Source organism: Sciurus vulgaris (genome assembly GCF_902686455.1).
Source record: "Sciurus vulgaris genome assembly, chromosome: 9".
Lineage (NCBI taxonomy): Eukaryota > Metazoa > Chordata > Mammalia > Rodentia > Sciuridae > Sciurus > Sciurus vulgaris.
In genome coordinates, this window is record NC_136469.1 from 8,656,165 (window position 1) to 8,944,522 (window position 288,358).

Sequence of the window (288,358 nt, forward strand, 5' to 3'; positions counted from 1 at the left end):
GGACACAAACAACATGTCTGGCTCAAGTTTCTAACGTGAATTATTAGCACTTCCAAGAAAAAAGTAGTGTAACTCTACTAAAGGTCAAGAAATCCATTTTGACCTCTAGATCCTCTTTGTTATTCAAATATTAGCACTTTTCTTGCTCACATATCGATTTAGGGTTTAGTGAAATACTGAACTAAAATGAGACAGGTGCGGTCTTAGAATAAAGATTCATACAAGGCAGGTAGGGTGGCAGGCATGCTGAATGGAAAACTTAAGCATCATGATTTTTATTTCATAAGGAAATGTAAGAAAAGAAAATGTTTTTATAAATAAAAAGTAGTTGTCATTTTTAAAAATTTCTTTTTAGCTGTTGATTGACCTTTCTTTTATTCATTTATTTATATGTGGTACTGAGACTTGAACCCAGTGCCTCACACATGCTAGGCAAGCGCTCCACCACTGAGCCACAACCCCAGCCCAAGTTACTGTCTTTTAATTGAAATATCTCTTTAGGCATAAAATTTCTATAATTTCATTCTGTAATACAGCTGATTCACATGAACTCTCCTGGTTCTCCTACAGATATTCTCATTATCTAATGAGTCTGTATTCAGTAGTCTTACCCTTACAGACCACTGTCACTCGCTGTCTAGGTCATGAAACCCCAAAGGGCATTGTAAGAATATTTCATTTTGGTTTTGAGATACGGAAATCATGACCCAGAATGTTTTCTATCTCCTACAATTCACAATTATATGTAGAATCCCCTCTGTTAGTCAAGTCACATGTTCTTGCTTTTCAAAATGGGCAGTGTATCCACAGCTCATATCTGGTGACTGGTTCATGGCAATTGTGTGGCACAGCCTTCAACTAGGAATCACCACGCAAATCAAGTATGCCCCACCACAGTCGAGCTGCTGTCGCCCTGACTCCTCTCACACCTTACAGAAAAGGGAATGAGTCTCTTGTAAACCGCTCCCAGGAGCGAGATGGCGAGCACCACCATTCCACACACAAGGCTGAACGCCCATCGCGGCCCCAAGTAAGTGTACACGTGGCTGATGAACACGGGCCCAAGAATCCGGGCGCCACTTCCAGAAGCCGTCAACCAGCCCATGTACACGCCCTGCGGGACAGGCAGGAAAATACGCAGGCTTAGTTATTTCAGAGCATAACAATCACGAATAATGAAATTTGTTCATATTATAGTCAGTTAAAACAATTTTTTTTTTGATGCTGGGGATCGAACCCAGGTCCTCACGCATGATAGGCAAGCGCTCTACCACTGAGCTATGTCCCCATGTCTAAAGGAACAACTTGGCATCAGCTGAAGCCCTGGAAACAAGGTAATTTATTCATACTAATTTATTCATACACCTTTTAAAGATGACATTTATTTTATTTTGTACCTGCTGAGTTAGGGGTATATATATATATATAGACACATATATATGTGTGTGTGTGTGTGTGTGTGTGTGTATGTGTGTGTTTATAATATAGTTTCACATTTTTACAACATTTGACAATAAGTATTATTCCTGCTTAACAAATAGGAAGCTAAAACTCAGAAATGTAGAAAACCTGTCCAAGAGATGTGAAATTGTGTTTGGTACCCAACTCTGTACCGCTTGATATCATAATGCCACTCCTACAACTACGTAACCCAAACCCTAAGCCACAGAGTCTCCCCATAACGTTTAGTGCAGCATCACGTCTGATAGCCCCAAACTGAAAACTGCCTAAATGTCCACAGTAGCTTCAGTAGATAAATTATGATATAATTTAATAAATGGAATGTTGATCGGTTACTTAAAAGTATAAGGTCAGCATAAGAATAACATCTATATGCACTGACATAGAATTAATAACATTAAGTAAAAAAAATTAAGATGCAGAAAAACTACATGTATATGTAATTTAATTTGTTTTATCCTTTTTCTAAAGACACTGGCTGTTTGAATAGGCAAAGAAAAATATACTGAGGGTACAAATGAAGTTAATATCATCTGACTGGTTCAGTGAAGCTAAGGGAAATTTTCATTTTCTATTATAAACATTTTTAAGTAATTTGAATTTTATTATAACCATCATATATTGCTTTTGTAATTCCTTTTCTTTTCTCTCTCTTGGTACTGGGGATTGAACGGAGGGGTGCTTAACCATTGAGTCACATTCCCAGCTCTTTTAATTTTCAATACTGAGACCAGGTCTCACCGAGTTGCTTGGTACCTTGATGAGTTGCTGAGACTGGCCTTGAACTTGTGATCTTCCTGCCTCAGCCTCCCGGGTCGCTGGGATTACAGGTGTGTGCCACCACGCCCAGTGTTTTTTTTTTTTTTGAGATAGGGTTTCATTATGTTGGGCTCAAGTGAACCTTTCTCAGCTTCCGCAGTAGCTGGAATTACGGGTATATGCCACAGCATCCAGCTTATGCCTTTATTATTAATTTTGAAAAACTGAAAATACAATCTTCAAGGTAAAAAACAAACCCAGAGTTGAAAGTGTAGTTTATTGGCAGAGCACCTACTACACATCTTGAGGCCCTGGGTTCAATACCCAGCACAAAAAAATGCCCTGAAACCAAACAAAATAAACAAAAACCCTACCAAACTTTTATTGGCTCTATAGCTCAAAAACACAGGTATTTAATTTGCTTCTCCTCTCTGATTTCAATGAAGAATGCCTAATTTCTGCTCTGAAAATGTAAAGCTATCAGCTTAATTTTAAAAGAGGTAGATAGTATTTTTATTTTGTGGTCAGGGCTGGCAGTGTTGCTCAATGGTAGAGAACATACTTAGCATGTATGAGGCCCTGGGTTCAATACCCCGAACTACAAAAAAAAAACAAACAAACAAAAAAGAAGACAACAACAAAGAAGAAAAGTTAGAAGCAAAACCTAAAACTAGCCTAAATGTATATATAACAGCACAGCTGAGTATGGTGGCGCACACCTGTGATCCCAACTACCCTGGAGGCTTGGATGGGAGGATCCCAAAGTGGAGGTCAGCCTCGGCAACCTATCATGATCCTGTCTCAAAATATAATCAAAAGGCTGGGGATATAATTTAATAGTAGAAAGCCTCTAGGTTCAATCCCCAATACTGCAGAAAGAATAAATGAATATGCATAATGGAGTATAATGTTTGCATCAAAATACTTCACTAAAAAAAAAAATCAAACGGCATGCAAGAGTGACCACAACATTGTATATTTTTTAAAGTAGATTACAAAAATAGTATCCATCCTATAATCCAATTTTGTGTTAAACACACATACCCATTCACATAGGTCTAGATTGGAAATAGAAGTATAACTTCAAAATCTTAGTAGTAACTGCCTCTCTGATAGTTTTCTGTTTGCTTCTATATTTTTTCCAATTTATACAATGAATATGAAAATGAAAATTCTTATTTATTATTGCAGCTCTGGGTATCGAACCCAGGCCTTATGTATGCTAGGCAAGTGCTCTACCACTGAGTTATAACCCAGTCCATGAAATTCTTACTTAAAAGTTAATTGTGGGCAGAGAGTGTATACAGTTCAGTGGTAGAGTGCTTGCCTAGCCATACAAAATAATAATAGTAATAATAATAATTTTAAAATATACATAGTCATTGTAAACTTTTAAGATAGTTGAACTCTTCATCTCTTAGTAATGGCCTCTGGAGTCACAAGAAATTAAGCCTAGATCCAAATCTGGCTATCAATTATAGCTCCTTTATTGTTGCCTAATTTCAGGAGTTTCAGAAATTTATGCTTCAAATTTTTTTCAATGAAAATGATTTTAAGCTTATTATCAATGGCATCCTAATCACATAATGTTTGAGTTCTAATTTAACATACTGTTTGTTAAGTTTCAGCAAATAAACCTTATGAATACTTCACAAAAGTTGTTTGCTTTAAAAATTTAAAATACTAATAAATATGGTAAGAATCCCCCCAATGTGCTACCAGTACATCTCATAATTGCACCTCAGGGAAGCTGCTTACCTGAGGTTTTGGTCCTAGAATTTTTGAATATAATGTATAAGACATGACATTACAGGCCGGATAGCCTATTCCAATCAGCACACCTGCTGTGAGGAGCTGAGCCAGATGGATTACCGGGGTGTAGAGGCACCAGGCTTGCTCAATTGGGCAACCAACTGGCCCATCATTATGATCTTCTTTTGCAGACTTCCAAAAACCAACCACAATCTCCCCAAATGTGGTATTAGGGATTGAATTATTATGTAGGTCTGCAAAAACAAAATTAGTATGGTACATGACTTGCAAGCTCTAGCTAAACACCGGAGGATAATGCTACAGAATTACGTACCTTCCCACTGTATTTTGGGGAACTGACTTCCCCAAGGTAACAAGATGAAGAAGCCAACCCACACAACGATGAGTCCGCCCAGGAGAAGAGCTCGCTCACCAACCCTGTCAGAGAACAGAAATTCTGTCACTTTAAAATGAAACATCATAACAAAGTTCCATTACTTTTATAATTAAAAAACTATAAAATTTTGATACTTTTAGTGATACATATGAATGGGATATATGATTTCCCACTAAAAACAAGACTTCTAGGAAAAATAGCCAATTTCACATCAGGACAGGAAATCCAGAAGTTGAAACTAGAAATTTTTTCATTCCAGAAAGCACAGAAGCTATCAGTGACTACAAAATCATGAAAACAGTACTCAGTCAACTTGAAGAAGTTGGTCAAAAACTTAACAATATGAACACCAAAAAAAAAAGGGGGGGGGGGGAGACTGACTAAAATACTTGAAAGTGTTATATCTATGAATTCATACTGTCTTTTTTTGTGGGAGATGGGTACCGGGGATTGAACTCAGGGGTACTTGACCACTAAGCCACATTCCCAGTCCTATTTTGTATTTTATGTAGAGACAGGATCTCAATGAGTTGCTTAGTACCTTGCTTTTGCTGAGGCTGGCTTTGAACTCACGATCCTCCTGCCTCAGCTTCCCAGGCCAGTGGGAATACAGGTGTGCACCACCACGCCTGGTGAATTCATACTATCTTAAGATGAAACACTGGTCACTTCTTGAGGATGCCAGAGAACCAACTCATTATTTTAAAAAACAGTTAATTAAAGAAAAAAATCAAGCATTTATCCTTTCTTGTGCAAACTGTACTGAATCTCACAATAATCAGAGTTGGTGAAGGAAAGGTTCTCTCAGTAGAAAGTATTCTAGTAAATAAATGTTTTATGGAATTAAAATACAGTTGTCCCTCAGTATCTGCAAGGACTGGTTCCAAGAGCCCCTTGAGGTTACCAAAATCCAAGGACGCTCAAGTCCCTCATATAAAATGGCACAGTAATGGGTAACAACCTACAAACGTCCTCCTCTATACTTTAAATCAACTCTACGTTACTTATAATACCTCATAAAATATAAATGCAATGTAAATAGTTGTTTAGGAACTTATGATGAGAAAAAAGTTCAGGTTCAGTGCAGATGCAATTTTTTTCTGAATATTTCTTATCTGAGTTTGGATAAGTCTACGGATGTGAAGCCTCAGATCTGGAGGCAAACCGTCAGCATTTAACAACAATCCTTGGATGGGTTCAGGGAATGATCAATGGTGACTTACATCATAAGGAGAGAAAAAGAACACGGTATGTTTCTTCTGAGGTAAGAACATAACACCACCTATAATCTTGCCAAAAAAGGGAACCCAAATCTCATTTAGCTTCTAGCTCTAAATACACATCAGTTTTCAAAATATAGTAAACAAAGGGATGTTTTAAACACTAGCAAGATCCAAAATGTGGAAACTACAATGCAAACACTCTGGCCTCAATTTGTAAGGGGGAAAGATAAAAACTGGGAGGAAACCAATCAGTTAAGAGATTGAGTCAGGGGAGCAAACTGAAAAAAAACTAAAATCATGAGAGGCAGCAGAGAAAACACTAACACTGTCTAGATATGTGACGATTTTCAGAAATCACTGTTCACTTTCTAGATGTGATGATGGTGTTAACATTAACCTTTATAGTTAATGAAATAATTTATGGAAGGTACGAAATGATGTCTGGTTTCAGGTTCAAAATAATCCAGATGCAGGGGAAAAAAGTGCAGAGTAGGGGGAGATAAAGATGAAACAAGACTGCCCAAGAGTTTGTAATTGTTGAAGCTGGATAATGGATACTAGAGGTTCAGTGCATAATGCTATCTAGACTGCTCTATATGGAAATTTTGCATAATAACAGTAAAATATGTAAATAAAACCAGAGGCTACTAAAAGCAAGCAAAACTAACATTTAAAAAACAAAATAGAAAACCCAAAAGCATGCCATCACCTTAGAGGACCAGGAGGCCTCTCAGCTTTCAGACCTGCTCTTCCTTTCGCCGTTTCTCTAGTTCGACGTGGGTCAAACTGGCCTTCTTTCTTACTTGTTTCTGAAAGACCCACAACTCTGTCTTCTGGGAGAAGGGAGTTGAAGGCCATTGTACAGCTGACTCCAGCTTCACTGAGTCATTTCTTTGTTTGTTTAATGGACACAATACCTTTATTTTACTTATTATTTTTTATGTGGTGCTGAGGATGGAACCCAGTGCCTCACACATGCTAGGCAGCGCTGACCCCTGAACCACAGCCGCAGCCCCAAAGGTCTTCCTAAATGTACCTTCCTCAGTCCTGCCTTCCTTGACCACTCCCCAGGTCTGCCACCTGCTTTCTTCTTCCCAGTGCTCACCACTGCCTGACTTCACACTGGTGTTCACCATCCCCCAACACAAGTCCCTTGAAGGTACACAATTGGATATTTCATAGAACCGTGTGTACACAGCACCGTTCTACTTTTGCAGCAAGATTTCCACCTCCACAGCACCCTCCATCGCCCCGACCCTACACACAACTCATTATCTGCTGCCTGATTTTAACAAGCTTTAGAATGACTCGGTCAGTTAACACCCTGCATTAGAGCTGGTGACTGAACTTCCCTTCACACAGGCATTTCTCCCAGCTTGTGCTCTTACACCTACACTGTCCTAAAGCAGTTCTTCTAAACACAATAATTTTGAGAAATGCTATAAACTGAATTTGCCATTATGATATGATCTTTACGTGCTAAAGACTTAAATGTTCTAAAATCAATTAGTTCATTAATCTTAACCAGACTTTTCCAAACTTAACCACCGAATCATTTGTGTTATATAACATGTTACCACATGGCCGGATAATGTCTTATGAAACATGTAAAACTTTTAGAAATATTTTTTTAAATCATAACATACAAAAACAACATTAGTAGACAATTATTTGCTTTGTAAGTTATTTTGCTTTACTGAAGATATGCCAGAGTACAGAAATATTGTGCTTAATAAACTTTTAAATCTCAAAACCTCCAAGAACTACAACTAATACATGAGAGAAAAGCTTTAAATTATTTTAGAACATATTCATTTACATTGTTAACTCTGTTTCATGTTTTGATTTTTAAAAAACAGATCTGAAACAAAACCAAAGATATAACTTACTTTTTGGAAAGTAATTTAACCCCCATGAAAATAACAACTGCCTCCACTCCAAGAGCAGCAAGTATTATTCCATTGTACAACACAGCTTGTTCTTGAGTCCAGGCATACATATCCATTGTCAGTGGAGTAAGTATTCTAAGAAAAACAGAAAATAAACCATTCTTATTTTACTTAAATCACACTGTTAAAATGAAGTATAAGCGTTAATAATAACACCTCCACAGTCAAGAATTTGTATCCCTTTTAACAATGACAACAGACCTACCTACATTATAAGTAAGAGTGAATAAACACATCTTAAGCACACTTTATTGCTACATACCTAAGCTTCCCTATTTGTTAATATTTACTTTACTTACATAAGTAATATAGCTGTACTGCAAAAAGTCCAAGAAACAGGAAAAGGAATTAAGCCAAATCAATCATAACTCCTACCATTCTAACATAACTAAATCACCATGATTATTCTTTGGTTTAAGAGGATCTCTTTTCTTAGTGAAGCTTTGAATTTGGAAGGCTGGGGCCTGTCAGTGACTGGCTTTCCTTTAGGGGTGTTCTTTCTACATGGTGACCAGTGTTCCCCCTTAAAGAACCTCTGCAAAAGTAAATTTTTAAAGTTGCCATTTGTATATGTTGCAAGTTCTCCAGACTGTTCTTATTTTTTAATAAAATAATGTCTATTATTTTAATTATCTAGTGCCTTTATAAAATAATGAATAAACAAATTATACTGCTAAAAAATAAATGGGCTTAATTCCAGTGCAATAAAAATAAATGGGCTTAATTCCAGTGTAGTGTTGCTGTTAAGTATAGGAATCCACTGGATTTTTTTCTCTTCATCAGTCTCTCTCATCCCTACCTTTAAAAGTGCATATTTTCCTCCCTATCTCTGAATATCTCTCTTCCTTTATATGACTGTCTCCTTCCTTGCCAAGCTTCTCTTCCCACATTTTTCCTCCTCCTGTTAACTGACTACACAATGGAATTTGTATTTAAAACATTTTTTTTAAAAGAACAACTTTAAAATCAGGTAAGGTGACAGAAAACTGATTGGTAGTTTCCCCAAAAATTAAATATGAAAGCCTAGTGGGGTGGCACAGGCTGGTAACCCCAGCAACTCAGGAAGCTGAGCAGGAAGCCAGCTTTAGCAATCTCAGCAAGATGCTGTCTGCCATAAAGAAACAAAGGGGTGGGGATGGAGCTCAGTGGTGCAGTGCACCCCAGTACACCCTAAAGCACTGAACGCCAAGAATCAAATAGATATTTATACATCAATGTCCATATCAACATTATTCAGGATACAGAAAGTGAAAATAATCCAAGTGTCAACAGATGATGGATAAATAAAATGTAATATATACCTACAATGGAATATTATTCAGCTTAAAAAGTTATGATACATGCTACACATAATGAACATTTACAACAGCACGGTAGCTGGGCTGGGGATGTGGCTGAATGGTAAAGCACCTGCCTCGCGTGTGTGAGGCCTGGCTCAAGCCCAGAGCCACAAAAAATTTAAAAATTTTTAAAAAGCCAAAACAACAGGAAGACAAAAGGAAAACACTGCGTGATGCAGTTTCTCTGAAGTACCTAGGGCAGGCAGTTCCACAGGGACAGAAGGTAGATGCGAACAAGGCTGGCTGGAAGGTGATGGTGGGCAAGTTCCGCAAAAGGACGGAGGCCATAGTTGTGCAGCCTCGTGACTCTACAAATGCCACTAAACTGTATTCTTTAAAAATAGCTGAAACGGTACATTGTGTTATGTATATTGTGCCATAATAAAAAAAGGCCCCCCAAAAAAGATGAGCTAAAATCTTCATGTACCTCAATAATTTTGAAAATAAGTACATTAAGCAAATTTACAAATACTGACATAAAAATGTCAGTGTATTTTGAAAAATGATAAACCAGGCTGTCAAATGATAGCATGTCTCCTAGTTACACAGAAAAAAATGTTTGAAAAATATACAAACTGAAATATTAGCAGTGGTGACTTCCACAGGAAAGAGTGGATATGGAATGCTAAAGTTGTACTATTTGAGATTTTTACAAGAATGTACTATTTTTATAGTTTAATAGAAGAGTATTTTTAAAACGAAAGGGCCATATGATAAATAAAAGTCAGTGAAGCCTAGTAACAAGAAATTTTATACTATTTTTATGTTTTTTTCACAATTCAGGATTATATACACCTATAATTACCAGACTGAACCCTACATACATAAATATGGAGCTACATAGCTTGAAGTTAATGAAATCATAAAATTTATATGCATTTTTTATATCGTAAGAAAAATATACCCTACATAAGATTTTTTACAATATTTTGTATGCTTAATTAACACTGCATTAAGAAATACAGATTAATAAATAATTTGATTTAGACGAAGATAGAATAAAACTTACGTTTCGAAAAGGGCAAATATAAATAAAATCACAAAAAAGAGAACATTGGTGGCCACAACAGCAACGTGATCAATATTTCCTTGGGAAACCTGAACTTCATCTGTTCTTGCTATAGGTAAATAAGAAAAAAACTATATTACCTATATATCTAAATTTTTCTTAAGACCCTAAAGTAATGTAGAAATTACATATAACTGAATCTGTAAATAAACATCATTTTTAGGCTTCAAAGCAATTTAAAAGTCACGGGGTTTCTATGACAGAAATATTTTTTCCCCCACAGTACTGGGCGCTCCATAACTCACTGAGCTACATTCCCAGTCCTTTTTATTTTTCATTCTGAGGCAGGCTCTCACTACCTTGCAGAGGCTGGTCTTGAACTTGCAATCCTCCTGCCTCAGCCTCTCCGGGACCTGGGGTTATCACAGCACCTATTCAGAAACAATCGCTAAATAGTACTTAAAACTACTCTTTAAATGGTACTAAAAAGTGAAGTCAATTTTTCCCTCCAGGAGATATACTTTGTTTGGTTTTGTTTTTTGGGTGTTAGGCATCAAGCAAGCAGGGCCTCGGGCACGAGAGGCAGGCATTTCTGCCCAGAACCACATCCCCACAACACACTTCAATTTTATTATCTTTAGGGAACATTCTCTTTAGCATCTCTAATCAAAATATATGTATTTTACAGAATTTAGCAATAAAATGATATCAAATTCTGTTATGAATGTATTTATTTTGTATTACATAAATTTGCTTCAAATTTCAGTTGATTTTTTCTACCTTACTTAAATCTGAAACTTAAAATGATTTCATGAAGAATGAAAATAGTTTTACTAAATCAGTTCCCAGTTCTATGATTCACTTCAATGGATACATATTTTTAATTTCAATGTTACAGGAAATTAGTTCCATAAAAATTCTTATGTCATTTTATGACACTGCCATTTAAAACTTCCTGTTATTTATAGTTTGCAGAGAAATAACTAGTATTTGATGGGGGTTTTATCAAGTGGGAAGAAAAAGTAAGTGTAAAGCCTTCTCATCTTGAACCATGCAGTGAAGCTGCACACCCAACGAAGCTGTTCCCAACACCAAGAGGTGCGTGCCGCCATTTACATCCATCCACTCATGCAGACCCATCACGCCGTTTTGTAATTCATCCACATACCCAGCATAAGCCACGTGAGTACGTAAGATGTGTCATTTATGTATGTTATTTTCCGTGTATGTGTAGTCACAGGGGAGGGGTTTGTACAACTCTCCTATGACATAGTACACATCCTATCATTTTTTAATGATGGAATCTGCCTTTCTACCCCAGCATGCTGGAGAAGGAGATCCTCCTCCAATAAAAAGTAGATCTGGAAATAGTCTACTGGACTTGGGGGAATTAAGCAACTTGAGATACCAGCATAGGCTGGAGACCTTCCTCTCTTCTAACCATGCAAAGAGAACTGGTCACCTTTATCTAGACCCTCTTCAGTGTTCTTAGAGCCCTTATACTATTTTTTTCTTTATTTTCTTCTTTTTTTTTTGGTGATACTGGGGATTGAACCCAGATCCTCAACATTCTAGGTGAGCACTCTACCCCTGAGGTATATCCCCAGTCCCCTCGTCTATTTTGGATAGACCTCCCTGCTTTTCAATCACTACCTAGAAGGCAGTCTTGACTTCTTCAAAACAACTATCAGCTCTGCCCCAAGCCGGAATGGAATTTACCTCACACGTGATCAGTGTCCTGCAGCCTCCAAAGCACTGCTTCAGTGGCGAAGCTCAGAAACACTGTATCCTAGGTTGAGCCATGGACTAGAATTTTTGAGGCAGGTTGTGCCTATAATCCTAGCAGCCTGAAACACGGAGTATTTAAAGTTCAAAGTCAGCCTTAGCAACTTAGTGAGACCCTGTCTCAAAATAATAAATACAAAGAGCTGGGGATGTGGCCCAGTAGTTAAGCACCCGTGGATTCAATTCCCAGTACCAAAAAACAAACAAACAAACAAAAAGAATTTTGGAAAAAGACTACATTAATGTATTCATTTGAATTCTGTGTAAGTGGAAATTACCATCCCATGATAACCTCTATAAACTAGACTATTTTAAAATTGATTATGGGAGTTCTTATCAGGTACTTTTTATTCAAACATGTACTGAAATTAAAAAACAATTTTATATGAAAGTGCTTGGCAAATTTTCCATAGCTTTAAAAACTCAGTGAGGGCAGGGACCAAGCTGCAGTTTAATATTGAAGGACATTCCCTAAGGAGGACAGTTAGCACTTAAATAATGGTTTATTTGGTAAAATATACCCACTTACTAGATTGGACATTATTTATGAGGCAAAGAAAGATCTAAAGGATGAAAATGTAGATTTACAAAGTATAATAAAAGAATAAAAATTAAAAGAGAATCCACATCTATGATTAAGATTAAGAGAATAAAGAATTACTTGAAACAGAAAGGTACATTTAGTAGCAAAGTTACTGAAATCACTCCAAAGAACTTGAAGATTTTGGAATTTTGGTTGTTTGAAAATAACACACAACAATTCTTAGCAATGGTTTTAACTTTGCCAACATGAGAGTCAAATAAGAGGTATCAGAAATTTTCTTTCTAAAACAATCAATTTAGGTACCTTTCAGTTTTGAAGATCTTTCCCAAACACCCACTGTATTGTCCTCAGAAGAATAATCCAAGTAAACAACAATCATTAGAAACACTTTGGTAATGTCAAAGTAATTTGCTCAAATAGGTGAATAGTACCTTCTTCAAAATTAATATTTTTACACTGTCGTCCTGAATCTTCTACTCGGTGTTCTCTTAAGAAGAACATAAATATCATATTTAGAAAATTATTAATACAGAAATAGTGCAAATTTAATTCTAGCTTTCTATTTTTTTACATTCTGATATAGTTTCCTTAATGGTTTCTGAGTAATGAAATTACTACTATCAATAACAACCAATAAACTTAAAAAAAAGAACTTATAATTCATATCATACTAACTATAAAATTTAAAAAATACCCAAAGCATCCAAAAGCATATGTGATCTACTTTAGTTAGTATTTTAAATTTTCAGTGATCTGAATCATTAGTTATAAATGCTTTTGGACAACTGGATGAAGTACTCTAAGAAACAAAGTTAACAAAATGTCTATAATTGTAGAAAATTTCTTCTAATATAAGAGACATACATTCTAAGCAATTTGTGTATTTAAGGCTGAAACTTATGCACTCATCTACTTAAAATGTTGCTTCAAGTCATTCCCTTACTTAGAAACACGTAGTTGGTAAACCAAGACAAACCTTGAAAACAAAATTAATAAAATTTAATTTAAAAAAAGACCAAATCTTGAACCTTCAAAGATCTTCATAGACTATGCTAATTTATCAAGTTGTCTACTATTATAGTTGCCATAACTACATAATTTAGCTAATCAAAAAATGTGAACATAACTATAATAAACATCAAAAACAAGTTAAAGAGTAGGCCCAGCAGCTCATGCCTATAATCCCAGCAGCTTGGAAAGCTGAGGCAGGAGGATCTTGAGTTCAAAGCCAGACTCAGCAAAAGCAACGTGCTAAGCAACTCAGTGAGACCCTGTCTCTAAATAAAATACAAAATGGAGCTGGGGATGTGGCTCGGTGGTCAGATGCCCCTGAGTTCAATCCCTGGTACCCACCCCCCCCCAAAAAAAAAGAGTTCATAGTGATAATTCTCTGCCAATAATGACAAATCTCATTAAAATTTATAATCTATGAAAGTAGCTCATCATCTCTATCTAATTACCTTAATACAGTGATGATCAGAATGATGTTTACAACTCCCAGGAAGGCGCTAAGTAAAACTGGTGCTGTATACATGTTTACCTGCAGCTTAATCACATCCCACGTCACGCCTTTTTCTCCAATGAGTGCAAAACAAGTCTGAAATACTTATTAAAATAAAATGCACACAAATGAATTATTATATGGGAGGCAGAGGCTTAAAGAAAAGCAAAAGACATTTGTCTCAGAATTGGAAATGACTTTAAGGAATCATCCATGTACACCACGCACTCTTCACAGGGGCAAGAAAACTGGTTATTGATTGGGGGTGGCAACAACAATTTACTTCTTCTATGTGTAAAGCACATAAAAATAGATGAAGAGGTGTGGTATTGACATTTCATGGGTTTAGAGTAATTGGGGGAAAAAATGTCTGAAAAGGCTCCTTAAGGAGAAAGAATGAACAAAAGGTTGAGAGACACTGACACACGTGCATCCACAAAGGACTACGTCTAAGTTAACATATCCATCTCTGTGTCTCTTTTCTGCTTTTCTTTGTTGGGGGTGTAGGGCAGAGGAGTGGGGAGGAGTGCCAGGCATGAACCCCAGGGCCTCAAGCATGCTGAGCACATGCTCTACCACTGAGCTACACCCCAGCCCCAGTCTCAATAAAAAATCCCCACAGGAAATTTAAATTATACAATTTCTTCAATAAATAAATTATAAAAGTTTAATCAGTTTCATTGAAAGAAAGAAAACATCATATTTTAAGTCAGATATTTTAACTATTACTATGTATATGTACCTAAGTTATATATATTTGATATCATTTAAAATTTGATCTGTGGCAAAACTGGGCAGCAATGGTGCTGGTGGTTTGGTCTGCTAACCATCTGCAAGTGACCGTAGGGTGAGGATGCGGTCAGATACGGCACTCCTAAGAACAGAGCTGAGCCTACAGCAAGCACTCACTAAAGGGACCATTGTTGAGTGGCTGCCGCTGAAGAAGCCATCAAATCTCTTCGGGCTTACATTTCCTTATCTACAATACAAACTGTTTAAAAGAGAATCCTTCAAACACTTTGAAGGAGGTCAACAATATTTGAGAACTATGTCTATACCAGGTACTGTGCTACATATGAGGAGGTAGAGTGAAAAATAAAAAGACCCAGACTATGTCCTCCTGAATTTTACAATACAGCATTAAGGTTCAATTCTCCATTTGTGCTTATATTTGTTCCAGAATATTAAACCAAAATATTAGCCCATGAATTAAATCCTCTTCTGTTGAGCCTTTTTTAGCTAAAGAGAAGGAAGTAATGGGAACTGAGGAGGTGGTGAGGTGTTAATGATGAAGTAAACTGAGTTAAGAGTCAAACTGATAATATTCATAAATGTAATCAATAGGCAAAGCATGGGTCAATTACATGGTTTTTCAATATTTTCTGGGTGTGACAGTACACACCTATAATCCCAGCGACTCCAGATGCTGAGGTAGAAGAATCACAAGTTCAAGGACGGGCTCAGCAATTTAGCAAGGCCCTAATCAACTTCACGAGACCCTATCTCAAAATAAAAAATAAAAAGGGCTGGGGATGTGGCTCAGTGGTTACACCCTGAGTTTAGTCCCAATACCAAAAAGAAAGAAAGAAAAAAGAAACAAAACACCCCAAATGAAAAACATTTTCATTTTCTTCAGACTTGGAAAAGTCTTAAGGGTATAGGCAAAGGGCTAAATGGTAAAAAAAATCACCTATAACTTCCCTCAAATCCTTTACTAAAAGAATTCTGTTTCCAATGAATGGAAAAAATAAACTCCTGCAAAGATGTCAAATGAAATTGATTATTTGACAGAATCAGAGTTAGGTTTGAACCCCAAATTTCCCATTCATCCTCTGGGTAACCAATTTTCTTAGACTTTCTATGCTTTAGCACCCTCATCTATAAAGTGGGACAAATAGCACTTAATTTAGAGAACTGGTGTCAAGGTAAAATGAGTCTCATGGCCAGACCAAAAACAGTTGTGCGGCTGGGTACATAGCTCAGTGGTAGAGCACTTGCCTAGCACACATAAAGCCCTGGTTTCAATCCCTAGTACTGCAAAAAAAATAAATAAAAATAAAAATTTAGTTTCCATCACTTTCCCATCAGTTAGGAGGTTTTACACTGGATTACATTTATCATTTAAAACACAAAGGTTTCCCCAATTCAAACTTAAGTCATGACAAGTGAAGAGCACCTACCTGGACCTAGAATAAACCCTAATGCTTGACATGTGCTTGTATTGGCCATAGAACTTGTTCTTTCCTGAAGGGAAGTAGCACCAGCAATATATGATCTAACAACGGCAACATTTCCTAAAAAGAGAGACAATAATCCACAATAAAAGAAAATATCTTCAATTTGTAACTCTGAACTTAATTTGGCAAAAAAAAACGTTGGTCAACATTATGGTCACTGCTTCCTCTTTATGATCATACAAAGCATTTAAGAAATTTTAATTGAACAAATGCATTAATTAATGGAACAGTACTTTTAGTAATATGAAAACTGTTTTGAATGAATAGAAAAATGGCATTATAAAATTATCAAACTTTTTTCATTAAACACTCAGAAAGCTCTGAGTGAATGGCATACTACTGGTTGCTACAACTGTTTTTATTTGTATCTATCTATTTACTGAGACAGAATAGTGCTAAGTTGTTCAGACTGCCCTTGCACTGGCAAGCCTCCTGCCTCAGCCTCCCAAGTAGTTGGGACAAGAGGAATGCACCACATACCAGGCTTACAACTATTTTTAAAGGAATGGTGTCACCAACTCTGCACATATAGGCCTGTGTTATATGAAACAGGAAAAAAAATTCACTAACAGTTCACCTCAAGAGTTTTATTGAGTGCGTGTGCTGGGGGCACGACTTAAATGCTTGGGAAATTAATACAGGAGGATCACCAAATTCAAGGCCAGTCTGGGCAACTCAGCAAGACTCTTTCTCAAAACATAAAATATAAGAGGGGCTGGGGAAGTAGCACAGTGGTACAGCAACCCTGCATACAATTCTCAAAACCACAAAAAAGTTACCGAGCACTTATTACATTCAAGAGACTCTGCTAAGAGCCAGAGAAGATTAAAAAGTATCATAACTGTCTCTAATTGCAAAAAGGTTACCATCTGACTGGTAAGAAAGGATAAAACCATGCAAAACCATAAGCAAGTACCAGAGACAGGTCAGAGAAGAGGAAGATTAAGGGGTAGGGTGGTGTGAGAGTGCTTCGTGTAAGAATAGAAATTATCTGCATCTTGAAGGATAATGATGGGAACAAGGGTGAAAACCTACAGGTAATGAAACATAGTGAGCAAAGGCAAAATGATAGGAAAAGATATTTATCTCTTTGTAGGACAGATGTGGGTGCTGAACTGTTAGACATTAAACTAAGAAGGAATGAAGCCAGGCAAGACAGGCCCGTAAATGTCAGGATGAATGTGAGGTTGACACAATCAGACACAGACATACAAACACATTACCTGCTCCAAACCCCACTAATCCACGAGCAGCCAACATGTAATACTTATTATGAGAAGCCGGAACATGGACATATGAATAGAGGCAGTTGGCAGCCACCGAAATAAAGATGGAGACGATGAGAGGTTCTTTTCGTGGCCTATGGTTAGACCATAAACCAAATAAAGGTGAGGCCACCATTTGGCCAATACTAAATGAAGCAATAACCCAGCCCAAAAAACTTGCATCAGCTGTCTGATCAATCTGCAGAAAAAATAAATACAATGATTTAAGAATTGTTATCCAAGAAAAGCAAAGTTTAAAGCCTAAATACTTCTGTCTGACCATGTAAGTCTTTCTATTAAAAGTAAAAACAATTCTAACATAGAGGTTCTATAACTTTATTACAGTAAGGGATTCAAACTTCTGACAATACAATTAAATGTGCTAACAATCCACTGTTGGAAACAATGAGGTGCCTCAAGAAATCAGGCACAGTGGCACCAGCCTGTAATCCCAGACCCTGGAGAGGCTGAGGCAGTAGGATCATGAGTTCAAAGCCAGACTCAGCAACAGGGCGATACCATCTCTAAATAAAATAAGGCTGGCGATGTGGCTCAGTGGTTGAATGCCCGAGTTCAATGCCTGGCATTCCCCACCACGCTCTAAAAACAGAAATCAAACACGTGTTCCCAAGTGGGTGCGCAAGGCACACGATACCTCTGACAGCCAGGTCTGCTACAGAACAGGGCCCGCAAGGCGCCTGGGTGGGAGTTCTCCGGTTTACATACCACGGCAGCGCAAACCGGAATCCTGATTGGAGGACTCGCGGTACCATCTAGATGATTGGCTTATTTTAAAATTAGGACGGGCAAAAGGGAAGGGCTGTAATTAAAGTGGCTACAAGTGGATCCAATTAAGTCTGAATACTATATTCTGAAAATGAACCACTAGACTTTCTGCTTGCACACAAGGAAAATGTGATTGGGGAGCTTCATCTTTTAGAATTATTATTGAAAAAAGTGGTGCATAAAAATCTTGTCAAAAAGATATTTATACTTTATGTATAAATGTTTTACATATGTACATATAAAATAAGTTCATAAAAAAGAGCTATTCCTTTTTTTAATTTCTTTTAGTTGTTGATGGATCTTTATTTTATTCATTTATTTATATGCAGTGCTGAGGATCAAACCCAGTACCTCGCATATCTGAGGCAAACGCTCTACCACTGAGCGACAACCCCAGTCCCTATTTCTTAATTCTTACAAATACAATTCTTTTTTTTTTTAATATTTTTTAGTTGTGATGGAACTTTATTTTATGTATTTTTATGTGGTGCTGAGGACCTAACCCAGTGCCTCATACATGCTAGGCAAGTACAATGTTTTAGATTTATGCTATCCCATATAAGCTAAACAGACGTTAGCATGGTAAATCTTTTTTTTTTTTTAAACTGGGCACAATGGTCAGATGTGTAAAACACAAAAGTTGACAATTCTCTTATTAAAATTATTACTAATCCTTCCTTTCAACATACAGGGTTAAGGATTCTACCATTTAAAGAAGGTTTAGTTTTGGTTTTGGTTTTTGTGCTACTGGGGATTGAACTCAGGGTGTCATGCATGCTAGGTACATACTCTACCACTGAGTTACACCCCCAGCCCTAAAGAGAGTTTAGGTATCATGGTAAGAGAGGGGGAAAACAAACAACTAAAATTCAGAAAATGCAATACTTGCAGAAAAATAGAAAACTTTCATTTAGGAAATGGACTGTGAAATAAATCAACATATACAGTAACTTGGAAAACAAGAAGCATTAAACTTTACAAAATGAATTTAAACAAATACAGAAAAACAACTTAAAATCACAAGCTAGGTGTGGTAGTGCATGACTTTAACCTCAAGGACTCCAGAGGCTGAAGGATCACAAACATGAAGCCAGCCTCAGCAAATTAGCAAGACCCTGTCTCAACACAAAAAATAAAAGAACTGGGAATGTAACTCAAAGGCAAAGTGCCTTGGGTTCAATCTCCAGTACCATAAATAAATAAATAAATAAATAAATAAAGTTGGGTACTAAAGTTCAAAACATTTTGTTTTCTAAAATACAACAGTACTGACAAAGTCAAAGTTCTAGCAATGTTAATGCTTTGCTAGAGAAGTCAGAGGTGAATATGTGTGTTTCAAAGCTCCTCACCTATTATCTTGCAGATTACTGCTTACATGTAACATAAACTCTGTAACAAAAACTTGTGACAGGCAATAGGGATACAAAAAAGATTAAATACAGTCCCTACCATTAAGGAGTTTCCCAACCAGGTTCTACTTATCTGCATCTGAAAAATCCCCAGTGGCTGAGAAAATAATATGCTTTAATTTGTTTTTTGTTTTGGGTTGTTTTGTTTTGTTTTGTACTAGGGATTGAACTCAGCCATTTAACCACTGAGGGACATCCTCAGCCCATTTTATTATTTTTTAATAATAATAAAAGACAGAGCCTTGCTAAGTTGCTTAGGGTCTCAGTAAACTGCTGAGGCTGGCTTTGAACTTGTGATCCTCTTGCCTGTGCCTCTTGAGGCACTGGGATAATAGGTGTGCACTGCCACGCCCAGTTGCTTTAATCCTTTATCTGTCAGGTGGGGATAACCTCATAGTTATTATAATTAATTGAGTCAATATATGTACAGTGCTTAGGAGCATATCACTATATTATATGCACCTAGTGACTTACTTATACAATAGAAGGACAAATATTTCTTAGTATTTTCTTTTACTAATGTGTCAGTTTTTTTTTTTTTTAATCATGTTACATTATTATAACTCATCAACTTCCTGGCATAATAAAATGACCTATCACTCTAATTCATATTCTGGGTTCCGAGAATGTGTCTTCCTGGAGATCATCCCCACCTTTGGACAACACAAACTAAGGAATCACTTCATGATGCCTGTCCATCAGCAGGGGCCAGGAAGTACATATTCAGAATAGTACCAGTTTCCTTTTGAACAATTTACTGTTTGTTTGTTTTGTGAAGGGAAAGTCTAGCCTAGTTTTTATCCTTCTGACAGATGATAAGCTATGTAATATATTGCAACACTATCATAAAAGCAAGATATCTTGCAACATACTATCATAAAAGAATTAGTATCCTGAAATTCAGAATTTAAAATGTTCACAGTAATAGTTAACCAAACTGTGGTTAAATCAGATTTTCATTTAGACAGGCGTGGCTCTGCCATTTTCAAGCTGTGTGACCTTGGGCAAAGAACTTGTCTTCTCAGCCTAAATTCTTCATGTGTCAAACAGGACTAACACAGTAACCACCTCCCGGGGTTGCTATGAAGATCAAAGATGATGAAGGTAAAAGGCTTAGTACTCTGCCTGGTACACAAGAAGTTCTCAATATCATTATGAAATTTATTGATTAAATTGATACTCATTTTGGCATAAGTTATATTTGTATTGCCAAGGACCAGTTATCAGCTCACATACTCAATAAATTTACCTTTAAAAAGCTGTCAAATGTCTAGAGAAAGGTTTGTAATTTTCCAGAATTCAACATATTATGCTGAACAGTCTTACAAACGCTCTTTTGAGACTTTTTCAGGCTAAAAAGACTAGATAGAAGAGAAGTAATTTTAGCAGAGAAATAGTTGCTCCTAATTTGTTAAATATTGATTAAATTCCAATGACTATGCCAGTATGGAAAGAATGCTTTGTGTCATGGTAATAATTTTTTATTTAACATAACTTTTAAAATTAACTTCTAGGGTCTAAGGATATGGCTCAGTGGTAAAGAGCTTACTGAGCACATGCAAAGCCCTGGGTTCAATTCCAAGTACCAAAAAAGAAATGTATGCTACATTTGTCACGGATGATGATACATTAGTATTAATGAAAGTCTGTACCTTATTCAAATTTCCCCAGATCTTACCTAATGACCTTTTCCTTTTCCTAGATCTCACCCACATTTTATTTAGTCCTCATGTCTTTTTAAGACTCCTCTGGGCTCTGACGGTTTCTCAGACTTTTCTTATTTTTTATGACTGACAGTTTTAAAGAGGTCTGTCTGGCTATTTTGCAGAATTGGGATTTGTCTGATGTTTTCCTCATGATTAGACCAGGTTATGGATTTTTAGCAGGACAGCCATACATGTGCCTTTATCAGATGGATCAAGGGTACACACCACCATGCAATGGATAGCATTCCACGGTACAAATGCACCATAATTTGTTTCTCCACTCACTGACTCAAGTATATGTTGTATACTTCAGCTTTTGGAAATTATAAATAAAATTACTACAAACATTACGACGCAGATTTTTGTGTGGACATAAATTTTCAAATCAGTTAAATATCTGGAAGCTAACTGCTAGATCCTATACTAAACTATATTTAGGTTTGTTAAGAAACTACCAAGTGGCTGTACCATTTTGCATTCCCACCAGGAACCTTTGATAGATCATTTTCTTTTCTTTCTTTCTTTTTCTTTTTTTTTTTTTTTTTTTTTTTGGTGGTACTAGGGATTTAACATGCTTTACCTTTGAGGTACATTCCCAAATCCATTTTTTATTTTATTTTAAGACAGGGTCTCACCAAGTTGCCAAGGTTGGTCTAAAACTTGTAATCCTCCCGCCTAAGTCCCCAAGTCTTTGGGATTACAGGCATGTGCTGCCACACCCAGTCAGATTTATATTGAAATCATCTGACCATTTTAACAACCTAGTAGGGAAATTAAGTAAGTTCTCAGTAAACACAGTGTTACTAAACTCCATGGTAAGTGTTAATGAAGCCAGGTGCAGTAGTGCATACCTGTAATTCCAGCAACTCAGTAGGCTAAGGCAGGAGGATCACAAGTTTAAGGCCAGCCTCAGCAATTTATACCCAAAACCCAAAACCAGAAAAACAGGGGTGGGCGCTGGTGATGTAGCTCAGTGGTAAAGCACCTCTGGTGCCAAAAAAAAAAAAAAAAAAAAAAAAAAAAAAAGTACTACTGATAGAGATAATGGAAATATAGTCATTCCTAAATACCCTAAGGGGTTGGTTCCAGGACCCCTGGGGATACCAAAATCAGTGGATACTCAAGTTCCTTATATAAAATGGTATTTGCAAGTGGTTCACACCTGTAATCTTAACTACTTAAGAGGCGAAGGCAAGAGGATTGCAAATTTGAGGGTAGTATGGGCAACTTAGCAAGACCTTGTCTCAAAAAAAATTTCTAAAGGAAGCTGGGGATGTAGCTCAGGGCCTGAGGCCCTGGGTTCAATCCTCTACCACACACACAAATAGTATTTTCATATATGTTATGCATATCCTTTTATATACTCTAAATCGCCTCTTGATTACTCATAATACCTTATACAATATAAATGGTGTTAATAACTATTATATCGCATATTTAGAAAATAATGGCCAAAAAATGTCTGTACATGTTTAGTATAGACTAAATTTTTTTTCAAATATTTTCAATCTTCAGTTGGTTCAATCCACAGATACAGAACCCATGGATACAAAGGGCCAAATGCGCACAGAAAAACCTTCTAACCCAAAACTGAGGTCAGGCAGCCAGAGAAAGCTTTCCAGAGGAGGAAATACCACAGCAAAGGCCTGAAAGATAAATAAGATAGTAGGGAGTAGTGAGGAAGGGAAGGACGGAATAAAGGAATAAGTGAGGGAGGAAAAGCATTCCAGAAAGAAAGGAAAAAATGTGTAATATGTTTAATAAATTGTTGACTATATATCTAATAAGGGATCAAGCCTAAAAGGCACACACACACACACACACACACACACACACACACACACACACCAACCTCTGGGGAAAACCAACAAGTAAGGAACAAGTTGATGAAGAAGAATACACAAAAGAATTTAAGAGTAAATAATCAGAGTTAAAAGGAAAGCCAGAACAGAGGAATGTCATGGAAGTTAAAAGGCAGTTTCAGGAAGTAGGAAGAGGACAACAAAGTCAACCACTATCCATAAATAGGACTGAAAAGTATACTCAGTGAGTATAGACTTGACTTTTTTCCTTGGTATTATTCTCATTAGTTTAACAAATATTTACACAGCATTTACACTTTATTAGGCATCACATGTAATCTAGAAATAACTAAAGTATCTGGAGAATGTGCAGAGACTACATGTTGTAAATATTACATCATTTTACATAAGGGACTTGAACATCCACAGAGTTTGTATCCTGGGGTAGAAAGTTCTAGAAATCAATCCCCCAAGAATACTAAGGGAACATTGGATATTATCTCTTCTATTCATAATGCTGTCCAACAATCCAGATTAATTCCATGGGAAAAGCATGAAATTATCCTTCAGAAGTATCATCTGTATATTCTGTGGATTCACACTATGTCCAGGCTAATCCTGTTTTCTGGCATAGCACTCATGTTACTTCAAATGTGTTACAGTTTGCACAAAGCATATACTGACATTTTATTTATAAGGCTCTTTTGAGGAACTATTTTCTGAAGTTATTCTAGTAGAGACTAAACTACAGAACACCAAAGAGACACTCTAGAAAATGTTCAACTACTTAAAATTTACTACAGATACTTAAGACGAGAATAGGTAGAAATGTACAAACCTTTTGGAGATAGGGCCATATTGACATTATCACAATAGAAAACCCTGTAAAGAGGCAAACTTGGTTATTTACAATTATAATAGTTTAATCACTATCTAATTTTTGGAACTACAAGTTGGATTTTAAAGTATCATTCTGAACCTATAAATTTATGTACACATATGCGTAATTTTGCAAGAAGTGACATTTTTAATTATTAAAAGGAAAATAAGTACTGAAGACTGAAAAAGAACATAGAATTACGTACATGCCCATAATTAATACAATAAAGGCAGAGGACCAGTTTCTCCTCTACTCTAAATGGACAGTATTAAAGCTTTAAGTTTCTAGAGCAAACATAATGAAGGACAGGCCACTTTGTTAGGCAGGAAGTAGCAGGTTTTTAGCCTGTGTTGTTTGGGACAGAGAATTCAGTCTAAAGGAAGACTAGGAAGAAGGAAAATGGTCACATACAGGGAGCACTGGATATAAAGAACCAAGATTATTCAAGGTGTACACACCTTAAAAAAATCCATTATCTCCAGGCATGGCGGCCCATGCCCATGCAGCTCGGGAGGCTCAGGCAGGAGGATCTGGAGTTTAAAGCCAGCCTCAGCAAAAGGGAGGCACTGATCAACTCAGTGAGACCCTGTCTTTAAATAAAATACAAAATAGGGCTGGGGATGTGGCTCAGTGGTTGAGCGCCCCCTGAGTTAAATCCCCAGTATCAAAAAGAATTAATTAAAAAAATAATAAAGTATACAATTTGGGCAGGTGAGTGGTGCAAACCTGTAAACCCAGAGACTCAGGAAGCTGAGGCAGGAGGATGGCAAGTTTAAGGACATTAGCAAGAACCTCAACAACTCAGCGAAATTCTGTATCAAAAAAATAAAAGTCTGGGGATGTGGCTCAGTAATGAAGCACCCCTGGGTTCAATTCCAAGTACTAAAGATAAATAAATAAATAAAAATGTATTACTATCCAATGCTGAATCATACATAGGACTGGCAGGTGAGAAAAAAACAGGAAGATGACTGGGGTAAATAGAGAAGATACAAAAAACAGTCTAGTATAATGACCTTCATCAAATCTATCTTCTAAAAGAAAGCACTTGTAAAATCAGTGCCTATAGATTAAAGGATCTAAACTTGGAAAAAATTAATTTTCTAAAAACTATCACAATATTGATAATTCCTGTATTTTCTCATCCTTTTTTTTCCCCCTACTACTGGGAATTAAACCCAGAGGTGCTCTACCACTGAGCTATATTCCCAGCCCTTTATTTTTATTTTGAGACAGGGTCTTGCCAAGTTGCCTAGACTGGCCTCGAACTTGTGGTCCTCCTGCCTCAGCCTCTCAAGTAACTGAGATTACAGGTGTGTGTTACTAGCCCCTTTATTTTTAATATGATTACAAATATTAATATTTTGAAAGATTTTCTCATAAAATTTTAAGTAACTATGCATTTATAAATAATGCTAATACAGTAAAATACATTTAAGCCACACCAATTAAGATTCTCATACTTTACTGTTTGTATGTTATGGCAATATGAAAAGTAAATAAGACTCACAGATAACAACAACAAAATAGATAAAAACAGATAAACTGAACTTCATCAAAATGTAATGATGGTGCATTCCTGTCATCCCAGCTACTCAGAAGGTTGGGAGGTTGGGGTGGGAGGACTATATGAGCCCACGAGTTCAGGACCAGCCTGGGCAATATATCAAGACCCTACCCAACCTCCAAAAAGAGTTTGAAATGGGGGAAAATACATGCAAATCACATATCAGGTAGAGGCTTAGTACTGGAACATATAAAGAACTCCTATATCATTCCAGTGGCTGGGGAGGTGGAGACAGGACGATGGAGAGTTCAAAGCCAGCCTCAGCAAAAGCCAAGTGCTAAGCAACTCAGTGAGACCCTGTCTCTAAATAAAATATAAAATAGGGCTGGGGATGTGGTTCAGTGGTCAAGTGCCCCTGAGTTCAATCCCTGGTACCCCCCCCCAAAAAAAAAAAATGGAAGGGAACTCCTATAACTCACAACTAAGAGAACAACCAACCTAATTAATTAATTAATTAAAGCAAATCAGAACCATAATGAACTATCACCTGAAACCTACTAGGATCACTTCATCAAAGAAACAAAAAATAAGTATTGGGGAGGAAGTGGAGAAATTGGAATCCTTCTTATTGGTGAGAATGTACTAGATGGAGCTGCTGAATGGGAGCAATACAAAATGAGAAACGGTATGGTGGTTCCTCAAAAATTTTAAAAATAAATTACCATATTCAGCAATCCCACTTCTGAGCGTACAACCAAAAGAAGTGAAAGCAAGCTCTTGAAGAGAGAGCGCCATTCCCATGCACATGGCAGCACTATACACAACAGCCAAGAGACAGAAGTAATACAAATAAACGTGCATAGATAACAATGCGGTGTGTATGAAAGGGATCAGAAGGCATCAGCTGGGTGCAGTGACATGCCTATAATCCCAGTGGCTGAGGAGGCTGAGGCAGGAGGATTACAAGTTCAAAGCCAACCTCAACAATTTAGTGAGGTCCTAATCAAGTTAGTGAGACCTTGTCTCTGAATAAAATGTATAAAAAGGCTGGGGAATGTGGCTCAGTGATTAAGTGCCATGGGTTCAATCCCTGGTAGGAAAAAAAAAAAAAAAAAAAAAAAAGAACATGTCACCCCCAAAACATGCAGCTTTCGCATATTGATTATCTATAGCTAAGGCAACTGGGAAACAGCAAAAGCAGGAAAGCTTGACTTCCCACCAGCTTTCTGCTCAAAAGTAGGGCATATTTCTCTCCTGGTATGAGAAAGCAAATATTTTTATCACAGATGGGGAATCTACAATGAGATAAGTCTACACAAAGAAAACTTACTAAAATAATTCTTATCCTTCATTAGTTTCCCCATATATTTTTTGTCACTCTCCTACAATTTAGTGTCTATAAAGGTCGAACCCCTTGCCTTTATCTATTTACTTCTCTATAATTTACTGGTCTTTGCTAAAATGGTAAGCAACAAAGTCTGACTGTTTCTGTGGGATTTTCTTCTTTTTTATAGTCTTCCATATCATATAAAAATATTAACATCAAATAAATGTGAATGCTTTTTTCCCTGTCAATATGTCTTTTGTCAGCTTAATTCACAGACCGCAGACATAGAACCAAATAGGACACAGGAAAAGGTTTCCCTTTCCTACAACATATACAATGGACTACTATTTAGCCTTTAAAAGGAAGGATATTCTTACATATGCTACAAGATGGATTAGTGTTCAGGATGTTATGTTAAATGAAATAAGCTAGTTGCAAAAAGATAATTACTATGTCAGGTACAGTAGAGCGTGCCTGTAATTCCAGCCACTTGGGAGGCTTAGGCAGGAGGATGGCAAGTTCAAGACCAGTTTGAGCAACTTAGTGAGACCTTGTCTTAAAATTAAAGAAAAAAATGCTGTATGATTATATAAGGAATCCAGAGTAATTACATTCAAAGAAACAGAAAATGATGGTTGTTATGGTTGGGACAGGGGGAAAGAGGGAGTTGTTTAACAAGAATAAAGTTTCAGTTTTGCAAGATAAGTATATTTTAGAGCCTGGTTGCATGACAATATGAATATGCTATGCTTAATTCAGAAAGGGTAAGATGGTAATTTTTATGTTATTTTTCGCACACTAACAGATAATTTTAAAATATTAAATGAGGTAAAAGTAATATTTTGAATTTTTTAAGTTTTGCATAATGTCTAATACTTACCTATACTGCTGAGAAACATAGTAAGATACAGAATCCTAATAGATCTCCATCGGCTCTTATAATGTTCTTCAGTTTCTATAATGTCCCATTCTCTAAATGTAAAGGAGAAAAAAGCAATATAGGTTGAGAATCCTTAATTTGAAAATCCAAAATCCAAAATGCTCCAAAATCTGAGACTTTCTGAGCACCAACATGACACCACAGTGGAAAATTCTACACGTAAACCCCACATGATGGGTCATAGTCAAAACATAAACACACTAAAAATACTATATAAAATTACCTTTAAATATTCCAAAATCTGGAAAAATCCAAAACTCGAAGCATTTCAGATAAATTTATATGGGTTGAGTATCCCTGTCTCATTATGAGCAGATCTTTATGTGTTAATAATTTTATTTTCTCTTCCCTAAAGTCATTCAAATGATATGACCAATATAATTTACAAATACTGGCTTCTGCTGTACTAATCATATGAATGAGCATTTCTTTTTAATTTCCATGGATTACATGTAGAAAGGGTCAATATAATTTATCCTTTATCGTATACAGATACTTGGAAGACACAAGATAGCTTTAAAAAGCAGAACATTTGCACACCAACTATTTTGATATTGTTGGTATATATAAACCTATTATTTTTAAAAATATTTTTAGTTGTAGATGGACACAATGTCTTTATTTATTTATGTGGTGTTGAGAATCGAACCCAGTGCCTCACACGTGCTAGGCAAGCCCTCTACTACCGAGCCACAACCCCAGCCCACAAATTAATCAAGACCTAGTACATGACAAAATCTAGCACAAGGCAACTTAATAGCAGTACTGTGTTTGCCAAAAACAACTCCAAAACAGAATCCATATTCAAAGAGGACAGGAGTGTATGCTCACTGATGGAGCCGTGTAATGGTTTAACAGCTACAGAAATAAGAAGAAATTAACTAATTATGCAAAGATATGATCTATCAGAACAGAAACCACAGTAATAATCTTTTTACAGACTATAGTAGCAAAGAATATTTGGAAGCACCTGTTGCATTTGAGGAACTTCTAAGAGAGAAATAGCAGACTATATTCTGTAGACCAAATCTAGTCCACCACCTGTTTCTGTATGATTTGTGAAATAAAAAGTTTTTTTACACGTGGATATTTGTTATTAATTTGATGACAGAAAACAGTATTCTTGAACTCTAATTAAGGAAATGTTATTCTCTTAAAATGCTATTCCTCTCATTAATAGACCAATGTTACAAAGTATTTTATTCATTTATTATATTTTAATTTTTTACCAAACATTGTTGTGGAATTTGTTTTCTTGTTATTTAGTGTCTACCTTCTATTCTTGGCTTTGCCTTTAGGTCCGAACAAGCCTAAAATATTTACCACCTGGACTTTCCCAGAAAAAGTTTACTTTTTCTCTTAAATGAAGTTCTATAAAGGAATCACTGGAAACTCAAGAAAAGGATTGGGACCTAACATCCATGTCAGCAAATTATAACCAACCTTGTTAGACAAGGACTGGCAAATAACCAGACTCATGTTTGTGCCAGGTAGTCAAAGTGAAGAAGGCCTGGCAGGTTCTATGTATTAAGGAATCAAATTATGTTTTTAAAGATAGTATACTTATTGAATTATTCTTGAAATATTCTCTTTATTTTTAAAATGCTAAATCTAAGCTGGCCATAGTGGCGCATGCCTGTAATCCGAAGGGCCTGGGAGGCTGAGGCAGGAGGATATCAAGTTTGAGGCCAGCCTGGGTAAACTATTGAGACTCTATTTCAAAATAAATATAAGAAAGGGGCTAGGCTGGGGATATAGCTCAGTGATAGAGCACTCCATGTTCAATCGTCAGTACCACAAATAAATAAATAAATTGCTAACTCTAGAACCTCAAACTGAGAAATTGTTAATGGAGGAAACTTCTGAATTAGACCGATCCTAATGAGCAGCAATTACTTGGATGAAATCAAAGCTAAGGAAAAAAAATCTCTTTTTAAGTAGACTTATTTGGACCGGGTTAAAGGATGTGCAGTATACCATAAGAACACATTTAATATGGTTAAATGTTGAGTTATAACTGGAAAATAGACAAAAACCAAGAAGAAACAAAAGTGATTCTGAGTGACCCAAGTGCCACAAAGTCTATGCACTCAAACATGCACCTGACTAACAGGCAAGATCTTTAGCCCTGAATCAGAGCTTCTATATTGTAAGTACATAACTATTAGACAGATACCTGGTTTTCAAAGGCAGAGCAAACTAGAAGCTCTAAAATAGAACTAAGAGAAAAGGGGCTGCTGAGAGCAACAAAAACAGGGGTTGTCCAGCAATTACACAAATGGGATGAGGGATATTCCATGAGTAATAGAGCAGGCAGGAAAACTAGAAAGCTGACATAAATAATTTAAAAGTATAGCAGTGTGGGATAAATTAGTAAGAAGCCAATAAAACCAAATGCTTTGACAGTTCTGCAGGACATCATTATGTTAAAACATCTTTCAACATTGATATTCATTTTAATGATGTCAAGATAAAATCAAGTAGGATAAAACTGCATTCCATATACTCTAGTAAATACAGGACTGGATGGTTTTAATAAAAGAGCTTAAAATATTTGGTGCTGAAGCAGGATAAGTGAACAAAAATCAAAAATAGAAACTTTAAAGTTTAACTGTGTATTTACTAATTTACTGGACAAAATAATTACTATTTGTTCTGAATAAAACAATACTGTTTTATTATTTATTATTTAAATAATACTACTTAATTCTGTTTTCCTAAAGAAAAAAATACACACTTAACTGTGCAATGCGACAAAATATAAACATTTCTGAATCAATGCCCATAAATTAGGATCAAGATAACAAGAATTATAAAGATCAAAATACTAACACGTTATTCCTTAAATATGTAAACATTGTTTTCTATTTGCACACTTGGCATAGGACAAAAGGTGAGCTCCTTTATTTTCTACAAAGTATCAGGTTATCGGGCCATCAAATAAGTCAATACTAAGACCAGTGTCTTCAAGTGTGGATTAAAACATCATTTTGTGAAATGTGAAAGTGAACAGTCTTAACCGGCCACGAGAGTGCTGTGATTTGGCAATTGCATCATTATTGCAGTTAAAAGTCAGAGAGGCCGCTTGGGTTTCTCTAACATCCTGTATCAAACTCGAACAAAAAGGGAGTCCAGCAGACAAGAAATGCCTGTCACAGGATTAGGGCAGGAGCCTCCTCAAGCCCGCGGTGTTCTAGATAAGTGACACGCACGAGGACATTATCGAGCAGTGGCTATCTCGCCAAGGAACAAACGCCGAGTCCTGCGACGAGCTGCTGTGACCTCTCACCCTTGATCCCAAGCGGCTGACTGCGTTTGGTCGGCCAGAGGTTCCCTTTTCCCAGACCCGCCGGGTTCGCCCGAGGTGCGTCCCGGCTTGCAGACCCCGGACTGCAACGCTCCACTCTTCGTAAATACTCATTTTTCCTGGAGCGCCTTCTCTCTGGGTTTCGTGCGAGGGTGTAAACCCGAAGCCACAGCCTCGCCGCACCGCGGCCCCACGCCCTCCCCTACAGCTGGGAGCGACCCCCCCCCCCACCCCGGCTCCGGCCGCGGGTGACCACGCCGGCTCCCCTGTCGGTGAGGGCGCGGCCCCGGGCGGTGACAGCGCGGAAAGGGACCGGCCTCCACAGAGCGGGAGGGCGAGGCCTCCTCCCGCCAGTATCAGCCCACCTGCTTCCGGATGTGTGGTCCCCTAAGAGCGGCTCCTGTTCAGACCCCACGCCCTGGCTCGCCATAGTTGCGAACCCCACAAGGTGGCGCGCGGCCAGCTCCGGTGACACCTGCCCGCTGGGGTTCCAGCCCGCCCGGAGATGGCCAAACAAGCCTGCCAGTGCGCGTGCGCGCCTGGCGCCGGAAGTGGGCGGGGCGCGCAGCCATCGGAGGTGGGGCGGCGCAGAGCGAGGGGGCGGGGCTCCGCGTCCTCGGCCTCCTCCCTGCATCCGCGCTGGCCCGCCTCCCCGCCTCGCGGGGGAGGGCCGCTGGGCTCGGGGGCGGGTCCAAGCGCCTCCCGCCCGGCTCGAGCTCCGCCCTCCCCGCGCTGCCTGCGGGCCCCGGCTCCTCTGTTCCTGGAGAGCCCTCGGTCGCTGCGGCTGTGGGGCCAGCGAAGGTCCAGTCCCAGGAGCCCCGGGGGCGGCGGCGCCGGGACGCTCGGCCAGCGCACCGCAGGCTTAGCCCGGCGGCCGGTAAGTAGCGTGCCGCGGCCGAGCCCCGGGCCTCCCGGGCGCGCAGGCTGCCTACGTGCGGGGCGGGCAGGGGCGCCAGGCGCGGCGCGGGCGGGAGGCGCGGGACGGGACCCGGCCGGGGCGGGTGCGCCGCCAGGGCTGGGAGGAGGGCGGCGGAGGTGCGGACCCCGCCGGCCCCGGCTCCCCAGCCCGGGAGGCGCCTCGCCGTGGGGCTGGCGAGGGCCCGGGCCGAAGGGGCGTCCCGCCCGTCCGCGCGGACCAGGGCGGGAGCCTGGCGAGGTGCCACTCAGGGCCCGCCCTGGCTCCCTGGGGGTTGGGGAAGGTGCAACACCTGCGGAGCCGCGAAGGGCTGCTTTATCCCGAGGAGGTGACATTTTTAGGGAATACGGGCGTTCTCACTCCGTCTAGATGCCATTTCCTTCCCGGTCGTCACGTATTAACATCTTATTCCCACGGCGAGGCCTGTAGGCCAGGTGGTTGCCGCGATCCGTATTTGTCCCATAAATTAGCAGTTTATTAGAGCTAGTGATTTCATTTGATCACAGCTAGCCTATGAGGTAGGCAAAGCAGAGAAATTTTCTATTTTATGGAGCACTGAGGCCCAGAGAAGTGGCTTTTCCCAGGGTGGCTCCGTGTGGACTGGAGCTCTGGTCCTTTTCACCTAATTGTTTTTTTAGTTGTGGATGACACACTTTACTTATTTATTTATTTTTGTGAGGTGCTGAGGATGGATTGTGCTAGGTAGGAGCTGTACCACTGAGATACACCCCCAGCCCCTCAAATGATGTTTATAAGGTTTGACCTTATGTGTGGTGTTGCCATCGACTCTGAGCTTGGTCCCATTTGGGAACTTCTTTGTGAAGTGGGGTACATTCCACTGGTGAACAGCTAAACTTGAAATGTTTTCTGTTCAGAATCATCTGAATCCAGACCTGATTATTGGTACTTGTTTGGTTCAGTCTTGCAAATTCATTTATAACAACTGTGATTAGTTTCCAAGAAGATACATAGGTAGGAAATTTAACATTTTCTAGCCATAATGTTTCTTCACTGTGTCATCATCATTGCCTTTTTTAATCCCTGGAGGCTAAAGCACAGAATAGGGCACATGTGTAGTGGACAAAGGAATTTTTAGCTATTATTGTGCTCAGCAGAAAGGTTGTTACAGGTATATAAACTGAAGGAATGCTTGTTGGATTACCTCATTTCATCCCTACATCCATACATCAACCTGTTAAAGTGGGAACTTTCTCAAATAGACAAATTGAAGGTAGGGAAATTAAGTAACTTGCCTAGGTCACACAGCTAATAAGCAATAGCTTAAAATGAAAAAAACAACAACAACACAGCACTCCAGACTGTAAAGCCTGTGCTTGTTACTATCAGGATTCCTGTGAAAAGAACAAGAAGTACCTTTCATATCAAATTGCCAAAACAGATATTTTATTTTTATGTAAATAAAATAGTTTACTATTGTACATTAGGCCAAGTATCACTTCCCACTTACAAATTAAAGTGGCTTGCTCAAGGTCATGCAGCTAGTGGATTGACCCAGGTGTTCTACTCTTTTCCATTGCTATGTCCAAGAGATGACTTCAGACTACAAAAACACATGCAATGAGTACATGCGGGACTGGTGAAATCTAAATAAGCTCTACGTATCTCTTAGGAACACACAGCATTCAAACAAAGTGAACTTTTTCTTTTCCTACTGGTACTGGAGATTGAACCCAGTGGTGCCACCAGGGAGCTACATCCCCAGCCATTAGAGAAGTTTTTTAATTTTAAGACAGGGTCTCACTAAAGCACATGCTGGCCTCAAACTTGTGATGCTACTGCCTCAACCACTTAAGTAGTTGGGATTATGGTTGTATCTGGAATTACAGGCATGTCCCACCAGACCTGGCTAAAGTAAACAGTTTTTTTTTTTTTTTTTTTTTTAACAGTATTTAAAAAAAAAAAAACAAACAGTATTTTTTTAAAAGCCCTTTGAAAAGAGATTAATTTCCTGACTGTTTCACATGAGGATATGAAACAATCCACTTACTAGATTTCCTTAGATTATCCTTCAGATTAGATACCCACCTTCCTCCTAAACAAACCTCCTATTTTCCTAATTGTCTCCAGTGTAAGATTAATAAGAATTAAACTTGTTGCACAAGGGTAGTAGATTTTAACATTGGATATCTGAGGTATCTAATCCCCTTCTTTGCTACTTAAACATGTATTGAGAAAAGGTAATTTAAAAGTGAAGTTACAAAATAAAAATTAGGTGTTCTCTGGGGGAGGGAATAAAATTATTGTGCATGGTGTTGTTTTTTAAAGTATTTATGCCTTTGAGGTACATATATACACACATAAATAACATGAGGATGAAAGTCCTACAGAGATTAGGGTTGTGTTTAGATACTTAGGTATCTAAGGTACAGAGTGACAGGAGATAAGAGTACTCAATGGCAGAGTAGACCAGGAGTGCCATCTTAGCAATAGCACTCATTTCTAGGAAAGGCATTTCATTCCTTGGCACGTACTAGAACTTCTATTTTTGTTTCACTTTGTTTTTCCCTTTCACAATGGCTATTTAAAAACATAGATGGCAGTTGTGTCATTTTGGCTTGATACATACTTCAAAAGCGGGTCCTGTTTCTGCAGAAACTCATTGGTGTTAGTCCAGATAGTGTCAGGGCTTTTAGTATCTGGCCTGGCTCCAGATGGTGCCTCCTTATGGTAAATTGGAGTTGTTTTTACCCTGAGCTTGGGTTATTATCTGCTCACAGTGACACTGGATACCTTGAGCACAGCCGGCCCTGCCTAAAAAGACCTACATGATTAGAGGGTCAGAAAAACCTGGCATTTTATATTTGGGGGTGCTGAAATGGGATTTAAGAAGATTTATATAATCTCAAACCCAAGAACCAAATTTATACTAAGCTATATGTGTCTTTGGTTTCATTCCTGTTCCTCGTTTGTCAGTTGTTTACTGGCAGATAAATATAGCAGGGAATATGCTGGCTCTAGATTTGGAGTTCTGACTCTTATGGCCTCGTCTACAAAGAATCAGCAATACAGGAATGCTTTCTAGTGTAAGGTTAAAAATTAAAAATGACTAAACAGTTTAAGCACATAATAAACTACATTATAAAATATTTGCAAAGTTTTTGCTTTTGGGTACTTTGTTAATTTCCTTGTAACTTTCTACTTGTGTATGTTTGTCTTGCTGTAGTTTTATCTATTACTACTATAAAAGAATAAGGGAAATATCTTATGAATAACGCATTGCTTTTCTTACTGTAATGAAAGTGTAGAACTTTTATTTTTATTTTTTAATAACATGGAATATGCTTATTACTTTCAATACCTTGAATGTTACAAAGAAAAACATTGACCCCAGTCTGTTTCATGCCATGGTAGAGAAAATAAATGGCATATAATATTGCAAAAGACAATGAAGTCCTATGTTATAACATACCACTGTTCTGTAGTTTAATAAATATACATAAAAATGAATTATTGCTATATATTTTAATAATTCCCAAAAGATCCAAGAAGTAAAATAATTGAAATCATCATTCATCACTCACAATAAACTTGCCTCATGCTATGACTATTTCTTCCCAGTATTTATATAACCACTTAGCCCCTTGAAATATGTAATACTCAGCTTTGTTAAGTAGGCAAAGAATAAACTGATGATTATACCATTTCCACCCCAAGAGGTGTACTTCTGTTCATTTCTGAAACTTCCCACCCTGAGTTAGTACAGATCCCATAAGTTAAGGGCACAGCCCTCCAGATACCACAGCTTCAGACAAATCATTCTTTGGGGGTTTCTAGGGCACTAGTCCTTATGACCATTTGGCTGCAAAGTGAAGAGATTCCTTAGACCTTTGTGAGTCAGTCTCTTGCTAGAATGATTCATAGAACATAAATATATATATATATATATATAACAATGAGGTTCACAAAGAAATTTGAAATAATAGGTGAGTACTTATTAAAGTTCATTGATGGAAATGCAAATTTCCATTTTCCCTTTATCTAAGTAGAAAAATCCTGAACCTAAATCAGGTTTTGAACACAAATCAAAACCACACCTTTCAATTAGAAAAGATGGGGGTGAGCATAAAAAGAAATCTTTAGAAGTAACTGAAAAAAGAGAGCTAAATGGTGGCAGGTAGTAGCACAGATTAGTATTCATCCTTCATTGTGGTATACAAGAGGAGCAGTATGTGTGGTGGTTAGATCTTGAGCTTTGTGCAGGAGTTGGATTATGGCTTTTTCTTACTTATTATGTGACCTTGGTTTCCTCCTCAATGTAACCTAGTCTTTGGGAGGTTTAAAAGAGAAAGTGTATATGTTGTAGTTTTTAAAATAGTACCTGACTGATAACATAGTACTATGAGTACCTGAGTCTACCCATGGCTATAGAACCAGAATTCACTGTAGCTCATGGGCAAATCTAGAATTAATTAATTTTCAAAATTGGTGTCTTTCATTTTGAATCTTTATGTATTATTTATTTTCTCCTACCATTGAGTCTAATAAATATCAGGTACGCTTCAGTCACTGTGTGAAGGATAGAGAGATCTTGCCCTAGCAAAATGCAGTTTAGTGAAGGTTGGGGTTCTTCATTTTCTCTACTTCTATTCCTCTATTCCCATTTTTTTTTCTAAATCTCGTTTATGATTTTCAAAGGAATAAATGCAGGGATTTAATCTCAATTTTTAATTTTACCTCTTCAAAGAAGTAGTTAGAAAATTGACCTGCTGTTTGCATTTTTTAAAAAAGTTTAAAGTCATTTTAAATTTTTCTCCTAGATGCTGTTTGCTACTGATGGGTGTGAGCAAGTTAGATGTTCTGTACCGGAGACTTCTCCTCACAAAACTTTTTATCAGAGGATGGGGAAGGCCAGAAGATCTTAAAAGGTAATTTTTTTTTTCCCTGAATACTTTACAGTCTTAATTGTTTACTTTTCCTTTTATACTTTTAGTCATTTAAGTTTTAATTTATAATAGACTTTTTTAAATAATTCAGATTTTAGAGAGCTCTCAGAAACAAACTAAATGTTCATATATATATGTGTGTATATATATATATATATATACATATATATATTATTTTCATTCTTATTTTTGCAGTGCTGATAATTTAACCCAGGACCTTGTGCTTACTTACATAAGAACTCAACCAATGGAGAACAACACCAGCCCTTTTTATTTTTATTTTGAGACAGACTCTACCTAAGTCATCCAGACCAACCTTAATCTAGAAATCTTCCTGCCTCAAGCTCCTGAATAACTAGAATTATAGGCATGCCCTGCATCCAGCTACAAGCTAGATTTCTAACTTCAGTAATTCATTAGGCCAATTAGAGTTATATGTAGTTTCCTAGGGACCTGAGTCTACCCATGGCTGTAGAACTGGAATTCATTGTAGCTCAGGGGCAAATCTGGAATTAATTAATTTTCAAAATTGGTGCCTTTCATTTTGAATCTTTATGTATTAATTATTTTCTGAACATTGTTGTTCCTTTTTTTTAAATTTTTTTGAGAAGAGTGTTCAGTTTGGGGGGGAAACTTATCCTTTTCCTTATGTGATTAAAAAGATGAATTTCAAAATGGTTTATGAACTGCACCTGTTACCCCAGCGACTCTAGAGACTGAGGCAAGAGGATCAGGAATTCAAACCCAGCCTCAGCAACTTAGCAAGGCCCTAAGCAACTCAGCAAGACCCTGTCTCTAGTAAAATATAAAAAAGGGGAGGTGGTTCAGTGGTTAAGCACCCCTGGGTTTAATCCCTGGTACCAAAAAAATAAAATAAATAGCTTATGAACTGGATTTGCTCATTTTTTTTCCTTTTTGTCTCCTTTCCTATAATAGACTCTTCGAATTCAGAAAAATGATTGGAAATCGAGAAAGATGCCAGAATCTGGTTTCAAGTGATTATCCAGTATACATTGATAAGGTATTTAAATGAAAGCAATACATTTGTAGAAATTCTGATTTAGCATAATTGTATGTAGATAATAGATGTAATGTTAGAGTAGAATAATAATAAACTGTAGTTATGAATGCAGTAGACTTATATTCAGTATTTAAAGAATGCTATTTGTACCCTACCACATGTTTTAAATAGCTATAGTCATGTGTATTTGGAAGCATATATTTGATACTTGCCTAAGTACAAAAAAGTATTTAGGCTGAATCTTTCAGAGTCTCATTTTGTATCCTTAGGCTCAAGAGGATTAAGGTAAATTATTCAACATTAAAGAAGAATAGTAAGTATTAAAGGGGAGTAATCTAGTTGGAGAATCACAACATGGAGAGTTATTTACAGAGTAACTATAAAAATACAACAGGGAAAATGTCGCTTTGGAAATCATTTAGTTTTTTTAAGCGACTACCTGTTTTTCTGGAAAATATTTCTAGATTTATGTATTAGATACCAGAGACGATATTGGAAAAGGGATACAAATGGCTGAACTTCCCATCCCTCACTCCCCTGCTATACTGGATATCTTTAGAATTCTTTCTTTTTTAAAAGTTTTCCGTGGTTGATGTGATGGCCAGTGGCTAATCCCAGTGACACGGGAGTCCAAGGCAAAAAAATCACAAGTTTGAAGCCAACCTCAGCAATTTAGTACCCCATCTCAGAATAAATTTAAAAAGCTAAGTGGTGAAAAGTTCCCCTATGTTCAATCCCCAGCACTAGCAGCAGAAAAAAGATTTCCACTGCTGAGAACAAAATTTTTTTAAATTTTTTTACAGACTGTTTTTTTTTTTTTTTTTTTTTTTTTTTGGCAGTGCTGGGGATTGAACCCAGGGCCTTGAGCTTGCAAGGCAAGCACTCTACCAACTGAGCCATATCCCCAGCCCTACAGACTGCATTTTGATTCATTGTACATCATTTCATTTCTATGGTTGTACACAATGTAGATTCATCCCATTTGTATAATTATGAATGTACATAGAGTAATGATGTCTGTCTCGTTCCACAATTTTTCATACTCACCTCCCTCTCATTTCCTTCTACATAATCTAAAGTTCCTCCATTCTTCTCTCACTCCCCACCACCATTATATATCATCATCCACTTATCAGGGGAAACATTCGAAATTTTTAAATCGCAAACCTCTTCTTGATATCATTGCCATTCCCTCATAGCTTATGGATCAGAACATTTCTCCCTGACTCTCAAATTTTGTTAAATATTTCTATTTTTTACTTTTTTCCTATTGGAGAAATAGATTTAGGCTTTAAATATACTAAATAATATCAAAAAGTCTCCTTTAATCTCTGTTCCTTTCTACCATCTACTTCTATTTCCCTTCCCAGAGGGAATTACTATTAAGATTTCAGAATATGTTCTTACAGATCCCCCTGTGGTTTTTCAAAATTGAGATGCAATTCACATACTATAAAATCCATCCTTTCAAACTGTACAATTGAATGTTTTTAAATTTATTAGCAACCACCACTCTTTTCATTAATCACAAAACATCTTTCTAGCCCCAGAAAAAAACAGTGTAATCATGAGCTGTCATTTCCCATTGCCCCTGTCCCCTACCTGCTGGCAGTTACTATGAATTCTCCTAGTTAAGACCTTTCTTATAAGTGGAATCATATAATGTGTGGTCTTCTGTGTCTGGCTTCTTTCACTTTTCTTTTCTCTTTTTGGTACGGGGGATTTAACCCAGAGGTGCTTAATCGCTGGGCCACATCCCCAGCCCTTTTCATTTTATATTGTGAGATAGGGTTTCACTAAGTTGTTTAGGGCCTTGCTAAGTTGCTGAGGCTGGCCTTGAACTTGAAGTTCTCCTTTCTCAGCCTCCTGAATTGCTAAGATTACAGGTGTGTACCACCACACCTGACTTGCTTTGTTTTTCGCCATACGTGGGATTGAACCTGAGGCACTCTGCCACTGAGCTACATCCCAGCCCTTTTATTTTTATTTTTCATTTTGAGACAGGGTCTTGCTGAGTTGCCAAGACTGACCTTGAACTTTTGATCTTCCTGCCTCAGCCTTCTGAGTAGCTGGGATTTCAGGCTACTGCATCCAGCTCAAAAACTTAGTTCTTATGATTCTTCTTATATTGTTGAATGCTGTTGAATTTTCTTGACTAGTATTTTATGTTGAGTTATTGCCTGTCATTGAATGTGATTTATTATTTATTTTCCTAACTAGACTATAGTAAAGGATATAGAAGGAAAAAAATGTGTGTAGTTAGAAGCTATGTCTTCATAGAGCACAGTGAGGCTAAAATGAAACAGAGTAAGCACTGAAAACAGTTTTTAATTTAATAGAATTTTGTATTAGAAAAACATGATAGAATAAGATAGATATCTTAGTCTACTGGTGCACATCTTTGGTTTTCTTTTCTTTCAGATGGAGGAACAGTCAGACTGTAAGATCCTAGATGGACACTTTGTTTCCCCCATGGCCCACTACGTGCCCAATATCATGCCAATTGAATCTGTTATTGCACGGTAAGAATTTTTATAAAGTAAAATTAGTAAGTTTTTTTAAAAAATTTTTTTAGATATTGATGGACATTTATTTTATTTATTTATATGTGATGCTGAGAATCAAACCTCACACATGCTGGGCAAGTGCTCTACCACTGAGCCACAACTCCAGCCAGTTATTTATGTTCATTAAAATTATAATATATCAACACCATTATATTTCAAAATATCACTTAGTAATAAGGCAGATCTAAACTATTAAAAGACTGAATTTAAAAGGTGTTTTAATTCTTATAAGAACTTAAAGTAGTATATGTACAAGGATATTAATTAAAGCATCATTTATAGTTGCAAAAAAGGGTTCTTGCCCTTAATGTTCAGTAATAGGGGATTATTTGTCCCCTATTTATCCATAGCGTGGATACTGTTACTGACCTGGAAATGTGGTCACAATATATTAAGTTTAAGAAGTTACTACAGTGATTGTATAGTTCCATGTTTGTGCCTATACAGGCATACACACACTGTCACACAGAGAAGTTTCCAAAGGTTATAAACTAATGTGCCAGCTCCGATTCTGAGCGGGGAGTGTTTGGATTTTAAAGAACTGCAGTTTTAGCCAGGGAAACTGGGGATAGAAGGTATTTACCTTAACATTATAAAGCCTACATATGACAGACCCAAAGTCAGCATCATAGTGATTGGAGTAAAACTGATAGCATTTCCTATAAAATCAGGAACAAGACAAGGATGTCCATTCTTACCACTCCTATTCAACAGTTTTTGAAACTCTAGCTAGAGCTATCAGGCAAGAGAAGGAAATTGAAGGAATACAAATAGGAAAAGAAGTAGTCAAATTATTTCTGTTTGCTGATGACATGATCCTATATCTAGAAGATCCAAAAAATTCCACCAGAAGACTTCCAGAACTAATAAGTGAATTTAGCAAAGTAGCAAGATACAAGATCAACATTCATAAATCAATGGCTTTCCTATACTACAGTAGTGATCCTAAGAAAAAAATCCAAAAACCATTCCATTCATAATATTCTCAGAAATAAACAAAACAAAACAAAACAAAAACTTTGAAAATTAATCTAACCAAGGAGGTGAAAGATCTCTAGATAAAAATTAGAGAACACATAAAATAGAAATTGAAGACCTTAGAAGATGGAAAAACATCCCATGTTCTTGGATAGGCAAAATTAATATTCTCAAAATAGCCATATTACCAAAAACATTATACAGATTCAATGCAATCCCCATCAAAATATCAATAACATTCTTCACAGAACTAGAAAAAAAGAGTACTAAAATTCATTTGGAAGAATAAGAGCTGAAATAGCCAAAGCAGTCCTGAGCAAGAATACAGGATGTATCACAATACCAGATCTCAAATTATACTCCATAACTGTAATAACAAAATCAGCATGGTATTGGCATCAATGTAGACATGAAGACCAATAGAATAGAATAGAATAGAAAACACAGAAAAACCTACGTACTTAGTCATCTGATACTTGACAAATGTGCCAAAAATATATGTTGGAGAAAAGACAGCCTTTTTAACAAATGATGCTAGGAAAACTGGCTATCCACATGTAGATGAATGAATCTAGATCCCTCTCTCTCTCTGGCTGTGCAAAAGTCAAATCAAAGTGGTTCAAAGACTTAGAAATTAGACCAGAAACTTTGCATCTCTTCTAGAAAACATATGCTCAGCATTCCATCATGTTGGGTTAGGCACTGTCTTCCTTACCAAGACAAGCTCAGGAAATAAAACCAAGAATCAGTAAGTGGAATGGCATCAAATAAAAAAATCCTCACAGCAAAAGAAACAATCAAGAGCATGAAGAGCAAGTCTACAGAAAGAAAAAAATCTTTGCCAGCTACTCCTCTATAGGGATTTAATACCCAGAATATATAAAGAACCCAAAAAGCTTAACACCAAAAATAAATAAATAAATAATAACCCAATCAATAAATTGGCAAAATAACTACACAGACACTTCTCAAAAGAAAAAACAACAAATGGCCAAAAATGTATTAAAAAATGTTCAACATCTCCAGCATTTAGGGAAACACAAATCAAAACTACATTAAGAATTCCTCTCTTGGGGCTGGGGTTGTGGCTCAGTGGTAGAGCGCTTGCCTAGCATATGTGAAACACTGGGTTCAGTCCTCAGCACCACATATAAATAAATGAATAAAATAAAGATCTATCAACATCTAACTAAAAAAAGTTAAAAAAAAAAAAAGAATTCCTCTCAGAATGGCAATTGTCAAGAATACAAATAATAATAAATACAAGGATATGGGGGAAAAGGTACATTCATACATTGTTGGTGGGACTGCAAATTAGTGCAGCCAATCTGGAAAACAGTATAGAGATTCCTCAAAAAACTAGGAATTGAAGGACTAGGGAGGCAACTCAATCGTAGTGTGCTTGACTAGCATGTGCAAGGCCCTAGGTTCAGTCCCCAGTGCCACCTAAATAAACAGTTAACTGGGAATGGAACCACCATGTGACTCAGCTGTCCCACTCCTCAGTGTTTATCAGCATTGTCCAAAAGAATGACAATGAGCACACTAGAGCAATACTGCCACTTTGATGTTTATAGCAGCACAGTTCACAACAGTCAAATTATTTAACCTTGTCAGATGTCTGTCAGTAGATAAATGGATTAAGAAATTATGATGTATATTCACAATGGAGTTTTAATCATAAAGAAGAGTGTTTGACATTTGCTGATAAATGAATGGGACATAATGGTAGGTGAAATAAGCCAAACTGAAAAAATCAAGGGTAAAATGTTTTCTCACATATGAGGATGCTAGAGCAAAATAAGGGAGAAAAAGTGTGGAGATAGGGTATCATAAAGATATAGTAAAGTTCAGTGGAGTAGAAGGAGGAAATTGAGAGGGAGGGAGGACAGGAAAGAGGAGAAAATGTGGAATGAATCTAACAAAATCATGCTATGTGCATGTATAAATACACCACAGTGAATTCCACCTTTATGTTTATCTGTAAAGCAGGAATCAAAAAAACAAAATGAATGAAAGAAAGAACAGTAGAGTAGAGAAAGTAGAATAGGATGAGGGAGGAGGAGAAGGAAGGCAGGGGTTGGGGGCACCAGGAACTGAAATGGAGTAAATTAAATTCCATGCGTATATGATTTTGTCAAAATGAATCAAGGATTATATATAACAGTAATGCACTAATAAAAGAAAAAGAACAGAAGAAAGAAATTTCACTTTTAAGTTTTACAGTGTACAAGTACAAGTACAAGACGAGGACCCAGTTCCAGGGAAGGAACTGATGGTATAGAGAAACCTAAAATTTCTTTTCCTTTTATATTCTTTAAGTTTTTAGGTTAAAGAGCTACACGTTTTTTTAATGTTTTTTGTATTCTCTGAATATAATTTTCATTCTATTTATTTTTATTCCTTTTAATAACCCTATGATATAAGTACTATTCCTACTTTATAAAACCTGGTTCAGAGATTAAGTAATTGACCAAAGGTCATTAGGTCAATAATGAGTGGAACCAGAGTTCAATCCCAGATCTGTTTAATTCCAAAGTTCTGGTTCTTTCTACTACATGACACTTTCATTTTATTTAAAGAAAAAAAAAAAATTTAAGTTAATACCTTAGGGTTAATAAAATAGCTGACTACAAGAGTTAAAAATTGCTCTGCTGCTACTTCATACTTTTAGTTTCATTTGGTAGGTTCTGAATTTATTGGAATGAAGTGGAATTTTTTTCCCAGGATTCCACTGCACTCACATGAAAGCTTAAGGTTTCCATTATAGAATAATCTCTTCTCAACTGATTTTCACACACACACACACACACACACACACACACACATATGACTGGAATTGCAAACAAACATCTTAAAGAAATAAACACTTCCCAGAAACAAGAAATGGGTTATCATCAACAATGCAGAGGGAAAATAAAATATCTTACCCTTTTAAATAAGCAATATTTGGTAAATCATAAAATGGAAAACCATGTTTCCACATAAAGACCTAGTTTCACATGATTTACAATTTAAAACAATTTTAGAACTGATCTCTGCACTTACTGTGATGAAAGTTTCAACAAAGCAAATTAAAGATCTAAAGAAGGTCCAAAAAAGATAAGTTTCAACTATTATACAACCAACGAATTAAAAACCTTACAATATCCATTTATATTCACAGATTGCTAATTACAAACTCTCTGGAGGAGCTGTAAAACCATGCAGTCTGTCTAGTCTGTTATTCCAAGTTCTTTAACCTTTTTCTTCCTATTAAAGGAAGTACTTGTACATTGTAAAACTTAAAAGTGAATTTTTTTTCTTCTGTTCTTTTTCTTTTATTAGTGCATTACTGTTATATATAATCCTTGATTCATTTTGACAAAATCATATATGCATGGAATTTTAATTTTCCACCTTATCTGGAAAATTATATAGATTTTAGAACAAAGAAAGGGGGTATCTGGGGTGCAGCTCAAAGATAGAGTACCTGCTGAGCATGTGTGAGACCTAGATTTGATCCCTGATACTGCAAAAATACATAAAATAAAAGAAGGAAATCGTGTCCTCCAACTGAGTCTTAGAAATAATCTCAAAACTTATGGAGAGTTAAGAATTTTCACCTTAACAGTGAACATCCTAGTATACATCTCTTTGCCTACTTAGCTTTTTTTTTTTTTTTTTTTTTGCCATATATGTAGGGAAGTATTAATAATGTTATGCTAAACTTATGTACATACATCCACAAGGAGAAACCCTTTCATCTTCTTGTCAATTGGTTCATTATTCATGATTCTCTTTTCTTTTTTTCTTTTTTGTACTGAGTTTCTGCTTTTACTGATAGATGAAAGATACATCAGGAAACTAAAATGAGGGAACTCAAATATTCCTTTTCTTTACTAAATGGATTAAGGCTGTTTAGATCCAACTGTAGTGACTGTATATATATATATATACACACACACACACATTAGATTATGGATTTAACTATGTAATGTGAAATAACTTATGAACTGGTATGTGTCTTATGGATATCCCATATTGGAAATGTACTCGTGTCAAAATTCCAAATGAACTTAATATTTTTAAGCACAGCATTAACTTGAGCAAATATAAATAATTTAGTGTTCAAACTTTATCAAAAATTGAATTTCATGAAAAGGCAACTATGATCATCTGGTTAAACATTAATAGTCCTGCTGGAATAGTTCTGTGTTTTATAGAATTTCATTTTTCATTGTCAGACATCAGAAATAATTTTACAAGCCAAGCATAATGGTGCATCCCTGTACTCCCCTGTACTGGGAAGGCTGAGAGGGGAAGATCACAAGTCTGAGGCCAACCTCAGCAATTGAGCAAGACCCTGCCTCAAAATAAAAAATGAGAAGGACTGCTGGGCATAGTGGTGCCTGCCTGTAATTCCAGTGGCTCAGGAGACTGAAGCAGGAGGATCGCAAGTTCAAAGCCTGCTTCAGCAACTTTGGCCCTAAGCAACTTAACAGACCCTGTCTCAAAAGAAAAAATAAAAATCAGACTGGGTCTTGGCTCAGTGGTTGAGCACCCCTGGGTTCAATCCCTGGTATCAAAAAATAAATAAAAAAGGATGATAGATAGAAATCTAGCATGTCATTGATTATATTTAATAGAACTAACAAAAATTGAGCAGGGGCAAAAGAAGATAAGAGGGTTTCCCTTTATTTAAAAAAATAACTGGTGTTGTGGCTCAGTGGTAGAGCACTTGGGTTTGATCCTCAGTACCACATAAAAATAGATAAATAAAGGTATTGTGTCCATCTACAACTAAAAAATATTTTTTAAAAAATGAACCAAACACTGCAAATAAAAGGTAGTGTGGACTAACAGAAAACAAGATCCAAACATACTATGTGCAAGAAATACATTCTTTAGGTGAAAATTGAGAGGTGGAAAAAGATATTTCACCCTGGAATCAAACATATGGCTTGACAGCGTATTACCAGAATTGATGATGAATGGCATTTCATAATGTTAGAAACCTCTGGAGGTGATCAGTTAGAACTTTAAACTAAAACTTGACAGTTTTTCTGGTATTGTCTCTACAGTTCTGGAAATGTATGGTACTTTCTCTAGTTCCCAAGTTAGAAATGCTTCAGAGTATGAATTCATACCTGTTTTGGTTGATGAGGTATTTAACCCACTTCTCAAACTTGCCAAATTTTTTTCTTTAATTTTTTTTTTTTTTTTTTTTTTTGGTGGTGGGGTGGGTATTGGGTATTGAACACAGGGGCACTAAACCACTGAGCCACATCCCCAGCCCTTTTTTATATTTTATTTTTTATTTTGAGATAGGGTCTTGCCTAGTTGAATAGGGCCTCACTAAGCTCCTGTGACCTCAAACTTGTGATCGTCCTCCTCAGCCTTCTGAGTTGCTGAGATTACAGATGTGTGCCACCACACCCAGCATGTTTTTTTTTTTTTTTTTTCATTTTTTGTTGTAGATGGACACAGTACCTTTATATTATTATTATTATTTTAATGTAATGCTGAGGATCGAACCCAGGGCCTCACATATGCTAGAGAAGTGCTCTACCACTGAGCCACAACCCCAGCCCATGTTTTATTTTTTGATTCATTAATTTTTGACAGAATTTTTTCTTTCTTGTCACTTAGAATAAGAAAATTAGGGGACTGGGATTATAGCTCAGTTGGTAGTGCTTGCTTCACATGCACAAAGCCCTGGGTTCAATCCCCAGCACTCCCCCCCCCAAAAAAAAAGAAAGAAAGAAAGAAAAGAAAAAGAAAATGAATGCTCCTTCACTTCTCTCTGCCTCTCTTCTTCCTCTGTACATTTCTGTTCCTTTTAAATTATTGAAGATTATAGAATTTACCTTTATTCTGTTACCACAAGAGGCCTATAGCTTAATGTTTAGGAGCTCAGACTTGGGATCCAGACTTTCTAGATCTGAATTCCTGCTCCAGCTTTCTGGATATAAGATCTTGCACAAGATACTTAACTTTTCTTTGTCTTCGTTTCATCACCTGTGAAAGAAGAAAAATAATAGTGTCTACTGAATCATCTCACTTAAAACATAAAACTATTTGGCTCAATAAGAATCATGTAAATGTTATTGTGGGTTCTGTTTTATGAAAATTTTTAATAGGCTTTATCTTTAGATTTAATCAAAATGTTACAAACCAATAGCATTTAGAATATCATGAAGTACAGGAAATGTGATGGCAGAATGCATCCACAGGGGGAGTATAAGGCTGTCATCAGTCTCTGGGACTTGAAAGGATGATAGGACTAACAGAAATTGATGAGATGAAAGCGTTCCATTTATTTATTTATTTATTTATTTATTTATTTTGCGGTACTGGGGATCGAACTCAGGGCCTTGTGCTTGCAAGGCAAGCACCCTACCAGCTGAGCTATCTGCCCAGCCCAACGTTCCTTTTATTTAAAAAACAGTTATTATGTCTTTCTCTAATATTTACATTATTCAATCATATAATCGGTTTTTAAAGCATATTATTCTTTACAATATTCTTTTTTTCTTTTTTGGAGTCCTCTGACTTTGTATTCTAATATGTACTAATTATTTTTTATAGTATTAGAAATTGATTCCAGGACCACAAGCATGCTAGACAAGTGTTCTTACCACTGAGCTACATCCTCAGCCCTTTTTAAAATTTTAAAATTTCTAGACGGGCCTTGCTAAGATGCTGAGGCTGGCCTAGAACTTGTGATCCTCCTGCCTCGGCCTCTTGAAGTACTGGAATTACAGTCATGTGCCACCGTGCCTGGCTAAACAATTTTATTGAGGCGTATTTTATTTATGAAGTCCACCCATTTCAAGTGTACAATTCAGTAATTTCTTTAGTGACTTTACCCAGTGGTGCAACTATCACCATAATAGAATTTTTTTTTCCTTTTTTCCTGATTATTTCTGTTATGAACTGAACGTCAGTTGTTCTGTTTGTCCATCTGTACCCCTCCCATTTTTCTTTAAATGTGAGGCCCTTAGTTGTTGATTGATACTTAGGAGTGGAGAATTGAACTGTTTAATATAGATATTTGGCTTGGGTTTCCTCAAATTGTGAGGTGGATTTTTTGTTTTGTTTTGGAGGGTACCAGGACTGGACCTAGGAGGACTCCACCTTTGAACCTTTGAACTTCATCTCTAGCTGCCCCCCACCTTTTTTTTTTTTTTAAAGAGGATCTTGTTCTATTGCCCAGGCTGTCCTCAAACTTTTGAACCTCCTTTCTCAGCCTCCTGTGTAGCAGGAATCCAGGTGCACACTACTGCACCAGTTACTTATTATTTTAGGACTGTCATATATATTGACATCTGCTGAAAATAAGAAAATTCATTTCTGCATTAATAAAGTACAGCACCTGGCTGCATGTGAAGTTTTATTTCTCCTGAATAGTGGTGTTGACTTTGGATTTGTGGTACCTGTGAGGTGTATGTCACCTGGCAGACTTCATTGTTACTCTGAATAGGTAGGAAAGAGGCAGAAGAGGTGCCTCCCTCCCCCGCAGTGTCAGAGTAAGGAAGATTTTATCTGGGGACACAAATGCCCATGCTAGGAGCCTGGGTTTTCCCTAAGCAGATTGCTGAGTTTTTTTAGAGGACAGTCCTCTAGTTTCAGGTTGAGGGTAACACCATGCCATATGTAAATAAGTGTTTTATTTAGTTACCTTGATTTCTGCCTCACTATCCATTCCCAGCTCTCAGTTTTGAGTCTCTTGTGACCATATTAAACCAAAATAGCTTCTGCCCCTGCCATACCCATCTCCTGTGTCTCCTCTGGGCTGCTATTCTGATTTTTGGATTGGAAGCCTTTAAACTCACTTTAGTATACAAGTCTTTATTCGGTAAATTTATGTTCAGCTCCTTATCTTATTGAATATTATATGTGTCCAGACTGGGCACTGTGGCATACAACTGAAAATCCTGCTACTCTGGAGGCTGAAACAGGAGGATGGCAAGTTCAAGGCCTGCTTGGGCAACCTAGCAAGACCCTGTCTCAAAATAAAAGATTATAAGGACTGGGGATGTAGCTCAGTGATACAGCACCCCTAGGTTTAATCCCTGGTACTGAAAAAAAAAAAAAAGTCCAAGGACATAATTTCCGTACCTCACCTTCCCTGTTTGATATCCTCATTTCTGCTTTATGTGCCGTGTCTATGTGTCCTTCTCTTTACTCAGATAGCTGACAAAACAGCTACCACTGCCCGTACAGCCTCCAGATCAAATGCTCAATTGAATCTAACTGCAGCCTGTCCCACTTTCTATATTACCAAAAGAGCAAATCTCACTGCCCAAATCTGGCCTATTCCCGGCTCAAACACCTGTGCCAAAAGTGCTTTTATTCATCATAAAACACTGGGAAAGACTGTGAGGTGATGATGTAATTTGAGCAGACAGACTGATAATGAGCCTCTATAAGGTCAGTGTTCAGTCAGTACTGTGACCAAAGATTCCTATTAATTTCAAGCTGTTCTCCAGTGATGAAATCACTACATGCTTTGCCATGGAACAAAAGGAAAGCACACGCAAACTATAGCTGAGATCACAGCTTTCTACTGGAAAAAGGAAGTTCGTGTGTGTGTATGTGTATGGTACTAGGGATCAAACCCCGAGGCTTGCACACGCGTGATAGGCAAGAGTTCTATCACCGGGCTACACCCACAGTACTTTTTTGTTGTTGTTTTAATTTTGAGACATGGTCCCTGTAAGCTTCCCAGGTTAGTCTTAAACTTGCAATCCTCCTGCCTTAGCCTCCCTGAGTGCTGGGACTCCAGGAATACACCACCATGCCCAGCTCTATGAAGAAATTCTTAAACGTTTTCATTTCCACCCAAACTTAAAAAAAAAAATCAGAAAATAGGACAGTGCCAAGTATGTGCAGTGAAGCAGAGGTGTTAGTTACCCTTTGTAGTTATGATTATGAGATTCAGAAGTAAGCATTCCCACTGGCACAAAATCGTCATCGAACCAGCCTTAAATGTATCCGTGTTCTATTCAATGATTTATTAACAGTAGATAACTGGTAATATTCCCTCTTCTATTCCAACAGATAAGCTCAGAATTGAGGTTTTCTGTTGCTTGATGATGCAGCCAAGTTAGACCTTGAGCTGACATAGTACAGTATTTTATTATGATACCAACCCAGAAGCACTCTGCTTCTGAGCTACATCCCCAGCCCTTTTCTAAATTATTTTATTTTGAGCAGAGTCTCACTAAATTGCTGAGAATGATCTGAAACTTGGGATCTTCCTACCTCTGCCTCCCGAGTAGCAAAGATTATATACCTGACCTTTGATAGTAATTCTTAATAAGAAAAGTAAATCAGTTCAGGAAGATGAAAAATTCCTGAAGATGGATTATAGTGATGGTGGCACAACCATGCAAATGTACTTAATGCCACTGAGTTATGTAATTAAAAATTGTAGATTTCTTATGTATATTTTACAACAATAAGATAAGAGACAGCATATAGGAAAAAAACACATTAATAAGAGAAAGACAAACAGAAAACTGTGTTTGTTTCTGGCATGGATTGAATTTACCTCCAGTATCAAAATTTTAATAAATAAGGGGCTGGGGTTGTAGCTCAGTGGCAGAGCACCTGCCTAACGTGTGAGGCACTGGCTCAATCCTCAGCACCACATAAAAATAGATAAGTAAAGGTATTGTGTCCGTCTACAACTAAAAAAATTTTTAAATCTAATAAGATCCTATCATGTACTACAAAGTTTTAAAAAAACTATTTTATTGATACAGCAACAGCTTGTATAGCCAAGTGTTTCTCTTGCAAAGAGAAAAAGGCAGAGCTATACTTAAAGACCTCATCTCCCATCCTGCCCCTGGTATTGGAGATCAAACCCAGGAGCACTGTACCCCTAAGCCACATCCCCAGCACTTTTATTTTTCATTTTGTACATTAAGAAGCAGTATCACTAGTTATCTATTATTAGGGTCTTGCTAAGTTGGCAAGGCTGGCCTGGAACTTTCGATCCTCTGCCTCAGCATCTCAAATCACTGGGATTTACAGATATATGCCACTATTACCTCTGTTACCTCTATTACCTGTCCAAATATTTTAAGACTATCATATGTTGATGTCTCCGCAAAATAAGTTAATAATGCGGTTTAATTCTGCATTATAAAGTTGTGGTATTAACCTAGGTAAAGAATAATTACAATAAATTCTGCATTTATATTGTATTGAATATTTCAATATCCTAACAAAGTAAATTTACAATTGTTTTGTAACTTTGGGACATACTAGTTTAGTCAGTTACAAATTGAATGTCAAATTCTAAATGATATCTTCTACCTAGTAATTTAGTTATAAAAATTTTTTAAGAACTGAAGGTTTATATTGAAAACCTCTTGAAGAGTATTTCATTGTTTTTCATTTTAAATAGGTTCCAATTTATTGTGCCTAAGGAGTGGAACAGCAAATACAGACCAGTATGCATCCACCTTGCTGGAACAGGAGATCATGTAAGACCTCACTATGACCCTCAAATCCCTAGATGCTTTGTTCGCGTAGTCTCCTTAGCAGGTGGGGAGGGTACTGTGTTCTCAACGCATGTCCTCTTCTCTTTCCTAGCATTACTGGAGGAGGCGAACACTGATGGCCCGTCCAATGATTAAAGAAGCCCGGATGGCTTCTTTATTGTTAGAAAACCCATATTATATCCTTCTGACGCCTGAGAAGTGTTTTCTCTATCTGTGTATTTAGTTATCAAAAGGAATGATTGTTAGTAACCAACTTTTCCAAACCAGTTAAATTGAGTGAGTTCAGAAAATATGTAAGCAAAAGTGAAAAGGAATAAAAGATTATTCCATGCATTTAAAAAACTAACATTATGATATGCTTCTATTTTATAATAACGATAAATTATACTTCTATTTCTTGATATATGTATGCCAGATTTTAATATGAATAAGTTAACTGCTATTAAGGAAACACTCATGTTTTAAATGCATTTATAGTATCAGTTGAGGTTTAGAACAGTTCTTAACTTAATTTTCAAGATGACATCAGAAGAAGAAATGAAACTGATGCATAGATATAAAGAAATGTTCAACACTGCTGGTAATATGAGAAATATAAAGTTAAAGCAAAAATTACCAATGATTTTAAAAAATGAAACAGTACTGGGGAGACTGGGTGAAATGGGCACTGCTTACTAGTGACTGTGCATAGGAGTTCAGCTCTTGAGGAAAGCAGTTCTCCCATATTTTTTAAGAGCCTTAAAACATCTACATCTGGGCTGAGGGTGTGGCTCAGTGGTAGAGCACTCATCTAGGACAAGTGAGACCCTGGTTCAGACCAGCACCACAAAAAAGAAAAAAAATCTCATGTCCCTTGTTGGAGTGATTTTGATTCTTAGAATTTGTTTCTTAGAACTTTGATTCTAAGAATAAAATACTAGGGAAAAAAATGACAGAAAAAAGATATTTACATAGGTTTATTTATAATGGTCATTAGAAATAAATGTGCACAGTAGAGAGACTGCACAGTAGAGAGCAGCTGATTCATAACACTAAGATTTTATACAATTGGTGTTGTTTTTATTGCTCTATCACTTACTACCTGTGTCACCTGGATCTATTAACATTTCAGTACCTCACTTTTCTCATTGATAAATGGGAATACACTCAGGTTATTCAGAGTATTAAATACTTAACACTGTCTAGAATAGTAATTGGCAAATAATAAGCATTCAGTAAGTTTTAGCTGTTGCGTTTTAAATTTTACAATAATGTGTGAAAAATATTTATGATAGAAAAAATAGAATATAAACTACAATTCTCAGTCCTAAAGCTTGGGCTTAGCATGCACAAGGCCCTGGGTTCAATCCCTAGCACAAAAATCAAATCAAAACAGAATAAAACCATGTAGAATCACCTAGAAATGTGTGTCCCCCCACCATAAAAGAAGCACCTAAAAAAAGAAAATCCAAAATAAAAAACTGAGCATAATGGAAAATATTAGAAGGAAATCCACAAAAATACTAATGGAGTTGGCTGTAGATAAAGTTGTTTTTCTTCTAAATGCTATTCTTTATTTTCTGGATTTCTACAAGAAACATAATTTCACAAGTAAAAAATTGTCACTAACTACTTTAAGTTAAATATTTCACCCCAATGAGTACACTGAAAACATTAATTTATATGCTTTAAAATGGGTAAATTATATGGTGTAAGATTGTATCTCAGTAAAATTGTATAAATTAAAAACAGACGGCAAGGCCCAGTGTCACACACCTGTAATCCCAGCTACTCAAGCAGCTGAGGCAGAAGGATTGCAAGTTCGAGGTCAGCATTAGCATGTTAGCAAGAACCTGTTTGAAATAAAAAGGACTGGAGCCGTGGCTCAGTGATTGAGCACGCCTGGGTTCAGTCCCCAGTACCACCACCAAAAAAAAAAAAAGCCAGTAAAAGAACTGTATTGAAAAACCTGAGAACTCCTATATAACCTACTGAGATAACTAGAGAGCAGTTATTTTGGTTTAATTAAATTGTGTTCACATTTAATTATTTTGCTAAGTTCATATGTTTTAAGGCAAAAGTATACTTAATTATTTTAAAACTTTCTCTTTGACCCACATTCTTAAATGGCTGCAGGAAACCCAAGGACCAAGTGTAAGTATAAACCACCTTCATCTTTGCAGTACTAATACCCACATTTCAGCAATTTAAAAAATGTTGGTAGCCTTTAGTTAATGATTTCTTAGTTTAATATATTATGGGGGGGCATGTTATAACTGTAGTAGGTTTATTTCTTTTAATTCTTATTTAAAATTTTTGCTTTTTAATGTCTGATAAGGAAATACAGTAAGACATTTTAATAGACAGAGTTAAGATATATTTTATTTGTGATTAGAACTACTCTTTTTGTTTGTTTGGCAGCAGGGATTGAACCCAAGGGTGCTTTACCACTGAGCTACATCCCCAGTCCTTCTTATTTTTTATTTTGTGACTTAGGGTTTCCCTAAGTTGCTTAGGGCCTGGTTAAATTGCTGAGGTTGGCCTTGAACTTGTGATCATCCTGCCTCATCTGGGACTGCTGGCATGTGCCACCACACCTGGCAGAACTACTCTTTATTCAGAATGCATCACATAGAAAACATGAAAATATGGGCTGGGGCTGGAGCTCAGGGCAGAGCACTTGCACGTGTGTGAGGCACGGGCTTCAATCCTCAGCACCACAAAGAAACAGAAGCATTCTATCCATATACAACTGCAAAAAAATTTCAAAAAATAAAAGAAGAAAGTATGAAGATAAACTAGTCACTCACTTTCTGGTCTTTTAAAATGATGGACTTTGGGCTGGAGTTGCTCAGTGCTGAAGCATTTGCCTAGCATGTGTTAGGCACTGGGTTCAATTCTCAGCACCACATATAAATAGATAAAGGTCCATGGACAACTAAAAGAACATTAAGTAAATAAGTTAAAAAATTGATGGACTTTGATGGCGATGTTTTTTGCATTTCTGTAATTTCTATTGTGTGTGTTTGGTGCATTTAGTAAAAATTTGACCCTATACATGAGGAATACAGCAACTCTTTTTTAGAAAAGCATCTATCATTAGAAAAGGCCCTCTCAGGATTGAGACTGTGGCCGTGGTAGAACACTGGCCTAGCGTATGCAATGCCTGGGTTCCATCCCGCATGTTAAAAAAGCGAAGAAACGGAAAGGAAAAAGTCTTCTCATAGAGCTCATATTCCAGAATGGAAGATAGATAGGAGTAAGTTAGCCAGGCTTGGTGGCTGTTTGGGAGCCAGAGCAAGAGAATATGACATAAAAATAGGATATAAAACTACAATTCTCAGTACTAAAGCTTGGGCTTAGCACACACAAGGCCCTGTGTTCAATCCCTAACACAAAAATGAAATCAAAACAGAAAAAAAACATGTAGCATCACCTAGAAATGTGTGCCCACCCCCCACCAAAATAAAAACACCTAAAATTGGAAGATCCAAAATAAAATACTTAGTAAGCCCTTATATCCAAACAAGAACATAAAAAGTGCTGGGGATGTAACCCCTGGGTTCAATCCCCCGTATCACACACACCAAAAAACAAACAAAACACTTAAAGGAGTTTATTAAAGTGTAGTGAGAGGCAGCCAGAGTTTATTAGAAAGACTCTGACTTTGAGTCTTAATATTCACTTGCCATTTATTAATTGTATGACCTTGGCCTGTCTATTTATTTTTATAATGTATTACTTATTTTTCAATACTGGGGATTAAACTCAGGAATGCTTTTCCACCAAGGTACATCTCAGCCCTTTATAGTTTGACACGGTATCTCACTAGGTTGCTGAGACTGGCCTCAAAGTCACAATCCTACTGCCATAGCCTCCTGAATATCTGGGATTGCAGGTGTGTGCCATCATGCCCGGCTCACCTTGGCCTTTTTAAGTACCAGTTACCTCATTTATAAAATGGGAATACTAGCCAGGCTTTTCTCAAAAAAGGCCTGAGGGTAGAGCCCAGAGGTAAACCTATGGAGGCTGAGACGGGAGGATGGCAAGTTCGAGGCCAGTCTGGGCAACTTAGTGGGACTCTGTCTCAAAATAAGAAAATTAAAACAACTGGAATATAGCTCAGTTTTGTTTTTTGTTTTTTATTTCTGTGTGTGTGTGTGTGTTTTTGTTTTTTGTGGTGCTGGGGATCAAACCCAGGGCCTTGTGCTCGCCAGGCAAGCACTCTACCGCCTGAGCTATATCCCCAGCCCGGAATATAGCTCAGTGATAGAGTGCTCCTGGGTTCAATTCCCAGTCCTGCAAAATAAATAGGTAAGTGGACAGGTAGAGCAAGCTAGTTGAAATTCAATAAAGATTGAATTTAGGTGATTAATATATAGAACAATGTGAGCAGCACTCTCATTCCATCAGTTTATTCCATTTTTTTTCTCATTCCATCAGTTTATTCCATGCTTTTCTTTGTTGTCTAGTTCTTTAAAAGAAAAACGTGAAAACTGGGTGCTAATGTAAATAGTATAAAATATAAGTGAATAAAATAAATCATTTTCTACCTTATTTTATGAGGCTAGGAGGTCCAGCCTAAAAAATGTGTCTGACCTTTTTGTGATGGGAGGAGCTCTTGTTTTAGAATCTGCGGCTCTCTTGCACTGGCTAGAGAGGGAAGGTTACGGACCTCTTGGAATGACGGGAATATCCATGGGAGGACACGTAAGCCTCTTCCTTTCAACTTACACTTCATTGTGATTTGTTTTGAGAGCTAGGGAATCAGGTTATTTTTAAAATTCACTTTAGGTATTATAGAATTATTTTTAGTTTTGGTAAAAGTCAGAACAAATTTTAAACATTCATTCAAATTCTGACGTGACAGTTTAATTTTTTTGTATGATTTATGTAGACATTTACTGTACTACGTCATGTAGCTCAGATATTTGATTTACTATTTCATCCAAATTGATTATAAAATTTAACTTTTCAATTGCCAAGTGTGAATGTTCCGTTAGAAAATACTTCTCATTGATTCCTGGCTCCCCCAACATATTTGACCTTTCACTGTCTTCCAGTGTGTCCTGGACTCCTCGTTGGTTTCCAGCTGTATCTAGTCTTTTCTCTCATTAGTCTTGCTTGTAACAGATACCCTTTACACCATAACTAGCGTGGTCTTTCCCTGTCTGTCCTTTCTCTCCCCTGCCCAGAACCTGCCAGAAGCTTGCTTTGACACAGAGCTCTCACTGTCCCCAGTGCTAACACTCTAGTGCCGCTCAATGCCCTCACCTAGCACCGCAACAGTCTAGCCTGTGGTCCCAGCTCACACGCACTTCCTGTGAGAAGCTGAGTCCCAGGCTTACCCACAGGCTGTGCTGCTTCTCTCGTTAGTACTTCTTCCCTGAACTATGATGACTTGTCTAATTAACATTCCATTTTCTCTATGAAGCACAGTTGGTTCACTGAGGGCCAAGAATGTCTCAAGTACATAAAGTTTTCTGAAGGTCATTTGAATTAAAAAGTTAAGTTCAAAAACAACTCATTCAAAACAATTACCAATTCAGGCATGGTAGCACACACCTGTAATCCCAGTGACTCAGGAGGCTGACGCAGGAGGATTACAAATTCATCAACGACTTAGAACTTGTCTCAAAATGTTTAAAAAATAATAAAAATTATAACTACCAAATAGTGAAACTGAGGGTAGAAAAAGATTCATATCCCTCCCTACTAGTGTTGCCACATTAGCTTCCTTGAATCACCTCTCTGACTCCTTCATTCAGACCTCTTTATTAATTCCCTGTACAACAAAGGGACCACTAATCTGATCCTGATTAATCTTTTCAGCCCTGCCAATCTCATTCACCCTTTTGGCCACTAAGCTTATTGACCATCCAATAAACTGTTCCCTTACTAGACACTGTGCTTCTTTGCAATCTTGGCTGTGAACATACTGACTTCCTTGTGTAATCCAAACCCCCATCTCATTGCCCTGAAACACTCCAGCCATTTCTTGAAGCCTTCTATGATTCCTCCCACCAAAAGGAACTTTCCCTTCTGTTACACGTTACATCGTGTCGTATTCCCCTGTAATCTGCTCTGTAGTTCTCCAGATGCCTGGTGTGAGGCTGCCTGGGTGACTCTGCAGTACTGAACAAGTTCGTCAGTTGTGAGTGCACTCAGCCAGCCACCCAGCCTCTGTGCTCACTCGGTAGAAAGCAGGCCTCAGGGAAGCAGCTACACGTTCTTAAAATTACCTGTTATATTCATTGCTTTCTGAGGAGGAAATTATGGTTGAATTTACAATTTTGGGAGTACAGAGTCACTCGACATGCTCATGAGTGTTTACAGACCTTATGTTTATGTCTTATCTTACCAACTATGTACCTCAGAAAGTGCGTCTTAGTATTAAATATTTTTTCATTTTAATAAATAGGAACTTTAAACAGAAGCTCTCTAAACTGACTGCTGATATGTTACAGATGGCTTCCTTAGCAGTATCCAACTGGCCCAAGCCCATGCCATTGATTCCGTGTCTGTCTTGGTCCACGGCATCTGGGGTCTTCACAACGGTAATTTAATCGCACTTAATGTTTAGATAGCTATATATGTAATTAAAGATAATTGGTGTGGGGGGACCCAAGAGCACCCCCTGGTTTGTTGATTTCACTAAAAGGAGTAACAAAAAGAAGAACATGTGTTTGTACTTGTGACTAAGACATAGTGGTAGTGGAAGTATACAACACAAAATTAACAGAAGGAAAAAGCATGAGGCACAGGCTGGTAACAGCGGAAACACAGTTGTGGTCAGTTCCTCCAGCGGAAGGTCGTGACGAAGCATGCAAAGTGCTGTCCTGCTGGAGCTGGAAGACCAGGGCTTCACACAGTCAGCAAGTCAACCTGCTGCCTAGCAAAAACCAAAACTATGGAAGGGAAGCAGTGTTACACAGAAGCTACGTTGCCTGTGTGAACAGCCTGGGCCCAGTGACCACTCTTACCCTCTAGGGACAGTCAGATGTCAGGGTGATGGAGTGCTCACTCCCCAAGTTCCAGACTCCAGGCACGGCCAGCCTTACATGCAGGCCTAAGGACAGGCAGTCTCAAGCCTGCTGTTTTAACTTTTTTTTATACAGTAATTAATAAAAATATTGCGCAAAATATGATGTTGCTTGATCTTAATTTTGTTTGTTATTTTAGGGTGTATTGAGTAAATCAATTAATTGGAGGGAGCTGGAAAAGCAGTATTATACACAGACAGTTTATGAAGAAGAAATTATTCATATGCTTGAATACTGTGGAGTAAGTATCTTAATTTCCACGTAACATCATAACATTGGGGGAAAAGTCGATTGTACATTTAGTGATCCCTTTTTTTTTTGGTATCGAGGATTGAACCCAGGAGTACCTTACCTTTGAATTACATTCCCAGTCCTTTTTATTTTTTGAGGCAAGGTGTTGCTAAGTTGCTGAAGGCCTTGCTAAATTGCTGAGGCTGGTCTGGGACTTGTGTTCCTTCTACCTCAGCCTCCCAAGTTATTGAGATTAGTGATTCAGCTTTTAAAGAATATAGCAAATTTTTAAAAAACATACATGCTATTTTAACTTTTAATTCTTTTTTTTAATTTTTATTTATTTATTTTCATTTTAACCTCAGGGATTCTGAAGCAAGAGGATCAAAAGTTTGAGGCCTGCCTGACCAATGTAGCAAGACCCTGTCTCAAAATAAAAGAACAAAATCTACCAAATTATTCTATGTTCGTGTACAACTATATCACAATCAATCCCACTTATATATAATTATAATTCACTAATTAAAATAATAATAGAAGGCACAACAGCAGAGTAGAGTAGTCAGATCAAGGGAAGGGAAGGAAAAGGGAAGGTCCTAGAGAAGGAGATTGATCAAATTATGTGCACAAACAAATATGCATAATGAATCTCATGTAATTATAATACATGGGGATGTAGCTCTGTGGTATAGCACTTGACTAGCCTGCACAAGGCCCTGGGTTCAGTATTGCAAAAAATATTTCATTCTGAAATAAAATTTTGCAAAGCCTGTGTTTGCCTTATTACATGTATTAAAAGGTAGCTGTGGAAGTGGCTCAGTGGTATTTTCCTAGCATGCATGAGGCCCTGGGTTCGATCACAGGATACAATGATTGACCATCCAATGGAAATCCCTTTCATGTATCTTAAACACAGGTCTTCTTTCCCCCACTCTTAGTAATCATTATCCTGGTTTTAATAGTAATTATTTCCTTTTATTTTTAAATAATTTTATTGTCCAAATGTGCATCCCTAGACACTATAGTTTCATGTCTTTTAATTAATAAATTCCTTCTATCCTTTCCTTATCATTAATTTCTTAAAGAACTTGGCTGTTGGACTTGTAGATTTGTCATGTTCTAGATTTTTCTGATTTCATGTCATGTTTCATTTCAGCATACTCTTTTTTATTTTTATTGTAAACAAACGGGATACATCTTGTTTCTCTACATGGAGTAAAGGCATACCATTTGTGTAATCATACATTTACATAGGGTAGTGGTGTTTGATTCATTCTGTTATTTTTTTCCTTCCCCCCACCCCTCCCACCCCTCTTTTCCCTCTATACAGTCTCTCCTTCCTCCATTCTTGCCCCCCTCCCACCCCCCATTGTGTGTCATCATCTGCTTATCAACAAGATCATTTGTCCTTTGGTTTTTTGAGATTGAGATTGTCTTATCTCACTTATCATGATATTCTCCAATTTCATCCATTTGCCTGCAAATACCATAATTTTATTATTATTTATGGCTGAGTAATATTCCATTGTGTGTATATATATAATAAATACAGTTTCTTTATCCCTTCATCAGTTAAAGGGCATCTAGGTTGGCTCCACAATCTGGCTATTGTGAATTGAGCAGCTATGAACATTGATGTGGCTGCATCTCTGTAGTATCAGCATACTCTTTTTATATAACCTTCAAGTTTGTCAATTGGAGCTAAAGGCTTTATTAAACTTGGTTTTGATTTCATTCACAAAGCATATAATCTTTAGTTGTCTTTTTTTTTTTTTTTTTGTAATGTAAGCCTCCACAGATGCTTAATGACTGTATCTTTTAATTCCTCGAGGGTGGCAAAATGCTCATATTCTAATTATCTCATTTATTTTTCATGTATTGAATACTTTCACAAAATAGAACTTTCCATATCTACTATTTGGTTACCTAGAGTTCAGTTCATATAGGATAGCAGAATGAATGCTTGATTCTTTGCAGTTCAAATGAGAATGAATTGATTCCCTGTTATTCTTCAAGGATAACCAATTCCTTTCATGATCTGAAAAATTTTTACATAGTTTCAAAGTTATTCAGAGTCTTGAGGTTTCCAAAAGCAAAAGAATATTTTTACTATCAGTGAGAACTTTTTATTTCTAATTATGTCACAATGAACCTCCCACTTATGGAGCTGGTCTACCTTGTATATTCCCTAACAGTAGTTATTTGCTTAAGAACTTCATGTGCATGTGATCCCAGCAACTCAGGAGGCTGAGAGCAGGAGGATCTGAAGTTCAAGGCCACTCCAGCAACTTAGCAACACCCTGAGCAACTTAGTGAGACCCTGTCTCAAAATAAAAAATAAAAAGGACTAGGGATGTAAGCACCCTTGAATTCAATCCCCAGTATCTTAAAAAAGGACAAAACAAAACTACTTATTACAAAATAGCTTCACCTACTAGTTGTTTAGTTTTTTGTGTCCCAGTATACCTGTTATCCGAAAGATGTCTACATTTGAAAGCTTCTGAGAAAACTTACATGTATCTTTAAAGGAAATTCATACATTTCAGTCATCTGCAATGGATATGTATTCTTACACACTACTTCTCGTCTCTGAGCCAGTTCACAGTAATAAACTGTTCTCTCATTTGTGTTTTCCCAGTGAAAAGAAGTTACATTTGTCAGTGTACCATTCTGAGTAATTCTAGGACCCTTTGCACTTCTAGGTCTTATAATTGTGGATGTGATTTGTTGTTGTTAATAGGATGTCAGGTATTTTTGTTTACTTGCTTTGAACCAGTTTTTAATTCCTTAGTTCTGAAATAGGTTATATTCATATAATAAGTCATATAGTTCAAGCATCAAAAATGATAAGCTGGGTGTGGTGGTACTCACCTGTAATCCCAGTGATTTTGGAAGTTGAAGCAAGAGGATTACGAATTTGAGGCCAACCTCAGCTGTGTATCAAGACCCTTTCTCAAAAAATAAAAGGGGATGTAGTTCAGGGGTGGTGTGCCCTGAGTTCATTCCCCAGTCTCATTAAATAAATGAATGAATGAATGAACAAAAAGATGTCTACTACTCCTTCTTACATTGACCTGAGTCTTATTCCACTGAACAGATAATCCACTACATTACCCTTCATTCATTTAGGGAATTGTTGGTTCATATACAAACCATACAAATATGCACTTTTTTCCTCCTCTTCTCCACTCGTTTGTTTGATTTAATTTGCGTGTGCTGGGATTGAAGCCAGAAGCGCTCTACCACAGAACTACATTCTCACCCCTTTATTTTTGAGATAGGGTCTCACCAAGTTACCCAGGCTGCCCTTGAACTTGTGATCCTCCCTGCCTCAGCCTCTCAGGCTGCTGGGATTACAGGCATGTGTCACCGTGCCTGGCTAATAAAACCCTATCTTACATTAAACGTTTTCTTTTCTTTCCTATATTCAGACAGATTCCTTCAAAATGGGACAAGAGTTCGTGAAACGCTTCCCTGGCAGTGCAGACAAGCTGACTAACCTTAATCTGGTTTCCAGAACTGTAAATTTAGATATGGCAGACCAAGTTGTGTCCCAGAAACCTGCCGAGAGCCACAGTCCTAGTAAAACCTCTCCCAGTGCTTCATCAGAAGAACTGTTGTTGCAAGATGCCTCTAAGATAGAGTGCTTGGCTCGAACACTTAGAACCAACAGAAGTAGTTACCCAGGTCACAGCCCTCAGTCACACCGCCTACCCAGCAAAGAACAAAGAAGAAACCATCTTCAAAAAGAATCTTTGATATTTATGAAAGGGGTCATGGACGAATGTACTCATGTAGCAAATTTCTCAGGTACTAATTTCTATATAAAATCAAGACTATTTCCTGATGTGTAAATATTTGTGAAATATATTTAAGGATGCTTTACAATTTTATATTTTCAAAGATATATTTTTTTGTTGACTTCAGAATGTGTTGTCAATGACAAATTAGTCTTTTAAATGTATCATTTTATTCATGAAAATCTAAGGGATTCTTCTTTATTAAAAAAAATACATTGGAGGCCTGGGCACATACTCAGGTGGTAGTGCTGGCCTAGCATGCAGAAGGACCTGGGTTCATTCCCCACCACCACCAAAAAAAGGGACCACTTAGGAAGATGAGGCAGGAAGACTGCAAGTTCAAGGCCAGCCTTAGCAACTTTGTGAAACCCGACCTCTAAATAAAATTTTGAAAGGGCTGAGGAGGTAGCTCACTGGTAAAGCACACCTGAGTTTATTCCCTGGTAACAGCAACAACAAAACAGCTGATGATCAACTAAAACATAAAAAATACACTGGAGCCTGGCACCATAATGCCTGCCTGTCGTCCCAGCTACTCCAGAGGCTGAGGCAGGAGGATTGAAAGTTTGAGACTGGACTTAGCACTTTAAAGATCTGTCTCATGATGTTTTTAAAAGCCTAGGATGTAGCCCAGTGGTAGACACTCGCCTTGCATGTGTGAAAGCCTGGGTTCCACCCCCAGTACTGCAAAAATGGAATGAAAATACATTGGCAGAGCCAAGGTGTCGCTCAGTGCTGGAGCATGTGCTTCGCATGCATGAGACCCTGAGTTCAATCCCCACCACCAAAAAATAATAATAAAACACGCTGGATTTTGTATCCTTAGAATATTTTGTGTTAGAGCTGAATTATTATAGTAATGGTGACATATTATAGTTGATATTTAAGTAAAAATTATACCTGATTGTCGCTGGCTCTTTGCGGTACAAAATCCGTGGATATTTGTCACCGCTTGCAGCAACAATTTGCACGGGTCTTATGGGTGGTGGACTGGAAACTGAGCTACTTCTATCTTTCTCTTTAGTGCACTGCTTTCTTGCTTGTTTGTTTATAGAGGATAGAGGAAATGAGGTTTACTTGCTTTGAGAGGAGAGAGAGAGAGACTTTGAGAGAAGGACAGGCTCTGCTTAGAGCTTAGAGGAAGAGAGACTTGCTACGCCTCACTTAAGTTCTGCTGCCTCTTACTGGTGCATCCTGCATCCTGTGAACTAAGGGTGCGTCTACCTAAGGTGCTTTAGTGATGCGTCTCAGTTCTCCGCTCTGCAATCTGCCTTCCGCCACTGTCCCTACTCCCTGCTTCTGTCGGCTAGCCGCTTCTTTCTTTCTGCTAATGGCTTCTCTGCGCTTCTTTCTGCTAGCTGCTGTGTGTTGCGCTGTCTCGCTCCGCCTATACTTATATCACCTCCAGGAGGCGGAGAGCAGGGCCACGCCTCTTACGCAAAGATTAGCAAGACGCTAGATGTCCCAGCAGGCAGAATTAGGAGTGCTTGAGAACACATGCGCATACATTGTGTGCGTGGACTATAAATCACCTGAGTGTGCTTATGTCAGTTAACCTCCTCACTGCCGATGTGATCAGGCGCCGTTCTGGCTTGGTCAACATGGCACAGCCCCCAACACCTGATGTTTCACTTATTGTATTGTGTGGTATGTTTATTTTCTGATATGATCTAGGGTATTTATGTAAAGATCTTAATGCTTTTTAACATGCGAAACCCCATTCCTAGTTCCAGTTGACCCGAGCCTCATTATAGTGGTACAAGCCAAGGAAGATGCCTACATTCCACGCACAGGAGTTCGGAGTCTGCAAGAAATTTGGCCTGGTTGTGAAATCCGATACCTAGAAGGCGGTCATATTAGTGCTTATCTTTTTAAACAAGGACTCTTCAGGTAAGAAGATTTGTTATTTGCTGTGTTTGTTTGGTTTTGGGGTATATTTCCTCAATAAATACAAAAGTAGTTTTTTTGGTGTATTTTAGTCCTCTTATTTCCTTTTTGTCTTCCACAAACCTCACATGGAGGTGTTTTTCCCTCTCTCCCATGGTGCCCTTTTACTTTTTCTTCTAGACAACTGGGCTAGAAAGCCTACGTGGCTATCAGAGGAGGCCTTACTGGGGCTTTGCCCTCTTCAACCATCATGGCCACGCAAGGTACGGTGGCTCAGCTTCTCTGATGGCTGAGGCAGGAGGCTCACAAGTTCCAGGCCAGCCTCAGCAACTTAGTGAGGCCCTGTCTCAAATTTTTAAAAAAGGGGTGGGGGGTGGGGGCTAAAACACTAGAGGTAGAACATTCCTGGGTTCAATCCCCAGTCCAAAAAAATAAATACATAAGCCTGTATGTCAGTGGGAGAGTGTTTCAGGGTATGGGAAGAAACACTGGTTTTGTAAGACTTGTTTTGGTGCCTCAATTTTCATCCCACCGTAGCATTTTCTCAGAATGGCCTGAGTATCTGTGAAATAACCTAGCATTGGCTTTTGGCTTGATTTGTTTTTTGTTTGTGTTTGGTACTGGGAATTGAACCCAGGAGCACTTTACTGCTGAGTCCATTTTACCACCACTTTACTACCAGTCCTTTTTATCTTTTTTAAAATTTTATTTATTTTATTTTTTGGTGCTGGGGATTGAACCCAGGGCCTTATGCATGAGAGGCAAGCACTCTACCAACTGAGCTATATCCCCAGCATATTTTTAATTTTGAGACAGGGTCTCACTAAGCTGCTTAGGGCCTTGCCCCGTTGCTGAGGCTGGCCTGGAACTTATGATCCTCCTACCTCAACTTCAGAAAAAGATGCTCCTGGAGACATCAGCAGTTGAACATCTGAGGTTTTTCACGTTGTGAGAGTTACTTGGATCCAAACCCTGCCCTACCCAGATCCCTGCCTCTTCTGCAGCTGTTTGGAAAGGAGATCAGCTTGGAAACCACAGATAATTTTGGAAATACTTGTAGTAAAAGTGTCCTCTGTCCCCACTCCCTTTTTGCTAATAACTTAGTTTTTCTTCCATATTTAATTTTAGACAAGCCATCTATGATGCATTTGACCGCTTCCTCCGTAAATATGCCAGCTGATTGGATCACAGTGTTATGCAATTAATGAGCAGTTCTTACAAAAGGAATTTTCATCCTGTGACAATGTGAAGAACAAGCAGAAAGCACTAGAGTCTGGAATTCAGTGTTACAGATCAGTCACTTACAAATTTTAAATACATTTCAGCAATTTTAAAACAATGTTTGAATTAAATAATCTCAAAGTACGGTGTTACTGTTTGTAGGAATCCCATATACTCAATATCTAGTCTGTTATTACTATTTATGAAAACTTTACATTTTCAATTATGACTAATTTATTAATTTAAAATAAATGTATTCATGGGAACTTTTTTTGTTGTTTTTGTTGTTGTTATTATTTTTGTTTTGTTTTTTGTTTTGTTTTTTCTAGTGCTGGGGATTGAACTCAGGGCATCACACATGCTACGCAAGTACTTTACCACTGACCCATATCCCCAGCCCCAACTTATTGGTTTTTAATGAAATTGCTAAAACAAACTGAGACTGTCATGTATCAGTCTGTACTGTATACCCTTATTTGACTTCTGCTATTAACTTGATTTGAGAAATATATGCATTCTTTTTTGGATGTGTAATGAACTTCTAGTTGGTTTTCAACTCTAATTAATTTTCTGCCATAGAAATACTTGTGATGTGTAAAATCATTGTTACCTTTGAATTCTTAAAAATCCTGACTGCTTTGTAGACAATGCTTTTAATAATTAAAGTGATTGCCAAAATATAAATAAGATGAATTTATCTGGGCTAGACTTTAAAATTTTACTAAAAAGTAGGTTAGAAAAATGTGCCACATTTTCACTTCCCCGGATATGGTGGTGTACACCTGTATGTAATACCAACTGCGTAAAGAGTTTCAGGCCAGCCTGAGCATCTTAGTGAGACTCTGTCTCAAAACAAGGACTGGGGTTTAGTTCAGTGGTAGAGTCCCTGTTTAATCCCCAGTACTAAAAAGAAAGTTTCAGTTCATGAAAAATGGAAGTGATTAACCTGCTGCATTAAATGATGGTGTCTCTAACATTTTCTTGTATTCCTAATTTTCAATTTGCTGAACATCTGACTTTATTTCAGTTTTGAATTTTGAATTTCCAAATTCAATAGCCACAATAAAATAGTAAACATTATTTTACAGAAAAACTTTATATACCAGTTACTAATTTTTTTAAAAGGAGAATTATGACTAGATTTGGTGCTTTTTTGTGTTTAACTTCTCTAACAGAGAACTAAAATGCTAAAGAAAGTAAAAAGTATTTTTGGGTATCATGTGAAGTAAGTGTATTTGAGTTTTGTTTGTTTGAAATCTTTGTTGTCATGAATTATTTAAAAATATGTATTCAGTGTACTAAGTATATGTGAATTAAAATGTGCCTTTGCAGCCTTTTTAAAGAGTTTGTCACTGTAATACTTTCATCAACTTAATTTTTCACAACTATTTAAAAATTATTAATGTGAATGCGTTGATGGCAGACCAAGTAGTGACTTCTATGAGACAAACTAACACAGAACAGCTGTTAGCTAAGGCAATTTTATATGTCAGACTAGAATCTTCAATTTTAACTGAATGTACAAAACCTCCTGAAGTTCTTTCACAAATACCTTTGAAGATAAAATTTAAACTTACTGTTAACTGAATTGCAATGATTTTCTGTACCATGTATACAGTGAGGTGATATGATTGAATACTTTCTGAACAATGGCTTTAGTAAAACCAGTACTTTATTTTTCATATAAATGTTTATTATTAAGCAATAACATACAAACATGTATGTGATTTCTCTATAGGTAAAAAAATATGAAATTTTGACATAGTTTTAATTAACTCTTAGGCATAGCTAACTTTTCCCAAATAAATTGTGGAAGTAGGTTATTTTTAAAATTTAATCAGATGTTTTATGCACATTTTCACATAATTGCCTAAATTGATTAATTCAAAGAGCAAAATACCTTTTCTTAGAGTTTTTAATATATTCCACTGAAGTAGTGGCATAAGTTCTTTCTCTCCTTCACACACACGCAGACACACACACACACACGTGTATATATTATATATATTCTTTGAGAAGTACTATCTCCTATCTTTTTCCATTTGAGAATTAGGTACATGAAATGCCAGATATTCACGTAGACCAGAGTAGTGAACTGGTACTTTACACAGCCAATTTTACCATAGTTGTTTTATTTGGTGTACATAATGTTTCGAAAGTGTCTAAATTTGGAGTCTTCCAATTGGGCATGCATTCCCAGGTTTGCACTGTACTCCCTCCTGTATCAGACTGTTCGTCTAGTTTGTATTTCCTAAAGACATTTAGGTTTGAGACTCCTGATTTAGGCCCAAGATGAGAAAAAGTTTCTGGGGCTGGGAGTATAACTCAGGGGTAGAGCCCTTGCCGACCATGTGTGAGGAGCTAGGTTGGATTTCCAGGACTATAAAAAAAATTTCCTGAATTTCATGATTTTGCCAATGTTGTAATCACTATTAGATCATCTTAGCATATGCATTTTAGATGATTTCTTAAGAATGTATCTTTTTAATGTGGTGCTTTCTCACAGATTATTAAATTGTTAACACTGTAACGAAAATTTTAAAAAATCATTACCAGATATTTTATATTTTATAATAAAAGCTTATTTAAAAAGTTATTTGCTTTTTTTGAGAGGTATTATTTCAAGTACAGAAAACAATGTTACATTTGAATAACGTGCCCAAACTTGAACTGAGTATACACACTCCTCCTTACTCTACCCACATAGGCAGAAATAGCAAGGCAAGGTCTAGCAGAACAGGATCAGTAACTCTAGGAAATTTTCCCCACGGTGTGTACTCTGAGAGAAAAACAAGCATTCTGACATCATAGTTATCTGAATGTTTTTTTAACTCAATCTTGAATCTGATCACATTTATGCTCTTCAATATATGGTGAACAATTAAAACGAAAAGGTGTCGATTAACCAAAGGATTCAGTTAGGATGGAAATGAGGTCCTGGGTAGAGATGCTATAGAATCTGGGTGTAGACATGTAAGGAAAGGTTGTGGCAGGGAAGAGAAACAATGTTCTGTGTGAACTTTACATCATTATTACAAATGCCTGAGGAACATCAGCTTAAGAATAGGAAATGTTTATACTGGCTCACAGTTTCATAGGTTTCAGTCCATGGTCACTGGGCCCCTGTCAAGGCAAAATCCAAAAAAGATTTTCTTAAGGATTAAAAGAACTAATATGCAGTGTCCAGAGAAGAAAATGTAAATTACAAGTGTAATTTGTGCAGAAACCTATGACTGACAGGTAAGATCATCTACTTTCATGTGGTGCCTGGATAATTCCACAAAGAAAGAAGCTGCTATTCAGTGTGCTGAAGAGATTAGCAGCAGCAGCTGAGAGATTGTCAGAAACTCAGAATCTTTGAGCTAGATCACCAGATTATTCAAATACACACGAAATTCCAAAAAGTACCTCTCTCCAGAGTCAGTGGTTCTTAAGCTACATGAGAGCCACCTGAAGCCTGTAACACACATACACACAACTTGTGTACCAGAGGGTCCAGAATCTGTCCCGAGAGCTTCTGATTGAGTAAATCAGGCCTGGAATCAGAAGTTTCCTAGGATACAGATGTGGGCTGTCCTAGACACAATGAAAGAACTACAGTTCCAAATGGAGTTCAAGCCTGGCTACAATTAGAATCAGCTGGGGAGTTAAAAAAAAAAAAAAAAAAAAAAAAAAACCCTAAAAGCTAGGGATGCTCTGGCCTCACCCCAAATACTGAGTTGGCTTGGTTTGGTTTGGTTTTTTTGTTGTCTTCTTTTTTACAGTATTGGAGATTGAACTTAGGCTGAGCTATATCCCGGCCCTTTTATTTTGGAACAGGGTCTCACTAAGTGGCCCAGCCTAGCTTTGAACTTTTGAGACTCCTGTCTCAGTGTCCGGAGTAACTGGGATTAAAGCATGCACCACTGCACCCAGCTGCTATGTTAATTTTTGTTTGTTGATTTTCTATCCTTTCTATCTTTGTTGAATATATTATTAGATCTAAAACTGTCCTGGTGGAACCTTTAGGGTCTTCTAAATATAGAATTGATTCATCTGCAAATGGGGATATTTTTACTTCTTTTCCAAATGGTATCCCTTTTATTTCCCTTGTCTAATTGCTCTGGCTAAGACGTCAAGTACTACACTAAACAGGAGTAGTGAAATTGGACACCTTTTCTTGGTCTTGATTTTAAAGGAAAAGGCTTTCAGTTTTTCTCCATTTAATAAGATGATGACTGAGTTTGTCACATAGACCCTTTATTATGTTGAGGTCTAATTCTACCTCTAGTTTCTTCATTTTTCTTTATTTTATTATTTTTTTTTTTTTTACTTTTATAGACTGCATTTTGATTCATTGTACGCAAATGAGGAACATCATTTCCTTTCTATGGTTGTGCATGATGTGGATTCATACCATTCATGTAATCATACATGTACATAGGGTAAGGATGTCTGTCTCATTCCACCATCTTTCATACCCCACTGCCTCGCTCATTCCCTCTACGTAATCTAAAGTTTGCAGAAGACATGTTTGGGTAACCCTAAGATGGCGGCTGGCGTTGAGCCAAGAGGTGGCGCATAGTTAGTGTTAACACGGTGTGATCTACTTTTGCCTGATTAGTTAATGTCTCCTCTGCCCTAGTGGTTAACAGATATTCCTCATTCTTTCTTGATTGGTACCAAGGGGTGTGCCTCAACTGTGCTAATCCTAAGCTGATTGGCTGCCTTAGGTACATAAGACACACACCTATAGGAAGCACCTCATATAAGCAGCACCTCTGATAGATTGCAGTACGCGGGATGCACCGTAGACACGCCTTTAGCACAGCACTGATGGCACGCACCTTTAGTTTGCAGGATGCAGGACTCTAAGAAGATATAGATCTCTGAGAGTGTAGCCTCTCCGGTAAGTAAAACCTCTCCCTCTCCTCTCAAAGACTCTTTCTCTCTTATGCAAAGCCTTTCTCTCTCTCTCTCCTCTTAAAGCCTCTCTTCCTCTATAAGCTAGGGAACAAGCAAACAAGCAAGAAAGCAGCCCACTAAAGAGAAAAATAGTAGAAGTAGTTCATTTCCAGTCCACCTCCGATAAATACCCTCGCAATTGCTGCTGCAGGCGGTAATAAATATCTGCGGGACTGTTGCCACGGGCGGCGACAAAAGCCCATGTTTTTTTATGGTTGAAAGGCATTGAATTTTCTTAGTTTCTTCTGCATCTATTGAAATAATCACATGATTTTTTTGTCCTTGATTCTATACATGTATTTGTATCCATTCATTTGTATATGTTGAACCATCCTTGGCCCCTGGAATCACAACTTGATCAATGTGTATATTGTTAATGTCTGGTTGAATTCTGTTTTAGTCAGCTATTTCACTGCTGTGACTAAATGATCTCACCAGCACAATTATAGAGGAGGAAAAGTTTATTTGAGGGCTCATGGTTTCAGGGGTCTTAGCCCACAGAAGGCCAACTCCATTCCTTGGGGCTTGAAGTAAAGTTGAACATAATGGTGAAGTGTGTGGCAAAGGGAAGCAGCTCACATGAGATCAGGAAGCAGAGAGAGAGAGACTCCACTTGCCAGGTACAAATATATGTACTCCAAAGCCGCCACGACCCAATTCCCACCTCCTCCAGTCACACCCTACCTGTCTCCAGTTACCACTCAGTTAATCCCATCAGGGATTAATTCACTAATTAGGTTAAGACTCTTGAAATCCAATCATTTCTCATCTGAACCTTCCTACATTGTCTCACACGTGAGTTTTGGGGGACACCTCACATCCAAACCATAACAAATTCAGTCTGCAAGTTTTTCATTGAGGATTTATGTGTGTGCATTCATTAAGGATATTGATCTACAATTTTCTTTCCTAGTCATGTCTTGTTCTAGTGCTGGTATCAGGGTAGTACTGGCTTCACAGAATGAGGCTGGAAGCATTCCTTCTTTTCTATTTGTTGGAAGAGGCCTGGTAAAGTCCAGCCATAAATCCATTCTACCCAGGGCTTTTTATTACTACTTCAATGTCATGGCTTATTATTGATCTGTTTAGACTTTTTATATACTCTTGGTAGAACATATGTGTCTAGAAACTTATCCATTTCACTTAGATTTTCCAAGTTATCGCAATATAAGTTTTCAAAATAGTCCCTAATGACCCTCTGGACTTCAATGGGATCTGTTGTAATATTTCCATTTTTGTCTCTAATTTTGTTGATTTGGGTGTTCTCTTTCTTTTGGTTAGTTTGGCTCAGGGTTTTCAATCTTGCTTATCTTTCCAAAGAACCAGTGCTGTTTCACTGATCCTTTGTATTCTTTCAGTCTTTAATTCACTAATTTCAGCTCTGATCTTTAGTATTTCTTTCCATCTATTGATTTTAGAACTGGCATGTACTTGTTTTCCTAATATCATGAGATGCACCACTAGGTTATTCATTTGGGATTGCTCTAATTTTTTGTTTTGTTTTGTTTGTGGTTCTGGGATTGAAGTCGGGGGCTTGTGAATGTGAGGCAAGTTCTCTACCAACTGAGCTATATCCCCAGCCCTGCTCTGATTTTTTTAAATGTAGGCACTCACAGCTATCGTATTCCCTCTTAGAACTGCCTTTGCTGTATCCTACAGGTTATGGTAAGTTTTATTCCATTTCACTTTATTTTCCCTGATTTCTTTAATGATCCACTCTGATCGTTCAAAGAATGCATGTTGCTTGGTGCAATGATGCACACCTATAATACAGGAAGCTGGTAGGAAGATCACAATTCTCAAAGAAAAAATAAAAATGATTGGGGATGTGCTCAGTGATAAAGCACCCCTGGGTTAAATCCCTGGTACCAAAACCAAAACAAAACAAAACAAAACAAGCATTGTTCAATCTTCACATGTTCATATACTCTATAGTTTCTCTTGCTGTTGATTTCTAATTACATTCCATTATGATCTGATAAGATGAAAGAAATTATTTCAATTACTTGTTTTAGAGCCTAGTATAAATTCTATTTTGTAGGAACATTCATGAGCTGCTGAAAAAGAAGTATTCTGCTGTTGTGGGTTTGAATATTCTGTAGATATCTGTTAATTCCATTTGATCTCTGAAGTAGTTTAACTTTGTTGTGACTGTTGAATTTTTTTTTTATTGTAAACAAATGGGATACATGTTGTTTCTCTGTTTGTACATGGCGCAAAGGCATACCATTTGTGTAATCATAAATTTACATAGAGTAATGTTGTTTGATTCATTCTGTTATTTTTTCCCTTCCCCCCACCACTCCCACCCCTCTTTACCCTCTATACAGTAGTTCCTTCCTCCATACTTGCCCCCCTCCCTAACCCTAACTCTAACCCTAACACTAACCCTTCCCTCCCCCCCATTATGTGTCATCCTCCACTTATTAGCGATATCATTCGTCCTTTGGCTTTTTGAGATTGGCTTATCTCACTTAGCATGATATTCTCCAAAATTCATCCATTTGCCTGCAAATGCCATAATTTTATCATTCTTTATGGCTGAGTAATATTCCATTGTATATATATACCACAGTTTCTTTATCCACTCATCAATTGAAGGGCATCTAGGTTGGTTCCACAGTCTGGCTATTGTGAATTGAGCAGCTATGAACATTGATGTGGCTGTATCTCTGTAGTATGCTGATTTTAAGTCCTTTGGGTATAGGCCAAGGAGTGGGATAGCTGGGTCAAATGGAGGGTCCATTCCGAGTTTTCTAAGGAATCTCCACACTGCTTTCCAGAGTGGCTGCACTAATTTGCAGCCCCACCAGCAATGTATGAGTGTACCTTTCTCCCCACATCCTCGCCAACACCTGTTGTTGCTCGTATTCTTGATAATCGCCATTCTAATTGGGGTGAGATGGAATCTTAGGGTGGTTTTGATTTGCATTTCTCTTATTACTAGAGATGTTGAACATTTTTCCATATGTTTGTTGATTGCTTGTAGATCTTCTTCTGTGAAGTGTCTATTCATTTCCTTAGCCCATTTGTCCACTGGATTATTTGAATTCTTGGAGTAGAGTTTTTTGAGTTCTTTATAGATTCTGGAGATTAGTGCTCTATCTGAAGTATGATTGGCAAAGATATTCTCCCACTCTGTAGGCTCTTTCTTCGCATTGCTGATAGTTTCCTCTGCTGAGAGAAAGCTTTTTAGTTTGAATCTATCCCAGTGGTTGATTCTAGCTTTTATTTCTTGTGCTATGGGAGTCCTGTTAAGGAAGTCTGATCCTAGACCAACAAGGTGAAGATTTGGACCTACTTTTTCTTCTATAATCTGCAGGGTCTCTGGTCTGATTCCGAGGTCCTTAATCCATTTTGAGTTTACTTTCGTGCATGGTGAGAGATATGGGTTTAGTTTCATTCTGTTGCATATGGATTTCCAATTCTCCCAGCACCATTTGTTGAAGAGGCTATCTTTTCTCCATTGCATATTTTTGGCCCCTTTGTCTAGTATGAGAAAATTGTATTTATTTGGGTTTGTGTCCGTGTCCTCTATTCTGTACCATTGATCTACCTTTCTATTTTGGTACCAATACCATGCCGTTTTTGTTACTATTGCTTTGTAGTAGAGTTGAAGATCTGGTATTGCAATACCCCCTGTTTCACTCTTCCTGCTAAGGATTGCTTTAGCTATTCTGGGTTTCTTATTCTTCCAGATGAATTTCATAATTGCTTGCTCTATTTCTGTAAGGTACACAATTGGGATTTTAATTGGAATTGCATTGAATTTGTATAGCACTTTAGGTAGTATGGCCATTTTGACAATATTAATTCTTCCTATCCAAGAACATGGAAGATCTTTCCATCTTCTAAGGTGTTCTTTAATTTCTTTCTTTAGTGTTGTATAGTTCTCATTGTAGAGGTCTTTCACCTCTTTTGTGAGATTGATTCCCAAGTATTTTATTTTTTTCGAGGCTATTGTGAATGGGGTAGTTTTCCTAATTTCTCTTTCTGAAGATTCATCACTTATGTATAAAAATGCGTTGGATTTATGGGCATTGATCTTGTAACCTGCTACTTTACTGAATTCACTTATGAGTTTTAAGAGTTTTCTGGTGGAATTTCCAGGTTCCTCTAAATATATAATCATGTCATCAGCGAACAGGGATACTTTGAGTTCTTCTTTTCCAATTCGTATCCCTTTAATTTCTTTGGTTTGTCTAATTGCTCTGGCCAGAGTCTCAAGAACGATGTTGAATAGAAGTGGTGAAAGAGGGCATCCCTGCCTTGTTCCAGTTTTTAGGGGGAATGCTTTCAGTTTTTCACCATTTAGAATGATATTAGCCATGGGCTTAGCATAAATGGCCTTTACAATGTTAAGGAATGTTCCCACTATCCCTATTTTTTCTAGTGTTTTGAGCATGAAGGGGTGCTGTATTTTATCAAATGCTTTTTCTGCATCTATTGAAATAATCATGTGATTCTTGACTTTAAGTCTATTAATATGGTGAATTATGTTTATTGATTTCCTGATGTTGAACCAACCTTGCATACCTGGGATGAAGCCCACTTGATCATGGTGCACTATCTTTTTAATATGTTTTTGTATGCGATTTGCTAAAATTTTGTTGAGAATTTTTGCGTCGATGTTCATTAAGGATATCGGTCTGAAATTTTCTTTCCTTGATGAGTCTCTGTCTGGTTTAGGTATCAGTGTGATATTGGCTTCATAGAATGAGTTTGGGAGGGTTCCCTCCTCTTCTGTTTTATGGAATACTTTGAGAAGTATTGGAATGAGCTCTTCTTTAAAGGTTTTGTAGAACTCGGCTGAGAACCCATCTGGTCCCGGACTTTTCTTTGTTGGTAGGCTTTTGATGACTTCTTCTATTTCAGTACTTGAAATTGGTCTATTTAAATTGTTTATGTCCTCCTCGTTCAGTTTAGGCAATTCATATGTCTCTAGAACCTGTTGATGTCTTCGAAATTTTCTATTTTGTAGGAGTATAGATTTTCAAAATAGCTTCTAATTATGTTTTGTATTTCAATCCTGTCTGTTGTGATATTTCCTTGTTCATTCCGAATTTTAGTGATTTAGGTTTTCTCTCGTCTTCTCTTTGTTAGTGTGGCTAAAGGTTTATCAATTTTGTTTATTTTTTCGAAGAACCAACTATTTATTTTGTCAATTTTTTGTATTGTTTCTTTTGTTTCAATTTCATTGATTTCAGCTCTGAGTTTAACTATTTCCTGTCTTCTACTACTTTTGGTGCTGTTCTGTTCTTCTTTTTCTAGGGCTTTGAGCTGTAGTGTTAGGTCATTTATTTGTTGAGTTTTACTTCTTTTATTAAATGCGCTCCATGAAATAAATTTCCCTCTAAGTACTGCTTTCATAGTGTCCCAGAGATTTTGATATGATGTTTCTTTGTTCTCATTTACCTCTAAGAATTTTTTAATTTCCTTCCTGATATCTTCTCTTATCCATTCATCATATAATAGCATATTGTTTAATCTCCAGATGTTGGAATAGTTTCTGTGTTTTACTCTTTCATTTATTTCTAACTTCAATCCATTATGATCTGATAGAATACATGGTAGTGTCTCTATCTTCTTGTATTTGCTAACATTAGCTTTGTGGCATAATATATGGTCTATTTTAGAGAAGGATCCATGTGCTGCTGAGAAGAAAGTGTATTCGCTCTTGGTTGGATGGTATATTCTATAAATGTCCGTTAAGTCTAAATTATTGATTGTGTTATTGAGATCTATGGTTTCTTTGTTCAATTTTTGTCTGGAAGATCTGTCCAGTGGTGAGAGAGGTGTGTTAAAATCACCTAGTATTATTGTGTTATGGTCTATTTGGTTTCTGAAATTGAGAAGGATTTGTTTGACATACATGGATGAGCCACTGTTTGGGGAATAGATGTTTATGATTGTTATATCTTGCTGATTTATGCTTCCCTTAAGCAGTATGAAATGACCTTCTTTATCCCTTCTGACTAACTTTGGCTTGAAGTCCACATTATCGGAAATGAGGATGGATACTCCAGCTTTTTTGCTGAGTCCATGCGCATGGTATGTTTTTCCCCATCCTTTCACCTTTAGTCTATGGGTATCTTTTTCTATGAGGTGAGTCTCTTGCAGGCAACATATTGTTGGATCTTTCTTTTTAATCCAATCTGCCAGTCTATGTCTTTTGATTGATGAATTCAGGCCATTAACATTCAGGGTTATTTTAGAGATATGATTTGGTTTCCTGGTCATTTGGTTCATTTTTAAAATTTTATTTATTTGTTTGACACAACTTGTTTCCTCCTTTATTTGACGATTCCTTTAGGATAATTCCTCCCTTTGCTGATTTGCTTCTTTGTTTTTCATCTCTTCCTCACGGAATATTTTGCTGAGAATGTTCTGTAATGCTGGCTTTCTTTTTGTAAATTCTTTTAGCTTTTGTTTATCATGGAAGGATTTTATTTCATCGTCAAATTTGAAGGTAAGTTTTGCTGGGTATAAGATTCTTGGTTGGCATCCATTTTCTTTCAGGGCTTGAAAAATGTTGTTCCAGGCCCTTCTAGCTTTTAGGGTCTGGATTGAAAAGTCTGCTGATATCCGTATTGGTTTCCCCCTGAATGTAATTTGGTTCTTTTCTCTCAGAGCCTTTAAAATTCTGTCTTTATTTTGTATGTTAGGTATTTTCATTATAATGTGCCTTGGTGTGGGTCTGTTGTAATTTTGTATATTTGGAGTCCTATAAGCCTCTTGAACTTGATTTTCCATTTCATTCTTCAGATTTGGGAAATTTTCTGATATTATTTCATTGAATAAATTGTTCATTCCTTTGGCTTGTTTCTCTAGGCCTTCCTCAATCCCAATAATTCTTAAATTTGGCCTTTTCATGATATCCCATAGTTCTTGTAGATTCTGTTCATGATTTCTTACCATCTTCTCTGTTTGTTCAACTTTGTTTTCAAGGTTAAATATTTTGTCTTCAATGTCTGAGGTTCTGTCTTCCAGGTGTTCTATCCTACTGGATATGCTTTCTATGGAGTTCTTAATTTGGTTTATTGTTTCCTTCATGTCAAGGATTTCTGTTTGGTTTTTTTCAATATCTCTAACTCTTTATTGAAATGATCTTTTGCTTCCTGTATTTGCTCTTTTAACTGTCGATTGGTGCGATCATTCAATGCTTGCATTTGCTCTTTCATCTCATCGTTTGCTTCTCTGATCATTTTAATTATGTACATTCTGAACTCCTTTTCTGTCATTTCTTCTGCCATGCTGTCATTGGGTTTTATTGATATAACATCTAGATTTGTTTGCAGCATTTTCTTTCCTTGTTTTCTCATATTGTTCAGGTATCAGTGGACCGCTGAGATATTGCAGATTTCCTCTATCGACTTACAATGTCCCTGAAGATTTCTATATATATCCCCCCTTAGCCTTCAGTAGCCTGAAGTCTTGGAGGAAGTTGATAATGCGGTGCTCCACAAGGAAGCTGCCTCTCTAGGAGTGGTGGCCTTCAGGTGGGGTATAATCCCTGCTAGTGGGCAGAGGTGCCTCCACTTGTTGACCAATGGTCATCCAAAGGGAACCTAGGCTGCGGGCTGAGGCAAGGCCTGTTTGGGCCTGAGTCTCTGGTTTTACCGTCCTTGTGGGGAAACCTCACCCGGTAGGGAAGACTCACCCGGTGGGGAGGTCTCGCTGGTCAGTTCCCTCCTAAAGGTTCCCCTCAATTTACAGCTACCACCTGGGCTGGGATGCCTTCCTCTGAAAAGTTCCCAGGGGCCCAGCCCTACCTCCTGGGCCTGGGAGCCTCACCCTTCGCAGATGAATCTCCTTAGGCTGCCCCTCCTCAGAGAATCTGCCCGCAGGCCTGGAACCTTCGCTCCGCCCTAAGCCTGTCTCTGTGCGGCTCTTCCACCCAGAAGCCTCCTAGATCCTGGGACCCTGCTCTGCACCTAATCGCCTGGCTATGCGGCCCCTCCTCTGAGCAGCCACCTGGGGCCCCGTACAATCACTCTGAGACCCAGAGACCCGCCACATGCCTCTTCCTCCAGACAGCCGCCCAGTATTCCGGTGCGGTCACTAGGAGTCCAAGAAACTCACTGTGTGCCTCCACCTCTCACCAACCACCCGTAGCCCTGGGCAATCAATCACTCCGAGTCGAAGTGACCCTCCCCGTTCCTCCTCCTTCTCCAGATAACCCCCCAAGTGTTCAGGAGCGGTCGCTCCGAGTGGCTCTGAATCCACGTGACCCGCAGCACGGGTCCTCTGGGCAACCGCCCGGAGCTCTGGTGCGGCCACTCAAGACCAAGCGACCCACCACGCTTCTCCTCCAGGCAGCCCCCCTGTGTTCAGGAGCTGTCACTTTAAGTCCAAACAACTCACCACTCGCCTTCTCCTCTGAGCAGCCGCCTGGAGCGCTAATGCAGTCACTGCTAGTCCAAAGGACCCACCGCACTCCTCCTCCTCCTCCTCCTACTCCTCCGGGCAGGCCCCGGTGCTCAGAAGTGGTCCGAGTCCAAACAGCTCGCCGCGCGGCTTCTCCTCTGGCAACCGCCTGTAGCTCTGGTGTATCACTCCGAATCCAAGCGGCCCCGCTCCTCCTCCTCCTCAGGGCAGGCCCCGGTGTTCAGAAGTGTTGTTCTGAGTCCAAACAGCTCGCCGCGCGGCTTCTCCTCTGGCAACCGCCTGTAGCTCTGGTGCAGTCACTCCGAATCCAAGTGGCCACGCTCCTCCTCCTCCTCCTCAGGGCAGGCCCCGGTGTCCTGAGTCCACACAGCTCTCCTCGCCTCTCCTCCCCTGGGCAGCCGCCGGAGCCCCAGTGGTTGCTCCGAGTCCCTGCGCTGTGCCAAGCAGCCTCCTTTACGGCGCTCCCAGTTGTCCGAGCTCACTGCTCCAGCGGGGGGAGGGGTGTCTCGCCGGCAGCTCTACTTCACAAAGTTTCCTGCGTTCCGGGACCACCGTCCCATCTGGGATGGCTTCCCAGCGGGTGAGAGTCACCCGGCTGCTTTGAGTTGGTCCCAAGTGTCTCAATATCTCCTCTTTTGAATCCTGAGTCCTGGAGCAACATGAAATGCAGCCACCCTCTAGGCCGCCATCTTGAAAAACTGTGACTGTTGAATTTTGTCTGGATGATTTATCTTTCAGTGAGATTGGGATATTGGAAGTCCCCAGCTATTATCATTTTGTGGTTAACCAGTCCCTTTGTGTCTTTTTTTTTTTTTTTTTTTTTGGTACTGGGGATCGAACTCAGGGCCTTGTGCTTGTGAGGCAAGCACTCTACCAGCTGAGCTATCTCCCCTGCCCAGGAATAAATATTTATAATCCTTTTCTTGCTGCATTGTTCCTTTTGCTAATGATCTTCTTTGTCTTTTTGAATTTTGGCTTGAAGTCTGCTTTCTCAGATGTAAGAATTGCTACTCCTGATTGTTTTTGGATTCCATTTCCATGGAATATCATATTCCTTCATTTCAGTCTATGAATGTGTTTTGTGCAGCCAGGTTTAAGAACCACTGTGGTAGCTGGGCACAATGACACACACCTGTACTCCCAGCAACTCAGGAAGCTGAGGCAGGAGGATCACAAGTGCAAGGCCCTAAGCAACTTAGTAAGTCCCTGTCTCAACTTAAAAAAATATGAAGAGAGATGCTGTATTGGTGAGAGTGAGTGCCCATCGCTCCTGAAGACCTGAAGAGAACTTGGCTGCCAAGAAGGACATTTTGAAGGTTTTGTTGGCTGGAAGAGGTGTCTCTGGAATTCCATCCCTAGATCTTTCTTCGGGATTTGAAGAAAACTAAATTAGGACCATGGGGACACAGAAGGTGACCCCATCTCTGATCTTTGCTATCTCTGTGGCTACAATCGGCTCTTTCCAGTTTGGCTACAACACTGGAGTCATCAATGCTCCTGAGACTATCATAAAAGACTTTCTCAACCACACTTTGGAAGAGAGGTTAGAAGACCTTCCCAGTACGACATTGCTCACAAGCCTTTGGTCCTTGTCTGTGGCCATCTTTTCTGTTGGTGGTATGATGGGCTCCTTTTCAGTTGGACTCTTTGTCAACCACTTTGGCAGGCGTAATTCAATGCTTATTGTCAACCTGTTGGCCATTGCTGGTGGCTGCCTCATGGGGTTCTGCAAGATTGCTGAGTCAGTTGAGATGTTAATCCTGGGTCGCCTGATTATTGGCCTTTTCTGCGGACTCTGCACAAGTTTTGTGCCCATGTACATTGGAGAAGTGTCACCCACTGCTCTGCGGGGTGCCTTTGGCACTCTCAACCAGCTGGGGATCGTCATTGGGACTCTGGTGGCTCAGATCTTTGGTCTGGAATTTATCCTGGGCTCTGAAGAACGGTGGCCTGTGCTGTTGGGCTTAACAATCATTCCAGCTATCCTACAAAGTATAGCTCTTCCATTTTGCCCTCAAAGTCCTAGATTCTTGCTCATTAACAGAAAAGAAGAGGAGAATGCTAAGAGGATCCTCCAATGGTTGTGGGGCACACAGGATGTGAACCAAGATATTCTGGAGATGAAAGAAGAGAGTGTTAGAATGTCACAAGAAAAGCAAGTCTCTGTGCTGCAGCTCTTTAGATCATCCAGCTACCAACAGCCCATCCTCGTTTCCATCGTGCTCCAGCTCTCGCAGCAGCTCTCTGGGATCAATGCTGTGTTCTACTACTCAACAGGAATCTTCAAGGACGCAGGTGTTGAGGAGCCAATATATGCCACCATTGGAGCGGGTGTGGTTAATACTATTTTCACTGTAGTTTCTCTGTTTCTGGTGGAAAGGGCAGGAAGAAGGACTTTACATATGATAGGCCTTGGAGGGATGGCTGTGTGTTCCATCATGATGACTATTTCTTTGTTATTGGAGGATGAGTATGATTCGATGAGCTTTGTCTGTATCACAGCTATCTTGGTCTATGTGGCCTTCTTTGAGATTGGACCAGGCCCCATTCCGTGGTTTATTGTGGCTGAACTCTTTGGACAAGGACCACGCCCAGCTGCCATGGCAGTGGCTGGTTGTTCTAACTGGACCTCCAACTTTTTAGTTGGACTGCTCTTTCCCTCAGCTGCAGTCTATTTGGGAGCCTATGTTTTTCTTGTGTTTGCCACTTTCCTCATTATGTTCCTGATCTTCACCTTCTTCAAAGTCCCTGAGACCTGAGGCAGGACTTTTGAGGATATCACACGGGCCTTTGAAGGGCAGGTTAATGAGTCCAGTAGATCTGGGAAAGGCTCCGTGGTGGAGATGAACAGCATCCCACCTCTTAAAGAGAACACCACCAATGTCTAGTCAGACCTCCTTCCACCTCCCTCTCAACATAGAAAGCAACAGCTCCCTGAATAGGGAGAGAAACTTCATCAGGATGAACCCAGGACTGCTTCCGAATGCTGCTACTTGATTCCCTACTCATCCCACACACTCCTGAACACTCAGATGAACCCAGTGCTGGGGTTAGTCAGATCTTCAATGCTTTTTAAATACTTCATTTCTTGGACATTCTCTCCTGTTTAGGAGAGACCAAGTGGAACTACCTTCATTTCAGGAGGGATTGGCTGCTGGCATATGACAACTTTGCCAGCTCTTCTTCCCTTAGGTTCTGAGAATTGCCTCACTGGGGCACATAGGGGTGCAGTTCCCCCAACGTCAGACTTGTCAGGAAGCAGTTATACGTAGAGTGTGGAGGGTTGTGGGGAATTTAACAAGAGCACCTTCCTCATTTTCATACAGCTCTGCACAGCAAAGTAACTTGAGTTTTATTTATCTTCTGGTTTTATTGCATAAATATTTATTTTTTTAAGTATAAAGTAATTTTACCAAATAATGAAAACATAAGGAAATAAAGGTTAGAGGGAGGTGTTTAAAGAGAGGTTACAGGGCAAAGAAGATTTGATATTAGAGAGGTTAAGGTACAAGAAGGAAGAATGGAGGAAGAAATGTTTGTTGGTGGAGGGTATGTGATATGGTGCCTGAAGTCTGCATGTTGTCTAATGACAATGTGTTTCAGATGGAAACTTAGTTTAATTTCTCAGAAGAGTCATGTGCCTATATAAAAAAAGCTACTGGTTTCCTTTGGGACTTTTCTTTAAGATTGTAGTTTATAGTATTACTTGAAATCTAATGGTTACTAAGATGGGTGTTATAGTTAATGGCTGTTGATGCATTTTAATTTTGGATGGAGTCCAGAGAAGGGAGGGGTATTTGCAGAAAGCTTTCTTCCCTTCCCAACCACTTCCTTAATCCAAACAATTCCTTCTCCTGATAGTGAACTCATGTTTTAAGTAACTCCATTACCTATCTGGTGGCAGAGCCCTCCAAATGAAAAACCTAAGAAAATTGGTTCCTGCTGAATTGGTTCAGTATTTCTCCATTTTGTTAAGATTTTATATGTTTTAACTTTTTTTAAAGGGATTCAAAGGAAAATGTTTATAGCTAATTTGGAATTTGTAACCTCAGCTCTGGGAAAGGGTTTTTTTTTTTTAAACGATTATTATCTAGTTTCAGTATGTTGTTGCTCTAAGGTCATGGCATGCCTGTCTGTGTCTGTTACATGTCAAATTACCCTTATTACCATGTTACCCTGATACTATATCAGGTACCCTTTGGGGACTTGAATCTTTCTGATAGACACATTTGAAATAGTACGAGTAAATGTACAGTGTAGCCCACACTTGAGAATATGAATGTATGTGCACTGTCACTTTGTTCTGGTTGAAAGTAGTTTATTGTTTGTTCCTATAGCCTTCTTTGAATACATTGTATTAAAACTCATCCCTATGTACATAGGTAAAAAAAAAAAAAAAAAAAAAACAACAAGGAAGTAAAATAAAATGGACTAGGGATGCATATCAGTGGTTGGGTTTAATCCCTGATACCAAACAAACAAAGAACATTGTGCTGCTGGGCATGGTGGCACATACCTGTAATTCCAGTGACTCAAGAAGTTGAGGCAGGAGGATCACAAGAACAAGGCCAGCCTGGGCAATGTAGTGATTCCCTGTCTCGAGATAATGAAAAGGGTGGGAATGTAGTTCCATGTAAAGCACCCCTGGGGTACAATCTTCAGTATATTAAGAAAAAAGAAAAAGGAACCATTGTTAAACAAAGGACTGAAGGGAAGAGGTATAGCTGCTGAAGGAAAAGGGGAAGGCTGTGATTTCCTGTGAAGTTATGAAATCAACACAGATTTTGATAAGGAAATCTCGATATTCTAGGTATTGTCAGCACCCAAGAGTTAATAGAGTATCCAAGGTGAATAGTGTTTCTTTTGCTTCTTCTGTTTTGTTATAGGTAGATGTGTTAGAGCAGAATGAGTTGAGGGTGAATTTTGGTACTTGTGTTCGGTAGGAATTCTTTAAACCATCAAAATCTTTAATGCATCTCTGTAACATAGGAGAGATGAACAAAGAATAAATATCAACTATTAACATTATGCTTTGGTTTCTTTCAAACATAAAAATTCTGTCTTCTTTTTAAAAAAGAATTTTTTAGTTGTAAATGGACATGATACCTTTGTTTTATTTGTTTATTTTTATGTGGTGCTGAGGATCAAAACCAGTGCCTCACACATGCTAGGCAAGTGCCCTACCACTGAGCTACAACCCCAGCCCTTATCTGTCCTTCTTAATCTCATGAAATTGCTAGTAGTACTACTAGTAGTAGTACTACTACTAGTAGTAGTAGCAGTGGTAGTGGTAATAGTACTAGTACTAGTACTAGTAGTAGTAGTAGTAGTGGTAATAGTACTAGTAGTAGTAGTACTGGGGATTAAACCCAAGGGTCCAAGGGCACTTTATCACTGAGCTACTACATTCCCAACTTTTTTTTTTTTTTTTTCTGAGACAGGGTCTTGCTAAGTTGCTTAGGGACTCCCTAAATTTCTAGGGCTGGTCTGGAATGTGCAATCCTTCTGCCTCAACCTCCTGAGTTGTGGGGATCACTGATAATTGCTTCTAATATGGGTCTACTAATGAGAAAAATGGAATTCTTTTGGGGGCATAATCCACTTCATTGGGGTTCAAAGTTTGTGTTCCCTATCATCAAACTCTGTGCAAACACTCATGTGTTGATGCTGATCTGTCATGACACTTTACATACTTTAGCTTTGAAAACATTTCTACGTGGATAGCTACTGCCAAATAATGGTATCAGTCCAAAAGTAAATGCTTTATGTTGGACGTATTCATCATTTGGGAAGCGGTTGTAGGTTTTCATTAGATTCATCCCCGATATTTTCCTTGTAGCTTTTTTTGCAACAATATGAAGTGATGGTAGCAGCACAGAGTTTGCTGCAACTGCTGTCTCTGACGTAGTGTGACAGTGGCCACAGACATACATAAATGGGTAAGCGAGGCTCTACTTATTCCAATAACATTTTATTTAAGGAAATGAAATTTGAATTTCATGTGTCACAAAATAATCTTCCTGTTTGTTTGTTTGTTTTGGGGTACTAGGGATTGAACTCAGGGGCACTCAACCACTGAGCCACATCCCCAGCCCTATTGTGTATTGTATTTAGCACCTCGCTTTTGCTGAGGCTGGCTTTGAGCTCTTGATCCTCCTGCCTCAGCGTCCAGAGCTGCATGGGATTACAGCTGCGAGCCACCGCGCCTGGCTGTTTATTTATTTTTACCATTACACAATGTAAAAGCCAGCCAGGTGCAGTGGCACACATCCATCATTCCAGTGACTTGGGAGGCTGAGGCAGGGGTTGGCAAGTTTGAGGCCAGTCTGGGTAACTCAGTGAGAGTCTGTCTCAAAATAAAAAGGATGGGGATGCAGCTCAGTGGTAGAATGCCTGTAGGTTCAATTGGCCATAGTCAGCCAATTCCAGGTCAATGTCTTCAATATTTTCTATTTTGTTGGAATATAGGTTTTCAAAGTAGCTTCTCATTGTGTTAAGTATTTCAGTGGTGTCTGTCGTGATATTTCCTTTTTCATCATCAATTTTAGTAATTTGAGTTTTCTTTCTCTTTCTCTTTGTTAATGTGGCTAAGGGTTTTTCTATTTTGTTTACTTTTTCAAGGAACCAACTTTTTCTTTTGTCAGTTTTTTGAATAGTTTCTTTTGTTTCAATTTCATTGATTTCAACTCTGATTTTAATTATTTCCTATCTTCTAATACTTTTGGTATTGTTCTGTTCTTTTTCTAGGGCTTTGAGATGTACTGTTAGATCATTTAGTTGTTGCCTTTTTATTCTTTTCTTGAATGACCTTCATGCAATGAATTTTTCTCTTAATATTGCTTTCAGAGATTTTTTTTTTTTTTTTTTTTTTTTTTTTTTTTGTGGTGCTGGGGATGATCCCAGGGCCCTGTGCTTGTAAGGCAAGCACTTTACCAACTGAGCTATCTCCCCAGCCCCAGCTTTCAGAGGTTTTGATATGTTGTATTGTCATTCTCATTTGCCTCAAAGAATTTTTTTTTATCTCTTCCCTGATGTTTTCTGTTATCCATGCTTCATTCAATAGCATATTATTTAGTCTCCAGGTGTTGGAGTAATTTCTGTTTTTTATTTTGTCACTGATTTCTATTTTCATTCCATTATGATCTGATAAAAAACAAGGTAGTATCTCTATTTTTTTGCATTTCCTAAGGGCTGCTTTGTGGCATAACATATGGTCCATTTTCGAGAAGGTTCCATGTGCTGCTGAGAAGAAAGTGTATTTGGTCATTGATGAATGGAATATTCTATATATGTCTGTTAAGTCTAAGTTACAATTGTGTTATTGAGTTCGGTTTCTTTGTTTAGTTTTTGTTTGGAAGATCTATCCAGTGATGACAGCAGTTTGTTAAAGTCACCCAGAATTATTGTGTTGTGGTCTATATGATTCCTGGAATTGAGAAGGATTTGTTTGATGTACAGGGATGCACCATTGTTTAGGGCATAAATATTTACTATCGTTATGTCTTCCTGATTTATGGTTCCCTTAAGCAGTAAAGAAATGTCCTTCTTTATACCTTCTGACTAACTTTGGCTTGAAGTTCACATTATCTGATATGAGGATGGATACTCCAACTTTTTTGCTGAGTCCATGGGCATGGTATGTTTTTTCCCATCCTTTCACCTTTAGTCTGTGGCTATCTCTTTCTATGAGATGAGTCTCTTGCAGGCAGCCAATTATTGGATCTTTCTTTTTAATCCAATCTGCCAGTCTATGTCTTTTGATTGATGAGTTTAGGCCATTAACGTTCAGGATTATTATTGAGAAATGATTTGTATTTCCAGTCATTTGGCTTATTTTTGGTTTTTAAGTTGGCTTGGTTTCTCCTTTGAGTAGTTTTTCTCTAAGGTAGTTCCTCCCTTTGCTGACCTACATTGTTGTTTTTCATTTCCTCCTCATGGAATATTTTGTTGAGAACATTCTGTGACACAGGCTTTCTATTTGTAAATTCTTTTAACTTTTATCATGGAAGCATTTTATTTCATCTTCAAATCTGAAGGTTAGTTTTGCTGGGTATAGAATTCTTGGTTGGCAACCATCTTCTTTCAGGGCTTGAAATATGTTGTTCCAGGCCCTTCTAGCTTTTAGAGTCTAGGCTGAGAAATCTGTTGATATCCATACTGGTTTCCCCCATATGTAATCTGATGTTTTTCTCTCCCAGCTTTCAAAATCCTATCTTTCTTTTGGGTGTTATGCATTTTCATTATAATGTGCCTTGGTGTGGATCTGTCGCTGCCCGCGGCAACAATCCCGCGGATATTGGTTACCGCCTGCAGCAACAATTGCGCGGGTATTTATCGGAGGCGGACTGGGAATAAACTACTTTTCCTATATTCACTAATTTATAGAGGAAGAGAGACTTTGCTTAGAGGAAGAGAAACTTTGCTTAGAGGAAGTTTTGGAGAAAGACAAAGGCTTCTACGCTTATCAGAGATCTATTTCTTCTTAGAGTTCTGCTGCTTCTTCTTAGAGGTGCGTCCTGCATCCTGTGAACTAAAGGTGCATACTAGAGGTGCATGCTAAAGGTACTGTCAGAGGTGCTTCTTAGTGGTGCGTCCCACATACTGCGATCTGAGCTCTATGACCTAGAGGTGTGTTCTTAGTCCTCCACACTGCGATCTGCCATCTGCCTGCTGCCTGCTGCCTCCTGCTGCTGCTGCTGCTTTCTGCTTGCCGCTTCTTCTCTCTGCTAGCTGCTGCTTCTTGCCTTTTGCCTACTGCCCGCTTATATTCCCTCCAGGAGGCGGAGGACGGGTCCACGCTAGTTGAGATCAGGCGAGCAGGCACAAGCAGGAGCACTCGGGAACACCTGTCCACACGTTGTGTGCGTGGACTTAATTAAATACGGCCAATGATAAATCTGATAAATCACCTGGGCGTGCTTATATTAATCAACCTCCTCACTGCTGATGTGATCAAAACAAACTTGGGCTGGCCTCCAGGCGCCATCCTGGCGCAGCCCACATGGCACAGCCCCCAACAGGATCTGTTGTAATTCTGTGCATTTGGTGTTCTGTAAACCTCCTGTATTTGATTTTCCATTTCATTCTTCAAGTTTGAGAAATTTTCTGATATTATTTCATTGAACAGTTTGTTCATTCCTTTGGTTTGTGTCTCTGTGCCTTCCTCAATCCCAGTAATTCTTAAATTTGGTATTTTCATGATGTCCCACAGTTCTTGGTGTTTTTGCTCACGATTTCTTACCATCTTCTCTATTTGCTCAACTTTATTTTCAAGATTAAATATTTTGTCTTCATTGTCTGAGGTTCTTCCTTCCAAGTGGTCTAGTCTGTTGGTGATGCTTTCCATTGAGTTCTTTTTTTTGTTTGTTTTTTGTTTGTTTGTTTGTTTGTTTCCTTCATTTCAAGGATTTGGAACATTTTCTTTGGAATATTTTCTTCCCTTGTTTTTCCATGTTCTTCACATATCTTCCCCTCTAGCAGTGCAGATCTGGGATATTGCAGTTTCCCGTCTACAGGCTTATAGTGACCCTAAAGGTTTCCAAAACCTCTTCTTTAAGGGGGAGATCAATATTAACAGTGCCCAGTACAGAAAATATGCAGCCCTAAACCACATAGCTCCTATGAAGACATTAACAATATTGTCATAATAATCTGAGAGGATGAGTTCAATTATTATCTATAGTATAACAAACAGATTTGCAAGAAGATCTGCAGATTCTAATGGAGGACAAAGAAGATGGGGAGGGGTGTAGGTTATGACTTAATGGGATAAGAAAAGATTATATAGAAGTTCTAGATGGTAGAAAGAGTGAAAGTGTAATCAAAAGAAGTTGATTATTAGCATGAGAAAAGGGAGAAAGACTGAGGAAACAGGTAAACAAAAGGAAAATAAAGCAAGAAAAGTAAAGAAATAAAAACTTAAAATTTTTCAAAAAGGAGAAAAAATAAAGAAAAAGAAAACTACACTCTAACAGTCATACAGTATTCAAACCTCCCAGTCTTCAGTAGCCTGAGTTATGAGAGGTACTTGACAATGAGCTTCCAGTCTCCAGCAGGCATCTCAGGATGAGATTTGCCCCACCTAAAGATGGCAGCTTCTGGCTTCCAGGATAATGCAAGATGGCCGCTCTGGCTTCCAAATGTGTTGGCAAATGGGGAGCTGCAGCTTGGCATGTGTGCGTGGTTGGTCGGGTCCTGGAGGTGGGCTGCGTTTGGTCTGGTTGTGGGGTCCTGGAGGCAGGAAGTGGTCCTTCGGGTTGAAGGGTCCTGGAGACAGGGCTCTGTCAGTCTGGCCAGGGGTCCTGCAGGTCCTGGCTGTTGTCTCAAAATGGTGGCAGCCATGTGTAACCAAACCTGCAGGTACTGTGACTGTGGACTTTCAGGCAACAGCAGGGAGCTGGAGATCCACTGAGCATCCGCAGTCGGTCTGTTGGCTATTGGTGGACGATCAGCAGGTGGACCTCAGGTGGTGGGTGATGGGTAGGTGAAAGGCAGGGGATGGGCAGGCAAGAGGCTGGCAAATGATGAATGATAGGCACCAGTCAGTGAGCAATCTGCACTCAAAACGTAGTCCATATGCTGGCAGACTGCAGGTAATCACAGTAGACAAACAGGGTAAATAGCAGGGGATTGATAAGCAGTAAAGACTGCCTCACAGAGAAACAGATATCCTCTGCTTGAAACCCAAGTTACAGAGCAACAAGGAACACAGCCTCCCTCTAGCCCACCATCTTGGATCCTCCTGGCAAGACATTCTTATGTGAAGCTTGCTAGTACAGTTCAGAGTCAATGACTTAATTGACATTAAGGACAGATCCTTCAGTCTTTGCTTCTGCTGCGTGTTTACATCATTGCACATGTCACAGAGGCCAATGGAGTCTTAACATTATTATGAAAATAGTTTTGATCTTGCAGACTTCCTGAAAGGAACTCCAAGACCCAGGAATTATGAACCACAGTTTATATATCTGTTAACCTAGGACATGGCTTCTCTTTTCTTTTTCAGTACAGGGGATTGAACCCAGGGCCTGGTGCATGCTAGGCAAACAGCCTGTCACTGAATTACATCCTCAGTGTAACATGTTCACTTGATGCTTTGACTATATCCCTTGTCATTTTGAAACTTACATGGTTTTTTCTTTTTCCCAAACTTTCCCCTGAACTTCTCCTCCCTGATCTTCTTTTCCCTGATCTTATTCTGATCTCTCTTCCCTAATCTCATTTTCTCTGAATCACCTCTTAAAAACCCCTGTTCCTGCTGATTGGCAGAATCACAGCCCGTGGGACAGGAGTCCTCTGTTTCTCCTTTGCTAGCAAAGCAATAAACCATCTTTTCCCTTTTTCTCAAAACCGTGTCCTTGTTATTGGATTTTGCTTTGAGGCGGTTCTGAATCGCACAGGTTGTCCCCAGGTTCGTGATCCTCCTGCCTCATGCTCCTGAATAGCTGGGCTTATAGGCATGAGCCCAAGTGCCTAGGTTAGGACACAGACGTAAGCAACTCCGCTAGCAATGTTTAGGCGAAGAAGAATTAAAGGGGTAGACCAAAGAGTAGCCAGAAAAACAGGAGGTAAACAATGAGTGTTTTATGGAATTTATGTAGTATCATGGAAGCTGGGAAGAATAAACAAGAACTTGTGAAAAAAATTATAAAAACTTTTTCAGAAAAATTAGTAACCACATGCATGTATCTAACTGAAATAAAGTAAGACTTTACTGATTAACCTATACTAGTGTGGTATAAGATAGGAATCCATTGGACCTTGTTTGTAGGGGATCTTGATGCTGACACCTCGGAGAAAGAAATGCAATCCTAAGCGTATTGTTCTGCATGAGGAACTTCCACCCATTTATAAGCACTGTCAAATCGTTCACAGGTTCCTTTTTATTCTTTAGTTTTTTTAGTTGTAGATGGACCCAATATCTTTATTTAATTTATTCATTTATTTATTTATATATTTCTATGTGGTGCTGAGGATCGAACCCAGTGCCTCCCACATGCCAGGCAAGCACTCTACCACTGAGCCACATCCCCAGCCCCATTCATAGATTCTTCAATTCTAAAACCAACATATAACAAAGCACAAATAAAGGCATTGTGGTCACACAACAGAGTGCACCTTGTGTGATCACCCTCAGCTGCACTGCTGGCAAGTGGTAAAGCTGGCACCGGAAACCAGGCAACCGGCTTCAGTTGAACCCCTGCTGCTGCCTTTGTTTTAAAAATTAAACTACAGATTATCATCTTCTTCTTCTTTTTTGGTGTGTGGGGGTGGAGGTACTGGGGATTGAATCCAGGCACGTTCTGCCTTTGAGCTGCATCCCATCACCCCACCCTTCTTAAAAGTTTTATTTTGAGAGAGAATTTCCCTACATTTCTCGGGCTGGCCTTGAAACATGTCATCCCCCTGTCTCAGCCTCCTGAGTCACCTGAATTCCAGGCATGAGCCACTTCCAGGAAAGAGGAGTTCTGATGGAAATTGCAGAGCGAGAGTGAGGACTTATCAGACATACATCAGCGGTGATCCTTGTAGATAAAGGCGATAGGAAGTATTCAGCTCTGGAAGCTCAATATGATGATAAACAAGGCCCAAGGCTCTATAACTTGGAGGTAATGACAGTTCAGTATTTCTCGTTAAAACAAAACAAAACCCTCCTCTTTTTTCTTTGTGGTACTCGGGATCATACCCAGGGTCTCACATACGCTAAGCAAACATTGTAATAACACCAACTTACAATCTCAGACCCTTTTAAATTTTTATTTTGAGACAGGATCTCTGCAAATGGCCCAGGTTGGCCTCAAATTTGCCATCCTTCAGCCTCAGTCTCCTGACTACTGGGATTATACAGCCTCTGTTGTCCAGTTAAAAAATATCACTCTTCTTAAAAACGGTGATGTTGTGGAAAGTTAAAAGAATCTGGGTTCAGTGTTATCTTCTCCTGGAAGCAGATCACTGAAACACATTACATCTAATGCATTCTTTGAAACTTTAGGGTCTAATACGGCTCCAGGAACACTAGGTTTTTGCCAGCCTGATCTAAACTGTACTGGTAGTACTAGGAGAACCTTAAGGTTTTCATGGTACTTTAATTTCCAGCGGGAGGAGGAGTGGGTTCACTCATCTGAGGATATATTAGCATACACTAAACAGGAAAAACAGGATTCACCTTCCAAAGGCTTATTTGAAGAACCTGATCATTAAGATCATGTAAGAATAACTCTATGTATTTCATAACTCCTGAGGGTGTAGAAGACCATTCTTCCTTTTAAAAGATAACTCCGATTTTCCCTTACAATTTAAAAAAAAATGGACCTTTAACCTTGGTACTTCTATAAAATTAAGGTCACCTGTATCCTGGTTAAATTTGATTTTAAAAAGCAATAAAAGTAGGTAACATCATTGAGCTATGGACTATGCTAGAGACTTTATACATACTGTCTCATGTAATCCTCACGATAATTTTATTTATTAATTTTGCAGTACTGGGGATCGAACTCTTGGGCTCTACCACTGAGCTGCATCACAAGTCCACTCTTTTTGGAAACAGGGTCTTGCTAAGTTTGCTGAGACTGGCCTCCAAGCTGTGTTCCTCCTGCCTCAGCCTCCAGAGTCACTGAGATTACATATGTGTGTCACCACTCCTAGTTATCACAATAATTTTATCAAACAGTCAAAGTGGAGGCCAACAGGAAAGAGGCTGTAAACACTACTGCAGAGGGATAATAGCAGCTTGGAGCAGGGCATCGGCAGTAGAGAAAGCAGATAGACCTGAGTGACCCCCGGAGGTACTATCAGTTGGTGCCTAGAAGGCCCGAGGCAGGTGCTTGAGTCGTCTACATGAATGAACCAGCTGAGGAGGGCGAGGGAGGCCGGCCTGAAAGGATGACTCCCTGTTTTGGTTTGATTTGGTTTTGGTACCAGGGATTGAACCCAGAGATACTTAACCACTGAGCCACATCCCCAGCCCTTCTTATTTTTGGTTTTGATACAGGGTCTCACTAAGTTGCTTAGGGCCTCACTAAATTGCCAAGGCTGGCTTTAAAGTTGTGATCCTCCTGCCTCATCCTCCTGAGCTGCTGGGATTACAGGTGTGAGACACTTTTAGGGACTGGAATTTGGTGCCACTAAGAGAAAGAGGAAGAAATGGTCAGAGGGTGCCATTTCGCTGTCCTCCCACCCGCCCGCCACTGCCCTGATGACAGTGTTCCCCCTGCCAGGGCAAATACTCTCTACCCAAGGGCAAACAAGTCAGAGGTTGGCTAAGTATCGGCAAGATTTTTTTTAAAGCGTTGTAAGATTAAAAGCTCAGGTCACATTTATTTTCTGGGGCTCAGGGCCACACACTGAATGGTTATCAAGGACAGCAGTCATCAGAGCTACTGCAAGAATGCGCTCTTCACTAGGGGCGCGGCGGTCAGCTCAGATGGCTGGCTGAAAGGACATTCCTGTTAAGCTCTTGGTGTAGCAAGGACACGTCGCGCAGAGAACAGAGCCCTGCTTCTCAACTTCAAGACGCCCCATCGACTATCTGCTCTTCTCCACGCAGTCTGAGAGATGTTCTGTGAAGAATTCGCTTCCAGCCCCACCCCACGTCTGGGCCAGTCGGGAAAGGCGGCAGGTGCCCGCACACGAGCAGGCGGTCTGGGCCCCTCCCGCGCTCCGCTGGTGGTAGCAGCTGCAGCAGCCGATGGGGAGGGGCAGGGGCCACCCACCAATCACCTCTTCTCAAGTCGCACTTCGTGCTCATAGAGGAGGTCTATCTTAGACTTAGAGCTCCCCTAATTGACAATTTTTGGGCAACCTGCTCATCCTTTGGGAGGGGCGCTCTTTACAATAACGGGCATCAAAGACTCGCGTTCTCAGCGGATCACACAGCACCCCACCAGAGCCACAGTTACACTCATGGCATAAGCACACCAGGGTGCAGGGACGCACTGAAGAGTGACAGATCTCAGACTTGCTGTCACATTTTCCAAAGTAGGCTGACGGCAACACTAGCGTGTTTACAGCAACTGATCGAATCTGGATGATCTTTAGCCACAATTCCTGCCCAAGCCCACAGCACAACTGGACTTGCAAGATCTTGATTAAGAGGGGTGGTGTTGGAGGTAGGGCAGACAGAATGGCTCAGTCTTTCCTTCTTGATTATGTTGCCCAGGTTGGCCTCAAATTCCTGGACTCAAAGGATCCTCGTGTCTTAGCCTCCAGAGTAGCTGGGATTGCATACCCAAGACACCCTGCCTGGCTCCACCTCGATTATGAACTGCAGTCAGAGAAGGAATCTGGCATATAGCTGCAAAAGCAGGAGTTGTTATAGAATGGAGATTAGCAGTGGCAAACTGGATCAAGGTTATGGCAAAATCAGACAGAATACTCAAACTTCATAATTTGAAGGACCACTTAGAGGTGTGGGTGAGAGTCCGAGAAACAACAGGGATAATGCAGTACCCCAGGCCCAACCGGGCAAAGGGAAGAAAAGGAGAGGGCAGTGGTACGGAGGGCCCTGCAGCCAACCCTGGGGACCAGTCTGTGGAGTAAGAGCTATGATCTTACCATCTCCAGCAGAGGCTTCCCACTACCTGAACCCACCCAGATACCACCTAACGGAGGTTGAGGGAGGTTGGTGCAATCTGAACAGGTTAGCACAGGGGAAGAGCGAGGAGTGGCCAAGGAGGGCAAAAAGAAGATAGGCGAGGGTGTTTCAAAGAGGCAGCAGGAGGTCCTATATGTATTCAGGAGAGGGAGTCAGACAGCCAACCCTCTTCCTCTACAGTAGTGGTGGGGCACTACAGTGACACCCCACACCTACGTGAGCCCTCCAGTCCACTCTCCCTACAAGTATGCACTCCTTGCAAGGAGTCCTGCTTTCCTTCATCCATCCTTGGATGACCATACTTGAGAAGTCCTAACAAGACTTTTTACTTAGAAAGACAACAGGCAAATGTGAAGTGCCCCCCCCCCCCCCCCCCCCCCCCCCCCCGCCCCAGGTAATCCCAGCTACTGAGGAGCGGAGGCAGGAAGATCAAAATTTTGAGATTAGAGGGGACAACTGAGTGAGACCCTCTCTCACATAAAAAACAAACAAAACCACCATGGTATCTCCAATAAATCAAACTTCAAAGAGCCATTCCACATTAACTCTTTTCAACTCTTTTTTTTGGGGGGGGGTTAGGGGCTGGGGATTGAACCCAGGGGTGCTTTACTAATAAGCTTAGTGCCCAACCCTTTTTATATTTTGAGAGAGGGTCTCACTAAGTTGCTAAGGCTGGCCTCAAACTTGCAATCCTCCTGCCTCAGCCCCGCCAGTCACTGGGATTACAGGTGGGTGACACCATGCCCAGCACAACTGACTCGGTCTTTTATTTGTTCTTTTTGGATACACCTGACAGTAAGCGTGTATTTTGACATTCTATACATTCATGGAGTGTGACTTATTCTAGTTAGGACCCCATTCTTGTGGTCGAACATGATGGAAAAAAACCTTCCACCTGAATGAACCGGCTCCTGGCGACTTTCCACCTAAACATAAAAAAGATCACTCGTAGGTACAGACACACAGAACCAGTAGTATTTCTAATTAAAACCGAATGCCAAGCAGAAAGATTTCATATGATTAACCGACACGTATTTGTGCTACTTTAACAGCATCCATTCCAGGAAAAAATAAGCCTTGGGCATGCAGTTTATTTGTAAACAGGTGCCGTCTTCCCAAGCTACGGTAACAAACGTTTGAGGGGCCGGCCAACGTCCACCCTGGGTTTCACTCCGCGCACTCGGGGCGGGGACGGGGCGGACGGGCCAAGGTCCCCCCGGGTTACCTGCAGACCTGCCCGCGGCCACGGCTCCAGGCCACCAGCGCCGCGCCCCGGGCCGCGACCCCCGCCGGGGCCACGTGCGCGGCCGCCGCGCCCCGCCCGCCGCGGGTCACAGAGGCGAGCGCGCCCCGCCCAGGCCCGCGGCCCGGCGGCCGGCGGGGCGGCGCCCTCGCCTCCTCCTGGCGGCCACAGGGCGGGGCCGGCCCTGGGCCTGTGGCACCGGGCAGCTTGGTCAGTCGGCCGACCCACGCAGCCCGGTGAGGCGGCGGCCGGTGAGTAGCCACGTCACGCCGCTCCGGGAGGCCCCGCCCGCCGCCCCGGGCCGCCCCCCGCTCGGCGCCTCCGCCCCGCCAGCAGTTACCGGCCCGGCGGCGCGCGCCCGGCGGACCTGGCTGCGGCCGCGGCCCTGGCGGGCGGCGCCTCCGCGGGGTGGGCGCTCGCGGCTCCGGGCGGCGCGGCGCGCGCTGGCGGGCTGCGGGCGTGCGCGGCGAGGGCCCGGGCCGGGCGGTTGGCGCTGCGTTCGACGCGGGCAGGGCGGCACGCCCGGCGCTGCACGGCCTCGGCGGCGGCCACGGCCGGGCTCTCGGCGGCGAGGTCCCAGGCCGGAGCCAGCCGGTGCCCCGGCGCAGAGACGCGCGGCCGAGCCTCCCGGCCCCGGGCGCCCCCCGGCCGGGGAGGCCGGGACGGGCGGACGATGTCTGCTCGCGCCCCGGTGTCCGCCGCTCGCTCTCGGGAGGACCTGCCGGCGGCGGCGGCGGCGGAGAGGGAGGCGCTGACGGCCGCGGCGAGCCGGCCGGCCGAGCAGCAGCCCCCGCCGGAGCGGGAGGGCAAGGAGGCGGGGAGGGCCGCCACCAGCGCGGGCGCGCGGGGAGAGCCGTCGCCGGCGCCGGTGCGGGGCCACAGCGTGCCCCAGGCGGCCGTGCCCGTGCGGCCGCTGGCGCTGCACCTGGCGCACAAGGCGCGCGGGCCCGGGGGCCCCTTCGGCGGGGAGCCGCCGGCCGAGGACGCCCGGGAGCCGCCGGCTGCGGCCGGCCCGGGGGAGAAGCCGCCGCCGCCCAAGGAGAACCCCTGGACCAAAAAGCCTCCCCAGCACGCGTCCCCCGCAGCGACCGGGCCGCCGCCGCCCGCGCCGGAGACCCTGCAGGCAGGTCGGTGCGGGGCGCGGGCGGCGGCGGTGCGGGGCTCCAGGTGTCACTCACCGCGCGAACTTACATACATGGACATGGGGACGGCGGCGGCAGGAAGAGGTGGGACCTCAGGTCCTCCTCGGCCGGTGGCGCCGCGGGGTCGCCTGGCAGCGCTGCCCGGCGGCGCGGCCGCGGCGCCCCACGTGCCGGCAACTCGGGAAAGTCGCTTAACTTGGGACGGGCCCTTCCTAAGGGAAGTTTCCTGGACTTTTCGAGAAGGGTGGACGCCGGTCGGAGCCAGGGGGGTTATTTGCCAGTGAAAGCGCAGGATTGCGGTCCGTGGTGGTGGAGAAACTGACAGGCTGAAAGCCTCCAGGTCTTCCAAACGCTGCTAAGTAGTCACAGGAGAAAGGAGACGCTAAAAGTAGCTGCTGGTAAAGTGCTTTGAGAGTGTCGGGGTGTCAGTGAGAGAGGAGGTGGTTGACATGTGAGCGCGGACTGGTGGCACGTTGGGGGAATGGCCCTCTTCCACCGTGGAGTTAGCTCTTCTCTGCTTAAGAGGGGATTATGCCTTTGCACTTGAATGCTGACCAGTGCCTCGTAGCTCTTGGTGTTTCACCTAGTTGTAGGAACCGCAGTTTTTTGTTTTTTAAAAAAAAAAAAAAAAAAAGGTGGTGGCGCACCCTTGCAATCTCAGCGACCAGGGCGGCTTGGACCGGAGGATCGAATTCAGGCCAGCCTCAGCAATTTAGGGAAACCCTGTCTCAAAATTTAAAAAGTACCTGCGGGTGGAGCTCAGTGGTCAAGTGTCCTGGACTCGATCCCCGCTACCAAAAAAGCAAAGCAAAACACCATTAAAAAAAAAAAAAAAAAAAAAAAACTGAAATGGAAATGCTAAGTAAAATGAAGATAAAAAAGCAGTATCTTGTAAGTTTGCTTTTTAAATTAAGTTGTAGTGAATTAGTTGAAATTTTTACTTGGAAATTTTACTTGCAAGTTCTGTTTCTTAAAGGTTAGTTGTGGAATATGAAACATTTGAGCATATTTACAAGTTTGTGAAGATCAAATGAGAGAATGGATGTGCTATAAATGTTATAAACCCAGTTTTTAATTTTGTTTTGTTTTTTGGATACTGGGGATTAAACTCAGGGGCACTCAACTACTGAACCACATCCATAGCCCTGTTTTTCATTTTATTTAGAGATTGGGTCTCATTGAGTTGCTTTGAACTCCCTCCTCAGCCTTCCTAGCTGCTGGGATTACAGGCCTGTGCCACCTTGTCCAGCCTCAGTACTTTTTATTTTATATTTCAAGACAGGATCTTGGGAGTTAGGGCTTAGAGCTAAATTGCTGAGGCAGGCTTTGAACTCCTGCCTCAGCTTCCTGAATTGCCGGGGATCACAGGTGTGTGCCCCTGGGTTGTTTCTTCTGAGAAACGCTTCAAAAAGGAATGTTGAGTCAGTTGAGTTCTTATAGCTTTTGCATGGAAGTACTCTATTAATTCTTGATAAATCTTGGGCACTTGAGGAAAAAAACATTTTCTCTACATTTAATATTGGCATAATTCCCTCTTAGCTGCAAAGATCTATTTACTCTTAACTGAAGAGAATACTTTTTTTGTAATTATGAAATGTCCCCTCCTATTTCTTTTTTTTTTTTTTTAAATTAAAATCTTCTTACAGACTGCATTTTGATTCATTGTACACAAACGGGGTACAACTTCTCATTTCTATGGTTGTACACAATGTAGATTCATACCATTCAGGTAATCTTAAATATACATAGGGTAATACTGTCTGTTCTATCTACTATCTTTCTATCCCCCACCCTCTCCCAAGAGAACACTCTTAAGCAAAGTCTCCATAAAATTTGGCAAAGAAACTCTAGTGAGTTATTTTATTGGCTGACTACTTCTAGGCTTAGAATTTTATAGTATTCAGTGAGCTACCAAAATTCAAATTCCTTGTTGACTCTAAAACCAATTTTACAGGTTTTAAAACTTTGAAAGCCTTTCAAGGTGAGACTCAGGAATTCTAATTGCAAATTACTTAGAAAAATATTTAGCAGATTAATTAACCTCTTCCCTTCATTCTCCAATCTTCTTTGGAGACTAAGAATAAAGTAATACATGCAGAGCTTGGTGGTGCACACTTACGGTTCCAGTGACTGGGGAGGCTGGGGGGGAGGATTGCAAGTTCCAGACCAGTCTGGGTAACTTAAAGGGACTGGGGATGTAGGGCAGTGTTAGGGCACCTGTGGGTTACATTCATAATACACCCCTCCCAAAAAAAAAAAAAGAAAAGAAAAGTGACATTGGATGCATAGTGTGGTATGGTACGTGGAATTTCAGTTTTGCTGAGATCCTTGTGGGCAGCTTTTTTCTGGGGATTTGCTCTGCGTCCTCGGGAACACCTTTTTTCAGACCTGGAGCTCTGTAGCCACTGTTCTCCCAGGGCTTCTTTTTTGAAGGTGAATGACTTAGGCTAAGGAGAGAAGAGACTGCTATGGGAGTGCCCTGCTCTCAGGAGTTGGTTCAGGGCTGATATTGCCAACTACGAAACTTCTGGCAAGATTTCTGGGTCCTGTAGATGAAGTGGATAGACTCAGCTCCTCCAGTTCTTAATACCAGAGTGCCATCTTTCCAACCTGGCTTCCTTGACTTTGTTTTCCTGAGCAAATTTGCAACATGAAGAAGAATAAGGAAATACTCCCCAGAATGGTGTGTGTCTGTGATCCCAGTTACTCAGTAGGCTGAGGTGGGAGCAGCACTTGATCCCAGGAGTTTTGAGAATAGCCTGGGCAACAAAGGGGGAACTCATGTCAACAAAAGAAAAGAGGGGCCAGGGTGGTGGCTCAGTGGTAGAGCACTTGCCTAGAATGTGTGAGGCACTGGGTTCAGTTCTCAGCACCACATATAAATGATGTCCATTGACAACTAAAAATACTAAAAAAAAAAAAAAAAAAAAAAGAGAGAAAGAAAGAAAACAAAGGAATAATGAAATAGGGCCAGAGATGGTTTAGGGTTCAGAGGTGTAAGCTTAGGAGTGTTCAATTAGTGATCTGTTAGTGGGTGCCTGTGTAATTTATTCTGTGAAACAGCTTACTCTTGAAAGAGAAAGGGAGGGATATTTATTAGGTGTAATAACAAACAAACCAGGTCTATCCTGGCCAAACCTGGAGAGAGCTTCACTCTGTTGATGAGGTAAAGAAATTCCATCCACAAACTTTAAAAAAAAAATTTGTTTTTTAGTTGTAGATGGACACAGTGCCTTTATTTTGTTTTTTTAATGTGGTGCTGAGGATCGAACGCAGTGCTGCACATGTGCTAGGCAAGCACTCTACTACTGAGCTGCACCCCCAGCCCTCCATCCACAAACTTTGACAGGGAGTTAATACCAGATCTAGAAATGCCGTGGAGCCGGTGTGGTGGCACATGCCTGTAATCCCAGCCGCTTGGGAGCCTAAGGCAGGAGGATTGCGAGTTCAAAGCCAGCTTCAGCAAAGCTGAGGTGCTGTGCAATTCAGTGAGACCCTGTCTCTAAATAAAATACAAAATAAGGCTGTCAATGTGGCTCAGTGGTTGAGTGCCCCTGAGTTCAATCCCCGGTACCAAAAAGGGAAAAAAAAAAAAAAGGCTTTGGAAATGTGGAGGCATTTCAGGACATGAATCATGACATTTCTCTGCTTTAGAATCTTCAGGTGTATGTGAGGCAGATTCTTGATGCTCAGCCTTTGAAGGCGCTTTGTTTCACTTTTAGCATGGTTCTGGTGGTGTGTGGCTGTTTTTGGCAATCTAGAAAAAGCATTCTTCAGCCAAACCCTGGCCCACCCCAGGAGGCCTAGTTCAGTCTCTAGTTTAGTCACCAGACTGGAAAAACCTTGCCCCAAACTCTATTAAAGTAGTTTTATTAAAACCCTTTATTAAGATCACAGTATGGCCTGGCATGGTGGTGCATGCCTGTAATCCCAGCTACATAGGAGGCTCAGGCAGAATTGCAAGTTTGAGGCCAGCCTGGGCAATTTAGGGAGGCCCTGTCTCAAAATGTAAAAAGGGCTGGGTGTAGATCAGTGGCGAAGCTCTTGCCTAGCGTGCACAAGGACCTGACTTAAATCCCTAGTACTGGGGGGAAAAAAAAGAATCACAGTATGGGATTTATTAATCACTTTCCTGTTGCTATGGTTGCATTTTGCATATTAAAATTCAGCCTTCTACAGTTTCACAAAAACATAATATAAAAATGCATGGAGGGTCTGGAGTTGTGGCTCAGTGGCAGAGTGCTTGCCTGGCATGTGTGAGGCCCTGGGTTTGATCCTCAGCACCACATAAAAATAAATAAAGAAATAGAATAAGATTCATTGACAGCTAAAAAAATATTTTTTTTTAAAAAAGCATTGACACTTTGTCCATCATTTTCATCCTTATTCTCTGACCCTTTTTGCACTTCATCAACCCTCATCTGATGTTTCTTAGAAATCTCTAATAACTTTATTGTTATTACCCTAGTGAAATATTTTAAGTGAATTATGCAAACTATATATATATATATTTTTTTTCCTTATTAAAAACAAAACTTTTGATGTCTCCTTCCCAAAAAAAGAAAATTCATGTTTTTCACAGACTAGCTTATTAGAAGTTTCTATTCAATTACTTCCAAATACTGTTCTCCATATGTGTTTAGAACAAAAAATACATATTTTTTTCATTTTTTGTGTGGAACAGAACCCACAGGCATGTTAGGTAAGCACTCTACCTTTAAGCTAGTTCCCCAGCCCTTTAAAAAAATTTTTTTTGAGACAGGATCTGCCTCATTGCCCAGGCTGATCTTGAACTTTCCATCCTCCTGCCTCAGCCTCTCAAGTCATCTGGAATTAGAATCCTCCCCTGGCTCGTGTGTGTCTCTGTCTCTCTCTCTCTCTCTCTCTCTCTTTCCCCCCCCCCCCCCCCCCTCTCTCTCTCTCTCTCTCTCTCTCTCTCTCTCTCTCTCTCTCTCTCTCTCTCTCTCTCTCTCTCTCTCTCTCTCTCTCTCTTTCTTTCTTTTCCTCTCCTCACTGGGGACTGAACCCAGGGCATGCTGGGGAAGTGCCTGCCACTGAGCTACATTCCCAGCCCTTGATTCAGTTTCTCAATTAAAACTGATACATGTTCATGAGACTAAAGGTGAGTAAAATAACGTATTCTCTTTCAGTTTTTGTCTTGAGTATATACAAGCTCTTGAAAATAGTTGTCTTTATCTTTTAATTGAACCAAGGGATCAGTCACTGAACCACGTCCCCATCTCTTTTTATTTTGCATTTTGAGACAGCATCTTACCAAGTTGCTTAGGGCCTCACGGGTTGCTGAGTCTGACCTCCAACTGGTCCTGCTGCCTCAGCCTCCTTGGCCTCTGGGATTAGAGGATTGTGTCACCATCTTAGGCTTCCTTATCTATTTAAACTTATTTTCTCGTAGATTTCCATGGTTTAGTAGTAACCTTTTAAAGGTATTAGCATATTGCTCAAAGAAGTTGTGGCCCTCCCCTGTAATCCCAGCAAATCAGGAGGCTGAGGCAGGAGGATTGCAGGTTTGAGGTCAGCCTCAGCAATTTAGCAGATCCCTCTCTCAAATTAAAAAAATAGAAAGTGTTGGGAATAGGGTTTAGTGGTAGAGTGCCCCCAGGTTTAATTCCTATTACTGAAAAAGAATATTAAAAAAAAGTTTTACTGGTGTATAATGTCTCATCAATAATGTTTGAGAAATAGAGATATGTAGCACATATTGTTTGTGTAGATTTACATTATTTCCACTAGAAGTTTAAATTTGCTCTGGGTTTCATCTGTTTGAATATGAATGTGACATTTTTCTTAAATAAAGGTTTTTTGTTTTTTTTTTTTTTTTTTTTTTGCATGGGGAATTGAACCTGGGGCACTTAACCACTGAGCCACGTCCCCAGTCCTTTTTATTTATTTATTTTTTTTTAAGACAGGGCCTTGCTAAGTTGCTTAGGACCTACTAGCTAAGTTGTTGAGGCTGATCCCAACCCTGGGGTTACAGGCATGCACCACTGCGCCTGGCCTTTTTCTGTATTTTTAACTCAATGATTGCTTTATTCTCTAAATTGTCCATTGCCGTGATTTACGGGATGTTGTTTTGTTGGGATAATGTGTTATTGGTAAATGCAGGTCCCTTGTTCATTTTGGTATTTAACATTTACTTGTATCATATTTAGCTAGATCGTTGTGTCATCTGGTCATCTTGGTAGGTGATGAGCCAAACTTAAAGACAGTGTGAAGCTGCTTTTTTGTCGTTTTGGTATTGGGGATTGAACCCAGAGGTCCTCTACCACTGACCCTAGTCCTTTTTATTTTACTTTGAGACAGGGTTTTGCTAAGTTGCAGAGACTGGCCAAGAACTTGGTGATCCTCCTGCCTCAGCCTCCTGAGTAGCTGGGATTGCAGGAGTGTGCCACTGCACCTGACCCAGTGATAGTCTATCAGAAGTTAGGTCGAAATTTACTGTATTAAAAGTGTCAAGGGCTGGGGTTGTGGCTCAGTGACAAAGTGCTAACCTAGTATGTGTGAGACCCTGGGTTCAATACTCACCACCACATAGAAGATAAAGTAAAGGTACTGTGTCCACCTACAACTAAAAAATATATGTATATATGTATATATATTTGTATATATATATATAAAAGTGTTATAAAAAGTTATATACATAAAAGGGTAAAAGTGTCACATTTCCAATTTTCTCCTATATGCTGTTAACAAAAGAATTGGTCTGTCAGTTCATTATAAGTAATTGGCTCTACTTCCTGCTTCTTGATCTGGACCTGTACTTGAATCTGTAGCTTGGATCTGTGTGCTGAAGGCAGCTGATTTCTTGCTAGGAAATGGAGTTTCAGAACTGTGGATTTTATTGGGAGTCGTGGCTACACCAACTTAACTGAAATTGGTATAACTTATTTTGTTAAATAGTTGTAAAAAACAATTCTTTGTATTTTCTTTAGAGCTCAGTTCCCCCAAAATTATAAAAGCAGGAAAACTCAAGACAAGGAAACCCAATAAGGTATGTCTTCTAGGGATAGTTTTTAACCAGATTGGTTTTGAGCATTGTTGTTAGGAATTCTTAATTAAATTTTTTTTCTAATCGTCTTATTAATGTAATTTAAAGGTAGTATTCTAGAGGATTGTACCATATGCTTGTACAGGTGGTGCTCAAAAGTTTGATCTAAGACCAAATCATTTTTGTTTCAAAGTGTTCTGTTTGGAGAAACTAGAATTCATTGGGCAAATATCTGCAAATAATAAACTATGGGTGATTTTTGAAATTGCTATCACTTTTAGCAAACTTTTTTTTTTTCTATTTAAATCCTGAATGAATTTGCAGGTATAACACATATTTGTTACTTTTTAGGCCAGTGATTTCAGCGATATGGCAAACTGGCCAACACCAGGAGAGTTAGTGAGCACTGGAGTAAGTATTATTTTAAGGCTTTTAAAAATGAATAAGTAAGATGAACATACTCTCTTTTCAACATGCAGACTTTGTTTTACTCAGAATCTAAAGACTTCTTGCTATGAGGGACATATGTAAAGACGTGGTGATCAGTGAGGATGCTTTTTGGCTAATGTAATTTGTAGTGTCCTTGAATGACTAAGTAATGCACTTGGTGGCTTAAGCTTTACCCAAAGCTTGGTGGCAAGCTTTACTTGTTTTTTCTGTTAATAGTGAACACATATTAAAAATTTTATTTTGTGCAATGCTGGAAATTAAAATCAGGACCTCATGCCTGCTAGACAGGTGCTTTTCCACCGACCTATGTCCCCAGCACCTTTTTATCTTGAGATAATGTCTGTTTTGAAAACGTGCGATCCTCTGGCATCTTTCTTCTGGGCAGCTGGGATTAAGGTGTGCACCCCTGGGCCCAGCTATGTTTAATTTTTTGTGTGTCAAATTGAAACCTGTTTTGAAAGGTTTAAAATTTGTGCCAGATGTGTGCTTCATATGATCTTTTCTGTACACTCCCGTATACATGTGCACATGTCACACTGAGAAGTACGCAGTGGCCTGTGCCGTGCTGTGCCTGTAATCCCAGCGACCCCAGGAACCCAAGTGGAAGGAATCCCAAGTTTGAGACCAGCCTTAGCAACTTAGTGAGACCCTGTCTCAAAATAAAAAGGGATAGGAATGTTACTCCATGGTAGAGTGCCCCTGAGCCAATCCCTAATATCCCCAATGCATGTGTTACCCCCCCACCCGCCAAGTACGTAATGAATGCATTTGTGTGTATGTGTGTGTGTACTGGGGTTTGAACTCAGGGGCGCTCGACCACCGAGCCACATCCCCAGCCCTGTTGTGTATTTTATTTAGCAACAGGGTTTCACTGAGTTGCTTGAGCCTCACTTTTGCTGAGACTGGCTTTGAACTTGTTATCCTCCTGTCTCAGCCTCTGAGCTGCTGGGATTCCAGGTGTGCACCATCATGCCCGCCTGTAATGAATGAATGTTTAATTTTACTATGAAAGAATCTCAGAAAGATGGCTCTCCCGTCCAGGGGCTTTTTAAGAGGTACCTTGTATCTGGTTGTGTTTCATTTGACATTACATACCCTTTGCCATTTGTGATTTTTTGCAGTATCACTTTGTGTAATTGTGGATACCTTGATTTAAATAGCTTAATTAAGTTGTGAATGACATATAATGAACTGCACACACATAAATCATATAATTTGATAAATTGCAACCTGTTTTACACCTGTGAACCCATTGCCACAATAAAGATGAAGTAGTGAGCCTTCCACAAAGCTTTCCTCACACCTCATTGTGATTCTTCCGTTCCTTTCATCCCTGCTGTGCTAGCAACCGCTGATGCGTTCTGTGTCTGTGAGTCACAACATTTTACGTGGATACTTGCTTTTTCTTGGGTGAATACCTATGAGCAGAGTGGCTGGGTTATATGGTAGCTATTTGTTGAACTTTTCAAGGAACTGCCAGACCTTAGTCTCCCACCAACAGTATTTGAGAATTTCAGTCACTTCATATCTTCATTAACTTTTAATATGGTCAGTTCTTAAAAATTAGCTATGGAGAGTGCAATGGAACATGTCTCTAATCCTAGCAACCTGGGAGGCTGAGGCAGGAGGATAGCAAGTTCGAGGCCAGTGTCAGCCACTTAGCAAGACCCTATTTCAAAATAAAAAAAAATTTCAAAAATGAACTGGGGAATGTACTTCAGTGATTATAGCACCCCTGGGAGGTTCGATCCTTAGTATTAAAAAAATTGCCATTGTATAAGTGTGTAAAGGTATTGCGTTGTAGTTTTAATCTGTTTCTCTGACGAATGCTGAGCATATTTTCATATATATTTGCCATCTATATCGTTTTGATGAAGTATCTGATCAATTCTTGTCTTTTTATTTTTTTTAATGACTTTCTTATTACTGAATTTGGAGAGTTCATTATGTTTTATACACAAGTCCTTTATCACATTTTACCAGGTGTTTTTTCCCAGTCTGCAGCTAGATATTTCTCCAAATTAACATCTTTTTAGTTGTCTGTGTGTGTGTGTGTGTGTGCAGGTGTTTTAAAAATTAATGTTGCCTTTTGAAAAGTCTTTTTTTTTTAACACAATGCCTTTATTTTATTTATTTTTATGTGTTGCTGAGGATTGAACCCAGTGCCTCACACGTGCTAGGCAAATGCTCTACCACTGAGCCACCACCCCAACCCTTGAAAAGTCTTTTAAGAAAATTTTTGATACGTGTTTGTAATTTGTTTATGACATTTAGGTAAAGTATACTACCACATGTTTTTGGAAACCATAGTGAAAGTGTTGATGAAAATTGTTCCATTCAGAAAACCTTTTTGCAGTCTCAGAGTGTCATCAGCCAAGGAAATAAGAAGCCACAAATCAGAAAAGAAAAAGAAGAGAAAGTTGAAAAGAGGAGTAACAGTGAGAGCAAAGAAAACCGGGACGCAAAATTAGATGGTCCTATCGAAAACATCAGTGAGGACGAGGCCCAGTCCAGCGGTCAGCGAAAGAGAGGTCTGTCTTTCTCCGATTCTTTTGACTTTCAATTTTGGAAGGAAGTTGTAGTCATGATGAATCGTGTTCAGTCCCCTGATCTCTAGTGGCCACCGCTGTGTAATCCCTCAGGATAAACTGTGCGGAGTGACTGATTTGCTTTTGTAGCATTTCTGGGCTATTAGGCTTTCCTGTTTTGCATTTTTTTGTGTTCTGTGCAAGAAAATGGAAGGAAGCTCCACTTAGAGATATATCCTTGGAAAGTGTTAACTGGTGTTCACTTAAATCTGCATTGGAACTGCTCCCTGCTTTTTAGGGAGTTCTGAGGAAATGAGATGCTACATTATTCTAAGAGAGAAATGAGAACCACTTAGTTTTTCCCTTGTGTATATCCCTATAAAAATCACACTTGGAAGGGAAAAAAAATTACTGTTTTTATATTCTTTTCCACTTTCTCTTCTGATTTGGTCACGTATTTAGGAATGATTATCTGATTTGTAAAAGCATGTGTTCTTGTGGTGGTCTGGGCCTAGGAGTAGCAGGAAATGTGCTGGGGACGCAGGCGAGGTCCACTGTCTCAGAATTAAAAAGGGCTGGGGATGTAAAGGACCTGGGTTCCATTCCCAGTAATGCAAGAAAAACAAAAGATAAGCATTAGTTCCCTTGATGCTGTGAGCAAATGCTGGTCGCTGGAGGAAGATGGGACTGGATCCTCAAGTGGTTGTTAGAAAATTTGCCCCCAATTTTTTTCTCCCCATTTCTTAACCACTTCATTGCTTCTTTTTCTGGCTCCTGGGTACGCAGCGGTGTTGGGTACATGCTCACAGCAGACCTGCCACCCTGTCTGCAGCTTGTCCTGCTCATTAGTTTGTCAAGTTAAATGAACTGGGCTATGCCAGGGCTCGGTGTTTGGTAGTTCAGAGTAATTCTCTTCATCAAGTGACAGATCATCTCCTGGAGCACACACGCTTGACTTTCAAAGAAGGGCTTGCTTATACCTGGAAACATCATAGAACTTAAAGACGTATTTAAAGAGTTTTTAGATTTTCATATTCTGCGATTTTTTTTTTTTTTTTTTTTTAAGAGAAAGATTTATTGCTTTGCTAGCAAAGGAGAAACAACACAGGGGACTCCTGTCCCAAAGGCTGTGATTCTGCACATCAACAGGAACAGGGGGCTTTTAAAGAGGTGACTCAAAGGCTAAGTTCCATGTGTTCTCTGTTGGAGTTGAAGTTTGCCTGTTAATTGGGGAGATAGTCGTTTCTGAGATCCTCTGGTGCCATCCCTGCAGTCTGGACTACTTCATTCCTATGGTGGGCGTGTACTCAAGGACAGATGACTCTGCCTAGGACAGGGAAGAAAGGTCATCCTGTTTCCTCTGAGATCAGGGAGGAGCAGGGAGAGACATGTCCATTAAAAATCAGGTACAGTGGCAGAACAGCAAGGGCTGTATTCAGAGCATCAGGTGAACCCTGTGACATTTCCCACTGTCAGCTTCTGCATTCCATGTCTGTGGGAAAATGGGCCATGACGTCTCCAAGCTTCCTGCTGAAAGAGGGCAAAGTAGCCCAAAGTCCTTGTTCTCTATCAGGTGGGGCGTGGACAGGTAAGGGCATTCAAAGAAGTCCAGAAGTCCACAGTGGCAGATGGCAGGTGACTGGACAAGGCATACTTCAGGCAGGGGTCATGTTAAGCCAGCAATAAACAAGACAGCAAAGCATTACTTTTGTAAGCAATTAGCACAAAAACTATTAGTATTTTAGCATATTCTGTGATCTTAATCTGATCCATACGTTTGCAGGATTTTAGGAAATCAGTACAGCAATTGCTTAAAAATACTCGTTACTTTTTGCTTAATTGCTTTAGTAGTTTTTTTCTTCCCCCTAGTCTTTTTATTTTGGTAGAAAATATATAGATTGAACATTTTGAACCGTAACCATGGAATGCAAGAAAAAGTAATCTTCAGAGTTTTATTGTAGTAGAACATAACAACTAATTGCTTTGTCAGTCATCAGGAAAAATTAATTTGCTTATGTCTCTCTCCTTCAGTTGGGAAGATACATAATAGCTGTAAGAAAATTCTGTCAAATAGAAACATTTTATGCTTACATTTTAAGAAACTTCATTGGTTAGTACTAATCCAGGATAAATGATTATTTTAGGCAGTGATCTGAAACTAAGTGTTTTGAACTAACAGCCTGACTTGGTAGTGTGTATTATGTTTCTATTTTTTATTATTTTTTAAAATTATTTTTATTTCTATTATTTTTTTTAGTTGTAGATGGACGCAATTCCTTTACTTATTCATTTCATATGGTGCTGAGGATTGTGTGAGGCAAGCGCTCTACCACTGAGCAACCCCAGCCCGTCTGTATTGTGTTTTAACAGATAAGCTGTATTTTCAAGCCTTGAGCTCCAGTATTAGGCAGGAATAGTATGTGTAGTATTATTTTGAGTATCTTATCCATCAGAATTAAACAAAAGAGTACACTTTTTTTAAGCAAAAGAATTCCAACAGTACTCTATCACTGGCTTTTAACTTAATTTTTAGAAATATTTACAAAAATAAATTTATCAAGGATCTATGTTAGAAGGAAAAAGATTCCTTTGTACTCAACAAATAATCCCTTTAAAGACAAATTAAGTCATTTGTTTAGATAAAATTCAGAGTACTTTCAGATTTACAAAGCTTTAGTGAAAATTGTGCATTGTTGTATGATTTCATTTTGTTTCCTTCAAGCTAACAAACACAAGTGGGTACCACTGCACTTAGAGGATGTAAGACCAGAGAGTCAGGAGAGACCTGGATCCCGGAACAGCTCTCGGTGTCAACCTGAAGCAAATAAGTCATCCCATAATAACAGGAGAAACGACACACGAAGTAAGTCACAATCTAGAGAAGAGGCCCTGAGAGCGTGGAGTTGGTGCTTAACCATGCGTGGCATGGTCCGCCTGAGGGTGGCTTGCTGGCAGTGTGGCCCTCTGACCCCTGTGCCATGGGAGCACATTTCATAGGCACAGGAGACCCGTAGCACAGGAGGTGACAATGGGACTAAGAGCTCGTACAGTGTGACTTTTTACAGGTAGATTTTCCCAGTGTTTCTTACAGTTCTTTTGTTTGTTTTTTGGTACTGTGTGTTTGACCCAGGGGTGCAAAACACTGAGCCACATCCCTGGCCCTTACTTTATTTTGAGATAGGGTCTCACTAAGTTGCTTAGGGCCTCGCTAAATTGCTGAGGCTGACCTCCAACTTAACACCTTCCTGCCTCAGCCTCCCAGGCTGCTGAGATGGTAGGTGTGTGCCACTGCACCCGGCTCCATTTATTCTTCTCTTTCCTTTTCTCTTTCTCCTCTCCTTTCCTTTCCTTTCCTCTTTCTCTCTCTCTCTCTCTCTCTCTCTCTCTTTCTTTTCACTTTTAAAGTTCACAGGCCTTTATTTTTTTACATTTATTGTGTCATGAATTCATAGGGAATAGGTTCCAGCAACTCAGGCTCCTTCCCATCTGTTCTCACAAAACGTGCTTCTCTGGGTGGAGCAGGCTGGCGTTTCAGCTGAACCCAGTACCTTTCTCTTTGGCTTCCTTCTTTTTCTGGTCATTTTCCCTCACACGTGTCAGGAAGCTGTTTTGGCTCTGAGAGTGCTTGATATGCTCAGTGCGCACATTAGTTCCCATGGCAGGAATCTTGCCCTAAACTTGCTTATCCACAGCAATGCCAACAGCATGTTGGGTGACATTGTAGACTCTCCCAGTTTTGCCATGATAACATTTATGGGGCTTTCCTTTTTGAACAGTACTGGTTTCCCTTAATGTCTGCAGTATCACATGTGGTCAAAGGAATAACTCCATGTTTTCTAAAAGGCCTAGAGAACATATATCAGGTTCCTCTCCTCTTTTCCTTTGTGTTTGTCATTTTGGTGAATTACTGGGAGATGGTGGTTCCGGTTGAAAGGATGCTGCTGCTTTTTTTTTTTCTTTTTTTAATATATATTTTTTGTTGTTGTCAGTGGACCTTTATTTTTCATTTATTTATTTATATGCAGTGCTGAGACTCGAACGCAGTGCCTCATACATATGCCAGGCAATCATTCTACCACTAAGCCACAACTCCAGCCCTCTATTTATTTATTTATTTATTTATTTATTTATTTATTTATTTATTGTGGTGCTGGGAATTGAACCCAGGGCCTTATGCATACAAGGCAAGCGTTCTACCAACTGAGCTATATCCTTAGTCCCTCCCATTTATTCTTTATTGCCAAATCTTATTCGGTTGTTTGTTGACAGATAATTGACTTGTTTTTACTTTTGATTTCTTCAATACTAGGGATTGAACTCAGTGAACTTTACCACTGAACTATATCCCTAGTCCTTTTCATTTTTATTCTGAGTAAGGGTCTTGCTAAGTTGCTGAAGCTGACCTTGAACTTTAGGTCCTCCTGCCTCGGCCTCCCAGGTTGCTGCTGTTTTCACATTGGTTCTCATGAACAGTGATGCTGTGGACATTGTGAAATAGGTCCACTTGTGAAATACATGTGAACATGTTTTGCTACTTAAATCCCAGTGAGTAGATTGCCAATCCTATAGTGAATTTGCCAGCTTTCATCACTGCAGTGAAATACCTGGCTCAGGCTACTTAGGACGTAAGGAGAAGTTTATTTTGGCTCATTGGTGGAGGTCCAAGTCCAAGACTGGTGGCTTTGTTGGTTGGGGCCTCTGGGGAGGCTGCATCTCATGGTGGGGAACGCGTGTCAGCATGAGTGGTCATGCCCAAAGCCAGTTAGCAGGATGGCTGGGCTTCCACAGTCTCCTCCAGGGGTATGTCCTCAGTGACCTGAGGACCTCCCAGTAGTGTCAGTATGGAGACTAAACCTTGAACACACGGGCCTTTTAGAGACACACATCATTCAAATTAGCACATGGAAGGCTTGTTTTTGTTTTTTGTGCTACTTCTGATGGAACCCAAGACCTTGTGCATGGTCGCCGATGCTTGACCACTGAGCTCTTCTCTAGCTCCTTTTCTTTTTACATTTTATTTTGAAGACAAGGTCTGAGTTGCTGAGACTGGTCTTGAACTTGTGATCCTCCTGCCTCAGCCATCTGGGTGGCTGAAATGACAGAGCACCACCCTGCCTGGGTTAGAGTATTTTTTTGCTATGTCATATGTGTGACTATCTGTATTTTGCTCTGTGTTGATTGCTTTGTCTTGGGTTTTGTGTGTGTGTGTGTGTGTGTGTGTGTGTGTGTGTGTGTGTGTGTTCCTCCTTGATTCTTTTCGGTATATACCAGGTCATAAGATAAGAGCTGGAAGGTTGGTTGATTCAGGTTCCTTTATTCTAGAAACACTATAGTTTTTTATAATTCGTCACATCAGGAATAAATGTCTGGGTCCTCACTGTTGGCCCTGTGAGGACCAGGTTGTCATCAGCCTTGTTCATTTGTTAGAAAGTGGCCCATTGGGCTTGCCCTCGAGGGTTTTGTTTCATTGAAGATCTTTCCAGGACTGGGGCTGTAGCTCAGCGGTAGAGGGCTTGCCTTGCACGTTTGAGGCGCTGGGTTTGATCTCAGCACCACATAAAAATAATAAATACAGATGTTGCGTCCATCTATAACTAAAAAATATTTTAAAAAATAATGCTTGCGAGCCTGTGTAGTTCTAGTAATTGTGCTGGTTTTGATGTGCTTAATTCTTTCATCCGTTAAGCCATGTCCTAGATGCCATGACACTTCGTCGGTGACATCCTGAGAAAATCGCCCTCTAAGAAAATCAACACTGCTTTCGTAGTACTATATAAAATGTAGTCAGTAGTAAGATTTTTCTCAGTTGTTCACAAAATATTATTTTAAAATATGTTTAAGATGTCATTTTAAGATTTTGCTATTCTGATACCAAAGGACACTTAATACAATTAAAATTTTATTATTAAATATTGATTACATATGAAAATATACATATAAAGTTATAAAGAGCAACAGTACAATGAACCCTGGAAACTTAGCATCCTGCTTAAGAGGCACGTCCGCAGGGGCAGGGGTGCACCCTGTGATCACAGTGACTCGGGAGGCCAGGGCAAGATGATCACAAGTTCCAGGCCAGCCTGGGCAACTTAGTGAGACCCTGTAGAGCTCGGTGGTGAAGTGTCCCTGTGTCCAGTGCCCAGTGCCCAACAACAAACCAACAAAGAAACCCTCCTGTGCGCTGTCTGCAGTTTTGCCCAACAGTCTCCCAGCTCAGGAAAAATAGTGGGATGTTTTCATTTTTTAACTTTTGGGAAATTGCCTTGCAGTGGGGGAGGGAGGGTCATTAAACTTCTAGGAAAGAAAAAGGAAGAAGCAATGGCTGTGCACTGTGACTCCACTGGCGTGTTCCTTGGCAGTGATCTTTTCACTCTTGATTTCCTGACGCTCGTGCATGTTGGCTGTGTTGCTACAGTTCATCTGTTTTCTTTCCCTCTGCTTAAGGGAGAGGGAATTCTTATAAAATCTGTTTCACTATTGTAATGTTTTGTTGTCATTGTTTGTTTTGGTACTGGGAATTGAACCCTGGGGCTATTTTCCCTGGTCCTTTTTGTTTTTTATTTTGAGACAGTCTTGCTATGCTACTGAGGCTGGCTCAGCCTCAGCTGAGGCCTCAGCCTCCCAGGCTGCTGTGATCCCAGGTGTGCCCCACCCTGCCGGCACCAGAGACTTATTTTTTCATATTGAGGATTGAACCCAGGTCCAGGGGTCCTTCACCACTGAGCTACATCTCCCGCCCTTTTTAAAATTTTGAGACAAGGGCTTGGTAATTTGCAGAGGTTGGCTTCAAATTGGCAATATACCTCTTCCGAACCTCCCAAGTTGCTGGAATTACAGGTGGCGCCAGAGATATTTTTTGACAAATTTCTATTGGATCTCTTTAAATATGTATATTTCTGAAGACTGCCTGGCTAATAATGTTATTTAACGAATGGGTGAAGGTATTTTCATAAATATAATCATATTATTTTCATAAATACTGTATTTTCATAAACATAATCATGTTACTTTACTGAAAATTGAAATTTTAAAACATTTATTTTTAAAGGTTGGAGGCGAGACAGAGAAAAAAGAGATGATCAGGATGAAGTGTCCAGTGTGAGGAGTGAGGGGGGTAATATCCGAGGTTCCTTCAGAGGCCGAGGAAGAGGAAGAGGCCGGGGAAGAGGGCGAGGCAGAGGAAACCCTCGAGGTATCATGTGATTTTTTGTTTGTTAAATTAGATGAACTTTGGAGAAAAAAAAAAAAAAAGGGCAAGCCTTCTGTTTTTCAGATTATCCTTTTATGTTTTAATGAGTTTTTTTTTTTTTTTTTTTTTTGGTCTGATAATAAAAATGAATGTTTATTTATCTCGGTATTGCAGACTGAACCAAGGAGTGCTTTACCTCTGAGCCACATCCCCATCCATTTTATTTTCTATTTTGAGACGGGGTCTCCTTAAGTTGCTTCGGGCCTGGTAAAATTTCTGAGGTTGACCTTGAACTTGTGATCCTCCTGCCTCAACCTCTTGAGTGACTGGGATTATGGGCATGTGCCACCATTCCCAGCAAGGTTTTACATTTGTTACTGGCTCAAATACATCATTTTGAATCCTCCTCTTTTTTCTTTTTGTCTTTTGGTACCAGGGATTGAACCTAGGGGGGGCTTAACCACTGAGCCACATTCGCAGCCCTTTTTATATTTTATTTTGAGACAGGTTTTCCCTGAGTTGCATAGGTCCTCACTAAGTGGCTGAGGCTGGCTTTGAACTTACAATCCTTTCTCAGCCTCCCAAGCCATTGGGATTACAGGCACGTGCCACTATACCCAGCTGGATTTTCTTAACTGTCCCCTTTGTCCTTTTTTTTTTTAATTTACAATTACATTTCTTTTTCTTTCTTTCTATTAAGTGAACTTTGATTATTCGTATGGTTACCGAGAACATGGTGAAAGGACGGATCCACCATTTCAAACAGAAATTAACACCAGTATGATGTATTACTATGACGATGGTACGGGTGTGCAGGTGTATCCTGTGGAAGAAGCATTGCTTAAAGAGTATATTAAGCGTCAAATGTAAGTTGATGCCTGATTTAGGCAGATGGTAAAGTCTGTTGCAATAACAAACTGTAATGTTATTGATAATGACTATGGTACACATTTTTTATCCTATTCATTAGTAAAAGTTGAATGTTAATACTGATCAATATTTTTCAAGGAAATATTAGTGAAATAGGTTGAGTGTCTTTTAAAAAAGTTAATTTGGTTTATGTTCATATATTGCCTGTGTTCTATGATTAGATATTTCTCTGCTTCAAGGATATTAGTCAAAATGTCATTGCTTAATATCAGCATATGTAAAAATATAAAACTTCTACATGTTATTTGAAATAGAACAAGTGAGTATTGTTTGCAAATAGATTTTCATGTTCCAATTTACATGTGAACACAAGTGATAAAAATAGTGACAGACATCTTTTGATTTCCTTAGCAGTAGTAGCAACAGCTTTTCTGCAAGGTCATGTCTTACACTAGTGCTCCCAGTGGTTGCTTCCTGAGTGCTGAATTTGAAGTCAGAAGAACATCGGTTCTGTTGTCTTTAAGAGGAAAAAGCCCTCTGCATATTACCGTTATATAGGGTATTTCGTGTATTTATGTGGTATGTTTATATAGTGGCAAGGAAAAACCTTCCCAGGTGATTTGCATTAACTAACTTAAATGTTTTTATCCCTACAAGGTGAAGGAAAAAGGGCTATTTTTGAAAGGGCATAAGCTTTTAAAAAAAACATTTATTTTTATCTAAGAAAGAAAGAAAGTAAGTGATCCCCACTTCATTACTAGAAAGTGATCTGTCAGCATCTGCTGGCACCTCCTGGGACACCTTCCTGGTGAATCTGATCAGTGCACAACCCGGAGCATCGTGTTCATTTTCTTCTTGCTTCTTTTGTTACAGTTGATGCAAACACTGAAGAAAAGGGCCTTTTTATGGGCAGAAAGTGCCTGGCGTGTGGCTTCACCGTCATGCCATTATTCCTGTGCTTTTTGTAACTCTGGCTGCAGGTCCCTTGTGAGGCCTGACCCTGGACATGCAGCTCCATGTCAGGACAGCCGGCCTCCACTGTGCTCAGACACGTGAGGGAGGACATTTGTCACGCAGTGTAGAATCCAGAGCTTCTCAGGTAGGACTTGATGACGTCCTAGGACACTGAGCCAAGTGTCCCAGGTGGCGTTGGCATGACCCCTTTTTTTTGTCGGTGGTGTTTAAGCAGCAGGGCTTTTGGCACATGTTGGTGAAGCGCCAGATTCTCCAGGATGGCTTGTCCTGTTGGCATTCTTGGATTAGTAGGTCCAGCTCTTGGGGGTCATGCCTGTGACTCTGTCATTCAGGAATCTAATGCAGCACACAGAGGCTGGCTGGGGCTTAGTTTTTTTTTTTTTTTTTTTTTTTTTTTTGAGATGTCACATAAAAGTTTTCCTTAAACTTGCAGGAAAATGGTATCAAATGTATGTCACTGTGCTGGGGGTTGAACCCAGGAGCTGACTCATGGAAAGACCAGTGCTCTACAACTGAAGAGCTACTTTTTCAGCTCTTTTCACTTTATATTGAGACAGGGTATTGCTAGGTTGCTGGCCTTGAACTTGAAGTTCTTCTCTCTCAGCCTCCTTAGTAGCTGGAATTATAGGCATGTGCCACTGTGCCTGAACTCAAGTTCAGTGTACTTGAAAGTAAAAGGCTTAACTATTCAAAATTGTTGTTTTTCATATCATTCGTGAAAATTATATTTATTTTGATGTTAGAATGTTTAAATATTCATATTTTGATTATTTCTTTTAAAATGAACTCTTAATTATTTGTGCTTAGCTTGATTATTTCTTACAGCATTCAGATTTAGAGGTTAGTATATTTGTAGTCTCCTAAAATGTTTTAAAAATACATACTGTAGGTAGCTGGTTTATGAATGTATTTAGATATAGTAGTTTTCAAACGTACTACATTTAAAGGGAAACTTGTTACTGACTTAGGGAAGTTTGAGTCAAAGAACAATTTAATCAGCAATTGTTGACTATCTCTTTTAATGTCCAGAATTTTAGAACATCACCCATGTACAACGTGCCCACCAAGTCCTGTGAGCAAACAGGGTTTTGAGGTATAACAAAAATCAGAATGCTTATTTCTTCAAGGCTTAGATTTTTTTCCAAGAATAAATTTTTCTAAGAATGAATGATTTGCTAGTGTACTGAGATGTTAGTAGTATTCCACTAATATCTGAGAGTTTTGTACTTTGATAGATAAATTTCAGACTATAAAGAAAAATTTGAAAAAGTAATTTTAAAAATAAGGTGATTCCCCCCCACTCCCATTAAAAGGTAGCTGAAAACCAGTTTTCAGTTATAGTGCCTGTTTCTTTCAAAGTTAGAGTTTGGCCTAAATAGTCCAAAGTTATTTAGTTACTGAGTTTTAACCCCCAAAATATAAACTGGTATGCTTCCTTGTAATTTTCCACCATTCTTTGAAAATTTCCTTTGATTTGGAAACTGTAGGATTAATAGACTATAGGCCAATAGGACGGATAATCCCCGATGTCATGGACTATTTTGTACGTTTTCTCCTGGTTATTGTCTTGCTCAGTTTAGAACCTTTATTCTTTGTTTTATTTCTTTTTCTTTTTTTTTTTTTTTTGTACTGGGGATTGAACCCAAGGCGCTATTGTACCACTGAGGTGCATCCCCAGTCTTCCCTGTTTTGAGACAGGACCTTGCTAAGTGGTTGAAGTCTTGCTGGGTTGCTGAGGCTGGCCTTGTGAAGGTTGGATCCTCGTGCCTGAGCCTGCCACGCATCTGGGCCAGAATCCTGATTCTCCTTTCTCGATATGGAAGCTATGATTTAAACATGTATTTCTCAAAGGCTGCTAAATGTATTCTGAATGTTAACTTTGTGTGTCAGATTTGTAATTATTGATCATATTGGAAGTTCATCCATTCATATTTCTTTCTCTTTGGGGAAATTCTGTGAAGAGGATAAGGTATCTAAGCCTTTCTGGCCTTTTTTCTTCCATGTACTTGGTGTCATTGATATTTGTTGCTAGTTATATTCTTTGATTTTTTCCCCTTTGATCATGCTGGGGGCCAAACCCGGGCTTCCATGCTAGGGAAGCTGTAGCACTGAGCTGCATCCCAGCTTTGGAGTCAGGGTTTTGCCTAGTTGCCCAGGCTGCTTCTGACTTGGCATCCTCCTGCCTCTGCCTCCAGAGGATGGGTTGCAGGCTGTGCCACTGTGCCCTGCTCCTCTTCACTCTAGTGTCTTACAGTTGGGTCTGTAGAGAAAGGAGGAGGGTGGGTGGGCGGAAACTCAGTCCTAGAGTGCCCGCTTGCCATGCGGGAGGCTCTGAGCTCAATCTCCGGCAGTGCACGCAGAAAAAAGAAGGGAAGGAGGAGGACTTGAATCATTCCTCGCGTATGTGATAACTAATGTGCGTGTAACATGCTCACGTGTTCAGTGAATTTTTACTGTGCTCTACATGGTTACTAGGGTTCAGACGTACTACATGGTATCAATATTTTGCCAATATAGAAAACAAAACAAACAACTGTACATTTGATTGTGAATTCAGCAAAGAATTCTACCAAAGAATACCATTCTTAGTCATTGTGGAGAAGTTGGGAGACAATATGTTGACATATGTTTAGTTTTATTAGTGTTTTAGTGAAACAGAGGTAGCTTTGTAAGTGAAATTTTTCACAGAAGTTACTCATTAAAAACCCAGTTACTGATTTTTTGTTCAGGTGATTGAACCGGGGCTTGGGCATGCCAGGTGTGCACCTCCCCCCTGAGAGACACCCCAGCCATTTTTCCTTTATTTTGTTTTGGGACAGGGTCTTGCCAAGTTGCCCAGGCTGACCTTGGACTTGGGATCTTCCTGCCTTAGCCACCCATACTGCTGGGATTACAGTGGGCCATTGTACCTGGCTAAATATTAAACTATTTTAAAGTAAAATGAGCTCTTAATTCTTTGTGCTTAGGTGAAGCTGATCTGACTAGAAGTTAGTGCTAGTTCTGTGGAAAATAATTCATACTTTAAGTTTATGGTTTTGTTATCTTTTATATTTACCCTTTTGTGTTAGATCCCCTGTGTTATATCTGAGTTGTAATATAGTATTAACTAAATTAAAATATCTTCATACCAGTTGGTGATGTATAAGCACAAGGATATTTTTTGTCCTCTTGAATAAATGAAGTTCATGTTTATTTCTCTTTTCAGAGAATATTACTTCAGTATAGAAAACTTGGAACGGGACTTCTTTCTTCGGAGAAAGATGGACGCGCACGGCTTCCTGCCCATTTCCCTGATTGCTGGGTTTCACCGCGTTCAGGCTCTCACCACGAACCTTAATCTCATTCTGGAGGTGATTATTCACTTAAAAAATAATCATACTTCTCAGTCAATTTTCCTGTGAACCTGAACCTGCTCTAAAAGTAAAGTATCAAAATATGTTTTTTTTAAATCTAGCAAGCCAGGTGTGGTGTTTGACTCCTGCTGTTCCAGCTACTCTGAGTGAGAGTCACTTGAGCCCGTGAGGTAGAGACCTGTCTCAAAATAAACAAACAAAATCAAAGGGACCCACGAGGCTGTAGTTGACTGAAGTTTCAGACAGCATTTCATTGTTTTCTTTCCTTTCACAAAACCTAAATAAACGTCTGACCTTGGGAGCCCCCAGAGACTTGCTGGTGCGTTGTCACCTCTTCAGACCCAGTCCCTCAAACTCAGACTCCAGCCTTGCTCCTTCAGTCTTCCCATGTAATGAAGCACTGAGGCTGCTCCATGCTGTGGACAGGCTGCTGTAAAACAGTGTTTGCAGCTGTGACTGGACTGCTTGCTGTCGTTCTAGAAATGCTTTCAGCATTTTTGGTTTTCCTTTTTTTTTTTTTTTTTTTTTTTTTTTTTAGCAAATATGGCAGTGAAATTGACCCATGTAGTCAATCCTGTCCCTGCACAGCCCTGGCAACCAGTGGCCCACCCTTTGTTCCCGGTAGAGTGTCAGTCACATAAGGAAGAGTGGGCATCGCGGCCAGTCTGCCAGCCCTTGCCTGGGCTCATCGGGTTGCCGCGTGTCGCTGGTGTGCTCTGGGTTCTGCTGCCTGGCGCTCGGCGGCGGGGCCTCCACCGGTGGTGCACATCCTCTTTGCACCTTGAGGGTCTTGGGCGTGAGAGCTTGTGGTAAGGCCTTAGGGCTCTGTGGGCGCTCTGTCTGTGGGGTGGCAGCCGCCCCCGCATGCTGGCCCTGAGCGGCTTTGTCCTTCTGTATTTCCACCCCTACTGATGGAGCCGACCTCAACTCTTGGTATCACCAGGGGTTTTTGGTCCTGGGACTTGAACCCAGGGGCATTTATCCCTGAGCTACAGCCCCAGCCCTTTTTTATTTTCATTTTGAGACAGGGTCTTGCGAAGTTGCTGAGGTTGAATTTACCATCTTCCTGCCTCAGCCTCCCAGGCCGCTGGGATTACAGGCGTGCTCCACTGTGCCAGGGGTCAATTTTTAAAATAATGAACATGTTATAATTTCTCATTACAATTAATTTGTATTTCCCTACTGACTGATGTTGTTGATCATCTTGTCGTGTTTTCCATCAGTGTACCTTATGTGTTGGAATATTTGTTCAAATCAGTGAGTTTGCTCAAAATTTTTTTTTTTTTTTTTTTTTTTTGGTGGGGGATACTGGGAATTGAACTCAGGGGCACTCAACCACTGAGCCACATCCCCAGCACTATTTTGTATCTTATTCAGAGACAGGGTTTCACTGATTTGCTTAGCACCTCACTTTTGCTGAGGCTGGTTCTGAACTTGCAATCCTCCTGCCTCAGCCTCCTGAACCGCTGGGATTACAGACTTGTGCCACAGTGCCCGGCTCAAAAAAATTTTTATCAAAATGTTCTAAAAAGTAAAACATTTAAGAGTTCTTTATTCTGGATACAATTTTTTTTTTAATGTATATTTTACAAGTATTTTCCCCTAATCTTTCGCTTCTCTCTTCATTTTCTTAATCAGATTCTATGAATAGCAAGGTTATTTTTGTTTGTTTTGTGTGTGTACTGAGTACTGAACCCAGAGGCCCCTCTGTCACTGAGCTACATTGTGGTCTTTTTATTTTAAACTGAGGTCTCAACAAGTTGCCAGGCTGGCTGTGATCCTCTTCCAGGCTGGCTGTGATCCCCTTGGGTCAGCCTCCTGAGTTGCTGGAGTTACACACCCAACTGCTTTTGTTCTTTTTTTTTTTTTTTAATTTATTTTTATTGTAAACAAATGGGATACATCTTGTTTCTCTGTACATGAAGTAGAGGCATACCATTTGTGTAATCACACATTTACATAGGGCAGTAGTTTTTGATTCATTTTGTTATTTTTTTCCCTCCCCCCACCCCTCCCACCCCTCTTTTCCCTTGCTTTTGTTCTTAACAGTTAATTCATCAATTTTATTTATTTGTTTTCGGTACTGTGGATTAATCCCAGTACCACTGAGCTACATCTTCAGCCTTTTAAAATATCAAATTTATCATCCTCCTGCCCTGGCCTCCCAAGTTGCTGGGACTACTATGAGGACCCTGTCTGTGCACTTTGTTTCATGGATATTTTTAGAACCATGAACTGCAATATCTATTATCTGTTAACTTCACGTTTTGTAATTTTTAGGTTATTAAAAATATAAGGCTTTCAATGAAAAATTTTCAAATATAAGTCCTATAATAGCTCAAAATTCTTATTGCTAGGCCCTGAAGGACAGCACAGAAGTAGAAGTTGTGGATGAGAAAATGAGGAAAAAGATAGAACCAGAAAAATGGCCGATCCCGGGCCCTCCTCCCAGGAGTGTGCCACAGACGGACTTCTCCCGGCTGATCGATTGTCCGGAGTTCGTGCCAGGCCAAGCCTTTTGCTCACATACAGGTAACAGCTTGTCTTCTAGAAACAGCAGGATGAGAGTGGGCTCTTTGATCCATTTTACCTGTCTCCTCTTAATTGATTTAGCTTTAGTAGGAAAATTAAACTGCATGACTTTGATCCTCCAAATTCTACTTACATTGTCTCCCACACCATTATGTAAATAGGGATCTAAGAACTGTGGGTGAAGCTCTCTCATGTTCTTGTTTTTAATTTATATGTGTACTGTCATGTGTGGAGTGTTTACTGATCTTCTTTTAATTTTGCTGAATGTCTGTGGATACTGTGCCAGTTTTCCCTTATAGGATTGAGATAGGCTCAAGTGCAATACAGGAGGAGGGGGTAGCCTTCCTTTAATTGTTAAATGTGCACTTTAGCCTTGTCTTGCAAAGACAGGTGACCCACATTCAAAAGCAGAATCGAGGTTCTCTTTAATCTGGTGGTGTTTAGAATTTCCAAAACCTGCTTTAGTGTTAAGGATTTTTCCTGGATCATTTTTAAGACATTCCCTCTGGGAAAAAAATGTGCTTCAACTTTTCAGTCAGGGTGATGATCTACTGAGGCCCCGGATGTCATCTGTGGGAATGTGCAGTGGAGCAGGTGACTCACTGAAATGCACTGTAAACACTGGAGCAAACCGTGCTGCAGAGATGGAAGCCATCAGCCTGCCTTCTGTGTGAGAGTGTCCACTGCCCACCCCGGGCAGCACAGCAGTGGAGACCACCACCTCTGCCACGACGGGAGACAGAGCCGGGGACTGCTGCTGGCTTCCAGGAGCTGCCCGCCCTTTTCTGTGTGACTGGACTCAGACCGCGTGGCTGCTTTATTTGCGGGGAAGCTGACTCTCATCGCTGTGGATGCACTGCAGGTTCTGTCTTTGTTCCAGGCAGATGTCCTTGTGTCCAGGTCAATAAAGCAGAGAGAGAGAGGACGGCGTGGCGTTCCCAGCCTGCCAGGCCCTTGGCTCTTGATCTGCCCTTTGCCATGGTGAACATCGCATAACTCACGTGTTACGGTGTTTCACATGGACTGTAAGATCCATTAATGTGGACATTTGAGGGGTAAGAAATTGAAGAAATAACAAGGGTATTTTTTTCCATTATTCTTCAAAATGTATTTTTGATACATCAGTATAAGTCCTGCCCATCAGAAAAGCATTAATGATGGACAGTTTCACAGAAATCTTTATCTCACTTCTTTGTCAGCCCTGTGCTTCCACTCCCAGCAAGCACCTTGGGCAGGTGTTTTAAAAGTTGAAGAAATGTGACATTGTTTGTTTGCTTGTTTTTTAAAGATATAATGGCTGATTGTAAAAGTTAGATTTATTTATTGTGTAAACTTGGGTCCAAAATGACATTTTTAACCAGCTTATGAGCAATCATTGGTAAGTTGGATAATATAGAAAATACTTTTTCCACAGGATAGTTAATTTAGGTCAGTCAAGTTGGTGATGCCTGTCCATTAACCATTTATGCATTATTAATAAAATTACAAGAATAAAATCATAATGTTCTGTATATTTTGTGTTCTTTAACATACACAGATGGATGCACATACATATTTTTCTCTCTGCACAAACAACAGTGTGTGTTAAATAAATGTCATACATTTTACGATTTTTTATCTTACACCTCAGAGACCAGATAGCAAACAAAATGATACAAATGTTCTAAGAATTATGCTTTCATCTTAAGTCATAGGAATAAATATGTAAATCACCTGTTCCCATGATTTCCCAGTTTTCTGACCTTAATGATTCCCTTGTGATAAGAAAGCCTAGTTTCCTGGATCAGTGGAAAAGTAATGTGTCACCAAAAATGTGCAGTGGAACTAAGGAGCAGTGAGTGTCTACTGCTAGTGTGTGTTCCCATAGCTAGAGAAGAGTGGTGGGACTTCATGCCCTTTCCATTCCGATTAGGAGACCTTAAACTTCAGAAGCAGCCCTTGACACAGGCCCTCCGAGGACGTAGAAATGTCTAACATGGGTGATTCCCTTCATCAGTTGTTCTTTTCCTCTTTGGAGGTGGCTGGGTGTGCACAGGTTGACGTTTGCACTGAGCAGGAGACGTGGGTGCGCCACACCAGGTGCATTGTGGGAGGGCTCTGCTCTTCCACCCTTGAAGAATGCATGCGTCCAAATGGAGGCCAGGGACCTGGACATCTAATTATTTTTTTTGTTGTCATTTTTTAAAAAATGTGTGAGAAGTTCTCGTGGTTATTGAGTAATAAACTGTGGGATTTCTTTTGAAACTCTATGTGCAGAAATGTTCTTGAAAGTGCCCCACATAAAATGGTCTTCAAGGAACACAGTTACCCAGAGCTGTGATCCTCCCTGGGTTGGGGGAAACATAGCAGTACTAAGTAGATATGGGTGTATGTGGTGATGTGTCTTTATAGGGTCGAGTTTACAGTTTTCATTTAGGAAAAGCAGCAAAGATAAATTTACTGTGTTCTCACAAATTATGACCTGAGTGTTAAAAAAGTGTGTCTAAATAATTTTGTCTATAAAAAATTTAATGTCTGGAAATCCAAATCATATTTAATCTCACTTCCTGTAGGAATATTAGGCATTTGCTATTATCTTTGAATTTAACTGATGTATAGTTTGAAATCTTTTCATTGTAGGAGAAAATATGGGTGCAGAAAGCCTTGCAGCATGTATGTATGCCATGAGAACCATAACATGAAACCGTTGAAGTTGCATTTTAAGACTGACCCAAATTTGTCTGGCCCAAATTCTTTATTTTATATCATTCCACTTTAAGCATATATGCTGTGAATATAATTAGACACTTAATGGGGGAAGCGTAATTCAAGCCTAAAGAACATTTAGAGATGATTATATAACAAAATGTTAGATTGGTGTTAAATGATTAAATTTCTACATAAAAAATAATAGCTACTGGTTTCCCTGCCCATGGCAGGTGCTGTCATTTATACATGGGTTATATATAGTGATTTAATTAATTCTCAGCTATAGTCATATAAACAACTGAGTCAGTCCCCAAATACAGTCAATGGGATAGTAGTTTTCTAGTTTGAAGGCTTTATTCACTGTATGAACATAGAGTTCTCTGGAAATGTCTTTCTCATTCCGCTAGCACTCTCAGTGAGACAGTCTACCCGTGTTTCTCTTGTACTACTTCTGTGAATGAATCAGCAATAGATGTACCATTAAGAAAATTGCAGAGCAGCAGTGTCCAATAGAAATATGTGAACCATACATGTAACTCCAAACACTGTAGTAGCCTTAAAAGCAGAAGGCTTTTTTTTTTTTTTTTTTTTTGCAGTGCTGGGAATCGAACACAGGGACATGTGCTTGCAATGTAAGCACTCTACTAACTGAGCTATCTCCCCAGCCCCAAAAGCAGAAGACATTTAATTTTAATAATACTTTTATAGGGATTTTAATTTAACTTAACGTATTCAAATATTATTACAACATATGGCCAATAAACACTTTGTTTATTCAGGGCTGGGTAACAGGTCTTTTTCTGGTGTATGTTTTACGCTGGTCCTGAGCACGTTTCAGGACTGGCCATGTTTCAGGTACTCAGTAGCTGCATAGAGCAAATGCCTCTCACTGAACAGGAAGAGTATTGACCACAGTACCACTGGTCCGTGGGGAAGAGCCCAAGGCCATCTGATTCCTACTGTAGAGGCTGAAGTAAAACCTGAGGACATTCTCAACTGGGTCCTGTGTGCCTTGAATTTAGTAAATAAAATGATCGTTGATGTTAATTTCAGCTTTCTGCAAGTAACGTGGTGGTAGCTTTGTGGTGTTTTCAGTAAACTGACTTTGATGGGTAAATAGTGATATTCAGCAAACATTCTAAAAAATAAATTTTGTGTATACTTGAGTTTTACATGTTGCAGTATGTATTTTTAAAACATGAGGTCTAAAGCAAGTCCATGGTGCATCTTTTGACACAGGATGAAAATATAACATGAAAACATTTTAAAAATCCTTGTTCAAAACAAGTACACATTGCATCTTCTGATCCAAGTATGGAAATATTACTGAAAACACTTAATATTCTTTGTTTTTTGAAAAATATTTATTAAAATAATAATTTGGTTAGTCCTGGTGGCACAGGCCTGTCGTCCCAGCCAGTTCTGAGGCTCGAGGCAGGAGGATCGAAAGTTGGAGGTGAGCCTGGACAACCTAGCAAGACCCTGTCTCCAAATAAATTTTAAAAGGGCTGGAGATACAACTCAGTGATAAAGCATCCCTGGGTTTTATCCCAGCACCACCAAATAAATAAAACGTTGAATTTAACTTATAAAGTATAGGTTTAAAATGAATCGCAGAAGGATAGTGTGGAGGAAACAAGGACTTCTGAATTCCCTCAGTTTTGTTTTTTTTGAACCCAGGACTGTCGGCCACTGAGCTACATCCCCAGCCCTCCCTCCCTCCCTCCTTCCCTCCCTCTTTCCTTCCTTTTGAGACCGGGCTTCACTAAGTTGCTAAGGCTGGCTTTGAACTTGTGATCCTCCTGTCTGAGCCTCCCAAGCTGTTGGGATTACAGGTGTGCAGCACCGTGCCCAGCTAAATTCCCTCCGTTTTTTAAACATAATTTTGGAGCTGTGCACTTGAACGTGGTGACAGCGTCTCTGTTTTGCAACATTCAGTCTTAGGGTAGGAAGTAGGACCCTGGTAGGAAGCAAGCCCGGACAGGCCAGGGAGCATGAGGCGGAGCAGTGGTGGAAGTGACTTCTGGGATAAAATACGTATTTAGATCATGGCTGAACGACACTGTGAGTCCACAGTGTAATCATGGCTTATATTTTTAATCCAAGGTCTCACAGATAACTTGATTCCCAAGTTGACTTTCTGTTGTAGATGACTCAGTGACACTGTCGAGATGCTGGAGTGAACGAGTGTTCTGTGCAGCGGTTGGTGGCAGTCCTTTAATTTTTTAGCACCTCTGCTTTTGAATATTTGTGCGTGTGTGCGAGTGTTGGCTGAGACTGACCCAGGGCACGGCCGTGTTGGGCAAGCACTCTGCCACGGGCTGCATCCCCCGGCCCTTCGTGTTTGGAAGTCACTGGGAAGGTTTATCAAACCAACTTAAGGAAAACAATGAGAATTATTTTATAAGTAAGAAAAACCATTAACTATAGAACTGATTTAAAATTTTAGAGTCTGCCCCAAATTCTCCAAGAATTGGAAGTCCACTGAACCCAAAGAAAAGGACTGAAACAAGTCACCTTCAAGCAATGTCTGGAGGTCTGTCTACCAGCTTGCCTGACTTGGACTCAGAGCCTTGGGTGGAGGTGAAAAGGAGGCACCGTCCAGCGGGATTAAAGGTCAGTTGTTACAGAGACACCCTTCGAGAATTTTCCATTGTTGGATACATATGCAAGTTTGGGAACATTTTAAAAATCATAAAATTTGGAATTGTTGGCTTTTAGTAGAAATTTATGAGTTACTGTATGTGCAAAGTAAGTTACCTCGATTTCTAAGAAACGGGGGTCAGACCCAGGGACTTGCACGTGCTAGGTGCGTGCTCTGCCATAGAGCTACACCCTGAATCCCTTACCTTTTATTATTGAACATTATTTTAAGATATTTTCACTTGGTTCTCTTTTTTGTGACTAATTTAAACTTTAATAATATCTCTACAAAGTTGAAATCTCAATTTTGAAGTTATACTCGTTAATTACTTGGAAGTTTCTTAGGGCACATACCAGGCATAAACATTTTTGGGTGATTTAATGTACAGAAGGAAGAGACAAGAGGCTTGATTTCTTGGGGACACATGAGGAAGTCAGACGGATACTGCAATAGAAAAGGGACATAGAAAAGATTCTTGTGCTGGGCGCAGTGGTGTCCATTTGTAATCCCAGTCACTCAGGAGGCTGAGGCAGGAGGATGGTAGTATTGTGTACTGAACCCACGATTTTGCTGTGCCGAGCAAGCACTTTACCACTGAGGTACCTGCCCAGCGCTCTTTATTTACTTATTTTTAAAACCAATAAGAGTGTCTCACTAAGTTGCTCAGGGTGGCCTTGAACTTGCAATCCTCCTGCCTCAGCCTCTCGAGTAGTTGGGATTACAGGTGTGCACCACAACATCCAGCTCAATGTACTTACTTACGGAATGACCGTCTTATTTATTTGGTGCTGGATTCATTCTTTTCATTGCAGATAATCATGCAGTCAGGTCCTCTTCATCCCCAAAGCTCTTAATTGTCTCCTTAGAAATCGCAGAAGAATTTATGTTTGCGCAACACATTTAAACAGAAAGAAGTGGAAATTTGTTTCCAGAGTTTGCCATTATTAATAGTTTGGTGTTTATTCTCTCAGCCTTTTTTTTTCAGGTACCTGCAAATAGGCTGTAAAAATATATTTAGTATTTTTGAAATATAATCACAGTTTAACAACTCGCTTTTCTTTTTAGTAAAAACACCATGGTGAGGTTCTGTTCATGAGCAGTTCGCTCCATGGGTCAGAGTTGTCTTCACCGTATCGCCCCCGTCCCTGCCTGGAACAGTGCCATGCTCATGCCGTCAGTGGACAGGGACAGGAATGGGGAAGGGAGGGGTCATCTTGCTGTAGGGAATGAATCTGAGCTGAAGGACAGGACAGCTGGCGAGTGGCCCGATGAGGTGACGGCCGGAAGAAACGCTTCCTTGAGCTGGGAGTCTCAGATTCGGTAGCTGTGAGGGGCTAGAGCTCAGGGCTTGGCCTGGCGGAGTTCTGCGGGACCGTAGACCTTGAAATCTGGCATTCTGGTGAAATTGACATTAAAACGGGGCCAAGGAAAATGGGCACGAGGGGCCCAGGGTTCCACTGAGAAACTGGCATCACTGCTGTGAGGTACAAAGGGTTCAGACTTGGGAAGGCCACGGACTCCAGAAGTGACAGGACTGCGGTGCTAGCCCTGGGGTGAGTTCCTGGGCCTGATCTCCCATCTTGGGCCTTTGCTTCCTCCCTGGTAAAAGTCGTTGCCATGTGATGGATCTCTGAAGACCAGCTCAGGTCTAAATGAGTCTTTCATCCTCCTTTTACTCAACTCTGTGTTTCCTTTGGTTTTGAATTTCACTCGGCCTTTAACAATTGCTTTTTATTCATTGTGCCAGAATAGTACTAGCTTAATTCTCTTTGACAGTTTGGCTGCTGAACTAGCGATTCAGCATACAAGCTTGATTTTTCTTGTAATACCACCAGATGGTGTTTATTTTCAAAACGATGGGGTAATTTTTATACTAAAGACTGATTTCTTCCTTCAGGAATTAGCACCTGTACCTGATGAGGCCTCAGATGGACTGTGTCTTCCGGGAGAACCAGAAGAACTGGGTTTCTTATTTGACGAGGAGATGGAACAAATAGAAGGACGAGAAAACACAATTACTGATTGGTCTGATAATGATTCAGATTATGAAATCGATGACCAAGATTTGAACAAGATTTTGATCGTGACTCAGACGCCCCCGCACATGAGAAAACACCCCGGAGATCGACCAGGCGGCCACCAGACGGGGGCGAGCATTACGTCAGAACTTGCCAAAGTGATCAGTGATGGCCTGTACCATTACGAGCGGGGTCTGTGGACGGAGGAAGGTGGAAACACACCCGCCCTCGCACAGGTAACCTCCTCCGGCCGGCGTCTTTCTGCTGGCAGCTTGCTCTGATTGTATGTCGCCGCCTCTGTTTTCTTAAAATTGAGGTTTTATTTTATGAAATTTTGAATATAAATAAATCATATTGTATTTGAAAAATTCCTGGAAATATATTTGATAGTCATAATCGGAGGAATACTTTAAGATGACAGCGAAATGAATTGTGTACTTCAAAAAAGATCAGCACTGACTGACTAGAACCCTTGCTTATTTCAGGTGAAAATAATAAGAAGTCCCTTTCTCATATGAAGGAATTAAAAACTGAAGTTCTTACGCCAGGTCTCTCACCCCCACCCCATTAAGTCCAGGGCCTTACCTGGTTAGGCAGGCACTCGACCACTGAGCTGCGTCCCAGCCCTCTTGAGGACAGCTTAGCTTCCTTGCTGTCCCGCTCCCCATCCTGCTGTGTGACCAGGCAGTGGTGGAGAGGCTGTGTTCACGACCTGGGTCTTCCTCTGCCTAGCCTGAGCTACACACACTAAACTAGTGGAGGCAGCATGGATAGGCTGTGCAGGACTGAGCTGGACGGCCCCTCTCCTTGTCCCATCCTCGTGCTGCTAGGGATGCTACTTGGAACCTTGCTCCAGCTTTTATCATCTTGCCTTTCACCTCAGGCCTGACCCCTGAGTTATTAAGTAGTTATTAAGGTGAATTATTAGAGTGAGCTGGAGCAGTTCACTAGTTACTGCCATTTATTCCAATGATACAGTTAGGAATAAAAAAGATCATCTTTTGCCCTTAACGCCACCCCAGAGCCCCGCATCTGTTTGTTGCTGGGGTAGGAGGGAAGCTGAGCGGTATGTCCTACTAGGGAGTGGTCATGGTGAGGAAGAGTCGTGGTTGCTGGAGGAGAGTGGGCGTGGCGCCCTGGACTGGGCTACTGTCCCTGGGCTTCGCGTCATGGGCTCCTATTCCCACCTCTTCTCCGGCCCCGGCCCTTTTGAAGGACCCGTCTCAGGCCGAGCCTGAACAGTCCCTGCCTATGCTTTTGCTGTGGCAAGGGAAGTGTGCTTTATGAGGTTCAGAGTCGAAAGTCTTTCCTTGAATACACATTCCTATTTTATTTGTGATACTTGGGCTTCAGGGGTAATGTAATAAATGTAATAAGTTCTGCTAAATAACAGGTTAAACACGGCTCCCTCTGCTCCTGCCTCCTCCCGTTGGGTGGCTTTTCATCATAGCGCAAGTTCCCACCCGCCGTCCTGTGTTCATTCTTCTCTGATTGAGCACATGGCACTAAGATCTATGAGGCTAGGCCTTTTTAGTTCATTTTGTTTACTAATGTCTCTAGCGCTAAGAGACTTTCTGGCACACATACTGCTCAGTTCATGTTTGTTGAAGTGACAAATGAATTATGATGAAACATTATGCACTAATCAAAGGAACCTCATCCTTGTATACTGTTGGTCCTGTGGGGAGATATTTTCAGAGTTCCAAACAGCAGACTTGTAAGCCAACTTGAGAAACATGCACTCACAGGCAGTTATTTGTCTTTAAACTGAAGAGTAGATGGTAAAGTTAAGCATTGCGTGTTGTGTTACTAGGGCAGCTGCCACCTTTGTCCATCGAATGACCATGGGAAAATGATCTTAACTACACAGCTTTAAGCCTCATGGGTATGTTCACAGGTGTATTGCATCTTGACCTGATTCTTACCTGCATTTCCATCCTTTAACTTACTCCTTGGTTCTGATTCTGTGCTGAACATGTAACTACTGATTAGACTTACACTGTCCCTGTGCGTCTATTTAGAGGGGAGGGGACTCAGCCATTTAACACGCACCTTACTGAAGGCCTACTGTGTTCCACATGCAGCATGCTGTCCCTGGGCTTGGAAACATAACAAACAGTCTCTCTACACACCTGGAACTTGCAGATAATTGGGAGTAGACATTAAAATAAACCCACAATAGGTACTTAATCACAAATCACAATGCATTTAAAAAAATTTTTTTCAGTTGATGGACCTTTATTTATTTTATTTTTATGTGGTACTGAGAATCGAACCCAGGGTCTCACACATGCTAGGCCAGCGCTCTACCACTGAGCCACAACCCCAGCCCCTGCAATGCATTTTCTAAAGGAAAAACCAGGATGCTCTTGCTTGCTCGTCAGGGAATCTCGAGAGTCGAGTGATGGTGAGCCCTGAGGTGTGGGGAGGGAGGGCTTGGTGGGAGACAGTATTCCAGGAAGTGGGAGCAGTAAGTGCCTGGGATCCCCAGCAGGAAGCATCGGGCATCTTCAGAAACCAGGAAGTCAGTTCATCTGCAGTTTGATATAAAAAGGCGGTTGTGGCCCTGTCGGCAGGACTTAGATCACACTAGAAGGGGCTGTGTTACACAGTGGGGGATTTATCCCGACTTCAAGGCGGGGCTTCGTGCAGCTGGGATCTGGTCTTACTTTTAGCAGACCTCTTCGTTGCTGGGCCAGAGAGTGGATGGTGTGAGGAACTGAGAAGCCAGAACAAATCCTGGCAGGAGGTCCTCAGGAAGCTCACCGTCCAGGAGATGGACGTTGGTAGCTGAAAGTACCTGGGGGCAGAGAAAATATAGAAGACCCACCTAGACCTGAACCCTGATGGCACTGTAGGGGGAAGGGTGTGTTGTGGACGCCTAAAACCAGCTCCCAGAGGAGAAAATAAGCAGGCACGTCGTAAACCGGGTGGGCTGAATTAGGAGTGAAAAGAAAGCCAGACTGATCGGGCAGCTTCCGTGTGTCTGGAAGCTATGTTGAACTAGACCAAAGAGTGAGTAGGCTGTTCCTGACATGTCCCTTACTGCCTAAGTCAACTACAGTGGCCACCTAATAGATGAGAGAACATCTACTTAAAATCTCCAAGGAGGGCTGGGACGAACGTAGCTCAGGGGCTAACGCGTCTGCCCCGCAGCCACAAAGCCCTGGGTTCAACCCCCAGTTCCAAAAAAAAAAAAAAAAAAATTATCCAAGGATGTGCAAGGTAGGTGTTGCTAAAGCAGTGGACTACCAAAGCCAGTTCTGCCATGAGAGCCACTGTGGGGTTTGAGTTAGCCTAACTCTGCAGGAGTGAGCCACTGTGGGGTTTGAGTTAGCCTAACTCTGCAGGAGTGACCCAGAGTTGGGATTCCAGTGGGAACCCTTGGTTTAAATCAGTGCCCAGAAGGAACACACTGCTGGAGAAGAAGCTAATGTGCGTTTCCACCCGTTCTCCTGGGGAACTTCAAAGAATATTTCCTTGATTGTGTGGAGCAGAACAGGGAGGAAAATACTTGAACTAGAAACTAACCATACAATCAAAATTCACACGGCCAGGGTGACTGAAGTAACTGGTAGCTGTAAAGTGACGTGGATCGGAGCCTGTGAGTTTCACAGACACCTGCCATATGCAAATGCAGCTCTGTTTTGAAAATGTTCACCTTCATCCTAGAGGAGGTGTTTACTCAAGTTATTTTATAAAGAGAGTGACAGCTCACAAAGTGAAGACGACCACATGCGAAAATGAGCAAGAATAATGATGCCAGCAGGATCATACCTTAACATAAGCAAGGTGATGTCATTACTGAGCACAACACGGAGTATCACATCACTGTGTTGGAGGAAACAGGAATGTGCAGAGAAGAAGAAATCCCAAGAATGGCCATAAAAACAGATCAAAGAAAGGCAAAGAATATATGAAAAGACAGTACAGAGTGTTCTGCACAATCTTTGCTGTGTTTGGTGAGTTTCAGATCACTTGTATATGGGAACATAGAGTGGGTTTTATTATAAAACCTTTTATATTTGAAAAGAAAAGGTAAGCAAGCAATGAATTTGAAATAGAGAAAAGGTCTAAAATACACACATAGTTAGAGTTCCAGAAGGAAAGAAGAAGGAGAATGGGGCAGAGTCAGTATTTTTAAGAGGCGATAATTAGGGCCTATTCAGAACTGAGGAGAGTACTACAAGTACTCTGAAGCCCTGGAGAGAAAACAGACCACTTTCCAGGAAAGGAGAATCACCAGACAGTGGACCCCTGACTTCTCAACAGTAGCAGATGAAGCAGACACAAAATGGAATTATAGCTTTACTATGCCCAGGGCAAATAACTCAACATATAATTGTAGGCCTTGCAAAATATCTTTTAAGCAAGAAGGCACGATATAAAAAGTTTTCACCAGCAGAGTCTTAAATGAAGTGCAAAAAGTAGCAGTCACCAGGCACAGCGGCAAATGCCTGTGATCCCAGCTACTAGGGAGGCTAAGGCAAGAGGATCACAGTTTGAGGCCAGCCTGGGTAACTCAGTGAGACTCTCTCAAAAAGGATTTGGGGATGTAGCTCAGGTGTAAAGAGCTTGCCTAGGGTATGCAAGTCCCTGGGTTCAACCCCCAATACTTAAAAAAAAAAAAAAGTTATTCCAGCTGCCAGAGATTCAGAAAGGACAGCAGAACAAAACAAGTGATAAATGTGAGTACGCCTAAATGAATAGTTAATGCAGAAGATAGTTTTGTTTCACAGATTTAATAACATACTGAGAGAGAGCAGTAAGTGAATCTAGTATCTGTGGGTATTTTATGTCTGAAAAAGGGTTATTTTTAAGGTTAATAAGGTCTTCATACTGCAGTTTGAAGCACACTCATTTATAAACGCAGAGGGCATGACCTTTAAATGAGAGAGGCGCACACAGGAACGGGCAAGGCAGTGACGAGGGCTGAGCCCTCGGTAGCATGAGCTAGGTCAGGTGGCATCCCCGCACTGGGGGAAACAGGCAGGAAGGGTGGGCCTGCAGGGCATGTAGCACAAAATAAGGTGATGCTCTTAAACTCCAAGTGGCTAACGCAGAAAGATCATCACGGTTTGTTAAGTACAGCCAGTTACTTATATGTGACACAGGAAAAAGACCAGAAAGCAGAATGTCGCTTTCCAGCAACTGCCCGTCTAAAGTTCGTATGGAACCTCGAGCGACCTCCCTTCAAAGGCAGAGCAAAGTGGAAGGACTCATACTTACTGGTTTCAAAACTATAGTGCCCAAGACAGTGGTGCTAGCATGGGATAGACCTGTAGGTAAATGGAATAAAACTAGGAGTCTGGAAGGAAGTGTGTGTCTGCTCTTAACTGATTTTCAAAGTGTCTAGGCCATTTGATGGGGTAAGAGTAGTTGATTGAATAAGTGGTGCTGGAGTCAACTGGAGGTCCATATGCAAAAGAATAACATTGGACTCAACTCACATCATGTAAAAAATAAACTCAAAACAAACTGCTTGTTTAATTATAAGAGCAAGAATTATGGAACTCTCCTTGATGATGACGTCACGTTGTTTTTGTGGTGCTGGGGATCGAGGCCAGTCGTGCCCACACTGAGCTTGTCTCTGCCTGGCTGAGCACACCCCCAGGCCCTCGACTGGTCTTTGACAAAGGCAGTAGAGTGAGGAAAAGAGTGTTTCCAACAAATGGTGCTGGGACAACTCGACATCCACATGCAAGCTAGACGAGACACATCGTTCTCAACAATTCATGCCAGGGAATCATAAACCTGTAAAATACAAAACTGTAAAAATCCTAGGAGAAGAACCACAGAAAATCCAGAAGCCCTTGTTCTTCATGACTTTCTACACAGCATGAAAGCATGATCTATGAAAAAGATGATCAATAAGCTGGTCTTCATCAAACTTAAAAATGTACATCAAGCACTCTAAAGAAAATGAGAGACAAGCCAAAGACTGGGGGAGAATAGCAAAACAGATCTGAAAAAGATCTATTATCCAGAACATGCAAATATACAGAGACCACTTAAAAACTCAGTAAAAACAACAAACCTGGTTAAAAAATGGCCAGAAGACCTAAACAGACACTTTTAATCAAAGATAATAAACATATGAGAAAGAAGAAAATCCAGAGATGCTTCCTGTCCTATGTCACTAGGGAGTTGCTAATCAAAATAGCAGTGAGATGTAACACCCTTGTTAGGATAGCGAGAAACCAGAATAGTGACAGCCAAAGGCAGGCAGGAAGTGGAGCAATGGAGGCTCTGATCCCTTGCTGACGGGAATGGAGTCTTGCAGTCCCGGCAGAAGGAAACCTGACAGTTCCTACAAGACTGAAAACATTCTTGCCAAGCAGTCCTTGAGATCTTAAATGAGTTGAAATTTATAACCACAGGATAACCTGTATGAGGATGTGTATAGCAGCTTTTCCATAATTGCCACAATTAGAAGCAACAAAGATGTCTTTCATAGGTGAATGGATAAACTGGAACAGGGCGAACTCACTCATTGTGATGAACAAATGAGCCGTCAAGCTGAAAAGGTACGGGCAAGCCTTACGCTCGTCACAGAGCGGAGGAAAGCCAGTCGGAATACGCTGCATGGCATTCCCGAAAAGTCAGAACTATGGAGAGAGTACAAAGATCAGGGCTTGTGGAGAGGGAGGATGAACAGGCAGAGCAGAGAGGATTTTTAGGGCAGTGGAACTATTCTCTATGAAACTAATGGTATGTACACGCGTTAGCTATGAAAGCCCAGAGTGTGTACCACCAGTGCAGTGTGGACTTCAGGAGGAGATACTCTGTCAGAGTTGGTTCTTCCTCTGTAACCAACATATCATTCTAGCACCACATGTTACTGGTTGGGGAGGAGGTGCTTGTGTGGGTGCTGGGGCTAGATGAGAACACTCTGCTTTGTCTTCATCTTTGCTGTGGACCCGAAACTATTGCAAAAAATGAGATATTTTTAAAGAAACACATTAAGATAAAATACTTGTGAAATGTATACCTGGTAAAGGACTTGTGTTAGGAATATATGGGGACAATTGTAATAAGATAACCCACTCTAAAAATGGGCAAAAGACTTAAATAGACATCTCTCCAAAGAAGATACACTATGGCCAACAAGCCATAGGGAAAAATTGCTCTGCATAATTACCCATCAGGAGATTGAAAGTCAGAATCACAGTGAGGTACCATCTCATGCCCACTGGGATGACTTTTTTTTTTTTAAACCCAGATGCTAAGGCATGTGGAGAGGATGGGAAAAATAGAGCCCTCATTGCAGCCCTGGTGGGAAAGGTTAAACAAAGTTACCCTATTACCCACCAACCCTATTCTTTTTATGTTAACCAAGAGAAACAAAAACTTGTGTCCACACAAAAACATGTTCACAGATGTTCATTGTAGCATATTAAAAAGTGAAAACTCAGATTTTCAACAAGGGATGAATGTAGCATGTCCACGTAATGGCTATTTGGCAATCAAAAGTAATGAGGTCCTGAGAGACGTTCCATCATGAAAACACTGTAAAGACAGTAAGTGAAAGGAGCCAGCCACAAAGGACCACGCAACGTCTGAGTCCGCTTACGTGAACTGTCCCGAACAACCAGATATGTACTCACAGTGAAGATCTGTGGTTGCCTCGGTTGTGGGCTGGGGTGGCTGGTTAGGAGGAAGCATGAAGTGATGCTAGGCGACATTGGGTTTCTTTGGGGAATGATGAAAACATCCTAAAATTGCTTGATAATGGGTGCAAAACGGTAAGAAAAATGACTTAATCTTACACTTCAGTGGAGTGTGCCACTAGTGAATTATATATTACTAAAGGAGTCATAAAAAAACAACAGAAGCTGAGTATGGTGGGGCATGCCTGTGATCCTAGTTACCTGAGAGACAGTCAGGTGTGCCAGAGCCCAGAAGCTCAAGGACAGTCTAGGCAACGTAGCAAGACCTTGTCTCAAAAATAGATAAATAAATGGGAGCATCCCATGTTCATGAATGACTTAATGTTGTTAGTGTGTCAGTATGACCCAAAGCAATCTACAGATTCAGTAGATTCCTCAAAATATAGACAGCATATTTTTTTTTTATGAAAAAGAAAATCCTATCCCAAAGTTCATGTGGAATCTTATGGTATCTCAAATAGCTGAACATTCTTGAAAAAGAATAAAGTTGGAGACCTCACACTTCATGATTTCAACACATGGTACAAAGTTAGTAATCAGAACATCAGGTACTTCCATATAACAGACATGGACCAATGAAATAGAAGAGCGCCCAGAAATAACCCTTCATATAGGTGCTCAGGTGATTTTTTTAGTACGCGCTCCAAGACCAGCCAATGAAGAAAGGAGTCTCTTCAGATGGTGTTGGAAAGATTTTGTATTGACAAGTAAAATAATGAAGTTGGGCTCTGACTTCACAGCATTTATGGATATTAATTCAAACCTGAAGTTTTAGAAGATTACAAAGAAAGGGGAAATGCTTCCTAAAATTGGGTTGATCAGTGGTTTCTTGGATCAAAACTGTGTTACACAGGCAGAGAGACTGGAATTCATGAAAGTTAAAATTTTCATGTATGAAAAGATACAGTCAGCAATGAAAACCCAACCTAGGGAATATATTATAAATCATGTGATCAAAGATTAACATCCAAGTGTATAAAGAACTATAACAACAAGAATACAATCAGTTTCTAAAACCGGCGAAGGAGTTGTTTAGACAGTCCTCTAAAATTATATAAAAATAATGTTCAGAGCTCAGCGTAGTGGTGCACACCTATAATATCAGCTGCTTAGGAGGCTGAGGCAGAAGGATTGCAAGTTTGAAGCCAGTTTCAGCAATGAGAGACCCTGCCTCAAAAATAAAAGTACTGGGGCTGGGGATATAGCTCAGTTGGTAGAGTGCTTGCCTTGCATGCATGGTTCAATCCCAGCACCAATAGATAGATAGATAGATAGATAGATAGATAGATAGATAGATAGATAGATAGATAGATAGATAGATAGACAGACAGGAGATGTAGCTCAGTGGTATAGTGCTCACCTAGCATGCTCTTGGCTCTGGATTTGATCCCCAACCCTGAAAAAAATAAAAGTTTATAAGCTTTTGAAAAGATATTCAATTTTACTACACAGTATAGAAATGCAAATCCATTGTGCAAGTGAAAATCATGGTATTTTCCATTCAGATGATGTCCATTAATGACACTAAGTGCTTACACTAATGTGGGGAAATTGGAATCCCATACACTGTTGATGGGAATGTAAATTGGTGCAGCCAAAGTGGAAAGAAGTTTGGAAATTTCTCAAAAAATTAAGCAGAAATACCATGTTATCCAGCCATTCCAATTCTACATGTGCATCCAAAATAATTGAAGGGCCCTTGAAAAGATCTTTGCACATCTTTGTTTATAGCAGCATCATTCACAGTAATCATGAGGTGAAAGTAATCCAGATGACCCTCAAGAGATGATGAACAAAATGTGGTATGTACATGGGGTAAAATATCGTTCAACCTTAAGCTTGCAGAGGAAGGAAGGCCTACCTCGTGCTGCAGCATAGGTGAACTTTATGAACTTTATGCAAAAAGAAATACCCACTTGGAAAAAGGCAAACACTGCATGTGTTCACTTACGGAATCTCTAAAGTGGAGGAATTTACAGAACCAAAATTAATGGTTTCTGCCAGGAGCTGAGGGAAGGGTGAAATGGGACATTGTGGAATGGGTTGGCTATAGGGTTTCCATTTTGCTGGATAGAAGACATGTGTTGTGTAGATAGAAATGTGAACACACTTAGCACTACCAAACTGCACACTTTAAAAAGTTAAGATGGTGAATTTTATGTTTTATTCACCTAATTAAATTTAAAAAAATTTGAAATCTCTCCAAAAAAAAAAAAAAAACGGTAACCAAATGAAACATACTGATATCAGGCAGAACAGATTTAACAAACTAGGCTTGGAGACAGGAAGGATTAATAATGCTGAAATGTGTCATGATAGTAAAAGCCGAGGTCTGTCAGAAAGGTATGATTTAAAAATTAGTGTATTTAATATCAAAGCTTCAGTTATATGAAGCAGATCAAGAACAAGTCTACACTCAGTGATTTAATTTACTCTCTAATTAAATAGGGGCTAATCAGACAATAAAACAGGAATAATTCCAGAAATCTCTCTGTACCCAGAATTGCAGAGTATATGATCTCTTGAGCATTTCTGTGGTTCTGTGGTTTAAAAAGTGAATTTCAACAAGGGGAATTAAGCTAGCAATTAATAAAAATGTAAAAGTAAAGTAATAATTCCCTGTGTACTTGGAAACAATGATATATTTTTATATACCTCACTGCTTAAAATAAGCAGAATCCAATGAATCGCACCAAACACACGACAGAGGATTAGTCATCCGAAAGCTTAGTTTTTTTTTTTTTTTGAAGAGACTGAAACTTAGGACAAAGGAGAGGAAAGCGAATGTTTCATATGGAAAAATAGGAGGTAGTATTACCATCATGTAGGTATTTTGAAAGATGGTTTGGGTCAAATTTGAACATTTATATTAGGGCAGATTTTTAGAAAGATACACCAGTTTCTAAAACAATAGGGAAAAAATCCAAAGAATGATATAGCCATTTTTTAATTTTAATTTTTACTTTTAAGATTTTAATTTCTTTTATTAGAGCTTTACAGTTATACATAGCAGTTGGGTTCATCCTGACAAACTCATAAATGCGTAGAAATCAGTTTCAGTTCATGATCCCCAGGTTTTCTCCCCGTTTCCCCTCCCTTCCCCTCCTCTCCATTCTCCTTCCTCTACTAGACCTCCTTTTGCTCATCTAGTAATTCCTATTCGATTGGTTCTGTTATCTTATCCTTACCTCCCCCTTTCCTTTATTTTACTAACTTCTGTGTATGAAAGAAAACATTCAACCTTTGAGTTTCTGAGTTGAATCAGACAATAAAACAGGGATAATTCCAGAAATCTCTCTGTACCCAGAGAGATTTGGCTTGATATTTTCCATATCTATCCACTTACTAGCAAATGCCATAATTTCATTCTTTTTAAAATGCCATAATTTCTTAAATTTATTGTTTTATTTAAATTTTTAAAATTTTTTAACTCTTATTTTTACAGACTGCATTTTGATTCATTGTACACAGATACACAATGAAATTTCATTTCTATAGTTGTACACGATGTAGATTCACACCATTCATGTAGTCATACGTATACATAGGGTAATACTGTGTCATTCTACTATCTTTCCTTCACCCACCCCCGTCCCATTTTTCTCTATGCCATTCAAACTTCCTTCATTCTTCTCTCCCCTCCCCCCCCAACTACCCCCCCTCGTTAAGTATCGTCATCCACTTATCAGAGAAAACATTCAGCCTTTGGTTTTTTGGCTTGGCCTATTTCACTTAGCATGATATTTTCCAACTTCATCCATTTACCAGCAAATGCTATAATTTTATGCTCCTTTATGGCTGAGTCAATTCCATTGTGTATATATACCACAGTTTCTTTATCCATTCATCAATTGAAGGGCATCTAGGTTGGTTCCATAATCTAGCTATTGTGAATTGAGCTGCTATGAACATTGATGTGGCTGCATCACTGCAGTATGCTGATTTTAAGTCGTTTGAGGAGTGGGATAGCTGGGTCAAATGGTAAGTCCATTCCAAGTTTTCTGAGGAATCTCCATACTGCTTTCCTGAGTGGTTTCACCAATTTGCAACTCCACCAGCAATCTATGAGTGTACCTTTTCCCCCACATCCATGCCAACACTTATTATTGCTTGCATTCTTGATAATAGCCATTCTAATTGGAGTTAGATGAAATCTTAGGGTGGCTTTGATTTGCATTTCTCTAATTACTAGGGATGATGAGCATTTTTTCATATATTTGTTGATAACCTTGTATCTTCTTCTTTGATCTGTCTGCCCAGTTCCTTAGCCCATTTACTGATCGGACTCTTTGAATTTTGGGTGTGAAGTTTTTTAAGTTCTTTATAAACTTTGGAGATTAGTACTCTGTCTGAAGTATGTGTGGAAAAGACTTTCTCCCACTCTGTAGGCTCTCTTTTCACATTATTGTTTCCATTGCTGAGAAAAAGCTTTTTAGTTTGAATCTTTCCCTTTCTTGATTCTTGCTTTTATTTCTTGCACTATGGGGGTCTTGTTAAGGAAGTCTGGTCCTACGCCAACGTGATGGAGATTCTGGCCTACTTTTTCTTCTATTTGGTGAAGGGTCTCAGGTCTAATTCCTAGATCCTTGATCCATTTTGAGTTTGTATAGGGTGAGAGATGGGGTTTAATATCATTTTACTGCATGTGGATTTCCAGTTTTGCCAGCACCTTTTGTTGAAGAGGCTATCTTTTCTCCATTGTAAGTTTTTGGCACCTTTGTCTAGTATGAGATAACTGTACATACGTGGGTTCGTCTTATGTCTTCTATTCTGTACCATTGGTCTACCTGTCTATTTTGGTGCCAATACCATGCTGTTTTTGTTACTATTGTTCTATAGTAGAGTTTAAGGTCTGGTATTGTGATACCTCCTTGCATCACTCTTCCTGCCCAGGATTGCTTTGGCTATTCTGGGTCTTTTTTTCTTCTAGATGAATTTCATGATTGCTTTCTCTATTTCTATGAGAAATGTCATTGGGATTTTAATTGGAATTGTATTAAATCTGTATAGCACCTTTGGAAGTATGGCCATTTTGATAATATTAATTCTGCCTATCCAAGAATACGGGAGATATTTCCATCTTCTTAGGTTTTTTTCAATTTCTTTCTTTGATGTTCTCTAGTTGTCATTGTAGAGGTCTTTCACCTCTTTGGTTAGATTGATTCTTAACTATTTTATTGTATTTTTTTGAGGCTGTGGTGAATGGAGTTGTTCATCTCATTTCCCTTTCAGATGTTTCATCACTTATGAATAAAAATGCTTTAGATTTATGCATGTTAATTTTATATCCTGCTATTTTGCTGAATTCATTTATTAGGTCTAGAAGTTTTCTAGTGGAGTTTTTTGGATCCTTTAAATATAGTCATGTCATCAGCAAATAGTGACAACTTGAGTTCTTTTCTTATTTATATCCCTCTAATTTCTTTAGTCTGTCTAATTGCTCTGGCTAGTATTTCAAGGACGATGTTGAACAGAAGTGGTATAAGAGGGCATCCCTGCCTTGTTCCAGATTTTAAAGGGAATGCTTTCAGTTTTCCTCCGTTACGAATGTTGGCCATGAGTGTACCATAAATAACCTTTACAATGTTGAGTTATGTTCCTACTGTCCCTATTTTTTCTAGTGTTTTGAGCATGAAGGGTGTTGTATTTTGTCCAATGCTTTCTCTGCATCTATTGAAGTAATCATATGATTCTAAACCTTAAGTTTCTTGATGCGATGAAGTACATTTATTGATTTCTGGATGTTGAACCAACCTTGCATTCCAGGGATGAACCCCACTCGATCATGGTACACTCTCTTCTTACTATGTTTTTTTTAATGCAGTTTGCCAGAATTTTGTTAAGGATTTTTGCATCTATATTCACCAGAGATATTGGTCTAAAATTTTCTTTCCCTGATGTGTCTTTGTCTGTTTTTGGTATCAGAGTGATACTAGTTTCATAGAATGAGCTTGGAAAGATTTCCTCCTTTTCTATGTCCTGGAATAGTTTGAGGAGTATTGGAATAAGTTCTTCTTTGGAAGGTCTTGTAGCACTCAGCTGACAATCCATCTGGTCCTGGGCTTTTCTTGGTTGGTAGGCTTTTGATGTCTTCTTCTATTTCATTGCTTGAAATTCATCTGTTTAAATTGTGTATGTCCTCCTGGTTCAGTTGGGAGGATCATATGTCTCTAGAAATTTGTTGATGTCTTCGATATTTTCCATTTTGTTGGAATATAGATTTTCAAACTAGTTTCTCGTTATGTTAAGTATTTCAGTGGTGTCTTGTCATGATATTTCCTTTTTCATCACGAATTTTAGTAATTTGAGTTTTCTCTCTCGTCTTTGTTAGTGTGGCTAAGGGTTTATCTATTTTGTTTACTTTTCAAAGAACCAACTTATTGTTTTGTCAGTTTTTGAATTGTTTCTTTTGTTTCAATTTCATTGATTTTAGCTCTGATTTTAATTATTTCCTGTCTTCTACTACTTTTGGTGTTGTTCTGTTCTTCTTTTTCTAGGGCTTTGAGATGCAATGTTAGACCATTTAGTTGATGACTTTTTATTCTTTTCTTGAATGTGCTCCATGCAATGAATTTTCCTCTTAGTACTGTTTTTATAGTGTCCCAGAAATTTTGATATGTTGTTTTGTCATTCTCATTTACCTCTAAGAATTTTTTTATCTCCTGCCCGATGTTTTCTGTTATCCATGCTTCATTCAATAGCATATTTAGTCTCCAGGTGTTGGAGTAATTTATGTTTTTTATTTTATCATTGATTTCTGATTTCATTCCATTATGATCTGATAGAACACAAGGTAGTAACTCTGTTTTTTTGCATTTACTGAGGACTTCTTTGTGGCATAATATATGGTCTGTTTTAGAAAAGGATCCACAGGCTGTTGAGAAGAAAGTGTACTTGCACATTGATGGATGGAATATTCTATATATGTCTATTAAGTCTAGGTTATTGATTGTGTTATTTTCTATGGTTTCTTTGTTCAGTTTTTGTTTGGAAGATCTATCCAGTGGTGACAGCAGTTTGTTAAAGTCACCCAGAATTATTGTGTTGTGGTCTATGTGATTCCTGGAATTGAGAAGGATTTGTTTGATGTACAGGGATGCACCATTGTTTGGGGCATAAATATTTACTATTGTTATGTCTTCCTGATTTATGGTTCCCTTAAGCAGTATGAAATGTCTTCTTTATCCCTTCTGACTAACTTTGGCTTGAAGTCCACTTTATCTGATACGAGGATCGAAACCCCCACTTTTTTACTGAGTCCATGTGTGTGGTAGGTTTTTTCCCATCCTTTCACCTTTAGTCTGTGGATGTCCTTTTCTATGAAATGAGTCTCTTGCAGGCAGCATATTGTTGGGTCTTTCTTTTTAATCCAATCTGCCAGTCTATGTCTTTTGATTGATGAGTTTAAGCCATTAACGTTCAGGGTTATTATTGAGATATGATTTGTATTTCCAGTCATTTGGGCTTATTTTTGGTTTTTAAGTTGGCTTGGTTTCTCCTTTGAGTGGTTTTTCTCTAAGGTAGTTCCTCCCTTTGCTGACTTCCATTGTTGTTTTTTATTTCCTCCTCTTGTAATATTTTGCTGAGAATGTTCTGTAGTGCAGGGTTTCTATTTGTAAAGTGTTTTAACTTTTGTTTATCATGGAAGAATTTTATTTCGTCTTCAAATCTGAAGGTTAGTTTTGCTGGGTATAGGATTCTTGTTTGGCAACCATTTTCTTTCAGAGCTTGAAATATATTGTTCCAGGCCCTTTTAGCTTTTAGGGCCTGGGCTGAAAAATCTGCTGATATCCGTATTAGTTTCTCCCTATATGTAATCTGATACATTTTTCTTATAGCCTTCAAAATCCTATCTTTATTTTGTATGTTAGGCATTTTCATTATAACGTGCCTTGGTGTGGATCTGTTGTGTTTCTGTGCATTTGGTGTTCTGTAAGCCTCTTGTATTTGATTTTCCATTTCATTCTTCAGTTTTGGGAAATTTTCGATATTATTTCATTGAATAGGTTGTTCATTCCTTTGGTTTGTGTCTCTCTGCCTCCCTCAATCCCGATAATTCTTAAATTTGGTCTTTTCATGAGGTCCCATAGATCCCACAGTTCTTAAGAGTTTCCATTCATGATTTCTTACCATCTTCTCAGTTTGGGCAACTTATTTTATTTTATTTTATTTTTTTGGGTGCTGGGGATCGAACCCAGGGCCTTGTGCTTACAAGGCAAGCACTCTACTGACTGAGATATCTCCCCAGGCCCCTGGGCAACTTATTTTTAAGATTAAATACTTTGTCTTCATTGTCTGAGGTTCTGTCTTCCAAGTGATCTATTCTGTTGGTGATGTTTCCGTTGAGTTTTTGTTGTTGTTGTTGTTTTTTTTTTCCATCTATTGTTTCCTTCATTTCAAGGGTTTTTTTTTTTTTCTGAGAATCTCTCTTTGTTGAAATGATCTTTTGCTTCCTGTAGTTGCTCTTTCAAGTGCTTATTGGCGTGATCATTCATTGCCTGCATTTGCTCTCTTATCTCATCCTTTGCTTCACTAATGATTTTAATTATGTATATTCTGAACTTCTTTTCTGACGTTTCTTCTACTATGGTATCACTGGATTCTAGTAATATAGAATATAGGTTTGTTTGGAACATTTTCTTCCCTTGTTTTTTCATGTTCTTCACATATGTTCCCCTGTAGCAGTGCAGATCTGGGAATTGCAGTTTCCCCCCTATAGGCTTATAGGTTTCCAAAACCTCTTCTTTAAGGGGGAAATCAATATTAGCAATGTCTAGAACAGACAATATGCAGGCCTAAACCAAATAGCCCCTATGAAGACATTAACAATATTGTCATAATAAACTGAGAGAATGAGTTCAATTGTTACCTACAGTATGACAGATAGATTTGCAATAAGATCTGTAGTTTCTAATGGAGGACAAAGAGGATGGGGCGGTGTAGGATACAACTGTTAATGGGATGAGAAAAGAGTACATAGAAGTTCTAGATTGTAGAATGAGTTAAAGTATAATCAAAAGAAGTTTTGTTAGCATGAAAAAAGGTAGAAAGAGACTCTGAGGAAACAGGTAAACAAAAGGAAAATAGAGCAAGAAAAGTAAAGAAATAAAAACTTAAAAATTTTCAAAAAGGAGGAAAAAAAAAAAAGAAAAAAAATGTACACTCTGTCATACAGTATTCAAACCTCCCAGTCTTCAGTAGCCTGACGAATGAGAGGTACTGACAATGAGCTTCCAGTCTCCAGTAGGCGTCTCAGGATGGGATTTGCCCACCTAAAGATGGGAGATACAGCTTCCAGGATTATCCAACTTGGTAGCTCTGGCAAATGGGGAGCTGCAGCTCGGGGGGTGTGGGCGTGGTTGCCTGGGGGTCCTGAAGGTGGGGTGGCGGTTGGTCGGGCAGGGCTCCTGGACATGGGGTATGGTCGATCTGGTTGAGGGGTCCTGGAGGTGGGGCACGGTCTGTTGGTCTGGGGGTTCTGGTGGTGGGGAGTGATCAGTCGGTCCCGGGGTCGGGCTGAGGGATCCTGCTGCCCTGGCTATTGTCTCAAAATGGTGGCAGCCACATATAACCAAACCTGCGGGTTCTGTGACAGGGGACTTGCAGGCAAGGGCAGGCAGCTGTTGATCTGCTGGTGGTCTTTGGTCGGTCTACAAGCTACAAGCGGATGATTGGCAGGTGGACCTTAGGCGGTGGGTGATGGGTAGGTGAAAGGCAGGAGATGGGTAGGCAAGAGGCCTGCAAATGGGCAAATGGCAGATGATAAGTGCCAGTCAGTGAGCAATCTGCACTCGAAAAGTTGTCGATATGCTGGCGGACTGTGGGTGATTGCTGTGGACAAACGGGGTAAATGGCAGGGGACTGATAAGCAGCAAAGACTGCCTCACAGAGAAACAGATATCCTCTGCTTGAAACCCGAGTTACGGTGCGACAAGGAATGCAGCCTCCCTCTATTTCGCCATCTTGGATCTCCTCCAATTTTGTTTCTTAAATGGCTGAGTAGAACGCCATTGTATATATGCACCACAATTTCTTAATCCATTCATCTATTGACAGGTACCTGTGTTGATTCCATAATTTAGCTTTTGTGAACTGAGCTGCTATAAACATTGAGATGGCTCTGTTGCTGTAGTATGCTAAAATTTTGCATCTTTTAGGAAAAGGGAGTGGGATATAGCTCAGTTATATGGTGATTCCATCCTTATTTCTTTGAGGAATCTCCATAGTACTTTCCAGAGTGGTTATACTGGTCTGCAGTCCCACCAGCAATGTACAGTGTTCCTTTCTCCCCACAAATTCACGAGCATTTATTATTATTCATATTTTTTATCATTACCATTCTGACTGGAATGAGATGAAACCATAGTGTATTTTTTATTTGCATTTCCCTGATTGCTAGAGATGTTGAACACTTTTTCATATATTCATTGGCCTTTCTGTGATTTTTCTATTGAGAAGTTTGTTTAGTTCTTTTGCCCATTTATTGATTGGGTAATTTTTTTCTTTTTTAGGTTCCTTCTATATTATGGATATTAATTCCTTATTAGAGGAATAGTGATCAAAATTTTCTCCCATTTTGTAGGCTCTCTCCTCAAGCTGTTAAACATTTAGTTTGACACATCCCACTTATTGATTCTTGTTTTTATTTTTCATACTTTGGGGGTCTAACTGAGGAAGACTGTGCAGCCCCTGTATGATGAAGTGTTGACCCTTGTTTTCTTCAGCAGGTATAATGTTTTAGGTCTGATTCCTATGTCTTTGATTTGAGTTTTGTGCAGGGTGAGAGAGAGAGGGATCTAATTTCATTTTTCTACATATAGTCATCTAGTTTTCCCAGCACAGTTTGTTTAAAAAGCCTGTCTTTTCTCTAAGTTCTTTTTTTTTGTGACTTTGTCAAATATCAGATTGGCTATGGGTTTGTCTCAGTGTCTTCGATTCTCTCCACTGGTCTTCATATAGTAAAATTTCAGATCAGCGATGCCTCCTGCTTCACTTTTCTTGCTTAGTATTGCTTTGGCTATTTTGGGTCTTTTAGTCTTCCAAATGAATCTAAGATTTTTTTCTAATTCTTGTGAAGAATGTCATTGGTATTTTGATGGGGATCGCACTGACTCTTCTGTGTATTGATTTTTGGTAGTATGGCCGATTGGACAATATTGATTCTGCCTTTCCAAGAACAGGGATGCCTTCCGTCTTCTAAGGTCTTCACCGCTGTTTTTCTTCAGTGTTATGATTTTCATTGTGGAGGTCTTTGGCCTCGCTGGTTAGATCAATCGCCAAGTTTTAGTTTTGTTTTGTTTTTCTGTTTTTGAGGATATTGTGAATAGGATGGTTTTTCCTGATTTCTTCTTCAGCTGAGTCACTACTGGAGCGTAGGAAAGCGGTTGATTTGTAGATGTTGATCTTTTGTCCTGCTACTTTGCTAGATTCATTTATAAGCTCCAGAAGTCTTCAGGTGGAGGTTTTTGAGTCTTCTAAATATGTGATCATTTAATCAGCAAAGAGATAGTGGGACTTCTTTTCCTATTTTTATTCCTTTAATTTCTATCTCATGCCAATCACTCATTTCAAGGACTATATGGAATAGGAGTGGTGAGAGTGGTCAGCCTTGCCTTGTTTCTGAATTTAGTGGAAATGATTTTAGTTGTTCTCCAGTTGATTTGGTATTGGCTTTGGGTTTGTCAGAAGTGGCCTTTACGATGTTGAGGTAAGTTCTTTGATCCTTTGCTTCTCCAGCGTTTTTTTTTGTTTTGTTTTGTTTTAACACAAATGGGTGTTGGACTTAATCAGAGGCCTTTTCTGCATGTATGAGGTGACCATGTGATTTTTGTCCTTAATTCTGTGTAAGTGATGGATCACATTTATTGAATTGTACATGTAGAACCATTCTCGCATACCTGGAATGAAACCCACTTACTCATGGTGTCTTATGTTCTTGATGTGTTTCTGAATGCTTCTGTTTGCTAATATTTTATTGAGGATCTTTGCGTTTGTGTCCATCAGTGATTTTGTTCTTGTTTTCTTTCCTCAGTGCGTCTCTGTCTGGTTTTGGTGTCAGGGTTATACTGGCTTCATGAAATGCATTTGGGAGGGTTCCCTCCCTTTTGATTTCCGGAACAGTTTAAGAAGCACTGGGGTTAGTGCTTCTGTAAAGGTCTGGTAGAACTCAGCTGAGAATCCATCAGGTCCAGGGCTTTTCTCTTGTGGAAGGCTTTTAATTCCTGTTTAAGTTTCATTACTTGATATACTGTTCTGTTTAGGTTTTCTATATCTTTCCAGCTCAGTTTGTTTAGGTTATGTGTGTCTAGAAATGTGTCAGTGTCTTCCAGATTTTCCAGTTTATTGGAGTATAAATTTTCAGAGGGGTCTGTGGTGATGTCTCCTTTTTAAATTTCTGATCTTGTTCATTTGCTTCTCTTTCTTTTGGTTAGTTTGGCTGAGGATTTGACAACTTTATTTATCTTTTCAAAAAACCAGCTCTTTGTTGCATTGATCCTGTGTATTGTTTTCTCATTTCCAATTTCATTGGTTTTGGGCTCTGATCTTAATGATTTCCTGTCTTCTAATGGTTTGGGTTTTAGTTTGTTCTTCTTTTTCTAAAGCCTTGAAGTGGAACATAAACTTATTTATTTATGATCTTTCCCTCTCCCTCTCCCTTTTCCCCTTTCCCCTCTCTTTTGGTACCAGGGATTGAACCCTGGAGTCCTTAACCCCTGAGCAACATCCCCAACCATTTTTATTTTTCATTTTGAGACAGGGTTTCACTTAGTTGCTTAGGGCCTCACTGATTTGCTGAGGCTTCCTTTGAGCTTGTGATCTAATTGCCTCAGTTCTCAGCTGCTGATATCACAGGCATGTGCCACCCCATCCAGATCTGATTTTCCAGTGTAGGTATTCAGTGCTATAAATTTTCCTCATAGAATTGCTTTCATATGGTTCCAGAGATTTTCATATGTTATATCTTTGTTCTCGTTCATTCGTTAGAATTTTTATTTCTGTTCTCATTTTTCTTTGATCCGTTCTTCATTTAAGAGAGTATTATTCAATCTCCATGTGATTATTATTATTATTTTTCTTGCTGTTGATTTCTAACTTCATTCCATTATGATAGGATACATAGGATTAGATCAATTTCTTTTTATATTTGCTAAGATTTGCCTTGTGTTCTAGAATATGATTTATATTGGAAAAGGTTCCATGTGCAGTTTGAAAGAAGGTAAATTCAGCTGTTTGGGGGTGGAATATTCTGTAGATTTTTGTTAGGTCAATTTGATTTATAGTGTTGTTTAGTGTGGAGATATCTTTATTGATTTTTTGTTTCGATGACCTGTCCTCTAGTGTTAAGGGTATATTGAAATCTCCCAGTATTATTGTGTTGGGGTCTGTGAGATTTAGTATCATCGAGTATTTTTTCCATGTTTTGGGTGTTTTGACATTTGGGGTATTAATGTCTTCAATTGTTATATCTTATTGTTGGATTGTTCCCTTTATTAGGATGTAATGGCCTTCTTTGTGTCTTCTGATTAATTTTTTCTTGAAATCTACTTTGTCAGACATGAGGATATGAGAATAACTATTCCTGCTTGTTTTCTTGGACCATTTGCCTAGAATATTTTTTGCCATTTGTTTGCCTGTGGGTGTCTTTGCCTATAAGTCAAGTTTCTGGTAAATAGCATATAGTTGATTTTGCTTTTGATCCATTGTGCTAATCTGTATCTTTTCATTGGGAAGTTGACACAATTAACATTCAATGTTAGTTGAATATGTATTTGGATATGTATTTGTGGCTTGCCGCCATTTGTTTTCCTGCTGTATTTTATCCTATCTTGATTCTCATTTAGTTGTAGTGCCGGTTTGGTGCTTATGATTTTTTTTAGTTTATTCTTGCTGTGAAATATTATTTCCCTCTCGAATTTGAAACTGAGTTTTGCTGGCTATAGTAACCTTGACTGGCAGTTGTTTTCTTTTAGGGCTTATACTATTTTATTCCAGACCCTCCTTATTTTAGAGCCTAAGCAGAGAAATCAGAAGTGAGCCTTATTGGTTTGCCTCTAAATGTGACTTGATAACTTTTAGGACATCATTTCCTAATAGTGTAAAACAGTAATGCATTTTCTATGACTGTCATAAAAAATTACCACAGTTTTGACAATTAAAAACAAAACAAGCTCTCACGTAGGCCAGACGTCCTGCTGAGCTGGTGTGCTCAGCCAGGCCTGTGGCTGCCCTCACAGACGGTAGACAGCACTGCCGCGCCTGTGCGCTTGCCTGTAGCTCAAGTGTGGTAAGCTCACTCATCGAGTTCTAGCGCACCAAGAGTAGAGCGTTCTTTTTCACATATTGGGAGAGTATTCATTGCTTAAAATGTGATCTATAAGAAGGATGCCCGGGCTATTAAAAAAGAGTAAAGACAAAATGATTTTTAAAAGAGCAGTGTGTACATAAATGTCCTTGTTAAAACAATGCCCATTACCCAATTTACAAACAATCTTTGCAGTTCCCCTTTGGGAAATTCTACAAAGTGTCGGACTGGAATGTAGCTAAGTCGAGCTCCTTCTGGTGAATGTGGGGCCTGCATCTCTTTCCTACTCTGGAGCCTCTCACTTCCCGGAGGCCCTCTGCGCTCCTGCAGAATTGCAATCTCAGCCTTTAATCCGGCAGCACAAAGATCCATCTCTTGGCATCTCTGATTTTTCCTGTTTGCTCTCCTCCCTGCTGTTGGAAAAAGTTCTCTGGACAATGCAGAATAAGCTGCCTGTTAAGAGATCTTTTGTGATCTCAATTACTTCTGTGGAGCTCTTTTTGTCAGTGTAAAGTAACATAATCACGTGTTACCAGGATCGAGGGTCCTGGATATCTCTGGGGGCTGTCTGCCAGTAAACCACCAGGCTCCTGACCTTGAGGGAGAATATTATGTATTCTAATACTTGGTGAAGAGACATGAGGCAAGATGTTGAGAGGAAGCACCGGAGTTCATGTGTTCAGAGGTTCAATATGGTAAAAAGGCAATTCTCCTGAATTGAAAGTCAATTAAATTCTAGTTTTTTATTTGTTCTAATTAGTGGTACCTGACAGTGGAATGCGTTTTGACACATCACACATAAATGGAGTGTAACTTCTCCTTCTGGTTCCCACAGATTGTTTTTGGTTTGTTTTATTATGTTTTAGCAGCACTGGGGATGGAACTGGGGCCCTGTGCGTGCTCTGCACTGAGCTGCATCCCCAGCCCTTCAACAGGCTTGCTTTATTTCTTTGAACCTGACACTTGAGTCTAAAATTTTTATGGAAGTGTAACGAACAAAAAACTGAAAACACTCATAAAGGCAGGGTATTTAGCAGTTCAAATGTATGAAGTAGGAATGAAATACCAAGTCCACAGTTATGCCAGTAGGCACATTTGTTAAATGACAGGCAGGTTACAGATCAGTGAGGACAGAGATCTGAATTTTCCTATCTGGTGCCAGAAAACTTGTTGGTGGGATGCGGGGACAATGAAGCCCACTGCTCATACTGACGCTGTGATTTATCCCAAGAATCTGTTAAGGGAAAGAAGATCTTCATGCCCTCAGAGTAGGAAGATTTTCTTAAGTCTACCCAAAAAAGCACAGTCTTAGAGACAAGACTGATGAAATCAATATAAATAAGTTTTCATTAAGGCATCTAAGAGTGCACACATAGCCCACAAATTGCAAAAAGATGGTTTCCATTCATTATTTGATAGTTCTTATGAAACAAGCTCAAAGAGAAGTACCGATCAATAAAAGACAGTGCAATACTAGTTCTAAGACAGGAACAAGCATCAACAGGGGAACAGGTTGAAAACATGAAAAGATGTTCAGTATTCATCAAGGAGGTGAAATTAATTGTTCAGAAAATATTTCATAAGACCCCCATTAGCAGACTGAAAATGTCAGATGCAAGTTTGGGACTATTTGGAGCAAGAACTTCATTAATTTGCTTGTGGGATTAAAAGAAAAAAAAAAAAAAAGCTAAATCATCCTCTAACAATCCTGCATTTCCACTCAGGAAAGTATTCTCTAGAGGTGTTGTTCAAACATGGTAGCCTTTAACCACACATGGTTACTGAGCCCTCACAATGTGCTTGATCCAAATTAAGATGTGCTTTCAATATAAAATACTGGATCTTGAAGAGCAAGTATAAAAAGTATAAAACACCTTTATTTTTAATAATTATTACATGTTGACATATTGGGTTAAAATATTTAAAATCTACCTGCTTTTTAAAAGATTTGTTTTAGTTGTTGATGGACCCTTACTTTATTCACTTATTTATATGGGGTGCTGAGATTTGAACCCAGTGCCTCACACATGCGAGGCAAGCACTCCACCACTGGGCCACAACCCCAGCCCCTACCTGCTTTTTAAAATATATATATTTTAAGTATTTTCTGGGAAATGTAAGATTGCATTGTGTTTATATTGGACATACTACCTTAGTGGAGCTCAGAAATACTCATCAGGAGCAATATATGATGATCTGACAGAATAAATTTATTATATTCTAATTGAAAATAACTGAAATGTCCATTGGCACTTGACTGGATGTGAGGTCATAGTAAGCAGTGTGATGCTGGGTGGTGGCGGGAATAAATCTGCCATCTTTATGCATACCGCTCATCTCAGTGCCGAGCCAGGAGGCTACGTGAGTCATAGGGTGTGATTCCACGGCTCAGGAGGTCAAATCAAACATGCATCTGTACGGACACAGACCCTCGCGGGAGATCATCACCTGAGTCAGGATTCGGGGGCTTTTGTGGGGTGGGGAGGAGCAGGACACACGGGTTTCTCTTGTCCTAACACGTTTCTGGTGGTTGTCCCATGAGTGCTGATCTTACAAATAAGATGCACGTGTGCCTCCTAGGTTCTTGGGTCTGTTCCTAACTAGCTAAGAGGCCAGGGTAAACAGGGAGGTGTGCACAGGAGGCACACCAGGGTCAGCTGGGTTCCTCCCTGAGTGGCAGGGTTCTCGCAGCTCGAACTCTTCGTTTTCCTTCCCAGTGGCCTGCTGGCCGCATGGTAAACCTGACTGGCATCGAAGTCCTCGTTAACAGAGAAATGAGGTGCCCTTCCCAAAACTGCCAGTGAGCTTTCAATCCCATCCCTCATCCCGGAGGCTGGGCTCTGGGCTCAGGAAGCTGGGCCATGGCCGGGTCCCGTTCCTCCCGACACTTCCTCCTGACTAGACACCTTTCATTCGAAACTGCTGAAGGAGAGGGACGCCTATACAAGCGGTTCCTGCAGTGCTTTCTGCCCAGGCTGCTTGTGTAGAAACACAGGTGTGCCCACGTCTCTGTCTCTAGAGTTTCAACAACCTACTGACATGCAGTGTGGTGTTACGTGGGTGTCAGTGGTACCCGTCAGTCACTTCCTGCCATCTGGGGGACACGGCACTTGCTGTGGTGCAGTGCATCAGCTTTGTCTGCTTGGAGTGTCCGGAGGGTTTGTATTCCTTGCAGGTGAGGTCGGCTTCGGTTTCGGAGTGCTCCTTGACCTACTGGCTTGTATCGAGAGGATGTTTCCAGTCATTGGGTGATGGAGACCATCAGCAGGCACTCTACTGAGCGGTGCTCTCCTGCCTTGAGCCAGACAGTGCTCTGTAGTTACTGGGGACTTGGGACGTGGGCTGTCATTCACTCTGACCTTGCTGATTACTACTTGACTGTCCTCTGCTGCTGTCCCCTTGCAAATGAAGGCAGGTCCTTGCCAGTGTTGTTGTGGATGCTGAAAGGAACTTCATGTGTGGTGGAGTGTTTGGTATACAGGTGTCAATGGTGTAGAATTCATCAGGAGGTGACTGGAAGAACTCATGGACTCAACAAAGATTTGTCAAGACGAGAGTGATCTAAACTCCCCCCTTACCCCACTAGAGCTGATGCTTTCCACCTCACCAGAGAAGAACACCAAAGGGAGACTCCGTCTGGCAGACTGGCACTGTTCCTGACCAGGAGTCGGTGGGCGCAGGCTCTACGGGTAGTACAGGTCTGCATCAAGACCCCCGAGGGCCCCGCTCAGGTCGTTCTCATCCTCTCTACCTCAGGGTCCTAAGATGAAAACAAGTTTTCAAAACAGCTAAATAGGATGCAGGGCTACATCTTCAGTTCAGGAGCCCATCACTCAAACCATAAGAAAAAAGATCATCTCAGGCTATTCTAAATGGTGGCGGGGGAAGTATTCTGACAGGTAACCAAGAGGTGGTCCTGTTTCATGGATTTTCAGCCCAAAAAGTGGGCTGAAAAATGCTAAATCCAGGATATAAATCAGAACTGAAGTATTAGTACTCACCAGGGCCTGGCCTGAGCACACCGATATCTTCTTTGGGGAACTTATTTTAGGGGTTGGTGGTAAATATTTTAGGCTTTTTGAGCCACTTAGGTCTCTAAAGGGTGTTCTCCCCTTCGTCCTCCTCTCTGTCCTCCCTCTCCTCCTCCTCCTCCTCCTCCTCCACTTCCTCCTCCTCCTCCTCCTTTATTGTGAGGGCAGGGATTAGCTGAAGGCCTCAACAGAATAGACTGAGGGCAGGTTAGAAATATTCCCAGAGGATATTTTCCAAGGAAAGTTAATATCTCCATGGAGGAAGCATGATTAAAGAGGGAAGGAGACACGGCCACCTGTGTCACCAAGGGGCAGTGACAGTAGGAAGCAAGACAGATACTTAGGGGGCAGGCTGACCACACCACAGGACAGCACTTGGAGCACAGTAGGTGTCTACATGGCTGAACTGTTAAATTATAAGCTTCAAATTATGTGAAGGGGAAAACAGACTGAAGACCAGAGTAGTCTTAAGAATTCAATGGACAGATTTAATAGCAGATGAGATAGAGCTGATGATACATAGAAAATTAGTAAATTGCAAGAGAGTTCAGCAGAAATTACTCAAAATAAAGCACAGAGGAAAAGAGAAGGTATGTACCTAGAGATCCAGGGGCTAGAGTGGCACAAAGATAAGAGAAGGAAGGGGACAGAGGTAGTCTGTGAAGAGACAGGGCTAAGAATTCTCTGGAACTCATGAAATCTAAGTTCATTAAATAGTCTACTTCAGTCATGTGAGGCCAACGTAACATTAGAAAATAATTTTTGCCACATTTACAGTTTAAAAGAAACAAAAATATGTAGAAGTAGTATTTTATATGCATTTATACATTACATCATATAAACTGATTTATGTCTATGATCTAGAAGAGAGAATTAGGAAAATAGAGATTTCCTTAAGCCAAATAAAGCTATCTACAAAGGAACCGGCGTTTAACGTCTTACATTATGGTGAGCCTTTGAAAGCATTCTTCTGAGGAACAGAATGAGGTCTAGCGTGCCTGCCTTCACCAGTCACATTTATTGTTGCCCTAGACATCAGTGGAGCAAGGCGTGAAAAAGAATAAAAGGTACAAGAATCACAGAGGAAACATGGAAATTGTCACTCTTTGCAGGAATAATTATTTAGAAAGTGCTAGAAATTTTAAAATAACTTCTTAGAATTATTACTGTGTACCAAGCTTGCTGGATTAGAAAAATAGCATCAAGGAATATGAAGTGTACTAAGGCTCAGTTATAAAATATATGCAAGATCCTTGTGGGGAACATCATAAAACTTTATTGAAAGGATATTAGGAGATCTGAATAGAGATGCTGTCTTTTAACTTTTATTTATTTTTTATTAACTTTTTTGACAGTGATAAATATTTAAAAAATTTTTTCCATACATATATATAAGGTAATAATGTCTGTCTCAGTCTACCGTCCTTCCCATCCCGACCCGCCCCCCACCTCTGTTCAATCCATAGTTTCTTCATTCTTCCTACCCACCCCCACTATGGATCAGGAGCGCTGTCCTCATGGATGGAAAGAATCAGTGTCATAAAGACACTGGGCCCCAGTATCGTGCTGTAGAGATTCATGGCGGTCCTTAGTTTTCTTTTCTTTCTCTACATCCCTCCCTTTCTGTCCAAGGAACTGATTCCATAATTTATATGGAAAACCAAAAGGATAAGAGAAGAGATACTTCAAAGAAAAAGCTTGCTCTACCAGATATCAGGACTTTGATAAAGCCGTAATCATTAAAATAATGAGCTGTCGGCGTAGCTTGTATAAATAATCTGAGAGAACAGAGAACCGGGAACACCTGACTCCTGTGGAGACCCTGGATGTGTCATAGATGACAGGTCGCAGAACAGTGGGTGAAAGATGTCCAGGTGGAGAGGAAACAATGTGGGCCCTGCCTGAAGCCACAGTCACGCCAGTTCTAGGTGGGTTAGAATCTAGATATAAAAGGTCGTGCAGCTTTTCTAAGGAAATATCTCAGTGATGCAGGGGCCGGGAAGGCTTTCTCCCCACAAATGCACAAAGAAAGGAGGTTACTGATGAATCTGATATTCAGAATAATTTTGTTCATTCAAGAATCCCACAAAAAGGTAGATAAATTACAAGTTAGGAGAATGTTTTTGGAATGTACACAGTCAAAAATGATTTCCAGAATGCATACAGGCTGTGATCACCTGCAGTCTGCCAGCATATCGACGCCTTTTTTGAGTGCAGATTGCTCACTGTCAGGTGCCTATCATCCACCATTTGCCGAGTGCCTCTTGCCTGTCCATCGCCTGCCTTACACCTATCCATCACCCAACGCACGAGGTTCACCTCCTGATCGTCCGACAACAGTCAGCAAACTGATTGCTGACCGCCAGTGGAGTGCCAGCTGCCTGCTGTTGCCTGGAAGTTCTCTGTCACAGTACCTGCAGGTTTGATTACACGTGGCTGCCGCCATTTTGAGACAACAGCCAGGCCCCGTAGGACCCCTGGCCGGACTGACTGAGCCCCATCTCCAGGATCCGTCAGTCCAACCGATCACTCCCTGCCTCTGGGGCCCTCACATCCACTGACTGCTCCCTGCCGCCAGGACCCCCAGACCAACTGACTGCGCCCTATCACCGGGAACCCAGACTGACTGCACCCGGCCTCCAGGATCCCACAACCACACCAAACACACCGGATATCCAGGACCCCTGCCGGACCAACTGCATCCTGTCTCCAGGACCTCCAACTGACCACGTCCACCCCTGAGCTGCAGCTCCCCATTTGCCAACACATTTTGAAGCCAGAGCGGCCATCATGGATAATCCTGGAAGTCGTAACTCCGATCTTTAGGTGGGGCAAATCCCATCCTGAGACACCTGCTGGAGGCTTGAAGGTCATTGTCAGGTACCTCTCAAGCATCAGGCTACTGAACACTGGGAGGTTTCATTAGTATATGACTGTTATACAGTAGATTTTCTTTTTTCTCCTTATTGAAAAAATTTAAATTTTTATTTCTTTACTTTTCTTGCTCTCTTTTCCTTTTGTTTACCTGTTCACTCAGAGTCTCCCTTTTTTGCATGCTAACATCCAATTTCTTTTGATTACACTCTCACCTTTTCTATTATCCAGAATGCATAAAGGATTTTTATGATACGATAAGCAAAGACATGGAGAGTCCCATTAAAAATTGGGCCAAAGATTTGCATGGGGTGTTGCAAAAGTGGTATTCCAAGTGGTATTAGGGGACAGAAGACACACTCTGAATCAGGAAAATGCAAGTTAAGCTGCAGTGAGCTGTTTTCTGCCCACAGTATTATCTTCTCAGTGTTTCTCTTGCTGTATCACCCATTTCTGTTCCTTGTTCTTTCTTTTCCTCTACTTACTTTAGGTTTAATTTGCTCTTATTTTATTTTCTTAAATTAGACACCTGTGTGACTCATTAGTAAACTTCTCTTCATTTTACATGGGCGTTTAAAGCTATAAATTCCCCTTTAAGTATCGCTTTAGCTGCATCTGGGAAAGTTTGATGTTGTTTGTATTGTTATTTTGTTTTGGCCGTGGTACTGGGGATTGAATCCAGGGTTACTCTATCACTGAGCTACTACATCTCCAGCACTTTTTAAAAAAATTTAGCAGTTTCACCAGTTTACTGAGGCTGACCTCAAACTTGTGATGCTCCTGCCTCAGCCTCCAGATTAGCTGAAATTACAGTATGTACTGCTGTACCCAGCTTGGATTTGTTGTTTTTACCATTCATTCTGAACATGTTGTAGCTTCTCTTGTGATGTGTTCTTTGACTCATAGATTATTTAAAAGTATGTTTTAAATTCCTGAAGTATTTGAATGACTAAAACATGCATGCCCATATTTATAGCAGCACAATTCACAGAATCTAAACTATGGAACCAGCCTAGGTGTCCATCAGTGGATGAATGGATAAGAAAATGTGGTATTTTTGCAGGAAAATGGGTGGAACTTGACAACATTATGTTAAGCAAAATAAGCCAAACCGAGAAGGTCAAGGGTTGTATGTTTCCTCTCATAGTGGAAGCTAGAGAGGAAAGGAAAAGAAAGGTGGGGTGGATCTCATGAGAATCAGAGGGAGGTCAAGTAGAGGAACGGGAAATAGTGGGGCGTGGTATCAGCCACATTGCTATATTGTGTGCATGTACAAATACGTCATGACAGTTCCCACATTATGTATAACTATAATGCACCAATAAAAACATGGCAAAAAAGTATTCTTATTAGTAAAATGCACACCAGCATCTGAACCATTTTGAAATGCACAGTTAAGTGTTGGGAGACTTTTGGAATACCTTTAATTTATTTATAATATAATTCCATTGAGGTTAGAGAGTATATTTAATGAGGTTTCCATCTTGAAGTTTACTGAGACTTACGTTATGGCCCTGTGTGTGGTCTACGTTGGTTGAGTGTTTCATGTACACTTAAAAATAACTTGTGATTTGTTAGGGGTGATGTGTATAAACGTCAGCTGGTCCTGTTTGTTTCATAATGTTCAGCCCTTCTGTCTCCTGCTGATTTTATTTTCTCCATGCACTACTCAGAAAAGAATGTAAAAGCCTTCAACTTACTGAAATTTGCCCATTTCTTCTTCTAGTGGCATCAGTTTTGCTTCATCTATTTTGTAGACCTGTTATCAGACACGTATGTAATTAGAATTGTTATTGACCCTTGTCATGATGAAACGCACCTTGTATTTGATCTCTGTAATGCCCTGTCTTGAAGCCAGTTTTGCTGGCTTTCTCCTGTTTTTCGTTTGTTTGTTTACGTTCTGTTGGTGCTGCTGTTTTGAGACTGTTCTTAACGACATCCCGAGATCAGGTCTTGGGCAGGGTTAGTGGGTCTGTCCCCTTGGGCCACTTTTGTGCGTGTTGGTTCAATCACATATTTTGGCGGGCCCCACTCCGCTTCCCCTTCGGCTCTTAGCAGTTCCTCTTCTAACACTGTCCAGAGGCAGCGCTGCAGCTCACGACATGCTTCCTCAACTTTCCAAAATCTGTCTTGAGTCACTAGTGAACCACTCCGTACTTTCCTCACCTGACGTTTGATGTCTCTGGCTCCCAAATGTAATAACCTTACAGAAACCGTTGTCACCAACCAAGCCACTTTTTGTGTCAGATCCTTTTGCAGGTGTTCATCTCAAGCAAGAGAGAAGACGGGAAAAGAGAGGGTGTCAGGGAGGGGGAAGGGCAGGCCAGTAAGAGGAGGAGGGGGAGGACCAGGCAGGGCCCGGGAGGAGCGGACCCAGGTAGTGGTGGGCAGGTAGTGGCACATCCCTGTGGATGATTTTAGTGCACCAACTTAAACTGTCGCCCCTTGTACTTTGAACTGTCAGCTGTCTTATGAGGAACTGTGAAAAGAAGACGTGCATTCACCGTTCTGATCTTTTCCTGTAATCAAAGCGTCCTTCTGATTCCCACTTGCCTTTAAGCTGCAGAGCATCTGTTGGTGGTGCTTGTAGCCGCCTCCTGGCGGTGAGGCAGGCCAGCCTGCTCTGCTGTCATTCCACCTGAAGTCCTGAGTGAGCCCTCGCTGGACACAGACGACTGAGGGCTGGCAGGTGCCTCTTGAGCTGATTCCTAAGGAGCAGTCAGCCGCGATCTGTATTGTTCCCCTGAATGTCATGTCCAGTGTAATGTGTCCTTTTCCTCCCTCTGGCCACTTCCAGGGTTTCCACTTTGCATACATTGATATTTTTTTAAACAGCTTTATTATAAAGTGTCTTGGTGGGTTTTTTGTTTTTGTTTTTTTGTTTGTTGTTTGTTTTTGATATATCTCATTTGGAATTTGAAACTCTTGGGCCAGTAATTTGATGGTGGATTTGTTTATTTTTGTTTTGGTTTGTGTTGTTTTTGGTCAAATTTGAAGAAATTTCATCTATTATTTTTCAAGTATTTTTTCTGCTCCTTTTAATCATTCCTTATTTGATGATTTCAATTACATGTATTTTATACTGTTTGATGATGTATCATAAATCCTTGAGATTCTTTTTGTTCTCTTAAATCTTTTTCTCTCTCTCCTCTGGTTTGGATTATGTTTACCAGTCTGTTCTCAGGTTCACTAATGTTGTTGTATAGGAATGGAACCCGGAAGCCCTCTACCACTGAGCCACACACACAGCCCTTTTTTATTTTATTTTAAGACAAGGTCTCATTAAGTTGCTTAGGACCTGGCTAGGTTTCTGGGACTGGCTTCCAACTTGTGATCCTCCTGCCTCAGCCTCCAAGTTGCTGAAATTACAGGTCTGTGCCACCCCGGCCAGCAAATAACTTGTCTACCACCATACTATTTTTAAGCCCATCCATGAATAAACTTTTTAGTTCTAGAATTTTCATGTTTTATATTTCCAGTTTTGGGGGCTGAGATTCCCTATTTAATCATTAGAACCATCTTTCCCTTGAATATTTCTTGAAACATATTTGTAACAGTTGCTCTGAAGTCTTATCTTAAAAACCCAACATTCAAGAGACCTGGGGGCAGCTTCTTTTAACTGCTTTTTCACCCACGACTATGGGTTACACTTTCCTGTTTCTTTTCACATTTAGTATTTTTCAAATTTTTGTTCTGGAAACTAGTGTGATTTTGTAGAGACTATAGGTTATGATAATGTCCTCTTCCCCTGAAGGCTGGTGTTTCTGTTGTTCTACTATATAGGCTTAATTTTACTCATTGTTTGGTCGGCTCTGTGCAAAGCCTCTTAAACTTGACAGGCTGTCCCCTCTGGGTCCTGTCAGGTTTTGCGTTGGACTGGGCTGGGCAGCCTGGCCTAGGTCTTACTCTGGAGCAAACACCTCATGCGCAGCTGGGCAGAGTTTCAAAGCTGCACCTCCGCCCAACGCCCAGGGTGTTCGCGGGGTATGGGGTGAGGGTGCGAGGGCTCTTCTCAGCTGGCCTGTGTGCGCTCCATCCCCAGTGCTCAAGTCCACAGGAGCAGATCGGGGACACGTCGCGAGTGACCTCTTCACGCACGCGTAGTCCACAGGGTCTGACCCCCACTGCCACTTACTGCACGGTAGCTCTTGCTTCTCCGGTGCTCTGTTGGACAGATTCCCTTCCTCCAGCTTTTAAGTGAGCTCAGCAGGACACCTGAGCTCAGGTGTGCTTTGCTGGACCGAAGCTCGCTTGCCACGGTTGGAAAGTTGTTCCCAGAAAGCAAGCTGGCGATGGCGGAGCCCATCCTGTGAGCCCCTTCCCCTAGAGACCACGGGCTCAGGTTGCCTCTGTCCAGTGCTGCAGTCGCTGCCTCCTGTTACTTTCATGGTCATTTTCACGAGGAGGTTTTAGTGTCCTTCATGTGTCATAGCCAGAAGCAGACCATCCCTGCCACATCATAAGACGGAGAGGTCCGACGGTCCCGTCTTGAGAAAGACGTGGCACTTCAGGAACTCGTGCGCCACTCGTGCGCCGCCTCCTCTGAGTGTCGTCTCGGTGTCCATGACAACCTTCGCACAACACACAGGTGCAGAAATCTCAGTATGCTCGAGTCCTTCATCGGCAGTGGCGTGGTACTTGGGTGTAGCTGGTGCCCGTCCTCCCGTACGCTTTAAACACTAGTTATCGCTGGGACACTTGCAATATCTAAACCAGTGCGAACGCTCTGCAGTCTTAACACTTGTTAGACAGGTTGTTTTTTGTTGTGTTTCTTTTTTGGGGGACGGGGGGGCAGCACTAGGGGTTGGAGGGGCTCTACCAGTGAGCTACTCGTCAGCCCTTTTTATTTTTTATTTTCAGAGAGGGCCTCCCCAAACTCCCCAGGCTGTCCTTGGACCTGCGATGCGCCTGCCTCAGCCTCCTGGGTTGCAGGGGTTGCAGGTGTGCACCACTGTGTTCAGCTGGACCATATTGTTGGGGGATAATGACGAGGGAAAAGGTCTGTGCGTGTTGAGACCGGAAGAAGCTTTTTCAGCCCCACGGGCGCTCCGACTCTGTTCTGGGCCCCCGCGGAGCAGGCCGCACCCCGGAGGAAGCGCACCGTTGGCTCTATTGCTCTTCGCGGGGTCTGCCTCCGGGGGACCCAGGGCCTGGCCGTGCTAGGCACCCCCAGCCCCGCTGCACTGAACCCAACGGCTAGGTTTTAACAGTTGAAAGAAACACAGTTACTTAAAAGCAGCTGGGCGAGCGAGTCGTAGTGTGGCCTGCAAGGGAGGCGACCTGGGAGCCCCGGGACCAGGTGGTGGGCCTTCTGCCCCAGAGACGCAGGGCCGCCCGGGCCGCCGCGACCCATGCCCTGGCTGCCCGCGCTCCTTCACCTCCAGGCCGCCCGAACCCGCCCTGCGCGCCCCAGTGCAGCGCAGCCCGGGCCTTGGTGCCCAGCACTGGCCTCCTTCGTGCGCGTTCCGGGGACCTTGCCCGGTGTCTAGGCCCTGGTTCTGTGCTTATCCCCGCTCAGCAGCGGTTGGAACTTGGCCTGGTTACACCGACCTTCGGAAGTTCCCCCTGCGGCGCACAAGAGCTTGGCCTGGGTGGTGGCAGCCTCGCGTGTGCACAGACCGGCGAGGTGGGAAGCGGGCGGCTGACTTAGGAGCGGACGGGGAGGAAGGGGCGGGTGGGCGAAGGTGGTGCTGCCCTGGGGAGACCTCGCCGGAGAAAGGCCTTGGTTTAGAAGATAGTGGATCAAAGAGAGTTTTGGGACCAAGAGTTCCAACCCACAGAGTCAATGAGTGAAAAACAAATCAGTTCCTGAAGTTTCTTCCTCAGATAATATGATTAGCTTTTCCAATATAACCTGTGCAGTTTCGAAATTCTAGCCGCTTGGCGGTTGATGGAATGCAGCAACGTGTGCGCTCGGAGACCTTTACTGACACTCTGTCAAAAATACTGGGAAAGTAATTTGTCTTAAATCTAAATCGGCTCTTGAACAACAAAAGCTTTCTCAGCATTCATTGGTCAGATGAGATCTAAGTATGTGGATTCTCTGATAGTGGAGTTGAGTATTTTTTGTGTATAGGTTTTAGTTGAAAATTTGAGTATGGGCAAAATATTCTTAACTCTCTTAAGTCACCAAAAAATACATATGTTGTTTTATGCACAACCCTACATCTTCATATGGTTTGTGAATTGATCACATATATGGCAATATAGCATTCTTTCCTAAATTTTTGAGAATTCTAATTTGTTGGCTCTTTCTGTTCATAATCATCTTTCTTTTTTAGAGAATGTTTTTTTTTTTTTTTTTTTTTTTTTTTTTTTTTTTTTTTTTTTTTGTTACCAGGGATTAAACTCAGGGGCGCTGAACCACTGAGTCACATCCCCAGCCTGTTTTATATTTTATTTAGAGACAGGGTCTCACTGAGTTGCTTAGCGCCTTGCTTTTGCTGAGGCTGGCTTTGAACTCGCAATCCTCCTCCTCAGCCTCCCAATTAGACTGATTTTGAAAATAACTCTTTTAATGGATAGTATTCCTCTGTGCTTCTCAGTGTTTTTAAACATTAAAAGATATGTTAAAAATATATTTGGTTCAAAAGTGTATATTTGGATGCTTTATCAGTGGTCAGGGCATTACCAAAACCTCTTCATTATTTTGTTAGGTTTCTCTTTAGGTGCATTAACATTTTAGAGGTTGACTACATCAATGATATGCATTCATTGGGTAGAATAGCAGTGGCGTTGCTGGTGCATTAAAAAATGCATCATTGTTGAACAAGTACAACTGAATTAAAGGTAAATGTAGCACTCTGGTACTCCGAAGGCTGTTTTAGTAGCTGGAAAGGGACCTGATTGTGAAAGAGTCTTGAAAGTTATGTAGGAATTAAGAACAAAGAGTAATTACAGTTCTTATTAAAGAAAGTGTGGTCAAAATAGTGGTCTGATAAGGTATAATACAAATGAGGCATTAGCTCAGACAAGAGTTGGAGAAGATGAAGCTGCTGAAATACTCCACTTGTGATAATCCAAGGGTGAGATGCAGTGTTGAACACTTATTTTTTTCAATAAATATTCATTAACAACTGATTATGTTCCAAGCATTGTGAGAATAAGAAATGAAAAATAAGTGGGGAGAAAACTGGGAAGGGTCTCTCTCTCCCCTCTCCTTCCTCTGCTGTCCTCCACTTCCGTCTTTATCTTTTGGTTTGTATTTGAGTGGTTCTTTATGATGTCCTATGCTTCCCTCCCCATTTCCTTTATTTTGCGGTAGCTTACGCATGTGAGAGAAGACATTCGACCTTTGGATTTCTGAGTTTGACTGATTTCACTTAGCACGCTGTTCCGCACTGACTGGCAAATGCCATAATTTCATTTTTCTAATGGCTGAGTGGAACTCCATTGTATATATTCCCCATGACTTCTTAAGTATCTGTTGACGGGCACGTGTGTTGATTCCGTAATTAGCTGTTGTGAATTGTGCTGCTGTAAACATCGAGCTGGCTGTGTTGCTGTAGTATGCCGACTTTAGATCTTTGGGGTAATACCCAGGAGTGGGAGGTGGGTCATATAGAGGTTCCATTCCTAGTTTTGAGGGATCTCCAAACTGCTTTCCAGAGTGGTTGTAGTGGTCTGCAGGCCCACCAACAATGTACAAGGGTTCCTTTCTCCCCACAACTGCACCAGCATTAATTGTTTGTATCCTTGATCTTTGCCATTCTGACTGGAATGAGATGAAATCTTAGTGAAATTTTTATTTGCATTTTCCTGACAGCTAGAGGTGTTGAGCATTTTTCCTATATTTATTGGCCTGTTGTGTTTCTTCTATTGAGAAGTTTGTTTAGTTCTTTTGCCCATTTGTTGGTTGGGTTATTTGTTTTGGTGGTTTTTTTTTTTTTTTTTTTTAGTTCTTTGTATGCTTTCTCTTCATGCTGGTAATTGTTTTCTTTGCTGTGCAGAAGCTATTTAGCTTGATGGCATCCCATTCATTGCTTGGTGGTTTATTTTTTGTGCTTTGGGGGTCTGGTTAAGGAATTCCATGCCAGCACCTATATGGTGCAGTGTTGACCCTACATTTTCTTTTAGCAGTAGTAAGATTCCTGGTCTAATTCCTAAGTCTTTGGATCCATTTCAATTTGAGTTTTGTGCAGGGTGCGAGAGAGGGGCCTAATTTTATTTTTCTACATACAGTCATCCAGTTTTCCCAGCACAATTTGTTAAAAAGGCTGTCTTTCCTCCAAGATCTATTTTGGCACCTTTGTCAAATATCAGATGGCTACAGGTATGTTCTGCCTCTGAGTCTTCAGTTCTGTTCCATTGCTCCTCATGTCTGTGTTGATGTCAATACCATGCTGTTTTTTGTTACTACAGCTCTGTAGTAAAATTTCTGATCAGGTGTTATGCTGCCTCCTGCTTCACTTTTCTTGCTTAGTATTGCTTTGACTATTTTGCATCTCTTATTCTTTCAAATGAATTGAAGAATTTTTTTCTGATTCTGTGAAGAATGTCATCGATATTTTGATGGGGATTGCATTGAATCTGTATATTGCTTTTTGGTAGTATGGCCAGTTGGACAATATTGATTCTTCCTATCCAAGAACAAGGCATGTCTTTCCATCTTCTGAGGTCTTCTTCAGTTTCTTTCTTCAGTATTCTATAATTTTCATTATAGAAATCTTTGAACTCTTTGGTTAGATTAATTCCACAAGGTTTTTTTTTTTTTTTTTTTTGAGGTTATTGTGAATAGGATGGTTTTCCTGATTTCTTTCTCAGCTGAACCGCTACTGGAGTGTAGGAAAGCTATTGATTTGTAGGTGTTGATCTTATATCCTGCTAAATTCATTTATAAGCTCCAGAAGTCTTCTGGTGGAGTTTTTTGGATCTTCTAAGATACTTTAGCTTCTTTTCCTATTTTTATCCCTTTGATTTTTTTCTCTTACCTCGCTCTTGTTTCGACTACATTGAATAGGAGTGGTGAGAGTGGTCAGCCTTGCCTTGTTTCTGAATTTAGTGGAAATGATTTTAGTTGTTCTCCAGTTGATTTGATGTTGGCTTTGGGTTTGTCAGAAGTGGCCTTTACGATGTTGAGGTAAGTTCTTTGATCCTTTGCTTCTCCAGCGTTTTTTTTTTTTTTTTTTGTTTTGTTTTGTTTTGTTTTGTTTTAACACAAATGGGTGTTGGATTTTATCAGAGGCCTTTTCTGCATGTATGAGGTGACCATGTGATTTTTGTCCTTAATTCTGTGTAAGTGATGGATCACATTTATTGAATTGTACATGTAGAACCATTCTCGCATACCTGGAATGAAACCCACTTACTCATGGTGTCTTATGTTCTTGATGTGTTTCTGAATGCTTCTGTTTGCTAATATTTTATTGAGGATCTTTGCATTTGTGTCCATCAGTGATTTTGTTCTTGTTTTCTTTCCTCAGTGCATCTCTGTCTGGTTTTGGTGTCAGGATTATACTGGCTTCATGAAATGCATTTGGGAGGGTTCCCTCCCTTTTGATTTCACGGAACAGTTTAAGACGCACTGGGGTTAGTGCTTCTGTAAAGGTCTGGTAGAACTCAGCTGAGAATCCATCAGGTCCAGGGCTTTTTTGGGAAGACTTTTAATTGCTATGTCAATTTCATTTCTTAACATTGGTCTGTTTAGGTTTTCTGTATCTTCCTGATTTAATTTGGTTAGCTCATATGTGTCTAGAAATTTGTTGATGTCTTCCAAATTTTCCAGTTTATTGGAGTATTAATTTTCAATATAGGATCTGATAAGCCTCTGGATTTCAGCGGGGTCTGTGGTGATGTCTCCTTTTTAATTTCTAATCTTGTTGATTGGCTTCTTCTCACTCTTTTGGTTATTTTGGCTAAGGGATTTGTCAATTTTATTTATCTTTTCAAAGAACCAGTGCTTTGTTGCATTGATTCTGTGTATTTTTTTATTCTCACTTTCATTGATTTTGACTATGATCTTAATTATTATTACCTGTCTTCCACTGGTTTGGGTGTTAGTTTGTTCTTCTTTTACTAAAGCCTTGAGGTGGAACATACTTTATTTTTTAATTTCTCTAATGTTTTTATTTTATTTAATTTATTTATGCTGAGGATTGGACTCAGTACCTCACATATGTGAGACAAGTGCTCTACCACCGAGCCACAGCCCCAGCCTCTCTAATATTTTAACGTAGGTACTCTGTGCTATGAATTTTCTTCTTAGAACTGCTTTCCTACTGTCCCAGAGATTTTCATAAGTTGTATCTCTGCTCTCGTTTCTAAGAATTTCTTGGCTTCCATTCTCACTTCTTTTTTGATCCATTCTTCATTTGAGTATTGTTCAACCCCATGTGTTTATGTGGTTTCTATTATTTTTCTTGCTGTTGATTTCTAACTTTATTCCATTATAATCTGATAGGATACATGTGATTATTTTTTTTATAATTGCTAAGTTTTGCTTTGTGGCCTAGAATATGATCTGTTTTGGAAAGAATATGATCTCTTTTGTGAAAAGTTCCATGTGCAGCTAAGAAGGTAAATTTAGCTGTTTTGAGATGGGATATTCTGTAGATGAGTGTTAGGTTCATTTGGTTTACAGTGGTTTAGGTTGGAGATATCTTTACTGATTTACGTTTTGGATACCTGTCTTTTGCATCAATTGAGGTGCACCCCATTTTTGTGCATGTCCTTTTGTGTGTGATTGTATTATTTGTTCTGTGGCTTCTGTCTGTTGTTAAGGTATGGGTAGATGCCAAGGGGTGGCACCTGAGGTCCCTCTCTGGCTGTTCCTCCTTGGGTCCTTTTTGTTGGTTTGGGGCTTTTGTCTCCTCCCTTCTTTGAGTTGAGTAATGTGAGGGAATATTTAGTTCAACAGCAGAGTCTCCAACCTGTGCACTTTATTAGTGTCCCTGTAGGTTCCCAGCACCTCACAGAATGGGGCAAAATAAACAATAGTAACAACTCTTTCAAACAATACACAGTGTTAAAGTAAAACCCAGTTCCTCCTGTGACGTCTCCAACATTAATTACCACCAATAAACAGGAACGGTGGGTTCAGCGTTTGTCAACAGTAAGAACAACAACCATGAACTAGATCTGGCTTTAAAGCAAACAGCAGGTGTCAGCACCATCATCCACAGCAGTAATGATTGTATTAGCATTAATGGTGAGGACCTGCGTTATATAGACCAATGAGTTCTGATGAAAAATATAGTTATTTAGGGGAAAGGAAATGTGTTAGAAAATTAGAAAGATCTTACAGTTTTAAAAAGTGCACAGGTAGGGCTGGGGTTGTGGCTCAGTGTGGAGCACTTGTCTCACATGTATGAGGCACTGGGCTGAATCCTCAGCACCACATATAAACAAACAAACATTGAAAGTGAACAGGGAATACAGAGAGGTACAGCAAATGATGTTTATGTGAAAGGGGGGGAAAAACAGAAGAAGCAAGGTATTGAGCAAGGGAGAGAGAACAGTAGAAATGGGTCATTAGCAGAAGATAGGAGAGAAAGAGAGAGAAGAGAAATAAACAAATGAAAATGATACAAAACCAGACCAAAACATACAATCCAAAAAACCCAGCCCTTCAAAAGACAGTGCTAGGAAAATGTGATTACATTTTTTAATGGTAAAAATGAGAAAAAAATAAACCAGTGTACATATATATGCCCCTGAGCCAATCAGCACAGCCAGAATTCACATTTATGTGCCCCCCACATACAACAGAAAGAATAAAAAATAAATGAGTAAGAATTTAGTGAATTAAAAAAAAAAAAAAAAAGAATAGTTGACCACATTGGGTGGTCACTGTCCGTCCAGTAGTCTTTCTTTCCAGTTCTTCTTGAGTTACGTACTGAGAGAGCAAGGGGCCGGGTTGTCACCCACTTCCTGCTTCGTGTTACTCTCTGAGTTGCCAGTTGGCGTGGCCAGTGATTGAAGCTGTCTGATGTGAGACTGGGCTTCCCTTCTCACCTGGGTGAGGTGGGCTGGGTTAGGTCATTCTGTCAGTGGGTGTTGTGCCCACTGGGTCCAGTTCAGCTTACTCCTAGGGCACCACTTGTGAAGGTTCTGTGGGGAGTTCCAGCAGGTGGCGCTGAGGTCCAGTCAGACCTCAGGGGCATTGTTATGGGGGGCCTTCTTCAGAGAGATCAGATTGACAGCCCCCAGGGCTAGGCAGTAGCTGGTCTCCTCTGTGGGTCTAGTTCTCAAGAGCCTCCCAAGCAGCCCCCTCCTGGAGCAGAGGGGCCGGTCCTCCAGTCACTGCTGCCCGGGAGCACGGTCCTCCGGGGCTTGGTCCCCGAGTGTATTCACCCCCACTGCTCAGACCCTGGCCCACTTCAGCTGGTCATGTGAGCCACCGGCACAAAGGAGAAGGGAGCCAGGCTCCCCTTGGCCCTTCTGACTCAGATTCCCCTGGGTACCGTGTACTCTGCGCCTGTTTCCTTGCATTCCTCTGGGCCCAGCCTAGGTCCCTCCACAGATACCTGTTGGGATATCGTGGCTACTGTGGCTACTTTTCTGATCTCCAGGTCCCGCAGTCTCAGTTTACCCCAGGATGGCTCCCCCTCAGCTCTCTGCAGCCAGCTGAGATACGGAGCATGCTTTTCCAGCACCAGCGCACGGTGCGGGCTCTGGATCAGCTAAGATCAGGCAGCATTTTTGATCTCAGGTTTCTCCAGACCCCTTCCCTCTGCCTGTGATGAATCCAGATTGACAGCTGCCCGGCAGGCACTGATGCATTCTTTCTTCTTTGTTTATTGTAACCAAATGTCTTGAGTCCTCAAGCTGCTCTGAGGGTCCAGTATTAAAGCTTAGTGAAACCCTCTTTACCCACCCCTCTGGGAAGCTCTGTGCCTGCTACTTTGGTTCTGCACCACAGGGCAGGTTGGGGCACAGCTTTGCTCTACGCTGCCATCTTCCCAGCCCCCAACACTGATGTGTTTGAAGAGTTAAAGCCAATAGTTCTGGACTTTCCTGACATTTTCCTGTTATGGGGCGCAACTTAAGAACAGACCGATTACCACTAGAAGTCCAAATTTGAGTCTTTATTAAGCCGCCGGCTGACTGTCTCACACAACGCCCCAAAAATGGCTATTGGGAGAACAGCCCCAACCACAGGGTTGTAGGAGTTCTTATACCAAAAATCACATTAATCATAAGTGTCTGTTGCTATGATTCGAAATTACACATTAACATCATGAGATCATCGACAGAGGGGCAAGTGGGTCAAAATGACCCTTGCCTAGGTACAAACTAAAGAATGGTTGCTAACATCCACACAATCACTGTTCACATGGTACATTGTTTAGGAGCAATAGGAATCAAAAGAGAGCAATTTTTCTTTACATAGGAATTATCATTCTGTATTGTTAAACATGTCACACTAAGTAACTGATGATGGGCACAGAGGCGGGGTGTTCCCATGGGAGAAGCTTATTTCCTACGTAACCTGGAGTCTTAGGGCAAAATGGAGTCTGTTTAGTCATCTCCCTTAGAGTCTGGCCTGTGACATTCTCATGGAGTCAGATCTGTCAGCCCATCACATTCCCACAAGTAGCTTTAGGTTAAATTTTTTTGTTCTAACGATACTGAGGATTGAACCCAGGGCTCCACATGGAGCCACGTCCCCATCCCGCTGTGAGGCAGCCGCCCTAGCCGCTGGCACTACAGGAGGGTGTCCCGTTGCCCCCGTCAGGGTCGAATGTTTTTGACAGGGACCTAGGTGCTCTGTGCCTCTCAGTGTATCACCTCAGGAGACAGGCGGTGTCAGTGAGGGAAACGGTGAGGGGGTCAGAGCTGATGATGGGGTCATTTGGTTATGGTGACGTCTAGTGGGGGGCCTTCACTGTAGGCACCTTTCTCCCTTTGTGACTGAGAACTGGTCTTCAGTGACTCTCTGAAACTCTGTTCCCCTTTACTCTTTTTTTAATCTTCCTCTGATAATTTTGCCTGAGTCAGTTATCATGCTTACTATAAGATGGTGATTTTTGAATTCATGCTCTTTCTTTTATGTTAACTAGTTAGCATTCTTCTGCAAAGCAGTTTCCTCTCCGCTGCGTTTTTTCTGTTTGTGCTTTGATTTTTTAGTGCGGGGCTGGGCTCTGGGGTGCACTCCTGCCCATTCCTGCCAGTTTTCATTCTGAGGCACACAGCGTCTTAGTTCCGGCCAGGGTGGGACCTCTCAGGATGGCTTCTGTGAGCAGAACTTTCCTTCTGTTCAGCACCGTCCTGCGTCGCGGCTCCGCAAGGTGGGCTCTTACCTGTGTGCGTGTGAGTATATTCTTTTTATTGTGATGAAACATCCTTAACCTACATTTTACGTTCTAACCTTTTTAAAGGTACAGTTCCTTCTTATCTTTTAAAGATAGTCTTCCCTGGTTTTACTCTTGGCTGGCTTCTCTTACTGCTTTGAGAACTTGTCCAACACATCTTAGAGTCTTCCCGAGGTTTTCAGTCATCAGCTGTATGCTCAGGCCTCCCTGGTGTCCATGCCCGAGTCTAGAACTGTAGAACCCGTCGCTGTCAAATTCTCCAGTTGTGTGTCATATTCCGTAGGCATCCCACTTGTCTCCCAAACAACAACAAAACTTTTTAAAGGAAAACCTGACCAAACCTGTTTCCTATGTATGTTTTCCCCGCCTCTCGTCTCTTTATTTTTCTTTTTTTGTCAGACCTCCTCATCGTCTAGGGATCCTGTGTTGGTTATGTTGTTTGGATGCCTTAGGAAAACCTGGCAACTTGAGACTGCCACCCTGCAGCTTGTCACGGGGTCCTTCAGTCCTTTCCTGTCCGTTCCTGCCACCATGCATCATCCCTCCATAGGATTCGTGTGGCAGCCTCTCGGCTCCAGGTCGTTCTCTCGCTGGCTTTACTTTCATGACTGTGCTTTCCCCTCTTTTCCTTTCTTTCTCCCTAGCAAATAAGAGAATTTACTATGATAAATCTAAGAAGCAGCAATTGCTTTCAGGCTTCAAAGACTGACTTTTCTTTTTTCGATCCTGGTCACTGATCTGCTTTCCTCCGCGCTGGCAGCGTTTTCAGTCTTGCTTTCTCTGCGGGACAGCAGGGGTGGTCCTTGGCAGTTGCAGGGTTTTGTTACTTTCGGGGAAGTGATCCGGAAGGAAAGGATGCCCTCCCTCTTCTTTCTACATCGTAAGTCCATTTCCCTGTGCTCCTTAGCGTGGCCAGTGGTTCCTGACCTCTACCTCAGGATGATGCTCAGCCTCTGTCTCTTGAGGAGTTGGGACTTTGCACATCCTCACTGTGAGCTCCTCTCAGCTTTGAGGTTCGTGCCTGTGAACACCAGGCGTGCGCGCTGCTTCCTGGGCCTGCGTGTGTCTTTTCACACTGCTCATCTGCCAAACTCTTCATTCTTCAGGCAGCAAATCCAATTCAGATGTTAATCTTGCAGAAAGCACTTTGACAGCTTTCATGCCTGTTTACCTCGGGAAAATCACTCTTCTTTTTTACCTTTGTACTGTGTACATATCAATTTTTTATTTACATCTTTTTTTTAACTCCTATTGAATCATAACTAATTTGTTTAAAAAATGTATTCACTGGGGTGATTAGGTCTCCTTGGTCCCTTTTGAACAAGGCATAGTATAAATTTATTTTTAAAATTAAGCTTCGCTGTGTATCTCATTGTGGTAGACTAATTCAGATCAACCTTCCTGCTGAGGACAGCTAGAAAAGCAGATTTTTACAGAGCTCTGTGAAGGCAGAGGAGCTCCTCAGTAAGAACCATGTGGTCGGAAACCAAGAGAAGTAAGGTGGAGATTTGGGTCTCTGTTTCCCTTAGAGACATTTGTCAATTCCAGAAGCAGCAATAAAAAGCTAAAAGATATTTTTAGGAAACGTATGGGACTAGGCTTACAAAAATTGGAGTGCAGAAACCAGAGACAAACCTCTAGCAAACCTTCCAGGCTTTGGGAGCTGTGAAGGGCTACATCCTAGAAATTAGAGTGAGAAAAAGACCTGCATTCAATAGGATCAGCTTCGAAGATTTTAGTTCCTTATTTGATCAACTTGATCTTGCCTCTAGCTGTCTGGCTGCAGTAAACACAATCATTTCTGGAGAAAAAATAGCATCCCAGGCTTCAGATTTTCAGTAGTTCCATCTGCCCCACCCCCCAAAATAATCACATATTACAAGACAAGGTGTTGTGATAGGAAAAGGCAAAAAAACAAAAACAAAACAAAATAACAGAAAATAGAAACAACCCATAGGGATCCAGAAAACAGTTACCAAATACCCTTTATAGTAACTATTTTTTAAATGTTTTTACAAATAAAATCCAGAGTGTAGAATTCAGTAGAGAACTTGAAACCTTAAAAAAGAATGAAATAAAAATTCTAGAACAACAACAACAACAACAAAATACAATAGCCAGGTACAGTGGACAGTTTTAGCAGTAGAACAACACAGCTGAATGGAGAATTTCTGAACTGGAAGATGAATCAAAAGAAAAATCCAGCTGGGCACAGCATGGTGGTGTTTGCCTGCAGTCCTAGCTACTTTGGAAAGCTGGGGTGGGAGGATCATTTGAGCTCACAAATTTGACACCAGCCTGGGCAATCTCAAAAAATTAAAAAAAAAAAAAAAAAAAGAAAGAAGGAAAGAAAAAGGAAGAGGAGAATTCTAAGTAGAGCTTAGAACAACAGAAAACACAGAAAAGAATATAAGACTCAGGAGATACAACCAAAGGACTAACATGCATTTCATTGTATTCTCAGAGGAGGAGGAGAGAGAGAATAGGCAGAAGTGATATTTGAAGAGATCTGGCTGAGAGTTACCGAAACTGATGGAAGATAGCAAGGGACAAATTCAAGCCCTAAAAACTCCACAGAAGATAAATACAAAGAAGACCACATCAAGGCCATCGTTTTACATACTGAAAACAAGCCAGAGAAAATGGACAGTTTACTTTATAATTTTTAGTAGTAAGACAGCTAATTTTTCTCAGAAATAATGGTGAGGAGGAGACAATGGAATATCATTTATAGTTGTGAAAAGAAAAGAAGAATATTCTAGAATAAAGGTAAACGAGTTTTGGCACTCAACTAAACAGTTCCTTGTCCTCAGCTTTGTTTCACGACTCCTCTTTGCAGTAGATGGAGAGGGACAACTTTATATGTCACTAACTCATGCTCATTCGGAAAGTGGGCACAGTGCTCATGAATTGGGAATGGCTCTGTCAGCTTGGTTAGCAACAGGCCACTCAGCTCTGTGCAGGAGCTGGGAGCCGGAGAGTTTCCCATATTTAATGACTTTCACTCATAGGTAAAAGTTCCAAAATACACTGAAGTCTTTTTAAAATAAATTCTAACTTTGGCAGAACAAGAGTATTTCTAAGAATAAGTTCTTGAAAATGACTTAGGAATTTTGATAGGGTATTACATATAACAACAATACCCTTTGGTCGTGTGTAAATTAAATTTAAATATGTAGAAAATTTAAGTTTTTTCCTGACTTAGTCACTTAAGGAAGAAAGAAGGAAAAAAATGTAAAGTGGTTAGAATGTGACTCAGTCATAGACTTATTCCAACACTCTAAGAATTATGGACAGAAAAGAAAAGGGTAAAAAGAAACATGTTTTCTCCCTTCCACCAAGCCTTATATTTATGTTTAGCTGGGATCATAAAAGGACCAGTGATGGGTTAAGTGAAGGAAGGACATGGGAGGGAATTTCTTGCCAGAACAACAGGGTGTCAGTATTCTCCTGAGTGGCTCCTTCACTTTGCTCTTAAAAAGAAAACATTAAAAACTCACATGACAAAAAGTAACCAAATCATTGAATTGTACGGTTAAAATAGGTGAATTTTGTGTTGCATAAATTAAATAGTAAACAGGCTCCCAATAAACTGATAGAAAAATAAAGGTAAAATAAACCAAATGAAAACCGAGAAAGTTCATTGTCAGTAGGTCTGAAGGTCCTGAAGGAAAGGAAGCCTGGAGTTGAGGAGAACGTGAGGTGCTGTTGGAGGGCGAATGTGCAGGCAGAGGTGAACGGCAGAGCTGGCCTGAGTCTCACAGCCAAGCAGAGCGGGTCAGAGGCAAAAAGAAATGCCGAGATATCAAGATGGGCACTTTATGTATTTGGGGTTGGGTACCAGGGATTGAACTCAAGAGCACTTGACCGCTGAGCCACATCAGGGTCTCACTGAGTTGCTTAGGGCCTCGAAGTTGGTAAGGCTGGCTTTGAACTTCTGATCCTCCTGCCTCAGCCTCCCGAGCTGCTGGGATCACAGGCATGTGTCACTGCTCCTGGCTAAGATGGGCACTTCGTATTCACATCAGGTTAGGTGCCCAGAAACTATAAGAGCTCTCTGTTTGTATGCCTCCAATAATGCACCCATCAGGTACACAAGGCGCAAACTGACAGGCCTGGATGCACCTGTGGTCATGGTGGAGATTTTAACACATCTTTCTCACAGAGAAAGAGCAGAAGATCAGTAGGGTATAGGAAATGTGGGCACAATGAAGTCACTTGATTCACGTAAGTGAATTGCTGTGGCTAACACCTGCAGAGCAACCCTGGTGTCATGCCATACACAAAGCTAGTTCTAGAAGGACTGCAGATAAAAATGTGAAGAGCAAATAATCCAACTTCCAGACACTATCTCTGAGACTTTGATAGGGAAGGTTTAATAATAATGAAAGAACTGATTCATAAATCACACTACATTAAAGTGAATTTGGTGTGTGTTGGGGGGGGGAGCACTGGGGGAAGAGCTTGTTCCCATCAGAAGATGAACATCAGGGAGTTGACAGGCAGGCCGCAGAGTGTACGGAGACCCAGAGGGGTAGGACAGAGCCACGTGGTCCAGGGGGACTCACCCGACTCCTCCAGAGGCCAGTGAAGGGCCACGGAAATGCGTCCATTTCCCACCACGCTGACCCTCACCCATTGTCCCCACCCACTATCCCTCACCCACTCACCCTCATCCACTGTCCTTCAGCCACTGTCCTCACACAGTCCCCACCCTCTCACCCTCACCCACTGTCCCTCACCCGCTGTCCTCACACAGTCCCCACCCTCTCACCCTCACCCACTGTCCTTCACCTGCTGTCCTCACGCAGTCCCCACCCACTCACCCTCACCCACTGTCCTTCACCTGCTGTCCTCACGCAGTCCCCACCCACTCACCCTCACCCACTGTCCTTCACCTGCTGTCCTCACGCAGTCCCCACCCTCTCACCCTCACCCACTGTCCTTCACCTGCTGTCCTCACACAGTCCCCACCCACTCACCCTCACCCACTGTCCTTCACCTGCTGTCCTCACGCAGTCCCCACCCTCTCACCCTCACCCACTGTCCTTCACCTGCTGTCCTCACACAGTCCCCACCCTCTCACCCTCACCCACTGTCCTTCACCTGCTGTCCTCACGCAGTCCCCACCCACTCACCCTCACCCACTGTCCCTCACCTGCTGTCCTCACACAGTCCCCACCCACTCATCTTCACCCACTGTCCTTCACCTGCTGTCCTCACACAGTCCCCACCCACTCATCTTCACCCACTGTCCCTCACCCGCTGTCCCCACCTGCTGGCCCCACACACTGTCCCCATCCGCTCACCTTCACTCACTGTCCCTCACCTTTGTCCCTCACTCCAGCGTCCTCCAATCTGGTCTCCCTGTGGATGGTGTGGGTATTTCTAGAATGTCCTGAGAGGACCAGGCAGTGATCCTCTGGCTGGCTCCTTTCCCGCTGTGCTCCTGAGGTCCAACCGCCATGCTGTGCAGCTGCCTCTACTTTGGTCCTTTTCAACATGGCGTAAATTTTCATAGCCGTTAGCCCAGGCTGAGGTCCACCACAGAACTGAGCAGAGGACAGGCACTTCCAGGTACCCCTCCCAGGTGCAGACGACAGGGCTGGATCTGTTAGATGATGAGCCACACGGACACGTGGTCCCCTCAGGACGCAGCTGTGTCAGGCTTCACTCTTGGTAAGGTGGTACGTTTTCACAGGTGGGTGACACCCAGTGTGGCGGATGTGGAGCCAGGAGACCTTCAGCGTGGGACTGAGGGGGAGGGAGGCAGTCCGGCCACTGTGACACCTGGCCTTACTAACAGCACGGAGGAGCCCGCGCCCCATGGGCTCGTCTACAACTAAGACGCACCGGGTGGACATCTGTGTGTGTCCCCGCTCGTGGAAAGAAGGCATTTACAGCACATTCAGAGCTATGATTCCGAGCGGACCAAATGCCCCTGGATGGTAGAGGGGGTTGGACAACAGACCTTGGTATTCCTGGGATAGGACAGAGCAGGGTGGACAGCACTGTCCCCACAGTGAGTATCCCGAGTCCCCTGGGCTGGACGCTGGACGGCGCCTGCTCAGCTCTGCGGTGTGGACCCCTGGGTGTGGTGTGGTTCCAGTGGACCGAGGCCTCGGAGGGGCTGTCTGTGGCTGCCCCCTGCTGAGGCGCCCTCCACTCTAGTTGGACACACCTCTGGGGACAGGCCACACACGTCGTCTGGCATGAAAAAAAAAATAATAAAAGTTCAAAAGCCGGCAACGTCATCAGTGGTCCTGAAATCAGCCCCTGGGTTGCCTTTGGAAGAGGGAGGAGCAGGGTGGTGGGAAGGGAGCTTTTAGGTTGCTGGGAATCTCTGCCTGGTTGGTACTTAACCAGGTTAAATTTTTTACTTTTATGTTAGTTTTTTGTGAAGCGGAGGTGGGGGGTGGAACACAGGGCCTGGCCCACACCGGGCAACTGCTCTGCCCCGAGCTGCACCAGCCCTTGTGTGTCCTCTGGGTGACTCACTGAGGTGTTTGCTTAGGATCTGTGTGCTGTGTTCTGTTTTAATAGTTTTAAAAACTAAGAGCCTACACAGAGGTCCCATTATGAAAATGCACTTCATTACTGGCATGTGGTAAACATATAGTGATCGTCGGTTGAATTGGGAGTATCTGATAGCACACTCTGTACCCAGGGAAGGGACAGTGACGAGTGAGTAAGGATGGGTCTAGCTCACTGAAGACTGTGCGTGTTGCTGGGGCTGGACCCAGAGTATCACACGCGAGGCGAGCTCTCTGCCCTGAGCCACACTCCCAGCCCCTACTGAAGGCTTTGAGAAATGAAATTTCTGGCATAGAGGCAGGAGCTGCACTTCAATGCAAAGAAGAGGCATCCTGTCTGAAGGCCAGCACATCCAACACCTGGCGTGAGCTGACAAGGAACTACTCTCGTCTCAAGTGGTAAAACCATGGGTAGCTAGTTGGAGCAGGCTTCTCTGACAATTTGGTGATGGTGATGCTTCATTTGCTTCCATCTGGCAATACTGTTGTTTTTTACCTGCTTCAGCCGCCCTTTGGCTGTCAGCCCATAAAGGGTCATTCCCACCCGCACCGCGTGCTGCAGATGTAACGTAGGCGTTAGTAGGGAAACAAGATGTGGCTTCCCCAGGTGGAAACGGGCATAGATGCTTTGTGCATGTGGCCAGGTGACCTCCCAAGCAGCCTGGTCCCCCTCCATAACAACAGCGCTCTGTGCCCTTGCCCATCAGGACAGGGAGCACCTCAGTGACTGTGTAACAGTAGTTCTGAGACAGGTGGAGGCTGGCGCCCCAGGACAGGATGAGTCCCTTCTTCCTCTGAGCCAAGAGCTCAGACCTGCGGGTTTCCTCACTGCTGAGCTCCCTAGAGGTTTGGAGATGAGCCTCAGGGCATCCTGATTGATTTCATCCTCCTATCCCAGGACAGAAAAGGGAAGCACAACTTCTTGATGAGTTGGAAGGCCACCTGGTGGCTGCCTGCAGCTTCCGAGGCCTGTAAATGCCCCTGCTCCCCGTGGCTCTTCTCAGTCTGTGATTTTCTAACCACCACCTTGCTTTTTTCAAGCTCCTGGCCTTGGCTCACAATTCCTAGGCCAGAATGCTTTCGCTGTCTGCATCCTCATCCTGGGAAGGGCACGTCCCTGATGATCTCAGTCCTTATACCAGATGTCTCTTGTCACATGTTACCTGACAGTATCGGTTTCCATGTGTGCATTTCTTTTTGTGGAACTTATAAATTGGGTAGGGTCACGTATTAGATTACTTTGTCACCTCTGTGATACCTGGGAGTTTTGTGGGTAAATGCTCAACAGATATCTCATGATTCGTGTGTGTGTGCTCTTAGACTGTTTTTAATTGTAAAATATTTGTGATATCTTAGGGTTCTCTGTGCCTCTTTTAGACTATCAATTGTTATTAAATATAATGCCAGATTCTTTATTATAACACCTTTTAGTAATTCCACAACAATTCATTCTTTTTTTATTTTAGGTCTTATTTTTTTGAGGTTGGTATCAATTATTGTCTGTTGGTAACTCTGTTAGCCAGTTTAGTAATTAGCTTCCTCCATTCTACTTCAGCAAGAAGTTGAGAACTTTAAGAAGCTAAATCTCATTAGTAAAGAGCAGTTTGAAAACCTAACACCTGAACTTCCTTTTGAGCCAAACCAAGAAGTTCCTGTGGTGCCTTCACAGTCCAGGCAAGGTATGTATACCTGCGTTTGTGTCTGAATACTATTAAAGCAGTTCTAAATTGTTTTAAAAGATTGTTCCTTTTTTCTTTATTTGCAGAAAAAACATTAGATATTTGAGAAAAATGCTAGAATTATAATACTCAATTCGAAGAACTTCTAAACATTTTAGAGACTTATGAGAACAGACTGTGAATGGGGAAGCGGGCCTAGTTGTAAACATTGAAGGGTTTGAACCCCACTGTACTCCGCCTGCCTGAACGGACAGGCAGTCACAGAGGACCTGGGAGCCATTGTTACAATGTCTGATCACGCTCATAGCCTGACCCTTACTGACCCTTAGTGGGGAGAAGGCAGGCCTGGTCAGTTCTTAATGTATCTGAAGTGATTTCAAGATGGTTGGAAACATTTCTCAAAGATTTTCATTGAATGGCTGATCCTTTTGTTTTAGGGCCTTGGCTCTGTGGGAAATATAACTAGCCTTGGGAGATTTGTAAATTATATCTGACATTTCCAGGCAAGTGCAATTAAATTTTTTACAGCTTTCTTTACAACTTTAAAACATTTTGAAAATTTACAAAGAGTGAATTACATAACGAAGCCCTTGGTACCCAGTTCTTAGCGTCAACACCTAATCACCTTTTTTCTTTTGATTACTCACTGAGGTGTCTGTTTGTCTAATCTCCAGACGCCCCCTCTCCCTCCCTCTGGACTATTTGGAAGCATCCTCCCAAGCGTATCATCTGCATTGTTATCCTGAAGTATTTCTCTGTGTGTCTCCCCTCTCTTAACACCATTATCACGTCTAAACAGATGCAGTGCCTCTCTTGTCCCTGTTTTTGAGTGTCCTCGTCAGTGTGCACATGAGGTCCAAGCCCTGTAACAGCCTGACAGGCCCCTTCGTCTGCACAGTGGTGTATTTTCTTCCTACAATCCACTGTTCCTTGCAGTGTGTTACTGGGGAAACTGGATTGTGTTATGGCGTTTCTCACGCACCAGAATTTGCTGATATATCGCTGCCGTTTCCTCTAACCTGCTTCTGGTCCTGGATTTCTGTAACTGCTCGTTTGAGGTAGAGGCTTGATTAGCTCGAGACCCCGTGTCTCGCACGCATCTGACATGCCGATGCTATTTGTTAATTTAGCGATGGGGGTCTCACCGTGCTGCCCAGCTGGCCTCAGGCTCCTGGGCCTGAGCGACCCTCCTGCCCCGGCCCCCGAGCAGCTGGGACGGCAGGCCTGTGCCACCTCCCTGTGGTGCTTCTCTTTTGGTGTCTCTATTTTTTATCAATTTGATCTTTTCAAAGAGGTTTCCTCCTCCCAGACACTCGGGCCCTTCACTTGGGGCTGCTCCGCTCTTACAAGCTGTCAGTGCCCCCAGTTTCCTTCCAGAGCTTTCTGAAAGGTGAAGCCCATGGATTTAGAAAGTACTTCCATTTTCATTCAATTCCACATATATTTGATTAAAAAGTTTTTGACCCATCAGTTATTTAGAAGTATTTTTATTTTTTTTCTTAATTTGTGTGTTTTCCTAATACCTATTAAACATAGAAGTCTAAATTATTGACTTGAGACTCTTCTCATAAAAGCATTTAGTCCTATGTATTTCCTTTTTTAAAAAATATTCTTTTAGCTGTAGGCTGACACAGTACCTTTATTTTGTATATTTGTCTATACGGGGTGCTGAGGATGGAACCCAGTGCCTCACCTGTGCCAGGCAAGCGCTCACCACTGAGCCACAGCCCAGCCCTCTCCCTGGTAAATTTCTTTGCTCTGGAATGTCTGCGGCTAACCTAGCAGCTCAGCTTTCCCTTTGTGTGGCAATGTGTTGGATTTCTCCGTCCTCCTCTTACCCACCCTCATCCTTACATTTGAAGTGAGTTTGTTACAGGCAGCCTATAGTTGGGTCCTATTCTTAATTCAGTCTGACAATCTGCATCTAACTGGTGTTCAGACTATTTAATGTAATTAATAATAGGTTTGGATTTAGTTCTACCTTTTTTTCTATTTTTGATGCCAGAGATTGAACTCAAGGACACTCGACCCCTGAGCCCCATTCCCAGCCCTGTTTTGTATTTATGTAGAGACAGGGTCTCTCTGAGTTGCTTAGCGCCTTGCTGTTGCTGAGGCTGGCTTTGAACTCGCGATCCTCTGGCCTCTTAGTTCTACCTTTTTATTATGTATTTTCTCTGTTTTTTCCCTTCTGCTGCCTTCTTTGGGTTAGCTGTGATTTTTATTCATTCCATTTTGATTTATCTAATATGGGTCTGGACATACGTGCCTTGTCATGTGATATTTTTAGTGGATGTTCCAAGGATTGCAAGATACCTTAACTTTTCATAGTTCATGAATACCCCATGTTTTCCTATTTTACTGAGATGGCAGAAACCCTAACCCCCCCGGGGTCTCTTTATATGATATTCACCAGAAGTCTCACAGCTTCGCACATTGAAAACCCGTCGATGATGTCACATCTTTTGCTTTTAGCCATCCGGCCTGTCTTGGGAGCTGAGGAGAGAATGGCGGTCCTTGTGACTTGGGCTTGGCCACTTCTTGTCTCTTCCTGCGTCTGGGGCTCCTCCTGCTGCGGCGCCCCCGCTGGTGACTCCTTCCCGGCCATGTCCTATGTCACCCTCTCTTTTCCCTGGATGTGGAGTTCTGAGTTACCAGGTCTCCTTCAGCCCTTTGAAACTTGGCCCCTTCTGCTCGGCCTGCAGGTGTGTTTGCTTTGGGTTTTACAGGACTGGGGCTGAGGCCGGGCCTCACCATGCTGGGCTCCCCCAGGGTTGGGTGGAGACATCCAGTCCTCAGCCTGTCCCACCTCCGGTCTCCTCCTCTCCGTCCAGCTTCTCTCGAGGTATTTTGTCCTAGTGTAATGGGTCAGGATATGGATTTCTTAGGGTTTATCCAGGAGAGAGTCCTCTCAGTTTCTTGAACAGGATTGTTTTCAGCTATTATTTCTTCAAGAAAACTTCTGAAGACATTTAACAGTTTCCTGGCCTGCATTGTTTTCCTCTCCTGGGCCAGTGGTGCCATCCACAGCTTCCCCAGCCTCTGCCCGTCTCTTCTCCATTGTTTTTTCTCTGCTGTTGAGATTGGAAAGTTTCTTTCGATTCTGTTTTTGATCATTCATTTGAAGTTGTTTAATTATGATTGCCTTGGTGTGTTCTCTTCATGTTACTTACACGTTGGCTCATTGAGTTTTTTAGATCTGTTTTCTATTTCTGAATCACATTGGGAAAATTTTTAAATTATAAAATCAGGAATTCTTTTCTCCTTAAGGGTTTGAATTCCACATAAATCAGGTGTTTGGAGTTGTCTTGAATCTCACTGGTGCTTGTTATCTTTTTTTCCTTTTTAGTCCCTTCTCTATGTTTTCTTCTAGGTAATTTTTATTCCTGGGTCTTCAAGTTCATTAGTCCTTTCTTCTTCAGTGTCTGACTTATTTTTAATAATGTGGTTTTTATCTCAGCTGTTGCTTTTTCTTCTGTAGAGGTTTGATTGGGTTCTGTCTACACTGTCTTGCCCTCTTTTTAATGTTTTAAATGCTTGCACTTAACTGAGTACATGAAGTACAGTAATAACTTATTTTATAAGCAAATTCAAATCCAGTATTGGGTCCAAATTGCCTGACTGCTGTAGTTCAGCGGTCATCGAATTATCATCGGTGGGCCACACTGGCCTGCGGTGGCCACAGTGGCCACACCCTATTTTCGCATATGGCTGAAACTTTTCTTGCTGAAGGGGCAGTTGTTTCAACAGACACTCCATGACCCAAAGGCCCCCAGATATTTACTATCTGGCAGTTGCAGAGAAAGTTTGCTAAACGCTGCTCGCGTGGCCTTTTTATTGGGAAAGAACTTGAAGTGCCAGTCCTCCTGCGGCATTTTCTGTGATCAGCCCTCTGTGAACACTGGCAGCCTCACGATAAGTCGCCCATTCCTGCTGGAGTGGCGGTGCACCCCCGTCATCCCAGCACCTCGGGAGGCTGAGCAGAGGGTGACAAGTTCAAGGCCAGCCTCAGCAACTTAGTGAGTCCCTGTCTCAAAATTAAAAAAAAAAAAAAAAAAAAAATACAAAAGAGTGGGGGTGTGGCTTAGTGGTTAAGTGCCTCTGGGTTCAGTTCCCGGTGAGGGGTGGGGAGACAGGCAGGCCTGTCTCTAATAGCTGTGGGTACTGTGCACAAGGCTGACGTGGTCCAGTTACGAAGCTGTGCGATGATCTGATTTAGTAGTGATGAAATTTGAAAAATTTAAGTAGTAAAAATCATACTTCTTAGTCCAAAATCATAGTCTTTAGTCCAATGGGTCCTGAATTTAACATGTATCAGCTTCACCTAGAAAACCTGTAGACACAGATTAAAGGACGCTGGACCGAGATTCTGATTCTGAAAGTCAGGTGGAATCTAAGGACGTGCTGACAGGGCTAGTTGGGACCACACTTTAGATCACTTTTAGTCTCTGTACTGTCATTATCCTTGTACAAGCTTTTAGCAAAAATGTGAGGTCAACAGTCACAACTGAGGTGCCCTGAAGGCCTGTTTAATTTTGTGTTTTTTTGTAGCTTTTTTTTTGAGGGGGGTTACTGGGGATTGAACCCGGGGCTGCTCTACCACTGAACTGCATCTTCAGCCCTTTTTATTTTTTGTTGCCAAGACTGGCCTTGAACTTGCAATCCTCCTGCCTCATCTTCCCAAGGATGCATGTGCCACTGCGCCCAGCTGTAGCTTTTCAGAAGTATGATTTACACACTGTAAAAATCAAACCACGTTAAAACGTGTATCATTTGATGAGTTTCGTTAAATCTATGTAGTTGTGCATCAGCTCCACAGGCCAGCTTTAGGACAGTCCATCACGTTAAAAGGTTCTCTCCTGTTCACTTGCTGTCAGTCCCCACGCCCACCTTCAGCCACAGGCAGCTCGTTATCTGCTTTCTTTCTCTGTGGTTTTGCATTTCCCTGAAATGTGATATAAATGGAGTCATGATTTGTAGTTAAGTGTCTGACTTCTTATATGTTTGAGGTTCATACATGTCATTACATGTGTCAGTATATTGTTCCCTTTTATTGCTAGTCAGGTGCTATGGCCCAGGCCTGTAATCTCAGTGACTTGGGAGGCTAAGGCAGGAGGATCACAAGTTCAAGGCCAACCTCAGCAACTTAGTGAGACCCTGCCTCAAAACATGAAAAAGGTCTGGGGATGTAGCTCAGTGGTAGAGCGCCCCTGGGTTCAATCCCCAGTATCCACCCCTCAAAAAAATCCCAGTCAATTGTTGATGGACATTGGGATTTTTACCAGCATTGGCTATTATGAAAGATGCTACTATGAATATACATGTATAAGAGATGGCCTAGGATTTTGATTAAAAGGAGTTATAATATCTTGATAACGTTCACACATCAACCCCGACTTGTAGTTGATAAAAATGTTAATATATTCATATTCCCTAATTATAATGTCTATATTTCAAATGAAATGTCAGTATCTGCCATAAATATTTTGTGCTTGCAGTGAACTCTTTTTAATAATTTTGTCAGATATTATAAATCGATATATAATGTGCTATAAAAATTTTATAGATTGTTTCTTTTGAGATAACTAAAGCACTCTATAGATCTTCATCTTTATGAAACTGATACATCTATCTTTATTAGTGGGTAAGAGTCATTCTAAACAAAACTAGAGTGAAAAATATAAAACTGAAATGAAACTTCTGACGATGGCAGTATTCAGGTTCAGGTAAGAGTAAAGAGACTTGTTTACTGAACTCCTTACGTACCCCTCTCACCAGACGTCAGCACGTGTTAGCAGCCTGGCGTTCTTTTTGAATCTTGCCTGCCCCCGTTTCTGGCATATTGCATCTGAAACACTTCATCACCTGCTGCGTATCCACAATGACTGAGGAGAGGGCGTTTCTCTTTGGCTCTTAACCAAACGGTGGCTGTAGTGAGCCCCTGAGCCCCCTGTCTCAGCTGAGTTACAGAACGGGGGTCTTCTGTTTCTATCATTTCTTTCACACTCTTACCTTGAGTTCTTCTGTGAAGGAGACCTTTAATTAACTCTCTTGGTTTACCCTGCAATTCAACTTTTATACAAAAGGAAGGACAAATCCTTCTTTTAAAAAATTCAGTTGATCCATTTTCAGAATAAGAAGCTGATATCCTCGCAACCTCCAAGTGTAATTGAGTTTTAAAGTGTCATTACAAACTCATGGAGCTTATTTATCTGATGCTTTTAATCCATTTCAGTCACTGTTTATGTATGGCCACATAACTTTGTTTTTAACTGGTAGGACCCCTAATGTTTGCTTATAACCTCTATTAGAGTTTAAAAACAAAACAAAACAAAACTTAATTATTTTCTGGCTCAAGATTTCCTGGGCTCATATTGTAAATTTTCTGCTCCAGACTATTTCTTTATGGAGACCTGATAGTGGGAAATGGAATTGAGAGACTGAAATCTGGTGTTAGGAAGCTTAGTCTTTCCAGGTGGTTGCTATTCCTGTATCTTTGTATATTTCTTTTATAAAAATACTAGATTTATCATTTTTTTTTTCAGTATTTGCTCATATTTTTAAGATTGCATCTCATTTGGGTATAAGGAAATGTCATGAAAACAGTTCAAATGAGTTTAGCACTCCTTTGGGGAAGACATATTTTTACTGGCATGAGTGTTCAATAAGATTGAGATTGTGCTTTTAAGGGAGCAGGGAGACTTGTTCTTGGGGTCTAAGTGATGACATATCAGAAAATGAAATTTAACTTAATCCATGAAACCGTGTTAATCAGCTTTCTGTTACTGTAACGGCACAATACTTAGTAATCAGCTTATAAGGAGGAAAGGTTTTTTTAGAGGTTTCAGTTCCTGGTAACATGACCGGCTGCCTTTTGGCTGGTGACAGCGCAGCACATCCTGATGGTAACATGCAGAAAGAACCCTGTTCATCTCTTGTATCTGGAAAGTGAACAGAAAGAGGAGGGGCAGGGCCCGAGGTCCCCTGAGTGCACCCCATGTGACCTAACCTTCCACTAGGCCCTACCTCTCAGTGATTTCTTCACTTCCAGGAGCTCCAAGCCTTTTAACACCTGGACCTTTGGGGACATTCTGGATCCAAACTGTAGCAGGGATCATAAATGGATAAAATGCAGAGATGGCAGAAAAAGAATTAATTCTGTTGGCAAGAATTGTTCAAGGAGTGTTTCACACCTGTGCTGGGTGTTGAAGGAAGGGTGTGTGTCCAGCTGAGCATTCAAAAGATGACAGACAGGGCCTCCAGCCCAAGGAGAGGCTTAGAGAACGCGTGGAGCAAGGAGCCAGGACCAGGTCATTGGGTGCTACGTGGGTCACCCGGGCAGCAGTGGAGAGGGACAGAGGAGGCGGGTCAGGGAGGATAAGTGCCTGAGCTTCCAGAGGCAAAGGGGAAACGGTAGAAATGTGCCTGATTTGTTCTCAGAATAATCATTCTGGTAACAGTGAGAAAAATATTGAGAGGAGAATTGGCCAGTGAGTAAGTTCACGTTTGACTTTATAAATTTGTGCTTGGCAGAGAGTAGGCACTTAATATTGTCTTGTTGAATGAAGAACAACAGGTTTCTTTAGAAATCAAAAGAAGTTAATATGTGTGAAGAAGAGCCACATAGAAATAGAGCCTGTATTTCTGTCACTACTGCTTGATCCCTCCTCTTTCTTAGTATCTTACCTAAGATTTGCATGAACAAATCGGTAAGTAAAACAACCCAAAGCCAGGAGAGGTGGTGCACACCTGCTATTCCATCTACTGGGGAGGCTGAGGCAGGAGGATCGAAAGTTCCAGGCCAGCCTCAGCAACTTAGATCCTGTCTCAAAATTAAAAAAAAAATTTTTTTTTAAAGACCTGGGGGTGTAGTTCAGTGGTAGAGCAATTTTGTGAGGCCCTGGGTTGAGTCCTCTGTACCGCACACACGCAAACCCCGGGGAAGATTGCCCAAGGATATGAGGGGCAGGCTCACAGCAGCGAAAGGTTGAGCGGTAACCAGGCCGAGGGAAACGTGTTCAGCTCCACCGGTGACAACCAAGGACCCGCCAATGCCATTTGAATCCACGAGTGGAGAAGACATGAGTCTGAGCAAAACCCAGCCTCGACCAGGATGGCGCTCCCTGGAGCTCCCCGGCGCTGCTGTGAGTGTAGGTGTGCGAAGCCCCGGCTGAGCGCTGTTTGCAGGGAGAGATCGGAAAGCCGGGGAGGCGCGCACCTGCTCAGAGCGCGCACGCAGACAGGCACAGGCCTGGGCAGACATGTTGAGCCAAAAACGTGGGGATCGCATGAATGTCTAGGAAAAAGGGCGTCTTTTGATATATTTGTGTAACAATACGCTGGTTAGCAGTAGAAATGAAAAACTAGAGCTGCATGAGTGAAATATGAGAAAAAGCTTAGGAAGTGATGGACATCGTATAACGTCACTTATATAAAGTTAATTATGCAAAATAACGTGGTTACGTATGCAGTAATAGATTGAAATACCGAATTTAAGAGCAGGGGTGTCTCTGAGGAGGAAAAGCAGGAAGGAGGTGGATTAGGGAATATAACTCAGAGCCCCTCGGTGCTTCTTTAAAAAAAAAAAAAATACTGGTTTAATTCTTTCTGATATATTTAAATTGTTCTAATGAAAAGTACTTTGTGGTTAGAGTATTTGAAGAGTTATCCTCAAAGTAAAATATCTTTCTCAGATCTAAATAATTTGAAGAGCTATTTATTCCGCAGATTTGATGGATCAATTAGCTCAGGAGTTGTTTGATGTTTCAGAAATAACTGTGGCGACCACGGCCCGTTCGTTGCCCACCGCAGTCCCAGAATCTCCGAGGGCTCATCCTACAGGGACGCCCAAAACACCCCGAACACCCAGGCTGCACCATCCTGACAAGACACCCAGATTTTATCCTGTCATTAAAGAACCAAAAGCCATTGATCAACGGGTACGTAAAACAACCAGGAACACAAAGCTTCATGTTGTTGTCCTTTAACATTACCAAGAGCGGTATTTTAGTTCCTGTCACATTCTTTGAAATGTTAATTTTTAAATTGTGAGAATTTATTTAAAAGCGGTATTTACCACAGCCATGTTTCCTTGAGTTAAGAAATAACTTCTTTACAATTGGGTAGTGTTGTTAAAGATGATTGGAGGGTGTCATGAAGAATCAAGTCGTGTTTCCTGCAGTCCTGTGTTACAGACCCAGCAAAGGGGCCTGTTAAGTTTTGCAACTTGTATGTGAGATGTCTGAGTTTTGTGACTTCATGTGATTTCACAATGTGTCATCCACAGTATGAAGATGTTTGAGCTGGTTTACAGCAGAGGGTTTTAATTTACTTGTGAAGTTCACACTACTGAAAGTAATTGCAATGTCTAACTTCTTTTTCTTCAGAGTCCAAGGAAGAGAAAGACAAGGCACAGCACAGATCCCCCTCTAGAGTGTCATGTTGGCTGGGTGATGGACTCCAGGGACCACGGGCCACGGGCACCCTCTGTCAGGTACCACCCTGATCTGCAGTTGCATAGAACATGGCTGCTAGTGGGATACTTAGGAATATTTAAACACGCACGTCAGGAGATTATGGGACGATACCAGCAGGAAAAAGCAGCAATGAAAGGGCAGGAGCAGACAGTTTGGCAGCAGCTGCGTCAGGAGAATGAGTCGGTGGGCCCAGCTGTTTTCCGTTTAAATGCAGGTGCTCAGATTTATAAACTGTGTAACCCTACAAAAGTCATCTTTGGAAAGATCCCAGATTTTTTTTTTTTTTTTTTTTTTAATATTTTTTTTGGTTGTTGAAGGGCCTTTATTTCTATTCATTCATATGCGGAGCTGAGACTTGAACCCAGTGCCTCACACTTGCTAGGCCAGTGCTCTACCACTGAGCCACCACCCCAGCTCAATATCCCAGATTCTTAATGGCACTTGGTAGGTTCTTAGTGGGTGTTTAGGGACAGAATTGATGCACTAAACAGTCTACTCAAACTGTGTAAAGAATATGGAGACCAAACAATAATGATATTGATTATAATACTAATTGTTGTGGTGACGATGGTACGTGGCATTGAGCCCAGGCTGCTTTACTGTTAAGCTATATCCCCAACCCTGTCTAAAAAAACTTTTTTTTTTTTTTTTTTTTTTTGAGACAGGGTCTGGTTAGGTTGCGGAGGCTGGCTTTGAACTTGCAATCTTCCAGCCTCAGCCTCCCAAGTTATTGGCATTACAGATGTAATGTACCACCATACCTGGCAATTATTATTTCAATTTTTTCCCTTTTTTCAGGAAACAACTTAGATTATCTGACTATTAGCCAGAGGTATTTTTTTCTCTTAGTGTTACATTTTTTAAAAGACTGTTATGTGCCTCAGAACAGATGCTGGAGCACCTCTGGAGCGTGCCAGTTGTGTGCCAGGCAGTGTGTTTTGTCCTGGAGAGGTGAGAAAACACAAAGCAACCAGCACCTCACCTCTGTCCCTAGTATCCTCACCACATGCAAAAGAATGAAGATAGATTCTTGTTATGAACCATATACAAAATAATTAACTTTCAAGTTCAGGATTAAAAGCCTGAACTTGAGGGCTAAAACTTTAAAACTCTTAGAAGGAAACGTAGGACAAAATCTTCACGAGGTTGGATTTATCATCAGTTTCATGGGTCGAACACCAAAGCACAGGCAACAAAAGAAAAAATAAATGGACTTTGTCACAATTATGAACACTTGTGCATCCAAGGATGCTTTCAACAGAAAAGTCAGCCTCACGGGAAGAAGGTATTTGCAAATCATATATCCGTAGAGGAGTTTAAATCCAGAATGTATAAAGGATTTTGACAACTCAACAACAGAACAACTTGATTTTTAAATGTGCAAAGTCATTTCTCCAAAGAAGATATTCAGAGAGTCAATAAGCCCATGAACAGGTGCTCCATGCAGTCAACCGGGAAGCACAAGTTCAGAAGACCCCAGGAGATACCCCGGCCCCCACCGGGACGCTGCTAGGAGCTGAACTAGGAAGTCCCCGCCTTGAAGCCCCAAGCCCTGGTGGGACAGTCCTTGGAGACAGGGTCTCTAAGGAGGTGACACAGTGAAGCGTCCTCACTGAAGAGCAGACGGAGACTCTGCCGGCCCTGCTGCATCTCCAGCTGGGACCTCAGCCTCCACGCTGTAAGAAAATGAGCCTTGCCACCTGTCTGTGCTGCCGGTGGAGCAGCCGCGCTGGCCAAGATAGGCGTGCGAGGTTCAGAAAGAAACAAAGAAGGCTGCCATGGGGACAACGGGCACCGCAGGGCCGCGGCCTGCGCCTGGCTCTGAACTCCGAAGTAAGGAGAAGAGGGGCAGAGGTATCGGCGTGTCCATTCACAGCCGCGTTATCCCCAGCTGGAAGGCGGGCACCCAGGCCGGCCTGGCAGCAGAGGGACGAGCCCCGATGGCGCTGCATCTGCAGAGGACAGACACTGCACCTCCCACCCACCGACACAGGAGCCTCCAGAGAGTCACCAGGGCTGGGGAGCAGGAGGGGGGTGTTCTTGCTTAACCGGGACGGTTTCCCCCTGCTGGGGACAGGGCTGGTCGATGACACTGTGTGTGTAATGTTGATGGATTATATGCTTATGAATGGTGTGTAGAACAGGATTACGTGGGGTGTTTTAACACACACACACACACACGCACACACACACACCCCTAAAATAATGTCACCCCTGCCTGTATTAGAGAAGTCTTTGAGACTTAGAGAGATGCTATCTCAAAAGTTAAAAAGGGCGGGGGACAGGGGCTCAGTGGTAAAGTGCTCCTGGGTTCAATTTATAGTACCAAAAAATAACAGAAAGGAAGGCCCGAGGGTGTTGGTGGGAAGTCCTTAGGGATTAGGCTCATAAAGACAAATAGAAAATTTTCAAAATCTCATTCTTTGCTTAACACCTCAAATTTTGTCATTGGAAACAGGTATTCCGTTGTTTTCATGGTCATTAAAGACCCATTTTGTTCATTTTTGAGGAAACGTCTGACTAGTAGTGAAATCTGAACAGCCACGTTATCGGCTGTCCTGATTGACAGTGTCGCTCCTGACCAGAACAGCTGGCTCTGGCGCCACTTCGTGGGAGCGCTCTGCCTCAAGGCAGCCTCTGCCTCAAGGCAGCCTCTGTCTCAAGGCAGCCTCTGGACTTCAGTCTGCCACAAAGTGCTTTTGGTTTCTGTCTCGATTCTTAAAGTTGTGGTTACACTAATAATGAAATTAACCATGTTTAAGTGTAAGTTCAGTGCCCTCACTGAATGATCTCCAGAACATTTCATGTTGCAAAACTGCAGCTTCTACCCCATTTTTGCCACATACAAAAAGATGTGTACTCAGGGCTTAGATTTCATAAAGTTACTTTTTCTGCTTCAGGGATACCTTAAATTGAAGGTGGCATTATTTTTGGTCCCTTGCAAGTGCCCCTGCCTCAGTCCACATCAGCAGTTTTACGAACCATCGAGACAGATTTCAACGTGGTAAAAAGAGCAAACAGTGTTTAATGTTACTGTGAAGACAGCTTTGACCTTGCCGACTTTCTGAAGTTTCTTGGGAACCCTCCAGGGGTCTGTGGACCACACTTTGAGAACCACTGATGTAGCTCAATGTCTTAGAAAGATTACGTTGGTGTCAGGTTAGAGAAGGGGCCTGGGAAAATAAGGAGAGCAGTTGATTCAAGTGAAAGAAGAGAAAGGCCTAAATTTAAATACTGGAGTGTGGATGAAAAGGAAAGACAGATGTAGGAGCTATTTCAGAAGCAGAATTGATGTAGAGAACGGCAGGAATGTCTTTGAGATATGAGATCATTACCTTTGTTTTGTGCCAGGTTTTGTCCCTCATTTCCATGTATCCATTTACATCATTAATTACTCAAGTTAAATTGGAAATTTCTCCAGTTCTGTAATGATAATTTTAAAACTGAATCTAAACTAAATTAGGATGGATCTGGAGGAGTAATGGGCCATTCGGTTGTCTGCGCTGATTTATTTGTTCTAGCTTGAGAACTTACCACCTGTCCTTGGTCAGCTTCCGCCCTGGCCTGCCAGCGCAGCCTGAGCAGCGCTGCGCAGGTAGATCCGTGTGCCACCAGCCAAGCATGGGGTCACTTGCTTTTCCCCTGTTGGGGTCCTCAGTAATGACACAAGTAACTCACGTGGGTTCACACACTGGTTCCGGATATTTCAGTCTGAAGGCTTTCTCCCCGCCCCCCAAACAGCAGTTCCAACACCCCACCCTCAGGGGGGCTGCCGCTGGTGGGAAGCTGTGGATGTGCCCCACACTCCCTGCCCAAGTTCCAGCACCCTTCTCACGAGCTCCTGAAGGAGAACGGCTTCACCCAGCAAGTGTACCACAAGTATCGTCGAAGGTGTCTGAGTGGTAAGATGCTTGTCCTTTATCCTCCGATTTCATGACTAAAGATGTAACTCTACAGAGTTGACATTGTGTCATTTAATGTCTGCTTAAGAGTCTTTTATTTTGTTTTACTTATAAATAAATATTTACCGTAAGTAAATTTGTTTATATATGTTCTTTATTCATGTGTTTTATAGCTTAGGAACATTATGAAATAAAGTTTGGTATATTCTTGTTGTTACTCTGGACAGATGTTATGATTTGGCCAGTGCTATGTAAAATATCTACTATCTTGCCTTTTTAAAGTATATTTAATTTTAAAATGTTTTAATATTTTAACTTTTTCCAGAGAGAAAATGCTTGGGAATTGGACAATCCCAAGAAATGAATACCCTCTTTCGTTTCTGGTCCTTCTTCCTTAGAGATCACTTCAATAAAAAAATGTATGAGGAATTTAGACAACTTGCTTGGGAAGATGCAAAAGAAAATTACAGGTCAAATATTTTCTAATATTTTTATACTTGGAGAGTTTTAAAAAGCAATTTTAAAAACAAGTACTGAATAACTGGAGCAGGAACCGTACGCAGTATCTGTTGTTGCCTGTCCGATCACCCTAAAGCTGAGAGGTCTGAAACACAAGCGTTGTGAGGACTGTAGGACCTGCCTAGCGGGTGGTTCTGGCCCAGGTCTCTCTGAAGACAGGGCCAGTTCCTCCGGCCCGTTCCTTCACGTGGCTGTGGTGTGTCTGCATTCGGGCCACAGCTGCTCCCAGTAGAGCGATTCACAGTACGGCTTCACCCCAGTGAGAGATCCAGACAGTGCGTGATCTTGAGGTGACCTGCCACCACTCCCGCCATGCCCACCCCTGGTCCAGGCAGGGACGAAGCTGCACAAGGTCACGAGTGCAGGGGGTGCGTCAGTAGGACCTTCTTAGAGGTGGCACAGAGCTGAATGGGAGCACAGGTCTTTTTCCCAACGCCCTACAGAGCCGACCTCCCTTCACGTGCACACACATCCCCAAGTGGAACTGCTCAGAGTCAAACCAGTCTTGAAGACTTCTTGAGATAAGGAAAAGTAGGGTGTCTCGTGACACCTCTCCAGCCCCCCTTCCTCCAGTCCTGTGGCCACGGTGGTTGGGACGGCCTGCTCTTGACTGAGCCGGGCTCCCTCCCCTCGGGACAGCTCTCCATGGTGTGCTGGACTCTCCCCACGTCCCGTCCTCCCTCTGCTTTCCTGCCCCCTGTTGTTTCTGTCCCAGCTCAGACCTCGCTTCAGGGGGAAGGAGGCGTCCAGAGGCCTGCAAGGCTAAGTGAGGCCAGATAAGAGGGTGAGAAGGAGCCGGAAGTGGATTCAGGCAGCTGCTTATTCATGGAGAAAGGAAGAAGGATGGAAAGAAGGAGAAAGATAGTTTCCCATTCAACAGTATTTAACTAAGTTTACCCTCCTTCACATTCTGAGAATAGATTCCTTTTATAAATCTCAAGTATGAATCTATTGCCAATCAGATATTGTGATCTTTGAGATGAATACAAGGTGCTGCAAATAATTTTTTTTCTGATAAAAATTATTTTTGTACTGGCTTATGTGAAAACAAAGCCCATTTAACTTTCATCTCTGTTTGGATCAGTTTCCCCGTCCTGTGTCTAGGACTGGCGCCTGAGTCGGTCCCAGCTCTGTGTGATGCTCATCCTGCTGCGTTGTTAGATGAACCCTCTGCCTTCTCCTGGTCCAGCAGCTACTTCCTGTCCACCAGAGTGGGCACAAAAGGCAGAACCTGGCTTTCCTCATCTCAGCGTTCACATCCAGGCTGGGCTGGTCACCCACGAGTGGGTTGCAAAATTGATTTAGTGGTCTTGACTTGCTTTAAAAAGCACAGTCTGCCAGTTTTAGTTTCATGATTTATAGATACATGAAATGTAAGAATTGTTTTGTAAAACATACTTTATGTATGTGTTGACTTGGTTACAAGGTGAAGTGTTTATACTGTTGTGTCTGGATAGCAAAGCGTGAAAGCTGTTCCATTTGATTCCAGTGTGTTTTGCTATTTTTGCAACTTCTGTTTGTCCCTGAGGACTTCCTGCAAACTTCTCTGATCCCATCCCCATCTAGGCCCAGGCTGGAAATTCCTCTTCTGTGTTCCTATCTGCATAATTCAGTATATATCTCCAATAGCTTCTTCACACCATTTCACGCTTTTGGGTCTGTTTCTGTAGTCTCCTCCACTGGTTGTTATCAGCTGCTTCTTCCAGAGAAGTGGTGAGGCACCTGCTGGCTTCAGGTCCCTGCCCATCACTTTGCTGTGCCCTTGGCAGGGGTCTAGTGGCAACCGGCCTCAGGTTCCTCACGAGTGGAGGACTGTGGTGGATAGCAGTCAGATGCAGTTGAAGGGTGACCATTAAACAAAACATGGATATAGAGCACCATCTGTTAGGAAAGGATCAGCAGCGAATCTACCCGCTGGCTGGAGGAGAAGCCTTTCTGAGCCCTCTCCCTGGTGCCAGCAGGTCGGGCGTTCGCACGCTTCTGCTCTTGGAGAGCAGGACATGTGTTCCCTGTGTCCAGGGCCATGATACGGGCCGATGTGGACGCCCTCAGGTTGCCCCTCCTCACCGTGCGTAGATGACAATGGGGGCAGGCCTCTGCCTCTGCTCTTTGCCAGTTAGGCTGCGTATTTGAGTTGGGTTGTCAATGTCATATTCTTGGTCTTGATCCACTAAGAAATCAGAGTCAGAATCCAAATATTGGCTATTCAGTGCAAAAATTATACTGAATGTTGATTTACCTTTGCCAATAACTTAAACATTCTTGGATTCCTCTAAAATATTATTTACTTGATAAAAGCCAAGAACTCTAGAGGAGAGGGAGCCCGAGAGGAAGAGAGGGATAGAGAGAAGAGGCAGGACTGCACCCGGAAGATTTCCATTTCATTGGTTTGGAGCAGAGGTGGACATCAGTACGTTTTAAAAGCTCCCCAGGTGATTCTAATATGTAGCCAAGGTTGAGAATCACTGACACCAATGTGATATGATCCTATTAGAGAAATTCAGGGCAAATTTGTCCTACTGAGCTGGTGTCCCTTTCACCCTCAGTTCCTGTAGACTTCAGTCACACAAGCCCAACAGCAGCATCCCGCCAGGCTGCCAAAGCACGGCTTGGCACGTAGCTGACAGCCCTGCATTTCTTTGGGTGGCTTGCTAAAAAACTTCTGTTGGATAGACCACCCCTGTCCATTTTGGAAATAAGCTAGTTACAAAAAGATACGCACCCACATACCCCGCTGCCAGTGGAAAACAGCTGGTCAAGCTTATGTTACCAATGTTGCCACCTCTGCCCCACTGAGGCACCCAGAAGGATGGAGGAGTCTTTAAGTGTGGCATTTCGAGTTGAGTCACCTAGACACCGTCCTGCCGTCTTCTTGGCCTGTCCACTCACGGTCCTGCTCATCACTGAAGGCTGAGACCGTGCAGTTTAGTTTGCTGCTCCATTATCTAGAACTTGTCCCAGGTTCTTTAGGTAGTTATAAGAAGAAACCAGGACACTTGTTTCCTGCTGTAAGTAGTGGTTTTAGCTCTTATTAGTACATCTGCTGTTACTCGTGCTTATAACTAAGCAGGGAGGCTCTCCAAGGCTCCATTTAATTAGATTTGTCTCACTGGAGTTGAATGGGTTGATCACAGCGAGGGTCCAGGGCACGAAAGCGTGGTCTCAGAGTGAAGATTATATTCAAGGGTGTTTAGTACTGTGGACAGACACACCAATATAAATCTCGTTTGAGAAAATCTAGAACATTCCTAATGTCACCAGATTCTTGTCCAGTTCTTCACAAGTACCAGGGAGAGATAAGAGAAGCCACACCGGCTGTCCAGGGCTGCTTCTCATTCTGCAGGTTCCCAGGTACACTCACTGTGTGCTGTAGCCGAGTCAGCAAAAACAGAAGCACGGTCAGCCAAGTGCCCCCAGTTAGCCTTCAGTTAAAGGTCTGCATGCAGAGGCTGGGGTTGTGGCTCATGGTATAGCGCTTGCTTAGCCCGCGTGAGGCACTGGGCTCCATCCTCTGCACCACATAAAAACTAACAAAGTAAAAGCATTGTGTCCATCTACAACTGAAAACAATTTTTTAAAAAAGCCTGCCTTCTAAAAACCTATTTGTCGCTCAGGATCATGTGTGTCACACTGGCTTGCGTCGATGCCACAAGATATGTTTGCAGTATTATAGCAAAAAATTTATTATAGGCCTTTTGTTTTCTTTCCATAGGTATGGGTTAGAATGTCTGTTCCGGTTTTATAGTTACGGATTGGAAAAGAAATTCAGACAAGAAATTTTTAAGGATTTCCAAGAAGAAACCAAAAAAGACTATGAATCTGGTAAAAACAAACAGATCTTCTGTTTGAAAGCTATAAATCTGAACCTGTCAATGAACAGAGGAGCTTGAAGCTTTTGTTGTTAGGGAAAACTGTTCAGATTCAGGCCCCTGTATGACTCTTGATGAACCCCGGGGTGCCGTGTAGTAAGCAGGCCCTTCCCAGGGGCATTGGAAAATGGCGCTGTCTTTGCCCTATTCGCTTGACAGATGTGGCTGCTTACTGATGTCACATTACGTGAATAACCTGCGTCCCTCCAGCAGGCATGCTCTGGGGGGTGAACTGGGGCGGGTGGAGCAGGGAGCTGGCTCTGGGCCCCCGGCTCACCCGAGCCCCATGCACCTGGGCACATCACCTGGGCGAGCTGCCAGCCTGTTTTCTCCTCTGTTACAGATGTACTTACCTTACAGGGCACCTGCCTTACGGGGCTAGTTTGACATATGGGCTTAAGGATTTAATCCTTAATATCCTTATCATTAAGGATTTTCAAGAAGAAACCAAGAAAGACTATGGAATCTGGTAAAACAAACAAGTTATCCTAATATAAACTAAATGATACCTGTTACATAGCAAAGGCTCATGTTAGCTGCCAATATTGTGAATTCATTGCATGTCTTGTCCTTAAGATCTATTGATAAAGTATATTTTGTAAGATAAATGGTTTCTTGTTAGTAGAATCACATTTAATATGAATCATTTTTTTAAAATTCTATGTAATTTATAGTAAATATTCTTCTTTGTTATTAGGTCAGCTGTATGGACTAGAAAAGTTTTGGGCCTATCTAAAATATTCTCAATCTAGGACGCGGTCCATTGATCCAAAACTTCAGGAATACCTCTGTAGTTTTAAAAAGCTGGAAGACTTCCGCATTGATGTAAGTTCTAAGTTCTTCCCCCTCCTCTTCATTACTCATATATTTCTGTCTCTTATCACTGAGTGAACTTAATAATTTTTGTATCTTAACTTTTCATTTCGAAAATTTAACGGTTGAGTTTTGAAATCAAACGTGGAAACAGGCACGAGAAGAGCTCAAAAAATCACCACATGAAGCACAAGGCCCTGGGTTCGATCCCCAGCACCAAAAAAAAAAAAAAAAAAAAAAAAATCACCACATGCTCTTCACTCAGGTTGCCCAGCGTGAACGTCCGTTCGCTCTCACATGCCACCGTAGTTAAACGTTTTCTAGCTTCAGTGACTTTCATCTTCATTTCTCACTAGCAGTGCACAACCTTTTCACTGTGAGTGTGTGTGGTGCTTGAGATTGAACTGGCCAGGCAAGTGCTGTCCGCTGACCCACATCTCTGGCCCTTTTTCTCTCATTCTGGTGCAGTGTCCCGCTACGTTGCAGGCTGGCCCTGAGCTTTGGGTCCCCCTGCCTCAGCCCCGGAGGAGGTGGATGACAGGCTGCACCTCCACGCCCACCCAGCTCTTCGCTTCTCAGTGTACTTTCATCCGTCCTCCTTCTGTCATGGGCTGATGTCGATGTAGGGTTTCCCCGCAGTAAGAGCAAGGCAAGCGTGCTGGATGTATGTGTGCAGGCAGGAAATCAGTTTGATGTCAAGAGCAAAAGGAAAGCTCTTTGAAAAGGGACGGAATGAATTTAAGAAAGTAACAGCAAGGGGAGAAAAAGAGAAAAGAAAATAAGGAAAAAGCAAAGACCTAAAAATGTAGAAAGGAAAGGAAGCATCACCTTGGTGCTGTGATTTGTTTGCCTTGTGGTTTTGTATAACTGGAACGGACGGCTCAGGAATGGAGTTGGAGGTACCCGTGCCCCGGAATGAAGAGCTATTTTTCTAGAGTGACTGAGCCAGGTGGGAGATTACTGTTTTAACTTACCTCCAAATACAAATATTAGTCTAGTGGTGTCAAGCTGGGCTCCCGAGCGTCTGTGACTGAGAAGGCCTGAAAGGCTGGCTTAGTTTAAATGCTCCTGCCTCTTGCTGTCCACCCTCTTCTGCTTGCAGTCTGAGAGGGCTTGGGAGCTTGGGGTACTTACGTTTGGAGGTATTTACAGCTGGTATCATCAATAGTGCTTTCTAGTCTCCTTATCACAGGACTTCTAGATAAAACTTGACACCTGCTGTCTGACTTGGCCCCTTTCCCCCGTTGCTTACATTCGCCTGTTATTTAAACATTACAACACTATTGCAAGCCTGTGATGGGTGTTTGTGTCGAGGAAGGGACTCGAATGATAAATGCTTCACAGTTGACAAGTTGAATAGAGAGGAAAAATGGTCTTACTGAAAACACTTTCTTGGAGGCAGGGAACCCAACCTTATGCTTCTGCCTTCTGTTAGTCTGCTTTGTGTCACTGTGACCAAAATACCTGACAGGAACAACTTGGAGAAAAAGTTTGTTTGGCTCAGTGTGCCAGAAGTTTAGTCTGTGGTTGGCCAAGTCCATTGTTCTGGCCCAAGGGGAGGCAGAACATCATGGTGGAGGGGTTGGTGGAGGAAAACTGCTTACTCATGGCAGCCAAGAAGCAGGGAAGGGGCCAGGGGCCACAGGGAGCACACATCCTTCCAGGGCACACCCCAGTGACCCACCTCCTCCAGCCCTCAGGTAGCCACCCAGTCAGCCCATCAGACTGGGGTGGCCTGATTCAGGTACAGCTCTCACAGGCCAATCAGTGCACCTCCAGACGTCCCTGTGTCACCACAGGGGCTTTTGAGGGACACTCCATACCTCAACCGTAACATGCCGTAGTATGTAGCTTGGGTCTCAGAACATGAGGGAGGCTTCATGGGCAGTGTGGAGTGAAAGAATGAGCAGATGCTAGTAGGCAGATGTTGTCAGGAGGATCAAGTTTAAGTTGCTGTTGATTTTTCTCATTAAACTAACAAAATCTACTGAAGGACCAAAATAATTTCCCCCCTTGATGGAAAAGTCTGGTCTTAGATTCTGAAGGAAGAAAAATAGTCCAATTGCCAACTCTGTTGTCTCTCGTGATCTGCAGCCCCCTCTTGGTGAGGAATCTGGGAGAAAAAGACACTCGTCCACTTCTGGTGAGGAGAGCAGTCGGCACAGACCCCTGCCTGATTCTCCAAAGCCACTGGACGCTGCGCCTCCATCCTCCAGTCGGCTCGCGGTGCCAGCAGACTCCCCCAGAAGGAGCACTTCACGGGGGCCCAGCGACTCAGACCAGGGCCGTGCTGCTTCCGTCTCGATGAACGGCGAAGCGCCCGAGAAGTAGACTCTCGTGAAAGCTGTGTGTCCTCGAAGTCAGCATTCACATCAGTATTTATTTGGGAAAAATCTTCTGATGTCTAATAGAAAGGAAGAAAAACAGTAGCATCTTTTCTAGCAAGATAAATTCCAAAAACCTTTTCCCTGATTTCACAAACCAGGATAGTTTTGGTGACCTTTTGTAGATATCTGCTGGTAATGCAGTTTGGTCTCAGTATTTCTTGAAAGCCGTTGTTTACAAGAACAGCAATCCTTAATATATTGAAAAACACTACAAGGAATGCTTAGCATTTCAGCTCTTACTTCTTAAAGAAGATACAGTATGTGGTATTCATCTCTTCGGTAGAGCTCTCTTAATCCAGTTGCCCCACTATCAATTCATATTTGAACTTATCAAAACCAAAGGAAGATTACGTATATGTTTTTAGATTCAGAAAAAGTATATGAAAGATACATTTTTCTTTTAGATGTATAGTTTAAAGAAAGCTTTTTTTTTTTTTTTTAAACAAAAGTAGAAGTATATAGCAAGATTGTAGTTATATTGAAGTACGTGTACTTCTGACGCTGGGTTTCATTTTTCTCCCCTTTAGTTATACCTCATGGTTTTCCCAGTCCTTGTGTTGGTGTTGTATAAGCTTGTTACATTTTAGGAGAGATTTATTTTGTGATTCTGTGTAAATTTGCACATGTACTTGAAAACTACATTGGGATTAGTTGGAATATTGTCCTAAATAAATTAAATCTCTGTTTTGAATGTACATGCTGTTGATACATCTGCAAAGTGGGCATTTCACAGCAGTAAGATTATCATCAATTTAAAGAGTATTTTGTTTTTTCTTTTTGTTTCTTCCTATTTTGTTTTATGCTCCTAAGTGTTTTCAAGAATTATTACAAACTGGTTTCTAATTATTATTGCTGTTGCAACTGATGTAAATGATAGTTTCAGTTTTGTGGGATTAAGAAATAAAGCACTTATCCTGAATTATTTGAATTGATTTTTAAATTATTTTTACTTAGAATTCATTTGGAAAGCTATAATATTCCAGTTCTCCTGGTAGAAGACCATTATATTTTGTGAATGCAGTTTCAGTTATGGACTTATTATATCATTTTTACTGAGCACAGCATGATTCACAGATACTGTATTGGCAGAGGCTGCAAGTTTCAGTACACTGAATTTATTATTTTCTTTTTGACTAGACTGGATGTCTTCTTCTTATGAATTGCAATACTGAAATACATATAATTTTCTTTGGGTAATGGGCTATTCATCAGTAAGTAGATTTTCATTAGCTTATTTCCCATGCATAAATGATATTCTGCGGTTTTATAATATTTACAATTTAGGGGGTAATTTTGATATTTTAATTTTAGGAAGTAGTCAAATTTGAATATTCAGAAAGTAAACTTTGCTTGGAGATGTTGTCAAAAGGAGGCAAAGCAAGCAGTGCACTAGAATATTCAGTCCTTATGTGTTTTGTTAAGTGGGTGTGTGTTTTGGATTTTCAGTGAGAAATTTCCAAACCATGCTTATTTAGTTTCTAAGTGGTCTCTTGAAATGATCTAAAATTTTTTTCGATATACTTTTAGTGTTGAACTATTACTTGTGAAAGTTGTATTTAACCTAAGATTATTTCTACTTAACTAAATATGCAAGTATAAATTTGTGTGGAAAATTGTACATTTTATATGAAAATACCATGGAGTTTTGTAATGTGTGTTAATTAGTAATTTCACCCTGTTATTTTGATTATAAAAGTTATGCATGTACATTGGGGACTTTAGAAAAGCACAAAGGAGAAAATAAAGTACCTTTTTTAAAAAGAAAAAAGTTGGTGTCACGCTGTCCACGTGGAGCTGTAGGCCGTCTTCCCGTGGCGGAGTGGCGCTTTCCCTGCTGGTGAAGGCGTTTCTGTATCATAGCTTTTGCCAGTTTCATGGCGCTCAGCATCAGGACGCCCCAGGGATCGGTGTTGAACTGTGGCTGTTTTGTGGCTGTGATAAAAGCAATTTATAAAATCCTTAGCGATCACTCTGTATAAATGTGGAGTGACGGCCTAGAATGAACAGCAAGTTGAGTCTAAGTCAAATCCAGGTCAACAGCATCTGTTTCCTGTCATCTTTATCAACAAAGACTATCTTTCTGTTTGTTAAACTGAGAAGCAAAAACATTATTTTAATCTCATTGTTTACATTTTGATCAGATTATCAATTGATAATTTTTGTTGTCTACTATAAATATATTATTTGTAGGTCTCGATCATGTCTTTTGTTTTCCTTTGGGAGTAATTACCTCTTTTTTGATTCATAGAGTTTTTTTTTAAACTTACATGAATATTAACTATTTGCTTTCTAATTTTATGTATGCTTGACATGGTATGTACATTTTTTTTTTGGTAAAAATTTAACTTATGCTCCTAAAGGATTTTTAAATGTAAAACTCAAACAACTAGAAGCATTGTTATTCAGTGGAAAAATAATCACTGACTAAAATAAACCTAAATGACCCTACCCAAAATTGATTTAGTCCCTTTATATGCTTCCTTCCTTAGGATTTTGCACAGTTTTCGATTTTATTAAATAAAAAAGGCAACATTAAAATGTTTAAACCCAAACTCCTCATCCTTTGAAGGAATTAGAGTTGAAGCCATCTTTGAAATTCTTTATACTAAAAGCAATTAGGAAAACAGTTATGTTTTAAAATAGACATTATTATAGTCCTTAAGCACATTTTGTTTTCAGGCTTGCTTTGCCAGTTGGGGACTCCGCTCTAGCATTCTCTTGTGCTTCCTTATTCCTTGATGTTATTACCACTTTGTGGGCTCAGCCTTTCCTGCAATTGATTTTATGAAATTGCTTAGTGTTGTATTTTATTCTGTCTCGGAGACTGATCTAATTATATCACCACTAGATGGCAGACTAGAATAAGTCAGCGCTATAGACTGCTGATCCGTGTGTGTGTGTGTGTGTGTGTGTGTGTGTGTGTGTGTGTATGAATTCTTACTCCATCTTGTGGTGATATCATTGTGATATCAATTACTCTTAAATCCCCAATACTCATCTACTAGTCATCTGTCTCAATAACTAACTCCTCATTACCTTGTTAGGCATTGCCCACATTATTAGTAAATCAGCACTAGCTCTCTGCTCCTTAGTAAGTTGATGCGGCACAGCTGCAGCCAGAGGGTCACATGTGGTCAAAGGTGAAAACGCTGCTGCTTAGGTATTTTGTTCTTTCACTTAAAAGTTTGTGGTAGACTTTCTTGAAATGTGAACAAGGCGAGCAAATTGCAGATGTATCTATCTAAATGCCTGGCTGACCTAAGCAAGGTAGTTAATCACACGGCAAGTTAGCCAATGGGTCTCACCTGGACCAAGAGAAACTTGAAACTGGTCGTTCCTCTTGAATCGGAGACCAGCGATCACGCGGCCAGGGATGACTGAGCTGGGATTTGAACCTCAGTCCACTGCTCCGGAGCCCGGCTCCCCCTTAACCAGTAGGGCTTGTTATCCACCTTGCGGAGCTGGGGGTTGACCCCAGGGTCTTGCCCATGCCGGGCTGCTTCTCCAGCACTGAGCCGAATCCCAGAGCCCAGATGGTTCTTTAACTGTAAGAACATGCGAAGCCATGAACGCAGACTCACACAGCCATGATTCTTAACTGTGACAAATCCAGACTAGATGCTATGGTTGAGCCTAAGTGTTTGCAAGCTGGGCATTGCTGCAGTAGTGTCAGGGTCACATCTAATGCAGACGCTGAATGCCACGTGATGAATCCTCTTTGGGGGTGAAATCGGTAGGGGACGAGGACATTCATGTTTAAGCATTTTCTTAGAACTAAATAATAAAATAGAGCTAAACTGAACATTCAGGATCTGCTTTGGAATGTGGCCTTAGTTCAGGTCACTATTGCCAGCTGGAGATTTGGGACTCCTCAGGAGTTACGGCACCTAGTCCCCAGGCGGTGTGAAGGGTCATCAAGAGGAATCGCCTCTGACTTTTTACTCTGCCAATTTTCTGACTACTTCCCAATGACTCTGATTTTCCGTTGGCCCATTAAGAACTATTTGGTTAATAGAACAGTTCCTAACAATATATGGCACATTTTAGCTTTGGTAGATTCTAAAAACCAGAATGTGACATTGTTTTGTTTTTTCTCCAGATGATATTGAAAGTCTACAAAATTAAGTTCCTTTCCAGGGTGTTTTGAGATGCCTTAGAACTTCAGTACCACACACATGATCATGGTGCTGTGATGTTTAATGCTAAAATCATTGCATTCCCGTTGAACACCCTTAAGGTGAGACTTCTGATGAATCAATGGATGGACTTTGAGGAAAGAAGTTTTGTGAGGCCCCAAATATTTTATATCTATAGGTTCTTTGGGGCAGAAAATCCATAGTTTTTATCAGTTTCCTGTAGGAATCTAGGATGATAAATTTAGTAACTGCTGCTCTGTGGACAACTTATTTGTTAAGAGACTATGAGTTGGATCCTGGCTCCTCTCACTAAGTTAGAGTTTATCTAACATGATTGCACTTACCCTTAGCAGGGTACAGTGGTGCATACCTGTAATCCCAGTGACTGGGAGACTAAGGCAGGAGGATCATAGATTGGAGGCCAGCCTCAGCAGTTCACCCAGGTCCTAAGCAACTTAGCAAGACCCTGTCTCAAAATGTTGAAAAGGGGTTGGGGATGAAACTTAGTGGAAAAGTGTCCCTGGGTTCAACCTCCACTCCCCCCAACCCCCAAATAAATTGCACTTAGCTCATAGTATCGTGTAAGTAAATGAAGAACCTTTATCACAGTGCCCCATGTACTCTGAGCACTCAATAAACAGTACCCACTACTAGGACTAAGCACTGGGCAAGTCACCTCCAAGTACTGGGCGGCATTTCCCCATTAAGTTTTAAATAATATCCTTGTGAAATTAATTTACTTAAGCATGGTAACAAAGATGAGGCCATTCCGTGCCAGACAATGAGTGAGGCCCGCTTCCCTGCCCTCCGTGCTGGGGAAGCAGGACGTGGAAAAAGGTTGCTTTAGTGACTCGCACAGCTAAGGGGAGGTTAATTCCAGGCTTGAACGATAATGTGTGTCCCACCAAGAGAAGTTGGCTTTATGCTCTGAGGCAGTCTTTTTCATAGGTGAACTTGTGCCAGCGGACACCCTGGCTGAATGGTGGGGAGCAGGAAGCGGCTTTGGCATCTGCCCCTCACTGAGGCAGTAAAACTGCTGGCTTAGCTGGGCCCTCCGCCGAGCCCAGAAGAGAAGCTGGCCCCCTCCCAGACTCTCAGACGGTCATGATCTCCAGCCCGTTCTGTCGCCCTTCTATACTTGAATAAACCATATTTGTTTTGTTATTTTAAAAATTCCACCGTAGGTTTCTAGAGAGCCTGGATGGGAGTAGTCACATTGATGTAGTTAGATAATAAATAAAAATCCGCTGTCAAGACTTCTTGATGTTTACAGATTGTATACAGTGTTTTACACTGACTTGAACTTAACACTATTAGTTTCACTTCAAGTCTATCAGTAGTTTCCTAGAACCAATTTTTAATAACTCTTCCTGAAACTTTTCGTAGTTTTCAGATTGTTCTCATTTCAACCCTGTTGATACTGAACTGATGCAGTGATAGCTCCAATAATCATAATATTTTCCGAAGGAAGAAGAATATCAGGGTTGCTTGAGTTATAACTCAAGCAAAACTTTTATTGTTTCGCCTTCTTTTTAACTATAAATAAGAGGCCAGGAATCTTGTCTGCTTTGGCCATTATTTTCCCAAGAAAGAAAGACAAAGAAGGGAGGGAAGGAAGGAGAAAGACACCGGAGGCCTTGCCTTCTGGATGACCCCTGAGGGCCGCACAGCTGGGGAGCATTTTGCCTAGATCCTCAGACTCCAGAAGGACAACAGGAAGTGTTTGAAAGAGCGCCCCGGTCCTTCCGTCGCCAGCCAGGAGGTAGAGCTGCATGTGAGATTGAAATACGGATTGCGAACGTGGCCCTTGCTTGTTTTTTAAAAGCTTTCTGCGATGGATTCGTGGTGATGGTTCTTTTATCTTTGGGGAACCCTTGATCTAGAACCGAGCCTTGGTTCTGTTAGAAATAGGCAAAGACATCATTGTGAGTGAGCTGGAGAAGTCATCTAAAGGAAGGCAGCCAAACACCTCACTGGTGTCAGAAACACCCATGGGCTCCAGCTAGTAAGGTGTAACGCACCGGTACGCTGAGGGGGTACCTGCTACTCTCAGAGCAAATTATGTAGAATTAGATCATTTTGAAAGAATCAATTTCCAGAACTTCAACTCCCCTAAGGATTCTTTCCTGAAATTGATTTTATCTGACAGTGTACTCAAGTTCCTAATTGTCTTTTTCCCACTTAATAAAAGAAAGCTATGGCACAGACCTATCCCAAGTACTGCTCTGGACATGCAAGCTCCTCCTGAGCCACACAAAGGTGAATCTTTTTAATAATTCACTGGGCTCTCATAAATCCAAAAGACTTGCTGGATTTCTCCTCTTTAGAAATTTCTGTTAAGGATAAGCCTTTGTCTTATTTTTGGCTAGAAGAAAGAAGAACATTTTTATCAAATCATACAGTCAGATTGCATATCTGTTTTGTTAGTCATCTTTTCATTGCTGTAACCAAAATACCCAACAAAGAGATCTTAGAGGAGCAAAGGTTTATTTTGGCCCACTGTTCCAGAAGTTTAGTCCATGTTTGGCTGAGTGCATTGCTCTGGGCCCCAGGCAAGGCAGAACATCATGGCGGAAGGGGGTGGTGGAGATTGCTGCTCACCTCATGGTTGCCAGGAAGCAGAGAGAGAGAGGAAGAGGAAGGAACTACAGGGAAAATGAACCCTTCCAGGGACCTACCTCCTCCAGTCACACCCCATCTACCTACAGTTATCACCCGGTCAGTCCATTCAAACCAGAGTGAAATGATTGGGTTACGGCTCTCATAATCATTTCATTTGTGAACATTCCTGAATTAACAAAGGAACTTCTGGGAGACACCTGATAATCCAGTCAGACATTCCACCCGAGCCCCCAAAAGCTCACGTCCAGCTCATGATGCAAAATGCAAGAGTCCCATAGTCTTTACACTGCCAGCACTGACCAAAGGTCCAAGTCCCGTCTCACCTGAGACTCAAGCAAACTGTTGGCCATGAGCCACTGTAAAAATCAAAAGCAAGTTACATATATCTATTTAAAGTGGCACAGTTTAAACATTCCCATTCTGAAAGGGAGGGAAAGGGACATAGAAGGGGTAGGGCCAAAACAAGACCAAAACCCAGTCAGGCAAACAGGTCCTGTAACTCTGATATAGCTTCTAGAACATATGGAGGTGAGATGTGCTCTCTAGAGGGCTTCAGCACCGCCCCTGTGGCTTTGCCAGTTGCAGCACATGGGCTGTTTTTCAGACTGGCTCTCTCCTCAGGCCGCAGTTTTTCTTAGCAGACAGTCATGTTGCTGGCATCTCTTAATTCCTGAAATCTCCATCCCAGCTTTGACTTCACTTTCACAGCTCCCCATGTTACTCTCTCAGGGGTATCCTTCAAGGATTCTGACCCTGTTAAAGTTCGCCTGACCTCCCAGGCCTTCCTTGGAAATCTCAGTTGAAGCCTCCATGACCCCTTGATTTTGGCCTCCTACAGTCCTACAGAACCAGTGCCACATGCATGACACACAGGTTTTCCTCAGTTCACACCGTAGCCAGGACCACTGGTATCAGAGTTGCAGCAACCTCTGAGTGACTGGTCACCTTAGCATGGTGATACAACTTTCTACCACCCCTCCCATGTAAGCAAAGTGTCCCCCAGGATCTCAAATTTTTCCTTGATATATCATTTAGGCTTCAATGGGTATGGGGGTATGGTATTGGAAATTCCTGAGATACACTCAAGTCCTCTTTCCTATTATCTCTGCACAAAGTACTTAGCATCTCTTTATTGGCAATAGTCTCTTTAAAAACCACACCTTCCTTGGCCCCAGTTTTATGTGCACTTTTCTGACTGAACTGCAATTTTTAAAAAATCCTTCATCTCAGCTTTCTGTTAAAGGGAAGAGGCCTTCCACAAAACTGAGGCAGCATGGAAGTCCCCTCTTCATATCCCAGTTCTTATCACAGTAGAAAGATTTCAGACATGTTGTTCAGAGTAACACACATGAGTTTATTAGAAGGGATAGGAAAGGGAAAAAGGAGATACTCTCAAGAAAGACAGTGAGATCTCTCAGAGAGGAGAGGGGCAGTATGTTCTTGCTGACCTCTAGTTAGGAGAGGTGGGCAGGGTCCTACCCATGTCTATCTTTTGACTTTTGACTGGCAGCACAGGAACTGCATAGACTGCTTCCAAGAGAGGATAGTTTGGTGTTCATAGGCATTTTTAAGGATATTGAGTTGCCCTGTTTTTGCTTCAATTTCCTGCCCCCTTAACCCTTTAAGTTGCCTTCAGACAGCTTCTTTTGTGAGAGTGTTGCTATTTTAGTTGCCAGGGTGATTAGAGGTTGGGATAACTTCAGTGATAAAGGAGGGTCTAGGTCACCGGATCTTGAAACAGTAGTTTTCTTAAGGGGATGTAGCTATGACGGGGGGAGGTTTTAACATGCCTTCCAGGTGCTTATCTGTGAGGTAAGGCTCCTTGTGGTTTTCAGTTACCTTTTATTTGTCTTTTCTCTGTTTACCCTGAATAATACTCTGAATACTCTGTTATTCACGGGTGACTAGCTACTAACACTTTCTGCTCCCACTTCTCACAGTAAACCTGACTAAAAGCTGCCAGAAAAATTTGTGCCACTGCTTGAATGCTAAACTGCTTTAAAATTTCCTCCACCAGATTAATTAGTCCATTAAATTTAAATTCAGCTTCATTCAAAGTCAACATAGGGAAAATATAGAGAAGTACTTTGCCAAAATGTAACATGAGTGACTTCTAGTCCAGTTCTCAAGAGAATCCTTCTTCCCCTCTGAAACCTCATGAGCCCAGTCCTTACTGTTTGTATTCTGGTCTGAGCTCCTGCCAGAATTGCCCTGGAAGTCCTGCTTACAACATCCTAAAGCTTTTCCAGCCTGCATCTCCAGATTTTTCCAGATTCCTCTCACAAATCAGTTCCAAAAGCTTCTGGACCACGTGGTCAGGTTAGTCATGGCAACAATCCCACTCCTGGTAGCAACTTCTGTGTTGATCAGTTTTTCATCACTGACAGAAACACGGAACAAGGGAAGCTTTGAGGAGGATAAGTTTATTTTATTTTTCATGGTTTCAGAAGTGTAGTCCATGGTGAGTCAACTCTATGCTCTAGGCCCAAGGTGAGGCAGAACATCGTGGTGGAAGGGTGTGGTGGCGGAGTGTTGCTCCATTCATGGTGACCAGGAAGCAGAGAGAGGGTGGGGGAAGGAGCTGCAGGGCACACCTCCAGTGACCCACCTCCTCCAGTCATGCCCTATCTGCCTATAGTTACCACCAAGTTCATTTCAAAATAAAATGGACTCGTTGGGTCCCAGCTCTCAATCCAATCACTTCACCTCTGAACGTTCCTGCATTGACGCGGGACTTTAGGGGGCACTTCAGTCCAAACCATCACACCAGTCCTGCTTTTGCAGGTTTGCAGCTTAATTGGTTCTGGGAATCAGAAGGCAAGGGAAGTGACAGGCTTCACCTCCAGACCTGGTCAAACGCCTACTCCATGCTCACTCTTTCCTTCCTTGGCTCTGTGTGGGGAACACACGTTGAAAGCCACAGAACTCCAAGATGGGAGGAACCCGGTTCCCTCAATCACCACCTAATTGCTTTGGAGACTCTGTATTAAAAAATAGTTTTTGTTGCTAATTGCAGTGGCACATGCCTGTAATCCCAGTAACTTTGGAGGCTGAGGCCAGAGGATCACAAGTTCAAGGCCAGTCTTGAAAAGTTGGTGAGACCTTGTCTCAAAATAAAAATTAAAAAGTTCTGGGGCATGGCTCAGTGGTAGAGTACCTCTTAGTTCATTCCCCACTACCAGGAAAAAAAAGAAAAAGAAATGGTCTTCTGTTAGGTCATCAAGATTTTGGAACTTATATGTTATGACAGTTAATACTACCTAATAACAAAATTTACTACTTCTATTTAATAATTATCCAGATATGTGTATATTTGTGGTATCTTGAACAGTTATGTGTTTATATTCATAATAACACAATGAAGAAGAAAAATATCAATTAGAACCACTTATGATGAAAGGAAAATAAAATTTCAAATTATATACTTGTTTTTGTTGCAGATATGTATCTGGTATTTAGTAAGACTTTGTATTTTTCAAAACTGGTACATATTTGTACAGAATGATGGGTTTCATTGTAACATACTCATATGTGCATAAAAACATAATTTGTTCCAGTTCCATCTGTAACGTTCAAACATAAAAATAGGTTAATATCTGGAAAACATGGAAGGAAATACAAGCTCAGAGGGAAAAGGAAAGACATAACTGTCCAAATGTTAAAGAAGTACCTGCTCATGAATTTATTCAAGGTCCTCCTTGGATTTCCTTGCATTCACTTACAAGTAACATTTTTATTTAAAATTTTAGTTCAAAATATCACTATACCTTTGCTATTGTCTAAAAAAATGGGAAAAAAATTAGATGCCAAGACTTTGTGAGGAAGGCATTGTTTATGATGATTATTTTAGGGAGTTTTCAAGCAAAAACTTTAAAGACTGCTCACAGGGGTCGAGGTTGGACTGTGGCATTAGGTAGCCCTGCATCCAAATTCTGGCTCTGCTTTGTGTGACTGGGCAAGCTGGCTTGTCCCAGAGGACTTTCTTCTGCTCCAATATTTAGGTGAGAATACACGTACGGTGCTCTCCGGTGCTACCCCACTCTTGCCATTAAAAATCTTCGGTATTCTTAGGAGGAAAAACTTAACCACCCAGGTAAAAATTAATTAACCAGCTCCCATATTTCTGAAAGTGAGCGGAAATTTAGGTACAGATGGGCAAGAACTGTATTTGGGAGAGAAAGGATAATTTTAGAACATGTAGCAAGAAGCAAGGCAAGAGGCTCTGTCACGTGGCAGACACTGGAAGGGATCCTGTTTCGAGGACACTAGGGGGATGGCGAGGCTGCTTGTAAAGGGAAAGCAAGAAGCGAATTGGCTCTAACTTGCCTTGGCTCTAGTTTACCATGCCATAAAAATAGCTTGCGGGCTAGCTCGGGGGTCCAGCGCTGGCTCCGCTCGTTCAAGACCCCGGCTCCTGTCCCCAACGCAGCAATGGCAAAGCTCTCAAAATTTAAAGTTGCTCCAAAATGTGCTTCTAAGTTGGTGATATTACTTTATATATGCCACACAGAGCAGGCACTGTTGGATCGCCTTCCTCGTCCACCCCAAACAATAGTTCACAAGGTCCACGGCCACCTCTGTGGCACTGCCTGACTTTTCTATCACTTCTTTAGCCACCTTGGAATCCAGACTTGATACTAGAGTTCCTTTATCTAGGAAGGGATCAGAAAAAGTCATAAGAAAACTATATTTTGGAAAAGAAAAGAAAAGAAAAAAAAAAAAAACCCCAGCCAATATTGGGAGGGGTATAAATTGGTAGGAAATCTCTACAGTGGAGAATTCAGCAATAGCTTTCAAAATTTTAAGTGTATTTACCGTTTGACTAGCAATGTCACCTTCAGGAATTTATTGTACAAATATAATTTGCCCTACAAATATAATCTTTGCACACGTGCCCAGAGACGTGCCCCCTAGTGCAGTCATGAATTTGAATGACACGGGATTAAAAACAACTTGAATATCCATGAAGAAGAAACTTACTGTTATTTTGGTTTTGGTTCTGAGGTGCTGGGGGTAGGACCCCGGGACCTTGGAGCATACTAGGCAAGTGCTCTACCCTGGAGCTACACCTCCAGTCCCTGCGAACTGTTATAGTGTGGCCACAGAATGGCATTTCATGGAGAGTAACAGTTGATAAGGAATAATGGAATGTTCCCTAAGGAATAAGAGACAAGAAATAATCTCTAAGGGGCATTAAATGAAAAACAGCAAGGTACACACTCCTGTCTCTAGAATTCTACCCTTTGACTAAAAAACAACCCGTGTATGCCTATACATTATTCCTAAAAGGATAAATAAATAACACATCAAGATTCTGATTCTGCTACATATGATTGGCAAGGATAAGTAAAAACGTGATAGTATTGGTTCTATCTGGGGCAGAGAACTAGGTAACTAAGGGGTTAGGTGAGGCTTTTTATTCTTACTCTCTTTTTAATTCTGTGCTATATGCATTTTTTAAAAGAAATTATTTTTTTTAAAGTTCCTGAAGTTCACAAGATAAAGCATATATTGCAGTGACAGATCTTAGCATCTCAAATACCACATAGAAGACAAAGTGTGCTTTAAAGCATTTGGTTTTTATTTTTTGGTACCGGGGATTGAACTCAGGGGCACTCAACCACAGGGCCACACCCCCAGCCCTAGTTTGTATTTTATTTAGAGACAGGAGCTCACGGAGTTGCTTAGGAAAGCTCGGTGTCTGAGGCTGACTTTGAACTCGCGATCCTCCTGCCTCAGCCTCCCGAGCCACTGTGATCACAGGCGAGTGCCACGGTGGCCGGCAAGCTTTTGGTTTTTCTATAAAAACAAGTAGCACAGCAGCTCAGGGCGTTATCTCTTCCAGACTTTTTGGGGTGGCATTTAGCAGGGGACGACTCGAGGCCCCCTCTTGGCCTTCAGGGCTGCGCACCCAGGCAGACACGCAGGACAGAGGGGCCTCGCACCCACGGTGGCCAGCAGAGCCGGGTTTCTCCTGTCCAGACCCAGCGCGGGGAACAGAAGGGGCCGAGGAGCTGCAGCGGGGCCAGGTCCCCGCCAGGGTTCGGCGGGGACGGCGGCCAGAGGAGCGGCTCCAGCGCAGCGCGCACCCCTGCGGGCTCCAGCGTCCTCCGCAGACCCTGGCGGGGGCCCTGAAGCGACAGGCGCTTCTGCGGGGCGCCGGGCACCGCGGCCGTCGGGGCTCTGCAGCGACCCCGCTCCAGCGGCCCCCGCGGCTCTCCCGCGGCTGGTCCCCTGGCCGCCCCTTGCACCGCTCCGGTTTTGCACTCAGAATTGTCGCCGTCCCCTTGTTCTGCCGCCGGCTCTCAGGTGCAGCTCGGTCTGCGCCACGGGCTGGGCTGGGGGACCCTGGAGCGTTTGCAGGACCGCCTGGCCCCCCTGGGCCCCGTGCGCCTGGTCAGGCTGCATCGCTGGTGCCTTTTGGTTTTGTCGCCTCCAGTAACCAATCGAGGAAAGTGTAACTTTGGAGACCAGAGGGGTGGGGGAGCCTGCGGGCCGCAGACCAGAGTCGCCTGGACAACCAGGATGTGCGGCTGCGGCCGGTTCTGACTCCCGGGTACCACGGGGCCCCGGGCGGTGCCGGGAGCAGGGCGCCCTGGTCGCGGGGTGCTAGGGAGTGTGGGTCCGCGACGCCCGTAAGCTCGCGGGGGCGGCCGGGAATTAAGTCGCTTATTAATTCATTTAATCTTGACCTACATATGGTCGAATAATCACAGGGCCATCTGTCCCCCTTCATTGACATGCAGAGATGAAGAGGCCTCTCTCCACCTTCTGTGGCCGCGCGGGAGTCCGGCGGAGAGGCCCGACGACTTGCCGGGTCCCGGCAGTCGCTCCCGCGAGCCCTCAGCCGCGGGCAGCGCGTTCGTGGTCTCGGCTGGTCTCGCCTCTTACAAAGCCGCCTGTCGCCAGGGGCCCTTGCGAGCTCGCCAGCCAGAAGGCAAGGCGGCCCCCCTGAGCCAGCGCGCGGCCTCCCTCAGGTCCCGGAGGGCGAGGAGGGGTCTGCCCCACGCCTGCCGCTTCCCCTCCACGGGCCGCCCGCACCAGGCTGCTTCTCACTGTCCAGAGCGCGATGGCTTGAGAAGCTGTCCGCTGAAACCACAGAGCCTTATTGAGGGACCTTGGAGGATCTGTGAACTTTACAACCAGAAAATCCCACTTCATGGTTGTCAAGGACCCGACCAGAGCGCTTCATAGCTCTGGAGAGATGGCCCATGGATAGTCCTGCCAACGATAATAACCTTAGGGACTTTCCCACATTTTATGTCACTTGAGCCTCACTGTATCCCTGTGAGGCAGGCAGCGCAGGCAACATAATCTCTATTTTGAAGATCATTGCAAATAAAAGCACGAATAAGCAGCTTAGAGAGGTAGGAGGCTGGCAAAGGCCACTGCTGCTCCGCAGAGCTGGGACTAGCCCCCTAATCCGGGTCTCCTCTGCAGCATGCTTTCCAGGACGCCCCCAGGGGTTTCCTGACATCTCAGAGGTGGTGGACACGGCCTGTGCCTTGACCCACAATGTGGCCGCAGCTGCATTGCATCCCTAGGAGTGCTGACCAGAGAGACGTTGGTGGAATCCGGCGAGAGGCAGAGTTCTGTGACAAGGTGCAAGTTTGGGTCCCCTCCCTTCTTCTGAAGACTGGGGTTGAACCTAGGGGGCTCTGATACCCAGCTGCACCCCCAACCCTTTTTATTTTTTGAGACAGGGTCTCCCTAAGTTGCCCAGGCTGGCCTTGAACTTGAGACTCTCCTGCTTCAGCCTCCGGGTGCTCCTGCCCCTGCCTCCCCCTTGCCTTCCAAACCTGAGCTGCACACACTCAAGTCTACCTGCATCAACACGATGACGGCCACAGCAAGCTGGGCAAAGACCGGAGTTTACAGAGGCGACCTCCTGAAAATAGAAGGGAGGCCAAAGAGCAGAGGGAGGGGACCCATGGGGAGGGAGGAGCGCAGGGCACGGGGAAGAACTGCCGCTGGTGCCCAGTGCACGTGCAGACACACCACAGTGAACCCCACCTGTACGATCATAAAGCACCAGTTGAAATAATAATGATTGCAACAACAACGGAAGGCAGAGCAGTAGACAAGCAGGTGCGGGAGAGGCAGGGAAGGGCAGGACCAGGGTGGTCAGCGGGGAGGGAAGCCTCATGCATCCACTACCACGTAGTGGATTATAAGGCACCAATGAACTTTCTAAAACGAACAAATCTGAAGACTCACACTTTCCAATTTCAAAACTTCTCCAGAGCTCCCGTAATCGAAGCTGTGTGGCACCGTCTTACCACTAGTCATGTAAGGAGCAGAATAGAATAGTCTAGAAATAAACCTTCCGTATCTCAGAAGTTACTAAAATTACTTTCGACGGTGCCAAGACCACTCGTTGGGAAAGGGCCATCTTTCAACAGGTGGTACTGGAAAAGCTGATGTCCACATGCAAAAGCATGAAACTGGATACTTACTATAAACTATTTGCAAAATTTAACTCAAAATGGTTCAAAGACCTAAATTTAAGAACTAAAACTGTAAAACTCTTGGAAGAAGACGTAGGAACATCTTCATGACTGTGGATTTGACAATGACTCCTAAGCATGGCAGCAAAAGAAGAAGAGAGAAGCCGACTCCATGGAAAGCCTGAACATCTGCGTGTTGGAGGACACCGCTGGAGAGAGAACCCCTGGAGGGAGAAAATAACTAACAGTCGCACATCTGACAGTCTGATATCCAGAATGGAAAAAGAACTCTTACAACTCAAATTTTTTTTTTTTTTTGAATATGGGCAAAGGACTTGAACAGACATTTCTTCAAAGAAGACATAATGCATGAGAAACGTCTAACCGCATTAGTCATTAGGAAAATGCAAATCAAAATCACAATGACATACAACTTGACGCCCATCTGAACAGCTGTTATAAAATAACAAAGCAAAAACAAGAAATTAAAAATGAGAGGGTGTGGAGAAATTAGACCCCTTGTGCACAGCTGGTGGAAGGAAAGAGCACAGACATCCATTTCACTCCTAGGTATTCACTCCAAAGAACTGAAAACAGGACCTGGAACATCTACTTGTACACTATTGTTCACAGCAGCATCTTTCACAATAGCCCAAAAGGAGAAACAACTCAAATGTCTATTTGCAGATAAATGGATAACATGTGATATAGGCAGACAATGGAATATTATTCAGCCCTTAAAAAGGAATGGGCTTCTCATACCTGCTACAACATGGATGAACCCTGAAAACATGCTGTGCTAAATCAGCCAGACATGAACATCATATGATTCCACTTATGCGAGGGGCTTGGAATTGGCACATTCAGAGACAGGAAGTAGACTAGAGATAACCAGGGGTAGAATTAGTACTTAATAGAGTATTTGTTTCGGATGATAGAAAAGCTTTGGAAATAGTAATAACCAGGATGCAAGGGAAAGTATTTAATGCCACTGGAATGGCGAAAATGCTAATTTGCATGTTACATGTGTTTTAATCACTATGAAAAACCTGTGAACATAATTTAAAAATATACATTGACGATGCACTTCACAGAGATAGAAAAGCAAAAACTTATAATTGCTCAGAAAATAATCAAAAAGTGAGCAGGAAGTTGGGAGAGAGGAGTTGAGAGGGGTGAGTTGAAACAGCTTGGAAGAGAAGGAGAAGCTGGGCGGCGACCAGGACAGACAGCGCCACTGCCAGACTCCAGGAGGCCTCGCACGGGGCCTCCTCCCTCACGGGGACCTAGCGCTGCCTGCGAGGAAGCGGATCTTAGGTTAAAGGAACTCCCTCAAGGACCTACCCAGGGAGTGGCAGAGCGGGAGCCGGAACCGTCTGTCACCTCCAGAGGCATGCTCTTGTTTAATAGGTCCCCACTCTCCGGGCTGGGAACCCAGCGACAAGCCCCACCCGCAGGGCTGTTCTAAGGGGTAAATAAAAAGCGTTTTGAACTGGAAAATCCCGACTCTGCCCCCGGGTGTTGGGGTCGTTGACTGTTCTGCCCGGTGTCCCCGCGGGGCGGAGGCCTTTGACGGCGCGCCTGCGTGATGGACACGGAGCGCCGAGGCCGCGTCCACCCCTGCCGTTTCTCGGGAAAAAGGCTGCTTTGTGCCTCGGTCTGGCAGGATTTAAGATCGCAGTGTGATGCTCCAAGGTGCTGGAGTGAGGCTGCTGTTGGGGAACTTTGAGATGAAAGTCGTGGCAGAAAGGATGGTCACGGATCCCGCCCCCGCCGCCTCTCAGGACAGAGGAGTCTCTGGGGCGAGGCCCGGGCCGCCCTGCTCAGAGGCTGGGAAGGAGAGCCCAGGCAGGGCAGCGACAGTGAGGCAGGGTGACCGAGCAGCCGTGGGGACTTACTGTGGGACTCTGGGAAGAGGGGTCGTTGAAGCTGATAGGCGACATGATGCATAAAGGGTCCTTTGGATGAAGAAGAAATGAAAACCAGCCGCAAGATCAGCACCCTGAACTCAGCCGAGGTCGTCAGCAGGGAGGACGAGCAGAGCGGCCGCCAGAGGGCGCGTCGAACGTCTCTGCGCAGAGACCCCGAGAGCTGGCGAGGCCTGCAGGCGTCCTGCGCCCCCGGCCCGCACCTCATCCGCAGCCTCTCCTTTAACCACAGTACCCGCCACAGCAGCAAGGGACATGCTGCAGGAGCCCACCGGCTGGCCGGCCAGTGCTGCGGGGCTAAGCTTGAGCCTCTGCTTTCAGAATATCTCTTAAATCCCCAGCCTCTCTTCTGTCCCTGGAGGACAGACGTTCCCGGGGACGGGACCCAGGGGCACTTGACCGCTGAGATACATCTCCAGTTCTTCTTACGTTTTATTTGAAGACTGCGTTCTCCCTAAATTGCTGAAGGGTGTTGTCTTGCCAACTTGCCCAGGCTGACCTCCAACCTGCAATCCTCCTACCTCAGCCTCCCCAGGTGCTGGGATTATAAACAAGCACGCTGCACCCAGCCAGACTCTCCTTTCTCAAATGCCACTTTAATCAGGTCAATGTCGTTCGAAAGAAAATGTCTCGATTTCTTAGTATTTAGGCCTTCCAAACTGGAGCCTAATACATGTTTTAAATAATTTCATTTCTCTTTAGCATAGACACCGTATTTGCATGGTTCAAAGTTCACTCTGGGACATGGTCCCTCCTCCTTTTCCCAGCGCCCCCATTTGTTCCCTGCCCTCTTTCAGAGGTTCCTGAGCATGTTTTCTGATAATCCCCTCCCACACACTCACTCGGTTCTCCCAGAGGACCCTCCCAGGCTGCAGGCTGCCCTTGCCTGTCTGTAAAGCCCTCCTCCTCCTCCCCTGTAAATTATCCAACCAAGAAATAGCAAACACTTCTCCAGGAGAGAGAAAGGAAAGACACCAGCCTTGACATGTGGGGCCCAGGAAGTAGGGAGGATCCTGAAGTTTGGGGGTCTGTTTTGTTTACGCTGCTGCTGCAGTGGAGGTGACCTCACTTTCACACTTACTTACAAATTAAACAAGCTGGGCACTTGTGCTGTCATCCTAGTGATTCTGGAGGCTAAGGCTGGAGGATCACAGGAGCCCAGGAGGTTGAGGCCAGCCTTCGTGATATAGCAAGACCCCATCTCAAAAAGACATACACATACGCATACACACACACACACACACACACACCAAAGGGAAAAAACACTAAAAACTAAAACACTAGAAATCCAATACTTAAAAGAAAGACTCTATACAATGTTAAGTCTTTAAAGCCTACTGTTAACACCACTGTCTACCTGGAGGGATTGACTTCAATTTGCCTTCCCTGAACAGATTTGGAGAATCTCATTTCCCTTGAGAGGAGCAGCTATCAAAATTATCTGATTCAGGCCAGGCTCGGTGGGGCACACCTGTAATCCCAGTGTCTCGGGAGGCTGAGGCAGGAGGATTGCAAGTTCAAAGGCAGCCTCAGCAAAAGCGAGGTGCTACACAACTCAGAGAGACCCTGTCTCTTAAAGACAAAATAGCGCTGGGATGTGGCTCAGTGGTTGTGTGCCTCTGAGTTCAATCCCTGGTTCCAAAAAAACCATAAACAATATCTGATTCTTAATTAGATTAAGAACATTCTGGCAATCAGAGAAGAAGAGTCACTATGTGATGAAGGGCCCAGTGGGGAGAGCACAGGTCCCTGGGGAGCAGATGTCTTTCTTCCCGGTGCCCCTCAGGTTCCCGTGACCCAATGTTACAAAGAGAAATGCCTCTGCTGAGGTGTCACCCAGGGAGTGGCACCCAGGGGGCAGGAGCCTGGCCACCAGGACCACCGTGATGGGCGACATTCCTGCCAACCGAGAAGCACGAAGTGGACTGGAAGTGATCCGTCGAGTGTAGCTTGGAAAACGGCATGGACTCATTTGTAAAGGCTGCAACCTGATTCAAGGGCTCCTGAAATGCCAGTATTTTTTCTTTGTATTTCTTATCATAATTCCCTAGTTTATTCTATAAAGGGGTTGAGGTTATTTACAAGAATTTTAATCTCATGCTAGATAGAAATTTTAAAAACAAATGATTTAAGTGGGACGTGGTAATCCCAGCTATTTGGGAGGCTGGGACAGGAGGATTGCAAGCTCAAGGCCAGCCTTGGCAACTTAGTGGGAACCTTCTCAGAATAAAACATCTAGTAAAAGGGCCGCGGGTGTAGCTTAGTGATACGGTGCCCCTGAGTTCAATCTCCACCTCAGAAAAATAAAGTGATTAATTAAAGCTAGGACAAGTGCATGCTTAGGTCATAAAGTACTGTATGCTTAATAAAATTGGACTGCAAATATTTTTGACCCACTTGACAGCCAAGGTAAAATGAGAAACCCAGTAAGTTGAAATTGTATATGCCATTAAAACAATAACGACTCCATGTCTTTCTCTCCCCACTGCGCCTGGAGCTGGGACTGAACCCAGGGTGCTCCACCACTGAGCTACACCCCAGCCCTTTTTAGTTTTTATTTTGAGACAGGGTCTTGCTAAGTTGCCCAAGTGGGCTTCAAACTCGTGATCCTCCTGCCTCGGCCTCCGGAGTCGTTGGGATGAGAGGTGAGTGTCACTGGGCTCTCACAATCGCATCTCTTCTAGGTTAAAAGAAAGAAAACTCTGGCCAGTTCAGCGTGTCAGACTCTTGTGTGGATTTCCACAGGCAGGCATCCCGCGGACACCTTTAGGAGTAGGCCTCGACACACACGTGGTCCATCTGTAGTTGCTTCTGATTTCCACTCTGCAAACCAAAGTGTCATAGTGTGACGTAAACCAAAAAGGTAGACCGAAGGGAGACAAGGCGATGGATTCCAGGCTGGACACTGCTGCGATGCAGGAACAAAAGTGAGATGCCTAGGAAGCAGAGCGGCTGCGATTCTTCCAGATACATTCTTCAACGGGCTTTTGATGAGAGTCGAGCAAGAGAGAGGTCAACGAGCGTCTTTGCAGGGCCTGGAACTCAGGTGCTCTAGATGATTGATAAGAGAAGTCCACAGGTTTAAAAAATCAATTTAGAGTGGCAGGCAAATGTAGCACTTTTTTTCCTGTTATGTACTTAGTTTTAGAGGGTCAAAGCCACTTTCCACCTCGCATCTCTTACGCCAAGCCTGCAAGTAAGGCAGGATCGTTACATTCCTAACGCTCTGATACTTATATAAGCTATGCAGACATTTTAATAAAGTGCAGCATGTTTTGTAAGCTAATAAGACTGAATGGGTAAAGGTTTTAGCATGTGTTAGTATACGTCCACATACGAAAGCATTTTCGTAATCTTTCTTACGGAAGCTGTGAATGTTTAATGTGCCTTCTCCAACTACTCTGTAGTCCAGTGGGAAATTAGCAAGGTCACATCAAACTGTGAACCAAAATTTATTCTGTACGGTCCTCATATACCATATTTGGTATCCAATATATGTATTATGTACTTCTAATAAAACCACCAGAATATTAAAAAAAAAGAATGGGAGATATGGCAACTTTTATAAAAGCTAAGGACCTGGTGTTCACAGGATGCTATTGATTGCAACTTTCAGGAAGCCCAGCTCAAAAGAACTTAAAGACCTACATAATTTATTTTAATATTTGTATCCTAAAAGTTTATTTAAAGCTATGTTTCCTTCTTAGGTGAATTTTATAGATTTTGGCACAAAGTGTTTCCTTCGTCACTCAAAATCCTTGTGCTACTTTTCAGTTTGCAAGTATAAAAGATTTTTCAAAGGTATCCTTTGGTATTTCTACTTTGATTGCATTATGGGAAGATAATTTAGTCTCCATAGCAATCCTTCAGAATTAGTTGGACTTATTTTTGACCCAATGCGTTAAACTAGTTTTGTAAATTTTTCATGTGTTCTTGAGAAGAAAGCATATTATTCCCTGTTGGATCTGGAGTTGTGTAGAATAGGGGAAGCTTATTCATTTGCATTCTTCAGGTCTTTGATATTTTATACTTCTTTTTTGTCTTCCTGATTTTTTCAGTATCTGAGAGAGGTTTATTAAAATCTCCAGTTCTAATTATTTATTTACCTATCTATAAATTTGTACTATTCATAACAACAAAAATTTAGTTTCTATAAAATATTTCTGTGTAGTAAATTTTAAAGTGAGAGTAAAAGATATAAAAAAGAACCAGGTCAAATGGAGAGATATTCTATCCTTTTGAGTGGGATGAATTAATATTAACATGTCAATTCTCCAAACAACTATGAAAATTGGATGAAATCCAATTAAAAATTTGGATTTGGATTAAAAATTCCAACTGGAGCCAAGTGGGGTGGAACACACCTGTAAGCCCAGTAACTCAGGAGGCTGAGGCAGGAGGATCACAAGTTCAAGGCCAGCCTCAGCAACTTAGCAAGAGTCTGGCTCAAAATAAAAATAATAATAATAATAAAAAAGGGCTGGAGATGTAACTCAGTGATAGAGTGTATCTGGTTTCAATTCTCAGTACCACGAACAAATGCATTTTTCAGTTGGATATTTTTTGAGACTTCAAATTTTCTTTTAAATTAATATGGAGGATAAAAGTCCAAGCATAGTTGCCAGTCTTTAAAAATAACCCAGAGCTGGGTCCTCATACATCATATAGAAAGATAAATTACTGGGCTGTTGAAATAAAACCAGCGTGTGCTGGTGCAACGGTAGACAAGGAGACAATGGATCAGGTCTAGGGGCACGCACCAGCTGAGGCAGACAGACAGAGAGAACAGACTTCGGCACATGCCATTGGGAAAATGCACTTTTTCATGCAGAAGAGCAAAACTGGATGTCTTCCTAGTGCCACATCCAAGGTGGACTCTAGATGGATTGAAGATCTAACGCTCCAGTCGAACTACAAAGTTAACAGAAGAAAATGTTGGAGGATTTATTTTGGAGCTGGGAGTGTGGACGTACTTCTCAACTAAAACGTCAAAAACCCAAACCATAAAGCATAAGAAATGTTGATTTCTGTTCAATGTGGGACTTCAGGGGAGACTTCCCCCGAGGACCTGGGTGTGGACGCCCACTGCAATGGTACCTGGTGGAACAGAGCTGGAAACGAACCTGAGTGTCCATGACTCTTCCAGAGACTCAGGAGACGTGGCTGCACAGGGGACGCCATGCAGCAACGAAGCGTGTTAGGGGCACCATGGCAACAACGCTGAGAGGAGCAGGAAGCAGGAGGAGGGCTCACAGTACCTCTCCTGTGGGTATCCGTGGCCCCCAAAGCAGCAACACCCATGCACAGACGCACAGTCGGCCCACAGAATGGGGGATGCTGAACTTTGAAACTCAAGAGAAAGATAGAAGACTTGAAAGAAATAGAGCTTAGGGGTTGCAAGCCTCTGGGTCTTTAGCATAGTCCTCATGTGAAGTCCTGGTCTTAACAAGAGGCCCAGAATAACTACCCTCAATTACCCGGCTGTACCCCGAACCTGCCGGCCTGGGGACACGGAGAGTTAGATGGGAGAGAAAGACAGCGAGCTGCTGGTTGGGACTCCGCGTGTTCTACTCCACCCTTCGTCCCCCAGACAAGCCAGATGAGCTTCTAGACAGGAGATCCAGCTGCCTTGGAGTCAGCGAGCCTCAAGGGCACCCTTGCAGTCACGGTGGCCGGGAAGAGCAGATGGGACTCTGGCAACCTTGGGGCTGTCCTGAATGCTCAGCATGCTTGGAAGCAACCAAGACTGGTCAAGAGACAAGGTGCGGAGGGGACACCGGCTGCGTGGCTGGGTGCCATGGGGACAGACAACAGTGGAAAACCAACAGGAATTCGGGTTGCCTTGCATGGAGGGGTGATGCCGGGCACCTGGGATGCCACGGTCCCGCAGAAGCCTGGCGGGTCTCACCTGCCACTTCCGGGAGAAGGCAGCTGATGAGGGCGTGTGGAATTGATGCCGTTTACACCCAGCTCACTTCCCTGGCTGGGATTGCGTTTTCAAACCCAAGGAGTATGTCACTTCTCCATGGTTGCCTAACGGGTCACCCCAAAAGTTAGCATCCCCCCAAACCACCATTCATTTGCTCATGCTTCCTATGGGTCGCCTGGGAGGCTTGGCTGGAGTGTTCCTGCCGATGCATGATCAGGGTGGCTGAGGCGGGTGGTCCAGGATGTCACACATCCGGAGCCTCAGATGGGATGGAGGGCTTCCCTCTCCACAAGTCTTTCATGGAGGCTTCTCATCCGCGGTGGGTAAGGTACCACCACGGTGGCTGCTTTCCAGTCAGTAAGCGCAGAAGCTGCGTGGGCCGGACGAAGCCAGGTTTAGGGGATGTGTGGCATTTCCCCTCCATTCCACTGGTCACAGGGCCAGCCCAGATTCGAGGCTGGGGGCACAGATTCCAGCTCTGGATAGACGGAGCTACAGAGTGTCTGGGCCCACTTTAATCCCTACAAAGAGAAATAAAAATTCAAAATAGAGACAGTTGAGTTTTAGGGAAGGGAAGAGAGTCCTATATATGGTGCTCGGTAGTTTCAATGTTTCTACATGGATGCAAAGGGGCTGTGCCGAATGAAGTCCTCAGGCCCTTGTCAGGCACGCTTCCGAGAGCATCTAGACCTTCCAGAGACAGGTCTGTCCACCCTGCTGGGTCATTTCCCAGCTACTTTAAGATGCTGCTGGATGCCCAGCTAAGAACCCATTCCTGACTTAGGCCTGCTCTGTGTGAGGAGACAAAACCTATGACTTCTGGACAGTCTACAGCCATGATCCATCAAAGGCCACAACGGGTCCACCATTGCGAAATCATCCCCTCTTCACGTGGAACTCAGGGCACATGGTTTGTTTGGCAAGATAAAGGTCCGGGCGAACCTAACTACGGGAGAATTGCTGGCGACGGAAACATCCATGTTCGGAAACGAAGCCCGTCTGGAGGACAGTTTTGAGGTCCCTCACACCCACGTCCAGGATAAAGTGGGGCAGGGCCCAGTGGGAGTCTGCAACGCGCTTTGAAGAGTCAACGCCTACAAGTCTGGAGTCGCCTCCATTTTTTCCATCTTGAGCAGGAAAGTAAGACTCTCTGGTCCCATGAACGAAGACAGGGACTGAATGTCCATTTGAAAAATGCTCTTCTGGTCTCCTTCTGCTCTTGGAGGCGCCTCACTCTCTGCTCCACCAGCATGTCAGCCTGTCCTCCCGGGAGACTCTGGGGACTCTGAGATCTGGGTAGGGGTTGGATTTGGGGCCCTCATCTGCCGCTGGCCCGCTTTCTGCCGCCTGAGCTAGACAAATGCCTGGCTCATGGCAAGAGGGACCATCACTTGAGAGTCTGCCACTTTAACTTCCATCGCAAACTCTTAACCGACACAGCTGCAGTTTCCACAGTGAAAAGAGCAGATTCCGCTGCTGGCCCGAGGAAGGCTCTTCTTGTTCCTTTACTCTCTACGTTTGGCTGAAGAAACACACTGTTCATTGAGCGTCGGGACCCCCTGGGCCACTCACCAGACTCAGTTTCCGTTCCTGTTTCTTACGAGGCACGGTACATGCGGCCGCCTCTGGATCCCCAGCAAGCATGCTGGCTTTATGTTGTTGTTCCAGAGCTGAGTTTTTCCACTTGACCGCCTCTCGGGCTCCGTGCCCCTGTGGCCTGGCCAGGCTAGCTGTGTGCACACATCTCAGAGAGCCTGATTGTTGTGAAAACCTTTGCCACAGAAAATTTGGCATTGCTGCTTTCAGACATGAGTGCCAGCAACTTTTCTCTCATAACCTCTTGTACACGATTGCATCAGCTCAGACACGTGACTGGAAGAAACAGCAGCTCAAAGACCATCGGGTTAGGAGTGACCATTCGGCGTGGTGGATGGCAACGTGCCTCGTCCCTAACTCCCCAGAGTCACACTGGTGGGTTCCCAGCCTGGTATGTGTGGGTTCACCCTGGCGGAAGCTCAGGGGCTCCTCGCCTCCAGTTACATGCCGAGTGGATCCACTTCAGGGGCTGCCATGCTTCTGGGGCTGATCTAAGGAACAGGCATGACTTTAGGGCCGACCTTGTTCAATCAAACTCATTTATTCATTCATTAATCTTTGTGAGCAGACACAGTCTCAGGGGCTGGCGATACTGCTGTTGTCTGGGCTATTATAACCAAATACCTGTGACTGGGCAGGTATACACAATGGCATTGATGTTCATAGAACTCAAGGTTGGAAGTCCAAGACAGGCCTGGCATCTTGTGAAGGGGTGCTGTTCACAGACGGAGCCGTCTAGGTCTCTCTTGTTGGGCAAGGGTGGAGAGTAGACTGCTCTCTCTATTCCTCTCTTGGGACTAATCCCTTCATGAGGCCAGAGCCTTTGAGGCCTGAGCACCTCCTAGCGATCCCAACTCTTAGTGCTATTGCCTTGAGGATTAAGTATCAACATGAATCTGGAACATTCAGACCATAGCTGATACATAGGTAGATAAGACATACTTCTTCTAAGAACTCAGGCAAGACAGTGCAGTGGTGCATGCCTGTAATCCCAGCAATTTGGGAGGCTGAGGCAGGAGGATCTCATGTTTGAGGCCGGCCTCAGTAGCTTAGCAAGACCCTGTCTCAAAATAAAAAATAAAAAGGACTAGGAAGGTAGCTCAGTGGTAGAGTGCCCCTAGGCTCCATTAATACCAAAAAACAAAACAGCACAATAATCTCATGCAGAGTGCCAAGGGCATAGGTGAGGGAGAGAAGGACAGACCAGCGTCCTGCTAATCCAGCGTGTGACCGTGCCTATAGTGAGCAAAGACACGGGCCCAGGCAGACACACCTCACCTCTGAGGACTGGCAGGAGGCTTTCTGGAGAAAAGGATGATTGGATTCAGTCTTGAAGAAAAAAGTAGAAATTAGTCAGGCGAAGAAGAGAGTTCTGGGCAGATGGGACAGATGTACACAGGTCAGAGGCCAAAGAGGGCACAGGGCACTGCCCCATGTGCAATGCGCAGCAAGGGGCCAGCTGCAGGTGCAGCAGGGCCTCAGGAAGGCCTGGAGCTGGAAATGCCTTCTCAGTGGCCATATCTGGCGGGGCTGGTGGGTGACTGGGGACAGTGCTGTGGCAGGGGGCACGGCAGGAGGGGCAGAAAGTGGAGAAGCTAAGCGCTCTGAGCTGGGGGGCCCGGGGCCTGCAGGAGGAGGTCTCCTGTGGGCAATGGCTCCTCAGGTCTGTGCTGAGGAAATGGCACCTGTCCTGGGACAGTGAGAAGCGATTGCTCAGCATGAACAGGAGGAGGCAAGGAGAGGCCCGGGGCTGGCGCGGTGTGGCCTGGGGAGCATGGCCGGGGCGTGGAGGGGCCCCAGGCTGGTCCTTCTTCCTGAGGAGGCTCCTAGCCGCTCCAGGAAGCAGACTCAGGCCACCGTTGACCTTGGTGGAAGCCACCACCAAGCATTTGCTGAGAGGCCATCCTGTCTGGTTAGGCTGATGGGTGCCCCTCAGCAAAGCACTGAACTTCCCGGGATTTCTTTCCTTCTAGGAGATTCCTTTCCCTCTATATCTAAAACCAACAAAAGAACAACAACAATAGCGACAAAACAACCCTGTTCTAACACAGTTCTCCACTCTTGGATATTTTTAAGCGTTGCTAGCAGAATCCCGCCCCCTTTTGAAGTTGAGACTTGCTTTGTCCTGCGACAGCAAACAAAGGCCATAGTGAATCAGTGTGCCCTGTGCCTGTAATGCAGACCACTTAAGGAACAGCCTGAGGGCCAAGCGGGCCATTGAAGAAGCCCCCTCCCACTGTGCCCCACTCCTCTGCCCTCTGCACCTTCCACAGGGGAGGGCCCCCACTGCCAGGCTCTGTCTAGCGCTTCCAGCTCAGCTGGAGGCCAACAGCAGGAGGTGGGGTGACAGCAATTCCTCCCCCTTCTTGGGTCCCAGGAGGGTCAACCTCCAAAGGGGAGCTTGGAGAGGAAGCAGATCTGCACTGTGAACAAACACCACCCGGCCACGCCTGCCCCCATTCCCTTCCCGCCTTTTAAACGCTTGCACGTGTAGCTTCACTCAAGCTACTGGAAGAAGGGGGACAGACCAGCCAGGAGACTTTGCCAAGGACAAAGTCAATGACTTTAATAAAGACTGAGCTGAGCAAGGCTACCAGGTGGTGATGGTATGTCCCAGTCACCACGGGGTTGTCCCAGTCCACATCCAGGAACAACAGCTGCACAAACAACATTTCCATGATGCTCTTGAGCAAGCATAGAAACAGGTGAACTGCTTGGGCACAGTAGGGATTGTCTAAAGTGTTATGGACGTGGAAAAAAGAGGTAGATTTTTTCTGTAATGCTGTGGAGTGGTTTTCATATTAAGAGTCGAACCAGCGTGCAAAATAATAGCCAGTCGTTTGCCATTTACATCAGAAAAATGAGGCGCGTGGAAGGCTGGGAACTCAGAGCTTCGGCTCTGTTCTACACACTCAGGGTCCTCAGCCCTGTGAGGCACCGTCTCCCTTTTGGAGATGTGAACGCTGAGGTGTGGAGAGGGGAAGTGTTTTGTTGGAGGTCACAAGGCTGGTCAGTGGTGGAGCCAGGGCTGGAGCCAGGCAGTTGGCCTGCAGAGCCCTTCTCAGTATCTCCATGGGGGCAGCTTTATGAATATAAGTGCTTAGAAAAAAGGTCAGAAATATATACACTAATGGAAACTGTGATCACCTTTGGAGAGAACTGGGAATAGGGGCAACGTTCATTCGGACATTCCCTTGGCAGCAGTTTGTGGGTTTTTGTTGTTTTACTCCCCAAAGAGCATGCTTTCATGCTCCTGCTATTGTTAAACATATTTATAAATAATGTCAAAGATATTTTTAAAATCCAATCTTGTGGCCAATGCAAGTGATTGGATGACTGGGTTGTGCTCTTTGACCTAAATGCCCTGTTATCGAGATCAGAGGGATTAGCTATTTCATTCTTTGTCCTGATCAGTCTCATGATGTGACACGATTTTACTTCAGAGATCAGATGAAAGGTTATTTCTGGTTTTATCTGGAAGGATGGGAGGTATATTGGTAAATGTATTATTTCGGGGCTGAACTATCTTTCAGAGTTCAGAAACTGAAGCCCAGGTGGTCAAATCGGATCAAGTATTAAGATTGCACTAAGCCAAGGAGATGTTTGTACTTCATTACAAAAATGAAGCACACCTTTAAAATCTAATAACTAGGAAAAAACAGGGTCTTAGGATATTTGGAGAAAGAGAGCCAATTGGGGGTGGAGCAGAGAGAGAGAAAAAGAGAGAAATGGATGATAGAGAAGTGACTCCCTGTGTGAGTCTGAAAACTTCACATTTCCAGCGCGGCTGGCCAGCTGGAAATTCAGGCGAGAGTTGGTATCAGTCCAAAACCTACAAGGTGATCAGGAAGTTGAAAACAGGCAGGGTTTCTAGTTGAAGCCTTGAGACCGAATTGCTTCTTTTTCAGGAAATCCACCTTTGCTAATTAGACGGGCTCCATCCACAGTAAGGAGGGTGATCTCTTAAAGTTAATGCATTGTAAATACAAGAACCTTCTCGGTAACATCCAGACTGGTGTTTGATAAAACGACCGGGCACCACAGACCAGTCAAGTCGACGTATAAAAATGACCTTCATGAGCAGATTCCAATGTGAACTCTGGCTGACCAAGAATATGTTAGAGATATGGGAGTCCGGCGATTTTTTAAGTTTAGGATGGCTCACCTTTTAACTTGCTTGAAGAGGCTCAGCTGATCAGTCACTTGAGGAAAATCTCTGGACAGAACCCATCAGTATAACCGTTCTGGTCACTAGCTTTGCTGAACTCAGGTTGAGCTATGAAGCAATTCCGAAGATCTTGTGGCAGTTGAGCAGTCACCTAAACAATGGCCACGAGTCTGTGAAGCCAATGGGAGACACGCCAGTGACCACACTGTCATCGTCTGACATGTTCGACTCTGCTCCTGGTTGGGAACAGTGACCACGTGGTGAGCTGCTCTTCTGCCGTGGGATGGAAGTCGGGAGGTGTCTTCCTCCATCTCTGAAATCTCACCCACAGGTTCACCGTCGTGCAAATGATTTCAGGATAACCGCACAAGCGGAGTCCAGATGGATTCTGATTGGGCACGTGAGGACGTCGAAGACTCTGGAACCCTCTCTGGCACCATTGCTGCACTCAACCCTCCATGCTGTGTTCCTCACTGGTATTTTGCAGCTGCCAGTTAAACTGGGCGGAAGCTGTTGGACACTTCTCACATTTAAAACTACCAGTTTGGTTAACACAGGATTATCGAGACTGTTGCTTTAAATAAGAAGAAATTCCTACTTAACTTGATCCTGGTTCCTGTCTGCGCGGAGCAGACTCAGGCTCAGAAGAGAAGAACCTTCCCCCCCACCGCCCCACAGCAGCTGCCCACACCAGGGCCACTCTCCTTCCAACGCAGGCACAGCCAGGGAACAGGAAGGGAGGCCAGGCCTTGTCCTGCTTTCTGCCCTAGGAAAGGCGACTTCCTTTTCCCCATTTCTCGCTGGTGCAGGGCGCAGATGTCCCCCAGGACGGAGGCTGTCCTTTGCAGGACGCGCCTCAGGGAGGCCGGTTTTCAGTATCACATTGCAGTGTATCTTTGGAAAGGTCAAATTTAAATACTTCTCACTTTAGCTTGTCTTTTTCTAAACTACAGCTGGGGACCTGCGGGGTGCCCTTCGTGATGGGGTTGTGGGACACACAGCCTCTCTGGTGAGCCTTCCAGGGCTGAGGAGGTTAGCCGCTGTCGCTGTGGAACAGTTCTGAGCACCCCGCTCCCGGGCCAGTGCTGCCTGCACCTTCACCCAGGCGTCTGGAAGACAAGTGTGGATTCTGCAGCGTTGTAGCCAGGCTAGACACTGCTGGACGGAGCAATTCTATCTTGGCTTCATAAACTGAGAGGGGACGAGAGGTCAACTAGCCTGGTGGGTTTCTGACTCTTTCTTGCTTTCTTTTTAGCACAAGAACTTCAGATTCTTAATTGCAAGCCCAATAAACAGAACCAAGAAGAGCTATGGTGATGTACTTCCTGGGCCTTGGTGCTCAAAGCTCCAGTCTATATTGTTACTAACTTTCCCACTACATTTACATATTCATTTAATAAAAATATATTGAGCAACTATTATGTAGCTAGCAGTGCAATAAGTTTGGGAAAAAGACTAGGTTTAAAACGTGAGTATAAATCTGGTCACTCCTGGTTTATCAGGAGAAGTAATTACAACACAACACAGTAACTCAGTGATGAAAAGTCCACTGCTGTTGAATCTGGCTGAGTCTCTGAGAGTTAGGGAGCAGCAGGTGGGAACGGGGGACAGGCAGGTGTGCAGAGCCTCAGCGATCTGTTCTTGGGAAGGAGCCTCCAAGGGCTTTGAGCAGGGGAGCAGGCAGGTCAAGTGGGGTCTTAGATTTCCAGCAGGGACCACGAATTTGCTGAGAACAAGGGAGGTGGTGGGAAGATGAGTTGGGAGGTCTTGCAGCTGACAGCATAAAAGCAGGAGCCCAAACAGGCCCTTTAATGCGCCTTTAACGTTAGAAGCCACTTTCCAGGAACTGTGTTCTGAGTTTCCTCCTGCTGAGAATGGAGGCTGAGGGGTTGCCTGGCCCAGTAGGTGGCAGGGAAAGGTGAGCCTGGAGGCCATGCACAGACTCCCTAAGTCTACCCCTGTGTATCTCCTGCTTTTCGTCCCACTGTACCCTGCTCCTCTACAAAAGCTTTGTACCCCTGGGCCTCACCTGAAGATGGGGCTTTGAGGTAGGAAGGCCTCCCGGCTTCCTCTAGGCCAGCTCTAATGAAACCCATCTTTTCACCACCTTTTTTTGGGGGGCGTGGGCCTTGAGCCTAGGGGAGCTCTACCTAAGTTACATCCCCAGACCGCTTCACATTTTGAGACAGGGTCTCAGGGAGTTGCGCAGGCTGCCCTTGAATTTGCCATCCTTCTGCCTCAGCTTCCTGGGTGCTGGGACTACAGGCAGCACCAGGCCGGGCCGTAAACTGAATCTTAATGGAGCCCAGCAGTGGGACTTTCAGCCAGTAACAGAGCTTTCAGGGGAAATGGTGCAGTCATCTGGAGGTTCCAAGAAGAGTCAGGCAGCCGTGTCCAGGAAGACTGGTTCAGTATCTTGTGCCTGAACCTCGGAGTCAGAGAATCGCATAGCCACAGATAGGCACGCAGGCCAGGGCTTGGGAAAGTGTTAACTGCCTAGCTGGGACTTTTGGCCAGTTCTTATTTTCTTAATGTTTTTACTTTTATAACCAGCAAAGCATATTTTAAATTTATCTTCCAGACTCTTTTCCCCCTTGTTTTATTTTTTAACCAAATTTGGACCATATCCTATGTAGAAAACCCTTCACTAAAGGCTTTATTTGGGAACAATACCACGTGGCCATTAAAATCATGCTTTCAAGAGTACTTAAAGGCACATGCAAATGTTTATTTTTCCCACATTTTCATTGGTGCATTATAGTTGTACATACTGATGGGATTTGCTGTTGCATGTTCATACATGCACACAATACACACCTATAACAATAGTCTGGCCCCCATCCCTCCCCACCTCCCACCCTTTGGCCACTTTCCTCTACAGATCTCCCTTTGATTTTCCTAAGATCCACCCATCTTCCTTTTCCTCTCCAGTTTCCACATGCGGGAGAAAACATGACCCCTAACCTTCTGAGTTCAATTTATTTTGCTTGACATAGTGGTCTCTAGTTCCACCCATTCTGTAAATGATGTAATTTCATTCTTCATGGCTGAATGAAACTCCATTGTGTACATATAACACATGTTCCTTATCCCTTCATCCAACAGTGGACATCTGGGCGGTCCCATAGTTCTACTGTGAATCGTGTTGCTATAAACATGGGTATGCGCCTGTCACTGTAGTGTGGTGACTTTAATTCTTTGGGATAAACACTAAGGAGTGTATAGCTGGATCATAATGGTGGTCCTGTGCCCAGTCTTTTGAAGAACCTTCATACTGATTTCCATACTGGTTGTACTAATTTACACCAACAGTAGCAAAGTGCTCATTTTTCTCCACATCCTCCCCAGCATTTACTATTTGTATTCTTGCTGCCATTTTGACTGGTATTAAGATAAAATCTCAGTGTTGTTTGATTTGCATTATCCTAATTGTTAATAATGTTGGACATTTTTTCACGTATTTGTTGGCCATTTCTATTTCTTCTTTTGAGAAGTGTTTGCCCAGTTTTGTTTATTTTTTGGTGTAAAGCTCTTTGAGTTCTTTATATACTCTCCTATCAGAAGAGTAGCTAGCAAAGATTTTCTGCAGGTTCTCTCTTCACATTCCTAATTATTTCCTTGCTGTGTAGTTTTTTAACTTGATATTAATTTGGCATTATTTTGTGAGCTTTAGGGGTCCTATTAAGAAAGTTGTTGCCTGTGCCTATATGCTGGGGTGCTGACCCTACATTTTTTAGCAGTTGCATGGTTTCTGATCTAACTCCTAGATCTTTGATCCATTTTGAATTTTTTGTGCAAGAGATACGGTCTATTCTCACTCTTGTACATGTGGATGACCAGTTTTCCCAGTAGTCTGTTTAAAAGGCTGTCTTTTCCCCATTGTTTTAGCACCTTGTCAAGGGACAGATGACTGTTCTTCAGTTATATTCTATTGGTCTATGTGGGTCCATGCATTTTTTAGCGGCAGCTCTGCTGCATAATATAAAGTCAGGTATTATGTGTGACGACTCTAGCGTTGCTTTTTTGGCTTAGAATCGCTTTAGCCATTCTGGGTCTTTCATTCTTCAAATTAATTTTAGGAGTTTTCTCTAGTTCTATGAAGAATGTCATTGGTATCTTTATGTGAATACATGCAATGATTACGCTTCATATACCAAACTTCACGAACTTTACTTGGGTCCCATTTGGACACAATATGGAAAAATCTGTGCTCACAGCACACCCAGTGCTCTCTTGAATGGGGCAATCACACGCAGCCAGTGTCCTCTCCATCGTCCGTGATGGTGCAACAAAGCAAAGCTGAGTTAGTTTTCTCAAAGTGCCTCACACAGGTGTGACAGGGAGGTACAGGCATTTCTAACACTGCCTGGGAATTGATTTGCCTAAAAAGTAGCAAAGTCGGCTGGTCTTTATTTGAACTTTTTTTGGCCACAAATAGATCAGTCTGATTATGTACCAGATGGAGCTGACCTTAATGGATCATAACACCCACTCAGGCCATTTTCTTTCATTAGGGGGATTAATTCAGTCAAGATCACCAACATAATAATCCGGGACTTCTATTTGCAATACTTCTCAAACTGTGACTTGCAAACTACTACCAAGCTGCCAGCTGATTTTGATCCCTAACAGCTTGGTGATGTCCACACTGTGAACATGCCAACAGTACACAACTCTCAGCGACTTGCTGCACGTGGGTCATCAGAGGTCAAGCGGGATACCTGGGGTCAAGAATCTCTGTTTTCTAGGGAGGAAATTTCTCCAATGTTAATTCAATGTAGTAATTCAGCTATCTAGATCGTGGTAGAGGTAGATGTACTGTCAGGTTCTACAGATCTCAGAAAGGCAGGAAGAATTACCGTTTGCACTATAGCCAAGGCTTTAAAAACCTTACCTGCATCTGGATGGGTTAGTCTCCTAATGCAGAGATTACCAGCTTGAACAAATAGAGCTTTTATTTGGAGGACATAGGCCAGTTTAGAGATGCTGGCAAAAAAAAAAAAAAAAAAGATTAAATATCAAAATTTGGTATTCTAAAGCCATGTATTTATGTGCAATCTCCTGATTTTAAACTTGGAACTATTATTAGTTTAGGGAGGATACAAACTAAATGTAGGGAATCGACCACAATTAGCTGAATTAGCTCTACTTGATTGCTTGAGAAATACAAGTTGAAAGTATCAGTGTGCTATTCTCTTTTTTTGGTGTTGCTAGGCCTTGAACCCAGGGCCTTGTGCATGCCTAGCACACATCTACCAACTGAGCTCTATCCCCAGCCTTTGAGTGGCTGTTTTTTCAAGTGCATGGTACAAAAGAATCACCTGAGGAACCCAACACATAAAGATTTTGCCTCAGCAGTGGTAGATCTGGATCCAAGAATCTTGATTTAAGGACAAGTGATTCCAATAATTAGACAAACTTGGGAAATTTGGGCTAAGGGGGAACACAGTAGGAACAACACCAAGGCCAGGTCCCCGTACTCAGACTACTAGGTAAACTGGAGAATGAGAAACATTCAGCTAGAATTAAGAAATCATCTACAGAACAGTTTATTTCAAGTCCAGAACACAAAATTACTCATTTTTTCTAAACAGACTGCATAATTTTTTACCGCATGAGTCTTAAGTGTTTCACTATTCACAAGTGCAAATATATTATTGAACTTTAGGCTCCAATGATTCATATATGTATCAGTTTACTACAGAGGAGTTCTTTAACAAATTCTGAGAAAATACTTTTACATGAAAACACAAAGCGTCGGCCAACACTTCGGCCCTCACAACCATTCTTCAGCCCAGGTTTGGCCAGAGACCATCCTTCTAGAAAACACTGTGGGGCTGAACAGAATGCAGACTTCATTCCTGCTGCAGCCAGGTCTCCCTTTCTTTGATGTCTTCTGCAAATATCATTAAGCAGGTCTTTTCCTTAAATAGTGACTTAAGTAGATTCTGGGTTTTTGGTGCAACTTATCCCCAACCAAGAACCTGCAGAGTCATGGTGAAATCAAGAACTGACCTATGAGGGCTTTGTAGTAAGGGCATTTTCAACCCAATAATGAAAGAATTTAATATCTATTGGACATAAGCTTTATTGTTCTGTGTGTTGGTAACTACTGTCTGGAGTGCTATTGCTTCTAATATAATCAGTTCCCATCAAAATATAAAGTAAAAAAACGGTACACTTTAATATATCTACTCTTACCTGAATATCTCAGATCTCTTGAGAATGTTCCACAAAAGTGGAATTTCTTCCTAAGTTATACTGAATGTGGTACAATGTGTACAACTTGGTTAACCAGTGCCTTTTTTTCATTTCCAAAATTTTTTCCTTATCTTGAATCAAAGGCACAACCTTATCACCATATCATAATGCACTGGCTATTTTAACAGTTTTGCATATAAAGTCCAACTCAAGCTTATTTTGGTTTATTGTACATGCTTTATTAAAACGGTACTTGTATTTACAGTATCTGCAGAAAGAGTCCCTTCCAAGGTACTCTCACACACCCAGACACACCCACACAAACATCCACACCACGACCATGCACCCACACCAGTGAGATGTGAGGGTCAGACTCCTGAAATCAGACAGCTGTTGGGGAATAAGAGTTGTTGATTTTTCTTTCTCTTTTTGAAAAGAGGAAAGCATGGGGGGAGTGCATTTGTGCCATTACACTGCTAATTAAGTTTGTGTATATTAACATATATGGCAGTTAACACTGAATATTCCTTTTACATTCTATATACACAGAATGACTCAAGGTTTTGTGAACAGAATATTCCAACTTCAGTCTCAATGCTGCTTGTAGTGACTTCTGAATTCATATAGGGACTTACCCTAAAAATAATTCAAGTCTATGGACGTGAAATAAGGCACAATTAATATTGACTTGACCTAGGGGGAGGAAGGAAAGGAATAAAACTGATTTCAAATGATCTTATTTGGGGAAACTGCTTTGACTTAAATCCAATCGAAGTTCCAAAAATTATTATAATGTTTTTTTCTTTTCCCTGACAAAGCCCAAAAAGAAAAACTTGGGAATTCACATTTTAATGTTTCAGTAGCCTAAATGACGACTCAACTTGTGACTACTACCTCCCCTGCTCAGGTCTCCTCCCTCCTTTATGCTCAAATGAAAAACACAGCATTTGAAAACAGGAGTCCCTTGCTGTTTTCTGAGGAGATTTGTACACTTGAGTAGCAAATACATATCTGGTTGTCTTTGATATATTTAAAAAAATTAAAAAAAGGTAAGAAAGGGAAGGGAAAGTAGGAAGGAAGGAAAGAAGAAGGGAGGAAGGGAGGGAGGAGAGGGAGGAAGAGAAGAAGGAAGGAAGAGACAAAGAGGAGAAACAGAAAAAACTAAAAGTAACCTCGTGACTTTCTTGCAGTTTAAAAAAATCCCTGTCCTCCTCCTTTTCAGGACGTGAAGCCCCACCAGACATTACAAACAACTGCAACAAATGAGTTTGGCAGCATAAATAATGTCTAGTATTCAAGTCTTCATAGTGAAACCCATATATCTTCTACAACAATCTGTTGAATGTTTTTCGCAGCAGGTGAATCAAACCCAAAGACCACTGGACATTCTGTGAAAGGGAGTAAGAATTGCAGTTCTGAAGGCCCCTGACTTTGGTTGTTTACAAAGTTCAATCCTGTTTATTGTGATCCTTGGTATCTTCTTCATCTGTATATTCTGAAGGTTCTTCCCCTGGTTTTAGGAGTCTGCCTACATAATCATATTTTCTGAAAGATATCAAAGAAAATCAGTAATGGTTCAAATTGGCTTCACTATTCCATCATATGGAGGGAAGGTGCTTGTATCTTTTGGGATCATACACAATAAGCTAAGTTCTTCCTAATGGCTACCCCATGGTTTGTCTTTAAACCCATGGAAAGCCTGAACAAAAGCAAGCAGGAGCTTACAAGGCTTGGGAAATTATTTTTTGCTGGATAGGTTGCTCTATACCAGTGGCTCTTAATTGGACAAGATGTCAGAAACACCTGGAGAACTTTTAGAACAGTAATACATGTATAAGACCCACCTCAGAGCTATGCAGCTGACACCAAACTTTGGGTTATGTCTGGAGAAGTGTACTTTCCTCTTTCCTCCTCCTCTTTGTTTTTATTTATTTATTTATTTATTTATTTATTTATTTATTTATTTATTTTGGTACTGGGGATTGAACCAGGGGCACATAACCACTGCGTCATATCCCTAGCCTTTTTATTTTTATGGTGAGACATGGGTCTCACTAAGTTGCTGAGGCTGGCCTCAAACCTGTGATAGTTCTGCCTTAGCCTCCTAAGTCACTAAGATTACAAGCCTGTGCCACTGCACCTGGCTGGATACGTGTACTTTGAAGCTGATCTAAAGTGCACTATGAGTCTCAGAACAGTTCTTTAACTTTTTTTTTTTTTTTTGGTGGTGGTGGTGATTGAACGCATGGCCTTTCAAATGCTAGACAAGTATTCTAACACAGAACTACACCCCCAGCCTAGTTCTTTAAGTCTTAATAGTTCAAAATATTATAATTAAGGAAATGTGCTGGCAATGTAGGGCTCACAGCCATTTAAAATATATAACTATATTGGGCTTTGCATATAAATGGGATGAATAAAATCTAATAATCTGAAGTGCAGACCATGAAAAAAGAAATGGTGACTTTCTTAGGGTTGAAGAAGGATGGGGACTTAAAGAGCCCATGAGGCAGAGAATCTCATGGTAAACAGATCCAACTAAGAAATACTCTTGGAGGGAAAATGTGACTCAGTAGTCGTCAAGAAAAAAAATGAGAAGATAAAAATTCATTTGTTACTCCTTACCCTGTGTTCTCTGAGGTCTTAGTGTGTGACTCCTGTGACATTATTACTCCTTTCCCCTACCACACTCTTCTTAGATCTGCTACTTTGCATGTTTTTATGTGACCAAGTGTTTAATTTAGACGTTTGTACGTAGGTAATACATGTCAACATGCTTGTTTCTTGGTCAGGAATCCAAACCCAGGCTAAGTGAATTCAATTTAAGTTACTTGAATCAGCTGTGAAAAGGATGCACTAAGAGAACTACTTCATACAAGACCAGCGCAAGAGCCAAGGAGCCAGAACAGCTGCTCCCGAGGCCCAGCGATCAGCTCCACCATGACGGGATCACACAGGTGGTAGAAACTGATGGTGTGAGGGCATGCTAAAGCGAGAAACACTACTCCTTTTATGTTCAAGGGTAAGTCCAATTAAATTTTTTTGGAACAAATTATTATCATAGTATTGACATCCTCATCAATTCAGTATTTCATTGAAGAACAAAAAACTATACCTTAAGTCTTAAGGCTAAAAGTTTCACAATTTTTGAGATTTAAAATTTGTAAAAAGCCAAGTTTTTTTTTTTGTTATTTTTTTTTTTTTTTAAGTTTGGGGTCTCACTATGTTGTGCAGGCTAGTCTCAAACTCCAGGGTCCAAACAATCTTCCGATCTTCCTGCCTCAACTTCCTAAGTAGTTGGGAGTAGAACTGCATACCACTAAGCCTGGTAACAAGTCAGTAATAAAATATGGACTTTCAAAATAACGATCGCATGTAACAATCATACTAATATTTAGCTGTGCTTAAAATATCATCTAATAATGATGTTAATGAAAAGAACTGACATCTTTAGGCTCTTAAAACATGTGAAATAGTACATACTTCTTTATATATAATTGATTTTCTAAAGAACCCAACAAAAGGAAGGTACCTTTAAACTGCATTTCCCATTCTCGAACACTCTCCATCTGTACTGCATTCAAATCTGAGAGATCATCATATTCATCTCTAAGTGCATCCTTATCTAGGCAAAATGTTGCCAGTCCTCTGGAGGCATCCCTACCAGCAAATATTCCATATGGACCCGCTGAAAAAAAGAAAAGAAATTATATAGACTGATTAAAATCCTCCACCATAATTCATACTTTGTACATAGCTTTGATTTAAAAGTATGCACAGACAGTAGATGAGATAATGAGAAAAAATTTATTCGAAATATGCCTTTGATCAAAATAAAAGCCTTTTAGTGAAACCTTATTCAATTAGTTTGGGTACCCCACAAACTAGTCTTTACAGTTTGAGGAGACTTAAGAAGTCAGGGTTTAGAAGCCAGTTTGCTTAAGGAAGACATGGCACTCCACTGGCTGCTGTTAAACTGGGATCTAAAAATAACCAATGGCTATGTTCTAGGCAGCTTCAGGTGAACTGTGAATCTACAGTTTTCTCCTGTCCTGTTTTCATCTTTGCAGGTCCAGTGATTAGTTCAATAGATCTTCCTTAATAAATGTTTTGGTAAAAAGTATGACCTGTTTTAAAAGATCATTGGCCACCATAATATATACACACAATTATCATTAAGGAAAACAACAGTTTTGACATCTGTCACGACTTCTGGGAATCCTAGGAAGGAGCTTAAAGGGAATAGCTCTGGACTGCGCTGCTGGAAGACCAAGTGCCACCCTCAGGAGGAAGGGAAGGCCTGACGGCAGTGCTGACAGTTAAGGCATCGCACATCTGTACTTGACGGCAGCGCCTGTCCCTGTTCGTTTCTGTATCCTAAATGCCAGCACAGTGATTGGCATGGAACAGCAACATAACGTATTCTTCCCAATAAATCGGCCATAGTTCCAAATGAGAAATTCAAGATACTGACCCTAAACAGATTTGCTTATGAAAGCAAAATCTCTACACAAAATTACAATTAAAAAGATAATCCAGCTATTTAAACAGTAACATTGACAAATTTAAACCCATTTCCTATATCAAGAAAATTGATTAAATAAATTACAGTGCATTAATTTAAACAAAATGCTACTTGGTGTTAAGAATTAGGTAACTATAATGTGCTGACATAGATGTCCATGACATACTTACTGGAAAAAAGCAATCAGCAGAGTATAAGTACTTACTATGAATTAAAAAAAATAATGCACGCATATTTATGTTTACATATGTATGAAAAATACCCAGGGGAAAAAAAAACGAAACCCCAAACCAAACCAAAAAGAAAAATACCAGGAAGAATACAAAGTATTTTAATAATGACAGCATTTCTAGGGGATAGAAAATTTTACTTCATATTATTAGCATAGTCCTATTTACTTAGAAAAAAATTTTTGGTACTGGGGGTTGACCCCAAGGGTGCTTTAGCACTGAGCTATATCCCAGTCCTTTTCATGTTTTGAACAAACAAGGTCTTGCTAAGTGGCTTAGGTCTCACTAAGTTGCTTGAGTCGGCCCTTGAACTTGATGATCTTCCTGCCTTAAGCCTCCCAAGTCACTGGATTACAGGGTGCACCACTGTGCCTGGCTTGCAATGATTTTTTATAATAAAACTCAAAAATTTCAAAGCTGTTTTTCTCAGGGTTGCAGAATGGGATCAAGCAGATTTTTCTGCTTAAAGGTTTTTTTTTTTTTTTTTTTAAGTTGCCATGCTAATAAGTGAGATTGCCAAAATCAGCTAAATTTTTACAAAAGACACTTTCCGAGTCTGTAAGATATTCATATATGACAAAGGTCATTATGCAGAGAAAACAGTTTTTTAAACACCAAAGTTGCTGGCTTCATTCATTATTATGATGACAGTCAATAAAGGGATTAGGATAAAATACTTTCTAATGAGAAGTAACCAGCAGAAAATGGGAAATTTAAAAAAAATAAGCAGAATAATGATTACATCCATACTCGTATGTGAAAGCATTTAAGAAATTGCAAGTTATATGTTAAAAAGTGTATCCTTAAGAGAGAAATCTAAGTTTTCTTAAGTAGACAAAAATCTACCACAGTTATGAACATTAATTTGAATCACTGACAGCGAAGTACTATAAAGTTTATTGGATATGAGAAAGTCATTCTGACAAGTTCACTGCATGGAACTGAAGTATCTTTGGCAGTAATTTAAAAGTAGCATTATTAGGTATTGTTATATTAACATTACAACAAGGGTAATACTTCTAGTACAGTACTTTTTTTATCCTCCTTTTCTCATTCTTAAGCTCTTCCCATATTACTACTACATTTATCATTCAATACTTTCCCACTGAATGGCTACACCTTTAATTTACTCACTCTCCTATTAAAATAAACTTAGGCTACCATTTTATACTTTCAAATGTACCTTCTATATAAGAAAATGGGATACTATTTACCATTGGCCAACATTTATGACTTTCAAACTTTGCCCATAATTTCAACTGACATTCAAAAGGGTATTAGAAAAAGAAATTCAAAACAGTCTATATTTACAAAGTAAAATCCAAAGTTCATTAAATTGGAGTTAATTATCTTAGGGGAAATGTTAACTTCTAAAATTAAGCAAGGACAACTTCTAGGGAGAAGTAGCCCATCCCAAAATAGCAGTCTTGTTCTGTTTTTTTTCCTTGAAACTCTACATGCTTTGTGGCAGTGGGTACTTTCAGAAGACTGAAGAGGGTGTGTGGTGTGTGTGTGTGTGTGTGTGTGTGTGTGTGTGTGTGTGTGTGTGTGTGTGTGTGTGTGTGTGTGTGTGTGTGTGTGTGTGTGTGTGTGTGTGTGTGTGCGCGCGCGTGTGTAGAATAAGTGTGATAGTTTTTGCTGAGACACAATGATGACCAAAAACCTATAAGCATTATGTGTAGCTTCTTCAGCTGACAGGACTAATGTTATCAACTTACAACAGTGACAACTGAAGACAAGATAAAAAATAAAATGGATCATGCATGGTCTTAATCAAAAAATGGAAATTAATAACTGACTTTTAAAAGAATTTTCCAGTAACCACACTTTCTTCTCGTGGAGTGTCACAAGGTGGAAGGTAACAAATTTTGCTTTCTTTCCTACTTTAGTGACTTGCCTAACATTGCTAACAATTTTTAGTCTGACTCCCAGTTTCCTAACTACTGCAAATATTACATTTGAAGAAATACACTGGGGACCCACAAACCCAAAGATGGAATGTCATCCCTGAAAACTGGAGCACTTTACTAATTACAAAATTTCAGGGGAATGTAACTTTAGAATACTTGTTAAATGAAGGAAAATCGACAACAGCTTTTCTTAGCATTGTCATAGCAGATGCCTCCTGTCCTGCCACAGTCAAGCTATGTCAGGCACTTCAGTTAGAAATCAAAAAACAGGCTTAAGTGATACAAAGAAGGGATTATCACAAAACCAGCAAACACGTGAGGCCTGTGGTAAGATCTCCCGCAACACATATGCACACAGAAGAAAGCACTAAATAAATAAAAATAAAACCATCAATCAGTAAGCCTTTGATCTGTATCTTTGATATTAATACACACCAGTGCTTTCTCTAGTAAATTTCTGACATGTTCCCTAATGAAGTCTTGACACTGAATATAAAAATCAAACAAAACCACGCATGTATTAGCTTTTTGATTTTAGACAGCTTAGTAAGAGTAAACTTTAGTCAAGAGTTCATAATCCATGCCAAATTCTAGACAAAATGATGTTTTTTAACTCTTGTATAGAACAGGATGGTTCAGTGATGAGCATACTGCCCTGCTCCTAGGCTGTGCCGAGCTACCCTCTCCAAATGTTTAGAATTTCCCTGGAAGTACCTAACTTGCGAAAAGCTCTTTTTGGCAACAGTTTTCTTTGCTCTTTTTCATAAGACCTGTAAAGAACACAACACTGAGATTGAGCACTAGAGCTGGAATTGCAGCATGGGTTGTTCTGACCACGGAAGAGGTGAGGTCTAATAAAAGGACATTTCACTGCATTTAATACACAATCAGAAGTAAGTCTGAGAAGCCAGGAGTCCCTCCCCGCCCTCTACCCTCTTACATGACAAACCTAAATGTTACCAATTCTAACAGTTGGATAATACTCCACTATCCAAACTGAAAATAACAGGGAGCTACCTGAGGAAGGCAAATCTGAAACCGTAGTAAGTCTGTAGGTGTGACAGAATTTACCAACAAGAGCAAAGGCTGGCTCAGTGGACTAACCTGGCTATTTCCGACTACTGAGACTCATTTAGACTAATATAGACAACGCCCAACCAATCTCTTCATTTTATGAGTAAAACTAGACTCTGAATTTTGATCTTTTCCTGGGACTAGTGATAGGTGGCACAGTACTGGTCGGGACTGTGGGCAGTGGCAGTGAGCAGCAGCTCCCAGTCAGCCCTGTGATCGAGGGGAAGCCACCTGTACACGGCACATGGTGTTACCAGTATTTCTTTTTGGATAAGGTACTCAATAAATTACATGAGATATACATTTAAGTATAAAATAGGCTTTGTGTACGATTCTTCCCAGCTATAGGCTCAGCTAAGTGTCCCGGAGTGCTAGGTTATGATAAGCTGCAATGTTTGGAAGGCTGGGCAGGTTAAATGCATTTTTGACTTACTGATTTTTTTTCAACTTAATGATGGGTTTATCAGGTTGTAACCTCACTGTAGGTTGAAGAGCCTCTGTAATTCAGTAATGACTAAGAGATATCCTGTTGCTTTATCAGAGACTAAGATACAATGCTGTAGAAAAACAGATTCACAATTTCAAGAAAATCCTTGTTACCAAAAAAAAAAAAAAAAAAAAAAGAACAGCATTGTTTAGCCAGTAACAAATATTCTAGGTCATTTTAAAGGGGAAATTTACTTCAAAGAGTTAAATATATGAAAGTAGTTAGAATTAAAACTTCACTATTACTTTTTAGAGTAAACAACTATAGTTCAGCTTTTTAAAGTTCAAAAACCAATAAATCTATTAGTGACTGCATACTAAAACTGCTTACTTTAATACAGAATGGGGTGACATATTCTTGTAATGGCAACAATATATGTTCATTAAAAAACAATGTTTAAGAATAAATTGACAAACAAAAAATGCCAAGAACAAAAAAAAAAAGTATGTAATAACTGATAATTCTAGAATTATTAGGATGATTGGAGAAAGAGAAGAAACATTTCATGAAATAAAAATGTATAAGGAAAAAATTTACATAAATATTTTACTTCTATATTTATATGAATTTTTTTATAGCTCTCAAATCAAACTTTAACTATTAAAGTTTATAAACACTCCAGTCTTCTGGCCTGTTACAACAATAGTCTTTTTTGAATATCCAATAATACTTGGTAACTTATTTAAATAAGATTATGATGGGCCTAAGAACAAATGTTGCAATATATAAAAGTGATAAATGAAGTTCAACACCTCCCCCCCACCCCAGGGCCAGGAAGCCCCAAGACTTTTAGAGTTAGTAAAGCTGAAAGAATTTCTCTTATACTTACATTCTAGAAGATCCATTAAATTAGTGACATTAGGCAAGTCTAACTTTCCATAGTCCGTAAGAGTCCTCACATATAAAATGGGGAAATTATTTTACCTGTCTAAAGTTGAGGCCAAACTAGAAAATTTCTTCAAAACAGTGATTTTACAAAGGACTGAAAATCCAATCTTGTTTCTGAAAGTTAAACCAAAAGAGTCTCATTAACCTTGTGGAATGAGTTTATGGCCTTGGCCTCTGAACTCACAGGTAGTATTGGGGAAGGGAAAACTAAAAAATCAAGACCCCAGGCCTGTCTCATTTGTGGGAGTGGGGCCTGAGTTCACCTAATCCATGTAGGATGAGGAGTCTAAGGTGAAGAACAGCGAGAACTCAAGTACCTCAGAGATCAAATGGGAGGGCTGACACTGAGTGCTGGGCAGTAGAAGGGGCACTGCGTGAACGAGGGTGGGGCAGGTGGAGCTTCTGCTCAAAGCAGAACAACATCCTCGCAGAAGCCGAATTCTCATTTCACATCTTAAAGCAAAATCAGTTCCAAATGGAACTAAAAACTGAAAACTATGATAGTATTAAAGATGCTAAAAAAAGTGTATAAAAGTCCTTAAGGATGACACACAACTTAGCGGACATAATACATAAACCGCAAATTTGTGTGGTTTAAAAATACAAAAAAATGAAAAGACAGATAACTAGGAAAAATATTTCAGTAAAGGCTGAAAAGATTAATATGACTGAAAACCTGTGGCAAGGGATATATGAATAATTTGTAGAGAAAGAAATGTAAATGGCTCAAATTCTTGAAAAGCCGAAACTCACTCAGAAAAAGTGAAATGTAAACTAAAACAATAATGAGATGCCATTTTAATCTCTCGGACTGATAAAGACCAAGGAGTTTAATAGAACATTTTTGGTAAGAGGGTGAGAAACAGGCATTTTCATGAAGTATAAATTTTTCCAGTCTCTCCAGGGGACAATTCAGAAATAAATGCCCAAATGAAAACTGTCCATACTATGAGCCTCAGTTCATTTTAATCTAGGAATTTATAATTTTACTCATGTGTAAGTGACATGTACATGAATTTTTAATGCAACAGCATGCAGTAAGAGATTGGGAGCAACTCCAATGTTAACAGTGGACTACAAATGAGACAGCTCTCTACACAAACGTGAAAGGCTCTTGAGATAGTAAAATACTGCTAAAGGTACACACAGGATGCTGTAGTTAGTGTGGAGGACTAAGGTCATACCCATATTCTCGTACTTGGACAGAAGAGCTCTGGAACAACACTGAAACTAAGCCCGTGCTTCTATGGAGGGGAATGTGGTGCTGGTGAGAAGGAAACTTATTTTTCATTGTATATCTTTTTGAATTTTCTATCTTAAGCATGCATTACCTCATTAAAAAAAATCTTACTTGAGACTCTATTTTGAAACATCCCCCAAATCACTCTATAGGAACACTTCCATAACCCAGGGTTCATGGAATATTACAGAAAACATTCCAAAATCACAAATGCAGTGACTGCAGAAGATTCTTTTCATAATGAAAATCACAAACTACCAGGGAGTAAACACACACAACAGAGAACTAGCATCACTGAATAAAATTCAAATTATCAAAAAATTAAGAAATGGGCTGGGAACGTAGCAGCAAGGCAGAGAGCACTTGCCTATAGCATGGGCCAGGCCTGGGTTCAGTCCCCCGCATGGTAATCAATCAATCAATGGAACCTAAGAAAGAGTATGAGAAACAAAGAACAGAATGAAAAGCTAATACATATCTATTGGGAGTTCCAGAGGAAGGAACAGAGAGAATAGACACAGCAAATTTCTAAGACACGAATGACACATGTTCACAAGTTTTAGGAAAGCACAGTACACGTTAAAATCAAAACCGTACCTGGAGAAAACCTAGTAAAAGAGCAGAATCCCAAAGACCAAGAGAAAAAAGAAACTCAATTGCAGCCAAAGGGGACAATGGATTAATAAAAGGAAAGACAAACCACAAGTGACTTCTTGTCAAAAAGTGGAGTGCAGTGGTTTGATGCTATTGAGACTATTGGTAAGGCAACTGTCTACAGTCTGAGCCTGGCCTAAGCTGTTACTCCTGAGGGAGGACCGATGGACTGTCTTCGACCAATGAAAAGAACTTAGGGCACATCTCACTAAATGAACACTGAACTCTCAACAAAGGAATGTGAAGCAAGAAACAGTGCATTTCTTAAGAAGGTAACTATGGTGGTAAATATGAAGATGATTACAAACGCTATCAACTGAAATTACGGTGGAGCCAATGGTCTAATGGTGACACCGCTGAAAAGAGGACGGGGAGGGATGGAAGTCAACCCTTTGGACCAGGGCCTAGCTATGCACACGCTGCTGCACACTCCAGGGTATGCTACACATTTGCTGTTGTGGCAATTTTGTATATAGGTTAAGAAATAATCTGTCAGAGGGCAGTAAGTTGTCTTAAAGATGCAGCTCTTTCTAATTCACACTAAAATGATATTTGGCTAAAATTCTTATATTGTTCCAATGGATAGGATAGTGTTTATAGTCAAAACTTAAGGAAATTATCAAAGAAACAGAACTAGAATGCATTCAGAGTAGGTGGAAGAAAATCTGAGAAGGAAAAACTGGGGAAGAGAAGAAAGACAGATACTTCTCAGCTTATGGTGGGGTTAAACTAAGTAAAAATGCATTTGATCAACCTAAGTCACTGACCATCCTAGCTTAGTAACAGTACCCTGTAGGGCATCCGTCCATTTCCCTCCTGATCAGGTAGCTGACTGGCTGCTAGCCTGAGAAAACAACAAATTTCAAGATGTGAAGTAGAGTTTCTTCTGTATGTGTACTGCTTTAACACCACTGCAAAGTGTAAAAAAAAAAAAAAAAATTAAGTTGAACTATTTTAAGTTGGGGACTATCAGAAAAAAGAAACCACAAAGCAAGATGGTAAAAATGAACATACCTGTATCGGTAATCACAAAACACATGAATTGATTAGGCTCTTAAAATACAAAGTGTTGATTGAGATTAAAAATGTCCAAGCCAGGCACAGTGACTGGGGATATGGCTCAGTGGTTGAGTGCCCCTGAGTTCAATCCCCTGGACTTAAAAAAAAAAAAATCCAGCTACTATTATGAGAAAAATAAAAATATAACAAAAATATAACACAAATTAGTTGAAGTGAAGGGTTAGGATAATACTGAGGTAATACTAATCAAAGGCTGAAGTCAAATCTGAAAATCAATAAAGATGATAAAGATATTTCCAACATCATCAATTCTAGATCTACTATTAGAAGGCTTCAATTTGATGTATAGTAATCAGAGTAATAATCCAGCTTCAGAACACCTGCATACCCAATCTGTGTGGATGGTTATGGTTTAAATGTCAACCCTTTTCTCTTGACAATCTAATATAAATAAGGTACTTTTGTCAACTAAGCAGTCTAAATAAAGTCCCTTGTTATCCTTTATTTATGTACCTTGTTCATTTCCTTCATAGAATATTTAATTACGAATTATAATTATGTATTGAAATGTTTTTACTGCTTGTCTCAACAGACCATTAACTCTTTTAAGGGTAGGACACATTCTGGTTGCAAACTCAAGTTAAACTCCCTTAAAACATCTTAAGGTTTTACTATAATGAAAGCCAGGGAATTTCTTCTTAGTATGGAAAAGAGGGAGCCTAAACCATACATTTAAAGATCTGGAGACAGGCTGAAGGCTCTGGAAGATCACACACACACACACACACAAAAAAAACGGTAGTGGTGTCCATCATGAGTACACAGGGGGAGGAATGGTGTTATGTCACAGAACCATTGAAATAACAATTAAAAGAGAATTTGAAGGTTAGTTCCAGATGTTACCAGCCTACCACTTCTTCTATCTTGAATAAGATCTTCTGGTCTCACACTTGGCTTATACTTTTCTTTTGTGATTTGCTTTACTATTCAACACAAACACAATTCCCTCAAAGATTAAGAACAATGGAATGATGTTTGAACTTACAAGGGCCAACAAGTAGGTGTTGTAGAAACAACTAGTACAAATTTTAGCAGAATATAAAATTCTTCAGAAAACTTAGCTGATTCTTTTATTTACCTAGCTTCAAAGCAAGAAGTGAGGAGGACAGATAGGTAGTGCTAACTTGAGGCTACCCATGGAGAGGAGTACAGGTTGGGTCAGATCTTTACATTGCAACTCTTACTTCAACTGCAATTCTGCGGACCAAAGTATTAAATAAAAATTAACATACTAAAGTTTGAAAAAGGAGGAAAAACACCTGAAGGTTAGTGTGCTCCTTTCCCCAATCTCCTGAATTTCAGGCATCTCATGGGGTATTTTTGTGACTTATTTTCTTTTCAGTGGAATTTTAAGACAAATTGGACTTGTTTTGGTATACGTTGAGGAACACATGGAAATCCGAAGTATATTCTAAGTTTCAAGAATGTGAAGAATGTGGATAAACTATTAAAAAGACCAAGTTTTTTTTTTTTTTTTTTTCCCCCAAAGATGAAAAAAAAATGTACTGGTAGAGTACCACGGTGGTAATGATAAAATTATTTAAAATTATACCGAGTCTTCAAAATCTAGTGCGACTCTGTAAACAGGTGAAATTGGATAGATGCAACAATGGAAAGGGGTGGCCTATGAAGCCAGTTAGACCTGGGTTTGATTTCTAACATTGCTCTTTACTAGCTACATAAATTTGGGCAAAATCTTTCAAGTTTCAGTTTTCACAAATGTAAAATGAGAACATTACCTACGTCTGTTTCAAATTTAAATGAAATAATAAACTCAAGAAATAGAGCTTCCTTTTCCTTTGACCTCTAGAATCAATGCAGTTCAACAGAACTCTCTAGAAGACGGAAATGCTCTATGAAGTGCACTGTTAAATACAGTAGCCATGTAACTGAGCATTTGATGTGTGGCTAGTGTTACTGAAGAACTCGATTTTTAATTTAATTTTAATTTTTAATATTAATTTTAATTTGGCCATTTCAGGCATGTGGCTACCATACTGGATAGCAAACATAAAGCCACAAAAGTGTCTTTTATTTACAGTGGGGATTGAACCCAGGGTGCTTTTCCACTAAGCTACACCCCAGTCCTTTTACTTTTTGAGATGGTGTCTCTTCAAGTTGCTCAGGCTGGCCTCAAACTTGTGATCCTTCTGCCTCAGCCTCCAGAGTAGCTGGGATTACAGAGGTACAGCATGTGGAAAGTGATTCTTTGAGGCTTTAATCCTTATGGGAACCAGGGAGGGATATAAGAGAAAAACAATAGTAAGATTATCTAAAAGTTTATCCTGGAATGCAGTTTACTAAATGGTGTAGATAAGCTTCATGGTCAAATATATCTTGATCTGTCTGTGACCCAGGCCCATTTACCTAAACCTCAGACTCTTCATCTGTCAGGTAGGAACACTTAGTAACTTCAGGGAGAAACTGTGGAGATGACAAATTAATGGATCTGGTAAGAGTAGATGCTTAACAAATCTGATTTCCTTTCTCTGCCCATTCATTGTTTCTGACACGATCACGCTTTCCTCACACACTGGCCAAGTGCCTGACCCGCTACTACATGTAATATTGACAAATATATTTAACACTTTTTGGCCAGTTGGTATTAACTACAGTTGTCAATATTACATTTGAAAAATTAATTTTTAAGAAGTTGAATTTTAAAAATGTATGACAGAGAAAATACGTCTCAACATCATGAAAAATTACAAAACTGTTTTTTAATTCTAAAACAATGGTTGTGAAATGGTAGTAGTTATTGGCTAGGCATAAAAACTAGATTTTCTAGTTCTCTTAGCTTATTCTTTCAAGTTACTAAGATTCTCAGATAAGTGTTACTGTTTCTGAATTATTCTGGTACCAAATTATTTGAGGATAAAAATGATTATTAGAAGTTATATTTGTTTTATAGATAGAAATTTGGTTTTAGGACTTTTGAAAAGTGCCACTATATTTTCTAATAATGTGGAATATAAGCCCATACTAAACCCCAAGATGATCTGGCTACCCTTAAGTTTCCCTTTTTTTTTTTTTTTAAATTTTACTTTATTTTTTTTTATGAGGATTGAATCCAGTGCCTCACATGTGCTAGGCAAGCGCTCTACCACTGAGCCATGACCCCAGCCCTATGGTTCCTTTTAATAAGGTATTCTAAATACCTCTAGTAGGATGTTATCAATACTTAGAATAAAATAACTAAGCATCACTCGTAGGCTGTTCATCAGAACTTGGGAACTGGTAGGAAGTTGACCTAAAAGTAACATCACTGTCTTGAGGAACTCTTCAGTGCTCAAGTCACACAAAAGCAGTCTACATTAGGCTATTACTCTTACCTTAGTTTTTAATTCTGTCACAGAACATTTGCCAAAGGAGGCTGCCCAACTATGTCCACAACTTTCCCCTAGCTATTTTCTGGCAGTGCCAAAGCATAATGTATGAGGACTAAATGATTCTTTGTATTAATACTTTGCTTCATTATCAGTTTAGATTGAGTTCTATATTAAAATGGTAAACCTATACAAAACTTCTAATCACTGAACAGATTTTAATACCAATGGGGGAAAAGCTTTAACTAGGTACAAAATAAAAATGTAAATATTTGGTTTAAAAACTTGATTTAATTTGGTCTGTTTAAATACTGTACTTTGGCCCTATTCTCTTGTTCACATGCTCTTAAGTAAATAAACAACAAAAAGCATTAACTATTTCAACTGATAAGTAGGGAGACATCTGGTGTTCTTATTCATACGACGAGAAGTAAATACCTTATAAATTATCTATAACTTGGTTTGACTGAAGGTAGACATACACATAGAAATACAACCAACCAAGAAATATATGAAATAGATCCAACACCAAAACTCCCTTATCTCTATTCTAATTAACAAACCAAAGCACTTCTAAACTATCATCCAGTCACCAAGCACTGAAATTGGAAGTACATATTTTCAAGTGTTAATAAATCTCATGTACTAATAGTTTAAATAAAGGTAATAATTTGTTTCCAGAATGTCAACCCCCCTTGACTGTTTAAAAGTTGGATGTGTACTTCTTCCATTAACAGGTCATTTTAGGCCTCTAACTTTATTATTTACTCTTACTGTAGTCACTTTTCTTTTTAAAGCTTAGTATTAACCACTGCACAACCAGAATGCACAATGTTGCTCAGTTTTATGGGACACCAACAGGTTCCTTGGAGTCTGAAGTTTATTTGCAAAATCTGAAATGTATGTTATGACTGCACTGTTACAGAAGAGCTTCTAAATCAACTACCCTGCACAGACAGGTCCCTAAAAGCAAAGCTCTAAACATGTTTAAATTCCAGAATCTAAGGAGAGGAGGTCTGAATACACAGCTCTTCCAAGTTTTTTCTCCCCAATTTTGCTAAGGGAAAATACAATAAACCATTATCAACGTGTATTTGAATACTTGTCTTCCTATGAGGGAGAGAAAGGGAGAGAGAGAGGAAGAAAAAAAAAAAAAAAAAAAAAAGGAAAAGAAAGAAAAAACAAAAGAAACAAGACAGGCACGCCTGCTGGGCGCAGGAAGCTCCGCCCCCCCCAGGGCGACGTCCCCGCCAGCCTTCACTCAGATCTGCGTCGGGGGTCGGTCCTGGTCCCCTGGCTGGGTTAATCTTGGAAAGCATCTCCGATCAAAACTGGCTTAAGCCGGAGCCCGAGGTGTTGCATATGCGCCCGGACCTCGCAGACCGGAGGGCTGGGCTGGGCACGACGTGTCCCTGAACGTGGCCTCATGGGAGGGTCCGATGAGGGGAGGGGAAGGCCGAGGGCAGGGGAAGGGCGACGGACGAGGCCTCAAACTTTGGGTCTCCACTTCAGAAACCCCCACCCTCCTGCCCCCCGCCCGCCAGACCTCGGAGAGCTCAGGGAAGGCGGGCGCCCGCGCGACCGGCGACGACGACGGGCATTCTCAACATTTCAGATCGCGAAAAAGTCGCGAGGAGAACCCGGACGGGCGCGGACGGGCGGGCGGCGTGCGCGGCGGGCCGGCCGGGCGGCCGGGCGAGGGTCCCGCGCCGCCGCGCCCGCCGCACCTGCCGGCGCAGGCCCCTCGCCCCTCGCCCCTCGCCCCTCCTCACCCGGGCCGTAGAACTTGCTGCCTTTGGTCACGTCGAAGACTTTCCCATTGACCGCGAGCAGGATGCGCGGCAGTGCGGGGACCCGTCGTACTGGCGGAGCTGCTCCAGGGTGAAGTCCCCGCTTCTTCATGCGCGGCAGGGAGGCGGCCGGCTACTCCTCGCCCGCCCCGGCCCCCGCGCCCAGACCCCGCCGCCCCCAAGCGCACCCACAAGCCGGTAGGCCCCCAGCAGGCACCAGGCGCCACCCAGCGGCCACGTTCAGCAGCATCTCCCCGCCCCCCGCCAGAAGCGCCAACGCCGCCGCCGCCCAGCCGCCCCCTTCCGCTGCCGCTCCCGCGCCGCCGGGCTCCCGCTGCTGCCGTCGCTTGCCGCTCTCGCTGCCACTCCCCAGGGTGCCTAGCTTCACGTCCCCATTCACCCGCCGCCATCACTGCCCGCCAGCGCCTTCCTCCTCCTCCCCGCCCCCTGCCCTCCCCAACCCCACGGCCGGCCCCGCCCACCCGGGGCCGCCCAGCAATAGGGAGCGCGCGGGGGGCGGGGCCGGGCCGGCGGCTGATTGGGCGCTAGCGGGTGGTGGTAACGTTGTCTCGGCTCTGCCCTGCCCCGCCCTTCTGCGCGGGCCGCGCTCGCGCGCGACTCCCCGCCCACCTCGCCCCACACTTCCCCCGCTCCGTCCGCGCCTCCGCTCGGCCGAGTTACAGGAGGGGGGCGGGTCTGAAGAAAGGGTGCTGCGCCGGCGCGCGCGCGCTATGGGCGGGGCGAGGCGACGGCGCGTGCGCGGGTTCCGGGGCGCCACGCGCTCGCCTTTCCTCTGGAGGCGCGCTCCGCCCAGTCTCCCCGCGGCGCGCGTGCGCCCCGGAATCGCTTCCATCCCCGGGTCTCGGTTCGCGTCCGCCGACTCCCGCCCGGCCCGGGAGCTTCACGTGCGCCGAGGCGGCGCCACCGGGTCCCGGCCGCCGCGTCGTATTCTCTGCGAGGCGCCGGCCGCGTGGGCGTGCGGGCCAGGCAGCGCCCTGAAGTCGCGGCGACGAGCCGGAGCCTCGGCCCGAGAGGGCGCGGGGCCGCGCCGGGGTCTGGCCGCCCCTGCAGAGCCCCGCGAAGGCCCGCAGGCCAGAGGCTTCTTCGCTCGGTGCCAGTTCCGCAGCCGTGGGACGTGCGGCGGCAGGCGGCGTTCCCGCGCCCGCTCGGCCCTCAGTGCCGCCGGCGCGCCTTGGGCCTCGCCGCCTTCGCAGGCCCGGCGCCGCGGCCCTCCGGAGCCTCCTGGGCACGCCTGCCCCGGGCCGCGGCTCGCTCGACCTGCCGCTCCGACCCCGTCGGTTGCCCTGGTCTCCGAGCCGCGCCCCCGCCTGCTGAGAAGTGGCTGTGCCCGTGTCACCGAGGAGCCCGTGGAATGGAGGGGGCGTAGGCAAGCAGTGCTGCTTAGGGCACAAGCCCTTCAGCTTAGCGAAGCAGACCGTCTGCCTTCGAGGGAAGAGCAGCGGAGTCTAGAAACAGGTTGTGACCGTCTTTAGGATCAAGGAACAGGACCGTACAGTCGGCTCTGACAATCACTGAAGGTCTGGAAGGGGCAGGTGACAGGATCAGAGCTTCCTCTGGAGCTTGCCTAGCATCCAGGTGTTTAAAGGCAGCAAAGGGAGAAGAAGGGGACACAGTAGGCTCCTGTGTGGGCTGCAGGGACGAGACTCGGAGCTAGTGCGCGAGTGCAGGGCATGGCAAACCTTTCGGAAAAGGGCCCGTATCAGGATCGGTGGGCGGTCTCTCAGCCACACGGCTGTCCTGCGATGAGGAAGCTGAAGATAACACTTAATGTGTGTGGCAGTGTTCCAGTGAAACTCTGAAATTTAAATATGATTTCAGTTGTCATGAAATTGCAGTCTTGATTTTTTTGTCCCCCAGTCTTTCAAAAATGTAAAAGTCGTTTTTTATGCTCCCAGGAGGCACAAAAACAGCCTGCAGGTCAGTTTGCTGACCCTTGCATTAGAGGTACTTTTTGGAAGCAGAGTGATCAGGACTCAGTTGGGAATGAAGTCAACCATATAATCCATCTTGCCATTTTGGAAGTGAAAGTGGGCACTGTTAACAATTACACTGGGAGAACAGGAGTAAAATTCAGCTCATTACAGGCAAATCTAAATGCATAGAGACCCCAAGGTTAAGGGTTAGAAGTCCAAATTATTTTAAGACTTGGAAACAGAAAATGGAGGTGCCAGTGATGGAAGATTGGGGAGAAACTGTTTTAGCGGGAAGCACCCCAGAAGCTTTATAGTAGGTTGTTCATATCCCCTTGACTTTATAACTATGTCATTAGCTATCCCTAAAGTGGTAGCTCACAAGGGGCACAGGAGCACCATGATTGCTTCGGTTTTTTTTGACTTGGGAGTTCTTAAGCATTTTTGGCCATTTAGCATCTATGGTCCCTTCTCTCTAAACATCAGTGTCGCCCTGGGCCTTGTAACACTGGAAAACAACCCTCTTTCTTTCCACTCCATACATGCTTCCTGGAGGGGTAGTACTGATAGAGAACCCCTGGCTGAGACCTAGCAGAATTAACCTTGAAACTGAATTATGTGTGTGTAGGTTTGTTTTTCTGGATTGGTTTGGAAGAAGGAGAAATGGAACAGCATTGAAATTCTGCTGTCAAGGAAGGGGGTGGGGAATGTTGAGTTTCTCTTTCTCCCAGTGTACTCCTGTAGTACCTGCTCCTCAGGAGGCTGAGACAGGAAGGTAGCCTAAGCATAGGAGTTCAAGGCCAGCCTGGTCAACATAGCAAGACACTATCTCAAAGGAAGAGGAAAAAAATCCAATAATTTTTGGAAGTAGGGATGCCAGTAGTGTGGGGCATACAAGAGCATAATGAAAGACACGAGTGAGCCAGAAAACAGTTCAGTGCATCTGGGGCAGTGTATGATGGAGAGCTGTAGGCTCTGAGACCAGCGTAGCTAAAGGAAGGTTCTCGTGTTCACAGAAAGACAGCGTAGACCTTACTTAGATGTCCACAGAAAGTTCACCCAAGAAAGGAATGTGTAGTATTGGCTATACCCTGGTAACTGAAAGATGAATTCTGCCTCTGCCATGGAGAACTTGCCGCTCCCCCACCCCAACTTTATGGAGATAAAAGTCCAAGCCGAAGTCCTCAAGCCCTATCTGCAGCCTTGTCACCCTGCCCTCAGACTCCACATCATCATACTGAACCTCTTTCTGTTCTTAGAAAGCTCTGCTCAGGCTGAGCTGCCTACACTGCCTTCCCTGTGCTGATCTCTTTCCCCATTCCTAGCCGACTGCTTAGCTTAGCTGACATACCCCACTCCCAGGAGGCTCCCCTGAATCTCCTTGGGCTCAGTTCCCCTTCTTTTGTGGTGTCAGGGCTCTAACCCAAGGCCTGGGGCATATTAGGCAAGCACTCTACCTCTCGGCTACGCCCCCAGCCCTCTCACCTTCCTAAATCTACCGTATCACCTTGGAATCAGCCTGAAAGGATACATTTTTATTATTATTTTTATTTTTTCTTAGTATGTACACATCAGTTCATTTGGGAACAGGAAAAATGTGAACATGTCAGAGAAATCTTAGTAAAGTAATATGTGGTATTGAAACATTCATTATTCTTTTTTTGACAGTGATAAATATTAAAAAATTTTTTTCATACATGTATATAAGGTAATAATGTCTGTCTCATTCTACCATCCTTCCTGTCCCCACTGCCCACCCCTCTTCTCACTCCCCTCTGCATAATCCAAATTCCTTCATTCTTCCCTACCACTCCCCCACTGTGGATCAGCATGTGCTTATCAGAGAAAACATTTGGCTTTTGTTTTTTTGGGATTGTCTTATTTCACGTAGCACGATATTCTCCAGTTCTATCCATTACCTGCAAATGCCATAATTTCATTCTTCTTTAAGGCTGAGTAATATTCCATTGTGTACATTTACCATATTTTCTTTATTGAAAGGAATACTTTTGACACTGATCAACAGTGTCAGTTTTTTGTCTGCCTCCCCACTACACTGCAAATCTGCGAAGACTGGTCACTGGTGTTTTCTGGTTGACGACTCAGTGCCTCGCACAGAACACCAAAACAGTCAGGGATCTATAAATATTTGTTAAATAAACAAATGCTTTTACATATAGAAGCCACCAATTTCCCCCCTTTTTTGTATTCCTCGTTTATCATAAAAGCCTTATTTTACTCCCTGTCCTGTGAGTGGCAGTGGACAGACAGAAAGTTCTAATGGATCCTATCAGTGCAAGTCTTGGTTCACAGGACAGTTACATTGCTCACTGAAAACTGGTGAGTTGACAGGGGTTTTATGTCTTGTATCTTGGTTAGTTGCAAGGGATAAATGAAACAAACTCCTCTTTCTGCTGGCAAAAGCAAATCTCTTTCTTAGAAAAAAATTGGTGCATTATGATTATACAGAATAGTGGGATTTATTGACATAGTCATACATACACATAACATAATTTGATCAATTTCATTCTCCAATACTCCAAAACTTCCCCTTTTCTTCCCCTTGTCCCCTTGACCCCTTTCCTCTACCCTAACTACTGGTCTCTCTCACTTGTATTTTCATTTTCTTTTTTTTTTACTTTTTTCTCTCAAGTTTCCACATATGAGTTAAAACATATGACCCTTGACTTTCTGAGGCTTATTTAACATGATGTTCTTCAGTTCTATCCATTTTCTTGCAAGTGGTACAATTTTGTTCCTTACGACTGAATAAAACTCCATTGTGTGTATATGTACCATATTTTCTTTATCCATTCATCCATTGTTGGACACCTAAGCTGGTTTCATATTTAGGCTATTGTTAATTGTGCTACTATAAACATGGGTATGCAGGTATGCTGACTTTAGTTCTTGGATAATTACCAAAGAGTGGGATAGCTGGTTCCATTCCCAGTCTTTTGAGGAATCTCCATTCTGCTTTCCATAGTTGTGATACTAATTTATAATCTCACCAACAGTGTATAAGTGCTCCTTCTTCACACATCCTCACCAACATTTGTTATTGCTTACGTTTTTTTCCCCCAAATTCCTTCATTCTTCTTCCGCCCCCACCCCAGCCATCCCTCCTTGTTATATATCGTCATTCACTTATCAGAGAAAACATTTGGCCTTTGTTTTTTGGTCTTGGCCTATTTCACTTAGCGTGATATTTTCCAACTTCATCCATTTACCAGCAAATGCCATAATTTTATTCTTCTTTATGGTTGAGTAATATTCCACTGTGTGTGTGTGTGTGTGTGTGTGTGTGTGTGTGTATCACAGTTTCTTTATCCATTCATTTGAAGGGCATCTTGGTTGGTTCCACAATCTAGCTATTGTGAATTGAGCTACTATGAACATTGATGTGACGACATCACTGTAGTATGCTGATTTTAAGTCCTTTGGGTATAAACTGAGGAGTGGGATAACTGGGTCAAATGGTGGTTCCATTCCAAGTTTTCTGAGGAATCTCCATACTGCTTTCCAGAGTGGCTGCACCAATTTGCAGCCCCACCAGCAATGTATTAGTGCGCCTTTTTCCCCACATCCATGCCAACACTTATTATTGCTTGTGTTCTTGATAGTAGCCATTCTAATTTGAGTTAGATGAAATCTTAGGGTAGTTTTAATTTGCATTTCTCTAATTACTAGGGATGATGAGCACTTTTTCATATATTTGTTGATCACCTGTATATCTTCTTCTGTGAAGTGTCTGCCCAGTTCCTTAGCCCATTTATTGATTGGGTTCTTTGTATTTTTGGTGTAGTTTTTAAGTTCTTTATAAACTTGGAGATTAGTGCTCTCTCTAAGGTGTGTGTGGAAAAGACTTTCTCCTACTCTGTAGGCTCTTTTTTCACATCATTGATTGTTTCCTGTGCTGAGAGAAGGCTTTTTAGTTTGTATCTACCCCATTTATTGTTTCTTGCTTTTATTTCTTGCACTATGGGGGTCTTGTTAATGAAGTCTGGTCCTACACCAATGTGATGGAGATTTGGGCCTACTTTTTCTTCTATTTGGTGAAGGGTCTCAAGTCTAATTACTAGATTCTTGATCCATTTTGAGTTTGTACAGGATGAGAGATTTTGTTGAAGAGGCTATCTTTTCTGCACTGTAAGTTTTTGGCACCTTTGTCTAGTATGAGATAACTGTACTTATGTGGGTATGTCTCTGTGTCTTCTATCCTGTACCATTGGTCTACCTGTCTATTTTGGTGCCAATACCATGTTGTTTTTGTTACTATTGTTCTATAGTAGAGTTTAAGGTCTGGTATTGTGATACCTCCTTGCATCACTCTTCCTGCCCAGGATTGCTTTGGCTATTCTGGGTTGCTTACATTTTTGATGATTCCTGTTCTAATTGCAATGAGAAGAAACCCCAGTGTAGTTTTTGGATTTTTGTTTTGGTACCAAGGATGAACCCAGAGGCGCTTAACCATGAGCCACATCCTCAGCCCATTTTTATTTTTTTAATTTGAGACAGGGTCTTGCTAAGTTCCTGAGGCTGGCCTTGAACTTGCGATCCTCCTGCCTCAGCCTCCCAAGCCACTGGGATTTTGGTGTGTGCCACAGTGCCTGCAAGTCCCAGTGTAGTTTTGATTTGCATTTCCCCAGTTACTAAACATTTTTCCATATATTTGTTGGCCATTTGAATTTTTTCTTTTAAGAAATGTCTGTTTAGTTCATTTGCCCATTTATTAATTGGGTTATATATTTGTTTGTTTATTTTGGTGTTAAGTTTTTAGCTGTCAAATATTTTCTTCCATTCTTTAGGCTCTCCCTTCACACTTTTTTTTCCCCTTTGCTGTGCAGCAACCATTAAAATCGATGCCCTTCTATTTGCAAAAGCAGATTTCCAAGTGCTCAAAACAAGGGGCCACAACTTTGATGAATTATGACATCACATCAGTACCTGATGGATTAATTCAGCAGATATTTAGTAACCCCCACCAAATACCAACCTTTGCTTTAAGCTTTGAGTATAGAACAGGGAATAAGACAGACAAGCCTTGCCACCATGGACTCACTGGAAGCTAACAGAAACAGTGTAAGTTTTCTGTTGCTGTGATAAAATACCTGAGATAAGCAATTTATAGGGAAGAAAGGTTTGTTTTAGCTTAGGAGTTCAGAGATTTCAGGTTACTTTGGGTCTGTGGCAGCACGGTAGGTTTATGGCAGGAGCATGTGACAGGAGGTCTGTTTTTCTCATGGTGCAGGAAATAAAAAGAGAAAAAGGAAGGGGCCAGAGTCCCAATACCTCCTTCAAGGGCACGCCTCCAGTGACCTAACTTTCTTCCCCTGGGCCCCACGTCCTAAAGGTTCCACCACCTTCCAGCAGTGGGGGTCAAGCCTTAAACACAAAGTCTGACCTGTAACAGGTTATAAATGTGCAAAAAATAAGACAATTTCAGGTAGTGCTAAATGGTGTGCAGAAAACAGAATAGGAGAGAGAAAGAGGGGGTGGTTCCCAGGGATTGAACTGATAGACACTCAACCACCGAACCACATCCCAGCCCTGTTTCGTATTTTATTTAGAGACAGGGTCTCACTGAGTTGCTTAGTGCCTTGCTTTTGCCAATACTGGCTTTGAACTCCAATCCTCCTGCCTCCCGAGCTGCCGGGATTACACGTGTGCACCATTGCAGTCAGCGATCTTTTGGTTCTTACTGGAAATCCCTGCACCAAAAATCAGGTTTTACTGGAGAACTTCTGTTTAGTGACCATAACAAGGTAAAGCCAGTCAAAATTTTCTTCTAGTGCATGACATTACTTGAATTGCATACACCAATTTATTCTAGAGGATTAAAGAACAGTTTTATTTTGTGTTGAACAAAGGTTTTTTGCTTCTGGATTTTTTTTTTTTTTAATCTAAAAAGTAGCTCATTTTCTAAAAACCCAAGTGCTTATAAAACAAATTTATGTCCCCTTAAAAAGTTCCATTTCCTTTAAACAGAGATCTATAGACACAGAGACTGTATATGGTAATAACTTCATTTATTGCCTTTGTATGTGTGTGTGTTTGTGTGTGTGTGTGTGTGTGTGTTGTGCTAGGGACTGACCCGGGGGAAATTATTTTGAGACAGGTCAAGAACAGTGGCAGATGAGATGCCTGTGATCCCAGCAACTTGGGAGGCTGAGGCAGGAGGATTCCAAATTTGAGGCCACCCCAAGCAATTCAGCAAGGCCCTGTCTCAAAATAAAAAATGAAAAGAGTTGGGGGTGTAGCTCGGTGATAAAGCACCCCTGGGTCCAATCCCAGGACTGGGGGGAAAAAATGAGACAGAATCTCTAAGTTGCCTAAGTTGGCCTTGAACCTGGGATCCTGCCTTAGCCTCCCCAGTAGCCGGACTTAAAGCGTGCACCACAGTGCCTGGACAGAGAGCTTTAAGGAAATCAGCCCCATTTATTCAGCTTTCACTTCTTTTCCCAAATGGAGCTGCTTAAAATGTGACGGATTTTGAGCTGACACATCAATCTATTTTCCAGCTAACTCCCTTTAAGAATCATTCTTTTCTCACTTATAAAAGACAGTAGGATTTCCTCCCACCTACCCCAGATCTCTCTGTGGAAATTGCTCTGTGTACAAAATCCTCTAAGGCGTTGTCCAAAGGAACGATTCTAAACACAGGCATCAGTATTTATTCAGAGCATGGTAAACCGACAGGAGGATTTCCTAGGTTTCCTCATATTTTCAGTTGAGAGGAAAGCCTGGGCATCTTGGTCTGTCGGGCTGTTCTGGGCCCAGATGTGTGGTGGGAGGGCCGATGTGATCATTCTTTGTCTAAAGCCATTTCTTCTTCTATTTCCTAATGATGTCAAAGAATGTGGTTAAGAGACCCAAAACAGAGAGCCTTGGGCGGGCACACCTGCTGGTGTTGGGGGACTCCACTGGGGGTCTCCCCTGTCTCTGCTGCCTCTTCAAGGAAAACAATGCAGAATTTTTCCAGATTTCCTTCCAATGGGATCATGTGGAAAAGGAACACACTATCATGCATAAGTTAATGTTTTCTTCGGTTCTTAACATTTTTTTGGACTTATAGGAGAGAATGTTTTTGCCACCAGAGTATTGAATTCGCCAAATCTGTGTTGCTTTTTTTTAAAACCCTTATTTATTTATTTGTGTGTGGTGCTGAGGTTCCATCCAGTGCCTCACACGTGCCAGGCAAGCGCTTGACCACTGAGCCACAACCCAGCCCCTCTGCCCTTCTTAACCTGTGTGTTCCTTGGTACCAACCTCTGACCTCATCTTTCATTCCCACTGTTTTTGTAACGGCCTCAGCTTCCGACAGACCTTCTGTTGTAAAGGCTGCATTTAACAGCAACATTTCTTTGCTCTTGTAAGCCCTGCACCTCGGTCCTCTGCACATTCTCCTGTTCATCTGCTAGTGAAAAGTCACATCCACCTATAACCACATGAACTATTTGGGGCCGAAGATCTCTGTTGGATTCCTTGAGAGACATATTTCCAATAAAATTTTAGTACTCTTTAGCAATTACTTGTAAAATTTTGTAATTTGGGTATGATCAATTGCATGCTATTAATAATTCTAATGATAACTCAATTCAGAAATATTTGGCAGGGCATCGCTGGGAACACTGGTAATCCCAGCAATCTGGGAGGCTGAGGTAGGAGGACAGTAAGTTCAAAGTCAGTCTGAGCAACTTAGTGAGACCCTGTCTCAAAACAAACAAACAAACAAACAAACAAACAGACTGGGGATGTAGTTCATTAGTAGAGTATCCCTAGTTTCAGTCCCCTAGGGCTTGAAAAAAAAATTTGGCACTTAGAACCTTATGGGTCACAGGACATTTTAGAAGTTCTGAACAACTTTTTATCGTAGGAAAAAAATGAGAAGGTAAGCAATACCTATGTTCAAGCATGAAGTTTATTAAAATAAAATTCTCTGGAGAAGTGAAATGAAAATACAAATTCCAGGAGAAAAAGGGAGTGTAAAATTTCTGGGAAGATGAGTGGTGTGAGTATTCATCTATGTGGTTTAGATTTCATTAAATGCACTTTAAGTGACAACCTCTTTTTAATTTTAAAATACTAGTATTTACACCAGAAATTATATCTTTTGCAACTAAACAGCACAAAAAATTTTATGACAACTTAAAAATGATTTTAAGGGGTAAATCAGTAGGAAAGGTGGACACCATTGCCCTTACTCATTCCTTCACCGAGATCAACTTGGGATCTGGGTGTCCCCTTGGGGAGAAGTCAGCCATACCTTCACGAAACCACTTCTCCAATACCCACTTCACCTCTTCTGTAGGACCTCCCAGGGCCACTGGTAAGATGTAGGTTTTGTTCCCAGAAAACCTCCATGGGTCAGAACAATACATCAGTTAAATGAGGCTGTCCCCAAGGCTGTAATTCATAGCCTGTTCTATTGCCATCTCAAATTACACCCTTCCTCCTTGTCCAACATTATCTGACAATCTAAAAGGGGCTTGAATACTTTAATGACTAAGAGCCAAGAAGATGTCTCCAATTTGTTGTTGCTCCTCTCTCAACATGAATTTTCCAGGGAGAAATTTAAAATTCAGAGATTAAATCACCTTGTTCTGCTCAGTTATAGCCCAAAGTCATCAGTGCTAACTTTATGTTAAAGTCCAGAATTAGTGTGCAGCGTTGAACTCTTACTGTTGTGCATTAAAGTTCAAACGACAGGCTTTGTCACTCTCTGGTAGTGAACTTAGCTCCGGACCCAAAGCTTCCCTCCCCACGGGGAGCCTGCCCCAGGAAGCTGACCCAAGTCTGCTACAAAACACGGCCCCTCCCTGTAGCCTGGTGTGAGGTCCCGAGGAGAAGGCATGCTCTCCTGGCTCCCAGGAGGAGGGAGAGGGGAAGATGGCAGGCTGCCCACAGTGCCAGTTCTCACCAGGAGACCAGCTGGTCGCCTGGAATAGAGAATCACATTGGTGTCAGCGGGCACCTCCTCCGTATTTCAAGAAATATCTTGACAGGGAAAAGGAGAGAAGAACAGAATGAAAAGAAACATCCTCTCTTATTCCTGGGAGGGTCCTCAGTGAGTCAGAGCTGGATGTTGCCTAACAACCCTTGGTATTGGTAACATACATGTCAGTGCCTCGTGGTTTAGATTTTGGTTATAACGGTGCCCTGTTCTTAGCTCAGTCCTGAAACGCTGACAGCAAACCCAACACCTGTGACTTGCAGCAGCGAGTGGGCTCCTCCTTCGCTTGTCTGTGTTGTGGCTGGGAGCTCTTCCCGCTTGTCGGGTGGCGGGGACCCTGACTGATGGAAGCAGCCGCCATTGGAACATTATCGGAGTCGTGGCTAAGGACGGTCACACATTCTTCATTATTCTTCCTCACCCCCAACTCTCCTTAAAAATGAGCTGGCCTATGACTGCTTTTATCCATGAAAGGTGTCATCCCCAGGCCCAAGACGCACAAAGACCAGCCAGCCTTTGATTGCATACTTCCAAGAGTCTGGGCCAGAGGCAGAAGTCGGGCTTCACCGCTGGAAAATCCATGTGAAGAGGCCAGGCCCCGGGACAGCAAGGGGAAAGAAGGAAGGCCCGCACCCTTCCAGCCTCCCAGCGGAGCCTCCTGACTCGCCAATCCAGAGGGTATCGGGCTGGACCCACATGAAAGACCCCAGAGCAAAGTCGCGCCACTGCCCACAAGCCCAGTCAATCCACAAAACCATTAGAAGCAAGTGGGAGCTGTTTTAAATGACTGAGATTTAGGAGGGTTTGTCATGGGACAGTAGGTGACTGAAGTCTCTGTCACTGCAGCGAAAGGAGGGAGAAGACAGACGTGCACAGACTGCAGCTCTGGCTTGGAGCCACCCGAGTAACTTCCAGTCACACCTCACTGGCCGTGCTTGCGGTCAACGGAGTGCGTGCATGTGGCACAAGAGAGGGAAGCAGTGGGCGGCCATCTCTCCGTGCCCCAGGGAGGAGTCAGGGCAGCCGGGTGCATCTCCACAAGGCGACAGGTCCAGTCTAAGGAGTCCCTGTGGGAGGGCTGCCTGCAGGTGACCTCCAGGCACAGTAGGGCTGCAAGGTAAAGAAGGGAGAAAGGAGTCAGGAAAGGACGTCACAGAGGCGAAGGGGGAGTCCAGGGTCCTCAGGACAGTGTCAGTCAAGAACGTCAGAGTGGCAGGCAGGGAATCCACAGAAATGCAGAGAAGAAAGTCAGTGGGCTGAGGCAGTGGCCTCAGGTGGGAGGAAGGCCAGGAACAGAGTTGGGGTGGGCACTGTCACTGAGGAAGCAGTGCCACTGAAGCCCTGGAGCACGCTGGAGAGCCGCCAAGTGCGGAGGAGGGAAGAGCCGGGGGGCCGTCGATGGCCTTATGGAGACCCACGGGTGCAAACTGGCTGAGGTGTCACCTTTAATGGCTGAACTCCCCTCGAGGCTGGTGTCTGAGCAAAGGAAACTGGAGCCCAGGACGAGTCCCTTTGCGTGGGACTGAAATCGGCAGGACTGAGACCGAGCCACTGGTTGAAAAGTGACGGCAGTTTTCTAAGCAGGACTATCCTGAGAGAGAGATCACATCTGGGCAACGCAGAGCTCCTCCCAGACCAGTTCGCGGTCTGCAGGGAGAACAAGCTGGTCGGAGGACCTGAGGGGGCGGGCTTCCGGGGCAGAGATGTCAAGACCTCAACCTGTGGAGGCCCAGAAGAAGGCCCTCGCTCCCCGGGGCAGGCAGGGTGGTGGTCTCAGTTGCCACGACATACTTCTCTTTTGATTTTCTCTCATCATTTAAAAGTGTGAAAGTCATTCTTTGGCCCTCAGTAGGTCCAAGAGAGCCAGCAGACCATAGTTGGCTGACCTCTTCATTTGAGGAACATTTTGATACGTGCTCTTTGCAACAAGCCAAATGGCTCAAAGATGTGGAAATAAAGGAAACGCTTTCTACTTTTCTCTTGCCATCACGCACATGCGTGCACCCACATGCACATAGCGTGCTGTTAAAATGTGTGTGTGTGTGTGTGTGTGTGTGTGTGTGTGACCAAAATAGACTTACACAAGTCAGTTCGTACTGTTCCTACACCCCCAGCTGGGTGCCATGGACGTTGTTCCGGCACCTGCTGGAAGCAGGGCTCTGTGCTTTTCTCACTTACCTCTCAACTACCATGTGAAGTAGGTGCTGTCCCAGGAACTCAGATGTGGTTGATTTACCTTGGGTCACGCAGCGACCGATCACAGGAGCAGCAATTTGAACTTGAGCAATCTGGCTCCTGAGTCCAAAGTGCTGCCACTGCCTCTTGCTGTCTCCCAAAGAATACTACTTTTGTTCTTTTTAATAACTGCACACTGGTCACATGGATGCCCAGAGTTTATTCAGTTGTTTCCTCTACTAATAAATGTTGGGTTTTTTGCCCCCACGACCTAAAAATGCCTCAATATGTGGTTCTCCAACGTGAGAGTTGAGGTCAGGGACATACTAATTTTTTTTATTAGACATGACCAAATTATATCCATGGATTCTGTAGCATTCTTACGCTCCCGAGCATGCCAAGCCACCTGGGATAGTACCTGTTTCCCTGAACCCTCACCGGTCCCGGGAATGATCAGTAAATGTCTGTTTTGATTTGCATCTTCCCTGACTGCAGGTGAGGCTGAGGCTCTTTCTCTGTGTTTTGGGGTGTTCGTGTTTCCTATTCCATGATTTGTCTGTCTGTTTCCTCTCTGGTCCGTGGTTTCTGTGGTTGGTTTGTCCTGGATCATTCTGGTGGAGGGTCTGGGAATAGTTCAGATGTTAGTGAGCAGCATCAACTCTTCATTTCTCCAAATTCACTCACTCTTTGTTTTTTTGTGTTATCGTTTACCTTATAAAAAATGCTTAGTTCTTGTGTGACCAAATCGTTGGTCTTTTCCGTTGTGGCCTCCGGCTTTACTGGAATCGAGGCGTTTCAGGTGTTTCTCCTCATTTTGGGTTAGGACAGCTGGCCCTGACCCTGCCTGGAGGGCTCAGTGGCTTTGGTAATTGTGTCTCAGACTCTCGCCTTTGGTTCTGCTTCCCAGTCCCTTGGGGTGGGGGGTCTGTTCTTTGGTGGGAGTTGTTATACTTTCAGCTGGACTAAGGTGAGCCTGTGTGCACTGGGAGTCGTGTGTCACTCATAAAAGCGTCTGCACGTCTTCCTTCTGATCTGCTCTGCGTCCATTTTCTTGCTCTCACTCCTAGTGTAGAGCGAGCTCCAGGCCCTTTGGACTTCATGGTCTGTCCCTGTCATCCAGCCTCAGCCTGTGTCCTTGATCTTGGTAAAGGCAATTTGGAGTGTGGGTATGCCCTTGCTGCCAGACCTGTGCCTAGTGGTGACAGTTGGTAATGGGGAGGCTGTGGGCTTGAGAGGGAGTTGGACTGCCTTGATCCCAGCCAAGGAGGCTGTTCTAAGCTGGGGGCCCCTTTCCATAAAATGGGGGTGAAGAATGTTGCCGAGGCCACTTTTGGACGATGCAGGAGAAGCCTGTGACAGTTGGGATGTTTCCTCCTTTTTGGTCATACTTAGAGAATGCTTTATGAGGTCAAGCCTTCACAGATTACCTTGATACCCCTTTTGGCAAAACAAACTCTTTTCATTCACTGTCAGCCCATAAAAGAAAAATGCAGTTTGTTCTCCTTAATGACCGGTATCATGTACAGTCTTTGGAATGAACTGCCAATTTCATTACTGAGATGAAAAACATTTAAACTCTTAGTGGAAATTAAATTTGGGGCCATTTGTATCAGCCATGGCTCAGGATCAGGAAACAAAGACAGATCATGTGTGGGCTGGGGATGGTTTCTGGAGGGAAGAGTCTGGCTTGCATTTTTAATTGATGTGTTAGTCAGCATTCCATCACTGCGACAAAATGCCTGAGCAAATCAACTTATAGAAGGAAAGATTTATTTTGGCTTACAGATTCAGAGGCTTCAGTCCATGGTCACCTGGCACTGTTGTTTCTGGTCCTGTGGGGAGGCAGAGCATCATGATGGGGGGCAAAACTGCTCAGCTCATGGTATCTGGGGGGCAAAGAGAGAAAGAGACAGAGAGCTCACCTATAACAAAGCTTCTCCCCCGATATAAGCTGTTGCTCTATAGATGGGAGGATAACCCATCGATGAAGCCGGATCCCTCATGATTGATCACTTTCCCAAAGCCACCTCTGAGCACGTGAGGTTTTGGGAGACATTTAAGACCCAAAACTTAATCATCGACAAACGATGATCGTACCTGTTTATGGGGTGCAGTGTGGTATTTTGATAGGAGGACATTGTAAAATGGTCATGTTCAGCTTAGTGACACCTCACACAAGTTTTTAGTAGTGAGAATATTTGAAGCCTATTCCTTCGGCAATTTGAAATATATTATTAACTATAACTAATAATGAGTTACAATGTTCTGTGCGATATATTTCAAAATCTTTTTTCTCCTAAGTGAAACGTTGTACCTTTTAACCACATCTCCCACCCCACAGCCAGCCTCTGGGAACCTTCGTTCTCTCTAGTTCTGTGATTTCACTTTTTCTGATTCTACATGTAAGTGGGATCATACACTTTGTCTCTCTGTGCCTGCTTCATTACCCCTAGCTCTGTCCTGCAGCTTCATCCATTCTGTTCCAGATGATAGCATTTCCTTCTTTTTTTATGGCTGAATAGTATTCCATTGTGTGTATGTCCCACTTTCTTCATCCATTCATCTGATGATAGACACTTAAGTTGATTCCATTTCTTTGCTGTTGTGAATAATGCTGCAGCGAACACAGAAGTGTTGATGTCCCCTGGACATACCGATTTCAATTCTTTTGGATCTATTCCTAGAAGCGGGACTGCTGGATCATATGGCAATTCTATTCTTTTTTTTTTTTTATTTTTAAATTATACTTTTGTGAACAAAGAGAATGCACACATAAGGTTGGTGAAGATACTTACACATATTTCATGTAGAGTAGAACTAAATGCTAGGTATGACATACATCTGTAGATAGTTAACTTTATTTTTGGTCAAAATTATCTTGATGTGGAAAGATGCTTCTGGGAGAATGTACTCAGTGAACACCCCACCCCCAGTTATCCCTGCCAAATATGATACTGTATTAACTACAATACTATTGAGGGATTTCGGGGGGGGGGTAAAATTATAAAAAGTCTACTCATCCATTGCCTAAGTTACATATAGATTTCAGGAAGTCTGTAGATTACAAAGACGTTTCTTCTGCAGCAGTCTTCTTGGTAACTTGAAACTGTTTTTGTAAGTTCTTTCCTCAGATTCAGTTTCTTCCAGTGTTTTGTGGCTCACTGTCATTCACTGAGTAGAGAAAATGCCCTACATTTCCTGCGACAATCATTTTGCTGACAGAATGACTAGTATTTGAAGTACTCCACCAAATGTGCTTTAAAGAAAGGTGCTCTTGGGACAAGAAGCAGAGACAAGTCTCTTCCAAATACTTCTTGGTTTTCGGTGTAATCAAAGGCAAAAGATTGTGAATCATCATTAGGTCACAGTGTTCAGGATTCAAGCATATTTAAGGGTATTTTCTTTGATACTCAAAGTTCATGCAATTTTTTTTTTATTTTATTGTAAACAAATGGGATACATGTTGCCTCTCTGTTTGTACATGGCGCAAAGGCATACCATTTGTGTAATCATAAATCCACATACAGTAATGTTGTTTGATTCATTCTGTTATTTTTTCCCCTTCCCCCCCACCCCTCCCACCCCTCTTTACCCTCTATACAGTACTTTCTTCCTCCATACTTGCCCCCCTCCCTAACCCTAACTCTAACCCTAACACTAACCCTTCCCTCCCCCCCATTATGTGTCATCCTCCACTTATTAGCGATATCATTCGTCCCTTGCTTTTTGAGATTGGCTTATCTCACTTAGCATGATATTCTCCAATTTCATCCATTTGCCTGCAAGTGCCATAATTTTGTCATTCTTTATGGCTGAGTAATATTCCATTGTGTATATATACCACAGTTTCTTTATCCACTCGTCAATTGAAGGGCATCTAGGTTGGTTCCATAGTCTGGCTATTGTGAATTGAGCAGCTATGAACATTGATGTGGCTGTATCTCTGTAGTATGCTGATTTTAGATCCTTTGGGTATAGGCCAAGGAGTGGAATAGCTGGGTCAAATGGAGGGTCCATTCCAAGTTTTCTAAGGAATCTCCACACTGCTTTCCAGAGTGGCTGCACTAATTTGCAGCCCCACCAGCAATGTATGAGTGTACCTTTCTCCCCACATCCTCGCCAACACCTGTTGCTTGTATTTTTGATAATCGCCATTCTAATTGGGGTGAGATGGAATCTTAGGGTGGTTTTGATTTGCATTTCTCTTATTACTAGAGATGTTGAACATTTTTTCATATGTTTATTGATTGCTTGTACATCTTCTTCTGTGAAGTGTCTGTTCATTTCCTTAGCCCATTTGTCGATTGGATTATTTGTATTCTTGGTGTAGAGTTTTTTGAGTTCTTTATAGATTCTGGAGATTAGTGCTCTATCTGAAGTATGATTGGCAAAGATATTCTCCCATTCTGTAGGCTCTTTCTTCACATTACTGATAGTTTCCTTTGCTGAGAGAAAGCTTTTTAGTTTGAATCTATCCCAGTTATTGATTCTTGCTTTTATTTCTTGTGCTATGGGAGTCCTGTTGAGGAAGTCTGGTCCTAGGCCGACATGTTGAAGATCGGGACCTACTTTTTCTTCTATAATCTGCAGAGTCTCTGGTCTGATTCCAAGGTCCTTAATCCATTTTGAGTTGAGTTTTGTGCAGGGTGAGAGATATGGGTTTAGTTTCATTCTGTTGCATATGGATTTCCAATTCTCCCAGCACCATTTGTTGAAGAGGCTATCTTTTCTCCATTGCATATTTTTGGCGCCTTTGTCTAGTATTAGAAAGTTGTATTTATTTGGGTTTGTGTCCGTGTCCTCTATTCTGTACCATTGATCTACCTGTCTATTTTGGTACCAGTACCATGCCGTCTCTGTTACTATTGCTTTGTAATAAAGTTGAAGTTCGGGTATTGCGATACCCACTGCTTCATTTTTCCTGCGAAGGATTGCTTTAGCTATTCTGGGTTTCTTATTCTTCCAGATGAATTTCATGATTGCTTGCTCTATTTCTGTAAGGTACGTCATTGGGATTTTAATTGGGATTGCATTGAATCTGTATAGCACTTTTGGTAGTATGGCCATTTTGACAATATTAATTCGGCCTATCCAAGAACATGGGAGATCTTTCCATCTTCTAAGGTTTTCTTCGATTTCTTTCTTTAGTGTTCTGTAGTTCTCATTGTAGAGGTCTTTTACCTCTTTTGTGAGATTGATTCCCAAGTATTTTATTTTTTTAGATGCTATGGTGAATGGGGTAGTTTTCATAATTTCTCTTTCTGAGGATTCCTCACTTATGTATAAAAATGCATTGGATTTATGAGCATTGATCTTGTAACCTGCCACTTTACTGAATTCACTTATGAGTTCTAACAGTTTTCTGGTGGAATTTCCTGGTTCCTCTAAGTATATAATCATATCATCCGCAAATAGGGATAGTTTGAGTTCTTCTTTTCCTATTCGTATTCCTTTAATTTCCTTGGTCTGTCTAATTGCTCTGGCTAGAGTCTCAAGAACGATATTGAATAGGAGTGGTGAAAGAGGGCATCCCTGTCTTGTTCCAGTTTTTAGGGGGAATGCTTTCAGTTTTTCACCGTTTAGAATGATATTAGCCATGGGCTTAGCATAGATGGCCTTTACAATGTTAAGGAATGTTCCCACTATCCCTATTTTTTCTAGTGTTTTGAGCATGAAGGGGTGTTGTATTTTATCAAATGCTTTTTCTGCATCTATTGAAATAATCATGTGGTTCTTGACTTTAAGTCTATTGATATGGTGAATTACATTTATTGATTTCCGGATGTTGAACCAACCTTGCATCCCTGGGATAAAACCCACTTGATCGTGGTACACTATCTTTTTAATATATTTTTGTATGCGATTTGCTAAAATTTTATTGAGAATTTTTGCGTCAATGTTCATTAATGATATCGGTCTGAAATTTTCTTTCCTCGATTTATCTCTGTCTGGCTTGGGTATCAGGGTAATATTGGTTTCATAGAATGAGTTTGGGAGGGTACCCTCCTCTTCTATTTCATGGAATACTTTGAGAAGTATTGGAATGAGCTCTTCTTTAAAGATTTTGTAGAACTCGGCTGAGAACCCATCTGGTCCTGGACTTTTCTTTGTTGGTAGGCTTTTGATGACCTCTTCTACTTCATTACTTGAAATTGATCTATTTAAATTTTGTATGTCCTCCTTGTTCAATTTAGGCAATTCATATGTCTCTAGAAACCTGTTGATGTCTTCGAAATTTTCTATTTGGTTAGAATATAGATTTTCAAAATAGCTTCTGATTATGTTTTGTATTTCAATCGTGTCTGTTGTGATATTTCCTTGTTCATTCCGAATTTTGGTGATTTGGGTTTTCTCTCGTCTTCTCTTTGTTAGAGTGGCTAAGGGTTTATCAATTTTGTTTATTTTTTCGAAGAACCAACTATTTATTTTGTCAATTTTTTGTATAGTTTCTTTTGTTTCAATTTCGTTGATTTCAGCTCTGAGTTTAACTATTTCCTGTCTTCTACTACTTTTGGTGTTGGTCTGTTCTTCTTTTTCTAGGGCTTTGAGCTGAAGTGTTAGGTTGTTTATTTGTTGATTTTTACTTCTTTTATTGAATGCGCTCCATGAAATAAATTTTCCTCTAAGTACTGCTTTCATAGTGTCCCAAAGATTTTGATATGATGTTTCTTTGTTCTCATTTACCTCTAGGAATTTTTTAATTTCCTTCCTAATATCTTCTGTTATCCATTCATCATGTAATAGCATATTGTTTAATCTCCAGGTGTTGGAGTAGCTTCTGTTTTTTACTCTTTCATTTATTTCTAACTTCAAACCATTATGATCTGATAGAATACAAGGTAGTGTCTCTATCTTCTTGTATTTGCTTACATTAGCTTTGTGGCATAATATATGGTCTATTTTAGAGAAGGATCCATGTGCTGCTGAGAAGAAAGTGTATTCGCTCTTGGTTGGATGGTATATTCTATAAATGTCCGTTAAGTCTAAATTATTGATTGTGTTATTGAGATCTATGGTTTCTTTGTTCAATTTTTGTTTGGAAGATCTGTCCAGTGGTGAGAGAGGCATGTTAAAATCACCTAGTATTATTGTGTTATGGTCTATTTGGTTTCTGAAATTGAGAAGGATTTGTTTGACATACATGGATGAGCCACTGTTTGGGGCATAGATGTTTATGATTGTTATGTCTTGCTGATTTATGGTTCCCTTAAGCAGTATGTAATGTCCTTCTTTATCCCTTTTGACTAGTTTTGACTTGAAGTCCACCTTATCTGAAATGAGGATGGATACCCCAGCTTTTTTGCTGAGTCCATGTGCATGATATGTTTTCCCCCATCCTTTCACCTTTAGTCTATGGGTATCTCTTTCTATGAGGTGAGTCTCTTGCAGGCAACATATTGTTGGATCTTTCTTTTTGATCCAATCTGCCAGTCTATGTCTTTTGATTGATGAGTTCAGGCCATTAATATTCAGGGTTATTATTGAGATATGATTAGTATTCCCGGTCATTTGGTTCATTTTATTTATTTATTTATTTATTTATTTATTTTGAGACGACTTGGTTCTTCCTTTATTTGACAATTCCTTTAGGATGGTTCCTCCCATTGCTGATTTGTTTCTTTGTTTTTCATCTCTTCCTCATGGAATATTTTGCTGAGAATGTTCTGTAATGCTGGCTTCCTTTTTGTAAATTCTTTTAGCTTTTGTTTATCATGGAAGGATTTTATTTCATCATCAAATTTGAAGGTAAGTTTTGCTGGGTATAAGATTCTTGGTTGGCATCCATTTTCTTTCAGGGCTTGAAAAATGTTGTTCCAGGCCCTTCTAGCTTTTAGGGTCTGGATTGAAAAATCTGCTGATATCCGTATTGGTTTCCCCCTGAATGTAATTTGGTTCCTCTCTCTTGCGGCCTTTAAAATTCTGTCTTTATTTTGTATGTTGGGCATTTTCATTATAATGTGCCTTGGTGTGGGTCTGTTGTAATTTTGTATATTTGGAGTCCTATAAGCCTCTTGTACTTGATCTTCCATTTCATTCTTCAGATTTGGGAAATTTTCTGATAGTATTTCATTGAATAGATTGTTCATTCCTTTGGTCTGTTTCTCTAAGCCTTCCTCAATTCCAATAATTCTCAAATTTGGCCTCTTCATGATATCCCATAGTTCTTGGAGATTCTGTTCATGATTTCTTACCATCTTCTCTGTTTGTTCAACTTTGTTTTCAAGGTTAAATATTTTATCTTCAATGTCTGATGTTCTGTCTTCCAGGTGTTCTATTCTATTGGTTATGCTTTCTATGGAGTTCTTAATTTGGTTTATTGTTTCCTTCATTTCAAGGATTTCTGTTTGGTTTTTTTTTCAATATCTCTAACTCTTTATTGAAGTGATCTTTTGCTTCCTGTATTTGCTCTTTTAATTGTCGATTGGTGCGATCATTCAGTGCCTGCATTTGCTCTTGCATCTCGTCATTTGCTTCCCTGAGCATTTTAATTATGTACATTCTGAACTCCCTTTCTGTCATTTCTTCTGCCATGCTGTCGTTGGGTTTCATTGATGTAACATCTAGATTTGTTTGCAGCATTTTCTTTCCTTGTTTTCTCATATTGTTCAGTATCAGTTGACCGCTGTGATATTGCAGATTTCCTCTATTGTCTTATAATATCCCTGAAGATTTCTATTATATCCCCTCTTAGTCTTCAGTAGCCTGAAATCTTGGAGGAAGTTGATAATGCAGTGCTCCACAAGGGAGCTGACTCCTTAGGGGTGGTGGCCTTCTGGTGGGGTATATTCCCTGCTAGTGGGCAGAGGTACCTTCACTTGCTGATGAATGGTCATCCAGAAGGGAAGTAGGTTGTGGGCTGATGCAAGACCAGTTTGGGCCTGTGTCTCTGATTTTACGGTCCTTTTGGGAGAACCTCACCCAACAGGGAGGAGTCACCCGGTGGGGAGGTCTCGCTGGTCGGTTTTCCTCCCAGAGGTTCTGTTCAATTCACAACTACCGCCTGGGCTGGGCAGCCTTCTTCTGCAATGTTCCCAGGGACCCGGACCTACCTCCTGGGCCTGGAAGCCTCACCCTTCGCAAACGAATCTCCTTTGGCTGCCTCTCCTCAGAGAAGCTGCCTGCAGTCCTGGAGCCTTCGCTCCGCCCCTCAGTTTGTCTGTGGGGCCCTTCCACCAAGAAGCCGTCTAGGACCCTGCTCTGCACTTTTCGCCTGGCTATGCGGCCCCTCCTCTGAGCAGCCACCTGGAGCCCCTTAGAATCGCTCCGAGTCCCAGTGACCCGCCACACGCCTTTTCCTCCGGCAGCCACCTGTTGTTCCGTGCGGTCGCTCTAAGACCAAGTGACCCACCATGCACCACTTTCTCCACCAGGCAGTCACCCAGAGATCTGGTGCGTCACGAGTCCCAAGAACTCACTGTGCACCTTCTTGTCCCGACTGCCTCCCGTAGCCCTGGTGCAGTCACTTCGAGCCCAAGCACCCCGCCGCGCTCCTCCTCCTTCTCCAGACAACCCCCCTATGTTCAGGAGTGGATGCTCTGGGACCAAACCACTCACCACGCTGTTCCACCGGATAGCCGCCCAGAGCCCTGGCGCAGCTGCTCCAATTCCAAGCGACGTGCCGAGCCCGTATTTCTCCTTCTCCTCTGGGCAGCCCCCTGTGTTCAGGGGTGGTCACGTTCAGTCCAAACAGCTCACCAAGCACCTTCTCCTTTGGGCAGCCTCCCAGAGCGCGTGTGGGTTGCGCCGAGTCCAAGCGCTGTGGTGAACAGCCACCTCTCCAATGCTCCCAGCTGTCTGCGATCACTGCTCCGGCGGGGGGAGGGGCGCCTCGCTGGCCGTTCTACTTTGCAAAGATCCCTGCTTTTGGGGCTACCGCCCCGTCCAGGACTCCTGCCCAGTGGGAGACTCTCGCCCGGCTGCTTTGAGTTGGTCCCAAGGCTCTCTATATCTCCTCTTCTTGAGTCCTGAGTCCTGGAGCAACACATAACGCAGCCACCCTCTAGTCCGCCATCTTGAATCTCTCAATTCTATTCTTAACTTTTCCAGGAACCGCCATACTGTTTTTCTATAGTTGGTAGATTCCAGAATGTGCACAGAATTTTTTTTCTGAGCCTTTATTAATGGGCTCATAGACTTAATGTTAGAAGGGGCCTAAAGTTATCAAACAGGCCTTCCCCTGCCCTCAGGCCAATGGTTGATGAAACCGGTCAGTGAAGGCAGTCTGTTGATGGTATTCCTGAATGACAGCTGATTTGAGACAGCCTGGCCTTGCTCTTAGATCTGCCCCCAACAGGCAAGGGGAAGAAAGTCGAGACCAGCTCCTCGCTGAAGCCTCGCTGACCTTCGTGTGTGAGCCTTCTCTTTCAGGTTACACAGGAGGTAAAACCAACCAGGATGCGTGGTGGCCATGTGCAAGACACCGCGTGGGCTGTGTGTGGGGGAGAAGGGGTGGACCTCTCGTCCTCGGGTGGCAGAGGTCACTCACTCGGATACCCGGGAGGTGAGGTCAGTCCAGAGGCTCTGCATGGGTCAGCTTGATAAAGGACGGCAGGTACGGTGGCACTGATGACGGGGGGCAGGGGCCGGGCCTGGAGCCGGCACGCCCTGTTTAAAGGGAGTGGTCTATGCCATGGCCTGGCGGAGTGGCTCAGTGTGGTTCCTGGTCAGCAGTACTGAGTCTCCCGGCCCAATGGACAGGATAGGGACCGTCTGCATTTAAAGCTGTCATCATGGCCTGTGGCCATGCAGCTTATAAGGCACGAACTTGAAACGGCGTGTCGAACCCCATGATTTCTAGAGTTTTTCTGCTGTGCTTGGGTACTTGTGTCTGTGCTTATTTATCCCGACCCCTGCGAATTCCGGCAGCGTCTGATGTGGCCTCCTTTGCTGACTGCTGTATTTTTTTCCACATCTGGTATTGGTGCATCATCGTGGTACGTGATGATGGATTGATTGTTACATCCTTGTACTTGCACGCAGTATGACAATATAATTCGGTCCATATCACTCCCCAGCACTTTCTCCCTGCTCACTGGTTTTTAACTGGTCCTGGTGACTAAGCCCTGACTGGTCCCCGCTTGGCTTGGAGTGCTGCCTGCAGCCCCCGTCTTCTTGCCTTTGCCTCCCGTGAATCCCCCAGTGCCAATCACCCCTGCTGGAAGTCCTGCCCAATGCCAGCTCTGCCCTGGGCTCTGGTTACTCAGGGTCCCAGGTCTCTCTGTTCAGGCCAGTTTTGTCACCCACAGAATCTCAGTGGGACCCTGATTCCAGAGCTGCTCCCTGGACAGGTGACTGTGGCCCAGGTGTCAGTCCTCTGGATCTGGACTGAGTGCCCCACTCTTCTCAGAGACTGCCTAGTGCTGCTGGGACAGTGGCTCTGTGACACGAGGCAAACTGGATGACAAAGTGCATGATCTTAGGGGAACGGGAATTTGGATTCTTCAAGTATCCTGCTGAGTCCAGCTTAAAATGTAGCAGGCATGCACCCAGATAGCACTACCAGGAGAATTTTAGTGGTCTGGGATTCCAGGGCCTGTTAAATACTACTGGATTTGAATTCTGGGAAGTACAGACTGCCGGGTGGGCATGTGGTTGCTTCTGATGCAGTCTCTTACAGGGCTGTTTTCCCACCTGGGCACTGGCAGGTGTCAGGGAGGCATGGGGGGAAGAGCCAGATGTTGCCGTGTGCCAGGTATTTACAGCAGGGCCTGCAGGTAAAGGGGAGAGGAAGCTGTTTAGTCTTCTCTTTCCTTGTCTACACTCCACTCTACAGGCAGAGACAGAGACCTAGTGACCAGGAAAGCATCCGAGTGCAGAAATACCTTGGTACAGCCCTGCTGTGGAGATGGAGAGGGTGCCTATTGCAAGAACCTCATAATTTAGAAATAGAAAGGGGTTTATGGACACACTGGACTCCAGCTTCAACCAACAGAAACAGTGCAAAGGCTTTCTCAGCTTGTTTGAAAACTATAGAAAAATATTTATTTTATTTTTATGTTTGGTAGTGGGAATTGAACCCAGGGGAGCTTAACCACATCCCCAGCCCTTTTTACTTTTTATCTTGGGATGGGGTCTTGCTAAGCTACTGAGGGTCTTGTTAAATTGTTGAGGCTGGCTTTGAACTTGTAATCCTCCTGCCTCAGCCTCCTGAGTTGCTGGGTTGACAGGAGTGCACTACTATACCTAGAGGCAATATTTTAATTTTGCTCAGTGAGCACATGAAGTCTCATTTCTCTCCCATTCAATACGGAGCTGTTGGGCAGAAAGAGAAGGCTGGAATTAGCATCACTACAGCTATATCAATTGTCAATATTATGTTGTAAAAGAAAATTATAGTAATGCCAATTATATAAAATGAAAGAATAAAATATTATGTTAATTTCGACATGAGAATAATAAATGTTTAATTCTGGCATCTTTCCTAGATGACTCTCATTTCAACATCTTATAAGCTCTTGCTGTCTTGCCAGACAGCTGGTTAGGAAGATAAATAAGCCATGGTCCTGGGCTTCAAGGGTAGGTGGTCCTGGGTGGGAGGTGACTGATAAGAGCCATGAGAACACAGAGGAGGGACAGCGTCCAGAGCAGAGGAGGAGAGGCAGGACTGCCAGTCAGGGGAGCCTGCAGGAGAGGATCCCCAGCCTTCGGCTTATCACAGTGACGGGGAGTGTCCAGCAAACAGGTCGTGGAGTCAGGAGAGTTGGAATCCCGCCTCTGCCACTTAGTGCCTGCGGGATGTTGGCCCTAATCTCTTTGTCTAGGCCTTTGCTTCCTTGAGGGCTAGGTGGAGTGGTAGTGCCCAGCTCAGAGGTGGTTGTGGGAGTGGGCAAGATGGAGAACTCAGGGTATCAACAGACAGCCTGCCTGTCGGAATCACAAGAGCCCTTGTTTTGTAACATGTAATGGCGTGAAAGCAGTGTACGTCTTCAAGTCCATGAACTCTGCACAGACTCTGCCTGTTTCCTCAACTAGCAATCACTTACTCCAGCTTCTTCAGTCTCTAAGATTCTTCCAAAGATGCCTGTAGTTCCCAAATTATTGTGTAGAGTGCTAAAGCAGTGCTGAGGAAATACAGTCAGGGCAGACGGGTCCCCTTACGGTGTGGTGATCTCTAATCTAGGGCTTCTCATGGGGAATGGATGATGAATTCTGGGTGGGAGTGTGGAGAATTCTGACCGACTCCAGGGGAGGTAAGCGCTAAAATTCAAGTGCATTTCATTCTTTTCTTTTCTTCATTAGCTGTAAGGGTGAATCCACAATCATCATCATTAACATAAAGAACAACATTGAACCTCAAACCAAAATAGAAAAGGAGAGTTCTGGTTTTAACCTAAATTCTTCTTGGTAAATAGATTAACCTGGGAAAAAAAGAAAAAAAAAAAAAAAAAAAAAAAAAAAAGAAAGAAAGAAAAAGGAAAAGAAAAAAGAAAGAAAGAAAGAAAGAAATCATCCTGAACTTTAGTCCAAATTCATTCCAAACCTTGACTTTTCAGGCTCTGGGAGGGTGAAGCTGGCTCTTCCTTCAGGCCTGCCCGGAGCACCTGCCTTTCTCCTGCACAGCTACGTCTCCACTGGCGAATCCTCTGGAAGCAGAGATCCTACGTCAGGCTGGCTCAGACAAGCAGGTGCTCATGAGCCTGCAGAGCTGGCCGTGCACTCAGCCACACCTGGAGCAGCCTCAGGAGCCCCGCAGTGTGTCTGTCTGTCTGTCTGTCCGTCTGCACACCCGGGCAGAGCAGCAAGGCTGCAGGTCCTCCTGGTTTCTCTTCAGGCCTCTGTCTTCTTCTCTGCCATTTCCCTCCTTAGCCATGAGCCCCTGTGCCCCAGGGCTGGTCCCTGGCTCCTCCCTCTGGTATCAGTGGCTTTCACCCCATTTCAGGACCCTTGTGTCCTCTTTGTGACAATCATGCCAGGGCACCGTGCTCTCCCTTCTCCCTTCATCGAAACATGAAAGATGGGATGGATCCACCTTACTTGTCTGCTGGGAGCCTCCGGTGCTGGGGAGGAGGTGCTGGACTGAGCACAGTGCCTTCCCAGGCCCAGGCCCAGCCTCGGCGTGAAGATGGTGGACGGGAGCAAGCCCCCTGCACCAGGCCGGCCCGGCAGCCGCTCTTGCCCCTTCCCCGCTCCCCACCCCTCCCTCCCTCCACTTCAGAAGTTTCTGTGGCACAATTTGAGTGTTCCAGAATGCCCAGTGCTATTTTCATTCTGTATGAAATAATTTTTCCAAATTGAGACATGACTTTCAGTGTTTCTTACATTGTTTCTGTGAGTGAGAATGAAGCGTGTGACGAAGGAATGTGAGGATGACACACGGCGTTTTTGTGAATAGAGACGTTAGTCAACTGACCCACTTGGCACTAAGAAATATTTTCATTTGCTTTCCGACAAAATAGTAGTGAGTGAACAGCAAGGAACGCATTAACAGCAGCTAATTCCATATTTATCACATCATATTAAAATAGCAACAAAGGAAACAAATGTAGTGAAACCTCACAATTCTGTCGCTCAGGATAATTAGTTTTTTAACTTCCTGTGTGTGTGCGGCTGCTGTCGGGGGTGCTGGCCTGTGGCAGGAATTCGGGAGAGAAGTTGAGCTTCGTCTGAGTGCTGTTCTTCCGCCTGCTTCTTAGTAGCACCCGCGTTTCAGCTTCTGAGTTGACCAACTTGGGTTCATTGTCTGGGAACCCTGGTTGCACATTATAATCTCAAGATGCAATTTTCTGTTCTTTGAGCTGGCTGGACTTGGCCTTGTCTGCCTCACATCCAGGATACCATGTTAAGCTGTGTGTCGCTGGATCTTCATCATATATTTCCAAAAAGGCTAGTGAGCTTGTGGATATTAATAGGCCATCATGCACGAGAGCTGAATTCCCTCTTTATCTGGATTCCTGTGTCCTATTGACATCATGGAAAGTTCTCAGCTCAGGACAGGCGTTGGTAGGGCTTGCAATGAGAATCTGCTTTATCCTTCAGGGCATATTTCCAAGCTCAAGTGAGAAGCAACTCCCCTCCTGCCTCTCCTTCTTCCTGAAATCATAGCTTCTTATGTTGGTGTTTACAAAATTTGCCTGATAGCAAAAATCATCAGAAGTGCTAGAGAAAAACACAACCTTCTGGGCTCTTTCCAGGCCTCTCCAGTGAAAATCCTGAGGGACAGCTTGGTTTCAACAGGCACCCTGGGTAAAGTTTACAATCCAGCTTATTTGGGAACCTTAATTTATCTAAAGCCAACCCAGAGCTGCCCATGGAGACATTTTCTTAGCTCACTTTTGGGGAGAGGAGGTCAGTGTTGTGTGTGGCTTGTCCTTATTCTACTCCAAATGGCTGTGACCACAGCTGCATGAATGTTGGACAGCACTGGGGAAACAGTCTTCTGTACCCCAAGCCACTGTACAGGGCTTACAGGGGATTGCCCAGTCCTCACTGGCCCTCAGCGAAGAGGGAGAAAAATAGAGTTTGCGTCATTGTCTCTATGTCCAATGCAATTTGGGAATTCTGTTCTCACCTAAATTGTCCTTTGTGTGTGATGGTGTCTGGGCGCCTGTGTGCACGTGTTTAATTTTTCCTTATGCTTTTTTCCACGTGGTCACTCAGTCATTTTTAATTCAGTTTATGCAGGGAAAAATTGCCTCCTCATCAATCACAGCATTATTAATTTGAAAGATAAGCAGAATTCATGCAACTCCTGATCATTGTCCAGAATGAGAGCCATGTGCTCAGGAAGTAGTCCGGTCCCACCGCCACTGCCCTTGGGAAATAATGGGCTTCTTTGGGTGGCACTCGCTTGCTGAGCTCCCTCCCTGCCCTGGGTGCTCGGGGCTGCCTGCTGCCCTCCCCTTGCCTCTCTCTGCTGCTCTCTTCACCCTTCCATGGCCGGACCATATGCTCCCAAATCACCCTTCCACTCCAATTAAAGTCTCCTGAGTCAAAAACCAAGATGCAACAGTAAAGCAGAGCCCAACAACTCCCATCTTTGAGATCTGATGACCTCAGCCAGCTGGTAGGAAGAAAGACAGGAGGAAGTGAATTCATGCCTTGGTGGGAAAGACTGGTTGATGATTTTCTGCATTAACACATTGTCCCGAAAACATTTACGTTTTAAGCCACTTTTTATTAAAGTAAAGGAGTAAGCCTCAATTGCAGGATGTCAGGCAGTTTTAAAGGAGGGGGAGGGGAAATCTGGGGCACAGGATTTTTGAATCACGCCACCAGGTTCATAGTTCACTCTGCTACCTGAGGTCAACCATTGCTCTTGGAAATGTGTTGATACGGCTTTCAGCCAAGAAGGCCAGGGAAACCTGCTTGGGTCTGGTTAAAGGCAAGGTTAGCCCTCTCTGTCTGCCCTTTGTCTCTCATCTCCAGCAGGGCACTGCATAGGTGCAGACTCACGCCTGCCAGCCCAAATGTTTGCTTGACCCACTTTTGAGGAGAGGTGGCCAAGTCTATGGCTATGGCCACGGCTACATGAGGGTGCAGGGTGAGGTGTCCTGAGGGGTCACCTGCATATGCGGGGTCCCCCCCAGCGGAGGGAACATCTGTCCCTGAGCAGAGCATGAACTTTGCAAGCTGAAGTCAGGGTCCTTGAATTGTCATTATTTAAGGCTATTGGTTTGTGGACTAAGCGGTTGTCAGTTATGGGACTTTCGTGGAAACAGAACCAAGGACCTTTGGCACCTGCTCTTATCACTGTGTGTAAAGGTGAAAAATTGATTGGACTGTGGAAGAAAACATAGTACTTTATTCTTTCCCAGTTGAAAGTCTCATTTCCATGTCTTTCTGCATCACTAAAGTAATAAATCCTAATCTAACTAGGCAAGGTCTTTTTCCCCTTTGTTAAAAGATTCTATATTAAGAAATGAAAATCTTCTGCACAATAAATGCTAAGTGAGCAACAGAGAAGCACCCTGGACCTTTGTCCATGAGTCTAGAGACAAAGGTTAGACATTTATCAGGCCGTGTGTTAAGACGTGATCTTTGGATCCTCGGGTCCTCCATATTCTGACTCTTGGTTTTTAGTAATGGGACAGAACAACAGCGATAAGACGGACATGGCTGTCTTGAATTTTAGTCTTCACCCCTCTTCCTACCTACTAAATTCTTCCAATATTAAATAGAAATCTAAATCTTATGTGTGTGTGTGTGTGCGTGTGTGTGTGTGTGTGATGGAGTCTCATTAAGTTGCCCAGGCTGGTCAGAAAATCCTGGGCTCCTGTGGTCCTCCTGTCTCAGCTCCCGAGTGCTGGGCCTATGGGCATTTGCTGTCACCCCTGGCTAAAAACCCTAAAGTGTCAATAACAGAACCTTGAAAACAGGGCCTGACTTCCTTCACCTACAAGGTGTATTGCATGATCCTGATGAACCCTTGGGCTCAAGATCGGTGGCGAAATGTTCCTGAATGTGTTCACATGGAGTGTTGCGTGTCCAGCGATGTCGTCAGCCGGGGTGCGTCTTTAAATGCCTCCTTCTTCAAGTGCTCTGGAGGAAGCGAGTGTAGGTATTTTGTCATGAAACAGGAAGGTGGTTTCCAGTGCGATGAGGCCAGCTGGGCGCCGGGCTCCGTTCTAGGTGCACACTGCACCCAGTTCTCCCACATTTTTGTTGCCATCTTTAGTTGGGGAGACTGACGCGCCGGAGCCTGGTGACTTCCAGAGGCTCTCCGGTGCTGTCCCTGGGCTGAGGGCCGCAGGACTGCACATTGCCATGCTTGGCCCTGGAGCCGCCCTGCTTCCCCAGCAACCAAGACAGCCTGGAGGGACACCACCATCTAGGGAGACAGGCCCTGGGGCCGTGGGAAGGGAGCTGGGGAGAACTTGGGCCTTATCCATATCGCTTGCATTTCTTTTTGTAGTTATACTGTTCTCATGTATTATTTAGTGTAATTGAAAACTTTTAAAGTTAATATGGTCAGAGTTCTAAAATAAAAAAAAAAAAAGAAAAAACAGAAAACATTTTTTAAGAAAAAGCAAAATGGTCAAAGTCCTAAGTCAGGTTAATAATTTCCATAAATTCTTTGCTACTTTTTAAAAATATTATCAATTGGACACTTAAAGTATGGAGCTTAGTGACCATGAACATGCTCTCCTTATTTGTGGATGAGAAGACGGAGGCCACCTGATCTAAGGTCAGAGAGCTAGTTGGTGACGGCAGGTCAGCTGATGCTACTCGCTTTATTTTTTGTAGTCCGGGGCACGGGGCCCAGCGCCTCCTGCACCCTGGGCCAGCACTCAGCCACTGAGCTGTAGCACCACCGTGCTTTTTGAGAAATACCTCAGATGGAGTGAAATGCACAGATCTTGAGTGAACAGTAGGAGATTTTGACAAAGACTTATTTCCAGGTAACAAGCACTACAGCCGAGACATAGATCATTTACGTCACTCTCTCAGCTAGGCATCTTTTGGAGAACTTTTCCTCTCTTCCTTAATGTGCACTGACAAGAACTCAAGTGCTTACCTTTCTTGTGCATTCACATATTTTGTGGTTCCCAGCAAAGACATGCCTTGGTGCATGTGTGTATGTCCTTAAAAACTGAGGTCGTGTCTTCACAAGGTGTGGACGCTCTTCTTCCTGTCCTTTACAAACCAGTTCCTAATTGCTGAAATTGCTAATTGCTCCCCCATGTTATAAACATTAACTCGAGTTGGTCTTTAGCCCGACATAATTATCATTACGTACAAAATTATTTTTTAGTTGTTCAATGCTCACGCTTCTCAGACACAATCATAGTCAAAGTACATGTCTTTTTTTTTTTTTTAACGTAGCAGTTTCTATATTAAAATCTTGGAAGTTCTGTAAGAACAAGACATATTTACTAACACCCTTGAACTTGAGCAGGTTTGATCTGCGGGGCTTTGCTTTAACGGGAGAAAGTTTTCCAGGTGAGTTGGCAATAATTGTGTTAGTCAGCTTTTCATTGCTATGACTGAACCTGACCAGAACAGCTTAGAGGAGGAAAAGTTTATTTAGGCTCCTGCTTTCAGACGTTCAGTTCATGGCTAACTGACTGCATTGCTCTGGGCCCAAGGGGAGGTAGGATATCGTGACAGAGGGTGTGGTGGAGGAAAGCTGTTCAGGACCTGGCAGCCAGGAAGCAGAGAGTTTGCAGGGACCATATGAGCCCCCTCCTCAGCCATGCCCCTCTGCCTACATTGCCACCCATTAATGCACTCAAATTATGAATCCATCAAATGGATCAATCCCCCCTTAGGTTACAGCTCTTGAAATCTGATCATTCCACTTGTGATCCTCCCTGCGTTGTCTCACACATGAGATTTCCAGGGACACCTCGTATCCAAAGCACAGCATCATCTTCCGGCCGTGGTTGGTCAGTGCAGCTCCCTGCACACGCTCCTTTCTCCTGTTTGGTTTGCTCCCTGGGTTTGGCAAATTGTGTATATGCTTGTGCATGTGTGTGTCTGTGTGCACACGTGTGTGCGTGCATGTGTGTGAGCTGTGGACTGGCCCTGGTACCAATGAGCTGGCGACTAATTTCTACCTTCACGAGCATGGGGGGTGTCCTCTGCCATGGGGAATCTCAGTGCGCGTGACTTTGACGTCCTAAACGTCTGACATCCTTTGGATCTTGTTCTATAAAACGGTTCTAGAACTCCCAGGAAATAGTCCCCAAAGAAAGAAAGCATCTTTATAAATGTTCTCATAGTAGGGACCCAGTAGTTGAGAAACTAAAAATAGCAGAACTGCTCAGGAGCAGAATGATTAAGTGATTGGGTGCCACATAGTCACCAAACATGACGGATAGGTGCTGTAGTTTGAATCTGGAATGTCCCCCGAGGCTCAGTGTTAAAACTTGACCCATAACTGACTGTGCTATTAGGAGGTAGTGGAATGTCAAGAAGTGGGGCCTAGTGAGAGGCTTTAGGTCATGTGCTAAAAGAGGTGTGTCCTTGAGGGGGGTTGTGGGATACTGGTCTCTTTCCCTCTTTGCACTTGTCCATAAGGCAGATGGGCCTTTTCTGCTATGTGCTGTGTGTTGTCTTGCCACAGTCCCAAAAGCAAGGATCTGCCCTTTTGTGGATGGAAATCTCTGAAACAAAGCCAAAATGAACCTTTCTTCTTTTGAAGTTAATTATCTCAGGTATTCTTGTTACAGTAGCAGAAAGTTGACCAACACAATAAGTGATCAAAATGATTCATGAAAATATTTGAATAAGACAACATTAAGGGAAAAGAAGATTCTTAAAGTATCAAATACCATATAAGTAGTAATTTGCAACAATATGAAATAGTTATGCCTTAATAGAACTTGCTTATGAAACTTTTATGTATGAAAATAATTTTGATTTTATTGCTTTCTAGAGTTTTTACTCTCAAAGAAGTTTTACATTGAAATAATTATGGGAAGATGACAAGAATGATTCCAAGAACTGCTCTGATCCCATAATGTCATCATTTTCTGACATTTTGTCACATTTTTTTCTATCATTCACTTGCTCACTTTCCACATACATGTAGTTATTATTTTTTATAAATCATTTGAGAGTAGGTGGTGCACGTCATGTCACTTAACCCCTGTACTTCAGTGTGTCTCTTCAGGGGCATTCTCTTATGTAACCAGAGCAGACTTTAAATTCAAGAAAGATATAATACTTTAAAAACGTACAGTCTGCCTCCTGACTTGTCAATCATCCCAGTATTGTCCTTGCTATGTTTCTTCCCTCCAGTTCAGGACCCAGAACAAGATGGGTGCTTTGCATTTAGGCACATTGTCTCCTTTTAATTTTCTTTATCTGGAAGAACTGCTCAGCTTGGTCTTTTGTGACACGGACATATTTGAAGAATGCCAGCCAGTTCCTTCATGTCTCACTTTGGTTCTGTGTGATATTTTCTTGTGAAGGTTGAAGATCCTGAATGTCTGGCTGGTGAACTCTTAGGAAGGGGGTGTCCTCCCGGCCCAGCATCCAGAGCCCCATGAGGCCCGCCTGCTCCTCATGGTGGTGTTGGTGCCCATCCTCTGATTAAGCTGTCGTCTGGTTTCTGTTCGGAGCAGTGACTGTTGTAAGAGCGACCTGAGCGCGACGTGTCAAGAGCCCACGAATGGCCTGCCGCTCCTCCCACTCTCTCCTCTGACATAGCTTCTATCTTGGCTCATTTTTTCAAAAAATCTATTTTTAGTTGTGGATGGACACAATACCTTTCTTTTTTTTAATGTGGTGCTGAGGATGGAACCCAGTGCCCCACACGTGCCAGGCAAGCGCTCACCACTGAGCCCCAGCCCAGCCCCTGGTTCATTTTAAAGCCGCATTCCTCAAGAC

At 41.9% G+C, this 288,358-nt stretch overlaps 5 protein-coding genes, 2 long non-coding RNA genes and 1 pseudogene across 26 annotated transcripts; 4 read left to right on the top strand and 4 right to left on the bottom strand.

The window, feature by feature from the left end:
• Positions 1–235: 235 nt before the first annotated feature.
• Positions 236–31,422, bottom strand: MFSD8 (major facilitator superfamily domain containing 8). Of its 4 annotated transcripts, none has more exons than XM_079153687.1 (12): positions 31,252–31,422; positions 27,520–27,611; positions 23,764–23,807; positions 17,181–17,421; positions 15,901–16,014; positions 13,680–13,824; positions 12,651–12,706; positions 9,891–9,999; positions 7,482–7,616; positions 4,307–4,410; positions 3,979–4,226; positions 236–1,114 (listed from the first exon to the last, which is right to left on the bottom strand). In XM_079153687.1, the coding sequence occupies exons 1-12, from the start codon at positions 31,314–31,316 to the stop codon at positions 878–880; spliced, it is 1,590 nt and encodes a 529-aa protein (XP_079009813.1). In that variant the 5' UTR covers positions 31,317–31,422; the 3' UTR covers positions 236–877. The 4 variants fall into 4 exon arrangements, with proteins under 4 accessions (XP_079009813.1, XP_079009814.1, XP_079009815.1 ...); XM_079153688.1 differs by lacking the exon at positions 31,252–31,422 and adding an exon at positions 30,869–31,217; XM_079153689.1 differs by lacking the exons at positions 12,651–12,706; positions 13,680–13,824.
• A 167-nt stretch (positions 31,423–31,589) lies between these two features.
• ABHD18 (abhydrolase domain containing 18) lies at positions 31,590–68,525 on the top strand. 5 transcript variants are annotated; one of them, XM_079153695.1, is made up of 11 exons: positions 36,582–36,688; positions 37,643–37,727; positions 40,149–40,249; positions 51,672–51,750; positions 51,860–51,966; positions 56,319–56,457; positions 58,215–58,304; positions 58,930–59,031; positions 62,453–62,831; positions 64,549–64,711; positions 65,837–68,525. In XM_079153695.1, the coding sequence occupies exons 1-11, from the start codon at positions 36,597–36,599 to the stop codon at positions 65,886–65,888; spliced, it is 1,389 nt and encodes a 462-aa protein (XP_079009821.1). In that variant the 5' UTR covers positions 36,582–36,596; the 3' UTR covers positions 65,889–68,525. The 5 variants fall into 5 exon arrangements, with proteins under 5 accessions (XP_079009818.1, XP_079009817.1, XP_079009821.1 ...); XM_079153692.1 differs by lacking the exons at positions 51,672–51,750; positions 51,860–51,966; positions 65,837–68,525 and adding exons at positions 31,590–31,763; positions 65,604–65,813 and having other exon boundaries at positions 36,581–36,688; XM_079153691.1 differs by lacking the exons at positions 51,672–51,750; positions 51,860–51,966 and adding an exon at positions 31,595–31,763 and having other exon boundaries at positions 36,581–36,688.
• Positions 68,526–80,511: 11,986 nt separating this feature from the next.
• Positions 80,512–83,165, top strand: LOC306669522 (solute carrier family 2, facilitated glucose transporter member 3-like). Its single transcript, XM_079153529.1, has one exon. It carries the CDS (start codon positions 80,659–80,661, stop codon positions 82,018–82,020), a length of 1,362 nt encoding a protein of 453 aa, XP_079009655.1. The 5' UTR covers positions 80,512–80,658; the 3' UTR covers positions 82,021–83,165.
• Positions 83,166–96,618: 13,453 nt separating this feature from the next.
• Positions 96,619–202,232, top strand: LARP1B (La ribonucleoprotein 1B). Of its 12 annotated transcripts, none has more exons than XM_079153664.1 (20): positions 96,619–97,223; positions 104,189–104,247; positions 104,596–104,655; positions 107,036–107,225; positions 109,945–110,085; positions 114,271–114,414; positions 115,112–115,277; positions 119,462–119,606; positions 121,967–122,141; positions 127,279–127,445; positions 129,371–129,727; positions 172,436–172,618; positions 180,709–180,832; positions 189,557–189,768; positions 190,216–190,322; positions 194,047–194,207; positions 194,533–194,677; positions 198,439–198,548; positions 199,293–199,420; positions 201,503–202,232. In XM_079153664.1, exons 1-20 carry the CDS (start codon positions 96,770–96,772, stop codon positions 201,737–201,739), a joined length of 3,465 nt encoding a protein of 1,154 aa, XP_079009790.1. In that variant the 5' UTR covers positions 96,619–96,769; the 3' UTR covers positions 201,740–202,232. The 12 variants fall into 12 exon arrangements, 11 of the variants coding, with proteins under 11 accessions (XP_079009790.1, XP_079009794.1, XP_079009793.1 ...); XM_079153668.1 differs by having other exon boundaries at positions 189,599–189,768; XM_079153667.1 differs by having other exon boundaries at positions 107,051–107,225.
• Positions 110,653–111,311, bottom strand: LOC306669224 (large ribosomal subunit protein eL21-like; annotated as a pseudogene). Its single transcript has one exon. The product of its transcript is annotated as a large ribosomal subunit protein eL21-like (transcript).
• Positions 202,233–236,141: 33,909 nt separating the features above from the next.
• PGRMC2 (progesterone receptor membrane component 2) lies at positions 236,142–254,451 on the bottom strand. The gene is given in 10 exon segments (XM_079153702.1): positions 236,142–238,367; positions 240,342–240,510; positions 254,009–254,084; positions 254,087–254,125; positions 254,127–254,159; positions 254,163–254,207; positions 254,209–254,220; positions 254,222–254,239; positions 254,241–254,420; positions 254,422–254,451. Coding segments are annotated over 10 exon segments (684 nt in total). The 5' UTR covers positions 254,437–254,451; the 3' UTR covers positions 236,142–238,270.
• On the top strand, positions 242,131–245,187 carry LOC306669639. The gene is made up of 2 exons (XR_013766188.1): positions 242,131–243,113; positions 243,196–245,187. It is a non-coding gene; the product is annotated as an uncharacterized lncRNA (long non-coding RNA).
• On the bottom strand, positions 248,711–252,420 carry LOC306669636. The gene is made up of 2 exons (XR_013766185.1): positions 251,005–252,420; positions 248,711–250,107 (listed from the first exon to the last, which is right to left on the bottom strand). It is a non-coding gene; the product is annotated as an uncharacterized lncRNA (long non-coding RNA).
• Positions 254,452–288,358: the final 33,907 nt, after the last annotated feature.

What these genes read in the sequence shown, in the direction of transcription:
- MFSD8 (XM_079153687.1), bottom strand. Translation starts at nt 31,316, where the DNA reads ATGGCGAGCCAGGGCGTGGGGTCTGAACAGGAGCCGCTCTTAGGGGAC. An exon ending in TATGGCCCTATCTCCAAAAG is followed by an intron (nt 17,422 to 23,763) that starts GTTTGTACATTT and finishes TTTTTTCTGCAG; the next exon opens with ATTGATCAGACAGCTGATGC. An exon ending in ATTAGTGGGGTTTGGAGCAG is followed by an intron (nt 16,015 to 17,180) that starts GTAATGTGTTTG and finishes CTCTCTTTTTAG; the next exon opens with GAAATGTTGCCGTTGTTAGA.
- ABHD18 (XM_079153695.1), top strand. Translation starts at nt 36,597, where the DNA reads ATGGGTGTGAGCAAGTTAGATGTTCTGTACCGGAGACTTCTCCTCACA. An exon ending in GAATATCCATGGGAGGACAC is followed by an intron (nt 56,458 to 58,214) that starts GTAAGCCTCTTC and finishes GATATGTTACAG; the next exon opens with ATGGCTTCCTTAGCAGTATC. An exon ending in TTTAAACAAGGACTCTTCAG is followed by an intron (nt 64,712 to 65,836) that starts GTAAGAAGATTT and finishes ATTTAATTTTAG; the next exon opens with ACAAGCCATCTATGATGCAT.
- LOC306669522 (XM_079153529.1), top strand. Translation starts at nt 80,659, where the DNA reads ATGGGGACACAGAAGGTGACCCCATCTCTGATCTTTGCTATCTCTGTG.
- LARP1B (XM_079153664.1), top strand. Translation starts at nt 96,770, where the DNA reads ATGTCTGCTCGCGCCCCGGTGTCCGCCGCTCGCTCTCGGGAGGACCTG. An exon ending in AGCCTTTTGCTCACATACAG is followed by an intron (nt 122,142 to 127,278) that starts GTAACAGCTTGT and finishes TTAAAATTTTAG; the next exon opens with AGTCTGCCCCAAATTCTCCA. An exon ending in CAAAAGCCATTGATCAACGG is followed by an intron (nt 189,769 to 190,215) that starts GTACGTAAAACA and finishes CTTTTTCTTCAG; the next exon opens with AGTCCAAGGAAGAGAAAGAC.